The sequence below is a fragment of the Streptopelia decaocto genome, assembly GCF_964273445.1.
Source record: "Streptopelia decaocto genome assembly, chromosome: 2".
Lineage (NCBI taxonomy): Eukaryota > Metazoa > Chordata > Aves > Columbiformes > Columbidae > Streptopelia > Streptopelia decaocto.
In genome coordinates this window covers 93199001-93439375 of record NC_138655.1, presented here as the reverse complement: position 1 = coordinate 93439375, position 240375 = coordinate 93199001, and the positions used below count along the sequence as shown (strand labels likewise).

Genomic DNA, 240375 nt, shown 5'->3' with positions numbered 1-240375 from the left:
ACCTTCAGTGAAAAATCTTAGTGTTTCCACATAAGCAACAGCAACTGTACTTGAACATTTCAGTATATATGGGATGGATCCTCAAATACTGCTCCACTTTAATGTCAGCTGAAGTTTGTGAGGGGCTTTTTCAGTTTCACATACAAATAGGTGTGGGAGTGTTTCGTTAATGGAATGCATTATTTGTTCTGGGCTCTGCTGAAGGAGAGGAGTTCTCTAGAGAATGGATAGTGGTTTAACACCATGCTTCCTTCACTGATCTGGTAAGAGACATTTATACATATCTTGATGGAGCCATTTCCAAGCTTTCCATATGGATTTATGAGGGATACAGTTCATGAAGAAAACTTACAGAATTCCCAAAAGACTGAAAGTATGAATCTGGCTAACTTGCGCTGAGTTAACACTTGGTGATGTCTGCTCAGCTGAACATAATGCTTCAGCTTAGGACTGACTTCCCAAGAGAGCAGAACAGCAAAATGTGAGCTTCCACTGTCCCCAGCATGTGATGGTCAGAGAGAAGTTGAGGCACGATGCTTTTCGAGTCCCAACCTAGAGCAGAATCCACCATTTGGGAAGCCTTGTTCTGTGCCTCCAGCAATTGTGACCATCCTGCAGTTCAGCACAGGTGGGGAACAGTTGCTCTTTGGTCTCTCAAACTAAAACAACGCAATGTTTGTAGTGTCCAGCTGGGCACTTTTAGTGGGCAGTCCAACTTTGATCATCTACCTACTATGGACTGCTAGTTCCTTGCACAGATTGAAGTTGCACATAGTTGAGCCTCCTGCTGAAATCCCTGGCTAAGTAATGTGGGGAAAGAGTTAATTTTGCTATTTGTTTTGTTAGCTCCATGTCATTGCAGCCCGAGTGTGGTAACAAGTCATCTGATGGTTGTCTTTCCTGAGAAGCTTGAAAATGAGATATTTTGTCTTTATTTACGTTATTTGTCCTTGACTGGCCGAGTATATAACTGCTTGCTGCACGGTTGTTTATTCATATAGAAATAGCAGCTAAATTTGAGTTTGGTGTGGTATGTGTGGTGTGTTTTTTGTTTCGTTGTTGTTTTGTGGGTTTGTGTGTGTGTGTGTGTGTTGCTTTTTCCCCCCTTCTTTCCTTCTTTTTTCTGTATTTTTTTTTTCCCCTGGAGACAATAGAGACAGCAGTGAAACATTCACTTTGGAGGATGAAAGCTCCCCCTCACGCCTCCCCTTGCCAAATAGCTTTGTGGGCTTTGCAAAAAAGAAAAATAAGCTTAATTTGGTCCAGTTCTCCCCTCGAGCAGTACTTTCTCTCTCTCCAGAGGGGTTTAGAGCAATGCTGCATGTCTGTGCATGCACTGGTTCTTTTCCAGCTGACGTCCAAATGTGATGGAAACTCCAGATAAGAAAAGTAATGGCAGTTGTCAGAGGATGATGCTTGAAAAATGAGTGATTTGAACTCTAGTTAAGGGGCCTTAGAGTATGTAAAGAAAAGCAGGAGAGTATGGAGACAGAAGTGGCTGAAATACAGTAAATCAGAGACTGATAAGGAAAGTAGCAGTGATACAGAGCAGGTTTCTGTGGATATGAGATCAACTTCCATCACCCCACGGGACAACTTCAGTTGATGATGATGCCTTTCTGAGGACCAGAGCTCCTCACCACGCGGCACAAATGTACTGAAAGGCCAAGCTTTCGTTCATTCTGCCACCTGGAGAAGAATTTTGCAAGCAATTTTGTACAATTTGTAGGTAACGCTTGCTGGCGCGGCTGTAGGGAGGTGTTGCACCACCTGCATCTTGCCCTAACAGCTGTGGTGATATCTGTACACGCACCAGCAGCTGTCAGCTCACACTGCTTAGGAGTAGGGTGGCCGCTTTGTGCCACACAGACGAGCTTCCAGTGCCTTTGTGGGATTTGCTCAGTGGGGTCAGCATGTGTCTCTCTTCCACCCTCTCCCCACTCCCCTCAAAACAAAACAAAAAAAAAAAAAAAAAGAAAAATTAGGTGCCTTTTGGCCATTATTTTGAACTGGAGATCAGCTCTGGGGCATGTGCACATGTGTATGGATCTGGGTTTTACAGAATCACAGAATGTCAGGGATTGGAAGGGACCTCAAAAGATCATCCAGTCAAATCCCCCCACCAGAACAGGAACACCTAGATGAGGTTACACAGGGAGGTGTCCAGACAGGTTTTGAATGTTTCCAGAGAAGGAGACTCCACAACCCCCCTGGGCAGCCTGTTCCAGTGCTCTGTCACCCTCACTGTGAAGAAGTTTCATCTCAAATTTAAGTGGAACCTCCTGTGTTCCAGTTTGAACCCATTGCCCCTTGTCCTATCATTGGTTGTCACCAAGAAGAGCCTGGCTCCATCCTTCTGACACTCACCCTTTATATATTTGTAAACATTAATGAAGTCATCCCTGAGTCTCCTCCAAGCTAAAGAGACCCAGCTCCCTCAGCCTTTCCTCATAAGGGAGATGCTCCACTCCCTTCATCATCTTTGTTGCCCTGCGCTGGACCCTCTCCAGCAGTTCCCTGTCCTTCTTGAACTGAGGGGCCCAGAACTGGACACAGTATTCCACCTGTGGTCTCACCAGGCCAGAGTACATTTACATTCTAAGCTGGTTGTTAAACAGATACATTAACCCTGAGAGATATGAGATAGAGTATCTGTGTATGTAAAACTTTGACACTTATCAGATAGATGTTAGAATATAAATTGCTGTAGCTTATATCCCATTAACAGGGAACGTTACAGGAGAGCAACTGCAGAGTGCACCTGGCTGTCGGTTGTTCCTGTGGGCCTGATCGCCTAAGTTTTTCTGAGGTGGTTTGAAGCCACTGGTAAAGGTGGCACAAACACTCTTGCTGAGCTGCTCACCAGAGGCTGCCTGTTTAATAGAGAATTGATTTCCTTTTTTTCAGCCCTCCTCTTTGTTTCCTGCATAAAGGTGGCATTAGATTGCAGTTAGATTGCTAGTAATTACGTGGACTTCACTGAAGACATGAGTCTCGTTCCTTAGACCAGTTTTATGAAATGCCTCAGTTAAAACATAAAAACCCCACTATATAATACTGCTGCAGAAGCTGTAGCTAGTTGTGGGGGAAGGGGATCTATAATAAAAAAACTAGGATTTATTTTTTCATGTATTTATCCAGATCTCACTGGATAGTTACAAACTTGTTGGCTGATGGGATGGAAACACATACAAATGCACACAAAAAAAGATTGTAAGGAAGTCGGTGAATACTTAACCAAATGGAAACAAACAAAAAATTCCCAGTACCAGAGTTCTGAACATGTTGTATCTCTGCATCAGCAATGGAAAGGAGCAGAATCTGGTCAGTTAAGTCTACAGACCTTTCATTTCTGTGTAATTGGAAGTCTACGTGTCCATCAGGGGAAGGGAGCTGCTTCCATCTGCCAGTTACAGTGAGGATGCGAGTTGCCACTCGTTTATTTGGGTCAGAATTCTTGCACCATGATGAAAACTGAACAGCCTAAGCAGAGCTGCTACCTTGTGTCCTTTCTGCAGAAGGCTAGTGAGAGTGTTTGAAGGTACATGCATCTTCTTGTGAAGAAGGTTTTTCCTCCCTTTTTTCCACACACAGATGCTGCAGTATGTCACAACCTGCAATGCTGTGCAACCACTGAAGCTACTTAGGGAAAATTACAAAAAAAAGATGAAAAGGTGGCATGAAAGTAGCGGGAGGTGCAGGTGTGGCTCCTCTGCTGAGCAGCAGGAGCATTTATTGGTAAAAAGATGATGAAGGGAGTGGTGGAGCATCTCCCTTATGAGGAAAGGCTGAGGGAGCTGGGTCTCTTTAGTTTGGAGGAGACTGAGGGGTGACCTCATTCATGTTTACAGATATATAAAGGGTGAGTGTCACAAGGATGGAGCCAGGCTCTTCTCAGTGACAACCAATGGTAGGACAAGGGGTAATGGGCTCAAACTGGAACACAAGAGGTTCCACTTAAATTTGAGAAGAAACTTCTTCTCAGTGAGGGTGACAGAGCACTGGAACAGGCTGCCCAGGGGGGTTGTGGAGTCTCCTTCTCTGGAGACATTCAAAACCCACCTGGACACATTCCTGTGTAACCTCACCTAGGTGTTCCTGCTCCGGCAGGGGGATTGGACTGGATGATCTTTTGAGGTCCCTTCCAATCCCTAACATTCTGTGATACTACACAGCAGCATTTTCTGTAACCACAGGATGTTGCATATTGGACAAAGACTTGTGGACAGGGAAGGGAGAGTTGAGTTGGCAAACACTGCACATGGACTCTGGCAGCAGGCACTTGACAGAGTGTGCCCTGTACTGACAACACTGTGGGGAGAAGTGCTTTTTGGGGAGAGGGCGGTGTTTAGTGCAGACTGTTTTGTTCTTTATTATTCACCTGGTGTTGGGTCCAGCTTTAGCAGCTGAGTTAACCAGTCGTCTTCCTTCGCCCACCTTTGCTGAACCAGCTTGCAAGGGGCGGCATGGGCGGCTCAGCCGATGCAACGTCCCATTGAACTGCTCATCGATTGGTAAGGCTCACACTTGTGCTCTGCTCCCCGCTGAGGGGTGGGCACCCCATGGGCACGCACTGTGTCACCGCAGCTGCCAGGCTGCAGTGCTGGGCCGGGCTGCCAGCAGGAGGGCTGGTGCCCTCAACTACCTCAGTTTGTCACGTTACCATTCACTGGGACGCAGGGTGATAAAACACACAGGCACAGGAATGCTTGCTATTTTTTTTTTTTAAATGATTTTTTTTTTTAAGAAACTGCATACATCAGAGACAAACAATAATTTAAATAGCATGCAGTTTCAGTATGTACAAAAGCTAGGACATAGAGATCCAGTTTAATTTTTTTTTCTAGTTATTTACATAATTTTCATACAGCCATAATCTGTTAAATTACAATACTGGAAGAGCACATGATTGACAGCCACCACACTCACTCCTATACAAAGACAAACTATATACATACACTTGGATATCAACTGGAAAATGCAACTGGTGCAGGAGTAACTGGGACACACGGGAAAGCAGGTAATGTGCCCGTCACCTCCTCTTTGTTTACAGAAGTTGTTCCAAGCTCGAGCAGACTGAACACCTGGGAAAAATTATTTGTCCCCCTTCTTCTTTCCTGATTTTCTTATTAGCCTAGTCATCTCCCATGGCTAGTTATACAAAGTGGTTTTTATTTGCAGGCACATTAGGGAGCCCCTGTTCACATGTAACTGTGGGTTTCCATCTTGCCCACCTATTTTTGTGAGCGCAGTCTTTCGCTAGGCATGTTGGACGTGCTCCCCCCATTGGTTTATAGTGTTTCCACGGTACAGACGGCACTGTAGAAATAACGAAGGGTGAGTTTGGTGACTAGTTGCAGTGATGACAAAGTCCTGTGGTTACATAGAAGCATTAGGCTGAAATATATGTGTTATGGGCTCACTAAATATATTCAGTTAACATAAAAGAGTTGAAAGTCTATTATATTCTTCCCCCCCGCTTCCTTCTCTTCTAATAAGGGCGCTCTAGGCCTTGTCTAGACACAAAATCTGGCCTGCCCTGTCAGTCACAAATACATTGCCAGGTCCCTGTAGCCTGTTGCTGGCGAGGGCATGGGTGAGAGCGCCATGTCTCCTCCTCATTAAAAACTTTTGTCTAGACATTTTGGAATTGCTTTTTCCAATTCCTGACACCTCCCCAACTCCCACGTTTTCCACCTCATCTTTCCAGAGGCTGTAGAACAGATGTCACATTACTTGCACATTTGAAGGTATGAATATCCCATCAGGATTCAGCAGATTATAAACAAAATGTTTTTATTCCTTGACTCTAGAATATTATCTCCATTATCAGCCCTGGAGATGGATGATTGGAACAGTCATTTTTTCATTCAGTGTTGATTTTTCCAATCTCTAAACCTGATGTAATTTCTTTATTACTACTATTAATCTCCTCCTAATATGAATGAGGATGGCTGGTGTTAACTGCAGTGCTAACCTAGTCTTAGCAGAAATGTTACTATCTTTGCATCTTGCATGTAATCCCCACCCCAACAGAATCACAACTACTTTACCGTGGTAGAGATGGCTTTCACACATGAGAAGACAAGTGTTCAAGAAGACAGATTTAAAAAAAATAAAGACCAGCTGTTTCCCAGTCTGCTGCAACTTCCCATGGATGCCAGAGGTGGGTGTGCAAACTGAGGACACGCTGCAGTGTTCAGGTACTGAAAGGCTGTTGAAGAATGCCTTGCCAAAGGGTAACTTTGCAAAATACCCAGACCCACTGAAGCTAAAACCAGATGAAGTGCCCGTTCTGTGATGCTTACTACAGTGCCAAACACACTATATGGCTTCTTTCTCCTCTCCCCCTTTTCAGTAGTAAGCTCTGCTTGCAGTTCAGGAGGAATATGGCAGTTCTTCCACTGTGTCCTGTTGTCTGCTCAGCCAGGAGTTAACATTGAAAAAAACAAACTGCATGTAGCTGCCCTGGGGACAGGATGAATCCTGAGGCAGGCAGAATGTGACGATTTGCTAAGTGGTCAGGAGCGACCTGCCTTGGGCCCATCTGGCAGGGTGCTGGGGAACATCTGGCCATCACCCAGGATTTGGCTGATACATGGCAAAAACAGTGCCCAAGGGTTTATTTAGGCCACCAGACAGGCAGGGGTGGGTGCTGCAAGGGGCCATGCCCCCCAGGGACAGTGGCAGTACCCACTCGTTGTCCTGGGGGCTCTAGCACCAACAACGCACTGACAACAGCAGTCTGCTACTTCCACCTCTTTCCTCTTCATTTTAATAAAATGGAAAAAAACCCCACTAAATCTCATTTTTCTTCCCACCAGCTTACTGAGTCCTTTGGTTTTCATCACCGCTGCTCCTTGGATGGTCTCCTTCCCTTTCACGCTGACCCTCTCTCTAAGCTACACTGCTAGGGCAGGTATGGGATCCATACTGGGAACATGAGGGCCTGTTGCTCTTCCGAACAGCTACGTTGCAGAGGTCCTTCCTAATGCAACGTGTGTGTATTCAAAAGGTTTGGTTTTCTTTTCTTTTTCCCTTTTTAAAGCTGTGATGCAGTCTTGTTATGCATGCACATATATGTGAATGCATTTAGAAACAAGTACCCCAGCTTTTCATGAAAATAACCCCGAAGCAGTGTATTCCTGGTGCTCTGTCTTTGCTGCATTGAACTGATAACATTGCACGTTACAGGCTTTGACTACTGATAAACTTGTATCTAAAGCAACTGTGAGCGGGAGACACGGGGATCACTGTGTTTCTTCAGAAATCATTACCCAGTCTGGGCAGCGCATCACAGCAGAGGCGTGCTGCCCCAAAAAGCCATGCACCAGAAACCAGCTGGTAGCATCTTCAATCCTTCAATTCTTACTCAACAGCTAATTATCCATAGCATGCCAAGGATGGCCACAGATGAGTATGAAATGCCTTCACTTGTCTCTGATTGAGAGCAAACCTGTGAGGTGCTGAGTCCCATCACTAAGCTAAATGGACTGTGATAGCCTGACTACCAGTGTCATTTATGGGGGCTGGATGCTAGAGCAACTCCATGGGCTATGTGCAGGTCCATTTGCTTTACTCCTGTGACCAGAAGAACGAAACAGAGGCCTGAGAAGAGGCAGGAGTGTTGGCATTACGCAGCATTGGCCATTAAATGCTCACATGTGAGAGGCTTCTTGGCCTTCAATCAGTAAAGGGCAATGTTGACACTGGGGAGGAGAGAGAGGGCACAGGAGAGTGGATAGATGCATGGAAGACAGCAAGAAAGGAAAAAAAATATATAAAATAATAGAAATAATAGCACAGTAGTAAAAACTTTGGCCTCTCTGTTCAAACTGTCAAAGCAAAATAGCCATTGTCCTGAAGTAATAATCTGGAGCTTCTTACAGTAATGTTGCTACAGTGCTTTGGGCCAGTGGCCCAAAACATGGCATAATCGTTTCTTGTTAGGGCTGGAAAGGAATCCCAGGCAATGTTTGCCCCAGCTTGCTGGCATTATACTAGTTAAGGACTTGATTCTGGGAGGTGCTGGCCAAAGGTCAGAAAAGCACTTACATGTGTCCACCTTCAATTAAGCTTGTCAGACATGTTCATGAATGCAGTGAGGCTGTTTGTGTGCTTACATAGTGTTAAGCACACGCTTAGGTTGGCAGGTTAATCAGGCCCAGAGTGACCAGCTTCTCTGAGCTCTACTAGTCTGTGTGTTAAACCACTATAATAAAAATAAATTAAAACCAAACCAGAACGCCTCTGAGTTGCTGTCCTTATGCCTCAGCTGTGGGTACCAGCGACAAGTCCCACCATCCATCCATACCAGTGCACCAGGCTCCTTTTGTCAGGATCCGTCATGTTTTTCTCAGTACACCTTTAGGATCAGTTCTTGAAACACCTGATACAGAGAGGACAGATACTCCTCATGATACCCCCAGTTCCTCCTGTCACGTGTTCCTCTGCACACATTCCCTGGATGGGAATCCCGGCTTTTCCTGCTGCAGGGCGTGCGTCAGCTCTCACACAATCACAAGGCTTGGGTGTGAAAACAAACTAGAAGCTGAGTGAATGCCATGCAGTGACCATGAAGAGATGGGTTTTGCTTGCTTGTCCTCGACGTCCTTGTTGCTTACGGCTGATGGGTTCACAACTCGGTTTAGAAAATTATACTTGAAAGAGATGAAAAACAGACAGTTGCTGGAACTGACCCAGCCTTCAGTGGGGAGTCCCGTTCTTTACAGGCGATGCCTTTTTCTGTGTGGGAGCTGAATGGTGCCTATTGACTGGCCGTGAACTTCTCCAGGCAAACAAATACCTTTCTAGTCATGCACGGTCACAGATGAGCTGGGCCGCAGAGTTTTGCTCCTTCTCTGTCCTCATAAGGTGCTCGCAGCCTGTAGGGAGTGTTTGGTATAAGTGCTTTAGTGCCATAGGTGCTGGTCTTTTGGGGACTTCACCCAGGCCTGTGATTCCCTGAACACCATCTCGGGGCTCTCTGGAGTTGCTGACGGAGCCATGTCAGGATGAGGGGTGCCTGAAGCGGAAAGGATGCACCGCCAGCTGAGCTTGAACGTGTATGGCAAATCCACATGCCAGGAAAGTCTTACAGATAGATGCCAAGTCTTGGCACAATTCCCACCAGGGGTATTTTCTGTTATAGAAGCTTGAACCAGCAGGTCTGATGATGCTGCAATACCCATCACATGTAAATACAATTTTCCTTTTTTTTTTAATATTTATTTTTCTACTTTTTTTTTTTTTTCTTAAAAAAAAGGCAGTTCAGAAGATTTACATTGTACGTAACAGGGAAGTGAATAATACCAGCACTTATGGTTCCTTTTAGTTATGTTTTGAAGACGGCATAGTAGTCAGGTAGAATTGAACTGCTACGGTCTATGAAACCTAAAACCCGAGGGAGAAAAGAAAAAGAGAAACAGTAAGATAATATCGTCACATGCACACTGTACATTAAAAAAAAAAAAGAGCACTAATTGCTACAGTGACACAATTAGGCAGCTCAATTCATGCAGCGTTGACATAGCTGTGCTGGCATTGCAGACCCCAAACACTCACATGTCCTTGGTCCCTGCCAGACTCACAGGTCGTAGGCATCAGCTGTTTGCACCCAAATCTACCAAGGACAGACTTTGAGTCCATCCTATTAGATCCCCGAGTGAGTTATTTCAGATCAGCTAGTCCTCTTTCTGATAACACCATGCCTGATCCCACAAAAAATTGTCTGGTTTAGACAAACCTTATGCTCTTCTGCCAGAAAGATTTACATAGAGTTCAAGTATGATTATTCCTCAGTGTCAGTGTCTGAAGAGACAACTCAAGCTAAAATGACCACCCTTTCTGCAAGTGCCCCCAGTGTCAGGATGCCGGGGTTTGTCAGATCTGCAAAGATTTTTTTTTTTTTTAAGCTGTGATTTTTTTCACTCCATCATGAATTAATTAATGTGTCCCACTAGTAAAGCAACGCTCACATTCTTTGCTCAGCTCATGCCACTGCTTAATGACATGAATAGCTCATTACCTCGCTAATGATTTTATAATGGTGATTTATCTAAGTTTGTTTAAGGGAATGGCTCTGTTTTGTTTAAGCATGCTTCCTTCCAGTGCGTATTTCCTGAGGCCACTTGTCTAACCAGTAGGTCCTGCTGACTCAGACAAATCCTTACTCCAATTTCTGTTACATTAGCTGTTATCTCTAAGAATGCCTGGTCCAGTCAAAGCCACTCAGTGGCTTTCAAATACAAACTGAGTCACCTCAGAGGGTGACTGCTCAGCCCAACACTGAAAAAGAAGCAAAATACTGCCCCAAAACTTGCGAAAGCCAAGCAACTGGAGAGACTTATGGAAAACTAAACCAGCTGCTATGTTTGCGGGATGCTAAAGGCCTTATGGAAATCTGTGGAGCTCTCAGTGGAGCTCAACTCCTTGTAGCAACACCCCCTTTTAAAACAGCCTCATCCTTTCTGAATTTGTGACCACTCTCCTGAAGGAATGAGCCCAGCATCCCTCAGAGGCTCAGTCAGAGGGGTCAACAGAGCTAGGCCAACTGCACACCCTAAAGCTTCTTCCAGACCTCGTGGCTCAAAGGCAGCCGGCTTGTCTCCAGCAGCACTCCCTTATGACAAACCCCAGTGCAAACATCGTAGCACATGCTAGGAAGCAGAAGGGACATCGTTTCTGCAAGGGAATAGATGCATAATACATGTGGTGAATTTTAATATAATTATTAATTTATACACATAAAAAACCCTCTAGTACAAAATTAATTTTCCCTTAAGCTTCTCTGTAATTTTTTTGAAGTATTAACTGCATTTTTTATGAACACCTAGCTGATGAACGTATTAATACAAGGGCAGCTCCAGTTTTGCATCAGATCTCACTCTCATTTGTCTTCAATACCTAACACTTGTCTTTAACATTTAACAATGAGTGGGGGTTAATGTTGATTTGCGAAGGCCTGACTTCAGCTCATCTCAGCATCAAAGCCAGAGCAGACTCAGCACAGGCTGTATGAGGGGATGTGTCCACACCCCCAGCATGTTGTGGCTGTAGCCTGTCAGAGAGGAGGGTTGTTAGTTTGGGGTCATGGATAATTCATTCTGTCTCTACCTTTTTAACTAATAAGGAGCACAATTCTGATAAGGAGCAGCTGAGGGAACTGGGGCTGTTCAGCCTGGAGAAAAGGAGGCTGAGGGGAGACCTGATCACTGTCTACAACTACCTGAAAGGAGGTTGTAGCATGGAGGGGGTTGGTCTCTTCTCCCAAGTAACATGTGATAGGACAAGAGGAAATGGCCTCAAGTTGCACCAGTGGAGGTTCAGATTGGATATCAGGAAAAATTTCTTCACCGAAAGAGCTGTCAGGCATTGGAACAGGCTGCCCAGGGAAGTGGTGGAGTCACCATCCCTGGAGGTGTTTAAAAGATGTTTAGACAAGGTTCTTAGGGACATGGTTTAGTGCCAGAGCTTGGTTAACAGTTGGACTTAACGATCTTGAGGGTCTTTTCCAACCAAAATTATTCTAAAAGCGTAAAAAATAGTGCTTCTCGAATACTGTGCTGCCACTGCATCACCTATGGCAGGACTGAGAGATCTGTGCTTGGGACGTGTGTAGCCTGGAACATCCACACGCTCAGCAGGGTATGATCATACACTCATTCATACCGGGCTACATATTGGCTCTACAAGAGGTTCCCTGTCGTCCTCCTTCACACACACACACAATTTACTTTTGATATCAGAAGAACAGACATGTAGCTAGAGCATGAGGATTTAAAAAATAAAATAAAAGGAGATTACACTTTATTAAGCAGATGGCATGTGCCTTCATACCACCACCTAAGAAGGCAGCATGAGGTCGTCTGTGTAACTTTCTTTTACAGCCCCTAATTCTAAATGTTGTCTAGATCTCATGGTGTGTTCAGTGGGTGTTGGAGAAACAGCTGCTGGTTGTTTTTTCTTTTTTTAAAAAAAAAAAAGTATTCATTGATAGTCTTAAAAAATCAATCATCTCAGCTTACCTTGTTAGATGCCTACTTAATTCATGAACTTCCATTTCAGTGCTTTTAAATTCATTAAGCTCTTTTCGAATGGCTGCCTGCAAAGGACAAATAAACTCATAAATGTATAAATGAGAGAGATCAAAATAAGTTCACTTTGTTCTCAAAACAGTGTATTAAAAGTGAAGCTTTTATCAGAGAGAGAAAGAAAAACATATAAAAAGACTTTAAATGTGAAAAGGAAAAGAGATAAACACATTCTAAATCACATAAAGTGAACAGATAAATGCTGCAGTTGAATGGCTCAATTTGAAAATGTATCATAGACAATGCAAGATACAGAAGCCAATTCTGGCTTATTACATAGAAACTTTAATGTACAAAATCCGAATTAGCATAAGCATGAGACAAAAATGCGCACCGGAGTTTCTCAAACACCGCAGTCTGTTTCAGAGCTGGACTGCGAGTAAACTGGGCCTGGATCTCACCAGACTCGTACTTGAGATGCCTCCTGCCTTTATGCAGTCCTGAATTTCCTCAGGTGAAGTTACCTGAAGTGGCTGAGCTCACTTGGCAGGGAAAGAGGAGAGCCAGGCTCCCTGTCCTCCTGTCTGCCCTCCGCCTCCCTTCTGACCCAGTTGTGCCATTTGCTGAACTGATTCAAGGCACTAATCCAGGAGAAAACCAGCCACAGGCAGTCGTATTCAGCACCAGCAGGAGACCAGATACCTACAGCCTCCATGGTTTGTCCACGAGGGAAAAGAAAACCAGGGGTGACGGTAGCAAGAGGAATACTGAAGAATTTAAAAAAAAAAAAACCCAAGGGGTGACTTGGAGGGACTCAGTTTTGTGGTGGAGAGGGTGCTTAGCAGAATGGGCTCAAGTCCCAAGCCCCAACATCAAGACTTCTGACAGCCATGAGGTATTCGGAGCTCATAAGTGGGTTTCACTAGGAATGTATGAAGCAGATGTGCAAGGTGGCTGGTGTGGCCAAATGCTCCCAGGGATCCAAGCTGTGTGCTGCTGCCTTTCCATGGGATGCTGAAAACACCAGCATCAGTGGCTGCATATGGCTGCTCCACTTGGCGATACTCCTCTCTATCAGGAATTTTTCTTGATGAAGGAAATCTAAACTCATATGAACAGCACAAGCCCAAGAGAGGGCTTTTGCAACAGCCATGGGTCCAGCCACCTTTGCCTTGACAAGTCCTTAGTGATAGATTTTGTGAGCCTGATCTACAGAAAAGGCCCCTTGTGCTCCTTCTCCACAGCTTCGGCTTTTTATTTACCTTAGAAATGCCTGTCAGGCTCTGCCTCCATCTATCAGGACAGAGCGACAGCAATGCAGCAGCTCAAGGGCCTACCTTCAGCACACCAATTTGCTGCTTAAGTGACTGTGAAAGAGGCCACGTGGGCTGCTGGCTCTCACCAGGTCTGAAATCTGTTCCCCCCTGCATCCCTCTTCTGTTGGAGGGATTTAGAAGTGCCCTTTTTATTCCCCTAACAGTCAGAAATGGTAAAGATGAAGTTGGACTGAAGGCAGTTCCCTACATCCAGCACACAGAGCAAGATTTACTGACAAAGAGAGAAGTCCATTACTAAAATCTATTTTTGCAATAAATCTAGCCTGTGCTGACCAATGAAGATGGTTATTGAATCAAAGCTCTAGAAGAAAATAATCTTTTACAGGATGTCGCAGCTTTGTCAGGCATTTTAGAGTTGCTTCCAATTTGTCTGGCTATTTTTTCCAACAGCGGACATGGTAGTGGGAAAAAACAGGTGATCTGAATGGTAGAAATCAGAATACTGCCTACATGACCCAAACCCCCCAAACCAAGATATCTGCTTCTTTACGTCATAAGGGACATTAATATTAGAATGACAAATGTTTCTTCTCCTGCTTTGCTGAGAAAAAGGTTCATTTGGAGAACTTAAGCCCTTTGGTCTGTGTATGGACTTAGCACATGCATTATAAAAAAGAAAAAGTAACCTCAAAGTACTTTGCCTTAATACTGAATTCTTTACCAAGCTACCCTTGATAGTGGTATTTAATACTCCTTCTTTTCATAGGGTGAGGAAGGACCTCTCTGGATACCAAATCTTCTCTTTTCCCAGCTGACATCTCTCCATGCCTCTCATCCCAGACAGGGATCTCTCAAAGGCTGCAGAACCAGTTGGAGATTTATTCCTTCCCTCATCTAACAACTGGGAGAATATAACCAAGTCAGTTGAATAAGGTCTTGTCCAACGTGGTGAGGTAAAATGGGAAAAGCTAATTTAACCCAGTATAATATGGTCTGTGGACAGTCTAGAGGAAGTTTTTGTTTTTGTTTTTGTTTTTTTTCAGATCAGTTTATGCTACATTAACTTATCCAAAGCTAAACTAAAAAAGCCCTCTGTCAAGAAGAAAACCAGTGGTCACAAAACTATACAAGTCCTTTGATAAAATTATACAAGTAGAACAGGCTGCCCTTTCCTCTGCGAATAAAACCAAGAGCACCATCAATGAGTGGCATGGCCAGGAATCCTGCTCCTGTCTCTAAACATTGGACATCACTGTCTCCACTGCTGCATGAGTCCCACAAAGCAAATAGACTAAAGTCATGGATCAGTCTCATAGTCTGCTTTTCTGAAAGTGGCCATAAAATGTTTAAGTCTTCTTCCTGAGGCACCATTAAGACCCTCAGGATATTACTGTTATAATTTGCCGGCAATTTAATTTCTCTGCCACCAGTGCTGCCACCAGAGACGTCACTTAGGTAAGGTCCCACTGGTGCTCAGGACAGCCTACTCAATACCAAACACACAGCCTTCTTTCATCTTCAGGGCTCATGTGTTCTCAGTTTAGTGCTTGAAATACTCCGTGGAATGGGGCAGAAATCCTGAGTAAACGCCCCTGTTGTAATACACTAGAGAGAAGTTTCCTGGCTTCAGTGGGAGGTGCTTTTGCCAATTATTTGACCTGCTGCCATTTGTGCAGCCAGGCCTGCTCTGTCCTGGCACGGCAATTCTGGCAAGTGCTGCTGTCACACCACTCTGCTTGGTCTTGCGGGAGCTCTCAGCTGGCAGCATTATGTGGCAAGACCAAAACCAACAAAGAAGCAACAGGGTTTGGGACCTCTCCTCAAAGGGCTTCATATTATCCCCTCTCTAAGTGGCACAATGCCATTAGGCTTGCTCCTGATGTCCCACACATATAGGAGCCTTCTTGCCAAAGATTTATGACTCAAATAACAAGCCTTGTGAATGGGAAGAAAACACAGGTGTGTTGGGAAGGGAACTCAGGTGGAGGTTTATGCCTTGACACCCTGAAGGATGCTGTTTGCCGTGACATGCTCTAGCTATTCAGATCATGGCTCTCCTGAAGTTGCTCCACTTACTTTGTCAGCGGCTGTGAGTCGTGTCCAGGGTTTGTCTGCCCTCCTGTCGTAGTCCTGCGCGTCTGCCACTTCCACGTAGTCACTGAAGCGGATGAGGATCTTCCTCTCACGTAGCTCTTCTACCGTGGGCCTTTGACTCAGCTGCAGGTTTGAGGAAGGAGTGGAAAAAGACATCAGGACTTCACTTTTTCCTTGCAGAGTGCTGCTTGGGGACTCATTTTCTACAACCATAGTTATGATAACAAGAGGGTTCAGACCTTCCCGGTACCGTTTTTTTAATCAACCTTTCACAAAATTGCTACTTGGGAGATAACCTCTTGTTATAGCACCTTGAATATCATCTCCCACCTTGCTGCCTGAGCAGCCCACTGTTGTTTGGGAAGCAGCTGTGGCTGGAGACCCCAGTCCCTGGCTGAGGTTGGTCACCCCGGCAGAAATGAGATGTAATGCAACGAAGTCTCGTTGTGCACCGAAGTCTCAGGAAGAGACAAAGACCACAACACAACTTTAAAACTATGTGCAGAGGCTGTATGCTCCCCAGCCTTGAGCTGCTGCATGTGCTGCTGTGCTGCCTGGGAAGAGTCAGGCAAAGGCACTGAGCAGCTCCTGCCCCCAATTATGTGCAAAAGGTGACAAACAACTTTTCTTACCATTCTGATACTCTGCAGATTTGTCCTTACCTCCAGAAAATATAGACAGGATGATGACTGCTCTGGCAGGGGGATTGGCCTAGATGATCTTTTGAGGTCCCTTCCAATCCCTAACATTCTGTGATTCTGTGTGATTCTGTGATTCTGTGACTAGTGCTCATCGAACTTTTCACTGTGCACTGCAGCTCAACTTCGTGTCACAGTGTATCTGACTTTTAAGTTTACATTGCATACCACAACACCAGAAAACCAATTGCAAGGGTGGATAGTATCACATCAAGAAAGCATCTTCACTGTTCCAAACCATTTCTTTCAAATTCCACAGCAGAACAGGCAGCCACAGACAAAACTCTTCTCTCAAATTAGAAACGGTAGTGTGCTGGTAGTCCACGTATCGTACAGCCTGTTGCATGGCCAGGGACAGGAACTGGCTTTCAGGGATCAGTTCACCCTGGATGCACAGCGTGCTGCTTAGTGTCAAAAGCAATTACACAAGTGTGTCTGAAGAAGGCGCTACATATGTGTGTGCATGTGGCTGTACATTAGCTGCAAAAGTTTCACCATTAGAGTGAAACATTTGTAATCGTGATATATGAGGAAAAATAGTATCAGTATATCACGCTATTCCTCCTCATTAGAAATAGGTGTATTTTGCAATACTTCACCCTTGTGAATAGTGAAAGGTCTAAATATTTCAGAAAATGCTCGAGACTCTATACTGGAAAGCTATTTAGGCTCCTGGATCCTGACATGCAATTCCACCTTCCTCCCAAAATAAGTATCTCATTTCCCTGCATTTCATTTTCCAGGGAAAATTACGATTCAAAAGAGCCAGGATCCTAAGTGGAGGGTGAAAAATTTGTGAGATCACAAAAAGATCCCTGAAATCCTACCTTTCTCCAGCATTTAGGTGCTGATGCAAGATAGCTTCACCACCCTATCCTGCCCCTGACTTTAAATCCCTGTATGCTTATTCTTGGCATAGATAGTTGCCTCTCCTCTTTTTAGAAAACATAGGTGTGATGAGAATTGACAGTGGGGCTGCTCTCCTTACACAGATAGCCCTGAGCACATACTCATGAACTGGGTTCAAACACCTCATGTAGAGAGTGTGCAGAGCTGCACTAATGCCCAACCTGTGAGATAGGACAAGGGGTGATGATTTTAAACTAAAGGAGGGGAGATTCAGGCTCTACATGAGGAAGAAATGTTTTACAATAAGGGTGGTAAAACACTGGCCAAGGTTGCTCAGAGAGGTGGTAGATGCCCCATCCCTGGAGACATTCCAGGCCAGGCTGGACAGGGCACCGAGCAACCTGAATCTAGTTGAAAATGTCCCTGCTCACTGCAGGGGGTTGGATTAGATGAGCTTTGAAGGTCCCTTCTAACCCAGACTATTCTGTGATTCTATGCTCAGGGACAGGAATCAGGAAAAATCTCCTTGCTGGTTTGAAAATGAACAAATTAGAAACTTATGAATACCGCAAAGTTCTTAAAACTAGACAAGTTTCCTTACATCCACCTTCTTCTACAGGAGACATGAAGCTTCCTGGGGTGAGCTGCTCTGTGTGTTTGTCACACAACATTCCTCCTATTTCTTCCAAAAGCTTCCCAAGAAAAGCCCCATTTTACATATCGACATTCAGGCCAGCCAAAGAGCATGTATGCAGTGGGGTTAGCAAGCTGTTCTGAACTCAGACTACAGGTTTTGGGGACCTTTTTTAAAAAAACATGACGCATACACAGTAGGCATAACCTTTTTTTTTTTCAGACAACAGGACAAACCTATCTGTGACCTACAGTACCATGTCAGAAAAGCCAGAGGGCATAATAAAATAGATTGAAACACCTATAGATTTAAAAATGTTATTTTTCACTCTAGCAGAACGGGACTTCCTCTTCAGCTTGCAGCCCTGATACCTACACCTAAGTCACCTACAAGACAAATACACACTGCAATTCATAGATGAGCTTTTAAGAAAAACAAGCAAACCAAACTGCTATACCATGGTTAAGAGTATAATCATGGTTACGCTATGAGTGAGGCTTCTCTTTATCCCACAACTCATCTTGAATGTGATTTCAAATGGGTAGTTTTTCCTTAACAGTCCCAGTGCTAGAAGCTGCAGATTTGTATGCACTAATGCATAATTACTTACATAGCACAGCAGAATTCTGCTTCCAGTTATTTAAAATCTAAGCCCTGACTATGGGAATAATCTTTATGCTGAAATATTATGACCACACCCCAAAATTTCAAAGATAAGGGTGAGACTCCGTCTTTACTTGCATCGACTGCTTCTTTTCTCACAACAGCACGAATTAAGGATGAATCACCGATATTATATGTACAATTCTCAGCTTTTATAATTTTCGGACACATCCCAGATTAGGATGGAAGTTTTTAAAAAATAAAATGCCTTATTACATGGAGTATGATGACACCAACAAAATATCAAATCCTGTGAATTAAGCTCTGTGTTCCTAAATGGCTACGAGGGAAGCAGTAGCTCCTATAAGCTTTCCAAGCTGGCAGAGGGCTTTCACAAAATGACTGGCTCTATTTCACAGCTTCTGTCAGCTCTTGACATTAGTCGGCTTTCGGGTTTGTGCTAATCTAAGTGATTAGCAAGTTTGTACAAAGGAGAAGGCAGGTGGCTGCTGATGCACTGAAACGTGCTGTGCCCGGCTGATGCCTCAGAGTCGAGAGCACAAGAGCACCATGAGCCACAGAGGCACCAGTACTTTTGCCAGCAATGTGAATTCACTGCTGGTATTTCCCTCAGTGCTGCACTGGGTCTTAAACAGCTAATTTGGCTTCCTTGGTGTGCTGGGTGCAGGTTAAAAGCAAAGAAATGACAGTAAATGTTAAGGTCTGCATGACGAAATAAGACGAATCTGAGGTAAGTTCTCATGTTCGCAAATGGAGAAAAACCAAACTAGGTACATCACCCGCACATTTCACAGCACTGAAACTCACTGTAACCCTTTGTGGGGTGTGATGAATGTTGCACTGAGTTATATGTGAAAAAATGCCAAGGGTGTGAACACATTATGAAACTTTAGCGTTACTGTGCATTTTTCATTCTTAGGTGACACCTGAATGTAAGACAGACTAAAAGCTGCTGCTTCTCTTCCTCTGAAGTCATACAACTATTACTGTGTGTTATTTTTAGCTGCCCTGCCTTTGCTTCAGAAACCGACAAGCAGGGCAATTCCAGGTTCTTCTAGACCCCATGGGAGTGGTGGGCAGTGTCTCCATCCCCACACAGCAGCCGGGGCAAGCAAAGCTCAGAGACAGAGCAACCAGCTCAAGGTGACCCAGAAAAAAGATGCACTGACTCTCGTGCCGGTGCTCTGGCTGTGAAAGAGAGTCCTGAAATGCACAGCTTATACCACATAGTTCATGTATAGCCATAAATCTACATATATTTACATATATACATACACTTACACAAAATGTATTCAGTACATTAAACCAAAGGGTCCAGTGAGGGACAATCACATTGAACAGTTTTCTAAAAGCAATTAATTAAAACTGAATGGTTAACAAACTGCCCTGCCTCTTTCTTAAGCCATCGCAGAGATTCCTTTGGAGCTGCTAAGCATGAGGGTCTCTCAGTATGTCTGGGCTGCCCAGAGCACCCTTAACTCGTAAATAGCTGGGAAAATAGCTTTGCTAACAGACTCTTAAGTCGCTCTACTGTAGGTGTCAGTGCAATGCCTGTTCACAATAAGGGCACAGCTCACCTGAGATCTCACCTTGCAGTTTATTTTTATGACATGTGAGCTGCAGTTTCTTGGGTCGAAATTGCTTAATGCTACACAATCCTACTTGGGCAACACCCAAGACTGAGCTCTGCTGCTTCTAATGGGCAGAAAAGGCACATTTGAAACTTACAGTAAAAGGACATGGTCAAGGACACGATGCAATCACCTGCACAAGGCTGTGGTGTTCCACATGGGGAGAAAGGGATCTTTAATCACCGAGCTGGGCCCTTTTTTAACTTACTTGTGTTAATGGCAGAGGGATGTGCATGTGTGCGTCTGGACTTTTTCTGGGCATATACATTTCTATTTCTCTATTTATGAAGATTTGTGAGCTGAGGGAGAAGGAGAACTTTACAGATAGTGACCTCATTATTTGAGTGTGAACCAGAACAAAATCCCTTTCAAAGTGAAAGGATTTGTATTAATGCAAAAGTAGCGTAAATGAGGACAGGACCCCCTATGTCTTGTCATAGGAGGTCAAGTTTTCCTCTGTATATTCTGGATCACTAAAGATAAAAATGGACACATTTCAAGCGTTGACACTAAGCCAATTTGCAAGAGAATGTTTAACACAAACCCCTTTCTTCTTGGCATGGGAAGTGAAGCAAATGCAAGCACTGCCACCAGGTAAAGTGGAAGGTGACATACTATTGTCAGTCCAGCCTTGGCAAATGCTGAGTTTGCTCCACTTCAGTCACAATGAAGCTTGTTGTCTTGTCACTTCATTGTTGCCTGCTCTGTTACCTCGTTAAAATATTATGGTTGTTATTTAGGGAAGAATCCAAGGTGAAAATGTACAGATATTAACTAGCAGTGCACACAACCCCCCTTTTCCTTTGCTCCCCACCTTTTTGTGGTATGACATAGGAGAGGGATGCAATGAAAATGCCCCAAAGACCTTTCCCTCTGACTATAAATGCAGCTTATCCAAATTAGCCACTAACCTTTTTTTCTTTTGTGACCTTTTTTCTCCTGCCTTCCTCTCACCTCCCTCTGATGAGTCCCACCTCTCTCAAGAGTTCATTATTTTGAACAGTCTGTGCTGATGCAAGCCAGCGGAGGTCAATTAAAGAAAAGATTGAAAAGCAAAACATTTCCCAGTGAGGTATCAGCTTGCTCTCCAATGAAGAGAGAGTTTAAGTTGTACCGGGGCGGGAATTTAATGGGAGTAAAGACTTCAGATTATTGCATGGATTTTAAGAAACAGCCACACCTCATCACTTTGGTTGTCGTTATTACTGCTATGAGATTTTTTTAGCTTTCAAGCTAGACTGCCGGGAAAAATTAGCTGTTGACAATGGGGGATAGGAAGCAGTAAATGGGCAGCATTGAAAGAAGAGAAGGTAAGAAAAGTAGAGTTTTATTCTTCCTTGCAAGTGATTTGTAGCCTGTTGTGTTAATCCAGGCTATGACTCTCTGTCTGTAATGGAAATCCTCATGGGGAGTTCAGGCTTGTGTTAATTGCCTTGGTGCCTGGCCAAATTCGCCATGGTTCAGAGAGGATAAATTCTTAGTAGTAATTCCTGGGGGCCCAGAATTACCTCCTTGTGGAGGCAACTCTTCTCCAAGAAGGCCTCTGTACATTGTGGGCAAAGAACAGTGCTCAGAGAAAAACCCTCCTAATCCACATGTCCCTCCACTCAAACAAAGCTGCTTGGTGGGCAGGAAGAAGGAGCATGGGGTGGCTGGATGTGCAAACCCAACCATTGGCATTGTAGGTGACAGACAAATACGCTTCATCTCTCCTTTGGGCTGGAGGGACTCGAGCTATAGAGGAACTGTACCAAGCAGTATCCGCCTCCTTTCTGTTCTTTGAATGGCAGCTACTCCCTATCCCCAGTTAATTTGGAGTTACATGAGTCTGAGAGGATGAAAAGTGCTTAAAGGGGCAGCTTGCTATAGGTCACCTGTTTTTTTTTCTTTTTCTTTTTTTTTTTTTTTAAGAAATTGCCTGTCCAGATGAGAAATTCAACTGGATATTTATTGCTAACTTTAATAAGGCATCTAGACCTAGGAAGGTAATCTTACTTATTACAGTATGTCATGCTACAACTTATCATCATAATACTATAACAAAATGTCAGTGCCGAAGGAATTTTAAGAACAGCTTTTTAATGGATGGTGTAGGTTGTTCCCTTGGAGTTGGAATGATGCCACCAAAAGAACTGGGGACAGTAGCAGTTTCTACAGTACAAGGTCAAAAGCCCTTTCAGCGGCTTCTGCAGAACCCCCTTCCCTTCTTAGTAACAACTCCAGATGGTTACAAGGCGGCAAAGTGGAACTTTCCTTATCTTGAATTTACCCTGTGGGCATGTGTGTGCGTTAAATCTCAGTGCAGGCTGAAAGGTCTGCTTGGCAAAACACCTGCCCTGCTCAATTAAACTTCTGCTTGATTTGAGGTTTAAAATCATTTGGTAATAAGACTTCAATACAAATCGACAGAAGGAGTTTGCCGCTCTGCTGTAGACACAATGACACACTTGGGACGTGCTTATGCAAGACACAGCTGGGGAATAACAACAATTTTTGCAGGATTCACTAGGTGGTTGGCATTTCTAGTTGTTATCTATCCACTTGCATGCTTTATTCACTTCTTTCCTCTAGTGGTTTCTCAGCTTTTATGACAGTATATTTAGTAGGTGAGAGAAAAATTTGTTGAACCATGCCTGTGGTTCTTTCATTAAAATTACAATATGTCACTAGAATGATTTACAACAGTTTAAAAATATGATCAAAATAAAACAATGCTAAATCATGTTGCTACCAACCTCACAAACATGGGGGCGAAAAATATTTTCTTGGGAAGGAGCTAAAAAAGGCTAAAAGGAATGTGACTAGGAATGGGGGTATGAACATCAAGGAGCCGACTGCCAGGGGCTCAGACTGTCGCTGCTCTCACTGCTGTTCTGACTTGAAAGTGCAACCAAGGCAAAGAAAGACTGCTGAGGTTTCAGGGAGCAGGCACCGCCGTGATGCTGTGGCAGCCGGGGTGTGTTAGTTTAGCAAGTAGCTGAAGCCTCTGTCTGCAACAGACAATTCATGTGCTTTGTACCTTTCCTACAACAGTGGAGGATGGAACCATACAGCGGTAATGCTGGCTGGGTTAGCAAACCTCCATTTCCTAGGCAGCAGATTGGGTATGGGCGGCTTTGCTTTTTATCCACTGCAGCTGTTTATCAAATGGCATGAACCTTTGGATTGGATTCCTGCATGTGTTTACCCTTCAATGTAGGGGGAAATGGAAAGCCTGGTAAAATAGTATTTCCAGCCTTTGTGCAAAGCTTAAGCTCTATGAAACATCTGCAATGCAGTTAGGATCTTCCAGGCAGTGCTATAAGAGGATGTGAGAACATCCCTGAAATCATTGTCAGGAATTTAAACGTTTTAAAAATAATACTACAGCGCTCTGGGCCCAGTTCTTAGCTCCTGCAGACAACAGCAGTATCACCCCATTCATGACGGAGAACTCTGCTGATTTATGTGAGCTGAGAACAAGGTGTGAGATTTTTAACCATGAAAGAAAATAATCCAGCTCTCTGAGTGCAACCTTTGCATATTTCCTTGTCATTATTTTTACCACGAAAGCTTGTGGTGACATAGGTCAACAAGATTAAACCACCTATAAACATAAAGGAAGGGGTTGGTACTGCTTCGCAAGCCTGCAAGTTTTTATGGGGCTTTCTCTACCTCTGGAGATAGGAAATATGTCAGTGGTGAAATAAAGTGCATTTGCAATAACAGGATGGATTGTTGGCTTTGTATTTTGAGGCATCTGTAGACATTTACACCAGCTGTGAAACTTGAATGTCTGTATCCAAAATGACTGTTCTTCAGTTTTAAGAGTAAATGACTTTCAAATGGGATGAAAACCAAACCAAAAAGATGCTGTTGTGTTTGTCCTTCCCTGACAATACAAGATTGTTTTTTGCAGTATACAACATTTTGTATGTGCTTGCCCATATTTAGTTTAAATGCCTCAAGTGACAATCTACCTTTCCAGAAAAAAGTTTATTTCTCAATTGAATGCCTTTTTGGGTGCAGTTTTCAAATGCAACCAGCATTGTTTTAACTTTGCTCTCTCTTCGTAATGGCTGCAGAAGCCATTACATTGATAGGGAGCAGGGTTAGACCAATGCTAGGCTCTGTATCCTCCATGGTTCAAAGCTCCTTTTGGTGTAAAGACAAGATCTTCTTTTGTCCAGCTTCAAAATATTACTGGCAATAGTTTCCTTACCTGTCTGTGGACTTGCACCCTATAACATTGGTGATTTCTTTTAAAGATTTCTTTTGAGACTTGTTTCACCCTCTACTTTTGAAAATGGTGCTGAGGAAAAGGAAAAAGGCAAACAACTGTGCAGTAAGTAAAAAGTTACAGTAGCGTCATAATAGGATCAAAGTTGCTTCTCACCTTACGTGTTAATCTTCTCTTTATCTCTCGTTTTTCTTCCTGCTCCTCTTGCTCATTCCGGGCTGTAAAAGATTTACAAAGATCTCAGGCTGTGGACTCATCAGGCATGCACAGTATGCAACAAAATAAGCCTCTCCATCAGAGTATTAATGTTTCAGGACCTCTCTGGTGCACAGCACGTCCCTCTGGAGTTGGTGAACTTCCTTGATCCGTAGCTACTGTACTTCTTCACACACTTCATAAAACCTCTACAGCTTCCTTCCTTTCCCTGTGTTGGCACCTCTTCACGTGTGTCACTTTCTAGAAGGGCCAGGCAGTGAGCCAGCTCTTCAGAAACTGTTATCTCCCTGCCCACAGGCCTGGTGGCCTCGGGGGCTTCAGCTATGACACGGTTGGATTCTGCGAGGCTGCAAGGTCAATGGTTGGAAAAAAAACACACAGAATTTTCCTTTTTTTTCCACCACTGAATAATTTCTCTGCAGCTACTCTTAGGAGAGAATGGAAGGAAAATTCAGAGTCGGGATGCCAGGCAAAATCCGCAACTTTCTGTAACCTGAGCAGAGGAAGGAGAGAGTGCCCCTCCATCATGAGCTTTCACAGCATCACACTGGAGCATAAAAGCACATCCTAGTGCAATCCTCTTTCAACATTAAGTCAAAAGATCACATTACAAGTTTTTACCAGGGCGAGCCTCAAACACTGTCCTTCACGAGGACAATAACATATATGTACACTAACTCTTCTTCAACTTAAGAGCAGGTTTTCATGCATGTCTTTGCACTGAACTTTACTAGAAGTCACTGAAAGTCCAGGTTTCTCTGCACTCAGCACCTTAATCAGTTAGGATCAATTTCCACTGTTTTGCTGATGGCTGAATTGCTCCTTACTCCAATCACACCCATGCATAGCAGACAAGAGAAAACACAACTGATCAGCTTCTCCTACAAGCACCCTGTGTCCCCATCGTGATCTGTTTTTCACTCAGAAACTAGGACTAGCTCAGGCAGGAATAACTCACTTCAGGGGAGATTATGGACCTCAAAGGCCAGATGGGATAGGTGGCTTGATTTAAATTGTGCAATTTTGGACTGAAGTAAACCCAAGTGGGAATCCCACGCTCCTCTCCGTGGATCCTGTGGGAGAAGCAGGAACCCCTGGCAGAGCAGCAGCAACAAAACACCAGTAAATTCTTCTGCCCAGTGAGCACAGCTCAGCACTCCCACTAAGCAACTAGGACAAGCTAAAAATAACGTAAAGAGGCCCTAAGCAAGTGGAAGTCTGCACACAGTGGAGGAGAGGTGAAGTTTCAAACCAACACATTCCAAATTGGGGCTTTCACCGCACAGAAATAAGATCTAAGGTTCAGAGACCACAGACATCTCTGAGCAGGTGAGGAGGCTGGAAGCCAGGTGTCTTGCTGCTCAGCACAGTAGAGCTCACAGGTTTATCATGACTGCTCACTGACTTCAGTGTGACTGGGAAATCTTCACTGAAGTGGACAAAGAGCCAGTTAATGTTATGATGTTTTACAATATGCTTTGGATCTTTAAATACCATATTATCAAAAATACTGTGTACATTTTCTGGAGAAACTGATACTGGAGTAAAAAGAACAGAAGACAGCAGGGGGTCACAAATGACTTTGGAAATGATAACTGGAATACCTACACGGATATATTTTTCCTCTTTCAATGGTTCATATCCCTACTGGGCTGGATTCTCTTCTAGCAATTGCTCCTCTTCCCTTTGTGTTTCAAATTTGAAGGAGCTGGTCCTGCAAATGTCTGCTCTCAGAAACAGAGCCACTAATAAATTCTTGCAAGATTAAGCCAGAGAAACACAGTGCTAAACAAAGCCCACGCAGGGTCAGGGTAGAACTGCAACCAGCTGAGGAGTTACGTATAAAACTTAGTTCATTTTCATACTTGGCAGAGGATGTCTTTCTTTTCTCCTCACTTCTCAGCCCAGCCACCCACTTTCAGAGACAGTTAGTTGGATAAAACCTGGGAATTAGGAATACATTCCCCTCTGAAACCAGAAAGTGACTTTGTTTTAGCTATTGCTTTAAAGTTAATTAAGTCATGTCAATCTTGTGAAGCTACAAAACTGTTGCTTCAGTTTATCCTATGTGCTCAGGAGATGCTCTCTATCTCTAGACCCGTGTGTGAGGGTGGGTGCGATTTTCAGGCCTGATTTCTGTGCCAGTCTGAAATGTCCACCAGTACAGTCTGAGACCCTCAGAGCCAACTAAGCATCATTTTTTGTGAGGGATTTATGCAACTCTGAATATGCCAGGCTGACAACTGAACTACTTGGATCCATCTGAGAAGTGGCATGGGGGTGGTGCGAGAGGGGGATTGAGGCACCCTTCCTCATAAAGCTGGTCAGCAAGTATTAATTGCAAAAAGTATTCTTAAGCCTTCACGCTGACACTGCAGGTCTGGACTCCTCTGACTACATGCCTTTGACTTAAATAAGAGCCAGTGAACTGGGTATACTCCAGTGAAGGACCCTTCAAGCACCAGCGTGTCCCTGTTCTCTGTTTCTTTGCTGTGGCTGCTGTAATCTTACTGCTGCTACCAGCAAGTAGTGGAACTTGTACAATGGATGCTTTGCCCTTGTAATTCAATGGAGGTGACCATCTCATAATTATTGTGGCAGCACAGAGCTAGGAAGTCATCACTTCATGTATAAAGACTGGCTGTCCAACCACATTTTGCCTCATTTCTTCCCATCAGAGTGGGCAATAATGCAGTCATACATGTAACAGCAACATCATGGTACCAGGCATGACATTTGCATCCAGGAGGTTTCAGCTGAGCAAATCCTATTTAGTCTGCTTGGGAGCTGGCTGAGTTTTCTTTTTGTGTGAGTGACTGTGCTCTGAACTCGGCTTTTGCAAATTGCTTGACCTGCTTATGCAGAGAATTTACACTCTTTCCATTTTGCTTCCTATGTCTGTCTTTCTCTAGGCTCCATTACATTTATTATAATTCTCCTCAGAATTCTATGGAAAGCACAGAAAGTGATATACAAACAGACACTCTTTTATTTATTTCTTTAAGGGTGGAGCATTTTTGTACTTTTTAAAAAAATTATGTAACTATTTTAATTATTTGCTCCTTTCCCACTGTTCTTCATCAAAAATTGGGATGCCTTGGAAATACCACATTACTTTTTCCTGTAATTATGAAGTTGTTTGTCTACCAAGACACACATGTTTTGGGGCAGATCTGTGCTTAGGAACCAAGCTACAAAAATTCCACTTAGGAAATACAATACAGTTCTGGATTCAGGGTAATATTTTCAAGCACATCCATGTCATTTAAGAGCCTTTATTCAATTCAAAAAGAAACTAATGTGACTCAGGGGATAAATTATCCGAAATATATGACATCTTCAGGTTGCTACATGACTGCTGTGCTTGTCAATGTCACCTTTAGGAATCTCTGCAAGGCTCTACAGGTGCTGGTTCAAACACTGCTGCCAAAGCAGCTGCCCAAGACCCCCACCTCCCACCCAGCCACCCTCACCAGTGCCAGGGCGGTGTTTACTGGTCACACACCAGTGCCAGGTGGTGCATGACACATGTTGGGTCACGCTGGTGGCAAGTTCCGGGATGACAACATGAGCCACACAGAGAATTGTCCTCTGTCCCTGAGCCTGGCATCTGTCACGTTGCAGGTTCCCTGCCCTCCAGCTGTTCTGTTATATCCCTGTGAAACAATCACATCTGGATATGCCACTTCTTTCCTCAGTTTCTGCCCCTGATTTCCTCCAGCTGCCAGGTACGGGCAGCACAGTGGGAGCACAGCTATCAGCAGGGGGATATCCCCAGACAAATGGCTTTGCTGGCAGCCCCGGGCTCACCCATGCTGCTCTGCTGTCTGGTCTCCTCTTTGCCTTTACAGGAGTGTCTCCCTCTCTGTGTCTGCCACAGGTAATAACACGAACAGATGAAAAAGCCCTGCTGAGCCTTAACGCTGTCATTAACTTGCTAGGAATTTGATTTTAAAGTATTTAATCAACCAATTCTGCTAATTTTCAGAGAATTAATCTTCTGCTACCACATTTTTACGGTTCTGTACAATCCAGTTATTTGAACAACAGAGAAAGTAAATTATGGACCTACCTAAGGAGGTACACTATCGTACTTTAAGATACCATTTAGAAATATTTTATTCTGTAGTAATTTGTTTAAATTTCCCTGGATTTATGGAAAGATGGACGAACTTGTTGTTTTTCTGTTGTTTTCTGTTTCCAAAGTAACAACCATTCTTCTAATATTCAGACCGCTTCAATGTGAGTAAATAAATTGCAACTCTTGTCCTATTGGTTCATGACATTATGATATTTTTGTTACACTCAGTCCTGCTGGTGGCGATGTATCTACTAACATAGATCAGGGTCTCTAAATGGTATTTTGTCCCTTTGAAATATCATTTCACATTGTGAGGATCTACCAGAAAGTCTTTGGCTGATTTAAAGGAAGAGTTTTAGGGGAACATTTCAGGGAAATAATCCTGAGTCACACTGATCTCTTTTTTTAATTGAATAAAGGCGCCACCTAGTCTAGGTTGCTGTGAAGACTTTCAGTAAAACTAACCAAGCCATGCCCTAATGTCTTTACTAACTTATAACAGGATGCTCATATGTGTAAAAGCTGCATAAAGGCTTTCCAGAATGCCTGACCCTCTATTTGGAACAGGACTTGCAAAAGAGATTCAGCATCTGGGGTTTTTTCCTACAAAGACTGTTCATTCTTGTGAATTTACTGACTCTGATTTTAAAGAATTGTTTCTGTAGCTCTGGATGTTGCTACAGACTTGCATGCTTGTTTGTATTTATGATTCACTTTATTACTATTAATGATGCAAGTACAGAACAGTTTATATTTTATAAAAGAACCACCCAATATATGTCTAAACTAACCCAAAATAGCCGGACTCAGGTTAAATGTCAGCAGTATCAGGACTTACGTTTCAGGATGTTCCTCTGCTCCAATTCTTCAGCAGTCGGCCTCTGGCTCAGTCGTCTGCGAAAAAAGTCCAAGATCAGTTTTTGAACCATATCACATCCTCCTCAGTTCTCTGTCCTGACAAGTTATTTTGGGGTGCGAAAGGCAGAGCAGAAAGCACCGACACTGCTCCATTATGTACTGGGTACACCCGGACCATGCGTGACACGAACCATGCTTCGCTTTCACAGTTTCCTCTGTTTTCAACTCACGAAAGACAAAATACGTTATGTCATCTTAGGCATGACTCTCCCACCCCTACCCCAGGCAGAGCTGCTGAAAGCTAAGCTATACAGATGTCTCCACTTAATTTCCTTCCTCCCATTCCTGCTTCCTGACTCGCACAAGTTTTTTTAGCTAAGACCCAGCTAACCCTCCTGCTGCCCTCTCGTCAGCCTCCTGCCTGCGCCCCGTTTGTTCAAACAGTGTTTGAACGCACAGACAGTCCGCAGAAAAAACAAGGGATGGTTTGGCAGCGCCGAGGGCAGAACAATAACAGTCTTCCTCCTCTGCACGCTTACTTCCCTCCTCCTCTCATGGCTTTTATTAAATCTTATACTGAAGCATCTGTGTGACTTGCTAGTCAACCTGTAAGTAATAGGGTCACAACGAAGGAAATCTAAATAAAACGGGAACCCTGATTGTGGAAATGGTCTGACTATTCAGAATACAAAGCAAGGGAGAGAAGCACAAAAGAGTCTTTGGAAAACAAAGTAAACCATGGAGATGACATCAGAAGTCAACACTGTTGGGCCTCCTCATACTCTCCTCTGAGTCAATGGGAGTTTTGTCAATGATGCCAGTGACAGGACAGAGCCTCCTCTTGCATTAGATGTGGTCATTCATGGACATTGCCAACTTGGGGCGCCCAGTCTCTGCTAGCTGGCTCATCAGCTCCCCTGCAAGGTACTGCATACTGATAGGAAATGCGATAGGAATGCCAGCTGCATGGCTTCATCCTCTGCAAGGAATGCTTCCTCTGACCCGGGGCACAGAAGCTCACTGAGACGGGGCTGCCTTTGCAAGGTTGGATGAGGGGTGTCTGACAACGGCTCCTTGCAACACAGGGGCTGAGCCACGGCTCAGAGATGCACACACATCCCCAGCCTCCTCCAGAGCCAAGAGCTCACCTGTGTGTCCGTTTGGTACCTCTGCCCCTCATGTCGTGCACGGTCACAGGGCTAAGGCACACAGGGTGTGTTGGAGCCCACCCCCTATACTAGCTACAGGCATCTGACTTCATGTAACCTGAAGATTTACACCAGCAGTGATACCCAGCCACATAGCCTTTGAGGCCACTTTACACCACGAAAGCAAACCAGCAGAAAATGGCCCTGTTCCAGTGGAGAATTGGGAGTCATTAGCTTTGTCTCTTTCCCATGGCAGATTGAACAGTTATTTCACTGGAAAACTGTTGAAAGGGACAGAAACTCATCCTTAATTCAGAAGTAAAGAACGTCTGCAAAGTACTTTGAAGACAGAAAGTGCTATTCAAGTACTTGCTGTTACCACCTTTAAGATACAGTAGCTGTTGCTAATGGGAGAATTCACCTTAGGACTATGAAACAATTAAAACTACTTGGTTTCTAGCAGCACATGAGAATCAAAGAGAAAAAGTTGCCACTCTTAGCCCCACCATGTGCGTCTGCAGGAATTGAGTTATACAATGTGATGCTTTTCAAGAGGATGCATCAGAGAGATGTTAAGGGCAGACTCCTCTATAGAAACAAACATCACACAACAAGTAAAAGGAGAAATTAGTCTGAAGAGAATGCTCCCGAAAAGGTCCTCCCCTTTCCAAGAAAACAGGGATTAAAGGACTCGGCTAACAGTTCTGGCAACAACAGTTCACACTGGAGTATTTCTATAATAACAAAAGGCAGAAGTTTTATCTGTCCACGTAAGTGTTTTACAAAAATGACCAACTCTCCCATATGTTTACTGGGGTACCTGTAACTAATTGGATGCATTTAAACAAAGCTTTCACTTCACTGTGTTGTTGCTTCCAGACAAGAAGACAGAGATTTTCTCCAAGTATGCCCTGGGTATTATATTCACCCTCTGCCCCTGTGTGCTCAGAGACCTATAGACTGTGGGATTTTTCCCCATGCTGCCTGGTAGGGCCAGCCAGGAATACCTGTGTCCTGTGTTCCCCTTCAAGAGTAAAATCTTTTTACGGATCCCACAATCCGCCCTTTTCAGGCTGCAGAGTGCTCCTGTCTAAATGACCACCGTTTTCAAGTGATGCAGAAAAGGCCATGATACTTTTGATAGATACAGTCTGGAGATCCGAAGCTATCTGAATTCATGGGTTGTCAATCACTTCTGGACTCTTACAAAGCCAAGAAATTTTAATAGCAAGACTTAGGTGGTAGGAAAAGATAAGGTACCCTTATGGTGTAACAAAATCAGGACTAGTCCTTCCACTGCAAGTGGTGGAGCACAGCTGGAGGATAAAGAAGGTAATGAATAAAAGCTGTGGAGGTGCCTGGCCTCCAGTGCCAGTGTCTGCTTTAATCTCCATGAACTGCCACTACATCCCCATTTCCGTAATCGTTCTGAATTGACTGACCCTGCTCCTGCTCAGCTCCTCAATCAAACCAGACCCTTCCTCAGCCCTTTGCGTCCAAGCTCTCACAATTATTTATTTTCTTGGTCTCTCGCTCTTTTTAATTTCTTGCTGCCATAGTGACTTCTGCCCCCAAACTATCTTTGGGCTTTATAAACAGCTCCACAAGTTCCTCAGAACAGCTTCATTTTAGTTTTTTTTCCCTTGCCTCTTAACTTCTAGGTTTGCCAGATGTTGAACAGCTGTTAACGTTACCATCTTTCAAAATCTTGATACTAGTTAGTGATCCTGTAAATCAAGAATGTAAGGAGCTATTGCTTTGTCATCATGGCTGCAAAAATACAGGTTTTTTTCACACCAAATTTCAGTATACAATCTCCAGTGTGCTGTTGTGATCTTGGCAAACACCAGGTGTGACACCTCCCCTCTTCTACCTTCCTGCCTGTGCTGCCCAGAATAAAAAATATTAATGATGGCCACCTATCTTGCAGAGGCTGATTTCAGTGCTTTGATTGCTGGATTGCTGCTGTGCCGTATTTCATTTAGCATCACAGGGGCTGCAGAGAGGCTGTCAAGAGGCCAGAGGTCAGGAAACAAGTGTCTCATTAGCAGCACAATTGGAATAAACAGGAGAAAACAGAGGTGAGAAAGGAGTCTGGTGCAACAGCAAAGAACAAGATCTGGTTGTGAAAACCATAATAACTGAGTGGGATGTGTGGTGGTGCTGTTGATCAGAAAGGTAACTCTGGCTGTTTCATGAAGCTGCAGGAGCATCGGTGTCTAACCTAGGAAAAGGCAAGCAGGCTTTAAAAATGAACAACGTTTAACAGCACTTTCTGTATCTAAAATCTCCTGTGTGAATGTGCTTGACCCTCACTGTGCCACCCATGCAGTTTTGCAATACTCTTCAGGCATTCAAGAGGATAGGAAAGTTTGGTTTTTTTGCAATTTGTGTTTTGCAATGTACTGCCTGTTTTACACTTCATATGTTTTTGCAATATTGTTAATAGCAGTTTTGTAAATACACTGATAAACGTTTTACTACAAGGTAAACCTTCCTAAGATTTATGGTGTCATATAGAAAGCCTTGCTAGGATTTCACTGAAAAAATAATACCCAAATGAGATTGTCAGTGACAAATAAAGCAGTTTGCTCACATTTACAAAGATAAACTTGACAGCAAACCAATTTTCTGAATTAATTCCCTGCATAATCAAAATGCACCACACTCGTTGTGCTAGTGCTATAGAACAAGAACTGAGCAGCTCTTCATAAGGATATTGTGTGGTGTTTCTTGGCTTGGTTTGGGTTTCTTTTTTGAATTTGCTCTGGGCTGGCCTGGATGTGGCACATCATAGTGCCTGAGTAGGAGTTTGGGTGTAGGAGGGACAACTGTGCAAAACCAATTGTTGTAGACTCAAGGTATTGGCCAGTGGGGGTGTAATCTCTTCAGGAAGCCTGAAAAAAGACAGGCAGCATTTTCACTGATGGATGCTACTGTTTGGAATCTGCCCAGCAAACTGAGATCTCAGAATGGTAAGTTTCTGGTCAATGTGGCAGTGTCCTGAAGGAAAAAACCTGGCTGTACATCTCCCCAGGCAATAATAAACACTTTGAAATTAAGAGCTCACACAGTGATGCTTACCCTGCTCTGCAGTGTGGCCATACCCGGAGGGCTCTCAGGACAGTGGCCAAATAGCTGTGGGCTGTGGGTCAGATTCTTGCAGCCCTTGTGTGTGGTAGCACCTCTGAAGCAAGGTGCTCCTTGCTGCCTCAGCTGTCCCCTACTAGGATTCATGGGTTTTATCTCCTTCCTCTCTCGTTTTGCCGTAGATAAGCTCTGAGAAAGAGATGGTTAATGCTATCCACCTCATAGGGTGAACAGGATGGTGAGGGTTGTGTGTTTTCTGGGTATCAGGAATTCACCTTTGCCTCTGCCCAGAGGGCAAGAAAATTTCAGAGCTTAGTACGGGGTCATCTGTAAGTATAATGACTGGATATAGTACAAGGCTTGCTGAGTGTCTACAGATACAAGAGGCAGAACCTAGCAGCCTTCCAGTGCTTGAATGGTGGCACCTGGTGTGCAAGACCCAAAAGGAGGACTAAATGGGCAAACAGGTCATAGGTGGTCTCCACAGGGCAGGCAGCAGTATGGTGAGGTGTCCAAAACATAGCCAACACATCAGGGAACCCAGCCATGCTCACACAGCTGTTCCTGATCACATAGGTCACCCTGATGTAAAATAACTTCTAAGCACAGCGAGGCATAACCTCTTGAGCAACTGGAATTTATTCTGTAGATGCAAATCTTTCTACTCAGTTGCAACTGGATTCATACCACCCTAGAGACTGCTTTAAGAGAGGAGTAAATCTGAGCTGGGCATGTGAGAAGCCAGCTGCTACAAAGAACTACTTGTCACATTGCTCTTTAGTTGGCATAAATGAGCACGAGCGAAGCCAGTAGAACCGCACTGATTTACATCAGCTATATAATTTGACATAAGGAAAATTCAATGGGAGTAGAGTCTTAGTGTTGCTTAATTTAGCTTGCCTTTCCCAATCATAATGCTGATAGCAAAGCAGTATTAATGAAGTATAGACTAGCTGGGGCTCTTCGCACTCCCATGCCAAGTATAGACAATTGGAAGGGAAAAACAGAGAAGAAAAATCTTGTATTTGCTTCTGCCAGTTAACTGTTAGCAGAGGGCAGGAATGAACTACCTCCTTTCCTTATGTCACTGCACAATGAGCAAATAATATTTATAAGCCTGGAGGTTCACTTTCTCTCAAGTATCAGCCCAGATATTGCTATCCAGACTGCAGGGTCTAGAGAGAACTATCTTTCTCCTAACAAGATTTATAAAATGGGATTAAATACAGTATTATCAATGAGTGAATAAACTGAAGGCATATTAAATAGAAAATCTCTACCCAAAGAAGCAAATGTAAGAGTTTTACACCATTAAAATTCCTGTACTAGACTCCATTAAGATGTCGGCTAATTTGCAGGGTACATTATCTCTTCCTTTAAGCTCTCTTTCTTGTGTGACACATCTACTGGTATCAGTCATGATAATACGCCTTATAACTCATTTTCCTGAGAAATTAAGGCAATAAAAACATAAGGAGTGTTTGCCACGACTCAGTTACCATGTAATGACTACTCTCCACTTCCCTGCTGATATTAAACAGTCAGCCCCTGGGAGGGGGTGGTGCTTCTGATGCTATAAAGAAGCCTGTGGCAATGACTAGAGCAGACCAAGGCGGGCAGATACTCTGTTCATCCCTGGGAAGATGGGTGAAGCACCCGTGAGACAGAGTTTAGATGAGAATTAGTTAGAAGATTTTGGTAGGAAGTGCTTGCTTTTGGTGAAAATTTAAAACTCATAAGTATCAGTTGAAAATCTAAGTACTTTCTGATGGTGCCTTACTGGCAAAGGTACTTCTGCTGCCTCAGCATCCCAATTTGTTCCATGGACTGGACTGTCTGGTCCAGGATAGCTACAACAGTTCCATGTCCTGGAGGAGAGGCAAACATAGAATCACAGAATTTTTGGGGTTGGAAGGAACCTCTGGAGATCATCTAGTCCAACCCACCTGCTAAAGCAGGTTCACCCAGAGCAGATCACACAGGAATGTGTCCAGGCGGGTTTTGAATGTCTCCAGAGAAGGAGACTCCACAGCCTCTCTGGGCAGCCTGTTCCAGTGCTCTGGCACCCTCAAAGTAAAGAAGTTTCTCCTCATATGCAGACGGAATCTCCTGTTCTTCAGTCTGTGCCTATTGCCCCTCATCCTATCATTGGCCACCACTGAAACGAGTCTGGTCCCATCCTCTTGACACCCACCATTAAGATATTGATAAACATTGATGAGATCCCCTCTCAGCCTTCTCTTCTCCATGCTGAACAGAACCAGCTCTCTCAGTCTCTCCTCATAAGAAAGGTGCTCTAGGCCCCTCATCATCTTCACAGCTTGCCGATGGACTCTCTCCAATGATCCCTTGTCCTTTTTAAACTCGGGAGCCTTAGCTCAGCAGCTGTTCCTAGTGAACCTCAAAAATACAGAGCGGTCTGGCATGTGAACCAAACAAATAACAGTTCCCGTAACACATCTGCAGTCATGTATCCAGCTGGGCTTTGCAGGAAAATCAGATTTTCAACTAAAATTATTCAGATTTTAATTTAGGCCCTAAGCAGTCTTTTACTACCATTCAAAATTATGCTTATCCCAGACATGGTTTTGTGTTGAGAAACAGCTTCAATATAAACTTTAAAGCTCCGCCTGGTCTAAATTGCGGAGAGGATTTTTAGGAAAACTAATCAGCAAATTTTCTGCTTGCTCAAGCATCTGTGGATAGTGAAATATATAACCAAGATGGCCCTTTGTTTAAACCTCTAAACCTGACCAATTTATTTTCTCATTCTTTAGCTCATGTGAATCTGTTCTTGACTTGTAGCTCAAATAATGCAGTCTTTTCTGCTTCAGCTGACTGAGAGATTGATTTATTATCATTTCAATTTACTCTCGGGAAAGTTACAAGCTCCCCAAGAAAGAAAAGGCTGCCCAGGCTGCTGCTTCTCATGGGAAAGAGAATCATATTAAAAATGTAGATTTTTACAATTCATTATGTCTGCATAAAGTTAAAATCTTGCCTATCATATATAGAACATATTTCTTTAAAATGCCCCCATAAAGCAGAATGATCTTGGGCCATGAACTCTGTATTTTGTGAAAAGAAATAAAGGAATGACTAGATAGTCCTATGACTCTGAGTAGAAACAGTGTGAATAACGACATAAGAAAGCCATCAATCTTTCATTAGACCACAGTACCACAATGCAGACACCTGCATTTTCCCAAGGCATTACTTAATTTCTCATTATTTTCTTAAAGATAAAGCCAAGTAGTGCTAGACACACAAATTCAGATTTCAGCACCATTTTCACTAATACTAACTGAAAAACGCCTACTGATATGTGGAATGTTGCAAGATCATGCAAGCTCGTGTCTTGCACCTCAGACTCTAAAATGGAGCCTCCTCTGTTTCATTACTGTACTGTTCCATTAACATCAAACCTTTTAGCCAAATGCTGGCTGTTCACATAAAACACGATCATACAAGTTTAAATGACTTTTAAAAAGGGTATGGCAGAATTAAGATATACCACATGAGCTTTGCAGCATCAATTCTCAAATCTCTTATCCTAATCCCAAGAACAAAATATCCAAGAACTGCAGTAGGAAACAGAGAACAATCTTTTTTAGAGGAGGGAATTTACTATATATCTAAATCAAGAATATATTTTTGGAACAATTAAAATGGAATATTTTTGAGCACTAGAAAACCAGAGGGAAAAATGTACTAAATGCTGGTTGAAAATCTAAAGCATGCCAGAAAAAGCAGATGGATGTCAGGATCCATTGTAATAAAGAAAAAAATGTTCTAAAATGTTACTGATTGTCCTTCTGTTGTCTGTACAGCATTGTGAGAAGACACTTGCTTCTCTAACAGTAATAATATTGAACCAAAAGCTGATTTTACAGAGCTAAAGAGATCATAATTCACAGGTTCAAGGTCAATCCTTGAATAACTTGAATAAAAAGGCAGCACAAAAATCAGTCTGAGCTGAACAGATATGCTTGCTATCTATAGGCATTATTGTGTCTGGTTTGTTTTAAAATCTCTTCTCCACAGTAATCTGGTTTTGTGTCTTTGAACAAATATACTTAGCAGCAACGAGTCTTTAAAGATGCATTTTTGAAGGAAAGATCGAGATGCTAACCCTTAGAAACATTACTTGCCTTAGTCCTCACAGTAAGTTACTTTTTGCTGGTGAAATATAATATTCTTTTCCTCCAAACACTAGTCTTTGTGTGATTCTCCTGCCATCTTCTGCACTTACCCAGTTTTGAGGTGTAACCTTGCATTTGGAAGATCTGTAGGAGAGCAGATCACCAATAATATATTTGCAAATGTCTCCCCAATCTGCTGCTGCTGAAGGGATTCCTGGACTATCCTGTGGACCATTCTGCCAAAGAGCAGACCTAAGACAGGGGCCCAGACCCCTTCAGCTCTCTGTCACCCAACCAAGTCAGTTGTGACTGGAGTTGTGACACCACCCCTTGGTGTTTTTAGCACATTGGATTAAACAAATCTGGGGAAATCCCTCTACGCTACAGCACATGGCTGCTTCTTACAGTAAAGTTACACTCCAAAAAGTAAAACTGGCACAGGTTGCCCAGAGAGGTGGTAGATGCCCCCTCCCTGGAAACATTCCAGGCCAGGCTGGACGGGGCTCTGAGCAACCTGATCTAGTTGAAGATGTCCCTGCTCATTGCAGAGGCGTTGGACTAGATGGCCTTTGAAGGTCCCTTCCAACCCAAACTGTTCTATGATTCTGTGAAGAGCAGAGCCATCTCCAAGTAAGAGTCAGAATAGTGGATCCCCCTTCCCTCTTGGCATGTCCCCCCCGCCCTGGCTTCTGGTGCTCAGGGAAGCTCGCATGGTTGAGCATTGCGTGATACAGGAATAAAGAAGCTATTCCTGTGCATTGTAGTAGCCTAGGGACGGAGAGAAGAAAGCATCACTTTAGGCAAGTAAGTCTGTGGAACCAAGGAAGAAACTGTGAAGGGAGGCTGAAGGATGACAACGGGAACACAGCCCCAAACCTCCTACAACCCTCTAAAACCCCACTGATCTTTCCCTCTCATCTAAGGGTCCTCTTCTAAGAAATGTGCAGCTGCCATAAACCTAAATTTTGCCTACGCTGAGAAGCAGCTGATGGCTCTGGGAAAGGGTTAAGTGCTGAAGTACGTAATGGAGGAAACATCTTCCCCATATTTAGTTAGCATGAAGGTCTGACCTCCTGATGGGTCTCTGTGGACCACAGTGACTACATGGTGATTATATATGAGGCACAGTGACTGTATGTACATAGCCTGTGCATTAGCAGGTACTGTACACTTATACCACTGTCAGTATGCAATTTGCCTAATTAAAAAAGCAACAGCCCACTATCTCCTTATTCACATATACACCAATGCAACTCTAATCCTAAAATATCAACTCAGGGACATTTAAAACACATAAACAAACAAACCAATTTGGGTTGGCAGTGCAAATAATCTTTGACCATCACAGCAAATCTCAGTCCAAAATGCAAAAACCTGAGTTTAATAAAGGAAATTTGGGCAGGGAGCTTCACCAGCTTGCATATGGCATGCTCAACAATCCTATGGCCAACTTGGAAAAAGTCTCCTCTATTACTGCAGCAACAACAGATCACTCAAAAAACAGAGAAAAGGAATTATGTATATCCCCTGACCGTGTTAGTTTGTTATAGACCATTTTACCAGTGCCAGCATGAAAAAAGGCAAACGAACAATACTTCAGAAACCAAATTCATCTCCAAACAGGCACTTTACATTAGTAATGTCAAAAAAAAGGCAACTTCTCCACTTTCTGAGAAATGAATCAAAAGCTAAAATACTCAGTGACTCAGAACAACCACAATACAGGAATTCCAAATAGATGCTTTTATAACAGAAGTTGGCAGTGTTAGCAATTCAAAACCACAATAATTCAGTTTCTGGGATAAAAGATACATGGGAAATAGCACGGTGCCCACACTTGGTCTTGTTACTGAAGTGGAAAATTCCTGGAAGTGAATGAATTTGAGAGCTTTAAGAGTGATTAACTATTTTGTGCTAGAGGGATTTCAGACTCTAAGATTGCATGAAAGGCAGGTGATAAACAGCAGTGATTTACTGCAAGGGCTGTGGCCTAAAATGTTCACTTGACGATTAAGAATTAGGGCTGGGTGAAAAGTTTGTGTTATAAGTAAAACTGCTGAAAAATCGAATTCCAGCATTACAATGTTGTTTCTTTTGTATCTGCATCACTGTTTGAGAATTCAGTTCTTACCTTTCTAGAGATTTTCATGTTTCACCACCCTACCCAGAGATTTTCCCATGGTGTAAGTTCTCACCACTTCAAGAACACAACCTGTCCCCTTCCAGCCAGCGTATGTTTTAACACCTTCATTGCCAGAACCTACTTCTGCCTCGATGCATTAGCAAAGCCCAGAAATATTTTAAAAAAATCATAGTGTCTCATGGAATATTAATGAAAAGATGCTGCACCAGAGACAGAAAATACCAAAAGTGGCTAGTTTTTTTTTTTAAAAAATCACCTGGTTACAATTAAAAAGCCGCACGCCTTAGGAAACTGCATAGTTGTTACTTTGACAAGATATTAGACATGACTTGCTCACAGTTATATCATCATCTTTAGGTTTAAATCTAATGGCCTAAAAGCATGACAAGATATTTTTTTACTAAGGAGCCATCTGGCTTTTCTTCTCTTGAAGTTACCGAGATGCACATAATTACCTGGAGGCTAAATTTGGACCATAAAGCGATAGTCTTTTTGTTGTTGTTGTTGCTTTGTAAGTATTTCCCCAGTAAAACAAATGGAATGTTACAAAGAGGCTTATTGCATAGAATAAGGAATTAGCAGCATGAATCAATAATCTCCAAAGTAACAAAGATCCTATTTCTAGGCAAATACTCTTAACTTCAAAATAAACAAAAAAACACCCATGAAACAAAACACTTCCAGAGAGACATAAAAACCCTATGTGAGACGCTGAACAGGCTTTAGCCTTTCTCTTAATCTTCTGCATAATGTGACATCAGCTTTTTTCATGTTGTCCCTGAAGTTTCAAGGGCTCAGTTCAATGCCTACTGAATTTTCTCCAGTCTTAGTTTTCTGACTAGTATCAGTTGCTCGTGCTCTTGCCTGCACACTCCCTAGCTCCCTCTGACACTTTGTCAATGTAAAAACCTGCTTCATTACCACAACCTAGCTGCTGGGGGAGACCAGTATTCTTTTCATTATTTTTGTCCTTAACTAGAGCTGGTGTTGAAATATTGAGGCGGAGGGAATGCCCAATTACATCTTCCATCTCCCTTACACAAAATGGGATAGAAATGTCTTCCTGGCACAGCTGACTTGAAGAGTCATTCCTTCTTTACACTTCGGGCACTTCACTTCTTAAACTACATTGAGACAGTGTTGTAGATGTCTTCCCTGTGACATTTCAAATGAGGGTGCTACTAAAACTGACATTTTTGTCATTGTTTGTTCTCTAAGGAAAGACTTGCCTTAAATTGGGTGATTGCTTTTTTGAGGTCCTTCCTGGTCTGAAGAGTTTATGCAGCTGGTGTTCAAGCAGAGAAGCTGAAAGGAGTTGATATTTAACATGTTTTGTATGCAAGACAAGCAGTTTGTTCATGGTTGCTGACATGCCATAGGAGAAGCCTGGATTTCCCTGCAGGGTACACTCGGATGCCAGGACTGAAATACCTCTGTCCTGGGCTTTCAGTGCCTTGGTTTTGTGTCAGCCTTTCGTTTTCTGCATATTCAGCTGCAATGAAGGCAAGGAGAGGGGGCTTGGAGAGAGGTAGCAATGGGAACCAGCACAGTCACCCTGACAAAATCCCCTCTGAACATGTATTGATGATGCACAAAGTGTTTGTAAAATTGGAAACTGTGCCTACTGCTATGAGAGGCTGCAAATTTGCACTAAAACATGCTGGCTAGGATGACCTGGGTGAACAGATACAGTGCCTGCTTCCTGGATTTTCTCAACTTCATGATTAATTTAAAATGCACAATTTCTCATGCATGAGCATGGAGGTGAAGTAAAAGAATACACTCTCTCAGTCCCTCTTTCCAGCCCCCACTGGCCACAGCCATGTGGACTTGTGTTTTGCTTTACAAGCATATCGAATTTACATCTGTACCTTATAGTTTATTGGGTGTTAAGCCCACTCTCATGACTGGAGATTAGCTAGTGCTAATAACAATTTTGCTCCTGCTTGACAGCTCTGCTGGGCCCCACTAATGAACACCACCTGTCACAGAAGAGGTCAGCTTTTCAAACTCCTATGAGCAATGCTTTTGGCAAAATGTGCACCAAATACATGCTTCCATCCTGTTTCTCACTGGAGCCATTAGAAAATTGTTGTACTCTGCACTATTGGAGATCACTGCTGTTGTATAGATAGCAGAGAGTACCCTTACACGCTGTTTCTGAGAGGAGCAAGCTCCCAATTGCCCAAATTGAGAAAGAACAACAAATTGCTGTTTCTTGTCTCTGGATCCACCCAGGGACAGGACGTTTTGAAAGCAGATCTTATGTTCTGTTTGGGATAGCTAGAAAAGGAGAAAAGAGCTATACAAGCTGCAAGGAATTTGAAAAATTATTGGAAGTGAAACTGGGACTCTGGGTTTGTTTTTTCTTCTTTTTTTTTTTTTTTTTTTGCTATGGCAGAGGTAGACTGATGGGATGGGGAGGTGCAGGGCTGAGAGAAATGTTTGTTGAGGGAAGCGGGGCATCTGGAGTTGATTTCCATGTGAATACGGGGTGCCTGTGAGACATTCCTGTTCAGAAACTGAGTCCTGGTAATTTTTTCCATGGAGCAGAGCATGAGGACTTTGGTCTCAAGGGCTAAGCCCATATGCTCTTGGAACTGAAATGAGCTAGAGACTTTTGTGGTCTACATGTCATAGACAAGCTTTTGTCAGAGCTTGTGACCTGGCTAAATTGTGCCAGCGCAGCCATTGTGTGATAACCCAAAGCAGGAGAAATTTGTCAAGCATTGTATCAGAATAGCATTATGAGACATGTTCACAGTAACTTTAGACTGTGGGGAGTGACAGGAGTCAGGATTTGGAAAAAAAAAGTCTGAGGCAGAACTTGGCCACTCTGCACTGCCAAAGGCACATGAAAAAATCAGCGAACAACACTGTGCACTTCAAAAGGCAAAGATGTTGCTAATACACAAAGAATTTGTCAGCTCTTTTGATGCCTTGTGCTATCACAGAATGGTAGAGGCTGGCAGGGACCTCTGGAGGTCATCTGGTCCAACCCCCCTGCTCAAGCAGGGCTACCTAGGGCCAGGAGTGTGTCCAAATGGCTCTTGAATATCTCCAAGGAGGGAGATTCCACAACCTCCCTGGCAACATATGTCACTGCTTGGTCACTCGCAGAGTGAAAAAAATGTTTCTTACTGTCCAGACAGCACCTCCTGTGTTCCAGTTTGTGCCCATATTGATGACATCTCCCTTGAACCTGTTCCTCTCCAGGCTGAACAGTCCCACGCTCTCAGCCGTTCTTCATAGGAGAGACGCTCCAGTCACTTCATGATCTTCATGGCTCTTCTCTGGACTCTCTCCCATATGTCCATGTCTCTCTTGCACTGAGGAGCACAGGATTGGACCCAGCACTCCAGGTGTGGCCCCACCAGTGCTGAGCAGAGAGGAATGATCACCCCTTTACTTGCCAGCAATACTTTTTCTATTGCAACCAGGATATCTCTAGCCCTTTTTCCTGCCAGGTCACATTGCTGGCTCATGTCCAACTTGGTCTCCATAAGGACCCCCAGATCCTTTTTTGTCTAGCTGCTCTCTAGCGGATTGGCTCCCAGCACATACTGGTGCATAGGGTTGTTTCTCCTCAACTTGGAACTTGCCTTTGTTGAACTTTATAAGATTTCTGTCAGCCTGTTTCTCCAGCTTTTTAAGATCCCTCTGGATGGCAGCACAACCTTCTCATGCATCAGTCACTCCTCCCAGTTTTGGATCACCAACAAGTTTGCTGAGGGTGCACTCTGCCCCATCATCCAGATTATTAATGAAAGATGTTAAAGAGGACTGGAGCCAGTATTGACCCCCTGGGTTCAATACTGCCAATTACTGGCTTCCAACTGGACTTTGTGACACTGATCACCAGACTCTGCGCCCAGCCATTCAGACAGTTTTCAATCCATTTTCCCATCCAGGCCATACGTCAACAACTTCACTGGGAGGCTCTTATAGGAAACGATGTTGAAAGCCTTACTGAAGTCTACATAGACACTATCTACTGCTCCCCCCTTGTCTACCAGGCCAGTCATTTCATTGTAGAAGTTCATCATGTTGATCAAGCATGACTTCCCCTTACGAATTCATGCTGACTACTTCTAATGACTTTCTTGTCCTTTACGTGCCTGGATATGGTTTCCAGGATTAGCTGCTCCATCACCTTCCCAATGATCAAGGTAAGGCTGACTGGTCTACAATTCCCTGAGCCCTCATTCTTGAATATATGAGTGACATTTGCTTTCCTCCAGTCTTCCGGCACTTCTCCCAGTTGCCATGATCGATCAAAGAAACATTAAAGAAAATAAAGATGGAACTAAATATTTAGTACTGCTGGGTCAAATGAATTCTTTCTGGTATACTTTTACGCTAAATAGTGAGGCAGCATTGCTCTCTCTTGAAGATTTTAACACATGCCCTGATTGTTAAAACATGACACGCTTGGTGACAAGTGCACAGAACTGAGAGGAAGGCAAGATACAGTGATGGGCAGGTGGGAGAATCAAATCTGAGGCCGTCAAGTGCAGAACAACCAGGGAGGATGCTGAGAGAAGTGAGCTGTGATGCCCAGCATTCCCCCACCGATGCCTTGCATTTCCCCATCACTCTCTTCGTATCTGCTCCTAAATCCTTCAGACCAAGGCCAAGTGCTGTACAGTATCTTGAAGCAGGGCTGGGTGGGGTGGAGGGGGGCTACTAGCACTACTGAAATACAAGGAGAAATAAGGCAGAATAAAGACTCTGAAGAGAATAATTAGCCAAGAGAAAGGGGAATAAAACTACCTCCCAAAATCATGTCACGACTGGTGGGTCTCAGAGGCAAAAATCACATTTTCCCTGCTGCAAAGCTTCTTTTCATGTCTTGTTACATTAGGAAACATGATGGACCCCTCATCTTGCTGGAATTAACAGTGCACTATAAAACATTGGCAGCTCTTCTAACTGCAGTATATTATTAGACTTTCTTTGCTAGACTGAGGGAGAAGTTGAAATGGATGGTAGAGTATCACATAGCTCTATGATCCCTGCAATTGCTCAGGTCTCTCTGTCTCAGAATATCATCATAAATAGTTTGGGTTGGAAGAGACTTTTAAAGGTCATCCAGTCCAACCCTCCTACAATGAACAGGAAATCTTCAACTAGATCAGGTTATTCAGAGCTCTGTCCAACCTGAACCTGGTTGTTTCCAGGGATGGGGAATCTACCATCTTTCTGGGCAACCTGTTCCAGCGTTTTACCACCCTTATTGTAAAACATTTCTTCCTTATATCTAGTCTGAACCTACCCTTTTTTAGTTTAAAACCATTACCCCTTGTCCTATCACTATAGGCTTTATATATCAGCCTGCCTAAACAAGGGAAGGGTTAATGGTTCTGGCCCAATCCAAGGGTGAAGGACACCAGGCATTACACTCAGTTGTTAACCTGGAAAAGGGAAGGGGCTTTTCTGACCCTGGGACATCAGTCAGGTGTTCCTCTGAAAGGGAGCAGAGGGAGGTTTTAGAATCAGCTGGAGAATGCCCTGCTGGGGAGATTCAAGAGGGCACCAAACTCCTGTCAGGGAAGTTGCTCCCCACTTTGAGACACTGATGTGCAGCTGCAGTGTGTCAAGCCTTCCCATAAACCTGACTCCAAACAAACTGATTTCTGCTGCCTGTGCTCTTTCTTTTACAGCGGAAACCTGGATATTGGGGCAGGGAGGTCCTCTAGGAAAGCCAGGGACCACAGGTTGGCTGCTCCGACTGGCCAGTGCAGCCAAACAGGTCAAAGGAGCTCGTTGTTCACACTGCTTGTGAGCTTAGCTGGAGGTGGGCCAGCTGATGGAGCTGTGAAAAGACCTTCATGGCAGATGGCCAAGGACCTCTCCCTGTAGCTCCAGTGAGAGCCTCCTGAGGATAGCATTTACTTGCAGTTTAGATCTCCCACAGGGCCTGAGTGCAACCGAGCTGCCATCTGCCATCCCACCAGGTGACTGAGGTCCCCCAAATGCTGCCATTCACCATCCCACCAGGTGACTGAGGTCCCCATGCACGTGCAGGAGAAGGGGCCCTGGTCCAGGTAGCGCTCCTGTTCCCCACTGAAGGCGCAGACCGGTGCCTTTGCAGCCCCTGCTGTTTGAGATCAGGGGCTCCTGCTTGCAAGGCTGGTTTTTAAATCAGTGCCAGTTGATTGCAGGGAGGCAGGAAGACAGTTTCTGTCGTGATTATGGCAACAAAGGAAATTGTGAAGACTTTTCCTCCAGCATGCTGAACAACTCGGATATTCTGCAGGATAAACAGTCAAGCCTGACATTACAGATGCTTGCTCATTTAGCAAATACAATATATTGAATGTTTATTTTATTAATTACTGATGAACCATTAGTGCTGCTGCCTCCTGAATTCAGGAATGTCAGAACTGGGTTCCTGAATTTACCTCGGTGCTAAAGTGCTTTCCCTGCACTTTGCTGGTTTGAAAATTATTTATCATCAGAAAGGCAAGCAATTAATATTACAGGTTGCATACTTAGAGACACATTGATGTGGTCTAGTACACATGAGAACACTTCCACTTCATTAATATTATTAACATAAATGGTAATTATACACGGTCAAATCTGAGGCTAAGGACTTAGTTTTGATCCCCACATATGGTTTGTGTAGTGCTTATGAATCCTAGTGCACTGAAACATGAGCATAATTCTCATCTGCGTTTGCCTTGGACCAGTTGTAACTTTTGCACCCGTATGCAAAAAAGATCCCTGTTAATCTCTAATTGATCCTCATGTTAACACTATGTCTTAGGGAAAATGTGCAAAATTCAAACCTTATATAATTGTATTGGGTATAATGGTAAGTATATTCACTTTCTTGGTATATTTGCCCAAAAGACATTTAATCCTACATATAATGAACATATATACATGAAATACTATTTACTACAGGGCCAACTTCAAGAAGTAACCTCTGTTTACTCACATACTATGCCTGCACATGAAACTCCTGTGTTTCTGGACATAGATGACCATGCACACAAGTTAGACATTTCTCTAGCAGTCCTGCTTGTACTCACAGTAATAGTCATGGAGCACATAGATGAGCACATATATATTCAAGAGCTAATTTGAGTCAGGATAAAAAAATTGTTTTATGTGTTTGACTTCTTTACAAGGATTACCTATGTTAATCTGCACTTGTGAAATAGGCCATAATACACTTAAGGGGAAAAAAACCCGCAAACTTTAACTTCTGAGACAGGTTAAATACTTTGCTCGAAAAGCAATTTCTCTGTTTTACAATCATCAGCTTATGAAGTGAAATTCATTCCTCCTAGTCTGCTTCTTCTATCTACTTGTACTACCATCTGATTTGTTTCCACTACAGAAATTACAAGGTCATCCACTCTGAGCAACTGTTGTGCTTGTGATTAACTCCTCACAATCAGCAGACACAAAACATTAAGATTTATGGCTAGAGTTTTTCAAGATGGAAATTTATGAGCTAGTTCTTAATGGAGCTGGCCTAAACTTGTCAGCATTAACCAGCAAGAGAAAAAACAAACAAACCACCTTTGTTTTCTCTTTTAAAGCCAGAACATAACATTTTGAATGAGTTACTTCTTAGCTTGTGTTTGTTTCACCTGCTTTTATTAATATTTGTCATTCTTTTAGTCAGAAGAGAGCACTGTGTTGACTCCACACAGCATCTTGTTTACTGGAGAAATAAAAGACTACTTTGATTACTGACATATGTTATTTCATTACTGCCACAAGCTTGCATTATATCACCATGAATTATTTTGCCCAGCAGAGAAATGTGGCTTCCTCTGAGGTAAAAGCTGACAGTGGTTTGACAACTAAAAGCAACACTGCAATCAATTTGGGGCAGGAAATGGAGGATACCACACCCCCCTGAAACTGGAAAGGAAACTAAGGTAGACTAAATATATTTGTCTCGGCTGCGCTGACAGCATGAGTTAGGACTCAAAAACACAGAGTGCGTCAGGGGGCTGAAGAGAATGGGAAGCATGAAGGGGAAATGGTAACCCCATAATGTATTCTGCCTCGCCTTCTGCAGAGAAAGGATGGGAGAAACAGATGCTGCAATGACAGCATGGGGAGACGCGCGCTGCTTCCATGAGAGCTGGCAACGGGAGCAGTGTCAGACCCCAGGAATAACAAATGCCCTCCTCGACTGGCGACATCTCTGATTGAAATGAACTTTTGACACGGGGCGAACACTTTCCATTTCATCAGTGGCCACACAAGTGCCTCTGGGGAGACCTTGCCCTCAAATGCTGCTTCCTGCTGCCTCCTGCCCACCATTAGGAGCATTCCTCTCCTCTGCATGACATTCCTCCTCCTTCATAGTAACATAAATAAATGGTCTCTGCACATTTGCAGCCCCACCTTCTAACACACAGAGACATATCTGCCCAAGGACAGATTATATCCACTCTGCTTTCGCACATAGCAAAATATCTGCTGGCCCTGGTTGAGTGAAGCTGGTGGTGTCAGGGATTTATGCCATCCCGAGGCGGAGCTGAAACAGAGGAGAGGTCACCCTGCCAGGGCCCATCTAGAGCACAGGTCAAGGACACTGTTCATCCCACAAACAAGGGAGCACGTAGAGGTGATGTACCTTGCGGTGACATTACCCGCTGTCACCTCCCCTTTCCCTTGATTGCTCCATTGACCTTTTGCCATAGCAAATTACTCAGATGAAGCAAATTCATACTGTTAGTGGTTGAAACTCATATCAAAACAATGGTAACAGCATAATTTGTGATGTTAGACTTGTCCTTTTCTGTGATGAATGATGATACTAGCTATGAAAACTCCTAATATAAAGAGACAAGTCCAAACCGTGCTCAGAAATTAGAATCCTTATCCTACTCAAACACAGAGTTAGGTGTCTGAAGAGATCCTGATATCTGGGTGGTTTTTTGAAAGCACACAAACTTTGCTGTCAAAGAGCGTTTGTCAACTATTGGAATTTTCCAAAGTTCATAGGTACATATGTACACTTAGAGAACCCAACAAACCTTAAAAAAAAAAAAAAAATTATATATATATATGTATTTGTGTGTGTGTGTTTATTTCAGTGGCTTGCCTCAGGTCAGAAAGCCCATGGAAAACACAGCCTTCCCTGAGCATTTTAACTACAAAGCCACCTTTCCTTTCAGCACAACAGAGCTCACCAGGACATCAGTCACAGAAAAGAGGGCTGACAAGGGCCTTGAGAGCCCATCTCCCATCTGTACCCATGCATGGAATCCAGATAAGTTCTGCTCAGAGTATTTACTTCTGGCAGTTGAGCTGAGATGTGTAATGATAACTTGGTTTCAGCTTGTCACCCATAGATAATCACATGCTTTCGCTGCCTTTCTCCTGATGGTAAAGGCAATTTAGGTAGCTCCCTTGGGGTTTCTCACAAATGTGCAGCTCCCTCACAAAGCTAAACTAAAAGGGGAAAAAATGCCATTTTCCCCTAGGTACCATCACGGCTAAAACCCAGGCTCAGCCTTTTGCGGCTTCTTTCGATCACCCCCATTCATGCATCTAGCGCTGTCACATCGTCCCCTCTAATCCAGGATTTAGATGAGCTTGTTTACTACAATCCCATTTTCCGTGTAATTTATCCCCAGCACCCGACATGTGAAGAGGCAGGCTCCACACATGTGCGCAGGCGCTGCCACTGGGGATGAGCTCTCGCTTTAGGCACTTGCTCTTCCCTCATTAGTGGAAGCTAACAATAAGTGTGAGAATTGCAGACGTCAGAGCTAATTAGGAAGAAATTGTCTCACATTACCCAACAAAATGAGGTTTGTGAATAAAGCCTAATCCTGCTGCCTGCCCATTCTTTTTGTCCCTACATGACTCGGAGGTGGGGAAGGCACAAAATGCTCTCCACAGCGCTGGGTGGGGAACAGCCATGAGGAGATTCAGCCATCTTGCTGCCATCCTCTGGCTGAATAAACTCTCCCTTCAGTGGGACTGCAGTGCTGTTTAAATAATTAACCACTTCAAAAAGCTGAATCTGCTCTCACAGCCTAATTTTTTAGTGAATAAAAATGATGACTTCGGACTTCTCAGTCCCCCCAGGCCTCTGAAGGAATGGCTGTACATTTTAATGACTGTGCAAACCTTGCAGACTGACCCTTTCTCAGCACTGGTAATATCTCTGTCACCTTTATGGTGATGCTGAATGTGCAATCCTTTTCCCAAACTGTCCAATTTTTCTACTCTTCTTTCTGTTTACAAACATACTCTATTGCTCTTTCTCCTGGCTACTCTCCCTTATGCAGAGGGACACACAGACAGCTAGCACCTGATGTAAACAAGTCCAAAAACCTTATGACATTTTAAAAATCAATGGCAATTTTTATATCTGTGGGAATTCACCAAGTTCATCTCATCACAGGATTTCTGTTTCTAGGCAGTATTTTTCAGTACAGCTGAGGAAGACGTAGTATTGATCAGGGAATGGATAGAGTAGATTACCTTTCTGATCGACGCAGTAGGTGACCAACATCTGTCAAACCTGCCACACCATAACAAAGATTTATGACTTTTCATGCTGCATTTCTCAGTCACAGACATCTTGGTATTATTTCCAAAGCATCAATGGGACTATAAATGCATATAGCAGGTGTGTGTGTCCATATCTCACGCATACATATTTGCAGCCATATGCACACAGACAGTGTCTCTATGATCTGTTTTCAGACTTTCTATCCTTTGCCTCATGATACTTGCAGTATATTGTTTATATTGCTTCAGATCAAGATTTTCTACTGGCTGGTGTAAGGACAGGACCCCGTAACATACTGCAGTGAATAAATCCAGGGCTATACAACAAACAAGGCAGAGCACTACTGTATACCTGACAGAGGAGCTTGCCATTGATTCACTGCTTTAAAGCCAGCAGAACACATACAGTGACACACTCACAGGATTCAGGCAACGGGATGCCCACCTCTCAAAGTCACAAGAGAGACACTGCAAGAAGTTACTTTCTTTTTTATTTGTTTCCAATTTAATTATTTTCTATTTAATTATTTAGTTAATGTGCAGAGGGCAACCCCCAACCCCATCTCTCTTTGCATTCACACTGGGCATGGCCTTGGGTTAAACACGACTCCTACAACCAACAGCTTTTGGCAGCGGAACAGCACGGGCTGCAAAATCATGTTGGGCTGCCTGTGGCACTTGCCAGTGATGGGCAGAGGTTCCTTGACATGCACTGCTTGGCTGTGGACAGCCTTTATGTATGTATCTCACCTGCCTTGTGCCCTGCAGCCAGCCCGCCCTCTGCCCTGAGGTGGCTAGGAGTGTACTGCTGAGACGGACATGATGCTGACCAGTGATAATACCGTGAATACTGAGAAGTCGCCTTAACATGGATTATTAGTAACATGATACTAATAATTCTGGATTACCAGACTTCCTGTATGATTAGATCATCCTATTCTAGCAGGTGAGAAAAGCCATGATGGAAGCAATTCAGGGAAAAAAGATGAGGACACTGCCAAGCATTCTTGAAAAGCAGTGGACCAACATCTCAGCTTCAGTACTGCTATATCTAACAGCTAATGAGCACCTTCACTAGAGTTGGGGGTTAAAAGACTCAGAAAAGACTTGAGTGCTTTAGAAAGCCACTCTCATAGGAAGCGTGGCAGATCAGCCATAGTCTAAAGACACACGTTGTCTCAAGGTATTGGAAAGAGTGTGAAAGACATGCAAAGAAACCAGGTCTTCCCAGTCTGAGGGAGTGTAAAGTCCTCAGAACAGTCTGGTGTAGTGTATAGCTATACAGAACTATATAGATACTTTTTTTTTTCTAAAGGGATTTCGCACTTACTAAATAATATGTTGATCAAAGAACTCTGTGTGGTCTCTTATGACCACCATTTTGATTCTTTGTGGAAACAGAAGTGCAAAGACCAGCACTGAAACACCCATCTCAGTACCAGGGGACAGGCCCTCAGTCGCTGAGAGACCTGCAGTTCTGCTGTGCATCACCCATCAGTGCCATTCCTCCTCCTCACCAGGGGCTCCTGATGGGCCATGTCTTTATCATTGCCCCTGGGAGAACCTCCAACCTCAGATCCAGAGCCTGTCTGAGTCCTTGCTTCATAGTCACAGCCCAGATTTGCCCAACTCCGCTGACCCTGATAGCCATGGAAAGCAAAATCTAGATCCTCCTGCCCCCTGCTCCAGCCTGAATAATTAGGCAACCAGTGCTTTGCAGCACATCCAGCACAGACAGGGAGACAGGCAGAAGCCTGTCTTTTCCCTCTGCTTGTAAACTTTCAGAGTCCTAGTTTTCCTCCTGTTTTCTCCTTTCTGCCTTATGGTCACTTATACACACTTATTGAGCAGCTGTGAAGCTGTGCAGGCACTAGAGGAGGAATTTGGGAGAAGCTGAGCAGGCAGGAAAAAACCCCAACATACCCACTGAAGAGATTTACTTAGCACAGAAAGTCTGCATTTCAGAGTAGAAGTTAATGGAGTTGTAAGGGGTTTTAGCAGCCAAGAACACGGCCTCTAGCATTCATTTCCTATCCCCAAGTCACATGCGGTTATGAGCTGAAGTTCTGCATCTTAATTCACTATTTTTGCTTCTTCCTTCATACTAGGTATCGCATTTTGGAGTCATCCTTTCTGGTTTGGTTAGAGGGGGAGGTAATCTAATTAGTTGCTGTAATTGCTGCGTAAGGACTGCCAGGAAATAGTCTATGGGGCAGTGGCGTGTTCATGCAGCTGAAATTCATGTGACATGGGATATCCTTCCTTGGCTAGGACATACTTTGCCATCTTGGGCAAAAAGCTCCACTTTTGTTTGGGTTGACATTTGCTGAGCCTTGACACAGGGTGCACACCAGCGAAGCACTAAATTCATGTGAAGAGTTGATGATAGGCACAAAGGTGTTAATTTGTCTCATGGCTGAGGTAATATTCAGGTGTGCGGTGGGCCAGATTCTGCTGTAAAATGTGGTCTCTGCAGCCTCACCCATACAGCTGGTGTGGTGTAAGCCCAGGCACTATTCCCCCAGCATGGGAAACAGGCGACATGGTGAAGTCTGCTATGGAGTCTCTCTACCAGTTGGCAGATGCAATAATAAAGTCATAACGATTTTCTGGGACTAATTTGAGGTTCAGAGGTTCTAAGCTACATTTAAACACGACAGGAAAAAACAGTTCTGAGCCAAACCGATTCCTGGTGCAACTCTACTAAGGCTGGAGGAACTACACTTGGCATGATTTTGGTCCCACACAATATGTCAATGGTCAGTCACTCAATATGCCTGGCTATAAGCATCTTTAAAAATGATATTATCTTTATAGTACTAAATTCTGATCTGCCAAATGTGGCAGCCAATGAGCTCTTGAAGCTAAATACTATGAGGATTATGCATAAATACTGAAGTATCCTAATCAGCCTCTTGGTGAAAATTCATTGATCCATTACACACAATAACTATCTGCTCAAGTTTTTATTCTGCATTTTTTACTTCTGTAAGTAATATATGCGATTTCATTGGCTGGCTATTTTGAACCACAGAGGATCATTGGTAGAACAGTACAAATCCCTCTGAAATCCAAAATTGCCAGCTGCAATTATAGTCTGCATCTAGCATCTTCTCTAAGGACTATAAATGCTTCACTACTTTAATTTTGCTTGGCATTTGCATTACTGTGTGACAATTACTGAGTAATGGCAAAGGATGGATTCAGTAATGAAGTTTGGACAGTAAAAAAATACTGTCCAAATTGAAATATTCTCTCTATTTTAATCTGTGCACATGGATACATCACATTCAGATACAAAGCACTGGTAAGACAGCCACCCTCCTTTTTTGCTGCTGAAGCGTCGGTGGCTTTTTGCATATTACAGACGAGAAAAGTTATTTTCTCCTCATAGTTCCTGATGGTTTTTAACTGTTCAAAAGGATGAGATACTAAGTTGTAAATGCTAGCAATTAAAAGGTCAGACTGGCAACTATATTACTCCAGATAAGGCTTTTGAAATTCTACCAATTTCAGTGATGTTACACTGGTATAAAATGGGAACAAAACAGCAGTGGCTCAGCTATTTCTTGAGCTTGTAATATACACAGTTTTAATTATTGGAACTATTTGTAATTGCCCCTAAATCATAGCTATATTAGAAGAGAAGATCAAGCATTATACCTCAGACTGAATGAGTACAGATGTAATTGGAGAAACAAACAACAATGTTGTGAGAATATGGGGCTGACACAGGAAAGGTTCTGGGTATTGACAAAATTAGTTTCCCTTGTTAAAGAGAGATATGCTGAAGAAACAGTCTTTAAAGGGGAAAAAACAGGTATTGGAGGGGTGAGATATAAAATATTTATAATAAAAATCACCTGGGGCACAGTGAGCTCTGCAGAGTCACTGTTTGCAAATGATACTATTTACCTTCATCAGACAGAGCTGTAAACTTCTGAGAGACCTAAGGCAAATGTGCAACACAGTGGAAATGCTGTTCAATGTCATTGCAAAGTCAAGCAGTGCACAGTCAGATAGTCTAAGAGACAAAAATTTCACCTTTTCCCGTGCTTCAAAAGGGTTCAACTTTATTCATATGAGCACTGGGACCTTGCCATCATATGCTGCTCTTTGGGACCTTGAACTCTATGTGCAGCTGCAGTCTAACAAGGTGTTAGGCTGAATGAAGACTGGACTGAAAAATCACAGTGCCAGCAACAGTGCAGCACCACCTTGCAAGCTTTGGGCAGCACTGCTGTGGTCCTTCAGTGAGAATATAGAGAATTAAACAGGTCTTGGAGTAGCGTAAGCATGATCTGGCACAAAGACTTTCAAAGACAGACTGGAAAGATGTGATCAGTTTATTCTGAAGAGGTAATAAAAGAGGCCATGAAAAAAAAAAATAGAAAAAATGCTGAAAGAGGTATTTACCAGAAGCTCCTGCTCTTCCTGTCCCTACAATGTGGTAGTGGTGTTCCCTCCTTATTCCTCCCATCAAAAGAAAAAAAAAAAAAAGAAAACCCACGAGAAAATTCCCCAAAACTGGCTGGTCTTCTTGTGCTCTTCTCAGAATCACACTGGAGGGCAACTAACACCATTCACCAGCTCTGCGTATCATCAAGTTGGTAACATAACAGTATTAAATTGAGTATAGAAATCATGGCTGGAGCACAGGAGGTTCTTAGACATTTCTACCTGACCCCAGTTGACTATTCCTTGGCAGAAATCTTCCACCCTGAATGGCTATCCCTCTATACCCCCAACACAGAAAATCAGAAGAACTACTGAGTAACACTGTCGTGAAGAAGGAAGAGTCTAGACAGGGCAAATCTGTCTGACTTGACCCAACAAAAGCATGTACTGAAGGATGTAAGTATTCTGGATCAGGAAAAGACTTAGCTACTCATGGAAGATACAGTCAGGAGAGAAAGTTACACCCCTGCCCTTTGGCCAAACTAATTGCCTATGAAATGGCACCTGCAGCTACATTTCAAAACATTATCAAAGCTGAACTTTTCCCAATGGTGCACCAAAACCAGCCAAATCCACATAGTTGATGCTGATACTTTAGACAACCAAAGACCCCATAGGATATGCCAGGAAAATGAAATAAGGTGTTGTATGGGAAGTTATATTGGAGCAGAAATAATGTCTAGTCTTTTTCCTGCCACCATGGCTTTTCCTCTTGTGAACAAACAGATCTCAAGCGTTTACAGACTAAGAATAAAAACTGCATCCCACTGCATATTTCCAAAAGCAAGAGTTAGAAAAACATTTGTCTCCTACCTTGTTAACTTTGTCCCAATCTGCTGCCTGAGTTCGAGCCTTTCTTCATCAGTCTGCATGGGGAGGATGTTCTTTTCCTCCAGCTCTCGCTTGGAGGGCCTGTTGCTTAGTTTGATTGCTAAAGAGTCCTTCCTGCAGACTTTCATGGCCAGGGAGCCTGTGGGAGAGACAAGAGGCTCTGCCAAAGGAGGTGTCATCATTTCATTACAGCATGCAGCAGGCAAAGAAGTACTAGCCAAGGGAGGATACTAGGCTCTCATTTACACTGGTATGGACTGTGGGAAAAGGGGTGCCAATTAACTGCACGTGCTCAATTAACCCAATTCATATCATAATAAGGAAAAGCTGAATTTGGTAAGTATACAGGAAAGAGAAATTAAAATATTCCTTCATAGAGGGGAGTGGAGGAGAAGGGCTTGTGTCAGAATTGCTAGTAGCATTTGTAACTTTCTCTGGCACAGTGTTTCTGAACCATGTAATGGAATGAATAATTCAGCGTCAGAATATGGGCAGGCAGCAGAGCTACAGCATGTGGAAAGAGAGGTATCTCTCTGTCTTGCAATGTAATATCAAGACATCCAGGCTGGCACTATAAGGAATCAAAGTCAATCAGAAGCAGCACAGACCTCTAAGTATATTAATTGACACTGCTTCTCAGGCAGTGACAGTGGCAAAGAAACTGTGAAAACCAGTGGCCTTTCATGGCCCATACTTGCTTTCCTAGGCTTGCATTCAAAGCAGTCTGAGCAGGGAAGACAGACACAAGCAGACAAGAAGACACAAATCCCTGAGAGGTTTTGGGCTGTGGCAGGAGAGTGCAAGATAGTGCAGTTCTGCTCTGTTTCTTAGTTTAAGAGTAAAGACTGCTTAATTTCACTTGCAGTGTAAGGGAGGACTCTGAGATGAAATATGCCCAGTTTAGAAACTTCTTTGTGTGTGTTTTAAAAAGGGTGTCATTTGTTTGTACTGCTTCCAGTTTTCCAAAGAAAAGAAACCCAAGGGCCTGAAACTTCAGTTCAAACTGCAGGATGACAAGCAGTTGTCATTCACAAAGTATGGTATCTTGTCTTCATGGGACAGTCTTATGATGCCACACCAAGGCAGGTGATGGGTTTCTCAGGTCAGGAAGGGGTCACAGGTCCCTCTCCAGACTGTAACTGTGATATGGCTATCAATTACCCTCTTCTTATCTCAGCCCAATTCTCTGGTCATGACCCCTTTCAAAGTACGTGTAGACTTACGATTCTGACCTGATTTTAATACTTCCTATCTATAAAAGCTCTGATTCTCTATCAGTGGCACTTATTTCATCATCCTGAAGTAACTCTATTGAGCTGATCTTGATTTAAGACAAAGACAGGGCTTCTCTACATGACAGATACTTGGGAAAATGAACCCAAAAATCAATTTGGAAGTGAACTAACATAAGCCAAACCCACTCTTTTGAATTCTGTCTGAGCGCTACCCAGGCAGGGATTCATGTGGATTAGGGAAATCACTATAAATTCATACTACGTGTTATTTTGGATTAATTTATCAGGTGTCCCCATGTAGTCAAGTCCTGAAAGATGCAAAAGCCACATTCAGGAACGAAAACTCAGAGGTCTTGTATTTCCCTTGTGTACTGAGAGTTCCGAGGAAAAATTAAATACATGGGAAGGAAAAAATGGAATGAGTCTTACTTGTAAATAATGAGTTATCCTCATCTTCATCTTCCTCTTCCTCCTCTTCCTGTCTTGGGTAGAGGCAGGAAGAATCTTCATAGTCGGTTTCATGAGGCACATTTTCTTTATTGTCATCGCATTCGATCACAACAGTTGGCACTTGTCTCATGTCTGGAAGGCCCACAGGTCCTGTTTTTGTAACATTGTCACCTGTGTGTAAACCAGAGCTGTTGGGAAAGAAAAACAAATAAATAAACTAAAGGAAACAGCTCGATTGAAGACTGAATTGCCTCTCTCACTGTATTTAGGAAAGTAGGGGTCTTTCATCCCTTTTTGAGAAGAAACGAGGACAGAAAGTTCTTCATGACCAGGAAGACATCTAATGGGTTTAAACTGAGTACACTTTAGATTTAAGGTACAACACTCATTAGGGCGAGGTAGGACAGTGCACAGGCAGAAACACTGGCAGCCTGGTACTGGGAACAAGATCTGCAGTGAATACAGTCTCAAGGCTTGGTGGGAATTGCACCAGCTACTCAGATTGACAAACATCTTCAGGCCGGTGTCTGTGTCACCTCTCCACTGGTATGCAGGCAGGAAGGAGAAAAGGCCTCACCTGAATGCAAAAGGTGGAGTAAGGGAGCAGGAGAGAGGAAAGGTACAGATTGCAGAGGAGAGTTGTAGAAAGGCAGAGGGAAACCACGCCTTGCACTCCTTGGGCAAGATGTTGATTGACGAGAGGAAGGGCACAACTATCTGAAGAGGAGGGGATTGGGCATGTAAAACTGGGCTTGGAGAAAAAGAGACATTGGGAGCGGGTGAACATAACAAGAGAGGGAGCTAAAGCCTGGGAGGTTTGTTTGCAAATGGCACAGTTATGTGCTGGGGAAGCAGCAGTGACAATACATCCCTTTTCCCTCCTCGGCTTCTCACTCCAGCCAGGTGCTGGAGATCAATCTGAATTGGAGCGAAAATCATATTTCTTTTGCCACATAAAGTGCGATCCATCATTTCCTGCAGCTTACTAGGTTCAGACCTGTCATCAGTACTGCTACCATCTAGCTCTGTTTATGTGCCAATTTCAAAGCCCTTTACCAAGGAACATATCAATCACAGAATCAGTGAATCGTTTAGGTTGGAAAAGACCTTTAAGATCATCAAGTCCAGCCGTTATCTAACATTGCCAGGACCACCACTAAACCATGTCCCCAAGAACCTCATCTATGCATCTTTTAAGCACCTCCAGGGATGGTGACTCCACCGCTTCCCTGGTCAGCCTGTTCCAATGCCTGACAACCCTTTCCGTGCAGAAATTTTTCCTAATATCCAATATATGTAGGGAAACAGGAACATGAAGAGGAGAAGATCAAAGACAAACATAAGGTGAAAGGAAAAGCCAAGAACAGAACCAAGTTTATCAACCCATTTTTATCTAATAGCTCAAGTTGTTTGTCCAATATGAAATCAGAATGAGAGACTGGCAGGTAAAAATAATGGCTTCTCAGGTTTATTTCTGAGTCAGCAGAAACCTTGCTCTCTCTTAAGTCCCAACAGAGGCAACAGCTGTATAAAAGATGGAGAACATTTTCCCGTCAGACACCCTCTCTATGCCAAAGTCCCATTTTACTTTCCACAAGAACACAGGTGCAAAACCAGGTGTGCTGGCCAAGTTGCACTTCATGGACCCAAATTTGGGTCAGCCCTTACCAAGTGCTGAGTAGCCTCAATTCCATTGAATATATATGCCTGTTCAGAACACCAGAAGCATTGTGCATCTTGAAAAAATGTTGTATTCTTCTCTTTAGATGATTTTCTCCTGAGCCAACTTGAAACACTTCTCTTTCTTCAATGAAATAATTTTGTTAATTGCAACAATTACTCTTGCAGACTAACAATGAGACACACAACTTTACTGGATGCCTTGAAGAGAGGCACTCCATTTCCTTAGTGATAGGCTATGTTTTGTACCACAAAGTATAAAAGATTTATGAAGAATTGCCTTGTGTATTATTTTTGTATTAGACTTCAGTGAGTTTGACCTTTTTTTTTTTAAATCCTAGAAGTAGTTTTAGAATTCGTCAGCTGGATTCTCCTAACAATGCATAAATGCACTACCGTCTTTAAAAACTTTCAAATAACTTTTAAATTATCCATGTGCTTTACTAATTTTATTAACTTCATTTAAAAACATGTTTTCTCTGTAGCCTATTTTTTGTGTAACTCTTTCAAAGACAAAAGGTAGGAAATGAAAAAAAAAATGGAATTAAATTTCCAAGAGGAACTAAAATGCTGTGAAATTCTGTTAACATTGCTAAAAAAACCCACCCCAAACCCATAAAAACCCCTCCAATAGTGAACACAACAACTGAATCATTCACTTAATTTTAAAACAATACATACACAGAAAGTACAAGTTAACTCATTCCCTTCTGGAAGTACAAATGAAAGGAGCAAAAAGTAGTTCAGCATCCAGGAGCATTTGGTGCTTCCCTGTTCTGTGAGGATTTGTGTATGTTACGGAAGAATCCGTGCCCACAGGGTAGCAGATATCAAAGTGGTTCACCCATTTAGGTTACCAAGTAGGTATCAGATGGCAACAAGATTTACAAATTACCACACTAGATCTTTATTTGAACTAGTGATCTAGAAATAGGCAGCTTCTCATCTCATTGTAATTTTTTTTGAATCATCCACTTTCTTGATAATACTACTTGCTATTTTAAGCCCCTCATTTTTCCTGGTGTTTTGTGCTCTTCTTGATTAAAATCAGCCTTTTCCACAGCATTTTGACTAAGTCAGCTGTCTAAGCAAAGCACTTGTGGAATACACGCAGTACTGCAGTATACTTAAGAAAGACGAATCAAGGTCACTGGATATTTCCATTGTGTATCATTTCCTCTGGGTCATTAGCAAAGTCCCCCATGGTCAGGTGGTCTACACCACAAAATTTTGTAGCATTATTTACCAAAAAGCACACTGTTGTTTAAAACAGTCTATTTTAAATCAACTTTGTGTTTTGCAACAAAATGCGAGAACAAAGCTACAGACAAGCAAGTGCTTATTTTAAGAAGATAGATGTATCTTTACACATAGATTTGAATAATTCATAGCTGACCAGTACAAGCACTTGCAATTACTGTTGCATCACCTTTGCATGCTCAAAACAGCAAAAAAGTGACACCAGTGTAGCTTGCAATCTAGTAAGAAAATATTTAAATCAGAATTTAAGCATATGAGTGACTCATGATATAGACAAAATCAAAAAAGAAAAAAAGTGAAATTCCTCCTGTAAAATCTAGTGGGGTAAAAAACATTCACTTCTCATCTGTCATCCCAGGCTCTTTGATTTTGGAACAAAGAGTTACATTTTTATCAGCATGTTTTCAGATCCACAGCACATTCTTCTGTACTTATCAGTTAAAACAAAAATTTGACAAAAAACTTCAAACCACTGCATATACATTTATACAATACAGGCATATGTGTGAGAGACAGAGAGAGGAGGCAGAGCTGTAAATATTAAGTGTTTCTATCCTTAGGCAATGCTAAAGTTTAGACGTAAAGCAATTCTCACGACAAGTTTTATGGGAGATAAATGTTTTCTGACTCAAATACGTTTTATAAGATTTACAAGACACTGGCAGGAACGTCTAATGCATTTCATTTCATAAATCTACAGTCTGAAGCTGATTTGGGTGTCCCAGAGGAACTGGTCTCACACACTGTCTTTTTGGACACCACGATTTTCCACTGCTCTGTCACAGCTGCAACTCCAGCTCAGGGTGAGATATTGCCACTTAACAGCTCTTTACTACAGACGCTGAGCAAACTCAGGGCTTGATTCAGTTGCGAGGTACAAGAGCCCACAGAGTAACTGAAATTAATTGTCACCTTTCCAGACAGACCGAGAACTACATGGGCAAGGCAGAAAACAAGGCTATCTCAGATCAAGAACCCGCCTCTCTAAGTCAAAATTAAAGATACATCCCAGGGGCACGAACAGGTTTCTAAAGCTCTCCTTGCTGCTGTTTGTGATACATGTCTTTTTGTGCAAGGTCTTTCCACTCCAGTTCACTCAGGAGGATGAAACTTTCTGCAGATTTTGGTGGCAGGGCTTATCAGATTTTCACCAACTCTTAAAACGCATTCTTAAATGGTAAAAAAATGAGGCCAGAGTACAGAGTTTTACTTATACTTGACTCATTTCCTTTGGGCTGAAGGGGAAAGTCATTTGCAGTAGGGCACAAATTGGCAACAGAGGTTGCAGAAAAAAGGTTACGTGGAAATTACACTCTTCCCTGTTTCAACTTAATCTATCATAAAGCTGGTAATTTAACAGCAAAAACAGAGGCAAACTGGTAGCACAAATGACATGTCATAATAATCACACTATGACAAGGGGCAGATTGCCCTTCTGAGAATAGGTTATGAATAGATGTTACAACTACCAGAAAATGTTTGCAATCAAAAATGTTAAGTGTGCAAATGAATTTAATGTTCTATAATGTCTGTAATAAAACTGAATAAAAAAATGCAGGAATTAACTGCCATTTTAAGTCATGAGAAAAACTGATATACCTTAAGACATTACATTATTAATATGCACTAGACCTAGGCAAGGCGGTAACATGCAACCGCTCCTGCAGAGGGGAATAGAGAGGTAGAGAAGCTCAGTAGCTTTCTCAAGGTCAAACAAGCAAAATAACTTCTGGCTTCCAGGCTGGTAAAGAGGGACAGCTCATTTTTCTTTGGCAAGCCTCTGGCACATTGGCAAAGCACTGATTTCAAGTATGAGTCTTAAGATGATGTTAGACTACCCAAATTCCACAGACCTTATCTGTGAAAGCAAAAAATCCAGATTGTTAGAAGAGGGGGACGTTTTAGTCTTTGATTCTTTGTTCCCATCCATGCTCACAGTCCCGGTGGAGAGAAGAGTTGTGAGATCTAAGTTTACTGGGCAAAATGTGGAGTTGGTATGAATTGGTTAGGGATTCAGTGTACATCAATAGAGTTTAACAGATCTGAGGAGCCTCCACTGCACCAGGACCAAAGAAACAGACACAGGTAAGAAAAAAAAAATCCAGAAGGCAAAAGAAGATAAAAAAATTAGAGCAGAAAACTCATCTGAGTTTGTCTACGTGATCCTCCCTTATTAAAAGCAAAATACTATTCTAAATAATCCCCCAAATTACCAGACTTGGCAGCATTATTAGTGCAACACCATGGCAATTACTCTATAAAGTTGTAGGATTCTTTCATTGTAAAGACTAAGATCAGCAAAAATAAATGCTGCCAATGAACTCTGCATTCCCCAGAAGGTGCCTCAGAGACCTGCCAGGCTCTCTCATCTCCTCAAGATTATTGACCCAAGAGCAGTGACCCAGTACATTGTTCTCTTGGAAGGAACAGTAAAGCTCAGGACGCCCCTGGATGACTTGTGCATGCAACACATGTGAGCAGACTACTAAAGTTTAAATAGAGGAAAGCAGATCTAGGATCATTTTAGTTTTAACAGGCCCGCAAGACTTCTGGGCTGAAGTGTTCAATGACAAATACTGCAGTATAATTTCTGTTGGTTTTAATCCAGATTTTATACAATTAAGGAAACAGAACTACTGTCAAAAATAATAGAAAACAGTGGCATTTGGTGCAAATAATCCTCTCCCAAGTTAAAGACATGTTTTAAAAACCTGTATAAATCTTCGAAAAAAGTTAGCAAATTTCCTAAGATCACAATGTGGCTTGAAAGAGCAATTTAAGAATTTAACAGCAAGTGTTAGCTCCACAGACCTGTAAATACTTTCAAATAATTTACCTCTACATAATATGAAAATAACAATCACTGTTGCAGAGGAAACTGTCATAACCGATTTTCTCTCTTGTGAATGCGAACGTTATTGATTTGTTTTGACAAGGAGAATAATTGAAGTACTCAATACTTTATTTCATGATTGAAATAATAGTTAATCAACGCAAAAAGCCTATGAAAAAATCAACTGTCTGCAATATCATGAACTAGGATTCATTTTGATTTAGAATGTGAGATATCAGTGCCACAACCTTTTCTTATTTTTTTCTGCAAAGGGAGGCATCTGCTTCATATTGGGAAATGAATCCTTGCTTATTCATTTTTTAACAAGCAGCAGAGCTTCAGCTTCAAGTTAATAGTCAAAACCAAACAGCATCGCCTTCTTTAAATCAGCTAAACATATCTGCAGACATAAACATGATGGATGTCAGGAAATTGGAGCATTTATTGCTGTGGGGCAACAGATGCCACAGTGAAGTCATACTCTGAGAGATGTCACTGGGCTCAGGATAACAAAGTGCCTTCTGCACGCAGTGGTTGCCACACTGTAAGACATCCGACCTGTGTTGGGAACCTTTGGGAGACACCAGTCACCCTCTGTACTTGAAGCACCGAGCTTTGGGGTGATGCAGATGCATCTGATCAGCCCTGCTGGCAAAGTGAGAGGTAACTGGGTCGTCACTGCACATAGCGGGGGCTGTGGATGCTCTTCCCAATCCTACTGCTACAGCCCTTTTACTGATGGGACGTGGAACCTCCCTCACAGCCCAAAGTGTTCTCCCCCAGCAGAGAATTCCCCCATGCTGCAGAAACATTAGTGCTCTGATGTAACCGCGGAGGTCTTGTTATCCTGATACTAAAATAAGCTGACAGTGTGGGACAGCCCTGACTTGGTTTTCAAGCAATAAGGAGAATCTGCCATCCCTAATTGAATTATTCTTAACCATGCGCTACACCAAAGGTAACATTATCACAATGAGGCATGGGGGCAAATCATTAGGCATTTTGTCTGTCAGACCAAATATTTTAGCTTCTTGTCTAACAGAAGGATGATCTGATGCTCCCAGAACAAGCTGGCCTCAAACCTGCCCTTGGTACTAAATAGAACATGTAATTTTTTGGACTACCTTCCCTGTTCTGGGACTTGCTCAATTTTGCAAAGCTTGCTGATCTTGCAGTCTAGGAGGACAGCTTGCATTTATACAACATGCTTCACTTACTATTCGAAGCAGCACTCAGAGATAACCACAAGTGACAGCAATAGAAAACAGCCCCAAGGTGGGTAGGGCTCTTCTGATCACATGTACAACCTTCCGTCAGATGCAAATAGCTAAGATGGTAGCTGCTGTGAAATGGGTCACTTACTTACTTTAAGATCAAACGCATAATTTAAATTAATTGAAATAATTGAAATAGTATATTAGAACCCCACTGAGTGACTTGTAAGAAGTCCTTATAGCTTGTTTCAAGCTAATTGGTAATACTTATCAGTATGGTTGAGTGGCACATTTGATTTGTTTCTTTTTTTTTTTCTGAATTTTCTAGTCTCTTCCCCCCACCCCTGCCTTTTTTTTTTTTGGCAATCTTCACATAAGCAGAGCTTTGCAGCTATGCACTCTGCAGTATATATTGCAAGCTAGGCAGGTCCTATTGACATCTTCTCCATTGGCTGTATTATGTACCTCCTTGAACAGGGCAACGGAGTTCAGAAAATCTGGTCTTTTTCTCCTTTCTGCCACAAACTTGTCAAACAAGCCTGGAAAGGCTCTTTCTCTCTCTGTGGCTGGATTCAAGTACTATCAACATAACTCAAGTGGTGATATTGATGCTGCGATTAAGAGGAAACAGTGCACAACGACAGGTAATTTAAGCAGTTGATCCATTACCTTTCTAGCCTCTGCATGGTCATGGCTAGCGTTTTGTTCAGTTCCTCTATCATCCGGCACCCTGAGGGGTGAATGGGCAACGTGCTGGAGCCAGAAGGCAGGTGCTGGCTGTGGCCGCTGTACTGGAGCTGGTGAGCTGCCAACTGGGATGGCAGGACAGTGTGATGGTGCTGGGTCAAAGGCTGCTGGGAGCTCTTCTGCGTGGAATAGGATGAGAGAGAGAGGTCTGGCCCCCCTAAAGGCATGCAAATCATGACTTTCTTTGGAGGTAGTGGAGGCGACAGTTTAACTGGCATACAAGGCAGTTTCACAGGAGCGCCAGGATCTAAAACAGAAGAAAGAGAGGCCCTGGTGTTAATTTTCATGTCAGAAAGATGGAGATCAGAGTATGTGCCTGGGTGGGCAGGTACTGAGCTTGCTAGTCGAGGCAGAAGTGTGCACCCCTTCCCTGCTGTGACAGACAACTCTGCATCGTGTGTGCTTAGCATGCTCTTCAGAAAAAATACCGTTGTTTTGCAGCACTTCTGAGCCTCACAAAAAATATCCCAGGGCTGTGCATGCCCCTTAATAAGCACGTTAAGCAATGCTTAACAAGGCTTTGGCATACTTTGACGTTTTAAAGCTCTAATGCTCCAAAACAGTCCTGTGAGGTAAGCGTGATGTCTCCCGCTTAACAGGGATGCAAATAGGGGGAGAGTAATTTGGTGTCTGAAGTTACAGGATGACTCACCACCATCACTGCTGGAGCAAAAGCTCAGGGACTCCTGATCCTTCTCAGGCACTGCAGTGCAATTACTACAAGACACATTTCTTACAGCTTTGTAATACGCAAAACGTCTGGTGTTAAAAAATACATTATAGGGCAAGAGAGAAGAGAAATAGGGTTTGAATACTGAACAGGAGTGGCCTGGAAAAACAAAGGGTACAGGAGGAGAAAACGATAAAGGGCAGAAAATTGTTACGATTAATGTATTCTTTTACAGAAGACTTGGCAGGCACTTTTCTCTGGACTCAAGCACTGAATTTTAACCTTTTTAACTCTAGGCAAGTTCATTGAATCACACAGTTGACCTGCCAGGCAAAGGCTCCCCTGCCTTCTATGGGAAATCAATGAGAGGTCCACAGGCAAACCCCTCTGCCAGGATTCAACTGTAGGATGCAGATTTTTGGAGTTGCACTGTGGAATGTTTTCAGAAGGGAGAAAAAGTAATGGGAGGGCTTGTCATTCCCCAAATGAGTGTGGGAAATGGTCACAACGCATGCTAAGAGCAAAAATGAAGGCAAGTATATTTGCTGTGAGCTGCAACTGTGAGTTTGTGTTTAGGAAGAAGGCCAGGCCCTTTCCACCCTGGAATACCACAGACATTTGGCTCTGCAAGGCAGCTCTATGAGCAAGGCTTGCATGCTCTTTGGCCTCTTGCTGCTTCAGTTCACTCTTCTTGCTGGAACACAGTAAAGGAACTGAATGGCCAGAATCTTCTTTTGACCTGAGAAAGCCTGAGAGTAAGATGTTGCTCTCCAGATTTCAAAGGTCATCATCCTCCTAAGTGAGATCAGATTTCTACAGATCTTTTCCAGATGGTTCTTTTTAGCATTAACTTTATTCTTTTCTCCCTCCTGGCCTATTCTGGGTATTGCCTATACTGGTAGCCATATCTACTAGCCATGGTGCACAAGGCTGACACTAGGACTTCCAAGCACTAACACTTCTACTAACAACAGTAATGTGGAAGAAGACCTTGCATGGAGTCAAAGCTCAGATATGACATTAGACTCGTAGCTCCACTGCATCCACAGTATCCACTTGATACTAGTATTTTTACTACGCTAGGAACAATGCACTGATGGTAAGTCTTCCCTTTATTCAGAGGGCTTATAGGCAAAAGACACAGGAGTGGCAAAGGGTGTGCAAAGATGAAATAGAGGCATGGAGAGAAAGTCGTCTTCCTGTGTTGCAGAGTGAGAGAGTTACAGAGAATAGAAAGTCTTTTGGCTTTCAACACAATATCATAGCCACTTGACATATTGACTCTTGAAGGCAAAAATTCTTCTGATGGTTCCATCAAGGCTGAAGTCTACCTCATGGAATTGCCAAGCCACAGGGCACTGCCCTCTCCTCTAAAGCAGATTGTCTTCTGTACAGTAGAAAAAAAAGACTTTCAGGATTTTCTTTTCAAGCACAGGAAGGTCTCCAAGTTACTGTGTTTTTCTTATACACACATTATCTGTGTATATTTCCTCTTTGTATCCTGCATAAAAGAACACACCTCTTCAATAACAGGTAAATAACAGAAAGAGTAAATTGTACAGAGCCTTGAGAATAAGGCTCCTATGGGATTTATAGTAACAAAGTGTTTTCATACATTTGTGCTCCAGGCAATTTCACTTCTAGAGCCGGTCCTGAATTACAAAGACTACACTAAGATCCACACATCCATTTTGAAACATGCAGGTTTGACTGTTGGTTTTAGATCCTTTGCTGCTGCATCTCCATTAAAGTCTTCATCTGACAGTGCCTGTGCCTGGATGCCCCACTGTTCTGTGTCTGATGTAGCGGAGTCATCCTTAATGGTGAATTCAAAGAGATCCCAACTGCAGGCACTTCTTGCTTCTGACAAAAGAGTAACTGGGAGTAACAACTGGGTTTGCTGCCTTCTGTGATTCTGAGGATTAGAACAATATCACATGTTGGGAGTACAAGTACAACATGCCAAAAGGTTCAGGTATAAAGCAAACAGGAATTCTTCACCTTTTGTCTAAAATATATTGAAAATGTCTTTCCTTTCTCATGCAAGCATTCATCTAGTAGAGTTGTGATAGAGGCACTGCAGCTTTGGAGTTGCATGGGAGAACACACCTAGCTTAAATGTCCTGAGCAACCACATAATCCATCATGAATCAGATGTGTATACTCTGGTTCCCTCCCTCCACAACAAAGGCACAGACCTTTAGTTTCCACTTGAATTTAAAGAAATCCTTCACATGAATGTGTTTTCAGTGGTACCAGTGCTGGGCGACTCCACTGGGCACCTGCCAAAAATATTGCCTATTATTTTTAACGTAAGGCTTTATTCAGACCGACTGTGTTTCACCCAGGTTCTTGAGCATGTCTGAACATGGCCCTAATACCTAAATAGAGCCTTGAAAATGAACCTGAGCCATTAAATCTGCTTGTCTGCCCTTCACCTTCAGGAGAATTCTACTTGCCTATTAAAAAAATGGCTAAAAGGAGAATGACTGCAATGGGAGAAGATTTCGATCCATTCATTCAGAAATGTGTCAGTATATCTTCAGTGACAGCAGTAATGGAAACTTCATATTGCAAGTTTTACTGAGCAGTCAGAGTGTGCTGAACAAATGGGGCCTTGCTCAAATCCGTGGGCTCCAGGCATGCTGTTGGGAACTGCACTACCACCATCTGGAGTAAAGGAGACAATAACTTGTCCCTGTGTGTAAGAGTGAGATGACTGAGTTTCACAGTTCTTTCCTTTATTTGTTTTGATTTCACAATGCATGTGATGTATGAACCAGGGGTGGAAACAATTATTGTCCCATGGAATGAGACGCATGGAATATCCATCAGACATGGACATCTGTAGATGAATAAGCTGGACAGGGGAAATATGAATAAGGAATCTGTGATAAGTGTCTTCTCAGTGGAACATTACCAGAGTCTTAAATCATTGCACAAAGCACTCATATGACAGAAGAGAAGCAAACTGCGTGAAGCCAGGTGTGCAAGTCTGATTAATTTCTTTTGGCTGAGGTTCTTCATGCTCAAGAGAATAATGAGCAATTTTGTGAGATGTTGGCTCCCAGCGGGGTTGTGACCACTCAGGACTGTGCATGGTTAAGTAATAACTGTGCCAGAATTGATGAAGGAGTTGTTAGACATAGAAACCTTCCCACTGATGACGACAATATGTTACTTAAGAGACAGTTGTGGATGCCACAATATTTGCTGCACATCAGACAAACAGGTCAGCTCTTACTCCTTCCATATAGATAATTTTGCCAATACCTACAGTTGCTGCATTTCCTTTTGGGTTTTCAGGAGATAGAAAAGTGTACTTTTATTTGCTGCACAGAATGGTTGCTCATGTATGTTTTTTCTGATGTGTTTGTGGTGTACTGGAGCTGTACAAGTACACCGAGTCTGATGCTTCCTCACCACTGAACATGTCTGGAGAGTTGGCTGGTACGTGTTGCAGATATAACTGTTGCAGACAGGGTGCTAGGAAGTTCTGGATATATTGCAGTGAATACTGCTCCAGCAGCACTGCTAGAAAAGCTCTTTAAAATCCTCAAATTCTGTCCCAGCACAACTACTGCATGGATAAAGAGGGCACGCCATGGGAATCATGGGCTGTGGCAGAGCTGGCTATGTTTGTTATCCTGCCAGTCGCAGAAAAGCTCTTTCTTGACTCCTTGTGATGCCAAACAGGAGCCAGTATTGTACCCACCATCAAGGAAGGCCAACAGCATCTTGGGTTGTGTGAGTAGAAACACAGCCAAATCATCAAGGGATTATTCCCCTTCTATTCAGCACTCCTTAGGCTGAATCTAGATTATGGTGCCAAGCTTAGGACCTCCCAGGAAATACATCAAAAACCCAGAATGAGTTGAGCAGAGGGCCACCATAATGGTTGAGAGCTCAAGTACCTGACCTGTGATGGGAGGCTGAGGGGCTGGGGCTTGTTCAGCTTGGAGAAAAGATAGCCTGCACGCAGGGAACCTAACAGCAGCTCTCCAGCACCTATGAGAAGGTCATCAATAAGGTGGAGCCAGGCTCTTCCCAGTGTTGCATGGTGGGAGGAGAGAGACAGTGGGCAGAAACTGAAACAAGAGAGGTTCAAAACTGGATTATAAGGACATCGTTTTCTCCCATCAGAAGAGCCAAACAGTGGAACCAGTTTGCTCAGACTGGTTGTGCAACTGGCATCCGTTGAGGTTTGCAAGACCCAGATGGATAAAGCCCTGAGCAACCTGGTGTGATCCCACAGCTGACCCTGCCTTGAGCAGGAGGATGGACTAGAGACTTGCTGAGGTTCCTTGCCACCTGAATGACCTTATACGGTAAAGAGTTACTCTTTAAATTCCATCCACGCAATTAATTCTGTAAAGTAATGTGCAAAAAAAATGTGTTAAAACCCAGCATGGCTTGTTGATATAGCTTCACCGTGGAAATGAGGTGATGTGCCTGATATTTGCTGTAACATTTGAACAAGTACCTTCTACTTTTACAGGTCTTCTCTCCGGGAGTCACTTGTGCCTGAACAGCGGGAGCCTCTTCTTTTATTTCAAAGAGTTTTTGAGCAGATTCATAAAGACGAGTTAAAAACTGTTCTCAAAGATTTGCCACACATCTCCTGCTGATGGCAGCAAGATCTGCAGCCATGTCTTCAAGGAAGATCTGAGACAGAAATTCTTTGCTGTTCTTCTGCACCACATATGCATCCAAGGTTCAAGTTCAATTTGAAGAATACAAGCAAAACATGCTTAGCCTAAAGGTTGGAAAGTACAGCTCTGCATGAACTTCCGTGCAAAGCCTTGAAGGGGGTTCCAGAGATGAGAGGATTTCCTGATACCTATATGTGCTAGGTACTCCCCTCCAGGTACCAGCTGGCAGAAGAATTATGGAGAAAGCAACTGCATCAGGGTCCAGTTTCCTGTGAGAACCTGGTAGGGTGCTGGTGAGGGAGATGCCTTTGCTCTGCTGCCTCTTCCTCAAGCACACAGTGAAAAGAGAATTGTCCATTGTCCCCCATGTGAATGTGACCTGTCTTCATGAACATGGCCTGCCAGATCAGACAGCAGGAGGTAACATCACAGAGGAGGAAGCTTGTGCATAGTGGCTTGGCTTCTGAGACACGTGTGACTGTTGGGTTATAAAATACTGCAGAGAATATTTATTGGATATATTATAGTTGTAAATACTTTTATAATGCAGTAACTATTAATCAGCTGTGCTGTGGCAATGCAGCAGGACACCAGGCGTCTATGTTTTCACAACTCATCCTTGGCCTGTCTACAGTATCAGAAGTAACTTTTGGGGGCTTGTAGCATTTCCTACCCTGTTGAAAGTTTGCCTCTAATTATGAATTAGCTCTTACTCTACGGAGACATAACTAGAAGGCCCAGTATCAAAACTAAGAATGTGCTATGCCTCTGCTCAAAATCTTGAATGAAGAAAACAAAAGAACACAAAAGGTTTTGCAGACCTTACATACAATAGCTGAGTAGCCAGATAGAACCGAGGCTACACCCTAGTGCAATATTAGGCTAACTTTGGGCTCAAACACACTCAGTTGTTGCTGAGATCCCAGCTGAGTGGCATAGATTTTGTTCTCTGATGTTTTATGGGGCTTTATAGGCTACTGGTGACTAAGTTGTTTGAATGGAAAACATCTAATTTCAGAAAACATCTGTGCTGGTGAGAAGTAACAGCTTAATGAATCAAGATCAAACGGAGCTTTACACCACTGGCGTATGTTGTCTATCAAATCAGATATGATCAGTGTTCTTGTCACTTTTGGCCATTAGAGATTTTATTATAATCTGGGGACTTTACCCGAACAGTCCAATTAAATTTGGTTCCACGTGATTATTTTGGTTGCTCCTACATTTTCAACGAAGTATGGAGGCTGCAAGTGTTGTCCTAAATGCCTGGGTTCTGCATGTGTATACTGGAGAATTAAAACGATGAAAGAAATTCTGTTTGTGAACGTTGTCCAATAATAATCCTGCCTGAAGACCAGTAGAATGCTCACCAGGAGGTGACTGGCCAACAGGAAACACACAGCAGTGAAACAACGGCATCAAAACTGTTACGGATCTTGGTTTTCTCACAGGGTTGCTGTCTTCTAAGGCTGCACGGGCACTTCCACGCCCAGTGCTGTGATAGGGATGTTCCCTGTGGAGGCAGCAGTGCCAGGAGCATGGGAGATGGCATGAAGCAAAGCAGGGAGCACCTTCTGCAGCGGTGGTGGCACCACTCCCAGGGGCTGCTCTGCGCCCATTCCTGCACTGTCCTCTCCTGACAGCACCTCAGCCTTGCGAAGAACCATGCCAAATCTGTGTGATTTATATTTGCTAGAGGCAATTCACTCTTCCTGTCGCCTTTAAAACAGATCCTTCCTTTTCATTCTCCTCGAAATTAAATGTGCTCTTACATGTTTACTTTAGGCCTGCTCATTTATGTGCATTTCTTATTGAGGGAAAGGCCAATCTTTGTCTTGGCACAGGCAGACAGATGTCTGAAATGGTCTACAGATGCTTTCAGGGGTAAGGAATGTTTCTTTTCCATTTCTAAAACCTGTATTAAGTCCTTTGCCAAACCTGCAAATCAGTCTTCATGCCTTTACTGAAGAATTTTGAGATAAGTTCACAGCAAGAAGGTGGTCAGACTCAAACAAAGCTTTTCTTTCCTCAAGTTTTGTATTTGAAATATTGCTCCTTTTTTTTTTTTTTCTGCTGACCACACCTGTAGTGACTTTATATGTTCTCAGTTGTGTTTCTATAAAACATGTTTTTACCAAATAGATATGTACACACAAATATAAATGTATCTTAAGACAGAAGTTGAGGCGCTTCTGCATTTTCAAATGTGTACCTGAACCCTTCACAAGATTGCAACTCCCCTCACAGTCTTCTTGAACAGAGCTACCAGACCATTAAACCACTGTCAGTCTCCACTAGCCATGCCCAGTATGTCTTAATCTGCCCTTCAACCTTCTCACAAAATCTTCAGTAGAAAAATGGGTATGCAATAAGAAGAGAAAGGTCTTCACCCGAACTCCAGAATTCAGCTTTTACTTGTTTTCTCATACACAAGCTGAGGATGTCTCTGGAGTAATTAGTAAAAGAATAGCATTAATTCTGCTTCTCACTGATGAGGGTGCTTCATTAGGATTGATTGCTCATTTCCAAAGATTATACACAGCTAAAATAATTACCAGTGGAGAACACAAGGCACTGAACAACACATATATCCTCTAGACCACCAAAGTAAATGGGCCCTTAAGAATAAGTTTAATACTTTTATTTATAAGGTATGTATAAATGAGGCTTTCAGTTCTACCAGGAATAACTGTCAATTAAATTAGGGTCCCATGACTAAATCTGAATCTCTGTTTCTTTTCCGTGAAGGTTCTGCATATGCACGTAAAAGAGTCTATATGCCCATACAAGAGTTTATGTAGGAGGCCACTAAAGGTCATCACAAAGTAAGAGAAGTCACGGTTCTGTTTCACTGGAAAGGCATCACCACCAAGCAACTGATTTATGCTGATATCTTAAGCCAAATTCTACTTGACAGCTGCAAAAAACCCCACCAGAAACATCCATCCTTTGATTCTTCTGCTACTTCTTGCAAAAGGAAGGCTTACGAACAAAAGACATTTAGTACCTGATGTTTTTCCTATGCTATTCCTATTTTTTTTATTTCCTCTGTGTTGGCCTCATTTCAGGGTAGCTTCTTGTAATTGGGATGGAGAGTTGTAAGAGACCATAGGAAGCTGGTTTTGTCCTCTAATTTGTCCACTAATAGTGCCGCCTGGCTTGCCAGGCGGCAGAACTGCCCATTCAATTTGTAGTACAAGGCAAGATACTAATCTTTATGTGTAGACTGTGGCAGGTAAGAAAGTAAAGAGATTCCACAAAAAATGAACAAAACTATACAGAACAAAAATGTGTCGTCATCCAAACAGAAACATAAAGAGACTACGTAGAGATATGAGAGAAAACCAGAACATGCACTTTCCTAATGAGCTCTTTCCTTGTATATATATATATATATCTATATATATATATATATATATGTATATTTATACACCCAAATAAAATGGGTATTAACTGTCAGGAAAAACAAACAAACAAACATCTAGAATGCATTAATGTAGGCTGAGCATTTCTCAGATCAGCTCTGAAAACATCAGGGCAGCATTAACACAAGAAGAGCAACACAGTGAGTAGACCAGTAGCTGCTCCAGTACAGAGTTCTGTGCACCACAGCTCATCTTGAACTTAGGATTTTGAGGTGCTGCCTCCTGAGCAGCATCTGCAATTATGAGCAGACTGTTCAGAAGGTGTAGGCAAGCATTTAGGGAATCTTTTTTTTTGGTCTGTGTAAATGTAGCAATCCTTTGCTTCAGTGGTCTAAATGAGAGCCTGAAGAGAGGAGACAGCTCAGGTAAGATCCACTAATCCACCTTCCACATGTATCTAGAGCTTTGAATCCCAAAGAGCCTGGGCAGTTGTAAAAACACCTTGAACACACAAAAAAGAGCCTGTATTGTCTACAGTTGCTAGCTGCCATGCAATGAAAAATAAACTGCATCACAAACTGCAGGGCACCAAAATCCTGGTTGCTGGGAACTGGAGCTGCCCATCATCAGCAGGACTCAGCAGTGGGAGGGGAACAGGCAGAGCAGGGGTGGAAAGGGCGAGCAGGGAAGCAGAATGGCAAGAAGCCATGGGACAGAACGGTCTGTGTAAGGATCAGGGGGCCAAGTAAAAGACAAACACATGGAAAGATTCAGGGTGTGTGCAGGAGAACCTGCCCAGATGGCTGTTGAGGGGAGAAGAAACAAAGGGCAAAAGGAGAAAGCAAAACTCTCCCTTTTCCCTCAACCCTTTTCTCATTAAAGGCATTTAAAAATATTCTAGCATTTTCCTGATACTTCCTTTCCCATCAAAGCATATCCTGCAGTTTTTGTAGTGATGGCAAGTCTTGATGAATAGGAGGAGGGTTAGGAAACGCAGCGGCGGTCTGAGGTAATTAGAGCTGGGAGAGGAAGTGCCCTAAAGCAACCTTGATGAAGTTATACCCTGAAAATGCTGCGTGTTCCTGCCCCAGGTACAACACAGATACATCACCAGTACACACAACAACATGTGCAAACAGTGTTACAGAAGGAGGAAGGACATCGAGAACCTTGCTGTAAGGGCAGGTTTTTCCTACAAGGGAAGCGGTGGTGCCGAGGGTCCAGGAACACCTACTTACCAGTTAAGTGGCTGGCAATCCTGGCAATAGGTTTAGGTGGCAGGGCAGGGGGCTGTTTGAGGAGGGACAACTGTTTCACTGGGGTGTCCTCATGGTCTCCAGGGAAAGCTGCAGATTTTTTGGGGGGAAGTAGCAGGACTGGCTTAGCTGTAGTAGGATCTTGGGAGAGGAGGATGCCGGATTCATTGGATGTGGGGCTCTCTTCAGACACTGGAGGACACAACCACATCATAGACGCAACAACGTTATGAGCAAAGCAGCGGCGGATACAGCCGTAGTAAGACAAGAATAACAGCGCACCAATGCAGATTAAGAACGACTAATAGATTGCACTCAAACATCATATAACATAGAAAGGAGGAGAGAAAGAAAGAGAGAAAAAGAGTAACACACATCAACACAACAGCCAGATTTCCCATTACCTCTGACAGAGCCAGTTCCCTTATGCCAGGCTGGGACGTATTCCCACATCTTGAACACAAATCAAGAGCCTTAAAATGTCACAGTTGAGACGGTCTGTCACCACAGCTTGCTCAGGATCAGATATGTTAGCACGTAGTCCCTAAACTTATCCTATACACATAAAAGCATCTCATGGGGCCTACTCCATTTCAAAGAGGCCGCATAGCTGTGCAAGATCATGGATGAACACTTCTACCGGTCACTTTTCCTCACTTGACCTTTGTTTGCAACTCTCGGCATGAAGTGATGCAGAACGAGGAGCTAACCTAGATGTACAGCGCTGCCGTCTCTCTGCGTGGGTTGGGGAAGAAGCCCAGAGAGCTTCGCCTGGGTTTAAAGTGTGGGCAGCTTTCTGCTCTAGAGTTCATTGGAAAAGCTGAGATGTAGCCAGAGAGATAAAAATATACTCTTACATGTTGACAAAGTGCAGGTTACTTGTATAGAAGTACATGTTGCTTCTATGCCAAGTCAGTCAAAATTTCTCATGGAGCATCCAGTGACAATCTGTATGCTGTCACCTCTTTCTCCATTGGAAGACTTTGATCTTCAACAAGGATTTCTCAGGGCTATACACTAAATGTTAAAAGTCAAAAAACTTGTTTCAAACAGCTTGGAGTATCTACATCATAATGTAAACAAGATGTTACCTGTCCCATCCATGATCTCTGTGGTTGGGAGCACCTCGTATGAGCAGGGTTCCACAGATGCTGGAACTGACTCCAGTTCTGCTAGGGCTGGCAGGGATACCTGGCTGGAGCTCAGCACTTGCCCAGAGCCCAGAGGCTGCCCATTCTCCAAAGCTCCTTCTTCATTTGGTATGGAAAGTTCCCCATCTGTTCATAGTCAGAAGAAAGCAGAATGACAACAGAAGACACATAAATAAGATGCACAAAGAATTTTAAATGAAATCTGCTATCTCCATTAGCTTGCTTGCAAAGGAGGAATCTGAACTGAGATCTTATACATACACAGAAGACACAGGGATAAGGATCAAATCAATATGGTTTGTATTTCAAAAATACAGCTTGTGCAGAGCAATTTTATGAGATGTTTGACTGTGAAGTTCTGTTCACAACAGTTTCACAGAAGTCTGATAGCATTGCACTTGCCTTAAGGGGTTATTAAGATCTGGAAAAGTTCTCTCGAATATTTTTGGTGATCCTTTGCTTGCCCTAGGATGGTCATTATGATCCATGGTCTAAGCAGGATGAATCCTGACCATCCTCCACCCAGGGCCACAGGATTCATTTTCCCTTTGTTGAAGCTGGGAAGTCAAGAATGAGAATGGGCTGGAACTGAAGCTATGGAGCTTTCTTAAAGACTACTAATATACATAGTATATAATTTATAATATCTTAATAATAATAACAATAATTATTCTCTTCCCTTACACCAATTTTTATGCTATAAGGGAGACAGGCATAATCACAGAACTATGTCTCTATTTTACACTCAAATAAAAACATCACAGCTCCCAGCATCAAGATTTTAAGTCAGGGAGAGAATAATTTTTATAGTCACCTGGTGTCAGGTCTTGATATTGGGATACAGCAGATTCCATTTAGAAAACTTGTTTTTAAAGTTATTAATAATATCCCCTCTATCTGAGCAAAATTTCTGTAACAGCAGCTGGTAGTTTCTTTCTTATCAAACACCACTTCACTTTAGAAATAATAAAGAACAGAAGCGAGGGATCAGATCATTCTCTGTGGTGTCAACCCACATGATTTTTATCTCAGAACTTGTTATGCACAGCACTCTGGTACCTGGAGGCAATGACTACATGGATATCTCAATTACAGTTTTATAAACGAAAGCGTTCAGCCCCTATGGTTATGAGTGGAAGCCTGGAAATATAACCGGAATGCGACCTGTAAAGCTAACAATCAGCATGCACATAAATGGAGCCTAATTTTACTACGCTTTTAAATTACTTTTTAAGTCAAATGAAGGATTTCGGGATCTGGTCCTTGATTTTTGGGCACCTCTGATTAGCCATATTACTGCTCAGCGTACTGAGTAGAGATGTACATCATTCAAGTGAGTGCACATTTTCCCCTCACAGGGCTAAGATATGCAAAACGCTTTGGAAAACAGTACTGAAAAGAGAAAAAAATGCCTCATTTAGGCGCTAAAACACAGCAATTAACAAGTCTGAAAGTACGTTAGCTGATAGGTATTTAGAATTGTGTTTCTGCCTTTTAAAGCTTTGGTACAGCAAGTGAAGATGGTCTCCTGCTTATTTTGGAATTATTAGAAATACCAAGGTCTTGACTTTCTTGTTTTGGTTGGAGGCTTTTTGAAGACCTAGAGAGCTATTACGGTTCACAGCTACATCATACTAGACTGAAATTCGACCCATGGCTTTCAGAGCAATCAACGGATCTGGCTAAAAGGTGGCAACATTAATCAAAACTGAAGGCTTTGGCCAGTTGCTCGCAGCACAGCCTTCTAACCGCTGTGGTCATTCAATACAAACCCATTTATTTCCCTAGGCAGCAAAAATCAAACAACAGCTCAGACAGTACTTAAGCTGAATGTTTTTTGACTTAGCTGTTTGGGTGGAAATGCTATGTATTCTGTGTTTGCTCTGGCTCCCTTTTATAAACACACACCTTTGCATGTGTTTGGGATAGGGGCTGCTGTTGTCCCAGTTACCTGGTTTCCTGAAAGCAGAACCATTTCTTATGCAGAGCAACTGTTTCTTGAATGATAGGCAGTGATTGTGTCCAGCAATATTCATTAATTCAGTGCAGGACTAAATTTGACCATAACTGTAAGCAGACAAAATGTATGCATGATTAAACCAGTAACATTTAGTTTTTGGAGGGATGTCTGCACATTTTTAATGAAGTTGGATGCCTATCATAACATGCTGAGACCCTTGAAATCTTACTGTCTTAAATGCGCCCTGCACTTCTCAAGGTATATTCAGCATGATTTAAGAAGATAGCATTCAAGTGATCCATTGCAGATTTACAATTGGAAAAAAGTAAAATGAGAAAATGAGAAAAAAATTACTTTTTTGTCATAATAACAAGCTTTCTGTACTGACAGCATAACCTCTTTTAATCTTCCCTCTGAATATATCCAGTCTTCATTTAGAATGTAAAACTTGTCCTTGGATTTGACTGAAACCATCAGACGTGACACAGAATCATGACTGAAATACACACCCTAAATCTGATCTCACTTAAAGGAGAGCTACATGGGGAGCTGCTCAAGTACACCAAACAGATCAAAGATGCAGATGAAATAATTTGTAGAGTGAGGAATCTCTTAGTGTGAATCCTGGATGAGAGAGGCACACTTGACAACCAGATATAATTATTTTTAAAGTACTAAAAGCTATTCTGGTTAGCTGACATACAAATGAAAGGAATCCTGGTAATGCAATTATTACATATACATGGATGAACCAATTAGTCTTCAGGAACTTGCTATGAGTTTAAAGTTAATTTTGCACAGTGATAACGTATGTAATATTTTGTTCTCTCACTTGCTAAATCCTTTGCTGTGTTTTCACAGAGCCTGCTGCTACTTAGTGGAGAATGCATGAACTTTGATAATGCTGTCTGAGTGTGCATCTGGACAGGGGCCGGAGGGAGCAGCCCAGCCTCTGCAGCAACAGCACATGAAGGCTGCTCTTCTGTTGCTCAGGAGGCTCCACACACCTCAAGTCACTGAAGAAACAGGACCTCAGAGGACACTCCCTGATGGAGAGGACTCTGCCCTGACACTTTGATTCAACTTAGCACGTGAAGATAACAGCATGGGGTGAAGGCCCAGAAATGCGCAGATGATGTGTTCAAAACATGTGGCCCCTAAGCATGGTTTGTACTCCTGAACTCACCTGCCATTTCCACCTGCAGGTACTTTTAAAAAAATTGCCTGGTGTGAAGCAGCCCACAGTGCATCACACTGACTGGTACAGACCAGTCCCTTTGTTGCTTCTTTACATCATAGCTCTGCCTACCTTCTCACCCTGCCTTTTCACTCCGAATGTCTTGGACTAAGAACTTCTTGCATGTCTGAAAAGTGCCACGCTCGTGCACTCCTTCCACAGACAAAGGGCTAAGGAAGTCAAAATGGCGAGAGTTCAAAATCCTGGGGTTTTCTCCACCTTGGGTTGTCTCCTTCAGTATTTGCCTGCTCTCAGGTAAGACTGTCCAGGCAAGCGTTCTCCATGGCAAAGTCTAGGAAGGGCAGATAAAAACTTACGTTCTTCTCTGCCATGGCCCCTATGGGTTAGGGGATGGAAAACTGAGTGTTCCTTTATGTGGTCGAGACCTGTCCCAAGGGCTGTTTCCCAGCCGTGGTAGCCACTTCAGTCTCCAAGCAGACCTCTGATTTTGTGGGATCCCATGAAATTTGAGACAGGTTGACATATAGATGCACAACCTGCTTCTGGAGGGGTTCAAAACCTTTCAACATATGATTTCACTGCAGCACAACTGGCTGTGTGCTGTTTGCCATGCCTTCCTCTTTGCTGCATCACCAAAGCCACTTCTTCAAAGTTATACTCACATACTGCCAGAAAACCTACCTTAGCATGCAAGTGTAACACTTCCAAATCCTGTCAGGATTTAGGTAATTAGGTCTAAATCCATAATTTTGATTACATGGAGAGTATAAAAATACAAAAGCATGAAAGATGGAGAATGTTTATGCTTCCTTGCAGAACAATTGAACCATCACCTCTGAAGCAAGCAGTCAGTACACACTCATATTTAGAAACTTCTCAATACAGGAAATCTCATCTATGTTCAGATAAAAGGAGAGGTATCAAAATCCTACAAGTAGATTTAATTCTTTGACTGGCACCATGGGACAGTGGGCAGTTCTAAAGACAGATGCTTTTGGGACGGTTACATTCTTCATGTGAAAATCAAAGTCATTTTTCTATGCGTAGGAGCAATGGTATAGCAAAAATGTGAGTTCTTCTAAATGCTGTGGTAAGTTCTGAGTTGCAGGTGGAAGCTGTTTTTTTAACCTCTTGGCACTGCCTGCCCACAAACTATTAGAACAGCAGGTGCCTCATCAGATACTTCTTCAACTTACTATTTTTCCAAAAGCACACACTATTTGAAAAAATTACAACCTTTGCCTACGTTTTCAGAAGACTCAAGTCACAGAACCCTGGAAATGGAAAATGACAGAAACTTATTTGGTCATGAATCTGGCCCTTGCCAAGAAAAGAGCTCTCTGCAGTTCAATCTGGAGTGGTTTCACTTGCCTAATTTAAGTTTGGGGGTCACTGAAGTGCTAAAAGCATTTCTTGTTTCCCAAATATACCAGGCGGAGCACAGCGACTCTCCCATGTGTGAACACTGTGACTTACTGCGCTCCGCTAACTTTCACCTGCTGGGTGACATGAACTCCTCTGACAAGCCAGCAAACCCTGAAGCAAACAGGTCAGAATGTCATTTTAAATGGCAGGCAAACTAGCTAATTCTGTTTTTCTTCAACACCGAAGACATGATAGAAACAATACTAAGCACACTGCAAACTCCAGAATTTTTGGTCTTGGGTCAGTCTATCCATATTCAGTCTCCTTTGATCTGTATGGACTTTTTTTAAGAAAGAAAAAGCCAAAATTAGTCGCTCAAGGGCTGATTCTGTCTGCTCTGTCCACGTCTCAGGAAAGGGAGACAAAGATTTAACATTACAGCTACACCTACTGCCTGTGCAAGATGCCTTGTGGCAAGGAAGGTGCTACCATCATCAAATAGAGCTTTCTGCTACGAAGTGCTACAGTCTGCTGTATTTTCTTGAAGGATTAGAGATCACCTAACAGGAATTACAAGGAAAATGTTACTTCTGCTTAAGGTTTGCAGTAAGATATAATATCCTTTATTAAAACTACTCTCAGATTTTTACAGCACTGAAGGAAATATGGCTTTTGCTCTACAAATACTGCTTTACTCATATCCTTGTATCATCAAAGCTACTTGACCATTGCTACTATACTTGTGTTATTACCACTTTCTTCTCTGCCCTACCTCTTTCTTTCAAGGAGGGGTACCAATTCTTAGCTTTCTCTGTTTGCAACCAGCAGGAAAAAATGTAGGATACTGGATGAGAAGTCCAGCTGTTTTGCATTGTAGCCTCCCTTCTAGCATCACCTAGCCATGAAAGAGTCTGATGTCTCTGCTTTTTGCACTGGAAACAGGATGAAGAAGCATGTGTTTTGTACCAGCCTTTTCTGATGTTATAAGATGAAAAATTACTATAAAGAGGAATTTATTTTTTTTTTCTTTTCCGATAGGGATCTCCAGACAGCTTAGCACCTCCTTCACAAGATGACACAGAAGATTACAAGCTAGAGCATTATATGATAAATTGAGAAAGCTGCAACACTTTGGTAGCGATGTGGAGGGCAGGGTCAGGCCGCACAGGAAAAATTTTTCCTGGGGATGTCTTTAGGTATGAGTAGAGACAGGTCAAAAAGAAGCTACGTGTGGGATGTGAGGTGGGGATGAAGGAGGGCACACCCCAGCCAGAGCTGTGGCTGAAGGTTGACTTCTGAGCTGGTTGGTGCACCAAATGTGGAGCTGTGCCCTGGCCTCCTCTGGGCTGCGACACCCTTGGTGTGACAGCCTGGACCACGGGGATGCCTGTGTACCCCATCTGAGTCGCACCCCAAAGCTGTGAGGAGTGCAAACCTTTCGACAGGTGTTGTTTTTACCCTGAGGTTGCGTCTAGGATGGCTTCCAAGGCAGCAGGCCATACTGAAAGCACAGGCAGCATTAGACCTAAAGGACTAACAGCATCTAAACTACGTAACAGGTAAAAACTGTATAATTTAATGACAAGCAAAATATTTTTTCAGTTTTGTGATATGTTTTGTCTTTTTATTTTTTTTTTTTCCCCACTTAAAAAAATAAACTGTTCTGGTTAGTAGATTTTTAGATTCTCAGACTAAAAAAGTAGGTACCAGATTTAAATGCTCCAGATGTTATGAGGTAGACCCTATTTCTAGTATCTGTGAAAGTTTATAGCTTCTACTAACTTCTGATAGGTTTTGTACTAGTATTGTTAAAGACTTTTAGACTTTGAATTAATGAAGCTGTAAAGCACAGGCATAGGTTCTATTGAAATTAAGAGGCAACTTCGGCATGTCTTCATATAATTTACTGAATTAATTGCCTTAGTTATTGACAAGGGAAGCAGCAAAACAAACAAAAGCTGTGGTTAAAGATTCACACATACGTAATAGATTTCAAATATGTGTTGCATTACCAATGTAAAACAATTGTGTTTGTAAAACAATGACGTTTTGCATAAAGAATACATTACCAACTCAACAAATTAATTATCATGAACAAGGAATTGTTATGTCTATTGAGCTGTTTCAAGGGAACGTGCACTGTTCTGTGCTTGCCAGTATCCAAAACCTTTAAATGCTTCTCTTTTCCACAACAGCTAATCCCGGAATGACTCAACCAGACATTGCTAACACGTGCAGGCACGGACCCACTCCATCTTCCCGCTGTCTGGATGCCTCACTATTTTGCAGCAAGTGATTCCTGCACATGCCTATGTTTTATATTTCTACTGCTTTACATTTCCGATTAACTTTCGGTTTTATTCGCCAGGTAGCTATGACATGTACCCAATGGGGAGGACCAGCCCATGTTGAAATAAAAAAGAGATGTTTGGAGAACTTATTCTGCACAGTCCTGCGATTCAGGACTGTATTCCCAGCTCTTAATGTTACAAAAATGTACTCTCTAGCCATTAAACTATATGGGATGTCCATTTAATGTTGTGAAAAGAAGAACACTTACCTTTATCAAAAATTTCTTTCAGCACTCCTCGTTTTATAAGCTCCTCCCTGCTTTGCCTCATTGATATTTTTCTTTCCAAAGCTGCAAGCAAAGAAGAAGGGTCAATATAAATAGAAAGGAAGGGAAATGATTGTTTTAAAAGGCTCTATCCCTCTTAAGGCATTTAAAAAAAGCTTTTTCTCCTCTTCGAGTCAGCAGCAAATTAGCATCTCAAAATAAAGGCCTCTAGCAGTCCAGAGAATCTGCCCGCTGCTGTAGCGCAGCTGTTATTGACAGAGAGGGCTACAGACTGACCGACTGGAGGGCATGCCTGCACTCCCACTGCCTAATTCTGACACAGGACCAAAGCATTGCTGTGGAGAAATTAGAGACAGCAAAGGGAGAAAAAGGCAATTAGTGCAAAAGCCGGAGAGGGAAAGGTAAGAAAGGAGGCAACGTGAAGGATCACACCAATGAAAGATGTGGCCATGGACGGTCCTCAGGCTATGGAAGAGGACTTGGCACCTCTGCTGCCCTGAAAGCCAAGGCTTGTTTCCCACTAACTCCAGTGAGAGCAGCGCAAGGTGTTTGGGACAGTAAAAAAAAACGAAGAGAGCTGTTTAATGGAGCCTTCTCCTCCCTGGAAGGTTTTTTTCCCCAAAAAAGTGTAAATGATGGGAACTCTATGAGAGCTACTGCAATCTACACCAGGTCTGAAACGCTTGAGTCCTGTATTGCCTGCTTGGAGACCGTGGTCACGGAGGAGGCACGATGACAGATAGAAATTACATGTTTGTTCAGTTAAGCAGTAATTAAAACAATGTCCAATTAACTAAAATACCACAAAGGACTTGCATCCAGGCAAAGAGCTGAAAGCCAGCAAGCAAGGGGCAAGTGATGTGCAGAAGTGGCTGCGACTGTGCGCGCTCTGTGAGAAACAAGCCTGTGCCTGCCAAAAAAGAGGCACCGTCAAGGGCGAATGGCTTCTGCCATATGCTCCCCTATCAGACCCGGCACAGATGCGCACACACACACACAGATGAACTGGGACTCAGCATCTCCAGTCTGCCCAAGGCAGATTTAAAGCAAAAGAGGTTCTGAAACCCCCTCTCCATCCCTGAAAACATGTAACCTTTCCTGGCACTGCTGCATGTTGGCTCTTCCCGCAGGGGTACAGTACACTTGGTGAATTAGCTCTGCTTATACTGACACACTGCACTCATTGCAACTTATCTGCTGTCAGACACATACAGCTTAGCATGAACAAGGCCAAATCTGCTTCATTCTTTTCCACAGGATAAATTTAGGTTTCCCCGTTTTTAAATCAGTTTTGAACATGTATTCTTCAGGACAAAGAAGCTCAATAGGTACAGTCAGTAGCTTATAAAAACCCTGGTCTCTCCTTAACATACCCTCTGAATTTCAGCATCAATCAGAATTAATAGCAGGTCCCTTTGCTGATGCACAAGACCCCACGCCCATTAGCCAGCCACACGGACAGTTTTATTTTTGAGGCTGTTAACGTACAAGCCACAGCATTTTCCAGAGTGCCTTAGCCCTGTTTGAAGAAGGGCTTTAGGCACCTCACTGACTTTCAATGAAACTTTGATTTCTAAGTTTCTAACATGCTTTTGAAAAGAAATACCCAACAATAAGTCTGTGGAGTCACATTGCAGACCACCCCCCAACCTGCTTCTTCCCTGCACTGAAGGGGCCTTGTTCTGGTATGGTATTTAAAGCTTTTTTCCCATCCTCTGTGAGAATAGCTGCCCTTAGCCCCCCCAAAGAAAGCCAAAACAAGCTGCAAAAAACTCCTGAGCTTTCTCCCACCAAAGAAATTGTTAAAACACTGACTGACCTTAAAGGGCAATTTGGGAGTACCCAGCGCCTTTTCCAATAGGTCTGGGAAAGTGTAATTTTCTGTTAGTGTAAGCAGAAACAGCACCCAGTCTGTCCCAGCTTGTTCTTCAGTGGGAAATCAAACTGGGTGAAACAGCAGCAAAGCAGCAGTTTCTGCATACAGACAGCAGCACTGCTCACAAAACAAAGACACGGGCAAATACTGCTATTTCTGTACTTCACCTTAAATAGCTAAGTAAGAGATCCACATTTTAAATACAAATTCACTTGGCACCCACCCCGGTCCACTGTCTCACCCTCCCGCCTATGTACCAGCTGGCACTGCTGCTGACTTCAGGGCTAGGAAGTCCCATCACATTATGAAAGCAGTGGCAAGAAACACAGTCATTTTTTAGATTGGAGTTAAGGCTTTTGTGGGACCAACTACCATAGAGAGCTAGCAGAGGGGGCTGGACTAGATGACTTTTCAATATCTCTTCCAAGCCAAACTATTCTGTGATTCTATGAACTATTCTACGATTCTATGAGATTTTGAAGAAGCGCAGCAGTGCCTTTCCCAAAACAATCGCTGGGCAAGACACTCAAGTAAGTATTGACCAAGACTTCCCAAAATGACGCACTATTTTTGCAATCTAGCAGAATTTTGAAGATAGAATATATTTTTGGAAGACACGTGTTTTTCAGATACTCCCTTTCAGTTGTAATCTGCCTCTGCTCAAGAATGGAAAAAACAAAACAAAAGCAAAACCAACCAACCAACCAAAGTCAAAACAACAAAACAAAACCAACAACCCTTCAGTTTGAAGCTCAGACTAAAACAATTTCTTCAGTCTCCAAATCCTTTCTAAGTAGGTACAGAACTTAAAGTATTAATTATTTTCCTGCTAAGCCAGTTTAATTAATAAGATATTTAGAGGAAGGGCATGCTGGGCTAAGAGCAGCACTGACTGATAATAACAGATGTTATACTGAAACTATGGAACATGCTGCCTTCCTTTAATACAAATCTTCCTCCCAAACAAGTCTTGTACATTTAAGTACATAAACGGCTATGCTACTGCTGGATGAGGTGGAGAAAAAAAAAATCACAAGTGCTTAGATGCAGAACTCATTAGGATCTAACAGTCTGAACAATTAAGTGTTTCACTCGGTCTGGATTTCTCTGGCAAAGATTGCTTGTTCTTTTAGGAAGGATTTTCTTTTCAAGCAGAAAGCTGATACAGAATAAATTCATTCACTCTCTACTGAGAAGAGATCCATTCACAGCAGAGGATAAATAAAAACCTCAGAATTAATCCTTGATTCATGAGAACCTTGTAAATTCTGTGATGGGGAAGAATTTAATATAGTTAAAATTTAACAAAAGATGTATTACTTCATTGCTGATTTTCCTTGGTGATTAACCTCATTTTGTCCATTTGTACCATCTCCCAGAAGATTAGAAGTAAGCACTAAGCCCTCTTTATGGGTTCTACTTATGTCAGAAACTGGTTTTCTTAATAAATTCATCCATTCTCCAAGAAACTATCAGTTACTAGTTCATGGAAATGAGCATATGTGTGTCTTACGGTATAGGCGTGCAGATTTTGCCAGTGTGCTCTGCCGTATGCTGTTTCTTTTAAGCTCTGATGAGGAAGCAGCGGGAAATATTTTTTTATTAATGTTTCTGAGCCGGTGTTTTTGAATTCGTCCCCCAGGAGCATCACCCCTCTGCTGTTCAAGCAGAGCTTTTCTCTGTGGCAGACCCATTAAGGTCAGCAAAGCCCTGGCAGAGTCAGGAGGATTTCCGGCCCCTCTGTTCTGGAAATAATGTACGGTTTTGTCTTTATTTCTTTAATAAGATGTTGCACCCTGCAATGGCAGCGATTGTGGGCTGCTCCTCCAGCTGAGAAGGTGAAGCTCGCCGCTGCCCCCGTGCCAAGCGCTTCTGCTGCTCCATTAACCAGGCAAAGAGGTGTTTGTGTAGTCAGGACATGTAACCTTTCTGTCCCACTCATCCTCCCCTCCAAGGTCAAAACCATCTCAGATGAACTCTTCCAACCTGCATGTATATGAGAACAAACCATTCTCCTTTGCATAACTTGTCGTGTTGCTGCTGAAACTAGGGGGTGGACTAAATAAACAAGTTTGCCCCTTCTTCTCATCTGACAACCAAAACTAAAGCTCAATCTGTGCCAGCCCATTGAATCTTAACCTCACTTTTTTTCTGAGGTTGCCTTTGGCCTTCGTCTTAAGAAGCACAGGGGGTTGCTTTGCATGATTTTTTCCTGCCAAAAGCCACTAGAATTTTCATTATGATTTTAGGAAGCAAAGGTCGTTATAGGAATGGAGCTTCCTGGTACCCCAATTATATTTGGATTCAATAGGCAGATATTTGCTTTGCTAATAATTCAGATCTGAATAATTAAAAGTCAATTGCTTAGCACAGTGTTAAGATAAACAACCATCAACATTTCCTTTAGACTTGTAAGGGAGGAGAGATTTTCAGATGTGATTGATTATGTAACAAAACATGTTACATCATCTTTAGGTTTTTCCAACTATGTAGCCTTTCTTGATAATCAAACAGAGCAGGATTCATCTGATACTAATTTCTACAGTGTGGGCTTCTGCTTCTGAGTTGGCCTTCTTACATGTTAAGAACAAGCCTCGGGCGTGATTGACCTCAGCCTAATGTAAACATCTACAAGAGGCTGAACTGCGCCTTGGAAATGCCTGTCGGTCATTACCAACCATAAAGGAAACCAAGGGTGAGTCGCTGAGATAAAGATGCATAACATTAGAGCTGAGTCTACTCCTGAAATCAAAACTGACTGCAGAGGGTAGTTTTAACAAAAGAAATGCTGCTGTAGATGGAAGTCTCAGACGGAGCAGAGGAAAACGTAGGTGTGTCAGCTCACACAGAGCTCCATTAGTTTTGGGATTGTTTCAATAGCTGTGGCATGGCACCCAGTATCGCTGCTGTGAGCTTGGGGCTTGACCAATGCCAAAACATAGCTTGGTTGAAATAACTGTTTTGCTTTGCTCAGTGCTAAATATGAATTTTGCTTGGCTTCAAACACTCATAAGTTGAAGCCTGAGGGAAGCAAAAATTTTCCCACATGTTTCTGAGTCTTTGAGATTTAAAGTTCCTTACAGAAATTTTGTGTCTCTCTAATCTCAGCCTGTGTTTTCCTGTGACAGTACCAGCCACAAAATCTAACTCAGACAGAAAACTATACAGAAAGGATTAGAAGCCCCTTTTCGTTTCTGATGTCCACCCATGACATTTCTTGTTCTAGCTGTAGCCTAGCACTCCTGTTCTATGAGATTACAAAATAAGTGAACATCAGTGGAGAAAGGACGTATGGGCATTAAAAGTTAAGCTTGATCTAAAAAAAAAATGTCACAGATACCTCTCCAAATCAGATGCCGCTACAGTACTTGACAAAAGAAAAATCCCTTTCGGTATGTGAATAATTTAGAAAACTTCTGTGGCATGTGCTATAAGACAACCTAGTAAAACAGGAACAAAACCTGCATTGATGCCACACTGAAGGAGTAACTAAAACCACTCCAGAAGCAAACCAGTATCATTATTATCATCATAGAAATGGAAAAGTGAGGTACAGACAAGCTGAAACACCTTGGTTCATTACCTGCTAGATCAGTAGCAAAGACACTTAAAATTTGTTAATCTATAATTAAGACAAATATAATAATAGGAAAAAGAGGCCAAAATAAATAAAACAAACAAACACACAGCCCCAAACTCTAATTATTTTATTTCCAATCTTATAAGTACAGCTGGATATATTTCAGATAATGTCTACTTAAAACACAGAGAAGATGATATTAGAGCATCTTGCTTCCACTCAAATTCAGATCACTTCAAGACACTGGTCCATCTCCAGTAAGAAGTATTGAACTAGGAGAATGGTAAATCTTTGTTTGCGACAGGCAAGCCTTTGAAATCACACAGTAAAAACATGAATATTCCTCTGAGAATGCAGGATCAAACCTAAAATCCCTAGTTACTACCCAGAAGAGTTTAAGAGGTGTAACAGTTGCCACACCTGGTAACTACAGAAAAAATTGAATTCCCACTTCCTTACTGCTGGTGAAAGAAGGCAAAACTGGGGAACAAGCTGAAATCAGCTTTAAAAAAATCTCTAGATTCATACTGATCATTACTAGAAGTAATCTGACAGAGGACAGACTCAGGAGCAAAATGGATGCAAAGTCATATCTGTAAACATAGAATTGCAGGATCTAATCAAAATACTGCAAACCACATTAAGCAAAGAAGATCATAACACAGTAACACAACTCAGAAATGCAGCATACAACCAAGAATTCAGCAAACACAAGGCAGAGAAATAAAATCTGAACAACTCTACTATAATTAACAGAAGGAACTGAACTAAAGAAATTGGAAATCTAATCCAAGAGCAGATGGACTGTGATTTTTTTCATACAGAAGCACTGAAAAAAATCAACTAAAGAAGTTGCCTTCCTAGGGAAAGGACTAAATTTCAAGCTAGATCCGAAGAAACCCAACATAATGGATTTCACAGGCCTAGCAGAGCTAGCCTGGTAGAAGATGAATACACGAAAACAGGAGATAAAACAAGAAATCTTAAGAAATACAACAAAGGAGGTATGTGTGTTTGGAAAAAAATCTAAGAAAATGGAAGTGAAAAGAAAATGAGACCGTAGACACCCTTAAGAAAAATGTTATCACCTTCAATTGCCCAGCTAATAAACAACAAAACAGAACTCCACTGTGACAATGAACTGTGATAGTCTATCAATAGTATTTTGGAAAGACTCACATTTTCATCCACTTTCTAGATAATTGCTTTTCTTGTCACACTTGAGAAGTATTGTAAAGCACGCTAGGGAGAAATTCAGAAAGCTGACCAGAATATTGAAAAAATCAAGAAAAGACTTTCCTCCTGTTCTTTCCTCTGAACTGCAGCACATTTTCATTAAGTCCTAGGTAATACTAGGTCAAGAACCGGAAAGCTGAGCCACCAACAAGTACTACTTTACACAGCTCAAGCAAAAATGGAGCTCTGTAGCTTAATTAAAGAAATCTGCAACAAGGTAACATAGCATGTCTTAGAGTAGACCTCCTCTGCAATTACAGTGTGATTGCAGCAGTGAAAGCCATACCCTGGGCATTTTGAATATATATAATTTAGGCATCAAAAACAGTAATGAGGGGGCGGTACTGACTTACTTGAAGGCTTTCATCTGAATAAGAAACCTGGCAGGCTTGAACAGCCCATGCTGAAATCCATACTGCTACCTGCACCCTAAGTAGCTAGATTAAAGATAAATTGAGCATAGTTATTACCACCACAGCTCTTACTGCAATTGAAGCTATGTCCTAAGTGCCAGCAGTCAGGAGCTGATAGGAGATCCATCCATGTTTTCAGATGGACCACTAGCGGGTGAAATCATGGTTTCTCGTACAGGCTTCTGCATTACAACATGCAGAAGCTGTACCATCAAAGAAAGAGTAGGAATAGGGGTTCTACTCATCAAGTCTTTGCAATCAGACAAGGCGAGTGATGCCATCTGAAACAAATATGTAGGAATATTAGCAGCAGCTGTACATCCCAAAGAACAGTTGCTTTTTATTAAGTGACTCAACCTGCGGTCTCAGATTTCTGTATGTAGAACAAACAAAAACTATGTTAAAAGCAAATTAGTGAAGAGCTGGGTGAGATATCTGGAGTGTGCTTCCCTTACCCTGAGAAGATGGTACTTAGACAGACGATACTGCAGTAGGGATCTGCCGTGTCATCGGTAATGGCAGAGACGACTGTTTGCAATGTTGGGCTACATAAGAGTTCAAAAGACCTTCCTCAAAGCAAAACCCAAAGCACCCGCATGGTGGGCATCGCTAGAATAAGATGATGACTCCTGTGACCCTCTGCAGCTGAAGAGAATTCTCTCCAGAACACAGTTTACACGTAGGATATAAATAACCAGGCAAGCTGCTGCTTTTGGATTTGCTCCTCATCAGACAACACATCCAGATGGCAAAATACTGAGTGCGGTTTAGAGAAACAAGTCTAGCAGATGTCAGGAAACTGGATTCTCCTGTTTAACTTCTAGAGAGTGGAGGAGTCAGTTTTCCTGGGACAGAGAAAGGGGGGGAAATACCACAACAAAACATAGTTGTGTACCTGTGTCCACATGTACACCTACTTAAAATAAATGTTACAAACCATAGCTTGCAACTATTTAAATCCAAAGTTGGCTCAGCACCTTTTTGAGAGAGAAGCTATTAAGATTTCAAATATTTGTTGGAAACAGTCTCTACTTTTGAACATCCGGGAAACCTCAACTTAGCACACAGAAATTAAAAATGCATTTATTATTAGCGTGAACTGGCATCAACCCTTCAACACAGACCTCTGTTAGGAGCCAAACAGGAAATCATTCACTTAATACTTGATTATAGTAATGACTGAATCACAAAGCAACAAACGCTTCCTCCAAAATAAGAAGATTCCTGAATTGCAGCTGTCACATCATCCAGCAATTATCTTTGGATGATATTTCCAGCTTGTGCACCATGGCAATAGCTGGCTGGTACATAATAGACTTAATGCTGAAAAAAAAAAAAACCAAAGTGCATTTAACGTCACCGTCTCATCACCCAAAATACTGCCGTCTGCTTTCTGTTTTGGAAGCTGGTAATAGTTCAAGCTACAGTAAAGTCACAAATGTGAAATTTCGATATATTTTATGCATTTAGAGTCTTGGTCTGACTTTTTGCTTTCTTTTTTGTGTGAAAAGATAACTTTCCCAGATGGAAGAAAACTTCTCGCTATGCATGGCAGTCCTCTGGAATCAGCAGACCGAAAAAGGATGAGACTGGGATCAAAGTAGAATAGCTACATGAGAATTTGGAATGCACCATCCTGCCTCATAGCATGAATTGTTCCATTATTTCACTAGAAGATTTTTTTTTTAAATTGCCCATTGACAATTGGTCCTCCCCAGCAAACATGGTGGTGAAGTTATCTTAGAAAATAAGACATTTTTACTGTTAATGTTATATGTTTAGTGGTTTTTTGTGTGTAGAAACATAGTTATGATGCTTGTCTGGGACACAGAGACAGAACTGAAGATACCAAATACTTTTAGACAATAACAGTTTTGAACTGAAGTACTGATATAAGAAGCAAATTCAAAATAGGATAGGCAGGAAGGACAGTGAAGTGGATATGATATATAGCCTAGACACATTTCTTACAGTGCAATCACATTGTAAATGTAGATAATATGATATAAAATGGCAGTCCGATATCTCAGTGTTCCATTGTGAGCATCCCTACTGTCCAGAACTTAATAAAGTTTATCTGTTAAATATGTAGAAAACCAAACAGTTCATAGATGATCTGAGATCAAAAGCAATGGTCCAGAAGGATAAAGGCCACGGTAAACAAGCCAAATATTTTTGCATCAATGCTAACCCTGAAGAGCTCCAGCAGGATGACAGAGTGAAACTCTTCTTTACAAGGAACTGTGGAAGTCTCTCAGTGAAATGTAAATTGGCAAAATTTTAAAAGAAATCAATAAAATGAAGAGTAGTAAACTGCCAATACCAGTCAGTCTTCTTCCTAGAATTGCTCAGGGTATCATATATGAATTAGTAAGCATGGCATATAAAAAGTGGGAGGTGGCAAGTAGAAGGTTAGGAATTTTAAGAGTCTGAAAGTCCCATAAGAACTACAGACCAGTACGTCCAGTTTCCGTACCACCAGCCTAGGAGCAGCAATATAGAACAGAGCTAGAAATAGGAGATGTAGAACAGAATAGAGATGGGAGAAGAATCATCCTGGGTTTGAGGTGGGAAGTTCGTAGAAGTCAATGAATGAAGATGCTCTGTTCCATGTAAGTGCCTTCAGAGTTCCCAAACTCCATTTTTAAGGTCACTTAAAGAATTGAAACTGCATGAGATATGAGCAAGCATCCTCTAGGGGATTAATAATATTTAAAAGCAAGGAGGAATGCCCCATACATGAAAAAGGGGGCTGTGGTAGGACCTGCTGTCTTCTTCGCAAAGACACATTCTAGACAGGCTGTCAAGAGACAGGTAACAAAAGTTGCTGATTGCAGTCAAAACTAAGGCTGCAAAGAGCTACAGAATATCTTAGGATACTAAATGACGTGCTTAAATTCAACATTGATAAGAGCAAAAAAGACATTTGGGAAAAGGCAGCCCTAACTATACACACTTATTATTAATAACAGCTAAAGTAGTAATTCCTACTCAGAAGAGAGCACTTGGAAACTGCAGAGAATTGCCTGAAAACATAATCTTAATGCTCGGGGTAGTAAAAAAGGAAACAGAAATTAGGAATTGTTAGGAAATAAATACAGCACCTTTGTGCTAGTGTATTAGTCTACAGGTAGAATCATAGGATCATTTTGGTTGGAGGAAACCCTCAGGATCATCAAGTCCATCCATAACCTAACTCTAGCACTAAAGGTAATGCAAGTCTGGTTATCCATCTCCAAAAAGATACAGCAGAACGAAAAAAAGTTATCGAAAAATGGAAAAAGAATTATTAAAGGGATGTGGTATCTTGTACAAGTGGAAAGAATAATACTGAAACTGCTTTTATTTTGGTCATCTCTTCCTTTATACCAAGGTCCTGGTCCTCTCCTATTCACAAAATTCAACAGTAACTGTCACCTTGCTGTGCTCTCTACGTACTAGAAGACGGAAAATCAAGGCACAAAACAGGATAGCCAACATCAGTACATGTATTTTACACATCCTCTGGTGGGAGCTGCACCAGCCAGGGCACCCTGGCCTTTCAAAACATCCCCACAGCCCTTCCACTCTTCCAGACCTAGAGGTGAGGGGAAACTTGTGCCAGAAGCACTTTCGCCTTCTGAACGTGTGATGGGGTGGCCTTTGGCAGCAGCGTGAGCTCCTGCTCTCATGCAGCGCAGTCATGACCCACCGCTCCAGATCTGGGGCCATAACAATGCAGAGAGATGTGAGTCAGTCTCCATCACCACGTGGGACCACAGGCTGCACCACAAACTACAAAACACAAATCTTCACCCTGAGAAACAGGCAACCGACAGGGAATGCAACACAGGTCTGTAGCACCATGAATAGTCATTCACTCATTTATAAAATGCGAGGCATAAAGAGCACCCAACAAAATGATCAGGGTGCATCTGAGAAAAAGGTGCTTTTGTGTATGGCTTCTTTTGTTGTGGAATTAACTGCAAGAGATATCCATTAGGGCCAATTGGGTGATGGTGTTCAAATGACAAAAAGCAACGGAGGATAAATCCACACATGGCTCCTTAGTTTGGATGCAGCTTTTGGCTCATGAATGTCTGAGGGCTGCAATCTCATTTGTTATGTGAGACAAAAAAAATACATACCTACCCTGCTTCTTGCATATGTGTTTACTAAACGTAACTCTTGACTGCATGAAAAGATACAGGGCTACATGGACTTCCATTTGATCTACTATTTCTGTCCTTGAGTGTCTTTATCTTTAAAGGATATGTTTAATGAAACAGGAAAAAACACCCTCTACCCCAACACACAAAACTATACACTGTATTCAATTAGCTAATTGTTGGGAAATGTGCAAAGGCATCTAATTTGCCTGTGAAAGGAACCTGAATTTTATCTTCTTACCATGCATCAGGGGATTTTTCTTTTGTGATGAAATCAGATCTGTTTAGTAATTAAATTCAACATATTGGCATCTAGAATGACAAAAAGGGGTTCAGGTTTCATGGCCTGTGTATTGCTGGTTGCAAAAGTAGCTTACCAGCTACTGTGGCATCCAGGCTTAGAACCCTTCTACAACATGGGCTTCACAATTTTTTCATTAATTAATTTCAGTGAAAGCTAAGATTTTTTTTCTCTTTTAAATTTTTTTTCCTTTCATTTTTTTTTTCTTTCTTTCAGATCTAGGAAGTACAAAGAGAGTGTGCTGTATTTCATTTTGTACAAATCTTAATTATTACTGATTGCTTTCTGACAGTGCAGCACATGAAGTGTCAACGGAATGCGAACCTGAAATCTGAAATTCTGCCCAGTTTTGGGTAATGATCAGACTGTAGATGCTTTTTAACAAAGAAAGTAAAGTCGAGCTGTTCTGCAGATTTTGACTAATGCTTCACAAAAGAACCACAGAGAGGCTGAAAATCACTACTCCATGGACAATTACAAGTTTGATGAAAGTTGACACTACCTTGAAATATTTTTCTGAAGATTATCCAAATGCTATTATGTTGTTATAAATACATTAATTAAAATATTAATGAAGTGGCTTCAAAATTCAGAGGTAAGTGAATAAATAATACAATTACCTGAATATCCTTCTGTTCCAACTTTATCCTTGTCTTTTCTTACATGCATAAGATTTAGATGATTTATTTTTGTGAAAGTTCACTTATTTCTGTTGCATAATAGCAATAGATGTCAGTCTATTTCTGCCATCATAATTAGTTGCTGTGGAGATGGCTGACATATCATGGATTATTATAATTGCAAATGAGGAATAAGCAGCAGGAAAAGATGACATTGATAATCTGCAAATAGCGCAAGGTTCCTTGAAACTAGTTAACTACAAGATATTTGAATTCACCATAATAAAGAGCAGGCTCACAGAATGTGGGGGTGGTATACCCTTCAGATGAATACACTGTGAAGAAACACGACAGTTATATGTGATGGCATCTTAAATTTAGCTTAATGTTAAAGAAAAATTATCATACAACCTGTATCTCCTATGATTTTGTCACATATAATTTTGCTTAAGGCCTATAGAAAAGCCACTTATGCTATTCACCTTTATTACTATGAGGTAAAAAAAACACAGCAGCAGTACATAAAATCAGTAGGTGTTATCCTGAAACAATATTCTTTGGCAGATAAATGAAGGAGAAACAGGTGTTCAAGTACCTGCATGAAAAGTGGCTAGAATTATCCCCTTGACATAGTTCTTTAAAAGGCAGGAATCAATCTGTATCTTTCACAGAAGACTAACGAACCTCTCGGAGGGAGGAAGGACTAAGTAGACAAAAATAAAATTAGTGTTATACTATTTTACAACAGAACTCCTTTGCATTATGCCATAATTTGCTGTAGGGCTGGCTGGCATTCCAGTCCGCAACGCAACGGTGCAACGAGAGCTGCAGAACTGGTTGTGTGTGATGCTGCTGCCTTCACACAGCCACTGTGTGCTTCCAAAATGACAGCATTATTAAATCTTTATTAAATCTTTGCCTTTTCTGCCTCAGTAGGACAAAGCAATTGTCCCGCATTTAAAAAAATATATTCCCAAAATTATGCTTTTATGAAGAAACAAACTTTGTAAACCTTGGCTGAGGTAAATACTGAAGTAAATATCCCTTATATTTTGCTGTTTACAGCTAAGTTGTTGCATTCTGAAACATGAAGGGAAAGTGAGAAGCTGTTGTTTGTAAAACAAGATTTCTTCCCCTCTCTGAGCACAGCTGAGTGACTGATATCAGTATCATGTTCCCTATATTTCCATGCTATTATTTGTATAGCTTTTCAAACACCAAACAGGTACCCTGGCATTTTATTAAGATGATAATTTGGGTGGACTGACCTATGGAGGGCAGAGCCTCAGACTATCAATGGAGTTATACTGACTGAGCAAGCAAACACTGAGAGGTTTCAGTATCAACAAACCACCTGAGTTCGAAGACACTGGAACAGAAAGATCTCTTGTTTCTGTGAATATGAACTAGTGCACCCCATTCCGACACTCAGCAAGGAGCTTGCATCAGCTGCTTAACAAGACAAAACCCAAAACATGCTCACCCACTGTCTTACCCATTTATTGTACCTTTCCAAGTCACTGTTCCTGATCTGGTAGCCTGATAATAAGGCTAATTTAATGTGACCCCTCTTGCTTTTAAACTGATTTGTTTGTATGTATTTAAAGGCTTTGCTTAGCAGGCAATTGAAGAAATAAATATAAACCTGAAAATGCATCTGGTTTGGAAATTTTCTTCTCTATGTTGAACAAACTAGGGACTGCACATCTCCCATCTTTTCATAAAGGCTGAGCAGGATGTGCAGTGTTGACCTTGTACTTCTGCATGCTAAATAAATCCATGATGCACAGCTGCATACTGCAGCATTACCCATCAATACAGGTCTGAGGGATGCTCTATTAACACCGAGAAAATATCAGGTTTTACTGAGAACATTTTATACCTCCAATTTCGATAAAAATCGCAGGCCTCCTGCTGCTACATATCAACAGAGAAATACTAGCACAGTTCTGTGTCCAGTCTGGGGCTCCCTGGCACCAGAAAGACACTGACTAACTGGAGCAAGTCCAGCAGTGTCCCACCATGACAGCTGAACATGATGTGCAAGAGGGGCCCAAGGAAACTGCATCTGCTTGTCCTTGAGAAGCAAAGGCTGAGGAAGAATCTGACGTCCATCTATCACTACCTCATGTGTGGGTTTAGCAGAGGCAGAACCAGCCTCTTCCTCAAGCTACATGGAAAAAGGACCAGATGCAAAGGACAAGTTGCAACCAAGAAAATTCTGACCAGATACAAGCAAAGTAAGTCCTCACGCTAAGTCTAGTCAGGTGTTGGAACTGGTTTTCCAGTGTCTCCATCCTTTGTAATATTTAAAAGTTGACTGGGAAACATACAGTAACTCCAGAGCTGGCCTTGCTTTCAGCAAAGGTTGGACCAGATATCCTCCAGTCTATATTAGTCCATGATTTCTATTTAACAAAATTCAGAAGTGCTGGAGCATGCAGGGATGTGCCACACTGATTGATCATGCTGACACCACTAATTACTGTTGTGTGCATTATAACACCCAGCAAGTTCCACTGCTTTGGCACTAAAATGGTAAAAGCCTTAAAAGCCACACTGCTAACCTTATGTTTCTTCGTTTACAAAAAAAAAGTGCACCACTTCACCCCAACCAAAATCAACTGAAGTTATGTTTCTTTGCAAGTGTGAACCTTTCCTTGCACTGCAGCAATACTGCAGCGTACGATATGCATCCTGAAGGAATTATACCACACATCAGTCTTGTCCTTTCAGCAGCTCTGCCGAATACAGTAGTAACAATCCAGTGGCACTCCATTTTATAAAAAGGCAAAGTTAATGATCTTTAGAGCAGAATACGCATAATGTTTAGAAATGAAAATATCTTTAATCTCAGTGATTGCAAATGTTAATTAAGCCAGGTTTAGCCTAGTTTGTGAGTATGAGGCTTAAGCTACTATTTTAACAATAAATGAAGTCATGCAGCAGAATAAGCAATTTGATGAGGGAGTTATGAAATCATCAGTGAAAGCTTTCACATCAACACTGACCTACAGGTGGACTAACAAATGCTTAGTATGGCGCTTGGGATTGGAAACAACTCCTTTAAGGATCTTTAAGTTATCAACTGGTTCCTGAAAATGGATCCCACTACTACTCCTCATTGCTTTTATCTGTGAGGTGATACAGCTGTGTCACGCTCATGGACTCAGGCAGCAGTTTGCTGAATGTCTTTCTGCAGCAATGAAGGAGTAACACCTTCTGCACCAAAATCTTCTTGAATGGGTGAGACTTGTTACAGGCCTGATACTGTAAATAGCTGATTGAGATCATGTCACTTAATTCTTACATGTGAGGTATTTCTTTATTGCAAGAGAGAGCCTTCCTTTAACAGCTGTAGGGGTTCTGCAGTGAGTCCTCCCCACACTGGTGACTTCTTTGCACTGCAGTTTTCCACTGGATTTCATTTGTGTATCAAGATACACTGTCTTTGTTTTTTCCTTTTAACTAATTTGTGGTAATATTTACCCCAGCAATTCTCCCAACCACTACCATATGAAAACATATTTGCATTATGCAGCTGTGCAATGCAGCTGCATTTTGACATTAAGTCTCAGAACAATGTTCACCACCAATGTGAAAAACAATTACTTAAGAAGTAATGGTCTAGAAACTTACAGGGCAATGGAAGTGAGCAAATATTTTGCAAGTCATGAACTCAGAAGTTTAGGCAACTCCTCCCAATTACAGACACAGTAATTAACACAGCTGATAACTGAACTGAGGTTAGAACTTGAGAAGATTTCAGTCCCTCCGAAGATTTCAGGCACCCTTGTGTGACTGGACAAGGAAATGGGACCAGGAGGCACAGAGACTTTCTAAACAGAAAGCAACGAGAGACATGCATTATTTCAGCTTCCTTAAATGTAATGCAAAGGTTTGTTGGGCTTTAAGTTTAGGGAAAGGTTCAGGAAATCTTTGTTTTATTGGAAAGCGGATACCTGTTCGTATTGTAAACCATGTGGATTAACAAGAACTTGCTATGAACTTGGGTCTCAGTCCCGGTATACTTCTTCAGATGCCTGTCCCATTGACATCTATCAAAGCTTTGAAAGCCCAGAGATCTATAAGTGTATCTCCCTAGACTAAGTAAATTAACTATTTTTTCTGTTCCCCCAAACCCTCCAGATACAATTGCAGTCTTTAAGAAATACTTCAAGAAACTAAGAAAAGCTCAGGAGCGTGAGACTTTCAGGGAGTTTCTCTTGCCTTTGGGATGGGATTTATTTGCTGAACAGTAGCAAGTAGTTGTCCTATTTTTTTCATGTTTTGTTGTTTATTTAATAGGTACTGGTTAAAAATAAACGAGATGTCAATGTCACAGTATTTCTAAGCGTCAAAGGAACTAGCTCGGTCAAACAGTCCAGACATGCCCTTGAATATGGGTAGGATTTCCAGACTGCTTTGTGGTATCTGACATAATAATTACTATGCATAATAATGACTATGCAAACTGACAACAACCACAGAAATATATGATTATCCACAAAGCCAATAAATAAAACAATGCAGAATTAAAAGTTAGGGGAAAACAAAATCCAGGGAAAAGCAGTTTTTTTTTCTTATGATTCAGATGACATATTAGGGTTTTGAAGGCTGTATCTGAAAAAAGCCAAGGGCTAAACATGGTGGAGGAAATCAATGTGTGAAAACCACTAAGCAGTTACTGGGTGGGTTCTTCTTGTAAGCATCTCTCATGTAATGCTTAAGAAGTAAAACCCTCCAGGACTTCAAATCTGCTTAGTATTATCTTGAATATTTTGGAGCTCAAATAGCCTTTTATCTTGTCTTTTAGACATCAAGGGGGAGTCAGGCAGGTGTGACTGTTAAGCATCACTGTACAAAAATATTCAGTCAGTATTATATACAGAGTGGAGTGAGGCATATTCACAACAGGCTTACTTCCTTGGCCAAGAATAGAAGATAATTAAATAATTATGGTTTTATATTTGCAGAAAATTATTTAATAACACTGTATTTATTTAGTCAATGGATAGATATGGACATGCCAGCTGGCTTCCCTCCATCTCAACATATTATAGTGAGTTTTGACTTTTTTCAAGAGCAAAAATAAAGGCCTAATTTAGGTAACTAATGACTACAATTGTAGAACCAAATCCTGCTCTAATTACCTTTTTAAATCTCAGATGAAATTTCACTAGAGTTCATGTGCTTATTGCAGATATAAATTGATACAGCAGGGTGCACATATTTTTGCACTATTTAAATTACTCTAAACAATGGTGTAACTTGACAGTTCAAAAAATAATTTAAAGGGGGAGAATCTCTTTTTTAACAATTACTGTTGCTTGTCCTATTTGATTTTTTATTTTCTTGGTACATAAAAAGGTCGGAAAAGAGATAGAGGTGACTAGTATTTACATACTGTTGTTTTCATTTCATCTCAGAAATATCAGGTAAAGAAATGCTTGGTTATCTGTGGTTTTGTTCACAAACCTCTGAGGAACCGAAATGATATTTGTTGCATAATGCTATCAGATTTTGTAAAACTGTTCTCTTTCCCCAAAGAGTTAATCATACATGTTTAATTGATCATCCAAAGAACAAACCTTTGAACATATTTGGTAAACATTTTTTGCCACTCTATTCTTGAGAGGACATAAGTTGAACTATTCAGGACAAGTGTCTTCCAGGGCACACAAAATCTGCATTTTTAACACAGGACAAAATGGGACTATAAATGCATAATAATCTCTGTCTTCCTTGTAAATGTAAGAAAAAGGAAACAGAAGTTGTCCTCCCATTGTAGGTCACTTTTACCAAAGATCAGACGCCAGAGCTCAAAGGGAAAATCTATGATGCATTTGATTTCCCACATTCTTTACAAAGAAGAGGCAATTTTTTTTCAAGTGACTCTTTGATTGTGTTCTGGTCTATGCCTTTATTTTGGCCTGGCATGCTGTAAGAAGAGCAATCACAGTAACACAAGCATTAGGTACAGACTCTGACAACCAAATCAAACTTTAAAAAAAAAAAAATCAATTGTCACATTAAAATTGCTTTTGGTATTACATCTTTCATCAGAAAGATGATAATACGTCCTGAGCCTACGTAAACAGATTACTCAGCCACCCCTGAAGTGGAGCCAGTACTGGAGTGGGAAGCGATGATTGCAATGTGCAAGCAACACAGCACAGCAACTCTTGGGGGAATGCAAAAACAACAACCGAAACAATCACCAGGTGAAACTGCACGGGCAAAGTATGAAAGGGGAAGGCTGAAATAATCACTCAAGGTGGAACTTGATCCAAAGGCTAAGTTAGTCTCCTTGTTGTGAAAATTTCTAAGGTATCTTCACTGACTGCAAGTAGTTGTTAATGTCTGCTTTCCTCTGAAATGTAATCCTTACCAGTGATGTAGTAAAGCTGTAGTTGAAATTTAGAGAATATGGTGGATCCTGTAGCCAGTTAGTAACATTTTCCACAGCTCTGCTGGTCTCCCTAGAAAGGATGTAAGCCGCAAGGGACAAACAAACACGAAGAACCTAACCTTTGGTCTGCAATAAAAGCAAAACCCAGTTGTTCCTTCAGAGAAGCACAGACCCTGCATCATAATATTGCTGTGTCAAAGAAGGTGACCATGCTCCTCTTCCCTATGGCTTAGCCCAGAACAAAACTGCTCTAGGACTGGTCATGTTCATTGATGGCAGTGGCAAAGGAAATTTTCATACAACTCTCATGACATGCGAAGGTAAGTGCGCAGAACAGATACCATAAGCTGGGGAAAAAAAGACCAATTCTGGCTTAGATATTTTTAAGAGCTTTCTAAAATAAAATCTGTGTATGAATTTTCAAGGAGAATAAGGATGAGCTAAGCCTGTTTGGTGAAATCTTGATTATTTATGAATTTGCCCTTGATGGAATTCATTAGCTTACCATGTTTGCAAAGCAAATGGCTTGATAATGCATGAAAGTCTTCCTAGCTTTTCTCAAAGTGTATGTGTAGGAAAAGATGACAGAATTCAGCTTTTGAGAAACTATGAATAAATAGACATATAAATACAGGAATTCTCCCTCTAGCCAGTTTTGCTAATTGCCTTATTTCACTTTTTGCACTGCTATAGTCCCCTAAACTTATCCTCATATTCCCAAGGAACTGTGTCCTGCAAGCATTACTCGAAGTAATAAATGAAGAGCCCTGCCATCAGTGGGTGTTCATTGACTGTGGACTACTGGTAACCCTCAGGTTTTCTAGTAAAAGAGAAACAGGAGTCTGCTTATTTCACAGAAGTGACAGAGGGTGCAAAAAGAATATGAAAGAGGTGTTCAGATCACATTAACTTAACCACACAGGTGTGGCGTTGGGTTAGCATTCCTTATACCACCAACAGTGGAAGCCTAGAGTGGAGAGGTGATGTTTTCCATAGTACCACAATAGTTTTGTGGGTTTTAAAAAAAATATAATTCTTTCAATATTTTGCTGAAAAATACTTCCTCAAGCCAGTTTTTATGAATGCAACAAAACACTTCCTTTAAACCATAAAATCCTGCAGCTTTGTAACCTGACAAGTGGATAAGTCTGTCTCAGAGGCTAATTGTATCCAAACAAAATTATCAAATTCCAGGTGAGCTAGCATTGTCTTACCAGGAAAGACAACCGTACCCCCCCAAAAATCATAGTTTCTTCTCCCTTTGCTGAATTTGTACTTTTTCAGGAAGATTTTCCTTTCTCATTCTTTGATTCTTTTCCTCTCTCTCAGTCTCTGGAGACATGCAATAACACACAGAGGGTGACTGGAGAAGACGGGAGGCAGCTTTGCCAGGCTGATAAAGTAAGTGCTTAATTGCTTTGCTAAATCTGGGCTTGAGTACTCACTTTTTTCCCAGGCTCCACAGTTTTTGTAAAGTTTCATGAGGCTGTTTTACTGGACTCATAAATTACAGCACAACCCAATTCTCTTACCCCGTGAGGTGCTGTGCTGTAATTAATAAATCATTTGCATTTCAACAGCAGCTTCTGTCAAAGAAGATCAAAGCGCTCAAATATTAGAGCAGTGTCTTAACATCCTCCCTCTCAGGTACTATTCCTACTGGAAATCTAAGGCAAATTCCACATCTGTGCTTGGTGTTCGATCCGTGGATAAGGCTCCATCACCACTTTCAGACCGGAGGAAGGAGCATCACTGCCCTTCTGCCCCACAGATCTTGTAGCATGGAGCATCACTGCCCTTCTGCCCCACAGATCTTATAGCATGGAGCATCACTGCCCTTCTGCCCCACAGATCTTGTAGCAATATGCAACAGGATCACCGAGCAATACGTTTGCCCCCTACAAAGCAGTCCATTGTTTAAAAGTGGGAACTCGTATTTTTATTATACTAGCACCTGCAGCTGATAATTTAACTTTGTGACTCCCATGATTTCCTGTGGATGAAGGAGCTGATTGTACTGGCGGAGTGCTTACCATCATTATCTGGTTAACTTCACTGGTTGTATCCATAAAGCCAGCAAATCATTTAAAAAGCAATAGCAACTGCACCTCCAACAAAACTAGTTACATACACACCCCAGAAACTTAGAGAACGAAAGATTAACTCTTTTGAAATTAAAGCATTATTTCCTTTGAAATTAATCCAACTTTGGTAAGTAAAAATATTGGAATCACTCCAAAAATGTTACAAATGCCATCTCTAAATGTACAAGTTAAGCACAAAGCTTGCTGGGAAAACAGAAACATTATGTTTTTCACATGAGTACTCATTTAAGAGAGGAAAAGAAGCCTGTAACCTTAGTAAGTTACATTTCAGCTAGCCGAAAACTACCATCTCTTTCCTACATACTCTAACATTTGCGATGCCTCTCCTTTCTCCAGCAGAATTTAAATGAGGAACAAATGGTTTCAACATAAATAAATAAAAAGTTTAAAATGTCTAAGAAGTCTTAATGATCAAATACAGTTGATTTAAGAATACCTTTGCAAGCCTCTTTCTAATTAGAAATATTAACCTTCCTGCCTGGAAATAAGCCCACATATCACAGTGATTCCCACAGATAGGTTTTAAATGAGACGTTCAGCTAAGAGGAACCCAGTTTAAATGAGACAAGAGATAAGGTATTGTCCTAATATGAATTGCTTTCCCTTAAGACCACATTGCTTTCATATAACATTTTTATTTTAAGAGACTGTGTCATGGATCTCTGTCTGAGTATGAATGCTCAGGGCAAATGCTCCCACAATGTAATTTACTACTGAATTTAAGGAACTGCATAATGACAGATTTTATTAGTCCAGCAGAACAACCTTTAGACAGGTTTAGCTATCTGAACTTTGCTCATCAAGGACAATTAGTAAAGTGGTAGAAGGTCAAACTCTGTAAAGGCAATGTCCTTTCACTGGGAAGAAATCATTGATTATTTTATTGTCTGTAGGTGTATTACTGGGGTGGTGAACTGAAATGCTCTGTATCATCACAACCAAGTTCAACAGGACCAGGACCCAAGTACACTGAAACAAAAATAAACAAGCCCAAGTTTGAGCTGACTTCACCTATGATTTTGTCCACTTAGGAATAGCAGAACTTGCTGGTTATTAGCTGCAGCCCCTAGACTTACTTTAGTACCTATTAGTAAATACCACTTAGACTTTTTATCAACTTAAACCCCATTCTATCTTGAATTAGTTATTATCCTTGATACTTCATCAGCCAGGTTGAACCTGTCCTAAGCCGCAAAGTTTGAGGACTACCTCTATACAAAGATGCTCCTTTTGCCTTTTCCCTGCTAGCTGGTGACTGCTGGAGCACATCTGTCCAGCTGTGTTCTCTAGTTATCTATGCTTTATGGGTGAGGCGGAAAGAAACACTGTGTACAGCACATGTGGGAGGGAGGTCCCAGACCTGATTTCTCTCTAGGGCTTTGCTGCTGTAGACTCAGAGAGGAAAGAAGTGGCTAACTCTTGCACAGTTGCATTGGTGAAGCAAATAAACCCCAATATTCTTCCTGGTTTATGTCAGGAATCTGCTGCTAAGAATGTGGAGATGAGCTCCGACCCATAGTCTCGAGGGTCTCAGAAAAGTAGTTGAAAGGGGAACAGTGCTGATTACAACAAAGCTCTGTAAAATACTCTTTATCATTATTGGATCATGATGACCTGGTACCTGGTGCAGACAGAGGAGCTGTAATTTTGAGTCTCCAATGCTTGCCCTGGGAATTTGTAGTCTGAAGCCCTTAAAGGCTAATAAATGTTCTTATTAGCAACCTAATGTCATATACTGAGTGTGAATGGATCTCAATATAAAGCACGCTGCACTGGTGAGCCCACCCATTGGATTGACTGATCGCAAATTTGATGACTTAGTACTACAGAAATACTACTAGACTTACTCTTTTTCAGATGTTTGCCACGGGTCTTGAGGAAAACAGGATTAAACAGGGATGAAAGGGAGGTAGCCACTGACAAAGCTAATTTAGCGGCAATTCAGACTTTTATAAGACTGTGCATATACGAGACACCCCCTAGCCCCTATCTTGGTATGCTTTCCTGAAACTATCTGCCTTTAAAATGTCACAAATAGGCTAAGCAAGCATTACATTAAAAGACATTGGAAGATTGCTTCCCCCCAGCCCCCATAAACTTTTGCCTCATAATATTAAATACAACTATAAAGCCTTCTCCATATTAAATGTTAAAGATGTCTAATGCTCTGTCTCTTACTTCTGACAATGAAGAGCTTAATCTAATTAAAGCCATGAGCTGAATGTGTCTGCTGGTTCTAACCCTCAGCAGTTTTATTGTTAGGTTATGCAATCCTAATTAAAGATAATTTTAGACAACGGGGAAGATTTCATTCTAATGAGAGAAAAATATATACAATGTCCTTGAGGGTCTATTTAAGAATTATTTTTAAGGTTCATTTTTAGCTAATAGTTTTCCATAAATAAGCTACAACTAAGCATTCCCTCAGAGAAATCTCTCATTTTAATATTTGCTATTGTAGTACTGTCACTGTGTGCTCACACTTTGAATGCTACCACCTAAAATCAAAGCTCACTATAGTGCTGATCAGTACATTAAAATACAGCGATGTAGCACGTAGCCCGTGCTTTTGGGTTCTAGTATTCAATTTTAAAGGTCTTAACTTTCAGAAAAATATTAAATATCTAACCAGAGCCTTATAAAGGTCTCTGATTAGCCATCTCACAAAATATTAGTGCTGAAAACCACTATTTTAAAAAACCTAAACCACAACACTCCAGAGAAAATACATTTTATTTTTAGGAAGTGAAGAAAAATGTCATGAAATTACATCCAGAGCCAATTCTCAACACCACGATCCCCCTGTGGGGTGCTGCAGAAACAGTAATTTTGGTAAGAGTGACAGGATTATTATAACTGTCAGGGAAATACTTTAGCCCCCTACAGATGTCTCAGGGCAATCAGGTACCTCTTCTGCTGCAACAGTTTGAGACCGAGGCCAGAACAGAACCAGTGTTAGAGAAGTTCTATTCCTAACAACCAGTGAGAATGAAGCAGGAGATGTATCATTTATCTTTCAGTATACCAGTTTTTAATTATAAATTAACATGAGTTTAAAAAAGGTATAGACGAAATTTGAACTGGGTGTTGCTATTCTGTGAATGATGGTCGCAACTGGATACACAGATCTACCAAAAGAGGTTCAGAATGGCTGCAGAGGGGAGTAAGGGGGGAATATTTGTGGTTTTTTTATTGCCCATTGCGGTGAGTGCATCACTGCCCAGGAAAGTAGCTGCGGGGACTGTGTCCAGCCCTTTGAATTCAAAATATAAGACTTCCTGCCTGTAAGGGGAAAATGTGCTGTATGAACACGAAACTGTCACCTGGAATTCACTTTGCCTTTCTACAGGTGCAGGGCAAAAGCTGTCTGCTCAGAGCACGTCTCAAGCAGTCAGGTTTCCTGCTCTCCAAACTTGAACTTGCGTGGAGGTTATCACATCCTTATTAACCTACACCTCTGGGTATTTGGGACTCAGCTGTGAGACTCACCGATGTGCTCACGGGCACGGAGGGGTGACCCAGCTGCACGCCCTGATCTGGGCTGGCACTTCCCTGGTGCTGCTGGTCTAAAGATTGCTGCAGCATGGGAGAAGGGAGGGTTGCAGGTGGGTTTTTTTTGTAGTTGAGAGGGGAAAGAGGGCTCATCCTGCAGAGCAGCTGAGGAAAAACAACGCGCAAAAGAAAGAAGGCACAGTGGCTGTTGTAGGAAAATAGGAAATTAGGATTTTAGGCCTATATCAGTGTTATAAGCTGTGCTGCTAAGGCTGAAAGTCTCAGCTTGTCTCCTGTATAGCCCTTACCCAGAACCATGAGCGTGGTTACCTTATGCTTGCTTTGTACCCTTAGTTAAGACATTGATAAATGCTATTCTCAGGTTTGCTGATTTCCATGCTAGACTGATGAACTATGGATAACAAATGAGACAGGTAGAACTTCAAAGCTAGCCCTGCGACCCGAGGACCTTTTGTTCGATACTTGCCGTAGTGGAATGTGAAGGAAGAAGTGGAACCTGTAGACCACTGAGACGAAAGGAACCTGAGGACATTGTGAATATTTAAAAGATTTCCACTAGACAGTGATAGACAGTGATAAATGTTGCTTAGTTGCACAATACCTGTTAGAACCCTATATAATGACTAGCTGTATTGCTGTATGATTGTCACTCTCTGAGGAGGTGACCCAACGCTGCTGTTCCTGCGAATCTTCTACAATAAATACTGCCCAGAGTAACCCACAAGAGTTCGAGTCTCTATCCAGCGCCACCTACTACCTTTTTCAGTGGCATGCTCATTGCATGGGGGTTGAACTAGATGGCCTTTGAAGGTCCCTTCCAACTCAAACTATTCTATGATTTGAAGTCTGAGGACCAAGGAGAAAAGGGAGAAACCGCCTGAGGAAGGAGGAAGTAGAAATGAGAAAGGAAAAGCCAAGGGGAAATCCATGGCCCACTTTGAAGCAGTGAGGCAATCTGCAGGGAACTCACCCACTCGCACAAAACTCTGTCCCAACGCACCGTTCTGCTCTAAGCTTAGATAGAGGAGCCACAGGAAACCTCTAAGCTTTCACAGGCTTTTAATGTAATTTTTCAAGTCCAATCAGGTTATGTATGAAATGAATAAGAGGTTTTCCTGGGTTAGTTTCAGTAACATGAGCAGGGGTTTTTGTATACAAATTTCTACTCCTAAATATGCCAGTGTTTTATATCAAGGAAGAGCACACATAGCTGCCATGCCAATGATTTCCTGAACAAGTGATGAACAAAGCAATGGAAATTGGTGCAGTACCTGAGAAAAATCACTCACATGCCTTCCTCATTCTCTGAGAATCTGAGCGTTTGCAGTGGATGAAGTAAGGTGTTTCAAAACATTTCTTTTACCATTTATTTCTACAAGTCATATCCTTGTAGGTGTTCTGGTCCCTGCTGTCTCAACCAGTGCCTATAATATTAATGTTATTTTTAGAGAAAGGAAAGCCTCAAGCTATAGTAAACACAACTTCTCTACTTAAGATCAATACTTAAAAAAAAAAAAAAAAGTTCTAATTTCTTTCTGTGCTTTTACTCTTCTACCTGGACCTTTTCTTTATGACTATCTCTTGTTGCCAGCCTCAAGACAGGAGAGGCAATTGCCTAGCTTGAATTTGAAGTCAAAATAAAATTGGAGTCTAATTCTTGTCAGATACTAGGCAAGAATAGAGCCTGAAAATCTGAATTTGAAAGTCAAGTCTATTTTATGTGAAGAACATATTGAATAGCAGGCTTTCCTTCATCACAGTGTTTAACTTATCTTTTGCGACTACTTGAGAACGCTCTGTCCATTTATTTTGCTGTTATGGGATCATAACAAATAAAGGTCCTCTCTTTGTAAAACTTAGCAGGCATACAAAAAGGTGGAAGTGGGTGACAGATAACTGTCTGGATTTAATTGCATTAAACCTATTTTAATGTCAGAGACTAGACCCCTTAGAATAAATGCATAACTAGGCTGTTATAGGAAATCTGCTCGACCTTTCATGTGCTCTACTAGTAAAACTGGGCTGGAGGAAGTTATTGGAGGTTTTTCTGACAAGGGTCCCAAAGCCTGCATGCTTCTCCCCTCTTTTCTGTCTGGGGCTCAAACACTGAATGTTGTCGTGTCAAATATTTCAGGCTGAACTGATTTTATACTCATAGTTTGACATAAATTTTCATTTTAAAAAAATCTCTATTTAAATTAGTTTCAAATGGGACCAGGTAGGAATAACTTTTGATTTAATGGGCATCTTCTTCACATTCTTTATAGCCAGCTGCCTATAGCTAGTTTCTTTACCAACAGTAATTCCAACATGGAGAAGCTTTTGGGCCTTCCGAGTGTTGCTCATTGACTGAGCAACTTAACCAGAGCTTAACCAGAGCCTGACCAGGTTTTGCAGTTCTGGCAGGAGAGGTTATCTGGCTGGTTTCAGTGGCAGGGCAGGTTGAAATCACTGGGTTTAGGCCTACGTTAATGTGCAGGGCAGCAAGGCTAAAGAGTGAGGTTTACTTTAACAAGTCCTGCAAGGTCAGAAAGGATGAGGTGAAGGCTGGGGATGAGGAACTTGCTTTGCAGGGAGGCACGGCTGTCTGCAACCAGATATAGTACATGACATTAGAAGCAGTAAGTGTGCAGTCCCAGGATGATAACCCACTGATAATCAATACGGTGAAGCCGCTGGCTAATCCAGGCACGGCGTGTTTGCAGAGATCTGCAGTAAACGAAGAAGCCCTCTGCATTGCACAGTAGATTGGCAGCAGAGCTCAGAGCGTAACAGGGTTTTCTGATTCCCAGCCCAGCTGCTTAGTCATCACTCCAACTTTAATCAACTTCAAAGTACAATGGTGCAAAAAATTCCCACCCCTTGCTGCAATTTCTGCCAAAACTCAACTTCACCTACAGATTTAAGTTAGTTGTGTAATTGTGAGAAAAAGCCTTTGGGGTAGAGAGTGAAAAACCCTGCAGTAAGAAAGGGAAATGAGAGGTGGAAGAGCCTTCTCACTGCTTGGTGTGGGTATCATCTGCTAACCAGAGCTTGGCCTGGGAGCAAACAAATACACCACCACCTTTTCCTTACACATGGGTTAACTGAGCTCAGCCTAAGAACAAGGAGAGCTTTCAGACAACTTAGGAGGAGGTGTATAGTGTCCTGAACACCTCTGTTTGCCACTGGCAGTGTCCCAGCTCTGGTTTCGACCACTTTTCTCATCTAGTGCTCTCCTGGGCTCCCTTCTGAAGTAGCAATGTTAATGACTGGTGTAGTCACCTGAGGGAGACTACCTTGCTGAATTTCACCTATGTCAAGGGTGTCAAACCCATTTTCAACCAGGGGCCACATCAGCCTCGCAGTTGCCTTCAAAGGATCAAATGTAATTTTAGGACTGTATATATGTAGGCGTAGATAGATTTATACAGTCCTAAAATTACATTCGGTCCTTTGAAGGCAACCGCGAGGCTGATGTGGCCCCCAGTGAAAATGAGTTTGACACCTCTCATCTATGTGAAATAAATTAGTTTAAGATGAATGGTTTCTCAAGAGCTATATTCTGTGCTGAGCACTTGTTAAATACAGAAAGCTGTGCAGTTATCAAGTACTGCCTAGCTAAAATCTGCAAAAGAAAAAATGTTCGGCAAATGTCAATAAAAATATCTCCAGTGATTTAGCAAGTCTTGCTTGTCACAATTAAGAGTTATGTCTACAGCTTCCCTGTATTTCCTATATATTCAAACACAGCAAAGAAAATATGCACTTATTTTTTAATCCATTTACAGAAGCAGCCGAACATCCTTGAATTGGTGTGACTGGAGCTCAATCAACCTTCCCTCTTTCACCACTGTGTTCATTCTCTGTTCAGGTAAATCACAGAGGAGCTGACCCAGGGCAGCGCACACGTGTGTGGGACAGTCTGTGCTGGTGTCGTCCCCCGTGGCTGGTCCCACCAGCCAAATGCTGTGAGTCACACAATCATTAGCAAAGGAGCCATTATAAAAATGAGGCTGAGCTATGAATTATATTGGTGATATACAATTAAGACAGTTTTCTCTCAAATGGCCTGCATTATATTAGGACCTTTGTTCAACCATGCTAAGCCTCTGGTAACAGGATTTGGTAAACCCTGTCCATTTATGTTACTTCATGCATCTCTTCCTATATAAAAGTATGGACAAGTCATACAGCCAGCTAGCTAACTGTACTTTTTATGAGTAATCATGGGAGCGAAACTTGATTGTGCAAATATTTCTGAAAAGAAAATGCCAACAGGCAGATATGAATGACTGAAATAAATTCAGTTCAGAGATGTTTTTCCAGACTAATATTTATGAAAGTTAAGTATGCTCAATTTTAATATTAAAGTGACATATATCTATGATTATGCTTCTGCTTTGGGAAAATATGCTAGCAGGAAAACATGCTAAAGGATAAGCAGTCTATGGCACAATGTGCTCTTGATTTTCTGCTCATTATAAATTATTTAAAGATACAAGTGAGTTGAATAAGGTAGGCTTAGGTGGTACTTGCAATAAGCATTTCAATGCTCCAGCCAGCTCAGAGGAATGAGAATGGAGGCACCTGAACTTGAGTTTTTCGTTGCTTTTATATAGTAGAATGTAATGATACAGATAGGACGAGTCAGGGAGCCCAGCCAAATCTGCTGAGGAAGTAGCAGAGCAGGGGCACGAGTTTTGGAAAGAAAACTAAACAGCATAAAGTATTTTCTGAAGTACTTGCTTTTACTTTAAATTCTACCTTACTGCTACTGGATTTATTGTGTCCAGCAAAATGACTGTAGGTACAAAATTTATTCCAAAAATGTATAGTATATTACATATTCTGATATGGCCAGCCACAGCCTTTCTGACAATTAACAATATAATTATTAAAGTTAAAATAAAACACTAAAAGCCAGTGCCTCTTTACAACACAGAGGCTGACATTTTTTGCTCAAGTGAGACATACTGGGGCACCTAATGTATAGATGAGATGTAATAAACCTGGGAAAACCAGGGAGGATCTTGCACTAGAACCTCTGAAGCCTCTTCATCCCTATACTGGTATTAGTCCTGCCTATCTTACAGAGTACAACTTACTACATAAACATAATCTCAGGGTTTTTTTTTCCATCAGGTTGTAATAACATTGTGCAAATAGTTTGGGAAATGGCAGCCAACTGATAGTGTGTTCTGCGAAAAATGCCTCTCTTTGAAGTTTACAGCCTACGTTGCATATGTCAGTCACATATAACTTGGTGTCAAGTAAGTTCCAATGCCATTTGTAATTACCAAAATAACGTCAAAACCCATTGATAAGATTAGATCAAAAGTCTTTCTTCACTGCAGAAATGCTTCTCTCTCACTCTCCAGCTTTGGTCCATTTATGTCTCTGAGCTCTCCTAGTAGCTTTGCTCTGAAGTATCCAGTTTGAGAAACAGCTAACAGTAGGTAGTATATACTTTGTACCTATATAAATATAACATAGAAAAGATTAACCCATACACAAACTGAGAACATGTTAATACCCGCCTTTACGGCTTTAATCGCAGAAGCTGTGTGTGGGACAGCTGATACTGAACGTGGCTTTTCCAGAAGTCTCTGAAAAAACCTTGAGCCATCCTGCCCATGCCAAGCCAACAACTTACATCGAGGAAAGACACCTAAAGCATAAGACTTCTTTAATAAAAAGTCCCTACAGATGACTTTTACTTAAAAATGACCAGCAAAAGGCACCAATGTCCACTGATTGTAACAGTTTTCCCAGCTAATTTATTCTTTGGAAAGGCAAGTTCTGCAAGGCTGGTGCTCCTGACTCTGAATTTCATAGACGCTTCTCCATACAAGATTCAGCGCAGTTTTAATACGTAAATGCACATCAGCTTCCAGAAGCTTAGATAACGATATTGCAAAGTCCATACCTGGTACTGCTGCTAGGTTTTCAGTCCCCAGATTGTAATGCTTTGATCTGAAAATATGCTTAGATGGATAAAGCTCAGTATACAAATCTATGAATATTTGTTTTTCCAGTTTGCTCAATACCACTTCTGCACTCTCATGAGTTACACACTTAAAGAAAACGATAGGACTACAATTTTCTTTGCAGTATCAGCATTACCCTGACTGTACATCAAAAGGAATGAATGATGGGTATAGTTGCAACACAAGTACCAGAAGTTCCGGTAATATTCAATCAAATATGAAAACTTCATGGTAACTGAACATTCAGCATTTTTGTAAAATCCAGACCTAGCTGAAATGTACATATTTTTCATTGTTCTGAAGACGTGAACTTCACCAGAGTTCAAGGAATATTTGTACCCAAACATGTGATCTAGGCACATTTGTAGCTAACAGCATTATTAAAAATTTATCTTTATAAATACATAATCATATTTCTGTTGTATGGAGACTTAAGTGCTTTGTTCTTCATAAAATGCTGCAATAATGTGCTTTGTCCTTTTCTCAAACAACCTTACTGCTCCTGTGCTACGGAATACCAGCGACTAATATTAAAATAACACAGCTAGCAGGCAAGAGTTGTGAGGTGTATATACAGAGAGGTAGAGAGAACCATGTGTCCCAGGTGAGAAGAGTGTTGGGGATTTTTTCCTTATAAAGAACTGTTATTTTTGTCTTTCTGATGCCAGCCCGTTTCGTTAACAAGCAGTTATTTGCCTGTCCTGATGCAAGCTTTCTGTATATCCCCTATACTGAAGCAGCAGCACGGATTCTGCTAAGAGGACTTTTCTAATTTAAGTAGAAAATTGCAATTATTTTGCCAAATCCTCTAATTAGCAGATGGTATTACAGCCATTGTTGGTCAGATATTGCCCTCAGTACACCAAAGCAATCCCTTTATTCTCAAGTGGGACATGGAGATGTAAACAAAGACAGTATTTCAATTTTACTCTCCTGTAATCAAGTAGAATAGAGCAGAGAAAGGACAAGACAAATAGAAGATACCTGTTAAAATGTTTGAAATCCTGGAAGACTTTTGCTAACATTGCGATAAATATAATCATGATGAATTTTTTGGTGGGGCATCGAATTCACCTATTCTCAGCTTAACACATTTGACTGGGGTTCATGTACACTTTGACCAGAACTGTCATAGATGAAGCTCCCTAAGAATTTCAGAAGTGTTTAATGAACACCAAAGTGATTAATTAATTATACCTATATTATATACCTCCAAAAAGTGATGCTACAAAACCACACCTAGCGGTATATCCTTAAAGACCTGCCCCTCTCACACAGGAAGGCAGCCCGAATGTTAAAATTGCCAAAGGGATGGCAGCTCCTGAAATCCCATCTACTTTTGTGCTCCCTGAAGCAGTGCCAGACTGATAATTTATTCCCCTCCTTGAAGTCATCAGGAACAGGTTTAGATGGCCACAGCTTCACTGCAAACAGAATCACCTCAAACTGGCCCGCTGCTGTAAAACAGCACACAGTAGCCAGCAGAAGCGAAGACATGCAATCACACTCGCATCACCCAAACATCTGAGATGCACTAAAATAGGTTTACATTTCTCAGGAAGCCACCATTCAGTATCTGTAAGAGACTGGTGCTGGCAGCTCTGAAAATGGTGCTTGCATTTATTTTTTTTTTTATACTGACTCTTTTCTGTGGATTTCCTCAATTTCCACCATGCCGCCCCACATTATGAAGCCTTCTTGAGCTTAAAGCAGCGTGCGAGTCTGACAAGCTATTCTGTCAGATACAGTTTGTGCAGCTCCACCTGCCTGAGTGTTCCTGTGAAGGTCTGGGGTCATTCACCACGCAATTCATCTGCATTACTCTGGCACTTCACCCGGTTAACGCTCGAAAATGCCTGGGAGTGTGTGTCAAGAGCTCAACGCAAGGCTTATTCCCTTTTTTCAACTGTGAAAGTCACAGTAATCCCCCTTTCAAAGAAAGCTGCAGCTCCAACCCAGGCCACTGCCACTGCACAAGGAAGTCAACATTCCTGCAAACACCAAACAAGCCATTTAGGGTTTCAAGCAGTATCGTTAAACAAAAATGGTGCAGATAGATCAGTTCTAGTGTACAGCTTCTATTCTGCCCTGGTGGGGCTGCATCTGCAGTACTGTGTCCAGTTTTGGACTCCCCAATTTATGAAGGACAAGGAACTACTGGAGGGAGTCCAACGACAGGCTATGAAGATGATGAGGGGCCTAGAGCACTGTTCTTATGAGAAGAGACCGAGAGAGCTGGGTCGGTTCAGCCTGGAGAAGAGAAGGCTGAGAGGGGATCTTATCAATGTTTATAAATTATATCTCAAGGGTGGGTGTCAAGAGGATGGGACCAGACTCCTTTCAGTGGTGCCCAACAACAGGATGAGGGCCACAGGCACAGAGTGAAGCACAGGAGGTTCCGTCTGAATATGAGAAAAAAACTTATTTATTTTGAGGGTGTCAGAGCACTAGAACAGGCTGCCCACAGAGGTGCTGGAGTCTCCTTCTCTGAAGACATTTAAAACCCGCCTGGACACATTGCTGTGCGATCTGCTCTGGGTGAACCTACTTTAGTGGGTTGGTTGGACCAGATGATCTCTAGAGATCCCTTCCAACCCCAAACATTCTATGATTCTGTGAAAATGCTTTCAGTGTCCTGGGCACCCCTGAACACAGAGGCATGAAGCAACATCCAGATATGCAAAACACCAGGAGCTGTGGTGAAGATTTTCACTCCTCCTTCGCTCCCTGGCCACTAGGCATTTCAGTTGCAAATAATTACAATGGGAATTGTGCATCTGAAACTCCTGATGGGCTCTGACAATATCCTAGAGAGGTGGAAAGAGCATATGGCTGTGCGCAGTAATACACAGCTGGAGGAAACGTGGTATCCCTGCTGAAACACATACTCAAATACAACGAGACTGGAAGAATTAGGCGCTTTCTTATAAGGGCCCAGATACTGCACAACCACTTCACAACTCATTATTGTTATTATTGAACATTATGTATCACTAGGAGCCCTGCAAATCTAGTAAAACATTATACTTGTTGGAGACTTCTTATTGTCTCTGTTTTTGGGGAGCAATAATCAATAAGAAAAAAGACTAAATTACTTATGTCTCATTTGAAAACCAGAAGAAACTGAAAACAGAAACCTACTACAATTATGTGCTCCATTGACTTCTACTCAGTGGCATCCAATCTATAAATTCAATTTGAAACTAACATAAAATATACATATGTTTACATAACCAAGGCTAAAACTGTTCTACAAATGACCAAGAACAGGAATAGCTTTTAAATTATATAGCAAAAATAACAAATTAAAATAAAACATGGATAATAAGAACTAGAACATACACCATTTTATGCCTGTCTGACTTGTTCCAGGTTACTGAGCTATGCAGTATCTTTTTTAGTTATATATGTATTGCCCTTGAATATGCTTCTCTGTGTGGTTCACTCCCTAATTTGAGTGATTAAATGTTTCTTAATACACTTCACCTCATAGAGTAATTGCTCATATCAATCCACACCTAGCATGTGCTGCCAAAATATAATTTACGGGCTACAAATCTTCAGTATATGGATTTTCCACTAGGTTTTTAAAACGAAAAAGAGGAAAGTAAGAATGAGTGCATGTGAGCATGTGTGAGTATGCAATAATCACATAAGTATACATTAGATGCCTATTCATGCCTTGTCTTCCTGCTGTCTCGAATCAGTCTCCACCTTTGTTACTAATTTATAAGTAGTATATAGTCTGCCCCATGCTTCCTATCTTCAGGCACTGAGCACAGGTTCCCTTCAATTTAGGAGTTAGCTTGACAATTAAAAGGCATGTATCTGAGCAGACTAAAATGGACTGGAAGAACAATGAGGTTTAGGGCAAAATTTATGTTTTTATTTACAATTCCAGATGACCCAACCTGGTGGATTTAACAAGAAATACCTAGACATTACTACAAGTGAAATTTGACCTGAGATATTTAGAATAAAGGTGTAAAGCAGAGTACAACTTGATCTTACATAAACAAAATGTCAATTGTTATTTCCTGCTTTGTGTTAGCCAGATGTCATTGGTGGTAACTATTTAAAACAATGGGAAAGATCACACCTAACTCTCATAAAGGGCACTGCAAAATAAAACGAAGTGAAATCTTAGCCTAGCACTGCTCTGTGGCTAGTATGACTTTCAGGCAATCTGTGCTTCCTTTATCCTCTCCAAGCCTGCCCGCTGGGCTGCAGGACAGAAGACAAGCTGAGAAAATGCTGTGAGCCAAGGGCCTGGCCAAGCTGCCTTCTGAGATATCCAAAGGCAAAGGCTTGCAAGCACAGCTTGGGATGAGGTTCTGTTCTTGTCTCTTACAGTTTCTTCACTGTGATGATTATTCTCTGGGCAGATCCAGGACTTCTGCAGGCATTTTACCTGATGTAAAAGGGCTGAAATGCGAGTGATGAACCACCTCACGTCTCTTGTGTGTGCTCTGTTCCTGCCATGGGTAAGGTCTTCTCCTGCTGCCTGTTCCTGCAGTGAACGCAATACCATCGACATCTGTCTGGGGCACCTCTGGCAGGAAGAACTGGAGACCCAACTTGCATTGTGTTGAGGAGGCTGCTATCTGACTTAAGGATTTTCCCATGATATGGAGAGTGAAAAAACGGAACAAAATCCTCCAGTGGTACACTTCAAGCAATCTCAAAGCAGACAGTATTCTAAGAACGGAAAATAGTCAGATTTTAGTAAAATACAGCAGATTGATGGCTGGAAAGGATATCCTAAGGCATGAAAATTATCTCAGGCAGATGGCAAGAAGACACAGGTCAGTGTGCTCACGTCAGGCCAGGATTAGTATAAATTTTTTAATATCTTGTCGACTGCTTAATTAATATTTCCTAGGCCTAATACTTAGTGAAATTTAATTAAAGTGGTGTTTGGATTTAAGCATTCCACCACAGTATTAGCTACCCACTCAGTACAGCGCTGCTCTCGTCAGAGACACACTGATTGTGGTTTACAGAGCACTTGCTGCTTCTCCACAGAGGGCTGATTGGTCCCATGATGCCTGTGCTCTTCCTGATTTCCAGCTGTTACATTTCATTAAGAGACAGCTAAAACGGCCTCGGTGGTTTCCTCATATTAGTCTTCCACAGAAGCAGTTGGTTCGATTACCAGGGGGATGCCATGGAGTGAGGAACAGGAGGAGAGGTGGCTCTTGAGACTCTCTTCCTACACAGAGGTAGTCCCACTTCAGAAGACTTTGCGAAACACTCACATGAGCAACTAACAAATGGAAATGACTAAACATCTTCTGAAGACTAATGGGACCAATGCCTTTTCATTATTCAAGCAAAGAGAAAGAGAAAAAAATGAGCAAATGATGACCCAGAAATCAGCATTTTGTAAACAATTTCCCCTTTGTTATTCAACAACACAATTTTGTTCCACAGTTACCTCCTCTAATAAACGTGTGTGCATTTTTTGTGTTGTTCTTTCCTCAAGAGCATTACTTAAAATGGTCTTATCGCTAACTGGAGTGCCCTAGATATGCAGCAGAAAGCCTCCTGCCTTCACCACATTTTTATACAGGGTTGGGTCTGTTGTCACTGAAAGTGATGAGACTTTACCATTGAGTTTAAAAGACAAAAGAGTGCTCAACATCATCTGCTGCGGGGCGGCAATGGAGTGAGGCACAGCGCTCAAACACATGTATAGATTCTAGGGGAAAAAAGTAGGACATAAGCATATATACATGAAGGTTGTACAGAACTAGCAGGTGTTAGATGAATAGGGAAACTCTACCCTACTTGTTACAAATCAACTATAATATGCATCTAGGGCTCCTGAATATTAGTCCTCTTTTTTATCCCGCTTCTCTGCAGCACAAGAGACATCATTAGACCAGCAGCAGAAGTACTTAGCCCGTTACCTTGCCACATGTGCTTGGAATAGCTATTCCTTTGTTCCTCTTAATCTACAGGGAGTTTCAAACGAAGGACACACACCAATTTATTCATAATTTGCATACTGGTACCATGTTTGCTCTAACAGTGGCTAAGAGAGAGCTCTGCTCTTCTGGAGATACTGCTGGGTTTTATTAGATAGTGCAGTCCTCAAAGCGCGGCTCCTGTTTCTTCCATTTATCTGTGCAGTGAACTATGATTTGGCATATTTTCAATTAGCACAGAAGGGGAGCATCTCAGCTCTCTTCCCCTGTGGCTTTTCTATCTAGTGTATTTGCAATGCTCACTTTTATAGTCTCCCTTTCCAGGGATGGAAGGAAAGAAAACAGACCAATACAACTTATATTGTAGCGCAGGGTACGAAGGGTGCTTAAACAGACATGCTATTATTTCCTAGGTGAAACCATGTTATCAAAACAACAGATACCATACACAAAAGACACTCTCCCTCAGGGCGCATAATTCCAGAGATAAATCCTGAAGATCCTGCTCAAATACAACTTTCTTCCTCGGTGGTCATTTTGATTATTAAGACTCCAGGAGGAAGATGTCCTGACTATCCTGAAGAGCTCAAAGCCAGCTCAATTCACCAAATGAACCAGTGTCAGAAGATAAGGGAGAAATTGTAAAGTTACCACCTCTTCACTGGCAGCGGGGGCTCAGGTGTCAGCACATGGGACAGCCCACGGGAGGCTGTCAATGGTTACCAGCTGATGGGAGGTAGTGGAGGGGGCTGGCTCATGACCTTCTGGAAGAGGAGCTCAGCTAACTCCTTCTCAACAGATGCAAGAATCCTAACTCAAATGTCCTCACCAAAACGTGAATTAGCATTAAATTTGTTAATTCAGTGGCACCAATTCAAGCCCCAGCTGCATGAGTCCAGAAGGTGTGACACTATGAATGGCATAGCTGAGACTCGGCTTGATCTAAGCGCAGTCAGTCAAACCAGGCCAGTTGAGTTAAGCCAGACTCACAACCCTTGCAGTGAAATCAGAAAATGGACTAATCTGCTAGACTAACAAATGAGGGGGGATCTTGATTGGTTTTGTCAGCTACTTGCAGAGCATTTTAGCCTCCAGGAATGTTGTCTGCACATTAATGCCAGAAATACCCCAGCGTCACTGGCCTCTCGTTTCAGCACAGTGCCTTTGCCGATTCAGATGCAAAAAAGTCAACATCAATATTTAGAGGTAGCCATTCCAAACTCCAAGCTTTCTGGGGCATAAACATCACATCTAAATAAAAGAGAGTGTATGGACTTGGTTACTACAAGGGATGAGTACGTGTACTAGAGCTCTTACATCAGTGCTTCCAACATGATAAGAGTCCCGTGTTATGGAGATCAACAATGGACACCTGACTGTAGGGGCAGTTTAGATCCATCGCTAATTAAGAAGAGTAGATGTCACTGATTTAATTATTTTAATTTATAAACCAATATACATGAATTTTTCTGTAATAACCTTCACTTTTGCCCTGAACAGGGTTCTGTGAATTACCAAGACACACGCTGTATACCGGTGCATGCGTACACCAAGAAATACTGTAAGCACATGTAGCAGGGGCGCTGATCCTACTTCATCTCTGCAGAGACATAGATGCAACATGGACCAGATCCTGGCAGAGGCCAGTGCATCCTGCAGTGAATTATCCTGTGGAAGGAAACTTTTCTCCCCTCATTGAGCTCCCCTCCTACAATGGACTGAGGCCACTACACTACAACCACTCCTGGTGATGGTGGTGGTGTAAGAGCTCTTCATACATGAATTACTCCCACTCAGAGGAAAAAAGCAGCTGTAGCAAAAGCTGAATGAGATTACAGAGATAAAGAACTATATTTATTCTCTGGTTAATAAGTGAAAAAAAACCAAAACAACAAACCCAGAAAAGATTTATAGTCCTTCAGTTCTTGGATCATATCAGAGAACACATCTGTACAGCAGTAGGAGATTTTCAGCTGGCAGGGGTTATGGTGAGCATTCACCTGCCTAGTAAAAAACAGGTAGGCCAGTTATTTATTCTACAATCAAGATATCCCTTGCCTTTGATGTTGTTCATTCCAAGCTAATTAGGGCACCCACAGTATTTCCAATAGTATTAATTCAAGGGCTGAATGAGACACGATCCAAAGAGTACTTACTGAGGTTTGTGACCTACTAGGATCAAATACCGCAAAATGTCATCTATTTGTAGAATTCAGAATCTTAGATCTTGACTGATTTTGTGCTCTTCCTAGCTAATGGGAAAGGCTGTAAGTTCTTGAAAATAAACCCATGGAAGCATAAAAATAACCATTTCCCAAGATATTGTCCCAGATAACCTGTATGAGGACAGCCAAAGCCTGACCTCTTATGAAAGCTACTAAAAGGAGACCGAGGAAACACATTTTCACTTATCAGTAAGGAACAGTTCCAGATGCTGTTGCACAGCTCCTGTACAAATCTCAAGATCAGCTGAAAAATCAGAAGAAACGAGTAAGTTGTCATGCTACTGTTCCACCCTGCCCAACACCTGCCCTCTCACCCCGCTTCATGGGGAATGCACAGAACACTCACTACAGTTCTGCATTTGTTTGGCTGCCAAGAAAGCTCCTTCCCTCTTTCAGGGGCCTGATCCAAACCCCACAAATACCTGCAGAGTGCCATTCATACCCTGGCTAACACTGAGGGGCTTGGGAAACTATGTCCCAACTCTTACACAACCTAAGGGGGGCAAAGGGGTGGTGGGGAGCTCCATCACGCTGCAAGGAGCACTGAAATGCTCAACAGGACAGTGCTAATGCACCCAGGTTTGCCATGGCACCTCCAGAAGTGGCTGCCATGACTCTGCCTTTTCTTTTCCCTCCTTGTTTTGACTTGTTGTCCTCACCTACACCCACTGTAGCATGGGGTTCTCTTTGGAGTGCAGCTAAGGAAGGTTTTCCAGTTTTAAAACAGGGAGGAAAAGCTTCTTGCATTTTCAGCTGTCCTTGTGAAAAGACTGCAACTATGATACAGTTAGTTACAGGCAAATATAATCTTTGCTGAATTTTACAAATGTCTAATTCCCGTCCTCCAAATAATGCCACGCCAATAATGCCCTTTCCTTCCTACCTCCCTCTTTTCAAAGCAAATGGAAGAGTGAGGATATACAAGGAATCTCCGCTGGTCATAAAATCCCAAATTATTTCCATAAACAATTTATCAGAAGTTTCCTGTCCTGATTGTTGCCTTCCTTACAGAAGCACATTTGATGAGAGGTGTTCCATGCATTTTGGAGTCTAGACTGAGGCTGAAGGGACCTTTGAAAGTCCCTTCCAACCCAAAATATTCTATGATTCTGTGATTCTATGTAAAAGCACATTGGGTGCTTTGCCACTTTCCCAAACTCATTGCCCAGTCTAAAACCAGAACAGCAAAGGTATCATTTTCTGTACCAGCCAGCCAATGTTTGTTTTCTCTCCTCTCTTCCTGCGCATTTCTAGCAGCATTAGTGGCTTTTCTGTCCTTCTCTGTCCTAGTTGACAACTTCATTGTTTCCAACTTTGGTGGAAGGACAGAAAACCATAAATTTGTTATGTTTCTTAAGCATGGAGAAACCCGGAAGCTGGTTAGAGAAAACTGATCCAAATTGCCATTCCTAGACTCATGATTAAAGAGCAGAAGATCCAGGAAGGAGCAATCCATACAAAATTTGGTTTCATAAGCTCTGTTGCTCATGGAATTATTGAGTTGTTTTTCCCCAAATGTATAAACTAAAATCCTCCACATAAGACGATGTACAAGAAGCTGGTAGCTGGTGAGAAAAAACACCACCACTCAGGCATATCTTAACTTTAGCCCAAATGCCATCTGAATATTTCGCTTGCAGCCAATGACATCTTTTTTTAACTGCTGTTTAATTTACCTATAGCATATTTTCATTAGATATGAAACTGGAAGGAATGCTACTATGACTACTTAATACATGCTTGATCCTATGCCCATGAAAAATAGAGAATCCAATGATCATTTTTATGAGGCTTTTGATCAGGTCCATAAAATATGCAAGCTATTAGAGGTACGTGTACAGTTTTGATAATATAAGTGCCAGTACGGAAGTGCAAATGCAGTATTGATTCTTGATAATGGGGACAGAAAATTCATGGGCTTCAAAGTGTCTTGAGGCAGAACTTAGACCCGAAAGGCTGCAAGAGTGTGTTTTGAGTACATGTTCACATCCTGGAAACATTTTGGCCTGCAGACACACAGATTACTACTGCAAATTGCTGAGCACCCACCGAGTCCCATGGTCTTCTTTTGGGAACAAAGCACCTCAGAACGGAGATTGTGCAGCCTGTCTGTATGAGCAAAGGCTTTTGGTATTCGGCAACTGCCTGCCAGGCACCCTGCACCCAGTGGAGACAGGGGGAGAATTCATCAGCTTCAGCAGGAAGAAAATCAAACCCATTGTCACCCATTTTCAGCACAGATACATGTCAGTGCCTTCAGGCAGAAGCGTGTCTGGGCACTCTTTGGACCTTCCTCAGCACAGCGCTTATCTGTGCACGCTCAGCTGTCGGCCCCTCGCTGCTTTTAACTAAGGAACTAAGGGAGAGCACATGGAAACCATGAGCTTCCTGCAAAACACAGGGAGGTGAGGGACTGGTGTTTTCAGACTCAAGCAGTAGCTAGAGGCAAACAAATTCCCTAACAGCTTCTCTTTTAAAACAGGCAAATAATGCTGTTGGTTAAGTTGAAAAAGTATGATTCACCAAAGCAAAGGGATGATTTTTGAGAAACAGAATTGTTTGTGATTGCCTGATTAACTTGGGAGGGATTCATATAGAGCTCTGAAGATACAAAGGACCAGGAGTGTTAATAATACAATTTAAGCTTTTTGAAGACGTACTAAGGTTTGTTCCTTCAAAATTCTACGTGCACGTATTCAGACCAAGATACTACATTTTTCAGTCTAGAAACATGTATCTGGTCCTCCTGCAAGAACAAAAGGAATAGTGAGTGATGTTCAGTATTATGGATCTATTCTACCACTGCTTTTATCTAGAAGTGTGGGACATCCTGTATATGATAAACAACTCAAATGCAGTTAAAAACAGATAATTTTTTTTTTTTTTTTGTCGGCCTATACAAATAAATAGAAGCCAAAAAAAGTCTTATTTTCAGCCACTCCAGACTTCTTTATACAGACACCACACTATGGAACTGAAACACTCTTCTGAAAATGTAATTTGTATCAATAAAGTAAATAATAAATATTCAGAAAAATCCATAAGTTTCTTCAAAATAGTGAGTTTAATTTCTAACAAGAATTTGAGGGTTTTTTCCATGCTTTTTGTTTCCAAGACTTTCTTCTACAATCACATGGGGGTTTTAATAATCCGCTTTACTACTGGAATCCAAGATTCTCTCTGCATAACTTGACTCAGTGAGCTTCAGTTCTGAAGAAACCCAACAAGTCCTGCACTACTTGGAGTCTAATAATTTATAGGTGTCATTCACACCAGGCCTGGGACGGGTTAGCAGAAGCATTTGGAAGACAACACAACCGCCTTCCCTCTTCCTTAAATGCTTTAATTGCCACCTTGAGCTTCTTTTGCCTCATCCCTCGGGTCAGACCAGGTGGCCAGGTGTAGCTCTCATGGAACAGAGCCTCTAGATCCCGTCTCTTGTGGCAGCTCAGGTAATTCTAATCGACTCTTTCATGCACACTAGCTGCTGTGGCTACCTACACGGGCGCTCAGGAAAAGCAATCTGTATTAAGGAATTCAAGAAGGATCACCAATGCCACATTAAACAGTTGCGTAGACTTCTAAATTCAGAATGGACTTTGCCTTAATGAATTAAAATGAAATGAATGTGAGTTTATGGAGTGAATAAACATCCACCTAGGGGCTTATGTTCATAAAACTCATCTATTTCATATATTTATGATTTAAATAATTCAAATTACAATGTATAAACAAGTATTAACAAGACTTAGACCAAAATTTCTAAGAAACTGTTCTTCATCAAGCTAGTTTTGATTCCAAATTCATAATCTGATTCTCAGTTCTTAATCTGCTTTTTCCTGTTAAACCTCTGTATACAGGGCAATTCAGTTTCTCTTTCCTATTCTTTATTCCTCAACATATTAGCCCCAGCAGCCCTGGAAAGAGCTCACAAAGCTAATGGTTTTGTCTGGGTGACTGCCATCCACGCTTCAGATCCCCATAGACTTGGGCTTCACATCCCTGATGCCAATAGCCTATACATCTAGCTGTACGTGCCTTTTTAATGCAGTTCACAGACAAGGAAATAAAGGGCAGCTACTGTGATTAAAAAATCCTATCAGATTAGAGTCACTGAGCTGCATGCTCTCATTACTGTACCAACCCATTTCCCAATCACAACATGGGTCAGATGTCAATGGGGTCACTGACGTGGTGGGGCTCAATCGAGTTGCCGCCATGCTGGCCGTGGGGATTCCTGCTTCATTTCACCCGTGAGCGAGGGCAAAATGTTATTCTAGGAATAAAACTTCCCCAACAGCGCTTCTGAATGAAAGCATCTAAAAAATTTCGCTATCAGAAACTACCTGGCGGCAGGCTTTGAAAAGCACAGGAGGTTCTTCTCTCTGTTGTTCTAGACACGAGAGGACCACGCTCACCTCTGTCTGAACAAAGCATGGGGGAACCAGTGGGGTCACCAGGCAGATGTCCCCAGCTGAAGCACCCGGCCCCTGTGGTGCCACTGATGGTCTCCACCAAGTCCCAAGACACGCACATGCACAACATCCATCACTGACTGATGACAAATTTGCACGGCAATACTCAGTGGCTGTTACGGAATAACAAAAACTACCTGGGGCATAAGTTGCTTAAAAGCAGGATCCTGCACCCAGCCAGCATCCTACCACAAAAGACCTCTGCAGCTTTTTTGGGTCACTGGGATAACCTGGCACTACAGCTGACCACCATCAATCAGTCTTTGTTCTCTTCACAGGCCAGATACCTCATGGCTCCACACTGCTGTGAAATATTGCTTTTTTCCCCTGCTTCTTCGAAAAGGGCACTAAAAACCTGAAGAACAAAAGCCAACAGTCTGAGAAATACTAATTAATTTCCATGCTTCAAATGCAGGCTAAAAAAAAATTTTAAAAAAGCAGCTTCAACACATTTTGTTGTTAAATGAAAGCATTCTAAAATAATCTGTTAGGACACAGCCTGATGAAGACTGTACATTCATGAGTCACAGCAACAGCAGCTGAGGATAGACAACAGTTTTTTCAAAAGAATGAGCTTCTTCCAAACATGCTTATTCTCTCTTCCCCCAACCAGATATTCTATTAGTGCTGATTTCTTGGTGAAACACTTCTTAAAACAGCTCCAATGAATGTAGATCTCTAATTCATATACCACGCAGAAGCTTATGCTATTAACAGCATCTATTCTTCTAGTCCTCAAAATTGGCTGTAAATTCTCTAATGCATTAATTGTATTATTATATTATTCTAACAGGAATGTATTGTTGTAGAATTATGTCGCAGTATTACAGTTTGGGCGGCCTCATATAATCTTCACAGCAGCTGGAAGTGTAATTAGCATAAAAATCAAACAGCCTCATTAAACATCCCTTCCCTGTAAGAAGGGACACATTTAAGGGCCTCGTCTCACATGTTCCATTAGAGCTGGCATGGGGCTAGAACAATCCCCAAATGTATTTTTCAACCCAGTTAAGCAAAGTCCACGTCTTAAAACATAGACATGTCCTGCAGCAGGTCTCAGGAAGACACAAAGATGCTGCTCTGTAGGGGAACACACGCTCCCGGGTGAGTGATTATACCCCCATTTTTGAATCAGGAGATTCCATTTGGCAATTTAGGTATAAAAACAGACAACTACTTTAACTGCCTTCTGTGTACAGATCAGATCTGCAACTTCCGAATGCATTTGAATTCTTTGAATCTGCTTTAAACGACAGATCTGAAAACACTGATAATTTATAACTCCAGAAATAAAGAAGCAAACATCACCTGCTGCTTTCCCTTGCTATGATGTGACTTCCGCCACCATAAGCTTTGGGCTCTTTATCTAATTGCACGGTTGCAAATGACCACTGGGTTTAAAAATCTCTATGGATCTTTGGTTCCACAGCGGTAAGCAAATATACAGGCGAGTTTTACTCCCCCTATAGAAAGGGAAAAGGTTAATTTTTTAAAAAGTTGTCTATAGATTTGCATGAATTCTGGTGCAACGTCTGGTCAGCTGCTCAAAGGACATTAAGAAAATGTTAGTGAATGCAAAGAGAAGCTATGGGCAACCTGCATTTAGACTTAGAACATAATTTTCACTTCCAAAATTAAGAATACATCAAGTATGCAATTTTGGATCAATGCAAAAATAAAACTTAGAATAGATTTCAATTCTTCATTCAGTCCTTGAGCTCCAGCAGTGTAATATTTCAGCAGACTTAAAATACAAATATTTTCCTGTCTGTCAGGTCATTTGATATTTAGAATTCAAATGTTTAGCTATACTTGTTAATGTCTAATTCAAATTTGAAATGGAAACATATATTTTAATAAAAACTCTTCTAAAATTAATGTAGAATATACTGGAATATAATGTGCTTATTTTATTTCGTTCAGATAAAAATATTTGCTTAAGTCAATGTGTATTCGTGAACAGCCCAAGTTCCAGCAATATGGTGCTTTATTTCAGAGAGTGACAATTTGCACGTCATTCGAAAAACCAACATAACACGGAACAAAGAAGCACTGAGTAAGTGGTAGTATTGCTGGGTTTTTAAAAAACCGGAGCTTCTTCTTTGAAGACTGGACTAAGTTTTACACCAGTGCCATTTTTTTCTATTCTCCCGTAATCTTGGGAACGATCAGTGGTTTTCAATACAGCGTTAATGCTCTATGAGCTGTCCCAGCATCGCAAAAATACCTGGCTGAGACCAGTGTCCATATCGCCTGCTCACTGTCTCACATTGAAAGGGCTACAAGAGGTTTTACACGGTCTCCTTAATGGGCTTCAGCAAGGATGAGAACAGGACTTTGGAGTGTTTCAGGCTTCCGGGTAACTGCAGACACAGCTACACTGCAAGGGAGACTCTGGTCTCTTTCTCCATGCCGATTCAGAATTACATTTCCAAGTCATCAGAATAAGAGGGTGAAGGAAGAAAAAACATAATTACCTCAATACTCCATACCTAGACCTAGAGATAGCCTGGCCTAAAAGTATAAGAGGAACTGTAACTGAAATCTTAATACCTTTCACGTGGGATTGCAATAGTTATTAAACAAAAATTCAGGAGAACACAACAGCACCACGAAGTGCGTTAAAACAGAGTTATCCTTGTTAGCCAATGATCCAAACAAAACCACTGCTTTCAAAGTACAGGCTAAAAACAGGACCTTTGCAGGCAGGTGTCAATAACCTGGCAGGCACTTGGGAAAAAACACCCAAAATCTCTTCCATCCCTAGGCCACCTCCTCAAAAGTACAGGCAGAGGTGAGGGCAGGCGGGTGTGCAGGCTGCGCTTCTGTCACCCCGACAGCATGACTAGTTTAACAGCTGGAGAGTTTTACACCAGACAACACAAGAGGCGATCACTGGCAAAGAAGAAGGGAGTAAGAAGGCTTAGGAGCAGCACTGGCAACAAGTTATTGAATTTCTACCAGTTGGAATATTCTGGAAAGCAAAGTTCAAAATATTTACCTATTGCAGTTAGAAATAATTGGCAGTAGGAATAAAATGATCTGGGGACAGTTTATGAATAGCAGTTCCTCTAATTGCACAGATCTACCACATTTTGTTTTCTTCTTGTTATTCATCAGAAACATCGAAAGTCCTTGCCTGTAAGTGTTGCCAAATTTAAACAAACCCTCTGCTGACTGGGAGACTTAACTTATATAAACACATTGACATATGAATTTTTATAGAGCACTTTTCAAAAAACTCTGTTTGGAAAAAACAAAGCACTGAGGCTTAGCAAATGAAAAAATAGCATCTGAGCATAAAATGAATGGCTGTTTTAAAGCAGATTCCGGGAGTGTGGCCGCTAAAGGTTGCATGAGTGGATTTTGTTTTGGCACACTTGATTCTCTTTAAATGGCTTGAGTAAGCGCGAAAGTAAATGGAAGAGAGCATGTATGCACTTCCTAAAACGCAAACTGAAAAAACCCAGATGCTCCCTTTTGTGGCACTGTCTGCACTATTTGGCCTCAATCTTTAGATCCAGCACGCAGGCCTCATCTATTTCAGTTTAATGGAGTAACTGCTAGCAAGAGAAGATTGTCATCCTCTGTACAGACAGAGATCAAGAGAGTCCTAATGCCCTTGGGCAGCAGATTAACCCATGAACCTGCCTTGGAAGTCCTAGTCCGCCAGCCCAACCTTCCCCAACCCAACTGATGATGCCTTGCTTACTTTGTTCAGCCTCAGTCTTTATTCCTTCAAACTCCCCATTCCTACACCTTGAGATGGGTTCCCAAACACCAGCATCTACAATTTTACACTAAGCAAATGAAACTTTAAATGAGACAGGACTTCCCTCTTATTGGGAGGGCACCCCAAGGACGAGGCCAGGAAGTCACTGTCGCATCTTTTTTTTGGCCACGGAACAGTTAGCTCAACCACGTGTTTTGGGGAAGGGAGCTGTGGCACCGGAGGGCTGATCTGCCCTCACTGCCCTGTGGAAGAAGATGTAAGTATTTCTTAGGACAACGATCTGCAACATGAATGAAGGGAGGTTTCAAAGCACCCAGGAGACGAGACTTCCTTTTCTCTCTTCAGTATTACTGATTGTCTCAGACAACTATCCTCTTGGCAATAGATCTGTGGAGCTTTCTTCTGACACTGGCCTCTCTCTGCTTATTGTACAGGGTGCCTATGTACCTAACCCAAACATTCCTGAATCCCTTGCCTCTCCTACTTAGAGCTGAGCTTTCTCCACACCCTTTAATTTTTCACTGTCTTCTGCTTTCCTCTTCTCATTCCGACCAGTTTTCTCCAGTTAAACGTTACATGCTTCTTCCTCCCCTCTCCCTGAGCACTGCAACTGAGGAAGCAAGGATGGGGCAAGATGGACACACCAATTCTTAAGAATGAAGGTCACCAGAAATGTGAAGTAGCAAAACAGGACATTTAACCCTATTCAGATTCCTGCAAGCAAGTGAAATAACTTTTTTCTTTTTCCTGAAAGGTTGCAAGCAGTTGGCTCTCGATGAATACAGTGATAAAAAGCTTCAATAATATTTCAAGTAAGCCCAGAACCTATCTTCCCTCAGGCTTCTTTATTTCAGAAGCACTTCCTTCTCCAAAACATCGCCAGGAAATGACATTTCACTGGCACGTGTACGGCACTGCAATGAAACAACAGCGCACCCAGGAACTGCTTTCCAATTCACATCAAGGCGAGCAGAACAAGATCAAGGTATTAAAAAACAATGACAAAGGTCTGGCTGAGGAAACAGCTCTTGCTATCTGCTCTGCTGATTCTCAGAGAGCCCAGTGTAGCTTTAAAAGCCTTGTGCAGCCTGCTGGAGCCATCCCAGCTGCATCCAGCCAAGGAAATGTGCTTGGGCAAAGAAAATTCACTGTTTCTTCCCGGCTTCTTCAGCCATAAGGGACACTGCTGCTTAGCAGTTAGAAGAAACCATCCCATCACCTGATATAGCCTTGCCATTTATAAATTTGCCTGTGCTCCCAAATCTACAGTTGTCAGCTTTATCATACTGTTCATTGCCGTGGGGGGTCCTCAGCCCTCCATGGTAATAAAGGTTTCCGTGCTTCCTGTGCAAGATGAAATTGTAGTTGAGTTAAAAATAAAATTACACCACGGTTTTGACTGTAGTATGAATAACATTGTGGCTGAGTTTAATTTATTTGCCTAACTCCCTGTATATGTAACTTCACTGCCAGGAGCATTTATATTGTACTCTGGGAGTTTCAGCGTCCATCAACAAACTCTCATTAGGACCTTCTGTCATAAAATGATTTGCAGTTCTGACACTGAAAATCGCTCTGTGCTGGAGGGAGCTTCGCTTCTGTCCAGGAGCAGGATTACAGTGAGAATTAACTTGTTTCTGGCCCCGCTGCGGTACACTGGCATCCCTTACACAGTGTAATCTCCCTTCCCGTTCGCTCTGCGATTGAGTCTGGCCACAGATGGACCCCATCTGTCACTCACGGTGCATGTCCCAAACAACCTCCTTAATACTGCACCTTCCAGTAGAAGACATTGGCTCAAACCAAACCCCAGATGTGGGCTCATCAGGCGCTTACCATCTGCAACAACAGATCACCCCATAGCATGGTCTTTTCTACCTCTTCTGGCCACTCTACAACATACCTAATGGTGATGCTCATGGACAGACCAACTGCAAGGCAAAGGCATTAGGTGTCTGCATCAAAAGCCATGACTTTCACCTTCATGACTTTCACCTTCGTGACTTTAAACCTTTCTGCATAGTCACTACAGGGATATCAAAACCAACACATGGTGGTAACCTTTAAACATATAAAGTATACGAAGTATGCACCTTTTTAACCTCCTACTTGTCAGTGACAATACAATAATGAAGACAGAGGATGGGGGACTTGTTATGCTCAAGTATCATGATATGAGTATTGATGAGCTGAAAGGAACTGTGTGTAACAAGCACGCCATTAAGATCCTCCATCAATCAAATTATGAATTTTCTACCTAAAAAGGTTTTTTGCCTACTGAACACCGAACTAAAGCATCCACCTCTGAATAAATAGTCAGAGCTTTTAGTCTGAAGAAGACATGGATACAAAATGTTAGCCATTGGAAATCTCAGGAAAAAGGTGACCTTTCAACCTTAAATACCAGCCTGATTCTCTCTTTCTTCCAGTTCTTTCCCAGAAAAAACTCCCATTAATTTCAAAGGAAGTTTCAAAAGATAAGGTTATGTGTTTTGACCCTTACTACTTTTGACATTTAAAATAATTGAATCTATTGTTGCAGCAAATAAGAGTCTAATAAAATACTTGTATTAGTATTTATTTTTTGATAATTACTGATGTTCTGTGCAGGTGGGACGCTTGGTTGCATGCCTGTAGGACACTAATGGGAAATATTTTTTTTCCAAGCATCACATTCATCAGCGCACTGGAAGAAAAGAAGCCTGTATTAGAAGGTTTCATGCTGACTCTCATTATGTCATCTCATAAGCTTGTCCTTTGATTTATTGTAAAAATTAAACATATTTTCTCAGTGAGATCAGAGGTATTAGATGAAAGGTCATAGAAATGTTGGCAGAAAAATGCTAGTTTTGTGGTGCAAAATCTTTGGTATTAAACATAGTAAGTTCAAACAACGCTGCTGAATTGCCAGGTGGGTCTGGTAGGATCCTGGTGGATTCCTGTTCCCCAGGGTTGGGGCTGATGGAAACCGTGGTGTCTATCTGGTACTATCCAGAAGTAAATCTCTCCCGGTGTCTCCTGCAGGGTGCTCAAAAAATTGGGCATCCCTGTCAATTTTGCTGCAGTTAGTAGCAGGGGAACTGACAGGAACACCAATTTTGCAGAGCAGCTGCAGGATGCTGTTAGCTTACTAGAAATGAAAAAAAAATAAAATAAAAAGAGGTTTGGATTCAGCTGAGATCAAACCCAGTACTGCAATTGACAAATATTCTCTGCAGCCTGGAAACCCAGCTTTGAAATGAGTTCTTCACACTCCGAAGTCCCTCTTTACCAGGGGAGGAGATCTGGTAGCATGCCTGGTAAAGCTTCCTCTGAGAAAGGGAAATACATGTTTTTCCTCTGGTTTTAATCACTCTGTACTTTGCAAATGTTTTGGTAAATGAGGCAAATGTATGTAACACTTCTTGTAATGCCTAGAGCAGACTACGCAGGCATATTTGAGACAGCTTCAAACTCATCAGTCTAACCACGGCAGCATGCAGCTCAGCCCAAGCTCCTGAAGCTCGACAAACCATACAAATAAATACTAGGCAAGCTTTTGCAACTCAAGGTAAGTCCTGAACTGCCATGGTTATCCTCCTAGTTGTAACCAACTAAGCCAGCATGCTAGAATGAGATTCAAAGTAGTTGTCACCACAGCATCCACATACCCCTAAGAGCTATGTGGTTTTCATGGAATTCCTGCTACTCTGCACTATGGTTGTGACTGATACAGAACATGAAAGACAAGACTTTCGTTTTGCATAAACATGTCATTTTTGGTGACAATAGCTTCTCAGCTGTCAAGCCAAAAAAATTATCACTACTCAAGAGTAATACAGCCATGTATTCCAGTTCATTAGTCTTTGCCTGATGAATCAGAGAGCAGCTAAAACAGCACACAGTAAAGAACACCTTTGGGTATGAACCTTGAAAACTCCTATTCTGCATTTAACTTCATGCAAGAATTCGCACTTAGCTAAGTGAGACTTCTCGTGCAATTATGGGCCATTTTCAGGAGTACGGTGTTTGTGGTGCCAGAAGGGGCAGACAAGTCCTGCCTGAAAGCTTCCACTGTAAAACAAACAGGTCAGAGAGCAACAGGGCTGTAACTCAAGCCTCTTCTGGCACTTACAGGAGCAAGTTCCTCACTGCTTTCTTGCTAGTTCTAGTGAGAACAATAAGAAATCAGAAGAAAATTCATGTTTTCTCACAGAAAATCCAGGCTCAAGACTTACAAAATCACATGTAGCAATTATTAGGAAGAACTAAGCAAAGAAACCTTCTCAAGAGACCACAAAACTTGAAAACAAACACATCAGGTAAAAACTTCCACCATGTGCAGCAGTGCCGCAATCTGGGATGCTTGCTCGGACCAATTTGCAACATAAACCCACGTTTTTGCAGTTTTCCATATTTCTTTAATTAAAAATAGTATTAAACCAGAAGTGTTAGGAAGTGATAGCAGAAAGAGGAGTGTAGCAGGAAGACAGATTTGTTTTTCTCGGAAAACAAGTGACACATATTTCCTGCAAATAAGTTATAGTTACACAAGTTACTCAACATCGACTCCTTTGTCATTATTTTTCTTGCTTCTCTATTAGCACTTACAGGAGTTTTAATGTGGATAAATCCTCCACTAGCATTGTATTTCATACTGCCATTTCCTTTACTTGTAATCTGCTAAATCAATGTAAGAAGATTTCTTCTGGGTTATGCTCAAGTAGCAGAACCTGAATATACAGCTTTGGTGTGCTGCTGATTTAATTGTAGTGCCCCCAACATGTTGGTTGGCGTTTTTTGAAAGAAAAAACTGATAACAAAGATCTCTTAGAAAATCTGTCGAATCTCTCCCAGCCATGCTTCAACAGCCTTAAAATATATATACAAATGGGGCTGCATTCCAAGCTTTTAGTCTTTTTGAGCAAACAGTACCAGATTAACAAGCCAACCCGACCGCAACTATTACCTGCAGAAGTGTGCTTAAATTTTTCACTCTTCTTCTTCCTCCATTTCCACGGCTTAAAAAGCCTTCCGAGAGTGGCAAATTTGCTTCGTCTCCTGATCGGCGGCGTGTGAGTCCCAGGTACTAGAGAATCTGAACGCATCGCAGCCAGTCTTTCCACTTCCTCAGCTTTAGTTTCAGAAAGAAAAAAAAAAAAGAGGGTCGGGAAGTGAAATAAATATTTTAATAAATTATCAGAGAACCACACAGATGGTCAAGTTTTTCTATGGTTACAGAGAACAGTAAAAAAGGGCAAAAATTGTATTTTTTATTATTTTCTCTCTCTTCAGTAGAATTAATGATCTGCTGCGAAGATCAGTATTAACAATCAGCTTCAACAGGAATGTGGATTATGAAAATAACAAAGTTATAATCTTTAACAAATCGTTCTGCATCGCTCTAGACAGCTGACAGTCCACCTGCCAGCCTTTCCTGGGGAAGCATGACAGACTGGGGAAGAGAAAGCTCTCCCAAAATGACACAATACTGCTTAAAAGAAATATTGCGAGTCTTCTTTTTTTTGCAATGGGAAGGATTAATGAACTAATAGTTATCAGGATAAATAATGACCCTCTGTTACCATTACCATGTCCATTAAAACTGTCTGGGTTACAAAAGGGGCTGCATTAGGAATTTCCTAGTGACAGAAAGGGTGCTAAAAATTCAGAAGGTTCCTTCCAGTCCCATTTTTCTGCCCACTCATTTGCCTCCTATTCTTATACTTGTCTTTTAACACAGGGACTTGGAGAATTTTAAGAATCCACACGCGGGGCTGAATTCGCTAAGGAGGGTTTACAGGTTTGCACTGAACTTCTGTTGTTAAAAAATTCATCTTTCTGCAACCCTTACACTGTAATACATCATGATAGTCTCAATACTTTAAAAAATCCCAGAAGAATTGAAATTACCCTTGCTCTCTGATGAAAGCAAGAGAAGTCTGGGGGTCGTCACTTGGTGCAGTTACGTTGCATGGCCCCCAGCCTCACATTTGCAGGGAAAATCTATGCTGATAGTTATGAGAAATAACATCCCTGTGATTAGAGGCACAGAGAGAAAGATAAGCCAGGACCAGAAAGGAAAACACTGTCTGGAGGAAGGTACCAGGAGCCCAGGAGAAAGGGTCTCTCCATGCCACAGCTACCAGGGCTGCAATAACCTCTCCCAGCCCTGGGCTGGAGCAGGTACTCTCTGTCCCCAAAAAAAACCATCTGTGCAATTCAGTCACTATATAGGAGGTGTTTTTTTGGTGTTGGTTTTGTTTTGTTTTTTGTTGTTGTTGTTATTTGTTTGGTTTTGTTTTGGTTTGGTTTTTGGGGTTTTTTTAAGGGATATAATTTCCCAGGCTTGTTTTGTAATGTGACACTGCCAGGAAAACTGATTTGAGTGGTTTGCGCGTACACGCAGTCTGGATTCATAAAGACAGGACACAGACCATCACCTCTCCTGCTCTGAAGACAGCAGCCCAGTGCTTCTACTTCACCTCGAGTATGCTAAGTATTAACCTCAGCCATGAGCACAGGCCTGGGAACCTCAACAAAAACAGCGCTCTGAAGTGATGAGCACTCCACTCTGACAGAATCACCAGAGATTTTGCTTGGCAGATTCTTCTGTGTCTCAAAGGAAGTTTTTCCAAGGCTTAAAATGTGCCCAATTTAGGTGGCTTTTCAAGGGAACAGCCGGAGATGCATCTCTAACACAAAGGAAGTTCCATTATCAGAACTGCAAACTGACATACTATATGAGCCACTCCAGTTTTTACAAGAAGGCTGGTTATTTTGGTGTTGCTGTTTTGCTTGTTTTCAACATTGGCGACACAATTCTTTTTTCCTCTAAAATATCACTGCCAGATACAGCTGCCTGTAACTTTATGGAGGGAAAAAACCAAACAACAAACTAGGCAGCAAGATAGAGCGAGCCCAACTGTTTCACTATAAATGGTTAAAAACAAATATTCTTTGGGGCAATGGAGAGAAAGACAGACTTTTCTGAGAACAAACTCTTTCCATTTAAAGCAGAGGAAAAAAAGGTAGTCTGGGCAAAGCATTTCCTTGTGTTCTGGCTCTTTGTGACCGGCTGCCTAGAGAAATATCTTCTCATAGAGAGAACCCACTACAAGGCTCTGTCCTGTACAGGGGATGGGACATGCTGCATCAAGGCTGGCTATGCTGAACAAACCATAAGGGTAGAAAGAAGAGGAAGTGAGATATTTCCTTACACTTTCTGATTTGACTGGAACCTGCTGGGCTTTGAAGACCAGCCCAGGGTACAGACCACTTCACTCTATATGCAGATCCAGATGTATTTAGCCCCGCCTCCATTTTTGAGATGCCTCTGGTTAAATAATGTAAGATCACACAGTGTTCCACTACTGCAGCTTTTTAGAGATGCTGCTGAAAGTAACAGGCTGGTATTGTCTTTACTGCGTTACTTGGGGGATACAGAGTGTAGAAGTGGCCCATTGAGCAAACTGGGAATGACACACTAGCGCTGCTGAATTCGGCTTACTGTTGCATAAACCAACAGCTGGAATGTAATGGAATTCCTCTCGTTGCTCAGCCTCTCTCCTTTCCCCCATCCTGAGCCATCATTTCTGCTACCCAGGTGCCTCAGTTACTAAATCTCAGAGTTGCTGAGGCCATTCCCTGGAGAACTGACACCTCTTAAAAATCCTCTCCCTTTTTAAGGCACATCCCCTCCATCCCACACCAGCTGTGTTCTCACTGCCTCTGGGAAGCATTTCCCATTCAGAGTATGGATTCACAGTCAGGCAAAACTCACACTGCAGTCAAAAGGAATTTACCCAAAGGATGGGTTCATTAAAAGCCAAACACAGTGTCAAAACCATTTCCATATTTTGATGTCTCTCCCCCGAATTTCAGTATCACCTCTCACATAGATCTGTGCCCCGGGAGTCCCACTGTGCTCTCCATCAGCCATGAACGTAGTGGCCCTTCTCCTTCATCCCCTCCAAACACACACAGCTCCAAGCTAATCCAAGTAACAGCTCTTTTTTCCCCTCTCCCTCCTATTTCTCAGGAGGACTACCTCATCTTTTTCATGAAAAATACTCTCAAGAGCACTGCTAATTCAAAGCATAATAATCCCTGGCTAGGAATGAATCGCATTAGCCTAAACCCATGACAGTTTTAATACAGCAAGAATAAAAGCAGACCACGGTGCAAGAAGTAAATGCCAGATTTCTATGTTTGTCTTTGCTACTGCATCTTTTGCTCAAGTTGGCCGGGTTTCTCTGCCTTTTTGGCTCCTAATGACTATCGACTGGCTGTGGGCTGCGACACCCACTGCTGACAGCAGGCACCGTAGGCTGGTTTCACACCCTTGCTGTTCCCAAAAAAAGGTGGTACTTGCACAAATGAAAACCAGTCCAGGCCTTGCACATTTATTTTGGGTTTTTTTGCCTTCAAAGAGGAAAGCAGTCCCAGCAGTCCAAACTTCATCAGTCTGCTGAACTGGGAGAATGAGCTGCCACATGCATTAGTGCCTGTAGTCACAGTGCTGAGGTCTCATCTTGAGGCCAGTGCCACAAATGTGATGTTTACGGGTCACGGTTGCCGCTGATACCCGCTGCTTTTGGGAACTTGTTCTGATTTATTTTTTTTCAGGGTCTGAAAGATCTTGCTCAGACAGAGAGGAACATTGGGAGCTGCACTTATGGCAAGAGGGCAACCCACTCCTCTCCCACTTTCCTCAGTCCGAGCTGTCATCCTGCAATAGCAATGGCGAAACTAAACCCGAGAGCTTTCACAGCTTTTCACAGGCTGGCTGGCTGTAAGACAGCTCTCCAGATTTTATTGTAGTCCTTAAGACATTTGAAGTTCATATAGACTGAAGGGCTTAAGCAAAACTTGTGGTTTTAATGACTAAAAGCACCACAAATCAAAATATTTTGCATCTAAGTGATGTAAAAGAAATTTTACAAATGTGATTGAAATATACTACAAAGACTTAAAACACTAGAAGGTCTGAAACCTAATTTCTTATTTTGCACCTTCCCCCTACCTTTTAAAAAAAAACAAAAAAAACAAAAAAATTTTGAACCTAACCCTGGGCTTGAGCTTTAGTTTTGTTAAAGTCATGTTGAGGTTTGTGGGCTGTAAGGCACTACATAGACATCAGACATGGACAAATCCAGTAAGCTGAGGAAGAGCAGTTCAAAAAGCAGTTCTTCCTAACAGTCAATTTACCAGTCAAAAAACAACAACTACTACAACAAAAAAGAAGCTGGGCCATCTCAGACCTGTTTTGTATGTCCTTACGAGTTTCCCACATCTTTTAGTAGGGTGTTGACTTCCAGGAAGTCCAGTAACAGAGAACATAAGGGCCACCTATTTTTGGATTTGAGAATTGTAGCAGGCAGATCAAAGTCAGATCCCTGGAAAATGACAACCAGTTCTGTCATTCCCATGTCTGTCTGGGAATCAGGGCACCTGTTAATATTGCTGATATATAATATACCCAACTTCCATTTTAGAGAAAAAAAACATTCTTACTGTATTTGGGTACCAAGATCGATTTCGTAGCTGAAGGCTGAAGCCCACCCATCCCATCCATGATAGTCAGTATTACCTTCCTCACTGGTAACCACATCAAGTTGTCTCTCAGACCATTTCTTAACACTCCTTGTTCATAATCAGACACATTATTATTTTAATGGGCAGGTTTACTTCACAAAGTTAGATTTTAAGCCTTCCTAGGAAACACCAATGGCTACATTGTGCTTTCTGTTGTATTTGGGCAAACCTGTATTAACAGGCTGAAAATGATCTTGGCCCTAAAGATGCAATTGTCTAAATGTGCAATTTTATTTAACGACAATAACTTTGCATACGTAAAAAGAATTAACAGCATAATATTCCTTATTCCCAATCCACAACCTACTCTGCAGATTTGTTTCCATCAAACTCCTTTTGCAAGGTTTCTTTCAAACTCTGCAGCGTGAATATCCTTCACTTCAGACTGCACAGACTTTATTCTGGCAGTTTTGTCCATTCCAAGATGTAGACGCATCATGTGTCTTTTTGAAATGAGAAAAAAACAGAACAACTACTCTTAATTGCTAAGCACTCATGTCTTCTCTCTACCTGAATGGGAACATTTTCAATTAAAAAAGCACCTTGTTTTTCTTTCAGGAAAATGGTTCATTTTCTGCTCTTCCATTATAATGTGTTGTGTTACTCTCCTTTAATTTCCCTTTGCACCTGGAATTAATTTTCATCAGCCCTCCCTTTACTATCCAAATTGCCCATTTAAACTTTTCCTCATTTCTCAAAGGTCTGTTTTCCAATGGAAGAAAAGACATGGCACGCAGCAGTCTAAACACAGTCTTGCCAAATGGGGATGATGACCTCTTGGGTTGACAATAGCTCCCACCGGATGTAAACATTTGCAACAGCACTGACCGGGTTGGTGTTGTGGCTTTATGAGCCACGAAGAGGCTGTCAGTAGCTTTCCTTCACATGCCAAGCAGCACGCACATCTTCCAAACCCCTGCCCACTATTTCCCACTCCCCAGCAGCGTAGCACTTCGCATTGTATCCGTAAACTGAACCTCTCGCCCTTTACACGTGCCACTTTCAGCACCGTTATCAGACTGTGGTGTGGCTTTGCTCTCCGCTGCGATTTCTCAGTGCATTTATTTCTCTTGGCAGACCAGAAGTGCAAAGAATAGCTTGGGAAGTCCAGTCCCTTTAGGACCCTGTTTTCAACATCTCCGCATTTTGACGTAAAACGTTAATTATTCATGCTGATTGCAATCTGAAAGCCAGTTTTTTTAACCTCTGCAAACTATACCGCACTATGTGCATCACTCTCAACATGTCTTTATTGACATGAAATCTCCCAAAACACCAAGTATTTTCTGTATTTTAACATAGTCCACAAGATTCTTACTTATAACCAAAGCACTTTATCAGGTTATGCTATTAATAGCTACATAATCTCTCCCTAGAAATCCTGCAATTATAGAAAATAAAGATTGTTAGATTTCTTTGATATCAGCTCCTTTGCCTATCCCTTACTGCTCTTACCGCTCACTGCGTTTTCTGTCACTTATGTGTTTATTACATACAGATTTGGGACTAAATCCAATAAATATCACTGCAGCTCCTCACTTTTAGAGCAGAATCCACCACAAACGCTATGTGGAGACTCAGCAGCTCCAAAAAAATGACTGAGAGCAGCCACTGCAAGTGGAGCACAACCAAAAGCCAACCAAGAGAGAAACAGGGCCACCAGAGACAAATCAGAGATCCTACCTTTCCTGGGGCTACATGAAGGCAATTCCAAATGTATCAGGAATTGGTCTGGTAAGAAACTTCAGTTTGAAAGGAATTTTTATCATTCCTAAACAACAAGCAGGGAGGAGATGCACAGCAGAGGAAGTAGGATGAGATGCGAGGACTTTTCTGCTAGAGCAGCTAAAGTATTTACTTAGGAAACAGAAGAATTGCAGGGTCATTTTCATCCTCCTCTTGAGAAACTTCAAGCCCACACCTGCCATTTTCCTTGGGAACATTATGGCATTTCACACTACGGTGGGAGAGCACTCCCCATCTCTCCTACTAGAACTGCTATTTAGAAAGAAAAATTCAAGACCTAGTGGGTCTTAAAGAAAGCATGACTGGAAGCATGGCTCCTGATACTTAGGTTAGTACAAAGACCCTTTTCTAAGACTTTGGGCTTCACCCTGTATTAAATAACCCAAACCTCCTTCTGCTTTACTCCTGGATTGAAAGAAATGGCTAGTCACAGCTGTGATTTGTTGAGAGCCTGATCCCCTCCAGTTCTGCATGATGGAGACCAAAGGGGAGTGAAGATACTGCCTCTCACTGTCCCTTTCTTTCACTTGTGGTAGAGGATATTCTACCCGGGGCACAAGGGAGGAGGGACATGAGGTGCTGGCTGCTAGGTACTCTCCCCAGAAAGTAGGAGAGGATGAACGGGTAGATGGATTCCCATTACCGGAGCTGCCTGGGTACCCAGCAAAAAGGAGATGTGATTCATCCTATGAAAGACTGCCATAAAAAAAACCTCGTGTTCTGGGGTAAACAGCAGCTACAAGCAGAATTCCCCATCTAGAGCATAGTGTCCAAGGCATCCTCCTCATACTGTCATCACACCGCTGCACTAAAAACTCAACTACTGAACAAACCTGTCCCTTTCTAAGTAACCATGGCAGAAACAGGCTCTTGGAAATCCCGAGCCCATTAGGCATGACCTGGAGCAGAGCAGCCTTTAAGCGCAAACACACTGGGAGCTGGATGAACCCACATTCAACCCATTCAGCTTCTGAGAGTGAAAAGAAACTGTCAATAAGTTGGAACTGACCTGCCTACTCACAACCAGCTGTGTCCCCTAGCACACAGCATTAGAAAAATGCAACTCTTTAAACCTCATTAAAAGGTATTTTGCAGAGTCTACAAGAAAGGATAAAAATCTCACAATACCAAAAAATTCAGAGGAGAAACCTGAGCACTACAAAAAAGACACTGAGGTGCTGGAGAGAATTCAGAGAAGGGCAACGAAGCTGGTGAGGACTCTGGAGCACAAGCCTGATGAGGAGAGCTGAGGGAACTGGGGCTGTTCAGCCTGGAGAAAAGGAGGCTGAGGGGAGACCTGATCACTGTCTACAGCTACCTGAAAGGAGGTTGTAGCATGGAGGGGGTTGGTCTCTTCTTCCAAGTAGCAAGGGGAGGACAAGAGGAAATGGCCTCAAGTTGCACCAGGGGAGGTTCAGATTGGATATTAGGAAACATTTCTTCCTGGAAAGAGTTGTCAGGCTTTGGAACAGGCTGCCCAGGGAAGTGGTGGAGTCACCATCCCTGGAGGTGTTTAAAGGATGCATAGACAAGGTTCTTAGGGACATGGTTTAGTGACAGTGTTGCATTAATGGTTGGACTTGACGAGCTTGAGGGTCTTTTCTAACTGAAATGATTCTATGATTCTCTAATAGTTATACCCATAGGACTATTTGCAATTCAAGGCTCTAACGCTACATTTAACAAGCAAAATGCTACCAGGAAAAACAGCTGCAGTGGTGTTTGTGACCATTGCCTTACAAGTGGGCACCAACCACTGGCAACACCAGTAACTCCTCCAATATACATGGATGGGACTGAGCACCATGACTCAGAGGTCCTGGTGGTATCGGTGCAGGCACTTGATGTTAAGCATTCCAAACTGTCTTTGAATCATAGAATCATTTTGATTTTAAAACATCTTTAAGATGATTGAGTCCAACCATTAAACTAACAATGTCACTAAAACATGTCCTAAGAACCTCATCTACGTGTCTTTTAAACACCTCCAGGGACAGTGACTCAACCACTTCCCTGGGCAGCAAATCACTCCCAAACTCATCAAGTTAAGTCTCATCTATCACAGCTCAAGTTCTTTCTGAAAGCCAAAGCTATGGATGACAGATAAGCTGACATCTTCCAGGAGAGTCTTTCATCCATTCAACAAGAAAAAACAGAACTGAAGCCCATGTACCTTCAACTCCTAAATTTAACCCAACGAAGAAATTACATTTTTTCCTAAGTTTTTTTTTTTTCACTGAATGACTGGCTACGAATTGAAAGTGTCTTCTTGAAGAAGCTGTGAAAGATTACATTTGCGTGGTTGGATTTATCTCTTATACCAGCCTGAATTTCAAATTCTACTCAGCTGCAAAATATAAAAGTAATCCAAGAAAAGTATCCGGTCCATGGAAGCCCACGGGCTTCTTGCTCACATTTTGTGAGGCCTCTGCTACCGGGTGATGATTTTGCCAATCGCCATGTGGACAGGGGCAGACACAGTTGCTCACGAAGAACACTTTGCTCTACTGCCCCCTTACTGGCAATCAGGGAAGCTCTTGGGGATTAAAGGGTCGAGCCTTTCCAAAAACAGACCGCTAGTGCTAAAGGCTGGATATTTATTTTGAGAAAGCCTGTAGAAAGTATTTTAAATGCTTCTGACTTCTGAGGGGACTTCTGATGGACTGAGCAATTTCTGATCTTTTTCTTTTGAAGTTCTCGTAAGTGGGAATATCCAATATTTTTTACTCTATTTTACTGAAAACGTGCACTTTAGAAGGCATGTCTTTAGCTTATTCAGAAACCTGAAAGTGGCACGTCCTATTATTAAAAATAATCCCATTCAGGAAACAGCATTACAAACAATAAACTTTCTAAACACAATGGTACCATCTCACCATTATCATCATAAAGATAAAAAGTTAAGTTTTTAATTACTTTAATGACCAGGATAAAAGGAACAAAGTACCTCATTTAAGAGCTAGAAAGTTCAAACCATTCCCTTGCAAACTCTATATTGCTTCTCTTGGTAAAAAAGAAACTTCTATTTCTGTTCTTTAAAGAAATTGATAGGAAGTTGGCCAAGAGGAAAAGAGTAATTATACCAAATGGCACATATATGAGCATAGATATGAGTTAAAAAAAATAATCAGTAACAGACTAGCAAAAAAAAAAAGTTTCACTGGACTCTGAAAAGAAACAGCCTGTATCCATGTTCAGGAATTTAAAATATGGACTAAATAGTTCTACTTTGAGTACCTAAGTGCAGCCACATATAGTCTTCACTCATTGTCATTATGATGAGAATTCTTTTGTTGACACAAATGATGGTTAGTTTAGACCCTTGGCTGTGGTGAAATTTCTGTGTAGGCCTTTATGGTAGAGGCTCGAGTTTCAGAGCTGAATATTCGGAGGGGAGAAAAATGCCCATGGCTGCTTTACAATCATGAATAAAGCATGGCAGGTTGATGGGCAAAACACACTGAGTATTTCTGTGTGCTTTTCATAGCTATGATTTCACTTTTTTCACCTTCCTTTTTTAGCTTTCTAGGGTATCTTATGGATGCTGAGCTCTGCAGGCTATTGCTCTTGTTCAGTAGATTTAGAGGAAAGCCTTTGGTTTTAAAAACTGCTGCCTTTAAAAAAGAGATGGAGCCCATCAAGTAATCAAATTGCTACATCTACCAAAGAAATGTTACAGTCAAAGGAAGGATCTGGGCATGTAGCTTCAGGTTCATGAATAATTCCAAGTCCAGCAACCAGAAATACCTCAGAAAATGAGAAAGAGTTTAGATCAGAGCTAAGGGGGGAAAAAAAACCCTACAGGGAGCCAAGAAAACATGATCATTGAAAAAGCTACTGAAATAGTTTCAGCAGCTTTATACATGGTAATAATGTTAGCAGAGAGAAACGAATGAAATCCTGACCATACCAAAGTGAACAGCAAAGGTTGCAAGGGTTAGGATTGCCTCACTCAAGCCATGTAGTGACTGGAGGACCATCTTGGGAATTAGGGATGTATTTTGTCCTTGGGGCTACCAAAACTTTGCAAATGAGGGTAAAATATGGCTCTCTGCTCTTTGCTTCTAACTAATGAGATGAGCAGGAGGAGTGAGGGGAGATGAACTGCATTACGTGTGGTCCTTCTCACATGGGGTTCAGACATGCTGGTTGCACACTAAAACATGCCTTCTTACTGATGGCAGAGGACTTTATCAGCCAAAGCTGTAGAAGGGACCTTTCCACCATGCTAAAATTCACCTACGGAGAAAGAAATTGGCAGAGAAGATATTACAGCACATGGTCTCAATGTCTGCTTTCCTCTGTACTGACAGGAATGACCCCCAAGAGAGGAACCAGTGGTGCGTTGTGAGCTGCAAACACGAGCAGAACACCCCAGCAGCACCATGGGGTCTGCCTATATGGAGCCACTTGACCATGACATCGGCAGTAAAGTCCATTTCACAACATTGTGAAGGTAACTGTGATATGCATCTGCATGAGAATTTCATTTCAATACAGAAGGGGGATAAAACCCAACCAAAATCAGACATCTCTTACAATTCAAATAAAATTACCTTTCTTTTTTTTCCCTTTTTTTTTTTTTTTTTAATCTTTTAACCCATTCACTGCTGGCACTGGAGAATGCAACAAACTGATGAAATTTGACTTCTCTAAACGCTGAAAGTTTCCTCTCAAAGTTATCATGATTCTTCTACCAAGCAGAAAAACCAAACCAAAAGCCACAACAACTACAACATAAGACTTTCTGAGCATTTTTTACAATATAAATTGCCTCTATCCATACAACCTATGGGGAAGAGTGTTCTCAATTTTAAGTACTGATCACTTTTGGGCAAAATATCTCCTACAAGATATATTTCCTACGAGTGTTACAGATCCCCTTCTGCCAAGCCAAAGGTCAAACTTGCACATATGCTCTTCCAATCGAACTGGAGCCTTTGCCACTCAAACCTTATTTTCAAAAGTCTCTTTACTTAAATCGTATTTGGTCTGAATTCGCAAGTCAGACACTGGCCTAAGCCACATCATCTGTCTGAGTACCTCAAGCTTTACAAGGTTTGTGATGGTGCTCAGAATGACAAATCTCCCAAGCATTTTGCTACAAAGGGAGAAAACAAGAAATGAAACAGATGTGCTTACAGGTACTTACACACAAACATATAAAAATGAGCCTGCTATACAATGTATACAATAATAATGATGCAAAATTATGAAACAAATGAATCCATAGCAGGTAAAGAACAACACCTTCATTTGCCTGCTAAACACAGCTGTTCTGTATTTTCAGAAGAGATGACTTCTAAAACTACCACCCATCTTCATACAGGCTTGCAATTATGTTTGTTTGTGTTTTTTTTTTTATTTAGAACACAGGCCCCAATGTCCAAAGAAGGCCGAGGAAAAAAAACAACAAACCAAACCAACCCCGAATCAAAATTTAGCCCAAAAGCATCTTTATTGATCCTCTATGCAATGCCAGAAAATGTGTTGGTGAACTGACGCTTGTCTTGCTGCTTAGTGAACTGGCTGTTCTGCCAACTTGAGATGAACAGGAGAAAGAATGATCAGTTCACTGGAACTACAGATCCCCCTATTTTCTTTTAGGCGTATGCATTTCCACACACAGCACAAGTTCATAAGGAAAATGATGTTTGACTAGGATGACAGAAATACATAGAAAGCCAAGCCCACATTAATAACTTGAGTACTTTCCTAGAATAAGACAAAATGCTAACCTTATTTTAATATGACACACAAGAAAGAGAAAAGAAAATATGTCCTGAATTCTAGCTTGTTTGTACATGCCACTTACGAGGGGGAACTCAGAAGGAAGGGAAGCTACATAAAAGAGTCTCACAAGTCCCTCCTTATGTTCCCATTTAGGTATCGTGGCTAATTCTCTCTGACGGCTGCTAGAGGAGTCAAAGACTGGCAGCCATAGTGAGGAGACAGTCAGAAATTGCTCTTCTCAATTCAGATGCTGGAGCAGGCAGCAAATCCCATCTTAAGTGCCACAGCAGACTGCTAGAAGACAACCCCTCACCCTGATGGCTATAAACCAGCAGACAGTTACTTTGGGGCTGTAAATTTTAATGAAAGCTTTACTCATCTCACTCTTCTATTTCTCAACACGGTACAATTAAGATTCAAACATCTGAAGTTCCAGACAAGCCTCTGCACTTGATTTTTCCTTCACGCTGAACCTAAATTTCTAAGGTGTTTATCCAATAAAACCACTGTGCTAGCATAAGGAGACCATCCTGTTTTGCTGGTGCATGGGATGAGGAGAGGGGAGAGGTCTTTCAATACTAGTTCAACTTCTGGTTCAAATAGTTTCATCCATCCATCCATCCACATGTCTGTGCATTTGCAGTGCTGACTGCTCAGTCTGAGCATCTGAACTTTTAGCAGTGTTGACATTTTAAGCAGATTGGAAAGTGAAATGAGAAAGATATGCTATAAAGCTCAATAGCAGCATGACACATACTCTTTATAGCAGTTCAGTTTCAGCTGATATAGAAGGAATAACTTTTCTACTGATTTTATTTATTTATATACTTCACCAAAAGCAAGGTTGACAAAGTCTCCATGTTAAAAAAATAAACAACACATTGGAACTGCACACATGCTGCATTAGAGTATCTTAATATTGGAAATATCACAACAGCTGCACCCAATGGATGTGCAAAGAGAGAGAAAGCCAGTGCCGTAATCCTTATGACATGGGCTGTTGACATTAGGGACCGTGGATGTGGTCCATGTGGATGTGAATATATGGATACCCAATACTTCAGAGAAGCTTGCTAATACATGGGCTGTGGATGCAGTAGACCACAGTGGCATCTCCAGGCCTGGCTCTTTTGTCAGGATGTAGTTAATGATTATTCTAACTATTTATCTTAAGATCCCAAATACCAACATTTGCTTACTGACATTTTCATCTGTGGCTTCTTGAATGTGTTGAAAGGATAACTAATATTCAGGACAATGGTATTCCTGTTGCAGCTGTACATCCCTCAACCCACTGCTGAAGATAAAGAATATTGTTATCAGCTCTTTGTAACAAAACCTAGACATACCTTTCTTGAAATGACATGATATTCTCAGTGTTACCATCATTATAATTCTGTGCTTCCAGAGCTTTAGGAGGAAAGATTTAAAATTCTACCCCTCTCTGTTTTTTCAAACAGGTAATCAACTTCTCCTAGGAAGCAAGGTGAAATAAAAATCATTCTCTGCTACCAAAATCTCCCAAGATAAATTAAATAATTGGATTCATTTTAATTTCATTCCCTGTACTCTTCTTGCACAAAGCCATTAGACTTATGGCCTAAAAAATGTCATAAAGAAGATGACAGAGGGCAAGATCCTTCCCTTAAGTAGTTATGGTGAAGGCATCTGCTGAACTCCAGTACTAAGCCTGTCATCCTAGTCTTGCGCTGCACCACTCAGGGCAGGAGAAAAGAAAGAGAAGACTTGAAGTACACCTTATATCCTTTCAAAAATGTTCCAACTAACAGATGTACTGGGCCCTCTCTTCACAAAATGCTGTACGTTTTAAATTGCAACCCTTAGGCTTGGCTGATATAGTAGGCAGCTGAGATTGAAAACCTCTCCAAGTTACGTGCAAATAAATGGGTGCGACACTAATCTCACTTACACAAACCAAGGTCTTAGAGGACGTGTGTCTCTCGCTCCTGGTCCATGTCCTGACTAGTATGCTGTGAAGCATACATATGCAGAAACCTGCCCTCCTCTTCAGAGATTTCTGATGAAATTTTACTTTTCTGGGTGAACAAAAAAAAGCTGGGAATTGTTTGTTTTTTACTCCTGAGCCAGATTTTTAAACACTCAAAACTTCCACTATCTATGGAAGGAACAATGCTGGATCTCTCCCAACAGCACATCTTCATGGTGGCTGTTGGACACTATGACAGGGTGGTGTGGGCATAACCGGGACAAAATGATACATCTAGTGGTTCCAAGAAGTTACAGCAGGTGGTTTCATAATGACTGATTTTATCTTTGATTTAAATCACACTGTGTTCATTGTTTTTCAGAGCAACTGCAATTAATTCATCTTCTTTTGACTCAGAGGATGTCACCCAAAGGCAGGGGTTCTGCTAGACCTGCCTCATCTTCAGCAAGCTGGATCCAAAGACAGGAAAGTCAAAGAGAGATGACAGTGACAAGATCAGACATTACCTTATTCCTCTCCACTCAGTCCTTCCTGAGGCACACTAAAAGCAACAGACCAGTGAAGATTCATGTCACTCCACAAGAGCCAAAAACCAGCAAGAGGACAGTTTTCCAGCTCATAGGCATGACAAGAACATCGTTATTTTCCAAGAAGCATGCAAATGTAAGTCACAAAGGAAAAATGGGGCATCCAAGTATGTTCTGACTTCACCTCTTTGCAGCATCTACCTAGATAACAGCAAACATCACAGTATCCTCCAGTTTCTAAAGAAAGCCATTGGAATATGCAGCCAGGGCTGGCTTAACCACTCTGCACTCTGATGCTGCCCTTCAGCTGCCCTGGTGCCCTGACGCTGGATTTTGGCCAACAGCTTTGGGAAGATGCGTGAGACCTGGCACAATGGATTGAACGGACTACAAACACATCCCATTAATCTCAGCCATCCCGGCAGACTCTTAGCAAGGTGGTACCACGGAGACGTACACTGTGCTCCTGAAATTATGTTCTGGCTAATTGGGGGCTGAATAAGGTGACAACAGCAGGAAGCCAAATTCAGTATTGTCTGATTACAAACAAGACAATATTAGAAGACGCAAAGGAATAGCTATGCATTTACTACCAGCCACTGAAATGAATCAAGAAATAAATTCTTACAATACAAACATTAATGAAGAATGTCTACCTCTCTTGCTGAGGTACCAGCAACGAATGATAAAGTTACATATCTAGCAGTATACTCAAAAGGATAGGTTTTGCTCATAGGTCAAGAAGCCCATAAATGAACTCTCAATGCTTTTAATGATACAATATTAACTCTTGTTTCTAAACAGAGGCAGAAGGTATTATAATGACACGAACTGATACAAGTAGTACTGATTTCAGACTAAAGAAAGAAAAAGTGAAACAAAAAGACATAAAGAAGAGTTGTCACATGCCAAAATACTGAATCAGATTCTCTCTTCTGATCTCTTCCCTACATACCCAGTATTTTTCTGCTGCTTAGCTCTGACTGGCAATGATGATATTAATGAATAAAATTCCAATAATGGATGTAAAATAAAGTACTTCCATACATCTCATTTTCTTCTTAAGAACCTCAAGTTTTATAAAAGAAACAGGCCAGCTATGCCAACCATCCTCTAAGAGAAACATCTCTAAGCAAGTAAGGAAACTACTCAGAAAAGACAAAACACAGAAATGGAAACTAACTGCCCCTCTGGGCAGGGGTCAAAGCTTAAAATAGGATGTAGGGATGATGCAAAATGGCAGAGAAAGCCAAGCTTGTTCAGCCAGGTCAATATCAGATGTTTTCAAGTGCTCTGGTAATAACAGAGCAAGAAGAGAACCTTCTCCTCCATGATCTATGCCATCTTTTGCATCTTGCCCCTTTTTTATGCACTGCCTCCCCCCTTAACCCATGGAAAATTTGGAGACTTTCATGGTTTATCAAACAGTTCTGTATTGTATATCTGACGTATCCAGTTTGATACAGAAGCATCTTGACTAGTCATACTACTCAAGATGACAACATATACTTAGAGCAGAGCATTTCTCAACTCCCCACAAGAACATTTTGCATTGTGTTTCCAGTGTTGCCCCAGTCTTTGCATTTAAGAGGATTACATATCTCAACACTTTAATCTTGGTTTTCAGAATAGAGAGAGAGAGCAGGACGGTAAGATGCTTTCAAAAGATGACAACTGAGTTACCACACTGAAAAGGAGAGAGGAGACAGGACTGGAACAGGCCGGCCGTTCACCCTCCGAAGACCAAAAGAATTGGTGTGTTCTCTTATCAGTGTTCTTATGTCAACACTGTGTAATAAAAATGAGACGGTGCTGAGCCATTGTGACCAGTTCTGTCATTTTTGTTGTTTTTGTTCCTAAACTGCTCAAATCAGTGACACAGACATACAGAATTCCTGGAAAAGGTGGCTAACATTTCTCTGGTAAGGGTGCAGGAGTTTTCACTGGAAAACAAGGGATTTAGACATTTGCTTGCATAAGCTTGACTCAGTCTTGCATACACCTTTTTCCCCCCATACTATCTAATTTACCAAAGTGAAGACCTTGCTTACTACCTATAATGTTCCTACAGTTTCAGTCAATAATATAAATTATATTGCAGTTTTGGCCAAGGCATCTTCCAGGGCTTTTCAAAGCAAGCCCAGAGCTCTGCCGAGTGACAGCCTGTGCAAGCTGGGCCGTGAACTTCCCACTGCCAGGGCAGCCTGGTCCAGAATGGTGCACAACCAGCTTATTTTGTGGCCAGCAGTTTCTCCTACAGGCAGTTTAGCAGGACACGAGCTCATCACTACAGAGATGCACATGAGCAGTTGATGACTTACTGCAGGCTAAGTGGTGTTTCTTTTAGCTTTATTTTGGGACTTAAAGGTACAAGATATGATCTCTCCTCTCTTTCCCTATCCCTTTTCTTTCCTTTTACTGCAGACTAGCCAACTGAAATAAGTTCTAGTGTTCAAGGAAAGCCTCACATCTCACCAGTCAGCTGTTTGCATTTGCTAGTCTCAGCATGTATGCCAGAGATACACCTTCTCAGAGCCCAAATTGACTTTCTTCTTCCTCTTTTCTTCCTCCCCCTTCTCCTCCTTGCCTGCAGGCCATGTACAGCCACCCCAGCTCAGTACAGACCCATTATTCTCTCTGATCCCAGGACAAAACCACAGGTAGCTGATGAGGTTCCATCAGTCCCCTAAGGTGCAAGACACACTGATGGGAGTGGGGCGCTGGGACTCTGCCCTTCTCGCTCTCTGGTAAGGGAGTAAACCTTCGTGTCCTGCCCGCCTTGGGATTTTGCCATCTGGAAGTTACCATGAATAAGAATCACACCTTCTTCCCAAAAAGGCACATTTATTCTCAGCCTGGGCTGTTATCTTCCTAAGCAGAAAGCGATGCTGGTGGGAGCAAAGTGTCCCATCAGGCTCCCCAGCAGCCTGTTGGGATGTGGAATATTTTTGCTTGGCCTCGTGAACTGTCTCTGGCACAGCACTGTATTCAGCCCAATCAAACAGTACAGAGTTCAACCAGCAAAAATAAACCAGTTTTATTTTATGATCTGTGCTGTGAAGGACACATATTTCACTATGCAATGTAAGCCTGTGCTTTCCCCCCACCTTTCTTTAAGGTAACTATCCCTCAGAGACTAAAGGCACACATTGAATAATTATATCAGCTGTTGAAACCTCAAACGTGTTTTTCAGCTTCCCACACTTCACAGCAGGTCCAGGTATGCTGGGGTTTTTTGCCAACTTTTCTATTCTGCGTAGTGTAATTTTTTTCCTCCAAAATATTTTAGGATTTTTAAGAGATACAATTGTAAATGACTGCAATGCCTCATAGCCACATACTGTGCGCACTCTAGAGATGGAAATAGAAGAGCAGGTACCGTTTGAAATAATGTGAGAATTAGTGGAGGAAAACATTTTTATACACAGCTCTTGCAGGGCTTATGGCTTGTCTAGAAGATAGCTATTGCATTTAATAATTACTTTTGTGGGAAGCAAAATAATCACTTCAGAGACAATCTCTCAAGTGATGATAAAGTAAATGTTCTCAAAGTTCCCAGTTGAAAAAAATAACAGTCTTCAATTCCAGGTGGGAATCTCACTCATATGTACCCCCCCACACACAACCCCTCCAGATCCCCCTTTTCATTTGGAAAAGATATTTATCTGGAATAGCTAGAAAAGGGACAGAGAAGAAAAACAAGTATGGAATTCCTACAGCAACAGTATCTCAGTCCATGCTAATTTTCATGCATATATAAGATAAAAAACCCATTTTTGCTTAAGCAGCAAAACCCTGAAGTATAGGAGCATACAACAGGCAGACTGAGATTGAGCTCTGAATGAAACCTTTTGGGGTATATTTATTCTTAATACTATTTATATTTCCACTACCCTTGTACCTACAGACCCAAAAAAACCTGGAGCCCTGCAGTCCTTGGCACAAGGAATGCAAATGGCAAGAGACAGCCTCCCCCTGCCACCCAAAGGACTCATAAGCTATTTACAGACCAGCAAGCAGGTGAAAGGAAATCCCATTACCTCAGTTTTACAGACATGGAACTTACACACGGAGTGATACACGGACGGGCATATCTGAAGTTGCCCAGAGATCCTCTGCAGAGGTGGGAACTGAGCTGAGAACCCTCATGTGTCACTCCGATGCAAACCCCTTCTCGCTGTGCAGCCCCTCTCTTCCAATGCACTATTAGGTAACTGCTTTCCACTTAAGCTGACTTGTCAGATCCTCTTTATAAAAATCAAAAGCATCCCACTTCAGTTGCTGCACCCGCTCTTTATGTTAGGTTATTTCTTGGTGCCTTTGAAACCCCTGCAGTTCTTTCTAGCCACACTAGAGATGCATCTAAACCATATTCCAGATCCAGGCTCAGACTTGTGTAGGAGACTGAGGATTGCAGTCAGTTTGTAGTGTATGAATATGTTAAATAAAACCCAGCCAAATCTCTTCTCCTTGTATTTTTTCCTCTAGCTGCTGTTCCCTTGCTCATCAGTCATGCCATCTCTATGACCCAGCACCGCCACAACCCACCCAGAGGCCGCTGAAATTAGTACATTGAGAAGTGCTCTGTACATACCAGGAGATGTTTAGCATCACGCAGTCCCAGACCACCTGGATCTCTTGTAGTTCTGGCTCCTTTGGCTTTACAAGCTTATCAGTCACTTTCCCGCATTTAAGTTCAGAAGGTATTTTGATTCCCCTTCATACTTGTGGCTCTTCCAAAATACTTCTACTTGTGTTGTCTCCTCACATCTTGTCTGTCTGTTCTTGGGACTTTTGCAACTCTCCACTATACTGATCCTCCCAACATCTCTCTCGCAGCCTTACTGTGGCAGCATTCAGGGCTCAGCCCTGATTGCTCTTTTATCACTGGAGGTGACTCACATCTTTCTACACTTGACCTCTCCCTCTCGATTCAGTCTACCATGTCTGATTGCCTCCCTGGCATCCTGTCCCGGATGTCCCGTGGCCTCTCAAATGTCACAGGATGAAACCACACGCCTCATTCTTCCCTCATATACAGTTTCACTACTTCTCCATTTCCAACACCATTTCTGCTGTTCTCTCACCCCAATTCTTGATGTTGGTGCTTTAAACACCCTGCTCTCTGCTAAAGCATCTCCCACTTCCATCTGCATTACTGTCACCTCCAGCTTCTCTTTGAGCTTCTCACTTCTTATTTTTTACCTTATGAAAGTGCTGCATCCACATCAACTCCTTTTGTCCTTACTTCAGTGAGCCCACCTGCATGTCCAAACTCCTTCACCAACTTCTCTCCAAATTACATGACCTCCCTTCTAAAATGTAACACGACTCAGCACCTGCCTCCATATTTTCCTTTGGTTTCACAGCTATCTCTTCTGCTATTCTCCTAGTCTTGTCTTTTGCTAGACTAGTAAGTGGTCTTTGAAGGATTTCCCTCTGTTTTAGCATGAATTTTCCTTCTCTGGTTCTGCTAGTGCAGTAGTATTAATACAATAAGAATGCAAAGTAGGATGATGACTGGAATCCAGGACTCGTAACCAGATTTGGAGGACATTTCAGCATTAAAGCAATGTACCCCACGGGCTTGCCTATGCTATAAGGACCGAATCCTGGTCTTTGTACACAGTTCCAACAAATAATTGCTCAGGTCACAGAATCCACACAGTACTTTTGGGTTCACCAGTGCAATTTCAGGCCTACAAGACCATGTATAAACTATATATAGGTTTGAATAGGAGGATAGGGGTGTCCACATTGCAAAGTTATATGCATTTCCCTAATAAAATGTACTGAGAGGTCCCCTTTCTGGGTGCTCTTTACACTGTGCAACTGTGAGGATGCACAGACATCTCAAGATTCCTACAGGTCTCTCCATACATGGGTTAGTCACAGGTCTTTACCTGATCTCTTCTGCTGATATTATGATCATATAATCATTTCAATTAATTAATCACCCTTTCCCTCTAAACTCCAAAAGACCTAGAACAGGTACTAACCAGGGAAATACTGGCAGTTTTCAGCCCTGAAAAACGTGTCAGAGTGAAGCCAGTCAGAGTGCTCAACCAGCATAGCTAGGACTACAGCTTCTTCACTTTCTGAAAGAAGCTTGTAGCTGTGCATGCTAGTAGGAAAGGATTAAGGCTGTACCAGTATTACAGCCTTTTAAAATGATGACCCTAACAGTTATCTGCATGTGGTGGAATAAACTCTGCCCCACAGAACAAGGGGGTGAAAATGGACTGACCAGATGCTCTGGAAATCTGCTGCCCCTCTGCTCTATTCTTTGCCTCTCTAGGGTTAGCAGATTATCTCCTGTCAAGAGGCGGATCCTCCACTCAGAGTATCTCATGGTTTGAAGACAAATAATCAAATATAAAAAAGGCAAACAAGTACTTAAATATACACCTACGAGTCCATTAAGAGGTACAAGTAACTGGAGTTATACATTTGTAAGCATCCATGCACACACACCTATGAGCCTTAAAGGAGAGGAAAGCAATGCTCTTTTCTTGCTGTGCTAAGATTTAAAGTACAGGGTTGCAAAAAAAACCCAGCAAAAGATGTTGATGCAGCGGAGTTTCAGGTCAATTCAATTAATCTAGGAAAGCATTTTTTTAAACAAATGGCTTAATTTGCTTTTAAGGATAAGTAAACCACACTAATAGCGTAAAGTACCTACTGCTGCTGCGCACAGCCCTTCATTTAATATCTGTGGGGCTTGCTGTCACCAGCAGCACATAAGAGGAAAGAAAACACTCAACATTTTGTGCAGTGTTCATTAGATTCTTCCCTCTGCTGTAGTGGCATAAGCAGTAAGAGTGCTTAACCCACTGTGGGTTTCCAGGCTTCTCAGGCTATCTTCCCCCTTTACACGAAAAGCAATTCCGTTCAGCTTTAGCTGCAGTTTAATCAAAGGAAACTATAATCACTCTATCAGGATGCTAATTCTAAAGAGACATTAGCAAAACCATAGTTACTTCATTAAACTGCAGACCTGTGGTTGACAAAGGATCATCAGATCCCAAATAATATTTTGCTCTGTTGCACAAAGCAAAGGAAGGCAGCTTTTGTTAATTAAAATAATAATAATAATAATAATAATCATCATCATCATCATCAACAACAACAACCTCTGCAACAAAAGATGCAAAATGAAATGCCAACAACCACTGAGAACCTCAGCTCAGAAAATTATGACAATTTCATATTCATGTTTATAACAAAAAAGCCTTTCCCTGCCCTTCAAAAATTAGATCTGTCTACTACATCAGTTAATAGGGAGTCCTTAGTTGACTGCCTTCAATCCCAAGTAACATGTAAAACCACCCAGCAAAGCAAAGTAATACAACATTGGACAAGAATGCGGGGTAACATCTGTGAGGCAGTTTTTTGCCTGAATGCTTTTATGCCCCTTTTAGTTCTCAGCTTCTCCTAACTGCTGACTTTGGCAAAATCCAAATAATTTGTCATTGTTGCCTTCCAATATTTACATTCCCAGGAACATAAAAAGCATATACTTACCTGTAGCAACACCTGTGATTGATTACACTGTCACTCTCTGAATATCACCTGGAGGTTTTGCTCAATCCCAAAAGGAGAGGGGGAAGGGATGAGAACAGTTGTGTGATGAAGAGCGCTATATTAATCCCAACAAAAATACTATTTCCCCCCATGCATTTGACAGCATGGTGAAAATCACACTAACTGGATTCCAGGTAAACCAGTCCTTCCAAATACCGAGTTGAGTCAAGCAAACTCTACTGCAGCACAAGGAGGAAAAAGTTGATGTATCGAGGAGCGAAAACCCTGATCTAAAATTCACAGGAACGGTAACAAACCACAACCGACACACACAGCAATTTCTATAGCAACTGAGGAAAAAAAAAAAATAAACAAACCAGAAGGAGTTGGTTCCTTAACTGTTAGCACGAAGCTTCTGTGGCAAACGAGGGGACCTGTCCCTCTTGGCATCTCCCTGATCGACGGGCTGAACGGATGCCCAGTGCGTTTCTCCCGCGCTCCCTCTCCCTTTTCCCGGGGACCTGCCAAGGGGCAAGCCGAGCATCCCAGCCCCCGGCGGGAGCGCGGCCATGGACACGCACACCCATGCAAGAAGCCAACGCGCTCCCCTGCCTCTCTCCTGCACCCACTCGGCACTACACCCCTCGGCACTCACCGTCACGGGCTTCCTCCCCGCGACTGCAGTTGCTGCAAATGTGTTTGATCTCCTTGCCTATGTGACAGTGTATCACAAAAGAGACATTGTTGTTAGTGGTGGTGGTGATGGGCTCCTTCAGTGGCTTCATCCTCACTAGATAGAAAGCTTTCTTTTTGGGTTTCTCTCCACTCTGCTCGGAAACCGAGCCCTGCCTGCAGGCAGCAGAAGGAAAAGCGAGCATCCCCGGCTGCCTGGAGTGCGTGCAATCCGCCATCCGCTCCCGCTCGCCTCGGCGTTTGGCTGCCACACGCACACACACACACACACCAGGGATGAAGGGGAGGGCTGGGGGAGAGAGCGGGGTTGGGGGAGGCGGGAGGCAGAGCAGGCAGAAGCGCTTCCTCAGCCTCGCTGCCCTCCACGACCCCGCTCCTTAACCGACCCAGACGGCTTTGGCTGGAGGATGCTCAGCGCGTCCCCGCTCCGGCCATGCTCGCCGCGGACCTCGCCTCAGCCGCGGGCGCTGGGCATCTTTGGTGGCGAAGAGAAGCCTGGTACAGTTTTAGCTGCCTTGCTGGCCGCACACACCCCAGGAGAGCAGACCCCCTCCCTTCGCCTTCCCCCCCTGCCCCCTCCCTCTTCTCCCATGCCCCACTCCCTGTTCCGACAAAGCCCCCACGCCCCCGGGAGCCCTCTGGGATGGGGGACACTTGCCAGCACCGTGGTCCCTGGCAGGACGCGCTGCGATTCTCCGGCCCGGCAAACCCGGCAACCTCGCCTTCGCATGGCATGGCAGCGTGTCCCGTTGTAATTACTGTTTTACACACAAAGGACAGGCTGACAGCAGGCTGACAGAGGGCTGCCCCCTTCCCGCCCCCCGCCTCCTTCCCGGCACATCCCCAGGCAGCTTGGGCTGTGGGGGCGCCGGGCCCCTCTGCTTTGGGTGCCGCAGGAAAACCAACTTCCCCCCTGCAAACCCCGCCCGCTTTTCATTCTTCCTTTTTCTTCCTGTTTGCTTCTTTCAAAAGACAGAGGAGGTTCCTGTCCTGGCCTGTGCGGGGCTCCGAAGGACAGCCACTGACAGCAGCTGGCACCGCCTGGGGACTTCAGCCCAAGCCCCCCTCCCTGCAGCGGGACCGCTCCTCCTAGGCTGAGGCTGACCAGAGGCTCCCGGAGAAGCACAGGCAGCTTTGAATTCATTCAGACTGCTGATCTGGGGGGGTGATGACCCCCTTTCTTTGTCTCCCTTGCATTCTGCCCAAATTGCAGCTGCTCCAGAGAGCTGCCCTTCTCATCCCTGGGTGTCTGCAGCCTGGGCCGTGCGCTGGCGAAGCTCCCCCAGCCTGAGGGGATTATAATCTCTGGCCAGACACTCTGTCATCCCTTGCTGCCCCCAAAACACGCCATTTGTTTTCAGGGCACAGTAAACAGCCCAGCCTGTCGAAGCAGCAGCTCAGGACAGCGCCTGTGACACAGAGGGAACAGGGTCAAGAATGCTTGCTTCTTGCAGGCTTTTGAGAAGGAAAGCCTGAAGAGATGATAACCTCAGCTATTCTGGTAACTGTTAGAGAAATGTGAGTGTTGCTCCTTTAAATCTTCAGCAAGCTATCAGTTTGGCAGGCACTAAGCAGAGTGAGTGCAATTGGGGCAGATGAAATACGGCAAAGAATAACACCATTCTCCTTATTTTTAGCCAAAGCCCTTGCTCGCTGCTGCAAGAAATCCACCCATTCTGCAACTCTTTAACATTTCCACATACTGTTGCCACATGTTTTACCGCAAAAGGCCAAAATGGCCCCATTTCTGTTCAACTGCACATGAAATAGTCAGTGAGACTTCTGCCTAAAGAAAGACAGAGCAGAAACTTAAAGATTCAGTGCCATGGTTTTCCATTTTCTCAAATGCATGCACACACGCGCACAGCTACACACACAAGATGCATGCAAGGAAACTGCTGACCTACTTGTTCTGCGTCATTCTGATGCAGGTCTGACTTCTCACCTGCCGCTCCTGGGAGCTGAAACCTTGAGATGTCACATACTGCAAAAATTGCAAGGCTTTACTTTTCTCAGCAGTGTTCACAAAACAGACTAGGTACTATCAGTTCTCACGGAAATCCCGGCTGAAGCATGCTCTCAGCAGAATCATACTGTTCACTAAGCCACGTAAAGTATCCTATGTATATAGGTTTATGTTGAATAGAGTCGGTCACCTCAGGTTAAGTATTGCCCCAAAGGACTTGATTTTGCATGTGTTGCTCATCCAAAATTCTCACCCACTTCATTTAAGTAGTAGGAGAATAGGGAATGTAGAATTTTTCAGGAACAAGCAGGTGACTTCCCCAAACGTGCGCATCATGTAGCTATGAGTTAATATACTGAAAAGCGGTCCCTTCGAATGCCTGAGACTGAGACAGCTTGCTACCTTAGACATTTGGAAAGCAAAAGCTGAGCACAGTTTGATCCCCTACCAGACACCCCACAGTTCAGGCACTGGCAGTGGATTTCCCTCTAACTTACTCATTGCCTTTGAGAACAGCTTCAGTTCAGTTGTGATTCAGAAAATAATTAGGTAAGTGAAAGACATGACCATAATTCACCTTCTGAACTTGCTTAGAGTTCACTGCTGCCTGTCACTGGTACCTGGCACTGCTGCATTATAGAAATGGGTCAGGAAAGGGGAGCACATTCAAATGTGAATTTCACTGAATTTGGAAAATGAGTGTTAATGAAATGCTGGGTGAACTTTAAACTGGAATAACATATCTGCTGTCTCAGGGCAGTATTGTGGTGGTGTGTCCCACCTGGTTCAGGAAAGGAAACTAGTGTCAGATACTCAGCAGAGCTTAAGACTAGCAGAGCTGGTCTTGTAAGGCAAATGGTCTTATAGTTAAGGAATCAAGTAGGACTTAGGACATGAAAAACTGGGTCAGGTCATCAGTCTTTTGCAGTGTCCCTCTGTGACCTTGGACAAATTACTTACAACGTCTTGATATCTCAGCTCCTTGGATAAAGAACAGTGATGTTGATGTTCCTGTTTTTCAGACAGATTTATGAAATCATATTGCAAGGCACTCTGAAGGTGTTCATCTATGACAGAGAGGGAGCACTTACAGACTGTTCAAATACTGAGATCTATTCCTACAGGTCAGGTGTATATACTACAAAAGAACTACCAAACATTATAGGAATGGACAGAGCTTTTACAAGCAGATCCCAGGAAACTGCAGAAGCCCAGGTGCTCTGACATATTTGGGGACATTTGGGAATTAAATAACTGGTCCAGTGAGTAACACCAACTCCATGTAGATAAGAAGTCTAAATTATCATGGAGAAAGCCCTATGCATTTTTGCTTGCAGGTGCTATGTATTTTGAATGCAAACAAGCCCTGAAGCCATCTGCTAGTATGTCTCTTCTAACATGCGCTTCGCTATAACATGCAAATTGCCTTCATTCCTAAGAGCTGCCTTATAAAGAATCTGAATTTGCCACAGCTCATAAAACAAAAATATGTTTAATTATGATCTGTGTAATTATGGTGAAAGCTGCCGCTACTAATCAGTTCCAGGACAAATAATGTAAAATGAATGTACTACAGTATTCCTGCAGAAAATGACTTGCTTTGCCTTGTTTTTAAATATAAGTCAAAAAAGTGTAACTCTCGCTGCCTCAATATGTGGCTGCAAACCTTGGCATAATTTTATTGCACAGCGAACAACAAAATCAATGAAGAGGATGTCAGACAGTTATTTGACAGCGAATCAACTAACTTGCATCCTATTGCCAGCCCACATTCTCTTCATATACAAGTTTGGGAGACCATTTGTACCTTCAGTTCCTCCCACCGTAGCCTTTGCCACTAAGGAGAGTGCCATTTCCGTTGTCCATAAAGAAGAGATGAAAGCAACGTGCACTTTAAAATGGTGACTACTGAGATATGGGCTCATACCTGTATCAAAATCTTAAAGGCTCCACCCTGCCTTTCCATTTTTTCCCCTGGAGCATGTCTCCCCCTGTCCCAATATGAACTGGCTGAGAATGTTGTTTGGGATACTGCACCCTCAAACCATCTCTGTGAAAGCAAAAGGGGATGCAGGAACCAAGCAGTGAAAGGCAGGCAAGCTTCTGGCTGCATTCCACACCACAGAAAAGAGTTCTTCTTCTTTCTCTAAGCTGTGGCACTTGTGCGAACACCTAATGCCAGTCAGAACACTCCTGAAGTCTGTCCTGAGCCTCTCAGCTGAGGAACATGGAGGTTTCTGTGCAGGCAGGAGTGTCTCCCTTCTGTTTCCAGCACAAATAGGTGGGCATCAGAAAACACATGGAAGCCTCTCAGCCACATTTCTTCAATACAAAGGTTGTCCTGGAGAGCTGTAGCATTTTCCTGAAGAAGCTGTGGCTAACAGAATGGCACTGTCCAGTTGAAAATGCTAGTCAAATCCAAGTCTAATAAGGCAGCATCACTTCTTCTGAGTAGTTTAATCTTTCTAACCAGAACATCATGATTCATTTGTTTTGCAGTCTATTTAGGCAGCAATATTTTTACAGGGATGCCCCTCTACTTGCCATTTTTTTCTAAATATTTTCCTTTCCTTCCTATTTCCTCTGCCCACTGTACTATGAATCCTAATGAGAATAAAAAAAGAGATAAAGTTAAATTAACAAAGTACCAGCTGCTCCAGTGATTAATCCATACATTGATGTTGTATTACACATTCTCAAACAAACTGATCAAATTGAAGAGGAAAATATGTACAATTGGATCCACTGGCTACAACAGAGGAGTCGGCCACTAACACAGTACCCCTTTCAGCAGTATCTTCTATTCGCTGCCAAGAAGTGCCCCAAAAGCCACCTCAGGACAGCTGACATTTGCCAAAGGAGTTTGTTTCCAGGTGGAGAATCCTTCTACTTGCGAGACAGCTCAAACCTGGCTAGCCAGGTATTTTCTGTTTGCCAGGCAATTAGTGCAGCAGGACACGGGTCCATGGTGGGGGCTCCAGGGTGCTGGGCTGACAGTATTTCCGCATATTTCTGCGTACTGCATGGCACATCAGCAAAACTGGGAGGGCAAGGAGGAGGAAGAATCAGCCTGAGACTCCTGCAGGCCAAAATAGAAGATGACCTTTTTAGTTCTGCAGCTATAAACACATTCTTAAGCAACAATTCCAGCTACTCCTCACAGTCACAAGCCCTAGAGAGCCAGGTGATGAGTTCTGCACAAACAAAAACAAACTTAAGGGAGAAGAAATGAAATACAATGCCCTTTCTTTGTCTTCTTATGTTCAGCAATGCTGCAGAAGCGTCACACAGCTCACTCTTGTTCTACTTGCAGGGCTTTCCACATCCTGTGCGCATGCTTTGCCATGATGGAGTTCTCTCCTCATTTAGGAGAAGCCCTGCTATATTTCGATGTGATACCATATGGTGTGATAAAAATGAACAGAAAAGGTTACACACAAAAAACACATAAGCTTAGAAACACCTGTTTGCTGCAAGCGTGAAGAACTGCTGACGGTAAGGGACTTCTAAGGATAAAAAGGAAGATGGACAGACAGAAAGTTGCTGAGCTGCCATTTGAATGCCCAAACATACATGTGTAATTAATGCACTCAGGCCTGATGAAGCTAAGGGTAAACACCAGCAATGAACCAATGTGGAGCCTGGATTTGTAAAACTGCTGAGCAAGCAAACATTAGCATTAGATGATGCTCAGAGGAAGAGACAAGCTTTATGTTGAAATTATAGTTGAAGTTCTAGCTCTAGCAAAGTCACTGCAAGTCCTAGCACCAGAGCCGCTAGGCATTATAGTCCTAGCAAGGTCACTAGCTCCCATCTTAAAAAATCCACTCTGAATTTCTGTATCTAGTTGAGATGCGCGAGGCCCTGGGGTTTTAGTGATTGGTTTGGAGCACTTGAAGAGCCTGCATAACTGGCTTTTCAGAGGAATGGAAGCCTACACCATTTTTACGCTGATAATAGACATAGGCTAGAGCAGGGGCATGAACTGGGATTCAGTCACACTCCTGCACTCTCCGTTTAGACACAGCTGCAATCTTGAAGTTAACAAAAAGTAGTTCTAAAAACCTCAGTGCAATTACGAGACTGAAACCAAGAAGGAATCTGAATTAAGTTCTGCCTGGACATTTTAGCAGCTCACATGGCTGCACATCTTAACATACACGAAAACACAACAGCACTGGTGACTTGAAGACTCACAACACACAGCAGCTTCCACGGTGGTTACTCCCTGCTTGACGTTGAATGAATAAATCTGATACTGGATTTTCACACACGCACTCTCCCTGTCCCCCCGTACCTTTTTCCTTCTGCTTATAAATAAACAGCTCTGCACCTTCTGCTTTCCTCCCACCAAACCCAGAGCTGTCTTACATAGAGATGCAAAGAAATATATTTAAAAAAAAAATCCGACACAAAACCAAACCCACAGTCAGGTATCTGGCTACATCTACAATTCTTCACAAGGTAATGTTCCCCCACAGTGCACTAAAAAAAGCTCAGTGAGGGGAGAAGGGAGAGCATGGGTGTGTGTCCAGTAAGCCTGTGGGGGAAAAAACAATGTGACTTATTTTGTCAGAATGCCTCTAGGCTTATAAAAGGGAGGGAGAAGGTCCGGAGGAGCAGCCCAAGGCCTTGGAGTAAATAAAGGCAACTACTGGCCACCTCTGGGTGGCAAACTTGGAAGAACTGCTCCCACATCATGGTTTAGTTTTATACCTCCTCCTACGGATACAGAAGGTAGGCACTGGTGTTTTTGTTGGCTACGAGTAAAACTAAATGTCTAAAAAGCAAAGAAGGCAACAGGAGGATTCCAGAGACGTGCATTACAACTGTTTCATAACAAGAACATTAATTTGAACAAAATCAAATGTTTCACTTAAAATAACACGGAAAACATAGCAGATGCCCCAAATTTGCAACATGCAATGGAGAAACTTGAAACTCTGTGTGACAAACCAATGACTTGGAACAGCCTTTTCTGGAGACTCTTGCATGCAAAGAGAGCTAGTAAAGCAGGTCACGGTCATCATCTTTCAGGTTTTCTTGCTATTTTCTCAAGAACTGCACATGTCTCACGATGGGAATAAAAGAAACACTGCTGAGAAAAAAATCTACTTGTAACTTCTAGTGCCTGAAAATCCTGGATGATCAACTCGAGACACCTGAGAAAAACTCAGTCTTTGAAGATCTGCCACTTGGCATATCCTGAAACTCTATCCCTTTTACAGTGTGTGGGATAGAGATGAATGTCATGAAATCCCAGAGGTCTACGACTTTCCATTCCCTGTCACAGGCGCTCTGTCTGCCCTGGCTCCAGAAAGGTCTGAGTCATCTGGCTTTAAGGAAAATTATAAGAAAATAGGTCAAACTGAACTTTCCATCACAGGCAATTGCAATGAAGTCAATCAGCTTGCACAAGCATTGCTCTCAGCACAAATTGCCCCCGCACTTCTCTCTACATGACTAATCAAATTAATTCCTGACGATATCAAGTAGCATGGCTTCCCCAAGAATATAGGCAGACTAACATTTCCTGCTGATAATCCTTACTTTTACTCTTGCTTCTCACGCCAAAATTATGGAGAAGGATCAGACTGCAGGAATCTTCAGTGAAGTAATACATCCAAAATAAGAGCATGGCTTGAAATTGCTAGACAGGCCAAAAGATTTATTTCAAAGTAATTAAATGGATAGTTACTCTCTCAGAAACTCTCTACTAGCTACTGAGATCACCATCTTACAGTGGACAAAGTTACAATCAGCATATAATAGGGATGACTGGATTTTTTGCCTTTAGAAATGACTCATATTAAGTCTATTGCTTGTAGTTCAGAACAGTTTATTTGAAGGTCAGGGATATGACTGTGCATGAAGCACACTCGTTTAGGCAACACATTCACACACACACACACACAAAAGACAAATGAGAAAGAACAAGTTTTGCAGACTTAGCCCCAAAGAGCTCATTTACAGTAACATCCTTTTTTCACTCTTATCCAAACTTTCCAGGCCAACAGCCTGGGACTTGCCATGTCTCTTGTGGGCTATGGGATCTGCCACACAAAACTAATGAGTTTTCATTTCAGTTTAATGACTCGCTACGGTTCCTGTGGTTTCCAGCACCATTGTGTTCGAGGCAATCTGAGAAAGTAGTAAAATACAAAAGCTTTGGAACGGACATGTGGGGAAGGCCAGACAGCAAGTCCAGTAAAGTTAAACCCTGACCAAGCTCAGACAGAGGATGAGAGGCTGAGCTGAAGGAGAAAGCTAATAATGAGGTCTAATAATGGTACAAGTGAGTATGCAGGCAGGGATTCAGAAGGGAACATGAGGTGAATGGAAATAACGTTCAGTCGGAAGAGAAAGCAGATAAAGGGAAGGAGAAGGAAGACATTCCAACTTTTGGTCTGCTTTTGAATTGACAGACCCTCCCAAACTTCAGAGGCTTCTGCACCACTGAAAAGCACTTTGTAATGACATGTGAACAATGCAGGAACCAGGAGTACCGGGGCAGCTGCAAAGGATGACTAAGGTACATACACTGGCAAAACTGTAGGGGCAAGTTTTCATAAGCATCTGCCTCCACTGGGCCTGACAGTAACATATGCTGTCAATCTCCTCACTTCAATAAGCACTCACTTTTTTTTTCAAATTAGGAAAAAAAAACAACAACCAAACACAAATCCCTAGGAATAGTATGCAGTTTCTATACATATCTCCCAGTTAGCTTGCAACTTGCAGTACTGAAATGAAGCAAGAAGCTTCTGACAATATAATGAGCATCTTTTTCAGCCTTTTCTTCCTTCAGCATAAGCACAGGCTCCTCAGAACAGCACAGAAATCTTTGTCCAAAGAAAAGCAGCAAAAAAAGGATTCTTCCTGTCCTCCTTTGAGCCTCTATTATCTTTACTACAGGCCAGTCACTTTCCATCATCAGAGACTCCTATCTCTTAGTCGCCACTTGTACTTTCACTGGGGACTGGTGTGAAGCACAAAGCGCAGAAGGAAAAGTTTGGCTTTGCATCAGTCCTACGTCACCATTGCCCTACCATCCCCGGAGTTTCACATAGCCAGGCTAGTCCCTACAACACCTACAGAAAACACACATGCCATCAGCAGATCTTGCTGCCAGAAGGCCATATTAAGCACTGCTTGCCCCTGTAAAACCTTGAGTAGCAGTCAACAAAAGAAGCTGCAGTGTGCTAAAGGATCTGAAGAAATAGCCGCATAATCAGTTTTTGCTGAAATCCTGGAACATATTTTAATGGGAAATTTGCCAAGCTCTTTAACATCTGCCCATTGGATAATTATAAAGACTCAAGATCCAGACTAGACCTTTTACAAAAGGAAGAAGAATTAACAGCTAAAATTTAGCTCATCTTTCTCAATAATGCATTGTCATAATATATAACTACAAACCTATATAACTCTTTGAAATCTTAACCATCATGTGTGTAAATTATTCATAAGAAATAAGAACTCACTGCTAACATTTGTTATTTTTCAAGGTTTTATGGATCTAACTGCTCCATTTGCATGATCCATAATGCTTATCTGCCAAAACGTAAGTCTCCAGGGGATAAAGGTGGCACTAAAAGCAGTATTTTGCTTTTATCAGAGGTTTAAACCAGAGAAGAATGTGTAACGGAATGCTGAAGTGGAAAGTCTGCAATACAATATGCATTTCATTCACAGTGGAGGAAATGCAGGAAAATACTGGTAAAACCCACTGCAGATCTCTTTTATTACTTTGTATTACAGAAATTCCAAGGGGGCCCAGCAGAGCTCAGGACTGCAGTATACAATGCACTCTGACATTTCAACAGACTTTTTTGTCTTAATGATCTTCTTCAGGTTTCCTCTAGTGCAGTAATCCTCTGAGCTTAAAGCATCCCAGCTTCAAGATTTTGGCGCTCCAAGACTTTGTAAGGCTGTAAGTACATCATGAGGCCAATAGCAGATGGAAGCTTCCAATCACTTTATAAGTTATGACTGGAAATCTATCAACAAATGTAAACTAAGAGGCCAAACACATCTATGTTCCTTAAATGAGCAACTAAGAACTTTTTTGTTCATAAGCAGTGTTGAATGACTGCATTGAGAGAAGATTCAGGGGAGAATGTAGTTTTCATTCTCTTGTGATGCTTGCACTGAAGCAGCTGCTTCTACATAAAAATATATTTTCCCCTCCCCACAACAGGTTAAGGTTTAAAAGTGAGACTACTAATTACTTATAAACAAGCATGAGACCAAGTTGCACAGGCAGATTATAAAATCTCCATCTCTGTTGGTTTTCGAGGTTGGACTGGATAGGTTCCCAAGCAATCTAATCTAACCAGACCTGCTTTGAGCTATGGAGGTCCCATCCAACCTAAATTATTCTATGATTCTAAAACATTCAATCAATAATACCTTTCTCTGACTTGTACACCTTTGTGCAAACAAACAAAGTCAGTCCAGGGCCAAAGACTAGACCCCAGGGGTTCATGAGGGTATTTCTGCACTCTGCAACTGCAAAGTGACCAAGCTTGCTTGTCAGAATAACAGCTTTCAGCTATTCAGATGAGATATGAGTGGGATGTGATCATGCCACAGCCCTTCAGTAAGAAGCTGGTGAGTTGTGCTCACGGGAGTATACACAGCATTTCAGTTTTCTCCAGGAAAGCCATCTGACTTTCTTCCTCACGGGACCAGCAGCTTCTCTTCTTGAGAAATCTCATGCACTATAAGCTGCAAATAAACTTTTCATATCACAGTGCTGCCGCTTTGAGAAACCCCAAACCATGCACATCTTGCAACTATGCCGTGTAACCTTTCCTGACAGAGTCTCCTCCATCGCTGCCTAACCACCTCCATCTGAAGGAATGTCAGCTCCACACCCTGGTTGCAGAAGGACAAATATCCTGGGAAACACAATAAGTACCACGCGACAAAGGGCTGCTCTGGCTGCTGGAGGCACCACTCTCTTATTGTCTGCACAGAAACACACCGAGGGGCAAATGGAAAGGCTTCTAGCCCCAGACAGTCTGGGGCACTATAACTGCAGTTGCATGCAGGAGAGGGACAGGGATTTTGTCAGGCCAGTCTGGTCTCCAAGTGGAAGCGCAGGGATCAGTAATGGGGAACAAGTGTTTGTTTTGCTCTTTCTCTTGTCCTTCTGAACAAATTAGGACTTAAAAGCAAAGAAGGTGACAAAACAAAGAACATGGCTTGTAGAGAACGAAGCAGCTTATTATAAAGCTATTATGAATAGTTGGCTTGCTGCTTAGCTAGGGGATAACGAAGTTAGCAATTAGAGATGATGAATGGTTGAAGGGGTTTTATAATGATATGGAAAGATTTCATCTTTATATCAGACAGGCTGAATCCAGGTCAAGTCAGTACCAACTGAACGTGAATGCCATCTGATTTATTTCATCAGGTTGTGTGGAATGAGCTTGGTCCTTGTAAGCTCTTTGGGACAAAGGTTTACTCATGAGTAATTATTCATAATAAGCACCTCGACTTGCATGAGGAGGTGCTTTATACAAGGTACTGTTCAAACAGCTCAGCCTTGAAAAGGTTAAGATTCAACTAGATACAACTGTAAAAGTATCATTTAAATATGACAAAGAGAAAGATGGTATAGCTTGTCCAGTATCTTACAGAAAGCATGTGCCAGAGCTTTATTTGAATCTATTTATTTCAATCACAAGCCAGTTCTTCCTGTTTGGGCATTTAGAAATTGCACAGTGCATGTTGGGCACAACTGCAACCTATATAAAGAAGCAAAGAACAGAAGGTGCCCTTTATTAGCCACCATGTTCATCAGCATCTTTGAGGAGTCTGCTTCTGCTCTCACAAATCCCCCCAGTGAGAAAGAGAAGACGTGTTAGTTAGTACCAAGGAATGGTGTCAGCTTCTGGCTCGCTAGGACAAGCTATGAACAATATTATCTCCCCACAATGGACAACTGCCTCTTCTACAGGGTTACTGCCAGAGAAGCACTGGGATTTCAAGTCACAACTTGAAGTTCAGCTCCTTACCAGAAATTTTGAGTGACTCAGAATTGTGAATCCTCCATTCTTTTACATTTTGGGAATAGTAAATGAAGTACAGGAGAAGAGAAGAGGTTAGAGGTAATGGAGAACAGAGACTTAGTTAAGGGGCCAAAAAATGGTAAGAGAGCTGGAGAAGGAAGCTAGGAAAATAAGTTGAGCATGGGAAAAGAAAATAAAAAGCAAGGACAAAAGACAGTGCCCTGATCCATCAGGGGGGTTATACTGATGCAGTCCATTGTCACACATCTAGCACACTACCAAGGAACATTACTCTGCTGTACATTGTACTTGGCATCTGTGCAATGGGACCTTGTTAGGCATTTGCAGCAGCATAATCATGTTGAATAACCGGACTTTGCAAACTTTTTAAACATAGGTTTCCTTGGGTCCCTAGAATGACTAACACAAACCCCATGGTGTGAAGGGGAGTTGGGAAGAAGTTGGCCAGTCTTCAGTTCTCCATTCTAGACTGCGCAGTCCGTACAATCTGATTTTATATTTTGACAATTCTCCCAAAGTTAAAATAGTTACAATTATAAGAAGTTTGAAGCACGGAATTTAGGGACAGGTCTTCAAGACTTGAGAATGTCTCCAAGGCAGGAATGGGGTAATTCAAGTACAATCAAGTAATGTTAATCAAAGCATCTGAGAGAGGAGGTAGAAGGAAATATCCCCATGGCTATAAAGAAAGTAGCACAGTTTTGTAAGGAGAGACAAAGGGAGTGTAACTTTGGATAGCACAGAAGGAGGTGATCACTTTCCCTTCAATTCTTTCTGTGTCTTCTCCCCATCCGCTGAGGAGAACAGAGAGAAGTGAGCATTTTGCATAACAAAGGAGAGGGGAAGGATTGCAGTCTGATTCAGGAGAAAAAATTCAAGAGCTAGCTGAGATACTGGAGCAGCCAAGGAACTTCTTTACTCTCACATATATTCCTGTGTTCTGTTACCTTACTTCTCTGATGTTTTGTTCTGTTGTTAAAAGCCCATGGATTTAATAAATCTATTATCTTTACATTCTGTCCCCTGACACATTTGACTCTGAGCATGCAACAAAGCATTTTTGCTGCATAGTAATGATGACATTGAGACCCTTCGACAAACACCAAGATTTCTAATGCATATCCCCAGGATATCCAAAGGCTTACAGCTGTCCAGTTTCAGAGCTGGTGATGCTAGCTTTGATGTGATGATGTACCATCCAGGGACAAACAATTACCGAGAGAACGCTAGCTTTTGGGAAAATAGCAAGGAGGACTCATGGTTCTGAGGATCCTGAGGTGTGAAGGACAATATCCATGACCTTTGTTTCTGTTCACAGGTTTTGAAATTGTGTGTGGCCATTCAGATTACAGAACACAGGGCTCAACTGTTTCACAGAAGCAACTCAGAAAATGCACTTTGCCTATGCATAATAGACACTGATAAAGTTTAGGACGGTTCTTCCAAGCATCGGTAGACACAGGAGGTGCTGCAAGCCTGACTCATTTGCCTCTGTTGACAAGAAGCATAGCACTGTTTGAGATAAGAAACACTGTAATACATATTATCTTTTAGACCTGAGGGTCTAAAACTGTTAGCAAACATTCTATAAATAAATAACTTCCAATTGTCTACTGGTTGGGAGGACAGGTGGCAAAGAAAAAAAAAAAGTATGTAGGGTGAACACAAACAAAATATTGTTTAACAACTATCATTTTAATTATGATTACAGAGGGTTTTTTTGGCAACTTTTCCATTGTTTCAGGCATTGCCTTCTGATATCTTTGGCTGCAAAAGGTGCCTGGATGACAGGTCAGATAAGATACAGGCCTTTTAACAATGTGAAAACATTCTTCAAACACAGTTGTCCTAATAAACATTTTTGACGATGCAAGCCTTGCAAAATTAGGCTTTCAGGAAACAATGGATCTACATACTTGGAATGACTTAGTTAAAACCAAAACAGAATATGGAAAAGTCACAATGCAAAGCTTTGTGTTCAGATGCTTGTTATACCTTTATAATTTTAATCTGCAGATTAAACATTCTCTGTAGATCACTGTGCTCACAAAATGAATACATTGAAATTCAAACTAAAGATCCTGAAACAAACCCAGCCAGCAGTGTTAACAATGCTCCAGTGAGTATGCTGGCACACTTTCATATTCCAGGTCAATGAAGCTTATTCTAAGCAAAACATCTGGAGCAATGTAAATCCAGCTCTCTTTAAAAACTAAATCTATGCTGAGCTTATCTTTATTTCTTTAAGATGCCATATAATTACAGTCCTGATCAATGCAATTTTGCAAAACCATCTTCTGCACTACTTCTCCCGTCAACGATTAAAATGATTATGTTTTTTTTCCTCATTCTACTCAAGGCAGTTCCCAAGAGCAGAACATTAAAATCTTAATTTCTGGTCACTAACACTGATTTTTGATCCAAATACAGAATTTAAATGTTCGTATATGGTCAGAAAGTTTTAGAATTTATTCATCCCTTCCTCCACTTTTTTATTTTCAGAGGTGGATTGAAATAAACACAGTATTTAAGGCTACATTCAGATCTAGGCTAAGAAAATTATTCTTCATTGCTTCTTAGGCTTTTTAAAGGGAGTCATTGATATCAGAATTGAAATAGAAATGAGAATAGTATTTCCAACCCACTAAGCTGGTAAAGAATTATTTAAATAAGCATTCAACAGATTTTGTCTGTATATACTGCCTACAATTAAATTTTACTTTGGCCTTGTCTTATGGGAAGAACATCCTACTGAATCTGTGTCAACTCTTCAGCAGCTTTGTCTTCCCCCATAAATCTATGAAATAACTGCTATAAAGTTAATACCCAGATTAATATGGAATTAAACTCTCCTGACATGTTAAGCTAGATGCAAATACATGCAAATATTGCTATATACTGTCTTCTGCAATGCTCAGCACGAGACAATTGATCCCATGACTACAGATGTAATGTTCAAATTTAAAAAAACACTCACAACCTCTCCGGCCACACTATGGAAAGTTAAATTCAAAGAGAAAGTGTAATTTCCTTGAAGTTTATATCACATAAAGAAGGCCTCCTATATGTCTTGCTTTAGACATTATTTTATGGATGAAGAGTGAGGAAAATATACTACACAGTTCCAGCAAGGATAGCTGAATTCAGTCCTGCAGTAGCATGAGCACATCACAGTGGTGATTATCAGGGCATCACTGACCTGGCAAAATCTCTCAAAATACACCAATACCTAAAGTGTGGCTAAACTGCATAAACAAACACAGAGCCCCCCAAGAACATATCACTATTTATAACTATACCACAATATGTCCTGGAAGCCTCAGAAAAGACACAAGGGCTAGTCACTATAGTAAAGACTCAGGAGGAGTCTCTGTCCCATTACAGACAGACAAACCGGCACTTATTTTGTAGATACATAACTGAGATAAATATATATATTTTTTTACAAATTGATGGGATGTCTGAGCTAGAGCTGCAAGATAGACATCAGAAGAGAGCAGCATGCTTTTTATGGTGGGTCCAGCCAGTCCCTGTGGACACATTCACTTAAAAAATCTCCCCATATACTTGCAAGAAGTGGCTGCAACTTGCTGCTATCCCAAGGCCCATGACCTGCACTTGCTTTAGAAGAGAGATATCTGCAGAGAGCAATGCATTGCTGCACAGGGATGTGTGGAGCGTGACATGTTATCTGGGAGAAGGACCATGCCAACACGTTGTGCCGTGCAGACACACTGTTAACTGGCTGGGAGAAGCAGAAGACGGAAGAGCTGACACTCACCAGCTTCCCCAGGATTTCTGGTAATGGCTAGCGACTGCGCTGCCTATTGAAAAGAAGTACCGAATGTGCGTGGGCTGTGTCAGGCTGTGTATGGGCACTTATGCCAAGATGCAGAAACAGCATCTCAGAGGTGGCTTTCCAGGATATTTGTTTTCTTTATTTCTTTCATTTTTCTAAAAAAGAACAACTGAACCATGTTCTAGCACGTAGAAGGAGCCTCCCAAAGGTGATGTTTCCAGTGGCATATAGATTTTTTTTGCTGTTGCACAGACCTTTGTTTTTCACAGCTTTGTAGTAGCCTCCATGCATTACATCCAAAAAATGAATACAATGTTTGCCTAGAGTGTCCCTAAGGGAGCAGAGTTATTGAGGTCTGAAATATCTTCATCCCATTTGCTGCCCCAGGGCTGATTGCTAGCCTGCATCTGCCATTCATGGGAACTGAAAGTTAGCTGGCCAGAAGCTAAAGCTCCTGCAAAGAAAACATGTTTTACAGAAAAAATATGAAAAGAAATAGCTGTAATTATCCAGTCACATTAGTGACAGTGAGATCCTCCCAGCTTTCCAGCCAGGTACAATTAGGAATTGTTTTAAACAATCAATGAGTTAATTACAGCAGTAACTTTCCATTACATTTCACAGGGAATGTATTATGTGGTGGGGACATTAGAAACTATGAAGCAGTACTTTCATTTAAAAGACAAGCAGAAACAATACCAGGGTAAGCAGCATATGAGTCCTGCACATCGCCTCAGCATCACTCCTCCCTGCAGCGCCAGTGGCTGCTGAGCTCCTCTGGAGCAGACTCATGTACCCAGAAAGGGGAAAGTTTTCCTCACAAAAAGAGACCTGAAGCCCCGATCAGGCTCAAAAGGCGTCTCTTCCCACATGCAGAATCTCACCTAACCAGCCAAAACACATGCTCTGTAGTACAGCAGATGCAATGGAGCAATGCAGCTGCCCTCCACCACTCTCTTTCTCTAGGTAACACATTTTGAAGTGGCTTAAATATGACAGGACTCCTGTCAGTAACTTCTTTTCTACTTCGAACACCAGATTGTGGATACTCACTAGCAAAGATTAATGACTTCACTGTCCCTATGAAACAAGGAAAGATGGGGGGTAGCACTGCTAAGCATAGCTACAATTTATGTATCTATACATGAATCCTACCGCTTAGCTTTGATTTGCTGCAGAAACACAATTTTAGCATGGTATGAGATGCTCATTTATATCAAGACGATTGATAAATTGATGCCTACCATAAGAGCTGGCATCATAATCTAGTACCTCGAGCTTTTGTGGTTCATTATCATCTCAAGAGTACTCAGGTCTGCATTCAATTATATGTTGCCAGAACGCAATTTCAGTTTCAAGTAATGATTGTAGACTTCCAGATCCTGGCCAGTAAAGCCAAGAAAAATATTCCTGTGGAGTTTCAACTGGTGCCCAGATTCTTCTTCCTCTGGCAACCAGGCATTTCATTACAAGAGGCAGAGATCTGCACCGCTGGGACACATGCAAAAGGGTCACCCTACAGCTGTCAGAAAACCTGTGCTGCTTTGGTAAAAGTGCAACAGCATACATGCATTCTGGACTCTCCTTTTCCAGTCTGCTTGGAGCAAAGGTCTCATCAAGGGAACAGCCACCCTATTCAGATGCGTATTCTGGCATCCCAAATGGCGAGCACATTGCTCAGAGAACATATTCTCTCAGTCTCTCAGAAAAAGAGAAGCTGGCAGGCATATGAAAAAGAACAGGCATGTATTAGGGAAGTTATAAATACAGCATTTCTTTCTCCATCGCCCTAAATGAGGCTGGGTGATGGTGTGTTATCACTCTCCTTTGGAGATGGCTGTCAGCTATACTACCTACCTGCTCGGGGGAATGAGATGAAAGCAAATCAGCAGCAACCTGTTCCCTCCCTTCAAACAACTCTAAACACCAGTCACACTCATTACATCCTTGCCATCCTTCAGTGCCAAATTCAGTGCAGAACTCAATATCCCACCACCCTGACCTGTTACAGTTTCCAACATTAGCTGTAATGAGCTGACTTCTCCAGTGCTTTGCTGATGACACCCTACAGATGCTGTGAGCACAAAGTCACCAAACCTACATTCTCATGCAAACATGGACATTCACATGCTGCAGAAAGGTGGCCTGAGAAACAATGACATGTACCTTTTGCCTAGTGATGCAATACCCCATTCTAGGTAACTTGTGTCTGTTTTAGGGAGAAAAAAAGTATATTGCAAACCAGTCCACAGCACAAACTTAATATTTTGCTGCATTCTTGAAATGCATGTTGTTTTTCAATCTTTTATCATGTTTAATCTCTGAGGTTTTGACACAATCAGAGTTTCCCTGTAATAATTGCACAGAGACTCCGAAAAGCATTTTGTTTCCCTAATGGAATGTCACCAGATAATGATTAATTTCTCTTTCCCCTGAGGTCTCAAAGAAAGATAATTTTAAAAGGAAAACAAAGAGAAAAGGCCAATCCAAAGGTCTACATTTTCAAATACAACTAGCAACCATGCGGGCTTAGCTTGAAGTGCACTAAAGATTTTTCAAAAGCAAGGGGTGAGAATTTTCTAAAAGGCAGCCCCCTTTAAGATGTGTCCAGCTGGCTGCATTAGCAAACAAACAAACCAGCAATTGTTTGGAAAAAAGTAAGCCTAAACCCCACTGATTTTAATCCCATCTTTAAATACAATTTCTGAAACTACACCATGGACTTTATAACCAGACAGCAGAGAAACAGCTCTGTTTCAGCAGAGCGTGACTCCTGGAGACAGAGTCACATAAGCGACAGAAGCAGGGTTGCAAGTGCAGCAATTATAACAGCACTTCTTCAGGGAAAAGCAGCTTGTAAGCAAGAAAGCTGGGATACAAAACAGGTCAAAACCACTCAAAATGACTCAGAGGTCTCAGAGACTTGAAAACAACAGGTCAATTTTAATGGCTGTCAACCCTGTTCTCCTGAAAAGTGATGCATCACAAATAAAAAGATGAACATGTGCAGGGCTGATGGCCAGTTAATCACGTCTCCTACAGAACAAGTTCCTGGCCAACCTACACAAGGGATGGACACAATCCTGGTCTAACTAGGAAAGAGTTTGGCATACAGCACAACCTTGGCCCCATCTGAGTGTGAATTTGCTGCCCCTGGTTTGCAGTACATCCTTTATGGCAGCCTGAGGACTTGGTAAGTAGTTTCAGTGCCTACAATGAAGGCCAGCACAGGCTCAACCATGGCTCCTTCAAACCAACTTGGTCCCTGCAAGAAATATCTCTGCTCAGCCCCTACAACTGCTGGTTTGATTTTCGTAAGATGGTTTCTCCTAATCCTTCTTAGCTTGCCAGCTCTCCAAAGCCAGACGTCTTAGGGCTTGCTCTAGATTGGTGGTGGGTTTTTTTTGTGTTTGTTTGGTTGGTTTTTGTGGGTTTTTTTAAGTGAAAACACCAAGAAATCACTGTTCAACACCACAGCAGCCAGACTGAACGCCTCTCATTGCTTCTGCTATTTAAGGCATCTGTAAATAACTGATAAGGACGCCACCACTTACTTATCTCTGGATGGCTTATCGCTTTGGCAGGACGAAAACTACCACCTCAGGCCTAAAGGAGGTTTCTTAAGCAGAGGTTAGTCACTCCTGCTGCTCATGACTAAATGCTTAGGCCTTGGAGCTACTGCATCTCCATGGATTGTGAATGGGACAAAGCTTCCCACTGAGACAAATATGCAGAACACCGTACTAATTAGCTTGATATACTGCTAGTATAAGATAGCATAAGTCTGTCGAATTCAATATGGCTAAATCATTTGCTCTCACTTGAGATGTGTCCTAGAAATAGGAGTAAGAAATAATAGTTGCCTGGACGCTAAGCCCACCTCTGCCCTCAAAGAACTATGCTCACTATACATCCTAAGCACAAACTTATCTCTACAGATCAAATCTCCCTGGGTCATTTTCTCACTGTAGGCTGAGCAGTTATATCCATGAAAAACTAGAGCAAAACAGGTAAATTTAAAGTATGGGTGGTCACAGCTTGGGTGTAGTGGCAGAGAGTGGACTGGCATCTCAATGCCAATGATCCCACTAACCTTTCTTCAGTGCTCATTTCAAGACCTGAAGTTTTCCCTGGAAGATATAACACTCATCTGGGTCAGGTCTCCAGTGAGCATATTAGTTTGGCCTTTGGGAAATAGAGAAAGTACATTTGGCTAGTTACATCATTTGGATCTGTTCGCTCTACTCTGTACAACTGCTTATGATAGCAGAAATGAAAGGACAAAAGCCATTGCTTCTTTAGTTTCTTCCTTCCCCAAAAATACGATCCCTCCCCCCTTCACTTCCCATCCTTATTCTCAGTCCTTTTTTATTTTGGATATTTAACAAAGATTCAACACTACTTTCAGGTTCTGTTTGCTTTTTGTTAGTTAAAACTAAGATGCCCCAGAAGCCTCATATGCTTAAACACACACCTTTCTTTCCTATTCGCTTGTTTCATAAGCAGATAAAATATTCAACAGAGAAATCATCTACTCTTCCTTATGTGCCCCCTCAAAAAAAAAAAGTCAGTAAGGCATAGTTGAGCATAAAATAACACCAAAACTCTTGGCTGTCTGGATCAGCAGCATGCAGACAGTAAAACTGAAAGAAATCTCATGAGCATGACATAACAGTCAATTATAATAAGCAAGATTTAATGTTAAGTACTGCAGGCTGATTAATCTGCAGATATTTCTATTAGAGGGAATGGTGCTCTACAAGTTTCAAGCTTTAGTTCATTGCACCACATTAAACAAAAGGTGGAAAAGGTACAAAGGGAGACAGATTCAGTGCCTGTGTAATTGCGCTGACTTCAAAAGCAGATCCCTGTCATTCTTGGGAAGGCTCTGACTTGACATCAAATCCATGAAGACTCTGAGGGCTTCTCCTGATCATCATTTTTTCCAGCTGGATATTGAAGGGGTTTTGCTTTTCAGATTTTTTTAAGTGTTTTCCCGATACATTTCTAAGTGTATATAAACTACGGAAATGAAAATGACAAATGCTGCATGCTTCAAAACATTCTGGGTTGGAGTCACAATTGGAACAGTCAGACTTGAGGGCCTGAGGGCAAAACACGCCACAGAAAGTACAGCTTGCAGCCCAGCCTGCCATTACATCTGCAAAAGGTGGAGTATTTTGGAAAATACATCATTTCGCTAGGAATGCCTGGCTTTGCGGTGCTCAGCAAAACTGAGCTTCCCACTGTGTAAGTTTAAAAGAAAAAACAAAATCAAAAAACAACAAAAGAAAACACCAACTCCAAAACAAGACACTACGAAACCAAATCCACCAAAAAACGAAAGCTTTTGCATAAAGCTCATCTTCACAAGGCATCTCCCAAATCTCTTCTATAATTACTAACCATCTAAATTTTCCAAAGAGTTAAGTCTTTGCCTGCTTTTACACCGAACTGCTACAGAACAGAGCACCTTTTTATATTAAACCATTACACTGAGTGACCAGACATCCTGAAGTCCCTTCTGATCTAAATTACTCTGTGATGCTAAGTAGTGTTGGTTTACTGAAAACCGGATTTTGCTAAGCTGGAAAATAATTTTGGGAAAAGTTGTTTAACTCAAATTGAAGATCCCTAAAAAACTAGTTTCAGAAAAAACAGCATGAAAAATTGAGAGTAATGCTCCAATTTGTTCTGGTACCAAGTAAAGTCTGGGCCATCGCATGGGAATTTTTTCCTTTTTTCACTGTTCTGAAACAACTCGAAGTGTGACAAAAATTATTTTCAAGCCAGGATATTACTTGCTTCCGCTCATCTTTCTTGTTCTTTGCACCTGTCATGTGGGAGGGGAAACAAGTATTAAACAACACTCTTCTCTCAATAAACGCTCTCTCTTTCTGCAGAGTTTTTTTCATTACGGCTGCACTCAAAAATGTTCCTAGCATTCTCTTAAATTGTCAACATTGTGAATCTATGGGGATCTGAAAACAGGCAACATGTAAACCAGGTACGTTTTGCCATTTCTTACAGACATTTTACAAAGCTCTATCAGTTCAAGGATGGGTGAAACAAGAATTACTCAGAGGCAGAAATACTGCAGTACCAGTCAGAGTCACAGCTTGCTCTGCACTTCACCTTGTAAGTGGATTCTGTGATTCCCCTGCTCACTCTACGTCTTAAATAACAACCCTGCACAGCTTATTCTGGATTGGTTTTTTTGTTTGGTTGGTTAGGTTTTTTTTCCCTTTCAGGTTAATACAAAACCACAGGCTTTCTAAGAGGCACATTTGCTCCTTTACCAGCTTGATAGACTGAAGACACCTTCCATTCCACTATCTGATAGCGGCCAGGATTAGCAAGTTTCAGGAATCTGGACTTTACTCACATGCTTATTGCAGTTTAGTGCTGTAAGATCAAACCAAAAAGGGTAAATTCTAGTTTGTTTCTCAATCTGATTTATCACATCCTAGCTTCTCTGTTGAGCTAGAATTTTTCTTCTAATCAACATACGAAAGATTGTGTTGAACCATTTTCTTCCTTTGTCACATACCGCATCCAGTTTCCTTGGAACGGTTCTCATTTGTAGATCATTTATCAAATAAACTCTGAAGGAATCACCATGCTTTAACAGTCTAACCTTAAATTAGACCGACTACCCCTTATGAAAAACAAGTCTGTGCTTTCCTAGCTATCAACTTGTAACTCTTACTACCCTCAGCAGAAGTAATGCATGGAAACCATGCTGAAATAAGTTTCGGGTCATTCAACTTCTGGTCTCCTGGGAGTGGGGAGCATGGAGAAAGAATTTTTTAAGAAGGCAGTGAAATTATCTGTTTTTTTTCTTCTTCTTCTTCTTCAATATCTTTGAAAGATACTGTAGTGATATGCCACCAGCTACCTATAGGTCTATCTAGTGAGCTTCTTTGATAACTGTGAACATATATGACTACACAGATGCCCCCTGTATATTCACTAAACAATGGCATTACACGAGTGATTAATATATCCCAACGTGTCTACCTGAGGAGACCTCCCTGCAGAGTGGTGTCCTTCAGTGGTCTAGGTCAGAGGAGGAGAAACATTCTCCCGTAGCTACATCCCAAGAAGACGACAGACAAGATCAACTGCCTCTCAATTTCAAATGGCCATGGTCTATATTTTGGGAGCAGAACGAACCAGGTTGCAGTCTCAGTAAAATAGAGGAGTTTACACAGGCCCAGTTCTGCTTCTGAGGAAGGCCAGCGTAGAAAGTATAGCTCTGCTAACGCATTGGCAAGGGCAGCAGAGTTAGGTCACAGCACCACCACATCTGTTGTGTGGTGTCACTGACAAACACAGACATGAAGGATGCCTTCTACTTATCAAAGTTTTACCTGAAGTATTTTTACTGTGAATATCTCCACTGAGAAATAAATTTGGGGACAAGATTTGGCAAACATTTTTAACACGGACAAACCTCTAAACATGCAGCACAGACAGCAATACCACTATCAGGGAGGACTAATAATCATGTAGCACATTTTATTTTGTGTTTCCCCGTTTATTTACAAGATAGCTTATACATACTTCAGAGATGACATGACCCACCACCAAAATCTTCCCCTCTCTGATGTAGGTTTACAGACAACTCCATGAAATAAATACTAGAACTGCCTCTTCAAACTGGAGACTAGGATACCACAGAAGGACAGTGCAACTATCCAAGCTAACGTAAGGTTAGCCTGCCAGGAAAAAGAAGAGAAACAATTAAAAGAGAAAAGCTGTTGTTTTGCTTTACTGGAATGGGTTAGTGGATAAAACACTGGGGTATTTGGTTTGTATTTCCATTTATTTTCCAAACTTTTTCTTGTACATTGGCTAAGTAGGCTCCAAATGTTACTATTTTCCTACTTAAATGTCTAGTATGGATATGGATGGCTGAGTTTCAACATTTGCTTTTGTCCATGATGAAAGACAGCAGAGAAGTACACAGAGCAGAAGACCCATTTTGCTCTATACCATGAACACTTATCTATTTATCTGGCTCTTATAGAGGTCTATAATCACGGCATCCTGTGCCAGCAACCAACCTCTCAATTTCTGGCCATATTTTAGAACAGCTTGACCAGAAGCCCACAGGACACTTTCCCATACCTCAGTTTCTTCATGTGAAGCAAAACCAGGTAAATATCCTTGATAGTCAATCGTAGACTAATTCCATACTTAAAATCCACGCTGAAAGATACTGCAGAGATGACCAGTCTCTGTTATGAAGGTACTACCACCTTCCCTTACACTAGAAGGTTGTTTCTGCACCTTTTCTTTCCAGTCCCAGATCTCGGTGTGTCCCTAGCTGCTCTGTACAGCCTGATACCTACTGTAGTTCTGCATAATCACAGGCACAGAATAAGCATAAAACTGTCTTGAAATCTAAATTTCATTTCCAAGTACAGCCTCTGCTGTCCTTCTGAACGAGCCTTTTCTTCTATCGCTGCCTGTGTTCTCCATCTCCTTCCCCTGGCTATGGGTTTGCCTAGTTTTGCATGCAGATGTAAGGAGACTGGTTTTGGTAACAGCTGCATTGTCTATCATCTTGCAGTATGTTCAATATCACAAGTCAACAACAGGGTTAAAAAAAAAATTAGCAGCAGCAGAACATAATTTCCCCCTTCCTCAGCATTTTCTCACCCTTTCCAAAGCTTCTTTAAAACCTACGGCTGAGAAAAGTGCCACTAGGCCATTTCAGGTCTTCTTGATAACTTTCTATGCCACCTCCATCGCATGTGCTGTTATTCAGCAGTTACTGCAGATCTCAATTTCAGGAGGATTTGCAAGTCAATCCTCTATCTGTAAATCCCAGATGGCTCGGTGATTTTTAGCACATCTATTGATCTCATTCATACACACCGGCTTCTGGGCAAACACACCCAGCTGCTCTCAGCAACCTCCTCTGACTGCCAGGAGCAGAAAAAGAGGACTTTGTGAACCCAAAAGCTACCCGCTCATAATACCGCCACTTCGAGAAATAAAATTAGGCAGGAAGAAGCATATGGTTTGCGCGTTTGCCTACCTGATAGAGATCACAAGGCTGCTGCCAGGCTCCCTCCCTTGCTCTGCCACAGCTGTGCTTTCGGCAACTGAGCAACAGCCTTCCTAAGCGTGCTCTGAAAACGCACACACGCTCCACGCACACCCATCCAGCCTCGCCGAGCCAGACAGCCCCTTCTTCTCTGCTGCCAGCCCGCCGAAAAACAAGTTGCAATTCAACGACCAGCTCCCGTGTGAAAGGCAGATACAGAGGTTGGAACAATCAGTGCAATTAACTGTCCTGAAAACAGCGCGAGGCTTTTTGTAAAATGGGAACAATCGGGTTTTATTTGCTCCTTCTCTCCCTCCCATATATTACCTATAAATGAGGAAGATCTTTAGCAGATTCCTGCATTTTGTGCCAGCTGCTCTCTCTTCCTCCTTGTGTCTTATACCACTGCAGAACAGCAAGAACAGGTTTAGGCTCCTTGGCCACAGGGAAGGCGACTGCTCTTGACCTCCACGAGGCAGGGATTCCTACCTCCTCACCAAGACCCCCGAGGAACCACTCATTCCGATAAATGAAGGTGAAACCGGTTTTGCAGACAGAAGGTTGTCGAAGGGGAGATGAAACCAGCCAAAGGTCCAGCTAGCCTTCACCCCCCATCATATCATTCCCCTCAGATCACTAAGCTTGCTACCACAAATCAAGCCTCCATGTGGCTGCAGCAGTAGTGGGAGATTTCAGGGAAAGAGGTGTGGGTATCGCATACTACTGTCACTCATTCATGTTTTAAACACTATTTGTTGAGCTTTTTAACATGCAGTTTGTCTCCTTCTGCAGGGAATTACTCAGCCAAGTGGTCACATGGCTGCAGCAGCACAATTAGAGGATTCAAACCGTGCTAACCTCCTCAGGGTTTTGATCTGGAAATCATATGGGATGGAGAGATAACTAAAACCAAATGATGACAAGGAACCGGTATCTTTGTGCAATTAGTAGCTTGTAATTCTCCCTGTCTGCACTCAGGGCTTGCTGTCACAGAAAAATTCTGAGTTATACGGTAGTGTAAAGCTCACCTACGTTAGAAATGAACGCCTTAGGACATTAAGTTGAAAATAAGCAAGCAAACAGGCTGCAACAGGGCCTCAGTAAGGTGTTGATTGCTGGGGAGAAAAGGATATGTATGAATGTGAGTTTATCAGACTTGGGTGGGGGGAAGGTGTAGGGCAGGAATTTCAATAATATAAAAATAGTTGAAACTTTAAAATTCAAGTCCCATACAATCCTTCTCCAAGGCTCAAATTTGTTCACAACCAGGAGGATATTTCAGGGTTTCATAATATTTGGATCTGATATTTTGAGTTACACCGGCTCTGTCATAATGCCCTGGAAAGTCTTCATTGTGCAGAACATGATAAAATTAGCATGTGGTTGTTTATAAACGCAAGCACAGCACAGAGACCTCCTGGCCTTTGTCATGATGGCTTCATGCCATTTCTTCCTCCTCCCTGCCCAAACCATTTGGATTCATTGCTGTGGTGCACCTGATGGTAAGGGCAGACTCCTGCAGCATGGCCTGGCATGGTGTTAGGATGTGAGCCCAGATAAAAGGAACGGCTGCTCTCGTGGGTGCTGCCATGCCCTTCTGTCCACATGTGGTCAGGCATCTTCCTTAGGTTCCCCTTGTGCCCTCCAGGACCACGTTTGTTTCGGTTGATATGGACTGTTTCTAGTTGACTTTCAACCTCTTTCAGAAATTGCTTGTAATATTTCTTCTCTGATCACAGCTTTGCTTATTAATTGTTTTCTTTCTATTTAAGTTGTTTAATGAGGTAGCCAGTTTCATTTTTACCGATTCACTGATTTTACAGATTACTTCATGTAATTGTTCATTCTCTTCCCCCGGGATGTCCCTTCCTCCATTCATCACACCAAACACGTATTGCTCCCAGCAGCCTCGCCTCTGCATTCAAGTCCCTGCACAAGACAGCTCTTGTTTTTAATTCTCCTTATGACCGGGGGTATTATTGATGCTGCCAAAATGCATTCAAGAGCCAGCCCAAGACCAGAATCTTGCTGAAGGAGGCAGTAAGGGAGGTGCACAGACCCAGAGCAAGAACAGGCGGGTCCTCAGCACCTCGTCCCTCCTCTGCTCTGTGGTGCCTGTCACTCTGAAACTTCCCTTCTGATCTGCTCCAGCCAGCAGCACTTGCAAATACAAATTGTGAAGCATTTCCAAAGTGTCCCCCCATCACTACGTACTGTCATCCTCCACTGAGGAGGGGGAGCTGAGGGCTGGCTGATGGATGTGACCACAGAAGCCAGTGCACCAAAAAATGAGCGCAGGAAAAAACAGGTGTTCCTGGAGGGAAAGATGCACACCTGACCCTGCCATTTTTGTGACCTTTTCACTCATTCCAAGCTGATGACGTTTGTGGTCAGAGTGATACAAATGTGGGTTGACAGCACATGAACCTGGGGGCCTGGCTGTCTCTTGGCTTTCCTTCACCTTTTTCCTCTCCAAAAACCATTCTGCTTTGGGTATCACACCGCTGTGACACTCTCATCTCTCCAGGAAGCTGCCCTTTCCTTACCCATTCCACATTCACAACAAACTTGCCTCTAAAAAAAAAAAAGGAAAAAAAGAAGAAAAAAGAAAAAGGAAAATCCACATGAGTTGCTGGAAATTCTGGTGTGGGAGTCCCCAAACTCAGGGAGGATTCAGTGATGGGATGGATTTGGTGTTGGACTCTAACACAAAAGAAAACTGGCAAATATGAAAAGGCTTAAAGCAGAAATCTGACAGAATATACTGATTTCTGTGGTTTTACTGTCCTAAAACTATCGACCTCTGGAAGGAGCACATAGCACTTGCTTAACTTTCTCTCTTGCTTTGGCACAGAAACCTTTACAATAAAGAGAAAAACCAGAGCTTAAACTGGAGTAAAGTCCATACAATGGGGATCTGAATAAAAAAAATCTATTACCTGTCTTGTGAAAAAGACAGCAGAGTGTACAGCATGTTCCCCCTATAAATCAGTAGCTGAAAAAGAAGCAGTAAGGCAAATGGGCTAGTGCTACTGAGTCACAGAATCATTTTGGTTGGAAGAGACCCTTAAGATCATCAAATCCAACCATAACCTAACTCTAGCACTAAACCATGTCCCTAAGAGCCTTGTCTATATGTCTTTTAAACACCTCCAGGCATGGTGACTCCACCACTTCCCTGGGCAGCCTGTTCCAATGCCTGACAACCCTTTCTATCACAGTATCACAGTATCACAGTATGTTAGGGATTGGAAGGGACCTCAAAAGATCATCTAGTCCAATCCCCCTGCTGGAGCAGGAACGCCTAGGTGAGGTCGCACAGGAACATGTCCAGGCGGGTTTTGAATGTCTCCAGAGAAGGAGACTCCACAACCTCCCTGGGCAGCCAGTTCCAGTGTTCTGGCACCCTCACTGAGAAGACGTTTTTTTCTCAAATTTAAGTGGAACCTCTTGTGTTCCAGCTTGATCCCATTACCCCTTGTCCTATCATTGTTTGCCACCGAGAAGAGCCTGGCTCCATCCTCATGGCAATCACCCTTTATATATTTATAAACATTAATAAGGTCACCCCTCAGTCTCCTCTTCTCCAAACTTCTCCCTCAGCCTTTCTTCATAAGGGAGATGCTCCACTCCCTTAATCATCTTCGTTGCCCTACGCTGGACCCTCTCCAGCACTTCCCTGTCCTTCTTGAACTGAGGGGCCCAGAACTGGACACAATATTCCAGATGTGGTCTCACCAGGGCGGAGTAGAGGGGAAGGAGGACCTCTCTCCATCTACTAACCGCACCCCTTGTAATACACCCGAGATGCCATTGGCCTTCCTGGCCACAAGGGCACAGTGCTGGCTCATGGTCATCCTGTTGTCCACCAGGACCTCCAGGTCCCTTTCTCCTACACTGCTCTCTTTCTGTGAAGACATTTTTCCTGATATCCAATCTGAACCTCCCCTGCTGCAACTTGAGGCCATTTCCTCTTGTCCTGTCACTTGCTACTTGGGAGAAGAGACCAACGCCCTCCATGCTACAACCTCCTTTCAGGTAGCTGTAGACAGCGATCAGGTCTCCTCTCAGCCTCCTTTTCTCCAGGCTAAACAGCCCCAGTTCCCTCAGCTGCTCCTCATCAGACTTGTGTTCCAGGCCCCTCACCAGCTTCATCGCCCTTCTCTGAATTCTCTCCAGCACCTCAATGTCTTTCTTGTAGTGAGGGTCCCAAAACTGAACACAGGATTTGAGGTGCAGCCTCACCAGCATGGAGTACAAAGGCACGATCACTTCCCTGGTCCTGCTGGCCACACTACTGCTGACAAAACCCAGTCCTTTCTGAATGGTTAGGAAAGCAACTCCTGACAGTCATCTCATGAATATTTTTGGTGGCCTGACACACAGCATTGCTGGGTTTCATCTTGAGATGTCTGTGCTTGTCTGCTCCAGTAAAGAGGACAGCAGATCCTCATCAATGAGAACTTCTCCCCTCAACCCAAATTTTCAGTCTTCAGACTCATCTATTTTGTGACTTAGGTTAGTTGCTTATAACAAGTGCTTAGAAACGCAAGGTGTCCTCTTATTAAGAGGATCAATATTTACTGAAGAATCAGAAGTTTCCACTTGCCAGTCTCATCATGTATGGTCTAAAAAAAAATATGCAGATCTTAAATCTTAGTATTTTAAACAGCATTAAATACAGAAGAGCATTCTGTGTTACTGCACTTTGATTCACTATGTGTGGTTGTGGTTTTTTTTGGTTTTGCTCTTGTTTTTTACTTTCTGTGCTTTAAAAATAAACCTCATGAAACAGCTGCGACTCTGGCACGTTCATATGACCCTGTGAGCTGGTGGTCCATGAGAAACCACAGCGTGGAGTGAGGTCGCGTGCACAGAAAGCCCGAACATTCTGGGCAGCCACCACCCTTCGTGCAGCTCCACTGGGTTCACTGAACTCAGGACTCTGTGTCCAAACCAACTGTCTTTTGTTTCTGTGTGGCAGAGATAAACGTGAAAAAAAAATAAAAACCATTTCATAAAAAACTATGCATCGAAGTGGAAAACAGGCAAAAAAAACCTAAATCTAGCATCAAGTAGAAGATACATGTGAAACACAGACAGCAATATTTTGTTGTAGTTTTGCTAGACAAAACTTGGTTATTTTTTATTTTATTTTTTATAATTATTATTACACAACATGTATTTTTAATGCTGTATCTCTGTGAACCAAGCCCATTGAATTATTTTTCCTTTCCTTGGTATAACCTTTTGTTTTTTAAAAATCCAAAACCTTATCTATTTCTAACTCCCTAGAAATAATGTGAAAGTAATGCCTAGCAGAATTTTAATGACACAGAGAGATTTACTGCAGATTAAATTTGATTAAGTATCACTAAGTAACGAGGCATTTCAGGGGAACTATAAGATAGCGAGGGAGTTTCTGAATTCAGTCTTTTGTCTGTAATACTTTAAGTAACTTGCTAATATGGTTCATATCATGTAGTGTTTACACAGGTGACTTAAATGCTTGTTTACAAAAGAAAAAAATAAGTCCATAATGTAAATATTCCTAGCATAAAAATGCCATATTTCAGAGAAAACTCACAAAACAAAAATGCCTTGGAAACAAGAGTAATACTTAGACAGCTTCTTTCATTTTCCAAAACATTCAGCAGAAAAAGTACCAGCTAATCCTTTCAACACTCAAATTGAGAGATTACTAATTCTCCTTTTACAGATATGCCTACTGAGGTAGGAAAGTAAAATTATTTGGGCTAAAGCCATAGGGAAAGCTAAAGCTAAAACTGAAAGAAGTATTGACAGCTAATGTTTCCAGATCTACACCTTAAATCATTCTTAATGAACAACCCACCGTTGAAGCCCCGTTACAGGTCCTAGTGACTTGACTGTGTTTGGGTGGTGTTCCCTTCTCGCTGGTTCTCTGTGCAGCCCCCACCACACTGCAGCCCCATTCCCACCTGGCTGTTAGGTGGCACTTTAGTACAACTAATTCAGCAAAGACCTTCATGCAGTGGATAATTTAAGTCGAATACAAATGAAACTTTCCACAGCCTTGCACCATGCCCAGTTTCAGCTATCCACTCAGAGACAAGATATTGTCCAGAAGGCGTTCGGATGTCGTGCTGCATCAGATCACATGAAGTGTAAATTCTGTATAGCGCGCACACACGTTACACAAGCAACCTTATTTTCATAATAGTTACTTTCATCACCACATATTCCACTACTTCTTAAAAACGCAAGCTTGGTCCAAATCCTACCCAATGAGGAGGGCAACAGCCCTCTCTGTATTGAGGGCCACGTGATTCTGGGAGAAGAGAAATAACTATGTGTCTGTTTGAGGAATAAGTACATGGTTCAACTATAAATGTGCATGACATCCTTTTTAATACACAGATAGTTATACCGGGCAAATGTACAGGCAATGTAGCTTGGCTTGACAATGTATGAGCTTCCCTCATCCAATCAATCCGGATGATGTAGCCAGAGCCATAAAAAAAGCAGGAGAACTAAAATTGCTGGTCCTCAGTATCCTTTGAGAGAGAGGAATCAAATGTGAAGTATAGCTCTGTCAACTGCTGCAAGAAGGTAGGCTGCAGACTCATAAAGGCTGAGCAAGTGGCATTTGGAAAGAACAGGAGGAAGAAGCGAACATGATGAGACTTGGCTTCAAGGTCACATCTAAAAGCAACAGTAGGAAAGCAATTCAAGTCACAGGGAGAATTCATTATTCCGTGGTTATCTCCATACCTTGGCTAGGAATTCTGGTAAGCACATGGGAGCCAAATTTAAGCCTTTGTAGATCTACTGACTTGCATGGTGTCTTTACTGAATACATTTGTTAAAAAGCTCTGGGCTGCTTACCTAAAGCTATTGGTAATGAGAGAAAGTTCAAGAAAATCCACATTAACATAGCAGTGAATCTAAATATAGGACAGACTAATTTGTTCTTGTCCCACTGAAGGTCTGGAACTGCCTATGTAAAAACATGGGTTAAATTCTCTCACCTTAGCTTGCAAGTAGTTCCAATGAATTTTGGGCTGTCAAGGTAGTGAGTGAGTGAGTGAGCAAGAGAGAATGGCAAAACAAGATCACTGTGACAAAGCTATTATCTGCCTTTGACATGGAGGTAGATGCAGGGGTCATCTGAAGCATCTCAAATGCCAGTACTTGTGGCTTTTACACACAGCTATGTCTCATGCATCCTTTCAAGATTTGTCTATTTTTAGAACTTGCTGCATGTTAAACAAGGGAGGTTTCAAGGATCAAGGGTAAAACAAAGCAGCTGAAGAAAGCTGCTCACACTTTTGGATAGTGGCAACACAACATAGGTGAAAATAGTCTACTCCAGAAGGCAAAGTTCTGGGAACAGATCAAAATGGGAAATGAAACGGCCAATAAAGAGTCGGGAAAATATCATGCGGGGCACCCCTGAAGTCAAAAAGGGCAGCTTCTATACCAGGTAAGATGGGGGAGAAAAGATGCACAAAATACGAGTCTGTGAAGCACAGAGCCTTGTGTGTTAGAGAAAGAGCTCATTTTGGAGGGCTCAGGAAGCTGCAGAGATAAATCTCCAAATCCAGGTTTTAAGTTCTGTGCTCAGTATGACACTCGGGCAAATCCTTAATATTCCATGCTTGTGTACATCTCATGCCCTGGGGAGAATTAAGTGTTTATGAATTGTGGCCTGAGCGACCTGACAAGGAGCTGTGAGCACTGAGAGGGTCAGTGTTTCACTGCTGGAATCAGGTGGGTGCAGCAGCAAAATGCCTTAGAAATTATTATTCTCTTGTTTTTCAGAGTCTGAAAGAGGCCAAAGGAACAATCTATTCTGACCCTCCATTTAAGAAGATGAAGTGTCAGAAGTCAGGCGCAGAGGATGCCTCACTCAAACCACTCTGAACTTCTAAAAACAAACGAAATACCCAGAGACATCCAGATTGTTGGCTTGAAATATCTGTGCAAATATTTTTTTGTATTCCTTCTAGAGGAGCCTGGGTCTGATCCCAGGTGTGAATTTGTATGCAGAAGAGGAAGGGATGGAGATGGGTTTTGAAATAAGCCTGCAGGCTCCTCTACCATCCTGCTCAGCTGCCTTCAATTACTTCAAGCAAAATCTACCTCCTAGTACACTTCTTGCTACTTTCAGTTTAATGCCTCTCTTAAACTGTAGGAATTGTGCCTAAGAAAACACAATAAAATGCTCATAAGTAATCTCCGTTAAATTCAGTGTAACATCAAGCAGACACTTTTCATCATAACACCCAAAGGGCCATCTCAAAGACTCATTTATGAAATGAATAATCACACTGCTACTTACAATAAGTCACCGTATGAGTAAAGAAGAAAAAGTAGGAAACTATTGAGACTTCTTTAAATTACTGTAAGGACATCAGAACTAATAATCATTCAAATAAAGTCTGTTCATCTATGTGTCATGGGTTGTGAAAAGGATGGAAAAAATGTGAAAAAAAGAGAGTAAAGCTTGAGATAACAGGTGGAAGAGGCTGAACCAGCAATTTCAAGAACTGAGGACAAAACAAAAATTATGGTCTTTTAGAACCGAGATCCAAACAGAATTCCTACTATGACATTTTAAATACATTTCTGCTTTCTAACTTTAAAAAAAATGCCTTTATTATCATATTTAACGTCTGAGAAAGCACAGACTGCAGTACTTGCACAGAGTTAATGAAAAAAATAAACCCCAAACATTTGAACGCTTCAAGAGTAATGTTCAAAAGAATCCAAGCAATTTTTCCCCCGGTAACTACAAAACCCTGATGCAATACTATGAGCTCACTTAAGACTAATGCAATGTAGCTGATGGAATCCATGCTGTAGTTATCAACTTTAGAAAGAGATGTCTTCCTCCCTTCTATTCGTGGACCACCTTGAGGACACTGAGGAGGACTGTTTCTGGGGATTCCACAGACCTAAAGGGAGAAGAGGTTCCTCTTTTGTTCTGCTCTAACATGTTCTCCTTTGGTCTGTAGCCCTTCGAGATGTGCAGCCACACTCTTAAGTTGGACACACCCTTGTTCGGGTGTTAAAAAGCCACCCAGCTTTCCTTATCTGTGACATACAATCAGACAGAGCACAATCCACAGCCTACTGCTGTGACCCTTCTGAAATACTGTGTCAAAAAGCATTTACTGATTCTGCATGAGTGGGCCTGTGCCCACGACATCAAGGATCACCCTCAGGATTAGCTCAACACTTGGGAAAATGTCAAAGCTGACTAACTTGACCAATAGTCAGACTTTACCAATTTGTCCGTAAAGCTACTTCTGCGATGCAATGAAGTCACCTTGTTCTCTATATCCTAGCAATTAGCAACCTTCTTGCTTCTCTAATCTCACATTTAAATAAATAATGTTCCCACTCAAAAAAACCACGAAAGTGTTCTCATATTAATACAACAAAGGTTTTCGGTTTCTTAAATTTATTCAAAGAAATCAAACAAAAAAATACAAACCTAAATTGAACTCACACACAAAAAAAAAAAAAATTGGCTAAATTCAGCTGCAGAGTTGATGTCTCATATGCCATAAATCAATGACAACACATATGAACAATTCACAAATTGTCAATGAAAAAGCTCACACCTCCACAGGAGGTGCAAGAAGATGCTACAGGAACCTCCCTACAGGGATCTCCATAGGATTTGATTCTATGCTGAAGGGGCTTTTGACACGAAACGTAACTGTGTGCTGTACCACTAGCTGCTTCAGGACAGATCAAAGTTCCTTGTGCATCAACCCTCCCAAGTTAAATCCCAGTCTGTGACCAAAGAAAGAAGCCACAATTATTAAGGGCAAGACCGAAAGTCAAAGCACACCAACCACCCAGACAAAGCAAACAAACCCAGAATCTGAGCTGTGCAGAATTCCTGTTTTTAAAAACCATAACATCTCTCACCATGACAAAAGGACTTTGGCCTCTGAGGTCTTCTCTTAGAGAAGGATCTTGCCTGGAAACCTTGACACACATTCAGACACAACAGGAAAATGGACTCTCAAATCCTTTAGAGAAGCCCCTCAGGAACACTTGAAAAATCAAAGAAGAGGAGTGGGTTATTTGTGCTTTTGGCAAAACATGAAACAGCTTATGCTCCCTGCTCCCAACCTCCATCCTCTTCTATACATTCACTGCAGGGGACCTGGATCTCTGTATTTGATGAGGTTCCTTCTGCAGCCATGCCAACTCAAAGAGTCACCTCCCTTCCCTCGCAGCGAACTTCAGCCATATGAATTCCTATACTCGTCGTTTTGCCAGAAAATCACTTTGTTACTAATAAAACAGGTTTGGGGTTTGTTTTGTTTTTTAACAGCAGAAGTGATGCATATTCCAAGGTGATTTCCAAAAATGTGGAATAGAAAATCGTCATACCACAGTTATCTAGGGGAAGAAAAACGTAGCAAGCAAGAAAACAAACCCAAAACCCTCTATCTTTTCATTCAGAGAGAAATCAAATTAAGAGAGTACAAAGAAAACCACATCAAAAAGATTTCAGGTTCTGCACTGTGTCTCAAAGAGGCATAGGGCAGATTGTCCAGTTAAGAAAGAAGGGAGGTTAAAGTACCTCCATAGCAGGGGATGGAGAGCTCACAGCAGCAGAAACCTACTTTCTTTTATCTTGAAATCTCTGCAGCACTGCAAGCTGTAGCCTTGGTCTCAGCAAGCCTTTGTGATCTTTTGGTCGGGACTTCAGACAGGCTCAGTAGGACATAATGCTTTACAGCCATGCTCCACAGGGTCTTTATTTCAGGAAAGCCTCCTTCCACAGCTAGCATGAAACAGCTGGGCCTTACCCTGGAGACTTCAGGTTCTTCAAAAGTTTGCATTATTCTGTGGCAGACAGCAAATCCCAGACCTTCCCAGTCCTGAGCATCTTTCACACTGAATTTTTCCCCCAGTCAACACTTATCAGAATTGCATCTGAGTGAAGAATATTGGAGTATCATCTCTTCCTCATTCTAACGTGCAAATATATTACTGAGCAGAGCCCCAGGGGAGTGGGAGGGAAAAATCTAATTTCAACTTGTGGAGGTTGCTTATGTATGCTTTTGTTGTGCCATGGAAAGAAAAAAACCTCAGCATTTCATTCCCCCAAACCCCAATTCTCCACAAAAAAAAAGAAATATTTAAAATGTTCTGCATTAGTGAATGCAGGCGACTCAGCAGAAAAAAAAAAGGATCACGGGTCAGAATTTTGCTGCCTGTATCTGTATCTCCTTTTCTAGAGACAGGTTCATAGGCAAGTGAGACCCTTTTTCCTCAGTTGGGCAGGCCAGGAGGTCCACTCCTCTCCTTTGTGCTCTTCATCCCCGTCCTAAGCTGAAAGGATAACCCGTTACCTGAGCAGGTGATTCCAGCAGAGGAGGTGCCAGCCTGGGAGCTGGGAACCGGCACTGCCAGCGCTACACACGCTCAGCTCCTTCCAAAAGTACATCTCAGGATGCTGAGAAACCAGGCAAAGGAAACCACAGAGATTTCCAGCAAAAATTCGTTTGCTTTCTTGTGTGTTTCAAATTCTTTCCGAAGAGCATTGTAATTCTGATGAATCGGCATTTGCAGATAGGAAAAAAAATTGCTGTAGAGTTTCTTGCTGTTCTGTTAGGAAGTCAAGAACCTGGGAAGCTTTCACGTTGTATCTCTTTTAACAAAGGTCAGTAAAACATTTCGCCCACAGGCATACCATCATGTACTAGACATTTCACATATATAGAAAAACCAATGTGGCCTAAGAGTTTAGGGGGGAAAAATTACTCATCCTATTTTATGTACTCGATAGAGAATTGTCCAATACAATTTTAGAAGCACCTACAAGTGACCCAGTACAGCCTTGCCATATATAAGACTTCTGCAGTTTTCTGATCTGATACCTTAAGTCCTTCCAGGGGTAGAAGCAATCACTATAAATTTTACAGCAATATTGTGAATCCTGAGACTTAGATCAGAAGGACTGTGAGACAGCAAACCTTAAATCTGTCACTGGCTAGAAAACCTCCACCTAGTTCTGAGGGCATGGAGAAGTACATTTTTAGCTCTATTATAAATAAGCTGAGTGACTTTGTGGAAGTCACTTCATCTTTCCCTCAGCAGGCACTTTCCTTCAGCTCCTTGGCCATCTTGTCTATTTAGATTGTAAACTTTTTAAGGCAAGGAGTGTGCTTACAATGGGGCTACCTAAAGAGGCTCCAGTTTCCCAGAACTTGTATTAATTTGTTTTATCATAATACTACAACTGCAATTAATAAAGACTGAAGACTGTTAACCATACATCATTCTAAAATACTTAGGCATAGTGATGCCATCTATCACGTAAAGATGAAAATAGTTGTCTGTTGTTTTCTCTTATACACAGTGCAGACTCTGAAAATAATTTGCTATTTAGAATTATGTTATAAATATGGAAAAAAAATCCTTTTCAAAACCATAAGATTTCATGCTTCAAAATTTTGTGGCAGTCATTGTTTAACAAGGAGAGACTTCCCTGAAAAACTCTTCCTGAAATCCACTACACAACATATTGTGAAAAAACGCTAGATTAAGTGATTTTTAAGATTAACTCCATGCATGTTAAAGAAGTATGCATTTTGCTCACGCAGCTTCAGAGAATGTCAAAACTGACCTCAAATGTCCAATACATTTTCTTGAATCTGTGAACAGTATAACAGTGGCACTAGGAGGTGTGATATGGCCAGATCATTTCGATACGTGGTTATTTCCAGGACTCCAGAGCTGCCCCAAGGGATGCCACATTGGGAGGGCTGAAGAACGGGTAGACACATAACAAAGGAAGCTAGGAGGTCTACAAGAAGTCTGGGCTGCTTGTCCATGCACTTGCAGTCTAATCTTTGGTGCAGAACCTGCTCTGGATCCTATTAGCCTGTGGTGGGGTGTGTGGTGCGGAGCCTCTAGCAGAGTCCCTCTGTCACAAAAAGAATCGGTCTTTGCCCCACTTGCTTTACAACACCAGCACAGCTCAAACCTGCTTAATACAGCAAAGAATGTGAATCAAACTGGCCCCCTGGGTTGCCAGCACACTGCTTCCACATGAAAGGTCAAGAATGCAGCAATTTATATATATTCCTTTGCATCTAATAAAAAATCACAACATCGCGAGAGCCTTTCTCCTTTATTCCCCCCTTTAAATTGATCAAAGCTTATTTAGTATAACTGTAGGAGATTAAGATGTCATTATTTTGCTTTGATAATGGCTCAGTGAATGAAGTCACAAAAATGTAAACCAAACATTTTGATTGTCTGATTCAACAACTTGTTCAGCAAAAGGAAATTAATTGTTATGGTGTGGTTCCCCCGCTTGCCCCCACTTTTTTTACGCACTGTCCTATCACGCATGCCTGTTGGAGCTTCTCGTTATAGGGATAAATGGAATGAACTCTGGCTGCTTTGCAGATGAACCATATCCCAATTAAAATTTTAGCTCAGAAATGTCTAATGGCTCTTCCTTCTTGTAAGATGAGTTTAAGTCTAAGGTTTGGCTTTGGGAATAATCATCTAGTTTTAGAGCATGGTGATATCAATTAGAGAGATTTGCTTCACACTGAATCTAGAGCTCCAAAGTCTCATAAAATACTAACGATAAAAAGATCTGAAACAGTCTTCCTAGAAGTAGAATGAATGAAGCAGTTTAAAAATGCACAGTGCTTGATTAAATATGATGGTTTAAAACTAATTAAACCACTCATCACACTCCCCAGGGCCCGTATCCTGTAAAGAATTCAATTGGACTGCTTGGGTAAGAAAAAGAACTCGCTTATGTCTTTGCCTGCTTTGCTTTTTATAAAATTCATGTTCTGCTAGATGCACTCACACTTGTATATTCATTTTAAAAGGATATGGTAGTGATAGATGATTTTTAATAAAAGAAACTGAATTATTTCTACCATTTCTCTCTTGAATTATTTCCGTGGTGAATTTTTTTGCAAATCCAGTTTAGTGCTCATAAAATATATGTTCCCGGTGGGTATGCTAACCATCTGCCAGCATGTGAGCATGGCCTAGAACAAATACGTTAATCTGTGTTCCCAAATTTCATAAATGATAAAGTATTACAAAAGCAACGCTTATCTACTAATTTCAAACAAATTTCTCATCTATGAGTTTCTCCTAAGTGAAATGCACTGGAGTTCAGCATGAATAAGAATGTAATACAACACACTGTAGCTGCTCCAGTCACCTGAATATAAGATAACCGTCAAAGATGCTAAAAAAGGCAGAAAATTAAGTATGTTACCTAACATGCATTTGTTGCACCCTACTGTGTATAAAGTTTATGAATTATTAAAAGACTTCAACTTTTTCTACCTCTTTAATCTTGAATTTGTGATCAGACCTACACTTGTGTTAAACCTGGGTACAAATCTTCTTCCTCTCTATGGCTTGGTCAATAAACATGAAACAACTTGCACAGGACAGGCATTTTCTGGTGTCTTATGCTAGTCATTAGAACTGTTTACAATGAGTGATTTTATGTCTTCAAATGACCACAAGACCCAGTGGAAAGCGACTGAATTTCTGCAAGCGACTTTGCTCTCTAGTCACCAGGTTTCACTGAGCAGTAGCAGTACAGCCATGTTCATTGCAATGCCTGTGGCACAGAAACTACACTTGTGCAGAATTTGACTTACCTGCATGGTCAGTTTACACTCCATATGACAAAGTTAAACACTTGTCTGTGCATATATCTACCAGATGAATAATCGTCTATGTGAAGCTATAAGCTAGCATCCTCTTATCCGAACATAATCAGGATCTCTGTCCTTTGCTGTTCTTCTGCTTTCTATGAATCTCAGTGTTATTTATTTACCTCCTACTAACATAAAAATTCTGTATGTAATTATTACATGCTTCCTCCTCACTGTATCACTGTTACAATCTTAGCATTAGTCACAGAGCAAAGTATGATATTATTTAACAAATGTTGCCCCCTAGCAGATATCAGAGAATTACAAGCTGTGCCTCTCAGGAAATAGCTTTTTGCTTTATAAAAATCTGGCAAGTTCACAGTGAGTTTAAGCTATCACTTACTAAGACTAATAGTAAGAAACATTATCCTGTGAATAATTTCTCCAAAGATCTTAATGCATATGCTCAAGAAAAGGGAGATGCTAATGAGGGTCACTAACGTTTAAGGCAAGGACTGTAGATGAACTCTCCTGTGAGGACATGCTGAGAGAGATGGGGTTGTTCAGCCGCGAGAAGAGAAGGCTCCAGGGAGACCTTATTGTGGCCTTTCGGTGCTTAAAAGGGGCCTCTAAGAAAGATGGGGACAGACTTTTTAGCATGGCTTGTTGCGACAGGACAAAGGCTAATGGTTTTAAGCTAAAGGAGGAGAGATTCAGGCTGGATATGAGGAAGAAATTTTTTACACTGAGGGTGGTGAAACACTGGCCCAGGTTGCCCAGAGAGGTGGTAGATGCCCCATCCCTGGAGACATTCCAGGCCAGGCTGGACAGGGCTCTGAGCAACCTGATCTAGCTGAAGACGTCCCTGCTTGTCGCAGGGGGGGTTGGACTAGATGGGCTTTGAAGGTCCCTTCCAGTCCAAACTATGCTATAATTCTATGATGTGGCTGTTGCTTAGAGGAATCCACAGTTCTGGTTAAACAGGAGTTACAGGCACGGAGAGGGTTTGGGTGTGCAAGGACCTGGGCAGCGCCAGGTGCCGGGTGCAGCCAAGCTGCAGCACTCCTGTCACTCTCCCAGGAGTTGGCAGCTCTCTGGAGGTGCCAGTTCATGAAACCAGGTGAGCACATCAGGATCGGATTTTATTAAGGAAAAAAAAAAAAAGAAGAAAGTACAGAAAACAAACTCTTAGTCCTTGGAACATCTCAAATGCCAGAGTCCAAACAGAAAGCACTGCAAATTTTATTTAAAAATACCTCAGGAAGTTTCCGTCTCATTTGTGGAACATCCTATGATTTTAAGCTCTTGGTTTTGGCACTTCTACTGGAATCATCAGGATGCTCTGACAGCAGCTCTGACAACTGGAGGCAATGTGGCAGAAAACAGGAGGGGAAAAAAGATTATGAACCTCTTAACATTTTTGAATACTAACTAGAAAAGGAAGAGAGCTGAAAAGAAATTTTCTTTGCAGCATTTGCAGAAGTTGTATTGAGGAATGTTTAATAATTTTATTAGTTCATACATAACATCTTCTTCTTGGAAATGACTTTGGAAAGATGTCAGAGCTGAAAGGCATATAATGCCTTGAATTTGCATCTTCATCTTCAGTTTTGTTTCCACCCCTCCATTTCATTTACCACTTAACAGCTGTTACTTGGTCTTTATTATTGTCAACTTTTAATTCTTAGTTAAGATTTATGCTGTAAGAGCATTGGTGAGCCCCAAATCCCCCATGACTATTTAGTTTTCCAATATGCTGCATTTATTGGAAAAGACATAAAAACAACATGAATGAGAAGAGTGTGCAGATTGTCACAGCCCTGTTTGCTGGGCTGCAACTTGGGGTTCATGTTGCCTCTTGCCACCAGATGTCAGTGCTACATAAACTATATGGCACATCAGCACATCGTAACACTTCCAAACCACACTCAGCTGGGCAATAACCTGTATCTAGGCTTGAAATCTCACCATCAACACAAAAAATAGGCATGAATCACACTGCAAGCAAATCTCCTTTCATCTCTTGTGGAGATGGTGCTATGCTTGCTCATGTTTTATGGTTTTTTTTGCAAAGTTCTGCTCACTTTGCTCCTTGGAATGTTCAGTTCAACATTGGTATAAAATGATATTATCCCAGGGAAACTGACTTATCTTTTTAAAGCTAATTGCTTTTATGTATTCTGGTAAGAGAAATAAAACATAGGCAAAATAAAGCTGATGAAAGCTTATAGAAGACAGTTCCCTTTTGGGAAGAGTAAAGAAGAAATTCCATGAAGTGCTTTGTTTCCAGCCACTACCCCTTGTGGTGGGAATGAAAAGTCGTCAGCCCTTCTTCAAACAGTTTTGTAAACTGGTCCCAAATACCTGTCTCTTGTGATCAGAGCCATTTGTGGGATCCCCAGAATAACCAGCTGACTTGACTGAATATGAGGGGGAGAGTCACCAGGGCACTCCAGGCACTGCCCTTTGGTGGGGAAGCACTCTGAATAGAACTGGCAGCCACAAAACTATCTGTGGCTACTATAAAGAGTATATTTTTGTTATATACGTTTCTGACATGTGGAAGGAATGGTTTTTTACCTCTGCACCAAGCTTTTCAGCAGTTTCTTCCAAATAAAGTGTTTGCTTCCATGGAGAAGCTCTTTCCTATGCACAATGAAGACTGAGACACTATATACATTTATTTTATCGTTTATAGGCCTCTCAATTTTTAGCAATAAAATGTACTGTAAGATTAATAATGCTATTAGTAATGCTTGTATTCACAATGAATACAGTACATAAATTACTGGGAGACATTACTGTGCTAATTTGTCAACACTCTGGACCAACCCAAAATCATTCTGGATGTGAATATATCTGAATAACTTTGAAAATCTGACTCTCCCTGATTGTAAGTAAGGCAAGCTACTGTTGAAGTAATGAAGTGGCTTTTTTGTTTATATTTAAATTACTACAAAATTATGAAGCTTTTTCTTAACTGATAATCATCTCTCTAATCTACTAATTATTCCAACTCCACAATAGACTGAGTACTTTAGAGTCTGATATTCCGAAATTGCTTTCATGTTCAATTACTTATAATTATACAAACAAGTCCAAAATTGATGATCTGTGCATATAATTATAGATTCTGCAACTCAGCATAAGCAAATAAAGGAAACTACCCTTATTATGACAACACAGTTTCTAATACTCAGGCAGTGCAAATTTAATTGCAGTAGAGGGTGATGGTACTATTATGTAATTAGTAACAAAACTGTTATTTCAGGATAATTAAACAATAATGCGGGCACTGGAGTTCACTTTTAGAACAATCTTTTTGTGAGTTATGGTAGAAGGAGCCCTACCAAATTAAAAAGCTGAGGATGTTAAGTTGAACAGTGTTTTCTTCCTTAAGGTTGGTTTAAAATATCGTGACAAAATGATGTGCGGAACAGTACTAATAAAGCGACTACTGCTGGCGTCTGCACTACACGTCATAATGTTCGGAAACCCATTTCAGATTCTTTCCTCTTATGTTGTCCATTTTAGCAAACTGACAGACAAAGGCCAGGTTTGCACAAACAAAGATCCAAAGAATGAGGCAAATACTCATCTTTCTCAGAAATACAGCTGCCTCTTAATAAGGGAAACCATTACCTCAAATTTGTGAAAAGATATGACTAAAGGGACTTAAAACAATGACAAGAACAGAACAGGTACATGCAGATGGTACTAGAGGGATAAATTCACAGACCACTATGAGGAGATAAATCCCTGTTCAATACAACTCCTCACAGGCATCTTCACACTGATTGTTTCTTTATAGCCTAGAAAATAAATTCTGTTAAACTGAATTACTGGGCTATAACTTGCAATCTTACAGGAAAGAAAACAGTCATTATAGAAAGGTTTAACAATTATGACTTGATTGATGAGACTTGGTCTGAGTAATTCAGCAAGTTGTCCACAATTTTAGTATCCTTTTATAAGGCATCCTTTCACATTTAAGTTTTAACTTGTAGATCTTTAAGTCAATAAAAAAGCTGCCATTGACTTCAATGGTGCAGGATGAGAGCCCATGGACAAGATAAACTGACCCAATTAAATCTAATTTTCTGGATCACTAAAGCATCAGGAAATGAACCGATCCTTTCCTTTCCCACACTATCAAGTCTTCTGATGAGAAAAAAATTGTTTTCTAAACTTGAGTCATAAATTACTATGTTGTGTTACCATAAGGAGAGGCATACTCTTCTCCAAACAGAATGGTAGCAGGAATTAGATTCCCATTAATGCTAGCTCATCTGCTAATGGAAAAAACATATACCTCTTTGTAAGTTTTCATGGCTGCCATGTAGGCAATTCTTTAAAATGAATGCTCTCTAGTCACAAGACATTTAATTTTAAACTTTTTTTTTTTCCTGCATTATTGAAAAGCAATTTCCTAACCTATACATCAGTCATGAAATATTGAAGAACAGGGCTAGATGTTCTCACATGAAGGAAAATGAGTTGTCCTCTGCCTTTAGAAACCCTCGGAGGCCTCACTGGCTTCTAAGGGAGTGGCAAGAGGTGCTGGAGGAAAACAAACATGGGACAGTGATGACCTAAGGAGAGATGCTACAACAGAGATGTCATTTAACAGCTGAACTAATAAAAGGGCTTTTTGCTGCCAAAAAACATCCATCTCCCTTCTCCTGTCTGCAGGCAGCTTACTTGTGCTGCTTGCCATGCGTGGCTCATTAATCTGGAAAAAAAATAGTGCTACAATAACAGAAATAGCTTACAGAGCCAAGGTATTGCTAAGCAGGAAGGCACAGCCTCATGTCTGAGAGCTGGCAACAAGGAAGAGTAAGAATGCTGCTAGGGTGGGAAAGCGTCATTAGGTTCGCTCTGCTGCACCATGAAACCTCCCTGTGCTGTGTGATGGTCTGCCCCACTTTGTCTGCCAAAAAAGAACAGCTCTGCTACAGGACACTGTGTGACACTGGGACAAGCTTTTGGCTAAAAAAATCCACACAGCCACCCCTAAAAGAAAGAAGGAAAAAATCCAAACCAAGCAATATGCATTTACAATAGATACAGTTACACCATACTACCAGCTGCCTGGTAAAAAGGCCTGAAATATTTAAGTACTGTCCAAGACAGCAAGCAATCCATCTCGCATGCAATGCCTAATCTAACCGCGAGATGGAGATGAAGATTAAAAATTAAACTAAACACTGACCAGAATGGATTTGTACCAACATGCAGCCATTGCTAATGCCATCTAATTGACAAGCGAAGGTTATTATCAGCATGGGGATTTCTTAGCTCTGTGCTCTCTGCTCGGCAGCCTGGGATGCAATCAGTACAAAGTAAATATTGTACTGACACGTCGCACTGGGATTTCATTCGAGGTGGAATAAAAGACTACAGTGCTGTGTGAGGAGCAGCCTTTGATTCTTGCTGTGGATTCTGGACCAATACAGCACAAGCTCTGATCAGTTATGTTTCTTCCTTCCTGGCTCTGGGGGATGATTATTCTTGAAATAATTAATTGGTAGACAAGAAATACAATGATCTCCTTATTCCTGAATGTTTTGAATCCGTGCACTGGAAATGTCAAATTAGTTCAGGAGTAATTAGTCAACAAGTTGCACTGCACAGAATCAGAGTTGAACACAATGAAGATTATTACTGTGCACAGCCCTGCAGAGCTGTGGATGCTGATGCACCTTTAACAAACAGAAAGGATCTGCAGGGGGAATAGGTTTCCCCTTTTGTGTCAGATGAAAGCTTAATGCTTCATGTCAGAGCACGAGCAGCCCACACTGCTGTGGGTAGTTCTTTCACAAACAATGCAAGATTTTCTTCTTAGACGGAGACTCCACAATCTAAATAGCGAGTTTCTCTCACACATAGGAAAGAAGCATTACTGCACATATGGCACAGGCAGGGAAACTGAGGTAAAGAAAGGCTTAGACCTAGGTCCTCTAATGCACTGGGGTAATTTCCTGAGGACATACAGGCTGTGTCTATAAACCACAAAACCTGTGAGTGCTTCCTTGGTGTCAGGTTTGCACCTGCATATACCCTAATTCCATGGTGGGATGAGATGTCCCTCGGCTCCCTATATTTTTACGAAGAGGGAAATCCAGGCACGCTCTGGTAATATTGAGCCACATGCTGCATGGAAGAACCAGAAGTCTGGCACAGGCTGTGCATGATGAGGTCACACACATAGTGCCAGCAGCTAAGATAAAGAACTAAGAAGTGAAGATTTCAAGGCCTTTCCAAGGCATTGAACTACTCTTTGAGTGCTTGGTGATTATACGTACTGATGTAGTATCCTGAATCTGAAAAAAAACCCCTATTTGTTACCATAGTACCCTTTTATATTCAGGATTAATCGTGTGCATTATGTGCAGTGAAGAGAGAATGTACACAGGACAAAATCATACCAGATAAAAAGGGCATAAATAAGGAGAAAGATGAGAAGTCTCAAAGTGCCTTAAGTTGTTTACTGGGTGTTTAGATAGAATAACAATCCAGTTGCAAGCTTTTACAGATTGAGGACCATATACCAAACCATTGTGCACCTGACAGCAAAGTCCAAAATACTTTTCAGTGGTATCCTTCTAGGTATACCATTTATGCGTTAACATGTTTACCTTCATACTAACCACCATATAAATGTACAAGATTTTGGACAGTGGAGTGGAAATGCGGACTCAGTAATGCAGAATGGTCTGAAGCCAAGTGGATGATTCCTGTAGCCTAGGGAATTTCATCAGGACAAGGAACGTCCTTTTCTAGCATACAGATGCAGGAAACACAATGGAAACTCCTCCTACACAATATATAAACAGTGTCTTTCACTGGTACATGTTTTGGTACATGTTTACAATCACCTTTTAAGTCCAAAATTGTTCTGGTTCACCATGTATAAATATAGAAAGCCAGACAGAAGGCAGAGTAGGGACCCATAAGAAACCTGCTGCTCATGCTCATCTCTATACATGATACCCCGGTTACATTTAACAAAACTCAGACAAAAATTGCAATATGCTTTGAAAACTGGGCAGAGAATTGTTTTCCCCATTGTAGGTGAAACTGAGCCACACAACAACCAAAGTTGCTTTTAGATGCACATAGTTTTTCCTTTTGGGACAGCTGAGTTGCAATTCTAAATATTTCTATAAGCTGTCAGGTGATGCTAGCAGAAAGTTGGTAAATCATTTCCTCAGGTAATTTCATTCCTGGTATAACTGCAAATAAACATAAAGAGCAAATAGCTGAGCAAATAGTCATAAAGGAGAACAACCCTTTCTCATATTAAATACCTAGTCTGCATCTTTTCCCCAATAAACACGGGCTGAGATGGCTATCAGTGCAAGAAACACAGCATATCTAGAATCCTCTGAAATAATTTTAGTTCCTGAGGGCAGAGATGGGGTGTCATTTTATAGCACCACTGCTCAGTATTCAAGTTCTGTGCAGTTCTAGAGGTGAAACTGGGCTTCCAAAATTGGAAACCAGATACCAAGCTCTCAGGTAGCTTAGACACATACACACTACTATAACTCAGAGAGCAAAGGGTGCTCATTTTTTCCTGTGAGAGATGAAAACAGCTCCCTGGTTATATTTCCATTACAGATGGGTCTTGGCTCAGTTTTGAAATCAATTTTGAGCTTAGATCAACTGGCCCCGACATCATCTTCCCTCAGCACCCTCTGCTGCCGCCTCACCCCCAGCCAGGGCTGCTGAGCCTCCTGCAAGCCTTTGGCAAGCGCTGCCCTGCTCAGGGACACATGCAGAGCTACGCTTGACCTGTCTGCAAGCTTATTTGTCTTCTGGACTTCCTTATGAGAAGATGTACACCATAGCACTGCCACCAGCTCAAGCTTTTCCTAAAGGAGTCTGCTAGCTGCTGTATGAAACCACCTACAATACTAACGCATTCTCCCTTTTTCATAAAGAAAAATGACTTTGAAAGCTCACGAGGCTGCATCATCCTGTTAAAATCAAGTTTACTGTGACAATGCAGGCTCTCCTTTGCTATTTAAAGCAAAATGCATGTTTTTTGCATGTAGGTGCAGATAATAACACCGACCAAGGCATGTCAATCATACTTCACAATAACCACCTTACTTGACATGCCTCAATCAGCCATCACTCACCAGAAGAAGAAAAAAAAAAAGTCCTTCCCCCCACCCAAATCTCCTACCTAATTAATTTATTTCAGTCACTTGAAAACATAACTGTGCCTTGACAGAAGGCTTTAGATTTGAAGGTGTCTCCGGTAAGAAAGTGCAAAACTCTAAAATGCTCCATGTTGAGTAAGTGCCTGAAAGTCTGAGCCTACTCTCTGAATCACCTGAAAGAAGGACCACAGGCTGTTGTTGCTTTTTTTTTTTTTTTTTTTTTAACCAAAACTGCAATTAAAAGGTGACTCTTAAAAGATTAATTTCAAATCTTGGCTAAAGCTTTGAGTTGAGTCTTCTATAATACATTTTCCCATTCATTATGCAGGAACTAAGACTTGATCATCATTATAGCTGTTCTAATTGTAACTTACAATCTTTAATCTCTGAGCCCTTCAAAAGATGTTTGATGTACTGCATTTTAGAGCCAGGTGCAAAGACAGACAAAAGGTGAATGGGGGAGATGGGCAGAGGAAAGAAAAGGGAAGCAGAAGATAAATTCAACCTTTTCTAACCAAAAGCATGAGTCTGAAAACCATGACTACAAAACCATGCTGGATTTGCTCTACAAGTGTTATGAAGGATCAAAATCATCAGAAGTATGTTTGCACTTAGCTAATTCCCCTGCCAGGGCACAGTTTACGTTTAGCATGGAAGTTGTGTTTCTCTATCAGAGATGGGGCCAGCCTGCACTCGTGCAACAGGCAATGGAGATCTTATTACGGATGAAAGCGATGGGCAATCGAGACATTATTGAACTGGAAGACTAAGCTAAAAAGCACATCAGCAACAGCCATCATTCAGGCAAGCCAGGCCTACGTCCAATTTATAAAATTCCGTTAGCAGCATCAAGACTTTTGTTTTGTTTTGCTTTGTTTTTTATAAATTTATTTTTACAAATTGTAGCAGGTTGTCGGATACTATAAACACAGTGGCCCAGGTTTTACAAAAAACCCACAAAAGTATCAAAGTCTCTCAGTATGAAAAAGTAAATCTGCAATATTAACATCAGATCTGATTTGGTGGGCGAGAAGCCTGAGCTAGAAAGTTCCCATTTAGCTATAAATATCTTCAAATTTCAAGAATTTGCAGATCTGGTTTCTCACTTTGATTCTTAGAAATACAGTTTTAATTTCACAGGATAGATCATTGCAAGAAAACAAACACAACTTCATGGAAAAATACTTAATGCAAAGTTAATCCGATCAAGATGTATTGTGTACTTCTAAATATGCAAATCGAAGTCCAACGTAGTGTAAGTTAATGCTCCTTTTATTTATTGTAATACTCCCAGAAATACTTATTGTAACTCAATAACAGGATGAACAGTGTGTCTTGATGTGACCTCTCAGTGACTGCATATGAATACTAATGAAATGCATATAAACCAAATCTTGATTATTTGACTTGACTCGCACTTTCCATTTCTTCCAATATATAACAAATATAGAACGCTTATTAGATACAGATGTCATGGCTCATTATATTTAAGCTTAGCGCTCTGGGTTTATTTGTTGATAGGTTGCCTACCCTGAAGCTGCAATTTCAGTCCTGGTGTAAGACCTTGTGTCAGGAAGGGCTAATGTTTTTCTTTTGTGAGGATACCTGAAGCTAGAGATAGAATTTGTATAGGGAAGATTCAAATCTGAATTTGTTAATTTTTACAGACTCTTTTACCTGTTTTACCTGGTTTTATTTCCCAGAAAAAAAAAAACAACAACAACACTGGGAATTGCTGTGCACTGCATGCAAAATAAAGCTGTCCTCAAAACCACTATTAAATATTAAGAAGCTAAGTAGGATTTAAGCACCAACAATAGACAAGCTTGATCACCTGAAATTCCTGTTTAATTTCATTTGGTTAAGAATACATTCTGATTGATGTTATTATTTATTCACTTCTCCCATGAAACGGGTCACATCCTGTGAAATCACCAGAATTATGGCAGAATAAAATTGCATGAGGGGGAAACCCAAAACCCCAGAATTTCATCTCTTTCAAGAACCAAATGCTTTTATATAGACCAATGAAGAGCAGAGAACTTAGTCATGCATAAAGGCTTGCATTACCTACTGTCCATGTATTTGTGAACTTCCACTATCAAGCCATATAAATGTGTGTGTTCTGAAGCAAGTGTTGCTGGAATTCATGCTTTTTCCCAAAAATATTTGTATTTTCCCCCTTCTTTGTTTGGCCTAATCATGCTTGCTGGTGGTAATCTGCAGGTCAAGATTTAAACAAAATCACTTTTCATTAATAAGACTGAAATCTAGTCCTTCATGCTGCTGATGTTTCTGAAAAAGACTTCATGTGAATGTTTTGTGAGCAAGATAACTGGCTCTCTAGCATTGCATGCTACCACATAGTTATAAAAAAAAAAGACTTGGATTCTTGCACTGCAATTGCGGAAGTAAACGACTGGACCCTACAGACCAGGCGAGGCTGATGAGTACAACAAATGACATGAAGACTGCAGAGTTCTGCAGTCATGGATGGTGCCACTATTCACAGAATCATTTTGGTTGGAAGAGACCCTTAAGATCATCAAGTCCAACCATAACCTAACTCTAGCACTAAACCATGTCCCTAAGAGCCTCATCTATCTGCCTTTTTGGACACCTCCAGGGATGGTGACTCCACCACTTCCCTGGGCAGCAGCCTGTTAACTACTTCACAAAATTAAGGAAGACCCTGAACAGGGGGGATTTGTGAGTAATCACTGGTTTTCCTTGCTTCTTGCCAACAGTAGAGACGACTCGTTTACTTTAATCTTTGTAAAACAAGGTGTCACACAGAGAAGACTAATTTATAGAATCAAGTTTCCAAAGCAAAAAAACAGCAAGAATTCATAAAATGCAGGTCCTTTCATCACAAAGAGATACATGGACTAACTCTGACAAAGGCACCTAGTTAAAATGAAAACAGCACAGAATTATAGCCTAAGCAAATACATTCATTAGCAATTGAGGGATTTGAAAGAGATTTTCATAGATAGGAAAAAAGCACAGGGGAATTCTCATATAAAGCCTTTAAAACCCAACATACACACATCTGAAAGGCCTTGCTAGTGAGGGATGAACAGATTAATCAGTTATCCTCCTTGTCTGGATATGAGGGATAGCATGAGCAAGCACCATTACAACCTTAATGAATTCAGGCAGAAGTGAGCAGCACATAGACAGTCTCTCTGATACTGGTGCATCAGCGATATGGAGGGACCACCAAAATGGGCCTCCAAGTGGTGACAACGACTTGTGAACCTGCAGGCAGGGGGTGGGTGTGAATGGAGGAGTTCAAATGACCATAAACAAAACAGATTTATCTCAGAAGAGCTTCCCAACTACTCTAAGAAAATCTCTCCCTCGGGCCCAGAAGGTTTCACCGAGCAATAAGAGGGTCAAAGCATGAAGTTGAGAAATAAGGAAATAAAGAGAAGGAAAGAAAGAAAAAGTTGTGTTGTAAAAACAGGAAAATGAAGGATTATTTGCCTCTGCAGAGAATAAATACGGAGCTCAACCCACACCACACAGAGATTATCTACACTGCACAATACAATAGGACTATGAAAGCATTGGAGATCTTTCATTGTTCTTTTATTTGGGACAAAAAAATGTAGTAATTTTTAGCTCTTAGAGGTACAACAGTATGTTGTTGCCCAGAGATATTCTGTTATGAACACTGCAGAGGCACATTCTAACATTGTCTGTGCACACAAGTGTTCACAGTACAGCTGTAAAGCTGAGATTAAACATGCAGATACAGAAGGCAAAATATACAGAATGCCCAAAATAAATAGTATACATTTCATGCCAAGAAGGGACCCTGTTCCCCCAATGCACACATGTATACAAACACATCCCCCAAAACACCTGATAATCAGCAAGAATTCTGTGGGTTCCAAGAAAAAAGTAAGTTTGAGAGAGAAGGAGGACAGCACTAGTCATTTTGCAAAGCTTTGTGGAAAGCCCCCCCCTGCACATAACAGAGAGAGGAGGAGGAGGTGCAGAGGCATTTGATAGGAGACAGGACAGGTTAGAGAGGTTCCATCTGAATATGAGGAAAAACTTCTTTACTTTGAGGGTGCCAGAGCACTGGAACAGGCTGCCCAGAGAGGCTGTGGAGTCTCCTTCTCTGGAGATATTCAAAACCCGCTTGGACACATTGCTGTGTGATCTGCTCTGGGTGAACCTGCTTTAGCAGGTGGGTTGGACTAGATGATCTCCGGAGGTCCCTTCTAACCCCAACTATTCTGTGATTCTGTCCATAAACCCAAAAAGCTCATGCCTGTACCCAGGATATCCTAGTGCTCCCCTGAAGTCGATGACCCTGCTGGCAAGGAAGAAAACCAAACAGGCTTTGAATTCCATGCATGGGAGTTAATCAGCAGCCTTTCACGCTTTAAGATACAATGCATTTTTTACGCACTTCTAGCTCTCATGAACACTGATTCTGCTATACAGGCTTCCTAAGAAAACAAGAAAGATCCAGTCATTAAATTTTTCAACTTTGTGATCACATTTTTTTGCATACACAAATGCCTTGATAATCTTGTTAGACATAAACCTGAGAATGACCATGGTTTTAAAGACATTATTTTAACAGGAAAGTTCATAAGATGCTATCATCTTGCACGGTGATCACGCTCTGAACTACAGGAGCACAGACAATGTGCAGTTATGGGTTTCAAATTTGGTTTTTAAAATGCCTTTTTATCTCTATCCTTGTCTGCAATCCTGAACTCCCTGTTTGCTTTCCACTAGTATTTCAATTCTGGATTGTAGATTGTCTTTGCTTATAAACAGAAATCTACACTTATCTAAATCACTCAGAATGCCAGAGTCTCTCCTACCCCTCTTTTCATGAGGATCAAATACCCCAAACCACCATCACAACAGCCATTTTTAATCACATTTTGGTAGCAGTTTCAGGAGGAAAGTTAAAACTCAGAACAAGCAGGAAGAATAAACGTTTAACTGCAGGAAGTCCTCTCTGTGAGCACCTCAGAAAATGGGCAAAGTCTCTGTTGCTCTTTCTCAGGGAGGCTTTTGATTTCCAGGGCTTGGACACCATCAGCTTTTCCACATGCTATGTTCACCCCAAAATGGTTGCTGCTTTTGATAAAAACCTTTTCCTTTGTTAATTCAGGAGAAAGTTTCACAGCCTTCAATACATTTGAAAACGTTGTACAGGCTATATATGCTTTTTATTTAGAAAGAATTGCATCTATTTTGCTTGCCAAGGCTCAGTGCAAGCCCACTACATTACCTATTTTTATTTAATCGGGTATCCTTAAATTTGCACTGTATTTGGTAGTAAGCTACAGAATAGAATAATTTAAGGCCCCATGAATTATGAAGAGTGGGTGTAATAAGGAAGATGAAGTGAGCCCTGAGATGTTACAGGTATCTCACAAATCAGACTTCCGACTGAAAAATAGGAGTGAGTAGGAGGAAAAACAAGAAACACTACCACTGTTTTTTGGAGCTAGGAGACCACAGCAGTCTCAGAATTACTGAAAATTATGTCTTCTGTGAAAATATTGCCTTCTAAGCTGTTTATGTAAGTGCAGGCTGCTCATTCATATTTTCCGTTGGTTGGCACAAGACTGGACAGCCAAATATATGTTGAGTTGATTTTATACTCTAGCAACTGGACATCTACATTTATAGAAGTGCCTGAGATTGCCAAGCAAACATGCTGAGGGTAAGCAGCAAGTTCTTGCCGTGACAGTCAGTGTGATGGATACTTGCAAAAAGTGGAAGGCCACAGCAGCTTCTCTGTTAGGAGGCTATGGCAAGGTGATATTTCTTCTTACTGCTCAAAGACTGACCGTGAGAAGAATAAATCTCTGATTACACACCCTGAAGCACTCTGTGCACATCATTACAACCCACCAACATTGGCCACAGCTCAGCACTGGATTAGATGGACAGGAAGGGACTGCTGGGGATGAAGGAAGGTATTAAGGACGTGGATCTGGGAATCCATCACTGAGCAATAAGTTATACCAGTTCTGCTCTAGTTATGCTTCAGTTCCTCATGGCAGCACTAAAGTGACAACAGTACTAACAAAGTTGTAAGCCCTGAGGTCATGCCCTACGCTGATGGTCTTAAATATGCCCTTCTTATTAACTGCTGGAAAGTTCTGATAACTTTTTAACTCTTTATCTTGTTATATTACTGAACTTCAATATAGCTGCTAAGCCTGCATTGCCAGGGGGCAATTAACCAAAAATAGAAAATCTCCACCCCTCAGCAGTTTCTTAAGAGGAATTTGAAAGGCTTCATAACACAAAGAAAACGGACCTATAGAGAGATTATTGTGATTCTTTAACAGATAAGGCTTGGTTATTTGGTGTAACTATTCTGAAATTGGCAGTTTGGAAAAGACAGGTGTGTACACATTATTATCAGCCGTGGTACAGACAATAGCAGGGACAGGAAATCTTGAAATATTTAGCTCTTTAGGTCAGATGAGCATCAAGCAGTTTATTTCAGCCTGTCCGCACTTCTTAGTGCAAGAGCATTATGCAAGAACGAAGGAGGAGTGTGCGCACAGTGATAAGAGGGAAAAGCGTGGATGTGGATGTGGATGTGTGCACGCAAGGAAGATTTGCTGGTTCTTCCTAGTTTTACTTGGGTGCGAAGTAACACAAAATCAGGGTTTCTTTTCCTCTCTCATGACGTGTTCAGGCATTTGCGCTCCAGCTCAGAAACTTTAAAGAAAAGGGAGGAAATCAAGCACTTGGAGAACTTTGCAAAACAGTGGTTGAGAACTGAGACTTCCCATCACATGGCCAACTGCAGCACAGAGGCTGTGCACAATGCAAAGACGGCAAGTGAAATGTCACTAATGCAACATCTGCTGCAGCTCACAACAGCCTAAGGAGTCATGGTAACACATGCATCACCCACACACAAGTACCGCATGTGCTCTATGCACCATATCCTTCACAAGCAAACATCTGTCCAGCTTGTGCTCACATCTTAACCCTAAATTTAAAGGTGTCCAAAACATGAGTACATGTTACCAGGAGAGTCGCTTCTCTGCTAAAACTTCCAGCAAGAAAAACAGTTAAAATGCAAAACTGTAAGGAAACAACACAAGTTTCTTGAATGAGAGCATAGATTAATTTTGAGAGTGCCTTTCTGACAGATTGTCAAATAGTTCTGCTACACTCATACTTTCTCAAGTTTTTCAGTGGCCTTATTTTCCTCCTTGGCTGTATAAGAAATGCATTCCTCAGGGAAAAAAAAACCCTACACAAACCCACAAATGTTAGGCTTTGTAGTTTTTCTCAGGTTGTGGGAAGTTTTTCCTTTAGCCTGTATGTTTATTACGTATTTGTGGTATTGCTTTTTCAAGACTATATGAACAGTCCAGAAAGGCTGGCTCTCAGCTGAGGTGGAAATAAGTAGATGCGTATACATAACCTCACAATTATTTTACTATTCCTCCCTCTTGTAGGCAACAGGCTGTTACCTGGTAACCTGTGTCCTTATATTCAGGCCTCTTGTGGCTCCTTCTCTTCACATAACCTTGTGAATGGGTTGTGCAAAAATATAATTTAATCCAAATCCATTTGCAGTGGGCCCCTGCAACCTGGCATTACTTACATCTGCCATAGATTAATACTGTCCGGCCAGACAAAAACATAAAAGCAAAATTTAGACTTAAGTAGGGTACCTTGTGCAACAGGAAATACAGGTTTTATATACTGCATTGAGATGAGCAGACTAACAGTTTTCCTAGCCAATTGATACGATCTGCATCAAGTCACCTTGAGCACATTACCACTTTCGTAATGGTCTGGAAGCCAGATGAAAGCACCTATCAATTAAATTGTGTAGAGTACTAAAAATTGTGGGATTTTTGAAAGTGGTAATGAAGATAAAGAAACTGTTTAAATGAATTTATGGTTGATAGAGACACAGGCAGGAAATAACAGCAAGTAACCTGTTTTGGAGAAATCATATGCTATTGGATATTCTGCAATAACACTACAGAACTGCAGTTGATACTTCCATTTCAATGGCCTCATTAGATACTGGTTGTGGAAATGAAAGAATAAGCACGTCACCCGGCAGCCGCAGCACTCAATTAGGCAACTAACCTTTAAGCATGTTATGTGACAGTTTTAGTGAAACAAGAACTCTGGTGCATCTCATTTTCAGATGCCAAAAGCTCCTGGTGCAGAGCAGATGGAAAAGAGACACCTAAGTCAGGGCTGTGATTTCTGCCTGGCAGCATAGCACACACAAGCTGCAGTAGCAAGTCTGGACTCCTGTTACAGATTTTTCCTAAAGAGCCTGACTGGGCAGGAACTCCACCTGCAAAGACCCACATCCACACTGAGATCTGTTACAGCATCACAACGCTAATTTATATTCTGCACATACAAACTTAACACAATTCTTATCCATGCCTTTAATTATATGCTGTGACAGTCCCTCTCATTTTATCATCATCATTTTATTCTAAAAGTCTTGAATCTGCTAGGCAAAATTATAAATACTTAGTATCCAGCTTTCTAACAACAGTGATCGTTCAGGTATAATAGTTAATTAATGGGCTCCTTCCTTCTCATTTCTCTTTTCACTTTCAATGCACAAGACTGTTAATTATTGACTTCCTTTATGTGGGCATGAGGACCGGTCTGTCTCTTTGGTAGTTGCCAATGATTCTTTGACTGACACAAGGGCAAGGAAATACCACCAAAATGACTAGGAGTACAGACACTGGCAGCTGCAGTGCAACAGCTGATGACCTCACATACAAGCAAAGGGTTGCATTCATTCCTCTTGAGCCCAGAAGAACAGCAGGGAGGGATGTGGCCCACTGAGTCACTCTGAGCGCCATCACTGCCCATTTCCCATACTGGGTAACACATGGGTCAACCTTTTAGGCAAAAGCAACACTCTGATCCTGGGACAAGATCCCAAAGTAGCCAGGACCGGCCACTCTGCTTGGGAAACAGAGATGGAAGGGGCAGCATAGGGACCATGAAGGAAAACAGCCTAACTCAGATCTTAAAGCCATGGCCATACTCTCTGGCATCATACTGCTCATGATCCCAAGGCTGGAACAGAAAAAGAATGAGAAAAAGCTAAAGGAAGGACAGATTTAGAGAAGGGAGAGGTTTGTATTTCAGGCAGTTCTGCACAATACCATAGCCAAATTTATTCAGGCCACTAGGATTCAACTACTCTCTTTATTAACCAGACCCTTTTTCAGAGCCTTCCTGAAATGTGGTTCATTGCTCAGGCAGCAAGCCTGACAACTCTGAGATGCTCCTGCAAAGTACTTCAAAGCAGGTCTCTACAGATTTCAGAAGCGAGTGGTTGTGGCTTTCTTCACTTTTGCCTGTCAGTCATTCTTGACAACTGTTAACAGTCAGACTATTAATAATAATATGTAGCTCTCATATTATTTTTAATACCTAGCTCTCATGCCGTACAAGGCTTCTCTAATATGCTCAAAAAGATGCATCAGCTTGTTTTGAAAATGGGCAGCTTCTCTACACAATGCCTAGGGATCTAATTACAAAGACCAGCAATGGGGAAAGACTGAAACAAAATCAGATATTTCATCCATCATATCATGTAGCAGCAGCCTTTGTCCTTAAAACCTTTTCATCAGGATATAAAACATTGCATGATCTCATAATCACAGTTCTTGAGAAAACAATTGCAAAACGTTTGATATTCACTTGCAGTCTGATTCAATAGGTTAGTCAAGTCGCTTTCCATTGTTTCCCTTGTCCATGCACCCTCCAGCTAAATGCCCTCATTACACAGGATGACCTAGAGCTGATGAAATGTAGATCCCAGTTCAATCCACACTTGCAATCAAAGCTCAGATCCCCAGTTGAAGCTAACACGCACAACAGAGCCTAAATAGGAAGAAAATCAAGTATTCAAAGAGAAACTGTTAGTTAAACACAGTGCAGGTTTACCCCAGGGATAAAAACTCACAATCAGATGTTACAATTTTTTTGCCTAGGAAAAGAAATGCATTGCTACAATTTTATTTAAGAAAACATAAGATACCTGTTTAATTTTATACATGCCTGTTGGTAACGTAGCTTGCTAATGTCTTTCTGGTTGAAATTTTTGGAGCAATGGGTTATTAATATTGATAGAGAAGAAGAGAAGGCTTGTGAGCCTGAAAGCTTTCCTGTTTCTTCCAAATATTTATGTTTGTATAATAAAAATATTTTCTCTCCATTAAAATCTTACCTTACTTACAGTCAAAGAAAACTGAGTGTTGATTTTATGCTTTCTACTGACTGTAGCAAATTCATATTTGCGCTGTTCTGTTTAGAGGAATGGGCATACTTCTAAGAAACCAGGGGTTTGGGCTGTTTGCTGTGTGTGAAGGAATGTTGCATAATACAAACAAACAAAAAAAAAATCCAGAAACATGATGTAAATTACACAGTTTCACTGAAACAAACCGTTACATCTAAGACTTAACTGCCTAAGGGTTAGCTGACATCTATCAATGGCACAAAACCATCATTGAAATGTTAAGTCAAAAAAAAATCAGATCCCGTGGCTGTGTCATGGCTTTCATTACTTAATCACAGAAATAGCTTCAAAAACCAATGCAGCTGGCACTCTGGTTTCAATAAACGTACAGGCAATCACACCATCACTGATTTGCCCCTTGGGAGCAAAAGGGGCCTTAAGGGAACAAACCAGAAAGCAATCAGAACCCTTAAGTACTGGACCTTTCAGCATGGGAGGGATCGGGTGCTATTAGTGACGGACCACACACTGACCACGGCTTTGTCAGTCCAAAGTCCTATGAAAACTAATGGCATTGCTGAGATTTCACTGATTTTCAAAACCGATAAGAAAACAAGATGGCTGAACCTATTGTGAACCTTTGCAAAATGTATTATGGCAACACAAATGAATTGAACTTCATTGCCAAGGGGAATATCAGATTATGCCACTTTTTCTTTTAGTAACACTGAATATTAAAACAAAAAAAAGACTTCATATGTCTACCATTATAATATATTTAAACTGTGGCAATGATGACTTTTATAATAGTTAAAAATTAAAAATAATGACCTGACACTTTTATGAATACTGACATGTGAATCAAATTTTAGTGGTATGAAGAATACATTAAAAGGAGCAAAATGAATAAAGATATGTTAACACTGTTACATTAAGTAAGACTATAGAGACTCATCAGGGTTGAGCTAGAATAAATTCTTATACTCTTAACCTTTATATGAAAAAGTGTGCAAATATGCCTGTAAAATCAGGGAGAAGAGAACTGTCCAGCATCTTCTCTCCTACGGTACTTGGCATCATTTGTTCCCCAGAAAGATCAGGTGAAAAAAATTCACTCTGACACAAACCCCCATAATAAAATCATATGCATCTTTACTGGTGTCAAGCTAACTCATTCTGCTTCGAAAAAAATCAACCAGGATTTGAAGGATACAAACCAAACACACACTCCCCCCACAAAAAAACACCAAAAAACCGCAAACAAAACAAAAAACAACCAAACAAAAACCCCAAAACACCACCAAAACACAACACAATAACAAAAAAACACACAACAACCCACAACAACAACAAAAAAATCACACACACACAAAAACCCCAACAACAACAACAACAAAAACCAGAACAAAGCAGAAGTTTCTTTTCTAGAACTTTTCATTCTAAAAATATGAGCAGTGCATGACTGAAAACTGCAGGTTCAACTGAGTAACTATAGTGGAGTTCTTGAATGGATCAGTTAGTTTTGAACACAAAATATGTTTTGGGAAACTGATTTTTGCCCTCAGTCTGTAAAGTGCTGTAAAAATTCCTAGCACTCTAATGTTAAATGAAGTTATCTTTAAAGAAGAAGAGAGAATGAATGCATGGTGCACTTGCATCTTGACCAGTTGCCAAAGTGGTTCCCTCTACGTGATAACAAATGCAGGACAATCAGAATAGGTATAGAAAAAGACAAAATGACAATCAAAGGTATAGAGCAAATTCCACATAACAAATAATTGAACAGACCAGGACTTGTCCAGATCTAGAGATGAGTGAGGTAGAGATGACATGCATCCATAAAATGCTCATTACCTTGCAGAAAGCGAACAGGAAATGACTGTTCACTGTTTCTTCTAATAGAAGTAAAATGAAATCAATAAGATCAGCATGTAGCAGGATAAAAACAGTAAAAGGAGGCTTTTTTTCATGTCATGCACAGTTCAGCAGTGGAACTGCTTGCTATGGGAAGAGATGCTAAAAATCTTACCAAGTTCATAAAGCATTCAGAAAAATAAATGGGAGGGGAAATATATATATCTATCAGGGGCTATTAAACATATAAAAGCTTATCTGGCTCATATAGTCCATAAGCTACAAATCTCCAGAGACCAGTGTAGTGCACTGGGGAAGTATTACTATATGCTTACCTCATTATTACATTCTTTCCTAGGCATCAGCTATTTGGTGGTATTAAAAAGAGACTAGGGTAAATGGACTGTCTGCGGCAGAATGCATGTTATTAAGTTTATAAAATAAAAACAATTCCAAATGCTGAGATGAATCTCAATTGCATTTTCATTAGTGCCCATTCATAGACTGAGATGAGACAGAAGTCAGAAACCAAAGAAACATCCAGTAAATCTCACAAATTAAAAAAAAAACAACAACCAAACTTTAAAATTAAGAATACTTGGTATGCATTCATTTGGAATAAAACTACGTAGACAATTCTATAATGTGTGTTTGCCAGTTAAGCAAAGCAATCCTATCTTTTAGTTCAAAAGCTTTATTGAATTGTAAATCAACATGTTTAGAATGGTCACGTGTGTCCTAAGAATGCATGCTTCTTCTGGAAAATAACTAGCAAGTACAAATTAAACAGAAAACAAAAAAAGAACAATTTACGTAAAAGATTTCTGCTGGCTGATTAAATAATCTATTTCAATCACGATTTCAAATCCATCAGCTGTGACTGTAAATACATTCCTTCTGTTTAGAAGCTATTTGCAAGAAATATCAATTCAAGAACTTCAGTAGACTGTCAAAAATAATACAATGTTCTTAGGCACTAATTAATTCTAGACAAAAAAGATGAGTTGTCAGCACATTTTCTCCATCAATTGTTGTTTGCGTTTTTAAAAGACAGATCAGCAGTATCAACTTTGCTGGTTTTTATCAGTGGCCTGAGGAAATGAAGTTTATTTGACACACTGTATGTGTTTCCTTCTCCTTGTCCTTCCCAATGACCTAAAACTGGTGGCCAAAGCTGTCACTGGGTAGACATCTTAGTAGCGTTAGTGCTTCTACATGGAACGAAAAAAAAATACTTGGATTATTTGTTCGGCCTCAGCTTTTGACGGGCTTTGAGGCATCACCATGAGCAGCTGTCACACCTGTACTATTGGACAACACAGATCCAAGTGGCGGATGTTTATCTAGCCCAGCCAGACGCCCTCCTGCAATGTCAGTGAAGAGGGCAAGGTTTTGACTCTGGTACAGAGACACCATGAATGGGCTCCTCAGAGCACAACAGCAGCCTACCCTCCACAGGCACCACTGACGAGACGTGCCTGGTTCCCTTCCGCAACACCGCAGTCACAGGACAGCCTCCATTTACACGATTGAGCTCCCTTATCCTTATAAAGGGTGCCCACAAGCAAACCACCCAGTAGGAATGATCCATATACTGCACTGACTCCTGAACAAGGTCCACAGGTTGCCTGGGAGAACCTTTGTTGGCCACGGTCAAAATGACACAAGGGAATCCCTCCAAGGGCCATTGGGGTCAAGTGCTCAGAAACATGACATATTTAACTTGCTGGTATAGACCCAGCCAGAGAGAGTACAAGGAGCAGGAGAGCTGCAAGTAAAGTTTCCACCTTATATTGCAGCCCCCTTCAACAGCAAAGACTTCAGTGACAGGGAGCAAGCCTACAGAAAATCTGATTTCACCCTTTTTCTGATGTGGGACCACGTGATATGATTAACTTTGGATCCATTCTGTCCGTATCCCCTGCCCTGCTCAATTGCTATCACGTGCAGCAAAATCCAGTAAAAATAATAATCTGCTGAAGCGGGTAAAGAGGAGATAATTTAGCAAGAGGGAATCTTTTCAAGGACAAAAGTGGCAGCTGGGTGCTCAGCTCGCTCTGATGCTCAGCAAGAGCCAAGAACCTAAACCTCACTTGAGACCGTGACCCAGCCATTAGCTACCATGTCCCTGCAGCCCAACACAGACAGCAGCAAATTATTCTCTGGGGAGCATTTGTTGAAGAAAACAGGCAAACATAGCTAGCGTGATTGCTAGATGAAGAGTCAATGACAAACCACTGGAATTTTATTGTGGCAAAGGGGTATGAGGCTGCCCCTCTGAAGGGACAGCAAGAGAAATTAGACTGACATGCTAAGAGTGTTTGTGAAGAGCATTACTCTGGGGAGTACACAAGGGACTGGCCTTGTATTTCCAGTCATTACCATTATTTTTCTCCTAGCCTCATTATCACCATTATTTAGAACAGCTTCTGCACATGATCACAAAAAGAGGCTCAAGTGTGCTGCCGCTTTTTCCCCATATGTGCTGTTCACTTCAATTTTTCAAACCAGAATTCTGTGTGCACGCAGCTCCACCAGCAAAAAGAAATCTATTTTGGGACTGCGCTAATCACTGGGCACAAACAGGGAGGCAGTCAGCACCCTATGCACTTGCAGGCTGCGACATTTGCACGAAGTGTGAGCTAAGCGAGCATAGATACAGTCATAAAGATTTCTAACCCAAAAAAATACAGTCACGAAGATTTCTAACACACACACACACACACACACACACACACAAAATACTCAAAATACTCTTTTACCCTTCTTCCATTGTTGGACTTGTTCCAGTCAGAGAGACATGTAAGGAAGAAGGTTAAGAGTGGTGTTAGCCAGGTGTTAAGTAATATGATGCAGCTCCTTCTCTGGAGATATTCAAAACCCATCTGGACACATTCCTGTGTGATCTGCTCTGGGTGAACCTGCTTTAGCAGGTGGGTTGGACTAGATGATCTCCAGAAGTCCCTTCCAACCCCAACCATTCTGTGATTCTGTGAGAGCAGAAAGGGACATGTAAGCAAGATAAACTCTTTTCTTGAATGCTAAGTGACAAAGTATCCAGACAGAACATTAAAATGAAGATGAATTGTTGGGTTTTTTCAGTGCTTTGAAGAACCCAGCAAAACGTGGACAGAAGCAGCCCAAGACACAAAAGCTCTCCAGGAGCAGATTTATCTTCTCAGCCACTCTGCAGAAGATGGCATGTTAATCTGGAAGGACACTCCTCTCTGCTATCCAGGAGATGGGCCAGCATGTTTTAACAGACCAGGAAACACATTTTGTAGTAAGCCGCAGGACCCCATAGGCTTTGGTACACTTGCCCTCTTACACTGATGGGATATTAGTACAGCCCTGTCCGCTTCAGTGCAAACGCACCAGTTTGCACCAGCGTGGAGCTCTTTTCCTCAAACTGCTCACTTTTTCCTCCCACGACTGGCTGCCCAGCGCTCCTCTAGCACTAGGAACAGAGCTGGGCTCTCCATTGGTGACTTCTTTGCTTGAGCAACAGCAGGGTGGTTCAGGGACTAGACTCTGAAAGTCTATTTCAACTGGCTACAGCACAGACTCATGTCATTTATGCTGGCTTTTATTCTCTGTAGGGTGCCAATCAAGCTTTCAAAAATCCAGTCGATACAATGCTGTGAGCAAGTCTATTTGAGCTATTTAAAACCACTGAAATTAACTGTCTCCCATAACAGCAAAAAGTTGGAGGACGAGAAACCTGCTTCTTGGCCTACTTAATAACAAGCACCACTAGTGGCAACACACTGATCTCCGGCATCTCCTTAATCCCTGAATTTCCCATTGAAAAGCCATCATAAGAATGTACACAAATCCAGACTATCACAATCCAAGTTCCCTGATTTTATATCTGTCCCTGCCGACTCTCCGCTGTGCCAGCAAATATCGATTTTGGATGCGATCTACAAAGCTTATGGAGAGGAGGGTGCTGGGGGCGAGAGGATGGAAATCAACCCTTATTAGTAAATCAGTAACCGCACATTTAATGAATATATAAAGCAAGCTGTCAGAGTGGCGTAAACTGTGCCTGCTACTGTCATGGAAGTTCCTGCAGGATAAGCTATTAATATTTACCCCTGGCATCAGAGGGACCTCAGGCCAAGGCATCCCATGACTAGAGGTCCTCAGGAGATTATGCCTGCTCATGTCTTCACCTTGGTCATTGTTGTTTGGATTTACAGTTCAGGGCCATTTTAGTCACTCACTTTAATTGTTGGTTAAGATAGAATACAGAAGAACATGTTATTTTTTTTTATTCTATGTATTCAAAACTGAAAAGTATTTAAGTTAGTGTCAGTTGGCAAGTAAATGCTTCAGCTGTACCTTCAGCTTATACAGATTGGGCCGAATACAGCTGTGCTGATCTAAACGTGTGATGCATCTGTCCTTTTATCTTAAGCAGATCACAATGCAACCAAGTTCACATTAGATCACAGCAAAACTCTTCTTGTTGGATAAGAGAAATCATCAGATAATGTGTATTTAAATAGCAATGTATCACAAGAAAATTCCAAATTACCTTCCCTGATTAGTACAGATAAACTCCTTTCAGAAAGGCCAATAAAAGAAAATAATTCTGTTCAAAGATTGTGCCTTAAATTGGCATAAGATTTCCTCACTGAGCTGAACAGACAAAGGTTACTTTATAATTGGAAGTCTTCTGATTGACCCTTCCCCTTATCCTGGATTTGCTGTCAGCTTAAGTACATAAAGACACGTGATAATTTTAATACTGCTTTGAAATTGCAGCTCAATATGCCTTTTAGTCAATTGTATATTGCTTTATATGAACTTCAAGACCATAAAAATAGAGTAGAATACAGTGCAGTCAGAGATTTTGTTAATTATTTTAAAATAAGCAAACTTATGAGGAAAAACAAAATCATTTTATTGCCAGGGGAATGTGAATGTCATGGTGCATTAGAAATTCAGCATATAAGACTGGCCATCAACATGATCCCAACTCCCAGCTAGTAGACCCTCTAGCCACTTCTTCTCTATCTACCTTCTAGGAGAAACAAGAAACTTTGCCTGCCATAAACGACACAGCTGAACCTCAGAAGCTCTATAAAGTCTTCTGATCAGGCAAGATCCCACCCATTAGTGGCTTCCAAAGTATACACAATAACTTCACGTTCTCCCCTCCTTGAGGGAAGCAGGAAAATAGATAATCAAGTTGCTTTTGAGTTACAGCTCAGTAATGAATACAGTGTAATACTGCACTACTCTCTTCATCATTCATTTATTCGGACACTTCAGGACTTCTCAGTGCTGTCAAGAATCACAGAAGGTAACTGTCTTCCATTTAAAAATCAGAAATAACGTCAGCATCCCAGATTATAAACTAGGATTGATATTCTCTCTGAAACTTAATTCACAACATGTAAGTTCCTCTAGTCATTTATTCTTTAAATGCTTTATTAACTTCTATGACAGGCTTTTTGGCTGAGGAAAGGAGTTGGTTGGGCTAGAGAACTCGCAAGGAAATCTTAAGATCAGGTGTTTAAATGTCACTGCTGTCACATACCTTAAAAAAGTGTTCTGTCAAGAACATCCAAGGCTAAAAATCTGGTCCTACAGAAGTTAGTGGAACAAGCTTAGCCCTTGATTTCAGTATGTCTAGGAATTCACCCAAAAAATCTCTGGATGGTTCTGGCACATTCAACATCAACTGATTTATTGCTGGGAAAAGGGTGTGAATTATTTGAGCACCACAGATGCACGCTCTGAAAAGCGTGACTTCTCAAAGGACTTTCCTTGCCCACATCAGGTCGCATGGTGAGGGACGTCTCCAAGTAAAGGTCAAGCAGATTTTTGCAGGAATAAACAGAGATAGTTTAAAATAGTCCTTTGAGACAGTAGTTTGCTTATAAGAATGGCACTTAACTAAAGTTTAGTTACAGTGAATTGTAGTTTGCAGGCACCTTGTCATTTAGTAATGCAAATGAAACACTTCAGATGAAAATGCAATAGATTTTCCCACCAAATTTTTTTATGCAGGACATTGAACCTAGACATGCCGAACAGGTGGAGATGCTGAAGAAATGATTACTTGACATAACATTACTGGAGTGTGTTGATGAAGTGGAAAATAGAGAATGAGGAGGAGATGCATGGGAGGCACAATTACCATTTACAGTATCTGACTTTTGCGCTACACTATAGTAATGTGAATAAATCCACAGCTTAAGTGCCAAGATAGCTAGACTAAAGAGGCTCTCTTGAAACCATTGTGCACACACTCAATACCCACACGGCTGCAAGGACCTACCTACACCTAAATGAATCCACTGATTACCAGATGATTGCAGCACCTCTTCTATGCTAACCCACACAGCTTAAAGATAACTACACATTGGAACAATGTTCATCTACCTACAATATCATCATCCGCTCACTTCACTAAAACATGTGTATATTACACCCCAAAACAAATCTTTACCCAGCATAATCTACAAGTAAGTGAAATAAACTTCTAATGGAAATGACAGGTACACCAATTTCTAACTAATAAAGCTGAACTTTGATGTACATCTTTGTCTCTCACACAGCTGGGCATGCATTTGATTTTCTTCATTTACAACCAGAAAAATCATCTCTTCATATGTACCCAATAGTTGCTTTAGCATCTGCTGCTTCTGTAATATGTGCTCAAATTTTAGTGAAGTACTCAGCAAATGAGAAGAATGCCTTCAGGTATTCAGAGAGACTAAAAATGACTTTTGCCTTGTCATTGCTCCAGTTTGTAAACTACACCGTTTTTCAACTAGTGGGACAAAACATGTTGCCACAGGGTGTGTTTAGCCACTCAGAACCTGGATCTTCCTCCATCCCCGTAGCAATCATTCGAGATGTTAAAACTGTTCACTTATTTACTCAGGAAAGCTTTGACCTGGAAGAATTGCAGTGGCATTGCACAAGTTCCCACCCTGGATGATCCGGAATGCAGGTCTTAGTGACTGTCAAAGCAAAACAACACTTCATTCTGGAAACCCATTTTAGAGAATGCAATGAAACAGCCCATTATTTCCTACCTTGAAACAGCCAATTGTTTTAAAATATGCTATCAAATAAACATACACACTTTTTAGTTAAATAAAGCCTGCAACATAGGCAGCATCCACTGAAGAACAGAAGAAATACAGTGTCTAGTAACTCTTTCTATCATTACACTCACTAAAGACCCAGTCCAAAGTGCAGAAGTAAAACACAGCCATGAGAAAACCTCTCTTTTTTTGTTCTCCACCTTCTGATTTGGAAGGTTCTGGCGTGGAGAAGCACCCTAAACAATCCAGCTGAGGGCTAATAGTCTCACTTTTAGTCACAGAGACACACATAGCTGTGTGGGTGCCAGACTGAAGAAAACATGGTACTTTAATCAAGCTCTGCATAGCAGCCTGAACTCTGACAACCACACTTTCTTTTTTTTATTACTTCTAAAATAAAATGTTATAATTCAATTCAAAACAAACAGCTAAAAAATCCAAGAGAAAATTCCTTGGAACTAGTTCGAACTTAAATCACAAGAAAGCCATCCACAAGAAAGTCTCATATTCTAAATATTATTTTAAAAATACTTATGGTTGTGCTCTTTTCAAAAAAGAAAATAAACATTGAAGATATTTCATACAAAATTAGTTCAGTGTACGTGTTTGCTGCAGTCAGGTTTTTGGAAGGTTATTTGTTATCACTGTTAGACAGCTGAATGAGCAGGGGCTCAAGTCACAGGTTTGGACTGGGCTTGGTACAAGCAGTGAGGACAGAGCATTCTTAAACTATGAGTTTTAGCAAGAAGACCACATAATACTCACACTTCACAGAATAACAATCACAGAATGTCAGGGATTGGAAGGGACCTCGAAAGATCATCTAGTCCAATCCCACTGCTTGAGCAGGAACACCTGGATGAGGTTACACAGGAAGGCATCCAGGCGGGTTTTGAATGTCTCCAGAGGAGACTCCATAACCTCCCTGGGCAGCCTGTTCCAGCATTCTGTCACCCTCACTGTGAAGAAGTTTCTGCCATGTATTTGAAGAAGCTCTTTCTGTTGTCCTTGACCCCCCTCGCCAGGTTTAATTCTAAGGAGGCCTTAGCTTTCCTAGTTGCCTCCCTACATCCTCTGACAACAGCCCTATATTCTTCCCAAGTGGCTAGCCCCTCCTTCCATGATCTGTAAACTCTCCTCTTCCACTTGAGCTCACCCAGCAGCTCCCTGTTTAACCACACAGGTCTCCTGGCTCCCTTCCTTGTCTTCCTATTGTCGGGATGCTCTGATCTTGTGCCTAGTAGAAGCAGTCACTGAACACTAACCCACTGTCTTGGGCCCCTTTACCTTCAAGTACCCTTGCCCATGGGATTTCCCCTAGTAATTGCCTGAAAAGGCCAAAGTTCGCCCTACTGAAGTCCAGGGTTGCGATTCTGCTTGGTATTCTGCTCCTGCCACATGAGATCCTGAACTCCACCATCTCATGGTCACCGCAGCCAAGGCAGCCCTCAACCTTTACCGCTTCAACCAGACACTACTTGTTAGTGAGGATGAGATCCAGCAGTGCACCTCTCCTAATCGGCTCATCCACCATATGCATCAGAAAGTTATTATCATCAATGTACTGGAGAAACCTCCTGGACTGTGGATGGTTGGCCAGGTAGCCCTTCCAGCAAACATCAGGGTAGTTAAAATCCCCCACAACAACCAGGGCCTGTGACTGAGGCTGCTCTCAGCTGCCTGCAGAAGGCCTCATCAACTTCCTCACCCTGATCTGGTGGCCTGTAATAGACACCCTGCCAGCCTGCCCCTTAATTCTCACCCACAGACTCTCAACTCGCTCCTTATCCGTGCCTGGACAGTACTCAATACATTGTAGTTGCTCTCTCACGTAAAGAGCAACTCCATGACCTCATCTAGCTGGCCTGTCTTTCCTAAGAAGGACATGGCCATCCATGACCACATTCCAGTCATGTCACTTAAAGCACTATGAATCCCAAACACCACAGTAGCTGTTGTAGAGTTATCAAGACTAAAATAAAAAATACATTCTTTTGTATGTATTTGTATTGCAACATGAACACACTGTAGTATAAACATTTATATCTGAGGTAGTCACTCTAGGTTCCCCTTAAAGTCAGTGGGCAAAAAGATGACAGCAGCCCATCTCCCTCTAAAGTATCCATCACAAAACAGAAAATGAATTGTTCCTTTAAAGCCTTGAAGTGCCTTTTAAATTCTTTTGTCTGTAAATGTGGCCTAAGAGGATTAGCTCAGATTTAGATACCTCCCTTGAACATACCCCTTGTTAGGGGACAGAATATTAGCCCAACTGTCCTTTCATTATGCATCCAGCTCTGCTGGGCCTTCCCACATTATCCCAGGAGCTGCTGCCGAACAAATGCAAATCCTAACAAACAGAAGCAACAGCTCTGCATCTCTGCCAGGCTATTTAATGGAGATACTTGATCCAGAGGATTTTGTCCTATCCCTTGTTACAGAAATATTAATCAGGAGTAACTCCTGGGGTTGCAAACACAGTGTGTTAGAGAAAGAAAGTGGGGCGAAATATTCAGGTTATAAAGGAAAAAGAACTTGAGCTAAACCCATGCTGGTTTACATCACCTGGAAATGATTTTTTTTTTCTGTCTGCTGGTTTCACAGGAAGAGGAGCCTTTTCAAGCTGTTCTCAGCAATGAGGAAGCAACCCTACATTTTCTCAGGTACTTTGGGATGTGTGAATGTTTGGCCTTCATGGTGAGCCCCCACAAGCTTGGTCCACCTGGGTCATTGCAGCACAGGTTCTCCACCCCCACTATGCAGTGTCCTGAAGGGGAGAACTAGCTCGTTCCTTCCCAGCACACTGAAGGCCCTTCATGGGTCACCAGTGAGCTGTTAAGCTACATAACTCTTGGATTTCTGATTTGGGGACAAGTTATACAAAGATACAATAATGTAGAAGAACAGGAGATGGAAAAAGGTTCTCATCACTAAAAAGAGAAATATATTTTGAGAGCTGCGAGAGACTGCAGTAACTGCCAAATATTTTCAGAGCAGGATACAAATATTTCCCACTACACTTCTTTTCCTAATACCTGCAGCAGAAAGACAATCAGGTATCCTGAGTGCTGGTGGAGCTATCTCAAAAATACCCTACCTCCCCCATAACAGAAGCAGAAATGAGAAAGCTATTGAACCTCCCCTGATCTCTGCCTCCCTACTGCTGCAACCCTCTTCTCTCCCTCCCCAGTTTATACAGTCAAAAAATCCACACAGAGAAAAACACACAAAACCCCCGACCCAAAGATGGCAGCCATGTGCCATGTGAGGGACTGCATAAATATGTGCTTTTCAGGTGAAAAAGAAGGATGGGACTGGTTTATTTTGTTGTCTGGGGTTGCTGTGATAGCGTGGGGTTTTTTTGTTTCGTTAGTTTGTTTTTTTGTTTGATTTCTTGGTTTGTTTTTATTTGGGTTGAGCCTTTAGGATTAGCACCATCATGCAAGCAGTGGCTTAGAGTATGATGCTTCCTCTGCAATATTCTAAATAGACATGAACCTCAATAATTCATTACCTGGGTTATTTTTCAATGCAACACATGGTATGTGAGCACAAGTCACTGAAGGCAAACAGCCACTCTGTAAAGACCGAAGTTGAGGGATGTAACTTCTGCTGAGGATGCTCCAGCAGCCTCCACTAGGAAAGTGAAGTCCACCTGTCTCAGGTAAAGATGTAATCCCAATATTTATTTTAAAAATTAATTTTATAAGGAACTCCCAAGAGCCCTCAAGAGTTCATTCCAAAGCATTATGGCCCTGGTGAGAATTTGTAAAACCTAGCTCAGTGAAGCATTCACCCAATACTCTTTCCCCACAGGGACAAATCTTTACAACTTACTAACATTTTTTTTTTTCCTAAGCTCAATATTATAGCAGCATTTTTCATGTTTCAAAAAGAAACTACTAGTGACTTTGATTCATAACACATTTAATGTGTATGGCACTAGAGAGGCCAATTTCCTGGGATTGGTTTTTGCTATAAATTTAAGAGGCCAATTTCTCCAAAGTGTTTTGGGTTTTCTTTGGCAGGAGTTGATGAACGTGAGGGTTTAATAGATTTTGTTGTTCCACCGGAGCACCACTGAAAAATTAAGATCTGTTCCTTGTGAGAACAACTGAAATATTAATAACAGTATAGGATTGATATTTCAGCAATTTCGAAGCCCTGCGATAACTACCACAGGAGTTTTGCAATAGCTCATAGTCTGACTGATATGTCCCCACTTTTTTTATTGCCTTTTTTTTTACCATTTAAGATGAGTTTCTGCAGAACCACTGAAAAGCAGACAGCATGCTTACTACACATGCTTAGAAAATTTAAGTGCTTTCTGCCCATCCCATTCCCCCCTTCAAAACCTATGTAGCCAGTTAGCATGGGCAGTGCTATACCAGGCCTTACCTGCCAACCTTATTTCTGCATTAAAGAGAATTTTTTTTTCCTCCACAATTGCTATTTTCTGTTAGTTTTCCCCAACCCTCAAGTAATTTATAATAACATACTAATAAGCGTTTTTTTAATTAAACTGAAGACACGTAAAACATCCTCACCTTCTATTCCTTGTGACAGCCATTACATTATTTCATAAGGACGGACAGGTACTAGCCAGCACGCTGCCCATCTGTGTAGTTCAAGGAAGTGGAGAGTAAGCTCACCTGAGACCTTATGGGTCTACTGATAGGAAGAAGGTTTTTGAAGTTAATATCCTTTGCATGTTTGGGCTCTATTTTGAGCAGCCAGATTGGGGTGAAATAGCTGTCAATAAATGCAATGGTATAGATGAGGGCAAAATAAAAGACTAAAAAGAATCAGCAGCAACTGTAAATCAGCAGGAGCCCTGCTAGGGACTTGGGTTATTTACAAAGAGGAGCAGGATGGGGGGATGGCTGGTGGAGCAATTTATTTCCACCCCTTGCCTTCAAAATTTGACTTCACACATTTAAGTGACACCCTGCTCAGGACCTGCTGCTATTTACCTCTCCAGGGTGTAGAAAGGAGCACCAGGAGTCTGGATCAGCATTCCCAGGCAGCAGAGCCCAAGGTGTAAAACTATATCCATGAGCAAGCTAGGGGCTTACATGCTGACACAAAGGATAAAATGCAGTAAAGAAAAGCAACATGTGTAGTTTAAGCCATTTCTCCAGGTGTGACTGGGTCATTACTTTTTTTTTTTTTTTTTTTTAATATGTTCTAATCTGAGCTGCAATTCATAGCAGCACTAAATGTTATGATCAAGAAACACAGTCCCACCTCCTTTATTTCCCTTCCCCCAGGCAAATAATTTACCTTTTGAAGATGAGGAGGAAAAAGTATCTCTCACCTTCTCAGACTTTCAGAGACAACCCATAACCGAGGAAGAATGCACAAAAGCTCTTATATCCTCACTGAGGGCTTCCTCTATGAACCAAGAGAAATCTCTTGTGTTAATAAAGGCCACCTTTCAAGGCTTTGGCAGCTCTGGAGTCAATATGGCATGATCAAGTAGAATTATTTTTCATTAGTTTTACTGCAGAACCAGTTCCCTCATGCTCAGACAACCTAAGCATACATATATCTGGCAAGGCTGAGTAGAAAGCCTGTCTCCATGGGTGTATGTTAAAATTAGGTCTTACCTATTAAGGCATTTGTATTGCTTTTTTGCATAGTTATTTAAGGCTCTGCTAAGGAACTACAGTTTTCCCCAAAAGCAGGAAGGGCTAGAATTTAGCCTTGTACTTGCCTTATATAGGGCAAGAAAATCCCTGCTTTGGGGTCTAAGATGGTAAAGCTATTCTGCATCCAACTGGCACATCATGCTGCTTCTTCACATCATACCTACAGAGAAGAGCCACAATATTAATTTCTTGAAAAAAAGGATTTCTTGCTGTTACATAGAAAGAAGAATGCCCACTTTGCCAAACAAAACTATAAATGAGTAAATATAAAGAAGTCTATACAAAAAAATAAAAACCAAATTTAATGTCCTTCTTATAAACAGGAATATTACAAGATTATTTCATGTTGAGACTCAGAAATGAGTAATGAACCCAGCAGAGCAGGCTCACATTAAAATGCAGACTTGGGAAATTCTTTAATACATATGATTAACTTGTAATTGGTTTAGAGGAAAGTCAGTGAACATGACTTAAGCTATGAAACAACTCAAAAGAAGAAACCCAACACTAGTATCCAAGTCTTGTCTCATTGCAATAATGCAGGAAATGAACTCTGTCCAGTACACTTGATAAATATTCAGAGCCCTTAACTAAATGTCACACTGAAACTAATACTTCTATTTAGATTATGCTATTTCCTTCAGTCTGAAAAACAAACACATTTTCCCAGTAAAAAGTCCAGTTTAAGATAACAGATATATGCTTACCCCTCTTCAGAGATTTGTCCCTCATCAGGATACGATTTAGCTAGGTGCTAGGGAAGGATAACTCTAGAAAAACTTCACGAAGCATGCGATACAGCCATTGCCAGGCAGGATGCTGGATGAGGTTGACCTCTGGCCTGAAGCAAGTCCAACAGTTACCCCATTTTAAACATGAAGGATTCCTAAAGTAGTAGGAGGAATAATCTAGAACAAATGCTTTAGTAGCGGTTTAAGTTACAATCTCTTTTCAGAGGCTGAGACTTCAAGTGCATCGAGACCATTTCAGCAAAATGTTATTAACTTACACAAAAGCAAGTTAGTTTAATCACTGTATCTCCTCTGTGTAAACAGCTTTCTTGTACTTTTGGAGTACTTCCCATCTGTTGGGCTTAAGGGGACCTTGGAGCTAAACTCAGCAGAAGGGTTGTTCAAATGGAAACAGAGCTTTTGCAGAAGACAGCTACATTCATTAAATTGCTCTGTACCTACACAATAGCAAGCACAAACAAGCCCTGGTTTGAGACAGAGCTCAGCAACACATTAATAACAAAAGAGCAGATATTACCTATCTTGAAACAGAAAGCAGAAGCCTTTTCTCTAATCTCATGCTTTTCTGGGCCAGGTTCTAGAAGGACCACACAAACAAATCCAACCCCCCAGCCCACGGCCACAAGGACACGTACAGAAGATGGGCAAGCAATACAGGAGACAGGACCAGAGTTTGGAAGACTGCACATCACACTCATGAGATTAGGCATGTATGACTGTAAAATTAGCTCTAATTAGGCAGACAAGCGCAGAATCTGAATTCCTTTCAGTTTTTAGGCTTTGTCTCTGTATCCACTTGAGGTAGGAGTATTACAAATTGATGCAACCCTTTTGGGCTCTGCACTGCACTTGGAGTAAACCCTTTCCTTGAGGAATTGAAAGTTGATGGGAATAGTTAGTGAATGCAGCATTATCCAGAACTAATTTAAAACACAGCCCTCACTGCTCCAACATTAAATTATTCTCAAATACTTTGCAACTCTAAGGCTTACCCGAGGTTAGAATTGTTCAACTGAAAACAACATAACTGAAGAAATGAACCATATCTTTTGATGATATATTTTATTTTATTGAGCTTTGAATAACACAGGAAATTTTCCATAAAGCCATGCAATGGAATGGAAAGTAGAAATGAAGAGATTGGATACCTTCTTAGGTAAATCTATGACTGAGCAAAGTCTAGACAGTATTTGGCATCTCATTTTTTGTTTAATCATAGGTCTATTTGGAAATATATTTAAATATTATCAAGTTTCAGGGGGAACATACATGCAACCATTGTTTCAAGAGGTCCTCTCATAATAATTAAAACAGATGTATGAAAAACAGAGCCAGTAATTTCTAAATGCTGTCTATCAGATTCTTTCCTAGTCAGTAACTGGCATCTGCAAGCTATATTCTGCTGTTTCTTCAAATCAAGTTCTGAGTAAATTAAATTTTGGATGGCACTGAGTCCCGAAACTGCACATTTAATCAATCTGATGAGATCTACACAGCACAAAACTTCCAGAAAGCAGCACTAGATACAGGTCTTAAATGCCTAACTTCAGGCAACTTAAATAGAAAATTTTGGCAGGATTACCCCACATCCTGTGTATTTTAAAATTTAGGTTTAAGAAAAATACCACTGATTTATTTATAAAGACAGAGTTTATGCTTGGGGCTATTTCTAAGGTATATAAATGCCTTGTTCTTCTTGAGTTACTTTGTAGTACATATTTTATGATGTTTTCCTGTAACTTGGTATTTTCTATTTCACAGATAACAAGTTAAAGTAGGCAGAGATGGAAGCCGTTGTTTTTTTGATTTGCGTGGTGGTGTGGGGCTTTTTTGTTGGTTTGGGTTTCCCCCCTCACCTCTGTAGTTATAGGAAATGCTGCAGAGAACTTTGGTCATTTAGTCTCCCCAGTCGTAGGTCTTAGATTTTTCCTCCCTCTTGTCAAACAGGAGGCTAAGAATACCCGCTCTGACACAGCTCTCAGCCAGGGCAGGGGCAACCTGTGGAGAGGCTCCATGCAGAAATCTCAGCATCGGAAACACACTTACACCACATCACTTGATGGCTTCCTTTCCAGCCTGTCAAGGAGGGTGTCTTTTTCCCAGCTGTCACGGACTTCAACTCCTAGGGATATGTAATGCTATTTTTAAACATTGGGGTATGTGGGAAATTGTAGCGTTTCTAAGTTTTCAAAATTAGCGAAATTTAAAATGCTATTCATTGTAATAGTTATGTTTTAGTATACACAAAGTCCAGATGTGAGCATGGATTTATTAGTCTGTTCAGACTTGAAAATGAAACTTAAGATCTCCCAGCACCTTTCTCCACGAGCAGCATACAAAAATTTTGTGGGTGAAGAAAACTTCTTAGAAATCTATAAAGAATGGAGAGAATATGCTCTGGCACATTGGACAGACAAACAGCAGCAATACGTTCTGTTTGAGACAGTCATATTTCAAGACTGGCATGATTTAAAACAAAAAGCATCTTAAAACTAGAATGGTATTATTTTCTAATGCTGTTATTATGAAAACTTATGTGCAAAAGAACCATTGTTTCTCTTTTCAATATTAAAAAAGAGAAAATGTACCTGCCTTCACTGTAAACACTTCAAGAGGCCACAACATCATGGTTGTGATATTTCTTCACAGTGGCAGCCAACAAACTAAGCCTGTATGTTGACTGTCTTACTTGTAACCCATCTCATTGCTCGATGGGCACCTCAAACCAGGAGAAAGTGTAATACTTGCTTCTGCTCATGGCAAGTAATGGCTAAAAAAAAGAAATCTGTCCTGGGCTGAAGCTCAAAAAATACTGCAGATGTTGCAATTTCTCTGTCATTTTGGACAAAGCTGTCTGCAGTGCTGGTAGGCAACCATTAGCCTTATGTGATACTCTTGGGAGGAGACTACATTCTCCAGTGTTTAGCCGAAACCTCATTAAACTTCAGCTCTACGCAGAACATGCAACTTCTCTCATTCCTATGTCACAATTTAACTCTGAACAAAAATTTTGATCTATAAGAGCAACAACAATAACACAACATGCAAAACATCTTGTTTAATCCTTTGAATTTTTATGGGTTATCCACTAAATTGGTAAATTATTGTTTTCATTGCACTGATGTGATTAAATTGCACAATGACTATGAATGACATTCACCTTAACTCTGTTCTACTGTATGAGTATGTAACTATTTCCTCCAGTGAAACCTCAACCCTCTTATGTTCTGGCTGTTATCGTCAATATGGTAGGAAAGATGTAGAATAAATATGAAACAGTTCAGCATAAATTTTGAACTGTATGTCTCACAAATAATCTACACATGTTGTATGGCTATCTGCATTAATACTCTTGGAAAAAATTCAAACAGAATGATCAATCAAGTGCTGGTTAGCTGAGTAGGTACAGTGTATATTTGCTACTCACGCTAGGTGATTTCTTCTGTCACATCTTGGTTTGGTTTTGAACTTGAACTCAGAAAATAAGTTACGGGCATTTTGCAAGTGTACCATTTCAAATTAGTTCAACTATGAGGAGACAATGCACAGATTTCTACATCTTCCAACTAAAACTATTTGGCTTTGGACATAGAAATCTTTTACTGAGCAACACATATGTACATATTAATTTTTATCTTCTGCTTCTAACTTTTATTTTAATAATGCAAGGCAGAAAGAAAGGAAGATATCAGTAAATTTTGGTTTAAGAGAACAGTAGAAAAGCGGTCAATTATTTTCAGAATGATACCTGCAACTAATGTTTCACAATACCGAAATTACAATTTGCAGCAACATTCTTAGGCTAGATTCCAGCAATTAAAGAGATGTCTATTTTGGTTAGTACTGCAGAAATAAAGGAATTCAAGATTCATCATCATAGTAGTTCTACTTCACACACATCCATTGAGTAAAAAGGATAAAAATCCCCTACTTGTATGACAAACATTTGTGGTCTCAGTTTTAGTATGACTGGAACAGATGTATTGATAGCAATCTTAAGAGATCATCCAAATGACTAGAATTCTCTGCAATAGACTCCAAAGTGTGTTTTGGTTTAGTGCAATTCCACATCTACAAGATTTTAGTATGGAGCTAAAGCTGTGTCATTGCATCTTTTCTATAGATGCATATCTTTATTTTCCACAGCAACTATGCACTCATCTTAAGAATGCTTAAAAAAACCCCCAACAACCCTACATTCAGGCTTCCCAGTGCCACCAGCAATAGGTTACTGTGACTGAAGTCAATGATTTATTTAATGATGTACACATTAAAAGAAGGAAAACGTGCCCACCTTAGCAGTGTCACACTAAAATCAGATAGCAAAACTGCAACTTTTTCCATTGCCTTTGAAGTGTAATTATTTCCTTTTCTTCATATGCCAGTATTTTAGAATTATAGACTAGAAACCATCAGAAACGTTAGGTGAAGCGATTCTGCCATTGGATCACATAGAGAATATAGAGCAGAGTTCAAATTGGATAGTTCAAGTTCTTCAGCTATATTTTCTGGAAGAAAGGAAAGTCACTGAAACTTTCAAAACAGGCAGGAATGCTTCAAATGGACTTCTCATGGCAGGAAAAAGCAAAATTCTTAAGCCTTATAATGGCCATAGAACAGAATTGCTGTCTCCCAAGCAGATGCACTTAAACTCCCCAAAACCCCAAACACCACCAATGCCCCCCATCATAACACCCACAAGCCATCTCTGGTGAGGGCTCTACTTAAAATCACTGTAAACTTTGCCATTAGCATCAAAAGAAGCAATTTTCACCCTTTCAATTGATAAATTCAGACTGTGTTTTAAGTCAACAAATTTTCCATCTTAATTAAATGCCCTCTTCACCTGTTTAAAATACACTGATTGCTGTTGGAAAGTAGTTTACTCCAGAAACTGCAGACTAGTCTATAATCCCGTTTAGCAGAAAAAGGGCATCAGTGCAGCACAGAGATTCTGCAAAACCAGGCAGCTTTAAAGACCACAAAGAGGAAAGAAGAGAGGGGGAAAAAGGGATTCAAGAAGTCTTGGTTTTAATCCTGATATAGCCACAAGCTTCTTACGTCATTTAGATTATAACAAGTTAGGTTTTGTTTTGTTTTGTTTTTTAGCCAAGGGCTCATTTCCTATTATCTAGGCTTAACTGTAAGCAAACAATCATGCTGCAATTCAGTTTAGCACCTACGACACATGGCAGGCAAATGACTCCTTGTAACTGTGCCAGCTGAAATTGTGGAGGCAGGATTCCAGACTGACACCATGTTCCAAGGTATATTATGACAAGATTATACATAAATGACCTTTGCAATCCTATTCCGTGCCTGCAGGTTTTAAATGCTAAGGCACAGAACAGCATATTCATATAAAGTGCATAAATGCATATGCTATTTAAAACCTCAGCTAGATCATGGAACAAGTTATCATTTTTAAAGACTGCTCTGAATTTGACTGAAGAAATTAAATGCCCTAAATGAGAATAATCTCCAGAGATACTCATGAATGGTTTTAACTTCTATGTATTAAAAAAATTATCCTACAGTATCATTTGTCAACTGCCATGTAGAAAGCCAACTCCTGTAAAATAATTGCTTCAAATTTTCCTCCTTTGACATTTTCTAAAATTAAAGTATTTCTTCATGGCAGGAAGTTCCAGATTATTAATGAACAGTAGAATAGCTAGCAATAAAATAATAATTTGAAACAACTCTAATGGTCTCTCTAACTTGTCATAAGGAACACTGTAAAATGAGAAGTAGTATGTTAACATTATTTCCATCACTAGAAATTGATTTTAAGTGGATCCCATCCACACCGAAGTATTTTTAAGACTCGATGGTTCAGATTTATCTTAGACGGCAACTACTTATTGCGTTTTTTTCCTCCATATTTAACTCTTCATTGATTGCTTAGACTTGCAGGACTGTGGTTGATGTTCAAAAATAACATCACAACGTATAAAACCAACCAGAAAATTATGGTCTGAACATAAGCAGAAAGTTTCTAACATTTCCATCAGATTTCAAAGTGGTTTTACAAACACTGAAAAACTACTATTATGCTAAAAGGATTGTATGATATGTATAAGAGTACAAGTAAAATTGGGTTAGGAGAAATCAACAGCTAGATAAAAGTAAATACCGCAAGTTAAGTATTGACAGGGACTAAGCATAAAAAGAGGAAGATAAGAAAAAGTGAGAGTAGATTCAGCTGCCACCTAAACTATACAAAACCTTATATATATGGGTTTGAACTTTAATTTTCTGGTGTGTTATAGCTGCACCCCCACTCTTACTGACCCAGCACTCATAGTTCTCCACTCTTACGGACCCACCACTCGATAAGCATCTTCCCACCTAAGTCTCCCATTTGGCAGGTTCTTTCTGAACATCCTAATCAAATACTGTAATATTTGACTCCTTCAAAGAAAAAAAAGGGGGGAGGCAGGGGGAAGATGGTGCTGCCCACGTTTCACATATTACAGAATTGAGAAGAGTGTTGAGATATTTGGGCTTACCCCGCTTCATCAGTCTGAAGGATTTGAGCATCATAGCTATTGGGACTTTCATTTGAAATACTGAAACAGCCTCTGGTTTATAATACTGTAAACTTAACTGCACCAACTGTGCATTTGCCATGGTCCTGTAGAAAGATGCCACCCTTATTTTCTCCATTTTATATTTCTGAATGTCATTGCTGAGATGCTTAAGAACATAAAAACAATGAGACCAGGTCAGAACAAAGAGCAATCTTGCCCAGTATCCTGGCTTTGACAGTAGTCAAAAGGACAGCTCAAGAATAGAGCAAACAAGAAACACTCCTTTCCCAAACTATTTTTCCCGGCTTGAATACATGGAGGCTCAGAGACTACCTGATCCAAAGGGAAGTGTTTGAGTGGTTATAAGCTTGTATAGAGTTCTTTTCCATGAACATCTCCAACTTTCCCTTAAAAAGACATACATTTTTTGAATCAACATCCTGTGTTGAGGAATTTCACAGCTTAACAGCACAATGTGTGAAGAACCATCTCCCTTTGTTCATTTTAAGTCTTCACCACCTGAACATCACTTGACTCCCTTTAGCCCTGTCATTAGAAGGGGTGCTGGACAGCTGATCTCTGCTTCCCCTTTCCACTCAGCTTCTTTTATATGCCTGTATCACACATCCTCTCAGCTGTATCTTGCAGAGGCTGAAGACTCCTAGCCTGAGTAGTTCTTTCTACAAAATTACTTCCCTACCTCTGATCATCCTTACCACCCCTGTGCCATTTCCATTCTACTATACTTCTTCTGATCCAGACCAACTAGAACCACAAAGAGCATTCATAAGGCAGACCAACATGCATCAATGGCACACCGATGTTCTCAGCATCTACAAAATGATGGGAGGTCTTGGCTGCAGAAAGTTTCCAGGACAAGACTCAGGCAGAAGGAGGGAAACAGTACAGTGCCAGAACCTGGCTTTGGAAAACAGCTGTGCTAGAGCAAAGTCAATCTTCTGTTTTGCAAACAGGTAATGTTAAAAAGGCATCAAGTTCCAGCCAGCAAGCAACTATGTCACTGTGTTATGAACAACCTCCAAATGATGAAGAGTCAAGAAAACATGAGTAAAACAGAAAGACAAGTTTAAAGCATTGTGAGAGGAAGCCATGTGTCAAATAAGGTCAAAAATCAGTTAAGCAGAGAGTTCAGAGTAGTAATGAAAAGAAACATAAGAGGCCTCTCTGCTAGGCTTTTTCTATCTAACCTAAACCTAGACCAATCACAAGGTTACTTTTTTGGCAAAGCCAGATTGCTGTCTTTATAAGTATTAACTGATTCATGCCACTTCTGGTTTGTGGTTGTAAGCTAGGATTCCCATTTAATTCACTGAGGAACCACAGCCAGATACAGCAATAAAGAATAACTGCTGAAAGCGAGGGCACGCTTCCTAAAGAGCCGAAAATCACTCCTGCCCAGAGGCACAGTTGCTACACAGCAGGGTGAATTTTACTAAACAGTATTACGACCTGTAAAGTAACTATTCCCTTCCTTAGGAGAAGGGGACTGCACAATTACAAGGCTACAATGCCTTTAACTCAGCAAGTACCATTTATTGACAAAAGGCAGACAGTGATTAGATAATAATTCAAAATTATATATATATATATATATATATATTTATATTATTTTGTTTTGCCACTCCAGAAAGGAAAAGGGGACAGATGCCAGGTGTAGAGTGCCAGTTCTCAGGAGAAGGAGGAATGCTGAAGGAGACTGGAAACCAGCCAGAGCAAATGACATTAGAGTCAGCAGATGTTCTGATGGAGGGGGGACAGGGAACATCAGCCTGAGTCAGGCTGGACTTGCCTCAGACTTCAGAGATCACAGGGAGGAGAAACCTCTGCAAGGCACAGGTAAATCTTCTCGGAAGACAAGACATCTAGCAGAAAGGAGAAAGTCCCTCTGTCCCTGAACTTCAAGGGACTCCTGCTGATAAAACGTTTGACACTAATGGGTGTCGTGGCTAATTTGTTGGCAAACTATTTACCAGCTTAATTTGGAGATGCACCATGCTGAAACACAAAGACAAACTGAATTAAGTGTACTGCTATTAACAGAGGAAAGCAACACACTATTTTATAAACTAGTATCAAAACAGAAAGAGATCAAAGTAATGGAATGCTGGACATTTTGTCTTTTGATAAAAAGCCTTCTGATGAGTAGGTTTAAATGCAAAATTTTAAAAAAGCAAATAAACTCACAGGTTCAGCACACTCTTGAAAGACTGAACTCCACTGACAGCTGCTTGCTTTTCAGGACTCTACTGGGCAGGTTCAAGAAGGCTGAGAAAGAAGCTAACTGGGTAAACACAGTATTGCCTTCTGGGTGACCAGAGTTGTTCCTGTGGTTTTGGCTACCTATTGACTATTCATGAGAATCTCAATTTTCTCATTGCAAAGTGAGGTTAGTAATCCCACTGGGTGAGTTACATGGTTCAGATAGATATCTAGTCTTTTTAATGAATGGAATTAAGTGATACATTTAAGTGAAAGGAAAAGAAGTGTGAAATATTAATTATCACTATATTGGGAAGCATGTTCCATCTGGCTCAGCAGCATGCCTTGATTTTTTTATTGGAATAAACTGATTAGTCTTCAATGTTACAGTTTACCCACTTGGGAATCACAATCTCTGAGGCAGGCTTCTTTCCAATTATGTATTAAATATTGACAGCAAAATCGATTTTGCATGGTTACATAGCCACTACACTTATTTCCTTATACTGCAAGAATTTCCTTTTCCCTTCTCTGGCCCCATAAAAGTCAAGAGTCAAGCCCCATCTTTCTGCCAAGCCAAACCTTCAGGCAGCAAAACTTTCACTAGAACAAAGAATTGTGTCAAACCAAATTAACTTCTATTTTTGTTAGAAGTTTTGAATGTGAACAAGTAAATACTCTGCCATACCATCTTCTCCTCCTCATGCTGATAGGCAGATTTCAAGTTTAAGAGATATAATCAATCAAGTGACCTGAATTTTTGTGACATGGTAGAAAAATACTGCCTCTTGCAAAACTGGGGGGTAAGAACGCTGCCAAGAAACATTTTAGCCACACTGTTGATCATTTTTCCTGCAGATACCTTTATGGATAAGATCCACAGGGGAAAAATGAAAGAAAGGGCTAGAG

At 41.6% G+C, this 240375-nt stretch overlaps 1 protein-coding gene across 3 annotated transcripts; it reads right to left on the bottom strand.

Annotated features, from left to right (window-relative positions):
* Positions 1 to 4713: 4713 nt before the first annotated feature.
* Positions 4714 to 158308, bottom strand: PHACTR1 (phosphatase and actin regulator 1). Of its 3 annotated transcripts, XM_082047136.1 has the most exons (13): positions 157406 to 157465; positions 134624 to 134788; positions 83122 to 83202; positions 75979 to 76164; positions 74870 to 75079; positions 64867 to 65191; positions 57190 to 57398; positions 55508 to 55664; positions 29194 to 29249; positions 24215 to 24276; positions 15386 to 15526; positions 12027 to 12103; positions 4714 to 9393 (listed from the first exon to the last, which is right to left on the bottom strand). In XM_082047136.1, exons 2-13 carry the CDS (start codon positions 134760 to 134762, stop codon positions 9378 to 9380), a joined length of 1659 nt encoding a protein of 552 aa, XP_081903262.1. In that variant the 5' UTR covers positions 134763 to 134788; positions 157406 to 157465; the 3' UTR covers positions 4714 to 9377. The 3 variants fall into 3 exon arrangements, with proteins under 3 accessions (XP_081903262.1, XP_081903261.1, XP_081903260.1); XM_082047135.1 differs by lacking the exons at positions 74870 to 75079; positions 157406 to 157465 and adding an exon at positions 158102 to 158308; XM_082047134.1 differs by lacking the exon at positions 74870 to 75079 and having other exon boundaries at positions 157406 to 157463.
* Between the last annotated feature and the right edge of the window lie 82067 nt (positions 158309 to 240375).

What these genes read in the sequence shown, in the direction of transcription:
- PHACTR1 (XM_082047136.1), bottom strand. Translation starts at nt 134,762, where the DNA reads ATGCGTTCAGATTCTCTAGTACCTGGGACTCACACGCCGCCGATCAGG. An exon ending in ATTTAAGCACACTTCTGCAG is followed by an intron (nt 83,203 to 134,623) that starts GTAATAGTTGCG and finishes CTTTGCTTGCAG; the next exon opens with CTTTGGAAAGAAAAATATCA. An exon ending in AGAGATCATGGATGGGACAG is followed by an intron (nt 75,080 to 75,978) that starts GTAACATCTTGT and finishes TGTGTCCTCCAG; the next exon opens with TGTCTGAAGAGAGCCCCACA.